This window comes from Mauremys reevesii, linkage group 4 (genome assembly GCF_016161935.1).
Source record: "Mauremys reevesii isolate NIE-2019 linkage group 4, ASM1616193v1, whole genome shotgun sequence".
NCBI lineage: Eukaryota > Metazoa > Chordata > Testudines > Geoemydidae > Mauremys > Mauremys reevesii.
This window is the reverse complement of record NC_052626.1, coordinates 22,329,102-22,617,459: the sequence shown is the minus strand read 5'-3', so window position 1 is coordinate 22,617,459 and position 288,358 is coordinate 22,329,102. Positions and strand designations below refer to the sequence as shown.

The following is a 288,358-nucleotide window of genomic DNA, read 5'->3' as shown; positions in this document are numbered from 1 at the left end:
TGAATCCCATGCTCCATCCCCTAGAGTACACAATACTCTACCCATCTATTTAAAGTCTTTTGCTCCATCACCAGTTGTCAAGAGAAGTTTAGTCATGCTCCTCTTGATCATGGAAAGGGTTTTTTTTTCTGTGCATTATGTTATTTGCTGTCTGTCTGTTTGGGGTCTTTTTAAGTGAACATTCAACCTGACTTAGTCAATGTTGATATAACTAGTTCCATACTTTACAGACCCCACTGCATGAAGCAAATCCCATCATACCACTTCAGATTAAATTTGATAATACATATTTGTTACCCAGAAGATGCCCAGAAGATCAAATAGACAAGAAATAGACAAGAAATAACTGTCCCAATAATGGCAGTGCTCAGATATTACTGCCATGGGGGACAGATATATACCCAGATAACCAGGACAGGTCTAGATTTTTGGAGGCTTAGAATTTCTCAGAAAGATGGTCATGAGATAAAGGCACCAGACTGAGACTGAGGACCTCTGAGCTCTATTCCCTGTTCTGCCGCAGGCCTCCATTCCGTCTGTAAAATGGGGATAAATAGCATTTCCTTTCTGCTTAGGTTGTAAGGCCCAGCCCCATTTCAATGGCAGTTGGGAACCTAAATACCTTTGAGGATCTGGGTCTAAGCTCTTTGGAGGCAAAGACTCATCTCTTAGTGTATGTTTGTACCTTGCCTAGCATAACAGGGCCCTGATCTCAATTGCAGCCCGTAGGCGTTTCTGTACTGGAAATAAGAAAGGACAGTAATGTTCAATGACAGGAAATTACCCTCCAGGGATCAGAGTGGATAGAATGAAGAGCCAACAGGTCACAAGTTCACCTCCAGTCTGGCACCTGCTTGTCACTGTGGACTGACTTGGTCAAGGTGAACTCAAGGCTTCTGCTTTCTGCAGCAGAGGGAAGAGCCTGCAGGGGTTATGTAAGATTACAACTGGAGAGGCGGCCACAGCTCTGCAAAGAGGCGAGAAGGATCTCTCCCTTCACCACCCGCAGCAGCGCGGGGACGTTTCAGCTTTCGGACAACAGCTACCCCTAGTGGCGAGGAATCGCTTCCCTTTTCTCTCTCTCCCCTCTCGTTGATTTCATGCTGTCAACAGGTTTAGTGACTAGAGGCAGCGGGTGGTCATTAACCTGGCAAGCGCCCCCGGCCCCTCCTCCAGGCCAGACCCCCGGCGGCTGCAGCCCAGCGAGGCCGTTTGCAGTCGCTCCCCAGCCTGGGCGCAGGGCGCACCGCGGGCTGCCAGGGGACCGGGCGTTTGTTTGCTCATCAAAGGCAGAGCAAGAGCGAAGCGCCCCTTAACCAAACGCACCTCCTGGGCACGGCCCCTTCCAGAGCCCAGCCCTCCAGCGCGGCCAAGGCGGAGGTACCCCTGTCCCATCCCCAGCCCCTCCAGGCCCTGGCCCGGCCGCTGCGCCGGGGACAGTTCGCCCCGAAGTTAGGGCAGAGGAGGGGGGCGCGTCGGGGGCCTGGGGAGCGGAACACTCGCAGCGATAGTCGCGCTCAATCGGAGGGAATAACTGGTCCTAGCCCCCGGGAGCGGGGTCACGTCACCCGGGGCGGAGGCGCCTTGGGGGCGCGCGGCTACGGCCGGCCCTCGCGCCGCCGCCCCACGTGCGCTGCCCCCTGGCGCACACCCCTGGAGCGCAGGCGGTGGGGGAGCACGGAGCTCGCCTGTTGCATTGTCCAGGCCGGGTTGTTTGTAAAGAGGGGGTGGGGTGTTTGCTATCTGCGCCGGAGCCCCCGGCCGTGCCCTGGCTCTCGGCTGCTGCCGGAGAGTGGCTGCTCCGTGGCACGTCCCTTGCAGCTCCTGCCGGGTCTCTCTCCTCCTCCTCCCTGTGTATTTTAGGTCATTGGAGTGGAGGGGTAGGTAATCCCCGGGTTTAAATTCCAAAGGGGCGGGTTCTGGCCGGAGGTGGAGTCACTTTTCATTTAAATCCCTGACTATAAAATGGGCTTAAAGAGACGCGGGATCTCAGCCGCGCTGCACAGAGCCCGGCAGGCAGGCGTGTGTCGAAGGGGGCGGGAGCCCAGCCGCCGTCAAGATGCTCCACTCCCTCGGCGTTCACACCTTGCAGCTGCTCACCCAGGTCGCTGCCTGCATCCTCCTGTTCCCCCGCTTCCTGCTCACCGCGCTGATGCTCTGGCTCCTGGATTTTCTCTGCATCAGGAAGAAGTTGCTGCTGGTGGGCAGCAGGGCGGAGGAGGAAGCCAGCCCTGGCCAGGAGCCGCCACCGGACGATCCCCCGGTCTGTGTATCCGACTCCAACCGCATGTTCACCCTGGAGTCCCTGAAAGCCGTGTGGCACGGGCAGAAGCTGGACTTCTTCAAGTCAGCCCACGTGGGCTCCTCCGCCCCCAACCCCGAAGTCATCCAGCTGGACGGGCAGAAGCGGCTCAGGATCCTGGACTACGCCCGAGGCAAGAGACCCCTGATCCTGAACTTTGGGAGCTGCACCTGACCCCCCTTCATGGCTCGCCTGAGGTCCTACCAGCGCCTGGCTGCGCACTTCGTGGACATCGCTGACTTCCTGCTGGTGTACATCGAAGAGGCTCACCCCTCCGACGGCTGGGTCAGCTCGGACGCAGCCTACCAGATCCCCAAGCACCAGTGCCTCCAGGACAGGCTGAGGGCGGCTCAGCTGATGCAGGAAGGGGCGCCTGGCTGCCCCCTGGCAGTGGACACCATGGACAATGCTTCCAGCGCCGCCTATGGCGCCTTCTTTGAAAGGCTCTACATCATCCAGGAGGAGGTGGTGATGTACCAGGGAGGCAGAGGACCAGAGGGCTACAAGATCTCCGAACTCCGGAGCTGGCTTGACCAGTACAAAACCCGGCTCCAAAGCCCCAGCACGGTGGTCATCCACGTGTAAAAGGAAACGGCCCCTGTGCTGGGGTGAGGCGGGGGGTGTCCTGCACAGGGGGGGTGGTGGTGGCAGGAGCTGTTCTCCGCTCCTCTCCCTCGGGACTGCAGGCTGCTGTGTGAGTTTCATGCAAGTGCCATTGTTGACCCTTCTCTGATCGAATCATGTTGATTTGCCAGCCCGGCTCGGTTCATGCTGCATGTCCTTGTGCATCTTGTAAATACCCCTTTTTTGTAACAAACAAAGCGTTCCCTATTTTTATGGAGGTTTTTCTAGGGGGTCTGGGTCCGCGTGTGTGTGTGTGCGCGCGTGCTTGTGTGTACGAGTGGTCTCTGCTGAGTGCCCGGAAAACACTAGTTGGAATTTCTAGTATCGCTTGGTGACGACCGATTTTGAAATGGTTTTCAAAATACCAGGGAATCGAGTCCGATGTTGTTAGATACTAGAAGTGCCACTAGCCGGGGCAAAACGGAATGTCCTATTTATGGGGTCTCTCTCCTTTTTTTTTGTAAAATGTTCGTTTTTTTATGAACTTTTTTATAGTAATAAAGATCTGGAATAAATACGCGCCTGCTCTTGGCTCCCTTTAACGGAACTGATCAGCTAATGAAACCTCTACCTTGTAACCTCTCCCCGCCCCTCCCCACTCTCCGAGCGGCTGGGGAGCAGGCGAGCGGGAGGAGATAGCTGGGGCAGAGGTGCAGGGGCTGGGGGCGCGCACCCGCTATCCCGGGCACTTCGTGGAGCCCTGCCGGCGCTCCGCAGAAAACCTGCCCCGCAGGGTGCCTTGCAGCCTTCCCCGCAGAGATGTAAAATGCTGCTGGGCAGAGGAAACCGCTGGGCTACGGCCATAAATGGCCATAGACACTTAAAAAACCCAGACCCGGAGCTAACCCTAAAGAGACTGAGCGTCTCGATCCCAAACATGTCCAGCTCCTGGTCCGAGCTCTGTAAAGTTACAAATCCACCGCTCCCGCTGCGGAGTCCCCAGTCTGACTCCAGAGATCGCTCTAGCCCTGAGCTTGGGGCTGCCGCGACGGGGTGAGTACAGGCAATTAAGCCCTTTCTTAGGGGCAGGCGGCAGCTGCTGACGCTGCAAACGTGTCCACCGCGTAGCCCAGATGTACCCCTGCCTCACAGCTGTGTGCACTGTAGTAACCTGCTGTGCTCCGGCACGTGTCACGTCTCGCAAAGGCTGGGAAGCCGCTTCCCGTTAGCCTACAACTTAAAACATCTCAGGAAGGCCCCGATTCAGAGGCGGTATTTAGGCACCTGCCTAATTTTAAACATGAATAATCCCCTTGAAGGCAAGGTGGCTACTCACCTGCTTAAACTAAGGCACCTGTTTAAGCACCTCGCTGAATCAAGCTCCAATCCCTACCTGAACAAAGGACAGCTGTGCATCCCCTTAGAGCAGACAGGCTCAAAATGCTCAGTAATCTGAAATGTATTCAAAGAATGGGTTAGCGGGGGATGGTAGCCCTATTTTCATCTGTGTATCATCAATTCCTCAGGCTTTTCTGTAACCCAAACCTTGGGAAAACAGCAATTTGACTTCAAGTTGCAGGTGTTCATTACTACATGCTACTTTGAAGTCCTACAGTAAAAACCAAGCAGGGAAAATAAATCATCACCAATTTATGATGAAACCACAAAGGCTAAAACATTAAATTCATCTAACATCTTAATATGTATATGAAGCCCAAGCAAGAATCCAGAAATAACACCTCTAAGTGATTATGCCCAATTATTGTTTTTTCTGCTTTGGACATGATCTTTTTGGAAACCATCAAGAAATGATAGAAGGTTTAGAATAACCTCATAAATCAGATTTAAAAGTGGGCATGTTTAATCTCCAAGAAAAGAAGATGAGAGGGGCTGATGATAGCTTTCAAATACCTTAAGGACTGTTATAAAGAGGATGGGGATCAGTTGTCCTCCAAGTCTACTGAAGGTAGAGCAAGAAGTAAGGGGCTTCATCTGTAGCAAGGGAGATTTAGGTGAGGTATTAGGAAAAGTTTATTAACTACAAAGATAGTTAAGCTCTGACATAGGCTTCCAAGGGAGGTGGGGGAGTCCCCCTCATTGGAGTTTTTAAGAACCACTTAGACAGGATGGTCTAGGTTTACTTCATGCTGACTCAGCGCAGGGGGCTGGACTAAATGACTTCTCAAAGTCCTTTTCATCCCTATGCTTCTATAAGGAATGATGCTTGGAAATGTATTAATCACACTTATCAAGACATTTTGGGATGAAGGCATCTTCTTGTATGTCTTTAATAGCTCCTCATATAAATATCTGGCTTAGGAAAGATGAAGGTGAGAAACTCAAGTTGTTGCAATCTTCCTGATTAAATTTAACAAGATTTCCCCCATATCAGATTAGACCTAATGAGAAATAGGAAGAACTTTTAAGGCAATTTAGATCTTATTATGCAAAGTAATGTTAACTTTGCAGAAGACAGTTTATAAACATAATATTACATTCCTTCTCTTTTCAGAAATAGGTTGCCATATCCACACAACCACTTCAGGTTTATGGCATGTATACCACTTAATTCCCTCATTAGTCTGCAACCAAAACTATATTGGCCAATATTTTCATACATGTGTATCTAAAGCTAGGCACTCAAATCAAACTGGTTTGATTTTAAAGCTGCTGGCTCCCCACAACTCTTAATGACTTCATTAGGTGCTGTGAGTGCTCAGTTTTTCTAAAAATTTGGCCATTTTGATATAGGTACCAAAATATCAAATCATGTACCTAACTTTAGGCATCCAAGTTTGAAAATTTTGGACACAGACTCTAATTTTTTCATTCTGTAGGCATGCATTTAATATGATACCTCTCTGCATATTTATGGGTCTGCTGAACTTACCATCTTGATTAAGGGAAACTAAATGGCCCCATCCATTTCAGACCTCCCTGAGCTGAATCCATTTGCTGCCACAAACATTAGTCACACACACAACACGGGTCATCTCTCATGCTGTAGGTTACAGGGGGTTATGGTTATGGGGTTACTGCTTCTCATAGATATACAAGAGCTCTCACACATCTTCCAAACCTCCAAGAATAGTTTGCTTTCCAAAGTCAGGTGGTGAAGACTAATCTTAGCATCTGCAATGAAACCCTGACCCATGGGGAAGTAACTCTTCTGAATTACCCAAAGCACTGCACTCTGCAACAGAGCCATCATCATTATTTTGACTCTCTGTCTTTTGATTTGAGCATGGAACCGGGTACAAGGTTTTATCTATCCATTGACATTGCAATCTAAAGTAAAAAAAAATAATTCTATTTGAATGGGTCACTAAGGATTTTTTTTATCTAGCTCTGGATACACTTAAAGCATTTAGGTTTAATGTTGGAGTCTTTCCCCTCATTCTGTAAACCCCCATCAAAACACAAACTCTTTTCCCCTCCCTCAGCATATCAACCACTTCACTTCTTACTCTTGCAAACATTAGGCTGCCTCTTCCACAAGGATATCATTTTCAAAGCGATAGGTTCAACTTCCTTCAAAACTGTTCCTGGGTTGGAAGGAACCAAAGCAGTTAGTGATATACTCCCCCGGCTTAAAAAGAACAGAAGAAAAGAGAGCCAGCCCCTGGAAATAAACTGAACTGCTGTGCCCTGTCATGAAGCATTTACATGAGAGGGTTCAAAGGAAATGAGCCCAGTGATGAGTATCAGTTGGTGTTCAGATACTCTCATGAAATACGCAGTCTCTAGTCTTTCTTAACCAGGGGAAATTGATAGCTTGAATACATTGCTGTGCTACTCTTCTTTCCAGGACCTAACAATAGCCACTGTTTCTCTCACCCATAGAAGTATCCTGAGATAATACATGCTATGCCCTATGACCCCTCCTAACTGGCACCTGGCCTTTGGACTGAGAAAAGAAGTCAAAACTGTGAAATCAGAGACTTTGGACATCAATTTGAATAAAGAAAACCTAAGACAGTTACAAGAGTTTAGTGCAAACCAGAGCTATTCCAAATTGTCTCCCTTTCTGGTTAGTTTGTAACAAAGAAAGAGAAAAATTCCGACCCAATCCTTATCTGTGCAGTCTTACTAACATTAACTTTATACAGTATTCACCCTATGCAGCCCCCCTCTTGTCTTCACTAGAAAATTGTATCATGTTTGAAAACAATGATAAAGAATCAAGTTATCTGCTACAATGCAGTTAGGGTAGAACAGCATCATAGCAGCTACTGGTGATTAAACCCTTGTCCCAGCGATTAAACATAATTGTGTCCCAGCGATTAAACACAATTACCTGAAACGATGCTGCTCACAATTTCAGTGTCAACCAGAAGTTGTGTTCATCATCAGATCAACTAATTATGATGAAATGCAGATCCCAGCTGTATTTAGGCACAATTAGCTGACATAACGCTGAACACAACTTGCCATGATCTAAACAGACCTGTTAGTCATGGTCAGCATTGTGTCACCTAACTGGGCTCTTCACAGTCTTGTTCAACTATGATGAAGAGCTCACCGCAGCTGCACAGTTTACCAAGGTAGAATTTAGCCAGTAGAATTCTTTCCAGATTTTAGTTTTTCCTTGCTTTGCAATAAAGTTCACCTTCTGCTTTCTCGCTCCTCGTATCTCTTAGTCCCATGTTTCTGGCACACTTTAATTAAAGCCTGGAGTTTTGTGCAGCTTGCTAGCTCAGACTCACTCTCATTTTCTGGCTCACAAAATGATTTCCACTCAGACAAAATGTGGAAGGAAGTGGTCCCTGTCCTTAACTGGCTTCTATAGTTAAAGGATCATCTAGTGTACCTTCAGCTATTACTAAACTTTGGTAAAAGGCTATCGGAGGTCAAGATATTTCATCTGTTTTGAAATAAATCAGCTTCCAGATCCACATTCTTGCTTCTAAAAGGAAAGCAGATCATTATTTATCACTCTCCCTTTAATGAGCAACAGAAGAGAAATTTGCGGTGAATGCCAGGAATCCTTGAAAGAGATCACACTTTCCCTCTTGTACAAATCAAAGTTATCTGATCCTGTTACATCCTCCACTCAAAATAAATCTTAAGCATATATCCCACTGAGGTTGCTCAGGGAGAGTTGTTTAGATCAGATTAGAACAATATGCTCCACTTCTGAAAAGCTCAGATGTGTCAGAAGTATTTCCAGTTGCTACAGTGTATTGAGAAACATGCTATTTTAAAATACATTTTATTGCCTTGTCTTTTTTACCCCCCTTCAACTGGATGACAAACAGAAGTCAAAAGGCAGCAAAGGGATATATCAAACAGAGCACAATCTAAGCCGTAATGACCTGTTCCTGTCAATAGTTACTTGAGTTATACTCTTAGCATAATCACGCTTTCAGTGTTCAAGCTTGGAGGGATAGAACAGGAAGGAACTTGTGGTGTGGTCTAAAGGAGATGTGATCGGTGCATTTTGAGACACATCCTACTACTAAATAGTGTGTTATTCTCTTTACAAACTGTATACAGCAGAAAGCTCACACACTTGTCTCCATTGAGAACTACTTATACTGGGCAAAGGAAGATATTGTATAACAAATAAGCCAGAGATTTTACTCATTTTTTTAAAAAACCTTTTTATTCTTTGTTTTTGCACTTTGTTTCAAATTATCCAGAAGAAGAGAGAGAATCAAACCTAGTCCAGCAACAAATAGCGTCCCAGGTACAAACCTGGAAATGAAACACTCAAACACTCCTGCAAACAATTCTTAATCTAACATTAATTTCTTCTATGCTTCCTTCCACCAACAAGGGATACCTACCATTATTAGTTAGTTAGTTGCTGAGTGCTGTCAGAGTGCTCAGGTCTGTACACGCATGCAGGAAAACAAAGGGCCTGATTAAATACTTTCTTGCACCAGTTTTACGCTGGAATAATCCCTCTGATATCAATGTAGTCACTCCAGATTTACATTGGATTTAACTATGATCAAAATCTGGGCCATTGTGTTTATCTTCTGTGACAGTTCAAAACCTTAATTTTTCTACAATGTATTGTAAAAAAAACACCATCTGTTTGCATGTATAGCTTAAAAAGCCACTCTCAGCTGGAAGTATTTTGCCATATCCTACACCCCTTTCAGCAGTTTATACAGTACCATCAGCAACCTACTACACCTTGTTTACATTCTTTGAACCCTATTGGCCACCTTCCTCCATATAAAGTTCCTTCCACTTGCAAAGGTGTCTCATTTTGTTTGGTATTTATAGCTTTCTTTGGTCAGCCAGGCCTGCCATTCCCCTGCATCTTCAGACTTTCTCAGGGAGAGATTTTTCAAAGACACACATGAGAGTTAGGTCTCCAACCCCCACTGCTTTTGTGCCTTTGAAAATCTCCCCCTCACTGTCCATCTAGCACTAGACAAAGTCCTGTCCGCACCTTTGGAAAATTGGCACTCCTCTTATGCACACTTCACTGAGTATTCCAGGAACCTCCTGTCTGTCATACCTTCCACCTGTCTCCCCAGACATAGGGGCATTGATTCCATGGGTGCTCCAGGACTCAAGCACTCACCAAAAAAAAATAGGGGGAACTCAGCAACCACAGGGCCACATTAATGTTTTGTGGGCCCTGGCGCCCAGGCCATGGCTCCATCCCTGCTCTGCCCCAAGGCCCTACCCCTGATCAACTTCTCCCCCCGCCCCCAGGCTCCACGTGTGTTATGCCCCAAGGCCATGTCCCCACTCGGCCTCTTTCCCACAAGGCCCCACTCCCACTTGGTCTCTTTCCCCCAAGGCCCCGCCTGCCACTCACATGGGGAGGAGGGGGCAGAGAGGAGCACCCAGCAAAAACAAAAGGCAGCGCCTGTGTCTTCAGAGGTCTTTGGATATGGCCTGCAGTGATTACTTCTGTAACAGCCTACTGCCAAAAATGATCTTAAAAATAGAAGTTTATTTTAAAAAATCAAAGGTGAGCATTATACTAAATATCCAGTGAGGGAAACAACCTTACTAGACAAGGTCAAATCTTCTAGTTACTATGGATTTAAGCAAGAATTCTTCACTTCTTAAAGCCATCTTCCCCCACTATCCACTCCATTCAAGGTTATACACCAAACACAACTTGACTGGAAATGGGATCTGACTCAGAATCTTTGAATATTTCACTTGGCTTCACATCTATTCCAAGATGTCTTGATTAACATAAAGTTCATTTATATGCTTACAGTTCTTTCCCCTGGGGCTTCTTGCTGTTCTTACCAGACTGGTTAGACAGTATGTAAGTCCCTTGTAGTCCCAATAGTAAGCCAAGTATATGTATTTAATACCTCCAGTTTATATCAGATGTTATATCTCCTGGATGGTAAATGATCTACCACAGTATTCACACCAGCTCTTTATACAATGAAGCAGCTCACTTCCAATGCTATATTTACTGTAGTAAAATAGTCAAACCTTTTCCAAAGTCCCAGTACTTTATATCTATGGTATTTTCTATGTCAATGTCCTTTGTTAGTTCAAAATAGAAATAGATAATAGAAATAACTCCTAAAAATAAACATTCTCACGTAGCCCAGAGAGCAAATTTAAAACCCCCACAAAACCACACGTTTCACCTGATTCTGATATATGTAGTAACAAATCAAAGCAGAGCAACATCTATTTTGACTTTTTAAAATAGTTTTTTAAGGCTGCTGAGCTACGGGTTGAGGAAATTCTGGGAACCATATAATTCAGAGCAAAAAAAATAAAGTTTCAAGTTATTTGATAGCAGCACTTAACATTTGTGATGAAGGACAATCAGGAAAGAATACTGTGCGAAGCTGTTGTCAGCCAGATTTGTAGCACATGGACGTAGAGAACATACTGTGCTACCAATTCCTCAGGCACATGCATACAATTTCAAATAGAGATCAAAATTAGCCCAAAAGTGTTTGGACAAGGCGGGGAAGGGGGTGCATTTTATAAAGGGAACCATTTATTTGAGAGAGTGATAACTGTATTAAATTTTAAGCAAACTACCAGGATTATTTATTTTTCTCCTGACTATCAATGAGAGTTAGGGTCCTTCTACTAGACTATATGTCAAGTGACTAGCAAATGGCTCTCGAGACATATGAAGGATCAGGTGGTACTAAATAGGAGTATTTTCGCTTTCAGTTGTGTATTTCTTTTCTAAAAGATATGCCCAGTAAAGTAATTATCATTGTAGCTCTGTTTTTATGACGTTCATGCAAGTTCATAGTTTTAAAAATTAATGTTTAATCAACATTTTGTGTGTAATATCACAAATACACAACTATAATATGAAGCTATATTGCTAAAGTTTTACCTGTTTGATGCCTTCTCAAGACCATTTGTGCCATAACACCTACAAGAAATCAGCCAGTGTTTAATGGCTAGGCTGAGAGGCAATTGGGCAGAGCATGCCATAAGATGGGGGAGGGAAATTCAATGAAAAAAATCACTGAAAATGTTCTTTTGTTTGGTTGAATTGCCAGAGTTTTCTGGCTAGCTTTGGTGGGCAGCTGAGGGGGATTTGGAGAAAGTCAATATTGATTTATTTATGGAATTGCAAACCTAAAATATATACATAGAAAATGTATGTAAATGCAGATAGATAGATAGATAGATAGATAAATTGGGTATATTTGATTATTTTTCTTCCCCCCTACATTCCATATGCCCATCTTCTTAGAGAGTAAACTCTTCAGGGCATGGACTACTTCCATGGGCTAGATCCTGCAAATGGATGTGCCTGGGCACAAGCCTGCACCCATGCAGAGCCCCACTGATTTCAAACACAAGCACAGGACTATTCCCCTGTGGGTCCATTTGTAAGATGTAGGTCTATGGTTATATAGCACCCAGCAAAACTGGGCCCTCATTATGACTGGATCTGCCGGATGCTACCGTAGCATAAGTTCTTAATAACAACGTACATGCACGTTTTGCATGAAGTAATAAATAAGATTCACGCAAAGTACAAGTTTTCCCATGAGTCTGATGACCTTCACATCTCACAGCCGGCTGGTGGTTTTGCAGATTTCCATTGCATCAGAGTACACTATGGGCCTGATCCAAAGCCCACTGAAGTTGACAGGAGCCTTTCCACTGATTTCAGTGGGCTTTGGTTCAAGCCTTATGGCATCTAAATGTTGAAAAGTTGGTGCATGCTCCGGCACCTGGGTACTTCTTTGAAAAAGTGTAGGAGGCACCAAGCAAATAGGCTCCAGGGAGGTTAATAAAAGCAGTTGCAAATATGGCATCTTTGACTTGAAACTGGAAGAGAGGGAGTTTGAGACAGGTCCACATCCTGTCAATAAGGCTAGGTATACACTGCACACCTCTTGAGTCAGCATGTAGGGTACGTGTAGCTACACCCAGCAGCAAAAAGCAGGCTACGCTCACACTGTGGGGTGTAGTTACAAGTCAGTGAAAAGCTCTGACACGGGGGAGGCAGAGGGGAAAGGCTCAGCAACAGGGAGCTGCTGGAATCTTTCCTCACTGCCTCCCTCTGCCAGAGCCTTTCCCCGCTGCTGGAGTCTTTCGCTGTGGTAGAGCTAGGCTCCAGCAGGTCCCTGTGGTGGGAAAAAGCTCCAGTAGAAGGGGGCTGCTGGAACCTTTTCCCACTGCCTCCCCCCTGCCAAAGTCTTTTCCCCCTTGCTGGAGCCTTTCCCTCCAGCGGGGAAAAACCCCAGGAGCAGGAAGGCAGCTGCAGGACACTCCACTGCTAAAAATAGCAGTGTAGACAAGGTGGCACAGCTTGGGGGAGCAAAGGGTACATACCCACAGGGTTCAGGCATGTCTTTATTCACATCTCTGTCTACACTGCTGTTTACACCATGCTAGGAGAGCATGCAGTGTATGTACTCTACAGACAGCCAAAAGGATCGTGCAGTGTAGACATACCTTTGGTGTACCTTCATGTAATATAAACTGTGAAAATATAAGAATGTAAAGAAAATACCAAGTGTCTAGATGAGAACATAAACCTGCTGATAGGCTACGCATTGCCATGGCTGTGCTTTTCTGTTTGCAGCGCTGCTTTTTTTCTAGCAGTACAGTGCGGTAACCAGGAAGATAGGACAACCCAATTCTCAATATTCCATTAGCCGTATAATTATGTTTATATTTCCCAAAGCCACAAACACTATTTTCTTCAGTTTCAAACTTCCTGGAAACTTCCTAGCTTGACTTAGGCTGTCATCTTCTTGGGTTTAGGCACTCTACATTTGAGATTAGGTGCATACAATATGCAGCACACTCATGATTTTTGAAGATAAATGTGAAGGCTCTGTAGTGAGCGTGTATCGTCTCTACTGTCCTGTCGACCTTAAGGAAATACCCCTGAGTGTACAGCCATGGAGATGCAAAGCAGGATTTACACCAGTGCAGTTTCAGCTGGTAACACTGAAATAAGCTACACTGTTTTGAGCCCTGCTTTGCACTAGGGCAGTGTTTCTGCATCAGTTTTGCTCTGAAATTCAACTACATTGGTGCAAATTTACTTAGTGTAAACAGGGGCTAAGTTTAGTGGACAAACTATGAAGAAACTGCTGAACACTGACTGATTGGACATTTTTAGTCAATATGCAATTATATTCTTTAAAATTCCAGCATGCCTGGTTTCTCTGACCTTCAGCACAAGATTTGTACAGAGGTTTAAGGGCCAAAGCTTTAGTCCTACCTAAATCACCTTTAGCATATAAAGGTACTCCTTAAATTCCAACATATAAGGGGTGTCACAGGTTGGCTGACCCTTAAGGGTTCAGCCTGCAACAGAGCACTCCCCCCTTCTGCCTTGTGCTAATCCCAATCAGCTGGAGATCAGGTTGTTCTATTTAGTTAGCAGACCTCTGAGCAGGGGCGGCTCCAGGCCCCAACATGCCAAGCACATGCTTGGGGCTGCAAGCTGCGGGGGGGTGCTCTGCCAGTCGCTAAGAGGGCAGCAGGCAGGCTGCCTTTGACGGCTTGCCTGCGGGAGGTCCGCCGAAGCTGTGGGACCAGCAGACCCTCCGCAGGCAAGCCGCCAAAGGCAGCCTGCCTGCCGTGCTTGGGGCGGCAAAATGCCTAGAGCCGCCCCTGCCTCTGAGGAAGAGCTGGGGATTTTCATATGGAGCTGGGTAAGCCCAACTGGAGAGGAGAGGAAGAGGAGGAAGAGGAGGAGGAGGTGGCGGTGGTGGCAGCATATGCCCTCTCTGTATGAAATTCTCTAAAAAAAGGCTGAGAAGCAGGAAGGGGGGAAAAGCAGACAGGCTACTCCCAGGGAGAGTTGGATGCCTGATTGGAGGCAGGATTCCTGATGAGCTGCAGCCTGCCTGAGCTTCTTATGGGGAGCAGAGTGTGCCAGCCCCTGGGGTTGTGGGAGGCATAGGACTCTGGGATGAGGTGTAGGGAAAGCCTATCACAACTGAGGTGTGCCTGTGAGGAAAAGGTGGTCTACTGGGCTGAAGGTCTGGCTGTGGTCATGTTTTTTGTTAGACATTGATAGAAAACTCAGAAGCTTTGGAAGGGGCTGGACTCTGTAAAGTGGTGTGACTGGAAGACCAAGACACTCCTGTGGCCAGAGTACACCAAAAGAAGGTGAGGGAAACGGTCCTGTAATGTCATATCTAGCCAGGAGAGGGTGTGTTGGGGCAGCAGTTTTGCTACAAGGGTTATAAGTAGAATCCAAGTTCCCTGCCCATCATATGGGTGATGTGTGGACAGGGCTATACAAGAAAAGGGGATGCTGTTTTATGGGAGACCACATAAGGGGAAGCGTGTGTATTCTTCCCTCACAGCTTGTTGGAAACTGGAAAAACATCTGTTGACAGTTGCCTTGTGTTCGCTGTCACTTTGATCCTGTTTTAGAGACGTCTTTATCTTAATAAAGCCAATTCTGAGGAAAGGGACTTAAAATAAACTGTCTTCAAACTCTTCTTCAGTTCATGTTCCCAGATGGTGTATCTGCCTACTGTCTTGGAAGCAATTTCTACTCATTGATTTTAATACCATTTGTTAACTTTAATACCAGGCATTAAATCAGGATACATCTGTTTGTAATACTTACTATTATATCCATCCTGTTGAATGTACCATCACTAGTAAATACAACTCAGTTTTTGGAAAAGAAGTCAACACTCAAGCCAGGCTTTTGAGAAAGTCAAGAGACAGCTAAGGATATCATTGGCGTCTGCACTTCACTCTTTAATAAGGCCAAACAAAAAACATTACTGGATGGGACTAGGATCAGCTGCTGCTTTGATACAGACAATCAACGATGACTGCTGATGGTTGTAAATTCATCATGAAGGATACCACTCTGAGGCCTGGTCTACACTACGCGTTTAAACCGGTTTTAGGAGCGTTAAACCGATTTAACGCCACACCCGTCCACACTAAGAGGCCCTTTATATCGATAAAAAGGGCTCTTTAAACTGGTTTCTGTACTCCTCCCTAACGAGAGGAGTAGCGCTAATATCGGTATTACCATATCGGATTAGGGTTAGTGTGGCCGCAAATCAACGGTATTGGCCTCCGGGCGGTATCCCACAGTGCACCACTGACCGCTCTGGACAGGAATCTGAACTCGGATGCAGTGGCCAGGTAGACAGGAAAAGCCCCGCGAACTTTTGAATATCATTTCCTGTTTGCCCAGTGTGGAGCTCCGATCAGCACGGGTGGCGATGCAGTCCCAAATCAAAATCCAAAAAGAGCTCCAGCATGGACCATACGGATGTGATCGCTGTATGGGCAGGCAAATCTGTTCTATCAGCTCCGTTACATAAAACGAAAGTCCAAAGCATTTTTTAAAAATCTCCAGACAGACGCCATAGCAGGGACTCAGCATGCTGCTGCGTGACAAGCGTAACGGAAAGCCAAAGAATCAAATCGACGCTCATGGAGGGAGGGGGGACTGAGGACTCAAGGTATCCCACAGTTCCTGCAGTCTCTGAAAAGCATTTGCATTCTTGGCTGAGCTCCCAATGCCTGTACGGTCAAACACATCGTCCGCAGTGGTTCAGGGCATAGCTCGTCAATGTACTCCCACCCCCCACCCCCGGAAGGAAAAGGGAAAAAAATCATCTCTTGACTCTTTTAAATGTCACCCTATGTGTACTGAATGCTGCTGGTAGACGCGATGCTGCGGCACTGAACTGTAGCATCCTCGCCCCCCCTCCTTGGTGGGTGATGGTACACTATGGCAGATATCTGTCGTCATCATCAGCCTTGTGGCAGATGGTGTAGTGCAATACGACTGGTATCCATCCTCGTCATCATCCCATAAGTACTCCTGACTGGCCTCCCAGTCATTCCCAGTAGACGGTACAGAACGGCTGGTAACCGTCTTCATCATAGCAACAGGGGGCTGAGCTCTATCAGCCCCCGCCCTTCATGTGTAAAGAAAAGATTCTGTACTGCCTGGACTATCATAGCAGCTGGAGGCTGCCTTCCCCTCATTTTATTTCACTAACAAGTCACTGTTTCTTATTCCTGCATTCTGTATTACTTCAGCACACAAAGAGGGGGACACTGCAACGGTAGCACAGGAAGGCTGTGGGAGGAGGGAAGCAACAGGTGGGGTTGTTGCAGGAGCACCCCCTGTGAATGGCATGCAGCTCATCATTCCTGCGGGATCTGACACAGAGCTGCTGTGCTCTCTGGTTCTCTGATACACTGGATCTCTAGTACACTTGCCCCATATTCAAGGCAGGACTGATTCTATTTTTAGATACCATAAAGGAGGGATTGACTCGGGGAGTCATTCCCATTTTTGTCTTTTGCGCCCCCGGCTGATCTCAGCCAGGGGCACCTATGACAGCAGCAGAAGGTATAGTGCAATACAACTGGTAACCTTCATCTCATTGCCAATTTACAATTTACAATAGCATGGTAGACGGTACAGAACGGCTGCTAACCATCTCTGCTGTCATGCAAAAGCAAATGAATGCTTCTGTGTAGCACTGCTGAATCGCCTCTGTCCGCAACATCTAGTACACATACGGTGACAGTGACAAAAGGCAAAACAGGCTCCATGGTTGCCACGCTATGGCATCTGCCAGGGAAATCCAGGGAAAAAGGGCGCGAAATGATTGTCTGCCATTGCTTTCCCGGAGGAAGGAATGACTGATGACATTTACCCAGAACCACCCGCGACAATTATTTTTGCCCCATCAGGCACTGGGATCTCAACCCAGAATTCCAAGGGGAGGGGGAGACTGCGGGAACTATGGGATAGCTACGGAATAGCTACCCACAGTGCAACGCTCCAGAAATCGACGCTAGCCTCGGACCATGGACGCACACCACCGAATTAATGCGCTTAGTGTGGCCGCATGCACTCGATTTTATACAATCTGTTTTACTAAACCGGTTTATGTACATTCGGAATAATCCCGTAGTGTAGACGTACCCTGAGTCACTTCGTTTTGGGGGTTTTATTTAAATCTCATATACGACAATAGAAAAGAGCAATATTAACTGGTATTTGGACTGAGCTGCATATCCATAACTGGGTATCTCAGTAAAATGTTTCTAAGTCATAACTTAAACTTACCTGCTATGCAGTTCAAAAAAATGCAGATTGTCTTGCTATATTTTAATGATTGCTGAAATGTGATATTTGCAATGGTTCAATTTAATGGGGTGTGGGTTTGGGGAAAAAAACCCAACAACAATCTGTCTGCAATCCTGTCTGTTGATAGGGGAATTTTATAGGGCCTTGAGTTGCAGATTTTGTCACCAAGTTTGAGTGTGCAAATGGCCACTAATGTTCAGTATGCTTTTAAAAAAAATCCTACCCTGACATCCAAAACAGGATTGGCAATATTAAAATGAATAACTTATGTTAATCACTTAATAAATGAGGCATTTCTTACCTACTGACTTGGGATGATGCTCAGGGTATCTGGTAGAATAATTTTAGTCTTTTTTCTGTTCATGTATCATTCTTGAACTGATTGATTTTTAATGTAGTCATAACCCTTCACTGACTAATCGGTGAACACATTTCAACCTAGCACTTGTAAACCCATTGTTTCGACTCTCTGCTTATTTGTGGTATGTGATTGGTAATCTCATAGCCTATTGTTTTTTCTCCTCCATTAGATACCTGAAACTTCTTTAAAAGGAAACTAACAAATAGCAAATAACACTTATTTGGTATGAATAATCATTCATCAAACACTTAAGATTTATGAATCTCCAATGGACATTTGAATACTAATGGACACCTAATAGTATGACCATAAAAAAATATTTGAACTTACTCATCTTCTTTTGTACTATTCATCTAGTTCCAGTTCTCAGTACAATGGAGGATAGGGACCAAAACTGCTGTAATACTTAATAAAGAGGATACAACATAAAACTTTGTTTCACTGTTTTTGCAGAACTCTAAACAGTCAGAGCCCTTATGTCTGTCTCTTGCTGCATCCAAGACACTGCATAACAATTTACTCTACAGTCAAACAGTTAAAAAGAAGATTCTATAAAGTACAGCTCAGGCTTACTCTTCAAAACCTCCACATTTATAAAATTACAGAATATGTGGCATCGGATACTGTACATAATTCAAACTGGTCTCTAGAATGTTGACACTTATTTTAAACAGCCTGTGATGGGATATACCAGACCCTGTGAGACCCCCTGCTGGAGGCCTCATGGCCTTGCCACACCCCCTCACCAAAAAAACGCAGTGGAGGGGGTCCTCCAAGCTGCCTAGACCCACTCAGGGCCCAGCAGCCTAATATAAGAAGAGCTGCAGGGCCAGAGGGAGTTCAGTTCCTTGCTGGAGCTGTAGGAGTGTGGCTGGCTGGCTGATGGAGCTATAGAACTGCAGACAGGGCAGTGCTGCCAGAAGCCCGGGAGAGCAAGAAGGAGCCTTGAGCTGGTTGCTGGGACTCCATGAGGACAAGGCCTTGAGAAAAGGGTGAAGATGGTACAGGGAAGTGGCACAGGGAATTAGAGAAGCCGTGTGCAATAGTTAAAGGGACACAGCAGATGGCTGCTAGCTACAGGGTCCCTCGGCTGGGACTCAGAATAGTGGGTGGGCCTGGGTTTCCCCCATTAGCTACTGGGGGGAAGTGGTCTGGACCCTGAGGCACCTCAGCGGGGGAACTGAACTATAGTGGCCCAGCTGGAGGGCTGTAGCCAAGAGGGCAAAGACATTGTCTCCAGGGAGGGAGCCCTGGGGCATTGCCCTAACCCAGAGCAGGGACACACACTTGGCCAAGGGGGTGCTCACGAGAGGTGAGTGTACCCCATTACACAGCCCTTGTTAGCAGTGGTGAATTTTTCAAAAATGTCATTAATATCTAGCTTTTACCCTTGGTGTCCTGTGAGAGAGCTCTAGTAGTCTTTAAAAAATGCCTTCTGTGACCAGAAATTCCTTCCAGAATCAAAGAAACCTTTATAAATTAAAGTTTTGTCAAAACCAACACATTCCACACACAAAACTTGATTAACTCGAATTTTTTTGAATAAAAACGCTTCCTCAAAAAGTTCCCCACAAGCTCTTGTAGAGTCATTCACTCAGTGGTGTGAAGTTGAATTCACTATTTGATTGGCCAACATGCTAATGCATCACCTCTGCTGAAAATATGGCTAAGCATTGGCTAGCATCCCAGCCTATATAATCAAATTCTAAAAAGCAATGAATCTGCCCCCACCAGTGGAATCACATGTTCTCAATATGAACAAATCTATTATTGTCTGACCACCTCTCCCAATCTTCAGCCTCTCTCTTCTTTCTTCCTCTCCAGATATGTTCTTTCTCCATCACTATGTTCTTGTGTTGCTGTTCTGCTGTCCTCCAGTCTACATTCTGGCATTACAGTGAAACTTCCAAGAATTCCCTTCTTTGAAGTCTTATTGTGAATGATTCTGTAGTCTTCAACAATATTTTTAAAGCCTCAATGTTTTCTTAATCGCTCTTGAGACCCACAAAATTAAGTAAGGATATGATCTTTCTAACGTTCAGCCTTGGTTGTTTTTTCTTTTGCCACCCACACTCTCTCATCTCTCTCCAGATGCTCTGCTCTGCTCTCTTAGTAGAGCAGGCGTATGGTTCTCAAGCATGCCAGCATCTGACTTCACATTAAAGTTATTTCATTCCTGTATAAAGCATAGAGGGATATTACACCTAAGACCATGTCGGGAGAGGGGTTAGAATAGCTTTAATGGGGTCTCTAACTTTTTATAGATAAAAGGTGTACTGTTCTATGAAACTAACTGGGGCATGCCAGTTCTCAATAACAATTGATCATGTTTGGTATCCCTCTTCCAGCAGACAAGGAGAGGAAAACCATTCTGAATTCTAATAAAGTATGGTAATTAATCTTTTATTTCTCATTTTATATTCAGTGCCCTCTCCTTTCTATTGTGCCCTGAGGATACTTCTGTTTGTATTACAGGGGACTTATCTGCAGTTTGTCTGAGATAAAGGTTTCCCACCTCAATGTTACAGTCTGCCCCACAGCTGCTCATACAACAGGCTAAATGGATAAATCTCAGGGTAGGCATATACATTTCATGTTTATGAACAATAGGGATTCAGTAAGAGAGGTCCCTAAAGATGACAGTTATCTGAACAGTCCATGAAATTTCTGGAGAAAGGACTTCTTGATTGAAGCACTCAGGGATGGTTGAGTGGCCAGTGAAAGTGGTTAGTAAAAGTTGCCATGAGATTAGGTAAGATAGGAGGATGAGGGACCCATGATTAAAGACTCCAAGTAGGTCATTAACCATTTGGAAAAAAAACCCACTCAGTCCTCCAAAAATGACTGAAAGATGAAAAGTTCAGTGAACTTCCCATGAGAGAGGGGGTTTGAGGCAGGAGAGATGAAGATTGTTACAATAATGGAGCTTGCCAAGCCAATTTGCGGCAGCCTCATCAGCAAAGTGCAGAGCCCTCAGACCACCATCCAATCTGGTCTGAGCTGTCAGCCAGCAGTGAGGTATGATGTCTGTCTTTAGCCATAACCGCATGTGGAATCTTCTCATTGGCCTCAGGTGTGATGGCTGGCTGCACATTGACCCTGTGCCCATTTAAAATCTGTTCAGAAAGGCCCATGAGTACATGCAGCAAATCAAAGCAGGGTACAGGCATGGTTGGGTATATTATAAGAGACTGGTTTCTGGTGTCAGCTGCAGACCATTCTTCATGCCACATTGATGTCAGAGAGATAAGTGGGCCCATAACAGGTGCCTCGACAATAAGCACGTTCTTGGGGGGTTAAACAGGTCTGTGCAGAGTGGTACGCTCGGGTTTGCCCTGATCTTCTCAACCATTCTGACTGTAGCAGCCTCATGACAGATGTGTGGGGGAGTGACGTTGCTTAACACAGGGAGCCACAGTACTGGTGTGGGCCAAATCATCCCAGTTATTATGCGCATGGTTGGGCGTAGCTTGACATGAGAAGAACCAAGCCAGACCAGAGCAGTCTTCTTCTGCAGAGTAACAGAAGACTAAACCGATGATCAGAGAGTTTGAGCATTTGATCCCCACGGAGATGTGGTCAATTTGCACAGAAGGCTGTTATGCGTCCTCATTGTTAGGCTATAGATATTCAGGCCTGTCTGCAAAGGCCTATACTTTAAGAATTTAGGTGTATTCTTATCACTTAGCTAGTTATAGAGGTATCAAAGATCACTGTCTGTGTAACGGCCTTCTCTTACTGTGACAGGCTAAGGCCTTCAGCTAAGATGTCGTTAGGCAGCCATAAGCTGGGAAGTGTATGGTCACATCCTCAAATTCCAAACTAGTCACATTGAAATAAGGTGCTATTGGGCTGTTAGGAATACAATCCTGTCCTGATATTCCTATCACCTCCAGAGAAAGGGAAGAGCCTAGAAGATGTAAAAGAAAACTTAGTTTAATAGCATCCTGTCTGGCAAGAACTTACTTATCAATAGACACAGCTGGAAAACCCTTATGTCTGTACAGATGTAGTTGTGAAATCCTCACTTCTGTATTGTTTTGTGTGTTTATTTGAATGGTCTCTGTCTGGTTCTGTAATTGTTTCTGTCTACTGTATAATTAATTTTGTTGGGTGTAAACCAATTAAGGTGGGGGGGTATAATTGGTTAAATAACCATGTTACAATATGTTAGGATTGGTTAGTTAAATTTCAGTAAAATGATTGGTTAAGGTATAGCTAAGCAAAATTCAAGTTTTACTATATAGTCTGCAGTCAATCAGGAAGCGTGGGGGGGAATGGGGGAATTGGGATCATGTTTTGCTAAAGGGGGAAATGGGAACAGGGGATGGGAACAGGAACAGGGACACAGGCAAGGCTCTGTGGTGTCAGAGTTGGGAAGGGGGACACTAAGGAAGAAAACTGGAATTATGCTTGCTGGAAGTTCACCCCAATAAACATCGAATTGTTTGAGCCTTTGGACTTCAGATATTGTTGCTCTCTGTTCATGCGAGAAGGACCAGGGAAGTAAGAGGGTGAAGGAATAAGCCCCCTAACACTCATCATAGCCACAGTTTTCCTCACGTGGTTAAGATATGTGAGAGATCTATCTAGTTACTCTGAGGTAGAATGTGTGGGATTCGTGTGTCAAGCAATGACCATTGAGAAAGATATTTCATTCTTGATCTGCTCTGCCGTTGTAAAGATGGAACACACTCAAAATGGTCTTGGTCAGACTTGGTTGTACCTGTCACAAACTATAATATTCAGACAATCAAGTCAGCCTTCAGGGCATCTTTAAGTTCTGGGAATGACCATGCTTGGATGCCTAAGCAAATACCATCCATATATGTGAACTTGCGGGACTGGGTGAGCGGAAGGTTGTTTCTGTACAGATTTAATAGAATCAGCACCAGCACAGTCCCTTGGATAGACCATTGGTTCATCTTTCACACATTAATTCTGCCTCCCATGTGCACTCGGAAATGTCTGTTGCAGAGGAGAAGTTAAGCAACACTGACTACCCAGGAGGGGTATGCTCTTGACAATTTGACTAAGAGCACTATGTGCCAGGCCACATCATATTCAGCTGTTAGGTCCAGAAATAAGGCTCCTCCCTTCTTCAGGTTTTTCTGAAAATCATTTTTGATGAATGTTGTCAAAGCAAGCAGTTGAATGCAGGTGTTCTGACCTCTTCAAAAGCCTGCTTGCTCGATGCTGAATATTGACTCTGTAGTAAGAAGAGGCCCTGAAACAAACTCTTGTGTCAGAGGCCCAGTCTGAGGCCTGAAGCCTGAACCAAAGTACTTCCAGGCATTGCTAAGCAAAAGCTGGGCTGTGAGCCAGAGGCAGGCCTCACTCACAGAAGTTGGCGAGAAGAGGGTTGTTAGAAGCAGGTGCATTCACAGATAAGTGCTAATAAGAGGAACTTGTGCCAAGATGGCACCTGGACAGCCCAATACAAGGACACGCCATAGACATAACAAGGAACAGGCAGGTGCATCTTAAAGACAGGGTCAAAAGGACAGCATGATGGATAGATCTGTTTGTCTGAAACAACATGATCAAAGGGGGAGACAGCACCCTAATGAACCAAGGGGCTGTACCTCAATACGTCAGTAGGGATGAATAATCTGTTCTGCAACTGTATAAAAGTAGGTCCCGGAGTGCGCATCTTTGTCTGGCCTAGGGGGCAGTGGGAAGTCCCACCACTGACTGAGCTGGTCCATTGCCGGGGGCACATATTCATAGTATGTTTTGTAGAGTTTACGGGAAACTATTACTGTGCTTCATTTGACAATAAACCTGGCTCGGGTTCCTTCATACCTTACCAGCGTCTGTGGTCTTTGGGGGTTCTCTCGGGGTCTGCTGTGTCAGCGATCTGCGCAAAGCCAGGGCAGCACACAGAGGGAACACGCACACAGCCAACTGTTATCATCAAACAAGAGCAGAGCAGCACACCGGTAGTTACTGACAACAGACTCCACTTGTGGGGAGACGCAATGAAGAATAAGACACTCCAGCACCTTGAATGGCACAGACAACAGTTATCAGTCGATAGCTTGCAACATTATATGGGTCCTTCTCCGTTTTCAAACCCCTTCCATTTTAAAAGCATTTGCAGTTTTTATCTTCAGTCACTGTAGATGTTCAAAGTGGGGAAATCCCCAGTTGTCTCAATGTCTTTCCGTTAACTTTAATGGCTCATTCTTGTCTTTTCCTGGGTTGTGTAATGGATCATTCCTTGAGTCTGGTTTTGTGTAAACACCTGGCTTGGGGTGCCTTTCCCTAGCTGATTGCTCACTGTCCTGCTGTGAGGTGGAGCTGAAGTTTGTGAGACCAGTTCTCTATATACATATATATCCAGGCTGTGGTTATGAATTTATCTCATAGTGATTATTAAGTTTCGAACACTTCTCTAACGACCTTAATTTACATATTTGTACAGCACAATAACGTTGTATACGATCAGTTGATTCAATTGCTTATTCTTGAGTCAAACCCTCTGTTCTCCCATTGGGGTATCTGGACCCTGATTGTCACAGGACATTGGAGACAAGATCAGATTTTCTCAGGAAGGGGTGGGAGCAACAGTTCTGAGTAAGAATGGAATGGTGGTAATGACGTCGGAAGCTAATGTTAATAAGCAAGATCATCCAAGAAACAAACTTAGCTGGGCTCAGTTTTTAAATGCACCTCAAACTTGTCCAATTGGTCATGCTTTGTTCACCTCAAAATGATCTTTGCCTATTGCCTATACCTAAATGCAGGCAGAACAACTTTTCCATTACTTTCAACAGGATTTCATAGAATCATAGACTTTAAGGTCCGAAGGGACCATTATTGATCATCTAGTCTGACCTCCTGCACAACGCAGGCCACAGAAGGTGCAGAGAAATTTCTAGCAAGTGACCCGTGCCCCACACTGCAGAGGAAGGCGAAAAACCCCCAGGGCCTCTGCCAATCTGCCCTGGAGGAAAATTCCTTCCCGACCCCAAGGATGGCGATCAGCTAAACCCTGAGCATGTGGACAAGACTCACCAGCCAGACACCCAGGAAAGAATTCTCTGTAGTAACTTAGATCCCACCCCATCTAACATCCCTTCTGCTGTCTGTTTTTAAGCAGTCAGTGTGAATTACTTTTTGAGCTACTCTTATATTGATCCTAAGCTTTTTGAACTGGTGATACCATCAGGCTAAGAAGCTCGAAAATGAAAAATGACCTAACCAGGGATGTTCTTGTGACTTCATGGAAAGTGGTCACTCTTCTAGGAAACAATAGGGCCAATATTTTCAAGTATGGGTGCCTAAAGTTAGGTTCCTTAATCCATATTTACTTTCTTAAATACCAGCCTTATTTAAGTGACAAGCACCCACAAATCCCAATGAACATAATGTGAGCTCAGGAACTCACTGCCCATCATGAGTTTTTTTAATTAAGGGTCTAGATATAGATTTAGGAGTATAATTTTAAGCGCCCATGTTTAAAAATTCTGGTTTAAGTTTGTGGCGGGGGAGGTTTCAGATCTTTGATAGCTGGCAACTGTGTTTATTGGCTCAAAGAATTTTCATTTCTTATTAGTTACTTTGACTGAAGAAGTATCCAGTAAATCCTTCTCTTGATTCTTCTGCACAGCAGCTATATGTCCCTTCTTGTAGAACTACAATAATATGCCATGCTGTTTTATACCAAGAAGGACATGTGATGCACCTTTCGATGAGAAGGATTAAAATTCACACACATCAGTTGGTAACCTCTCTGCATTCCGTACTTCTGCAACTTATTTCTGCATTCATACCAGCTAGAATCCAAGAAGATTCAATCCCATTATGACCTAACGAGAGCTTATATTCGATGCCTCCAGCAGGACAAGTGTTAATACTGCAGTGTAGACAATGACCCCTGGTCTGAGCAGAACACCTCAGGCACAGAGAAAGGAATTAAATTAATTGATAATGAATAACTAAAACTTCTGACTCTCTCTGTAACTGCTTTCCTGACAGGGCTTCCTCCAGCTTCTACATAATAATTAAAAGCAGGTTTTGGTGGCACCATTTCAGAGAGTTTAAAGCAAGCAGGAATTTCTGAAAGTGAACTATTGCACTTTTTTAACAGCAAGAAGTGAGAACAGAATAAGCACTTTTTATCTCCTGATTTAACACACACAAGAAAAGAAGAAAATGGAAACAGGGAGGGGAACAAGCAAATAAAAAAATACAAGCTATGAAAATTAAGACTGGGAAAGGGCTATTAATGCAGGGGTCCAATCAACCTGTTCCCTGATGTTCATCTCCGCTGGAAATTCATATTTCTTTGACGCAGTCATGCTGTTTTATTCACAAACAAAAGTGAAATGTGTTATTTTGTTGATTCTTTCTGCTCTCTATAAAATGTCATTCCCATGTCAATATGATTTCTATAAAGGTTAGCAAACTTCTTAGCAAAAAAATATTTCAAAACCCCGAAGTGACGTAGATGCCTAAGTCTCATTGAAAGTCAGTGGGACTTATGCTCCTAAATGACTCTTGAGAATGGGTCTTCGCTGCTTTTGAAAATTCTATCCGTAGACTTTTCCTTTTCAAAGTGCTTTATAAATATTGACTAACTCCCAGAACCCCGGTTGACGTCAGTTAACAGGATTATTCCTATCTGACACAGGAGAAACTGAGGCAGAGTCATTCATTGATTTGCCCATTGCACACAAATGGCTGGTATAAGAGAAGGATTCTATCTCAGGAATTCCTAGTGCCCACTTCTGTATTTTGATGACATCTGTCTAATAACAAAATGCTAGTGTTGTTCCTCTTCTTTGCTTTAAATGGATGAAATTCACCTGTATGAAAAGAGTTGTTTGTAAACCACTCCACAATGTTTAAGACCTATACAGGGGCTGTGTAAGAGGCTTGCTGGATGACCAGCCATATAGGGGTGTCTACATTCGATGGAAGAGCCTGTGCACGAGCCCTGCCTAGGCTGAGGTGGAAGGCTACACTAGGGGCTAGATCAGGACAAAGGGAGCAGGAATCAAATATTAGCATTAATGCAATACAGTATCTCCAGCTTCCTACACAACTGGCAGAGAACTGCTGTGACCACTATCCCAGCCTATAGACTGGAGTATCAGCAGCCCTGAACCCTGGTTTCAGGCGGTAGATTTCATCTCCCCCCATCGCTGCATACTCCACTTACATAGAGCTCAGCTGGACTTTTTGCAGGTGGAATAAATTTCACTATCCAGAACTAATTCTTTTTTTAATGCTTCTCCTTGCTGCCCAACTCTCTCTATTCTAAATAGGTTCTGACTCTGCATTATTTTTCTGTTGAGATCAAAATGCATTGGAACATTCTAGTGTTTGGGTAAGAATTAAAAGAAGAAGGAGCAGAATAGAAAAAAGCCTTTCCCCCACATAGCAGAAGGCAAAGAAATACTACAGGTAAAGGAGGGTGATTGATTAATAAGGAAGAAAAGAGACACACTTGTGATGACTCCAAAATGGCAGAACTACTAAACTGCTTTTTTAAAATGTCTTTAACTAGAAAACTAAGGAAAGGGGATCTAAGCAACTAGAGAGTTATGGACATTTTGCTAGTATAGCTGTTTATAAAAAGCAGATAAGAAAATACCTAGAAACATTGAATATATGTCAAACAAGAGGTTTGGATAGAAGATGCATCCCAAAGTCTTAAGGAACTTAAGCTCTTTAACTTAATGAAGAACTGGCAATGTTGGAACCCCGATGTGGCCCTCAGGCCAAAACGTTTGCCCACCACTAGTCTAGTCAGTAATGAAAACATTGAGTTGTTCAGTACCAGACCCATGACAGACACCCCCAGGACTCCTCTAGCTATGTCCTCCCAGTTTGACAATGAAATACTGATAACTACTTTGAGTATGCTTTTCAACCAGTTGTGCACCCACTTTATAATTTCCTCTAGATTACATTTCCCTAGTTTATCAGACTGTCACGTGAGACTTCTCAAAAACCTTACTAAAATCAAGATATATCACATATACAGCTTCCCCCTCATTCACTAGGCCAGTAATCCAGTCAAAGAAGAAAATTAGGTTGGTTTGGCATGATATGTTTTTGACAAATCCATGCTGGCTATTACTTATAATTTTATCCTCTAGGTGCTTACAAATTGACTGTTTAATCATTTGTTCTAGTATCTTTCCAGGTATTGAAGTTAGGTTGACTGGTGCATAATTCTCTGGGTCCTCCCCCCAGCTCCTTTTTTAAAGAGAAGTACTATGTTTGCCCTTCTTCAGTCCTCAGGGACTTCACCCATTCTCTGTGAGTTTGAAAAGATAATCGCTTATTGATCTGAGACTGCTTCAGCTAGTTCCTGAAGTACCCTAGGATGAATTTAGTCAGGCCCTGTCAACTTTAATATCTCTAACTTGCCTAAATAGCCTTGGGACAGAATGTATCCCTGTATTCACATCCTATACATTATTGTAATAATCTCTGTACAAAGTACGGTACATCTTGTGAGGGTTCATTTAAAAACTAGAGCTGTCAAGTGATTAAAAAAACTTAATCGTGATTAGTCGTGCAATTAAACAATAATAGAATACCATTTATTTAAAAATTTTGGATGTTTTCTACATTTTCAAATATATTTGTTTCAGGGTACGTCTACACTACGGGACTATTCCAAATTTGCATAAACCGGTTTTGTAAAACAGATTTTATAAAATCGAGTGCGCGCGGCCACACTAAACACATTAAATCGGTGGTGCCATGGTCAGCTATCCCATAGTTCCGGTTGAGATCCCAGTGCCTGATGGGGCAAAAATCATTTTCGTGGGTGGTTCTGGGTACAGCCTCACCGCACAGCAAGCATGGACCCTGCTCAGCTCCATACCGCAATCGTGGATGTTTCAGTATATGCTGAACCAGGCGATGACAGTGATGAGGACGTGGACACAGAATTATCTCAAACCGGGAGATCCTGATGGTAATGGGGCAGATTCTATCCATTGAATTTTGGGCCGGAAACAAGCACTGACTGGTGGGACCGCATTGTGTTGCAGGTGTGGGACGATTCCCAGTGGCCACTTTCATGGAACTTTGTGACTTGCTTGCCCCTGCCCTGAAACGCCATAATACCAAGATGAGAGCAGCCCTCACAGTAGAGCAATGCCAGACAGCTACCGGTCAGTCGGGAATCAATTTGGAGTTGGAAAATCTACTGTGGGGGCTGCTGTGATGCAAATAGCCAAAGCAATCACTAAGCTGCTCAGGCCATAGTGGATGGCTTTGCTGCAATGGGATTCCCTAACTGTGGGGGCGATAGATGGAACCCATATCCCTATCTTGGCACCACAGCACCAGGGCTTTTCAATGGTGCTGCAAGCACTGGTGATCACAAGGGACGTTTCACAAACATCCATGTGGGATGGCCAGCACTACTCTGTTTAAACGGCTGCAGCAAGGGACTTACTTCCCAGACCAGAAAATAACAGTTGGGGATGTTGAAATGCCTGTCGTTATCCTGGGGACCCAGCCTACCCCTTGATGCCATGGCTCATGAAGCCATACACAGGCAGGCTGGACAGTGGTCAGGATCTGTTCAATTACAGGCTGAGCAAGTGCAGAATGGTGGTGGAATGTGCATTTGCAGACCTCAGCCAAACCAATGTCCCCTATGTTATTGCTGCTTGCTGTATTCTCCACAATCTCTGTGAGAGACCTTTATGGCGGGGTGGGAGGCTGAGGCAAATCACCTGGCCGCTGATAGCCAGACACCAGGGAGATTAGAAGAGCACACCAGGATCAGAGAAGCTTTGAAAACGAGCTTCATCAATGGCCAGGGTACAGTGTGACTGCTGTGTTTGTTGATGAACACCCAACCCCTTGATTGACTCAGTCCCTGTAAGCAACTCCAGTACAGCTTACTTATGCAAATAAAGTCACTCTCATTTAAAAGCATGAATTCTTTATTGATTCATTATAAAAAGTAAGGGTGTGCTTTGGGAGGAGGAAAGGAGGGATGGAGAAGGCCATTAAAAAACATCCTTCTGGTTGGGCTGTCCACGGGGTGGCTGGGTGAGGAGGCTAAGGAACATGGTGAGGAGGGTGGTTATACAGGGCTGCAGCGGCACTCTGTGATCCTGCTGCCGTTCCTGAAGCTCCACAAGCATGTCAGTGTGATCACGCAGCAGCCCCAGAGTTGCATCCCGCCACTGCTGATCTTCCTGCCGCCACCGCTGATTTTCCTGCCGGTCTTCCTGCCGCCACCTCTCATCTCGGTTGTCCCTCCTGTCCTCACGTTCATCCCTCCTGTCCTCACGTTCACTGGCCTCTTTCCTGTAATTTGAAACCACGTCCTTCCACTCATTCAGATGAGCTCTTTCATTGCGTGTAACTTCCATAATATCCGAGAACATCTCATCTCGCGTCTTCTTTTCCTCCGCCTTATCTGTGCTAGCCTTTGGGATGGAGGAGGCAGCTGCATGAGGGAGATAAATATTTAGAAAGATACATTTTACAGAACAATGGTTATACTCTTTCACAGTGAAAAGCACTATTCACCTTACACAGCACATGTGATTTCCTACAAGGTCGCATTTTTCATCTTAATAGTGACTGCTTGCATCTATGGGGTTACAGATCTCAGACACAGGTCCAGGCATCAGGATTCAGCTTGCATGCGGCCATGGTAAGCCACTGTCTCAGTGATTAACCCTCCCCAACGCATGGCTAATACCACGCTAGCTCCTGCTAATCAACAACCTTCCTCCCCACCCACTGCTTGTCTGACCAAACAGAAAAGATCATCGGCATTTCACTCCTCCCCGTGCAGGAAAGTGTTTTTAAGCTGCTGCATTCCACGAACCCAGTAGAAAAATGGCCACCTTACTTAAATTCCTGATTTTTAACCAGGTTATCCTGAACGATATCACTTTGCTGAGGATAACAGAACAAGATAAAGAGCGGATGCTTCTTGAATGCCAGCAGTCACCGGGACCATACGCCGCTATGCTTTAATGATACCTGATTACTTGCTACATGCATGGCATGGTAAAGTGTCCTACCATGGTGGGCGGAACAAGGATGCCTTGCCCAGAAACCTTCTGCAAAGGCTTCTGGAGTACCTACAGGAGCGCTTCATCGAGATGTCCCTGGAGGATTTCCTCTCAATCCCGGACATGTTAACAAACTTTTCTAAGTAACTATACTGTCTGCGAATGCATCCCAAGTCCTCTGGGCAAATCAATCATTAAAAAGGCTTGCTTAAAAACACTGTTTGCTATTTGCAAAGGTACACTCACCAGAGCTCCCTTCCAGGCGTCATTCTCTGGAATAGTTGCTTGTGAGGGCTGGGAGCAGGGTAATTCCGTCAGGGTGATAAAAGCTCCTGGCTGCTGGGGTCACGGAGTGCTGTGTGCTCTCTGCGAGGTCTTCCTCTTCTTCTTCCTCTTCATCTTCCCCGTCTGCATAATCCTCAGACATGGCAGAGATTACAACCCCACCTCGGAATCCACGGTCAGGAGCCCCTAAAATTGCATGCAGCTCCTCATAGAAGCGGCATGTTTTCGACCCTGCCCGGACCTTCCGTTTGCTTCTTTGGTTTTCTGGTAGGCTTGTCTGAGCTCCTTAACTTTCACTCTGCACTGCACGGAGTCCCTGCTGTGGCCTTTAGTCATAGCCTTAGAAATTCTTTCAAATACTTTTTCATTTCGTCTTTTGGAACGCAGTTCTGTTAGCACTGAATCCTCTCCCCATATAGCGATCAGATCCATTACCCGAGCGGTCCATGCTGGGGCTCTTTCGATTCTCAGGAGACAGCATTGTTAACTGTGCTGATGAGCTGTGCGTGGTCACCTGTGATGATGAGCTCTCCACGCTGTCGAAGCAGGAAATGAATTTCAAAAGTTCGCGGGGCTTTTCCTGTCTACCTGGCCAGTGCATCCGAGTTGAGAATGCTGTCCAGAGCGGTCAGTGGTGCAGCCACACTAACCCTATTCCGATATGTTAATACCGGGCAGGAGTACAGAAACCGATTTAAAGAGCCATTAAAATCGATATAAGGTGCCTCCTAGTGTGCGCCTAGTGTAGACCAGGCTTTAGTTACAACAAAGAACACAAAGTGTACAGTGCTCACTCTATATTTATTTTTTATTACAAATATTTGTGCTGTAAAACCGAAATAAAAGAAATAGTATTTTTCAATTCACCTAATACAAGTACTGTAACACAATCTCTTTATCATGATAGTTGAACTTGCAAATTAAGAATTATGTACAAAAAATAACTGCATTAAAAAATAAAACAATGTAAAACTTTAGAGCCTACAAGTCCACTCAGTCTTGTTCAGCCAATCGCTAAGAGAAACAAGTTTGTTTATATTTGCAGGAGATAATGCTTCTTATTTACGATGTCACCTGAAAGTGAGAACAGATGTTCGCATGGCACTGTTGTAGCCGGCGTTGCAAGATATTTACCTGCCAGATGTGCTAAAGATTCATATATTGCTTCATCTTCAACCACCATTCCAGAGGATATGCATCCATGCTGATGACGGATTCTGCTCGATAACGATCCAAAGCAGTGCAGACCAATGCATGTTCACTTTCATCATCTGAGTCAGATGCCACCAGGAGAAGGTTGATTTTCTTTTTTGATGGTTTGGGTTCTGTGGTTTCTGCATCAAAGTGTTGCTCTTTTAAGACATCTGAAAGCATGTCCTGATCAGATTTTGGAAGGCACTTCAGATTCTTAAACTTTGGGTTGAGTGCTGTAGCTATATTTAGAAATCTCACATTGGTTCCTTCTTTGCGTTTTGTCAAATCTGCAGTGAAAGTGTTCTTAAAAATTAACAACATGTGCTGGGTCATCATCTGAGACTGCTATAACATGAAATACATGGCAGAATGCAGGTAAAACAGAGCAGGAGACATACTATTCTCCCCCAAGGAGTTCAGTCAAAATTTAATTAATGCATTATTTTTTTAACTAACTTCATCAGTATGGAATAGGGTGACCAGATGTCCCAATTTTATAGGCACAGTCCCGATTTTGGGGTCTTTTTCTTATATAGGCTCCTATTAACCCCCACCAGCTGTCCCGATTTTTCACACTTGTTGTCTGGTCACCCTAACATGGAAGCATCTCCTCTGGAATGCTGGTTGAAGCATGAAGGGGCATACGAATGTTTAGCATATCTGGCACATAAATACCTTGCAATGCTGGCTACAAAAGTGCCATGCAAACGCCTGTTCTCACTTTCAGGTGACATTGTAAATAAGAAGCCAGCAGTATTATTTCCCGTAAATGTAAACAAACTTGTTTCTCTTAGCAATTGACTGAACAAGAAGTAGGACTGAGTGGACTTGTAGGCTCTAAAGTTTTACACTGTTTTATTTTTGAGTGCTGTTATATAACAAAAAAATCTACATTTGTAAGATGCACTTTCACAATAAAGAGATTGCACTATGGTACTTGTATGGGGTGAATTGAAAAATACTATTTCTTTTGGTTATCATTTTTACAGTGCAAATATTTATAATAAAAAATAACAAAGTGAGCACTGTACACTTTATATTCTGTGTTACAATATAAATCAATATATTTGAAAATGTAGAAAAACATCCAAAAATATTTAATACATTTCAATTGGCATTCTATTGTTTAACTGTGATTAAAACTGCGATTAATCATGATTATTTTTTTAATCACAATAAATTTTTTGAGTTAATCATGTGAGTTAACCACAATTAATTGACAGTCCTATTAAAAAGTCATAATTTGCTGGTCATTATTGTCCTGGTAAAATATGTGGCAACAGTGAATGTAAAGTTGTAAGATTCTACTAATACATGTTCCAAACTGAGATGAACAGGCTTTTCTTAAACAAAGGAATGTTTGCTCTAATTAATTTGCATTTAAGCAATAAACAGAGTCATCAAGAAGGAAGGGGAAACAAAGGAAGCTCAAACAGGTGAGGAAAAAGCAGAAGGGAACATCCTTCCCCTCTGGCTTTGTATCTCCTGATACTGAGTTGGAAATGTTTTTCAAGAGGGGAACTGAAAATATAAACAGGAGGGACAAACACCTAAAGGCACCCTTCACCCTTCTTATCGCATTCACCCACCACACGTGAAGTGAAAAAAGAAGCATTAGCTGGATTCTGAGAGAAGGATTCTTGATCCAAGAAGTTTGTTCAATAAGATTGCTAAAAGCAGGTGGTAAGAAAACTGCTTTGAATTTAACATAATTTGTTAAGTTAGGCACCAGTTGCATTTTATCTTTTTCTTCTAACCATTTCTCACTTTTATGCCTTGTACTCACTTAAAATCTATCTCTTTGTAGTTAATAAACTTGGTTTTTTGTTTTATCTAATCCAGTGTGCTTGAATTGAAGTGTCTGGGAAACTCCATTTGGAGTGGCAAGTTGTGTGCATATTATTTCTATTGAAGAAATAACAGACCTAATATAACTTGTAGTGTCCAGGAGAAGGCTGGGCAGTACAGGACATACATTTCTGGGGGGAAATCTAAGACTGGGAGTGTGTTGGGGTCACCCTGCAGTATAACCCAGGCTGGTGAGAGTCAGAGTGTAACCCAAGTGTAGCTGGCAAGCTGCAGTTACAAACATTCGGGTGTGGCTTGCATGCTTGTGAGTGGACCAGAGGAGACCTCTTTCAGCAAGGCACGATAACGCGCCCAAGGTTTCACAGCAACGGTGGCACAGATGCTCATTAATCTAGATTGTTTCCAGGTATGTCACAATTCTTTAACTTGTTCTTTCCATATTCTAGTTTGTGTTCCTTCCCCCTTGTTGTTAATATTAATAGTGTTAAGGAACTGGTCACGTTTAACTTTTTTAGCAAAGATTGAAGCAAAATAGGCATTAAACACCTTGGTCTTCTTGATGTTGTCTGTTATTAGCTCTCCTTCACAGCTAAGCAGTGGGACTACACTTTCTTTCATCTTTCTCTGGTTTCTAACATATTTAAAGAAACTCTTCTTATTGCCTCTTATGTCTTTTTACAGGTGTAACTCACTTTGTGCCTGAGCCATTTTGATTTTGTCCTTACATTCTTGTGCCATTTTGCTGTACTCATCTTAGCAATTCACCCATGTTTTCACTTTTTGTAGGATTCCTTTTCATTTTCAGGTCATTAAAGAGCTCCTGATTCAACCATATTGGCCTCTTTCCATTCTTGCTATGTTTCTTTCACATAAGGATAGTTTGATGTTGTGCCTTTAATATTGTTTCCAATTTCTCTCCATTAGTCAAAATTGAGTCTAAAATGGCTGCCTCCTGATTACTTCCTCCACCTTCTTGTCCTTTATCAATCTTCAGCAATAATTGGTCCACGGTCTCCTTACTGACTTTAACCAGGCATGAAGGGCATGGGGATTATCTTACAAGTGGTGGGACGCAGCTTGCAAGCAAATCCTACATTTCAGTAAATAAAAGTGGCTGAAAACCCAGTAGTAAAAGTGGTTTCCCCCCTTTAATTCTTTGCTCACTGAAGCATCTACCTCTGTCCAGATCTGACCTGTGAAAGAAAATGAGTGGTTTCCACTGAGAATCACTCAATTCTATTATTGAGCCTGGCTAATCAGAGTGCCCATAGCTCAAAATGGTCTGGTTCTGCTATTCTGGATGTCACAGATCCTACTGCTGAGGAAAAGAAAACTATCTTCTTCTCATGTGTAGCATAAAAATACCAACATTCTGTGTGGTGTGACTGACTAAATTCTCAGTGAACCTTAGCGATCCAGCCAGCTCCCTTGCTGCTTCATCAGGTGCACACCATTCCGACCTGTTAAGGGGAATAGGGACATCTTGATGCCTTTCCCTGCAGAGTCATCAAGGATAGCAAAGGCTACAATAGTCCAAGAATGGCCCAGTAGCTGATTAGTTCTAAAGTCCTGAGTCATTCTGGAAAGTCATAAGTAAATTGTAGCTCATGTGGAGGTTTAAAAACTTCCTATTTTTAGTATTAAAAACAAAAATCTGTACTTTTATTGGAATCTTGAGGTGCAGCTGACTTTTCCTGGAAAATGTTGAAAAGAATTTTATTTCAAAACACCCAGATTTATGCTTTATATGTCTTTTGAATCTTTTCTCCTTAAGAGCTCATCAACTGTTGCTGATAAATTATCTCCCTACATGCCAGTGTAATATTCACAATGGGCCCAATCCTGTGACATGCTGAGCACCCAATTTCCACTGAGTTCAGCACCAATCATGATTTGACCCTTTCTGACATAATAATTTTAAAATGAACCAGTTATGATATCACAAACTGAGAAGCATCATTTCAGATGGGCAATAAACAGGAGCACACAGATCATTTAAAAATGATAGTTTCAAAGAAAATACCGATAACAGAAATGAAGAAAGGGAAATATGGATAATATGATCCAGGAGAATTGTTATTAAGTTGTATTTTTTCAGATTTTTTTTGGTGAGGCTTCAGAAGGTCTGTTTAGAAAACAGTGCCTCTGCATTTTTTTATACCCAAAGTCCCACTTGATATTTATTATATGGGTACTGAAAAAATCAGATGTCTTGCCTGAAATCTCAGGTTTCAATTAATAAGGATATTTTTTTCAGATACACAAAAAGAGTGACAGGATTATAGACCCAAATTTTTGGTATTTTAAGAATCTGACAGGCTCAGCACCATGTGCCATTCTAGCCTCCCAGTGTATCCTCCGTGGTTAAAATTCTTAAGCACTTTAAATTCTTTTGGTCAGTATTTTTTTTCTTTCGGGGAAGACAAATAGAAGCACATTCCAAGTAACCATTTATAGTGTACAGAAAATTACAAGATACTAAAATCACCTCTTTGAAGGTGTTTCCAGGGTTTAGACAGCTAAACAAATTTGTTCTTTTGAAAAAAAAACTGTTTAAATCTAGAATGTACTTATCTGTATTCCAACTTAAATGAAAAACAACAATAGAAACACAAAAAGAATGAGGAGTACTTGTGGCACCTTAGAGACTAACAAATTCATTTGAACATAAGCTTTCGTGGGCTAAAGCCCACTTCATCAGATGCCTGCAGTGGAAAATACTAGTCTCTAAGGTGCCACAAGTACTCCTTGTTCTTTTTCTTGATACAGACTAACACAGTTACCACTCTGAAAATGGAAACACAGTAAACCATATGGGTCAGATCCTACAGTGGGATTTTTGCCTGAGTAAGGATGGCAGGGTCAGGCCCTAAATTAGGACAATTTAGAAAGCCATTCCAATGGAATCAGCTATGAAACAATACATAGGATGTTTATTTCCAGTTGTGCTCAGTGAAACTTTAGAATCACACTACTCTTGGTGCCTCAAAAATAAATAAATAAATAATTCAAATTACAATAACCTAAAATTACAATGGACAACTTGTAAACAGCCAGGATGATAAGACCCCTCAAGTCAGACTTGGGTATCTGAATGAGATGGAGGACACGAGAGCAATCTGGAAAAGTGGGTCACTTTCCCAAATACCTTGGAGACTTTATTTCAACAAATTCTTCAGATAATCAATTTTAGGCTAAATCTGACTATAGCTATGTATAAATCAATTTGCAAATGGATGGATAAAATCTATAGTCTGGTGTCGAAATTCCATCGGATGAATGCTCTGATATTCATTTTGCTGTTCCATACTAGGAATCATCTGGTTCTAAAAACATATTTGTGTTGTACCACTTGTGCACCAATTGTGTGGATTGTTTGCATTTTTCTTGGGAAGGATATAAAAAGAATATGCTTTTAAATCAGTTCAACCTCTCGGTTGCTGCTTTTGTCCTCCTTTAATGCTGATTATGATTCAAATTTCTTTTTAAATATCAACAAGAATCCTGACTAATAACTCATCATCTTATCTGATTTATTTAGACTAAGAGATGGACCCTTACTTCATGCTACTGAGGGAAGGGGAACCAACCTGAGAATAAAAACATATAACATTAAAGGTCAGATTTTCAAAGCTAGACTTGTAATTGCACAAATATATTTGTATACCCACACAGTCAGGCACCTAATGGCCATGTGTGATTGCATAGTACATACACACTGTGGGATTGATGCCAAAATGCATGCAAATGCCTGGATGCAGTTGTATGCACCTACCTTTTTATTTATAACTGTAGTAAGATGAGGCACTGGAACATAAACTCTTGTGTCAGAGGCCTAGTCTGAGGCGTGAAGCTGAACCAAAGTACTTCCAGGCATTGCTAAGCAAAAGTTGGCGAGAAGAGGGTTGCTAGAAGCAGGTGCATCCACACATAAGTGCTAATAAGAGGATCTTGTGCCAAGATGACATCAGAACACTCCACAGACATAACAAGGAACAGGCAGGTGCATCTTAAAGACAGGGTCAAAAGGACAGCATGATGGATAGATCTGTTTGAAACAACATGATCAAAGGGAGAGACAGCACCCTAATGAGCCAAGGGGCTGTACCTCAATACGTCAGTAGAGATGAGTAATCTGTCCTGTAACTCTATAAAAGTAGGTCCCGGAGTGCGCATCTTTGTCCAGCCTAGGGGGCAGTGGGAAGTCCCACCACTGACTGAGCTGTGTCCATTGTCAGGGGGCACATATTCGTAATATGTCCTGTAGAGTCTATAGGAAACTATTACTGTGCTTCGTCTGACAATAAACCTGGCTCAGGTTCCTTCATACCTTACTAGAGTCTGTGGTCTTTGGGGGTTCTCTCGGGGTTTGCTGTGTCAGCACACAGAGGGAACACGCACGCAGCCGACTGCTATCATCGAACAAGAGCAGAGCACCACATCGATAGCTACTGACAACAATAACATTTCCAAAAATTAGATTGAATAGCCCCTAGCACCGTGAGACTGAGATCATGAGGGGGGCCTGTACATACATCCACAAATAAATAATAACATATTAACTATTAACTCTTCATGCAATTGTATAAATTCTTCACAGTAACTGTGTCAAAAACAAGCATCAAAAATACTTTAAAAATCGTAATGTCCATGAACCCTCAAGTCATTCTGTGGCACACACAGGGTGAAATGTGAGATTATTAACAATAAATGGGAGCCTTGTGTCAGCAGGGGGTTGAGGACTGCTTAAACCCCCAGAAGAATCCAAGGAGATCTTTTGAGAATTAAGGTTATAGAGATATCAAGTAGAAAAGGGGTATTTGTCTCTATCTGCCCCACCATAGCATTGAACTCAGTCTCCTCTGCTGATTTATGGGAGGCACTAAACCTCATACTATCAAATCAAGAGAGAAGCAATGAAATAGATGGACTAAAATCTGCATAAGCACTAAAAAGTGTCTTACAAATTTTAAAAAAACAAACATGGTGCTTGTTTTCAGCTTCTGGGGTTTTGGCAAGATCTCAGGTCCCTAGGCTCACTTTTGTGTACACACTTGAATGATGGGCTTGATTTAGAGACAATAATCCCCTGAGTTTTTACTATCCTAATCCATTGAAGTGGAAATGGATATGATGCCAAAATCAAAGAGTCATGTCCAGAGCCAATGGAAAACCACAGACACAAAAACATTATGGATTCCTCAGTTTTTCAGGCCTTTTGTAATTTTCGCTGCTACCCACTGCATCTAAGCTTCACAATGTAATCAGTTTTCCACCCCAGCCTTGCAGGGAACTACCTCCAGCCCAACAGCAAAAACGCTGGCCTAAATCTTTCCATGGTGTTATTTTATTACAGTCACTGGAATTACATCAAGGATAGATTTGGTCTGTTAATTCTACTCACCAAACACTTCAGTTCACTCTGATGCAGAATAAAAGAAAGACCACAGATGCTGGCTCTGTGATATGGTAAGCTTGGACTGCTGAGGAACCCTCCTCCAAACAAAAACAAATATAAACAATGCTGTGTGGAGAAGGACCTGACTTCAGAGTCAGGAGAAGAAAAGAACTTCTATAAATGAGCTCCCTATCTCCTATATTCTGTTATCCCAACTGATTCCTGATTTCCAGTAAAGTCGATGGGAATTGCAGCTGTTTAACACATCTTAATTCAGAGATCCCTCCATCCACCAGTGAAATGCAGCCACTTTTGGGGTGAAACTTGGAACTGTTTACTAGAAGTGTGATGGGGTGTACCAAGCCTGGGGCCTGGGGCCTGACCAATCACCGTGGGCCAGGGGTGAAAGTAGTTTAAAGGACTTACCAGTACACTGGAGTCCTGAGCAGGGCGTGGCCTCAATGGGAAGAGGCGGGGCCTTTAAATCACCCTGGAACTACCAGCTGAGAGCCCTGGGGTTCAGGGGCAAATTAAAGGGCCTGGGGCTCCGGCCACCACAGAGCTCCAGGGAGCCCTGAGGCTGCTACCCTGGAGCGGCAGGGCTCAGGCTAGGGCTGGGGTAGCGGCAGCAGGGCTCCAGTGGCGATTTAAAGAGCCAGAGGCTCCAGCTGCTGCGGAGAGCCCTGGGCCCTTTAAAGCGCTGCTGGAGCTCTGGCAGCTGGGCTCAGGTGGCACTTTTAAGGGCCCGGGACTCCCCGCAGAGCTCTGGCAGTGATTTAAAGGGTCCAGGGCTTCCCGCAGGGGCTGGAGCCCTGGGCCTTCTAAATCAGCGCCGGAGAAGCCGGTCCAGTCCGGCACAGCATACCAGCTCTTGCCAGTACGCCATACCAGAGCGTACCAGCTTACTTTCACCTCTGCTGTGGGCCCAGGAGACCACACCCCCTTGACCCTTCTGGGCATGCTCCAGGTGGAAGGGACAGATAAAAGGAGGCAGTCCAGCCCAGTCTGGGCTGGCTGAGGAGGAGGAAGGACATGTATTGCAGGCTTCAGTAGAAGCGCCTGCAGCTCTGCACATGGTGGGAACTGTGGACTGTATGACGCTGTGGATGACCAACCAGCTGTGGAGACTGACTGGGATGCCAAGACGAGTGATAGGAAATAAACCTGGGAATGTATTAGAAACTGATGTTTAACCCCTTACCTGGTAATTTCCTCACTTCACAGGGCCAAGTCCGACTCCAGCTTTTCTGCCACACCAAGCGGAAAAAGAAAAAGAGTGGTGGCACTCAATCACACCACTTCTTCTGTGGCAGTTCAGCGGCAGGTCCTCCATCTCTTCCTCTTCTGCGGCAATTCAGCAGCAGCTCAAAGAGGAAGAGAGGGAATGAGGGACCCGCCGCCGAATTCCCGCCGAAGACCCGGACATGCCGCCCCGATACCGGACGGAGAGCTGCTCCTTTGAATTGGTCGCCCCAAGCACCTGCTTCCTACGCTGGTGCCCACAGCCAGCCCTGCATAGGGCCCTGGGTCAGAACCTGGTGGAGTAGGAGGGTGATTTATGCGCTCTAGCTGTGGCTACTGAGGGCTGGCTCTGCCCTGCACAGGGGCTACAGACTGATTGTTCTGCCCTGCCCAGAGGGTCAGAACCCCCAACTGCTATTGCCTGCCCCAGCCAGGAGGTTCAGGAGCCATAGACAGTTTACTCTGCTCGGCCTCGCCCAGGGGCTGCAGACTGATTGTTTGCTTGGCCCCACCAGGGGCCCTGAGCTTTCCTTATTGCAATTGCGGGAGCCCACAGGGAGTCACCACAATTTTGCATGACAGGGTGTACCAACCCTGCACTGGGACAACCAGGGTGGCTGTGCTTGACATGCAGGGCCCCCTGTGACAGTAGAGCACAAAATGAAGCTGCAAGTAGGCAAAGTAGAATGTGGCCAAGACACTGGGGTTAATGCTCCTGCTCTTATGAAAAGTACAACATGGTCTAGTGACCACATATTTTATCTCTCATCTGAAGGACCATTTAAAAGACAAGGAAAAACATGTTGAAGAATAGGAGTCAGGACTACTGCTCATGATGACTACAAAGAACATGCATCCTCCCCACATTTTCTGCTAGATGGGTCTAGTCTTTAGACTACATGGCTGGTTTCTCCATCCTCTTTCCAGGACAAAAGTCTCAGGAAGAGAGAGAGAGAGACAGATCTTTGGCCTCTGACTACTCTTGACATTTTTTCTCAGCAGACTGATATTTAGCCAGCTGGTAAAGAACCCATCCCATTAGGCTGTCAGGGTTTCAATCTCCTGATATTATTCTCATGATCCATCACATGTGGTGACCAAGCGAGGATACTCCATACTTTCTAGATCTGAGGTGTACTTGTTTCAGTAGCACTAAGTGAAACTGAATGCAGGTTAAGTTGAACAAATGGAACTTTACTAAACCCTGTGGACTGCTCTGTCCATGTAGCTGAGCTGTGCCCGGCCTAAGTCTCCATGTTTCCAATTCCCCTAGTGTTCGCTCTGTGGAAGTCCCTCCAGGGACCATGGGCTCCCTGACTCCAGTTTCACTGACCATGATACAGTGCTCCCTCAATGATTTACAACCTATGTAGGAGGCCTATGGACAGGGCCAGCTCCAGGCACCAGCTCAGCAAGCAGGTGCTTGGGGCGGCCAAGGGGAAGGGGCGGCATGTTGGGCTCTTTGGCGGCAATTCGGCGGCGGGTCCCTCGGTCCCTCTCGGAGGGAAGGCCCTGCCGCCAAATTGCCGCCGAAGAAGAAAGCGGCGCGGTGGAGCTGCCGCCGATCACGACCGCAACTTTTTTTTTTTTCCGCTGTTTGGGGCGGCAAAAACCCTGGAGCCGGCAGCTGTGAGCCAACATTAGAGAAGTCTCTTTTCGCCTGCTAGGCCCCTTGGAAAACATGTAAAATTCTCATAGAAATGTGTCTATGGCAGAAATCTACAATTTTTCATAATTGTTTGGGTTATTTCTGGTTTAGATTGAATATGCGTGTGTGTGTTGTTCTGTATGTTTTAGTTCTTTTATCATTTTCATTGTGTCTTTTCCATCTGCATTTCAGAGTGTTATGAAATTGTGATTATCTTATGGGAGAGTTACACTTTTTATTTTTTTTTAAATGTTGTGGTTGTTCTAATTCTGGTATTTGGTAACTTTTGCCCTTCATTTATTCTTTTGTATTTCCTTAAGGCAGCAAGCCATTTTTGTGGTGCTTTATGAGTTGTCTTGCCAGCAAAATTCTTCTTGCACGTTATACTGCATTGAAAGGATTTTCACCACCCATTCAGTATTTGTAAAAAGCTAAGCTGACCAGCAATTGTATACACAGAGCTAAATGTTGTCCTCATTATACCTGCGAGACCTCTATTGGTCTTCACATTTGTTACTGAAGGCAGAATTTGGCCCATGCTGTGTAACATAGTTACAGGTACACTATTATAGTGGTTAAGTAACTATATAGTACTACTATATATACATAAACAGGTATAGTTATTATTCAGTACAGAACAATGAGTGCAACAATATATTGTTATGTAAGTATAACAAAATGTGATTATCAATCAGTGAAAAATGTTCCTAGTATGGGGCATGGTTAAGTAGAACCAGATGTTTTGTTTTGGGGTTTGGTTTTTTTCATGATTTTTAAAGGATTTTTCAGAATCTGAGATAAATATAAAATGTTTTCATAATTCTTTAAAATTTCAATCAAAGCCATTCTCCTGCAGTACTGGAAACTAAAACCCAACAGCACTGTGACAGTGTTAGAGAACCAAAAAGTGAAATGGCCTAGAAAGAGAAGGTGCCAGGTCGCAATGCCTGAGTAGGGAACTGGGCCCAGCCATGCGGAACAGGGCCCACCTCTGTTGTGTGAGTGTGGGGCAGGCTTGCTTTCCACTTACCGCCCCCTCACTGCCCAGGGCCTCGCCTCTACACTGGGCCTGCAACCCACCTAGAACCTTCTTGTGTCTCACTGGTGAGTCAGGACCCATTATTTGGGAAACACTGCTCAGAGATTTGTGTGACAATGAAGAGATGCTAATATCATTTAATTTAATACAAGACAAACTCAAGGCATCCAAACACACAATGCTTTTCCCCCCTTATTTACAAGTCATACACATTCTATTTAATTTATTTGGCAAACCAACTCTGGAATCTTTAGTTCCTTCTCAGGATTATGCTTCTAGGACAGCTCTGCCTAAAGACTTCATATCTAATGCATACTGACACCTGACTAAATCCTAGCTAAATACTCTGGACCATGAATGCAGTTGTGGTGTTGAACCCATGGGTTCCCGTAAAGGAGGATCAACTCAGCCTGCAAAAATGCCTGAAAAGCCTTCAGATCTTCAGAAAAAAATTAACACGAGTAAATGTCAGATTTGCATAAATCCTCAAATTGTGACGAAATTAAACATTTCATCAGTTGGGTGTGCTGGAGCTGTGGCAGCTTAAATGGGAATATTAAGTATATTTCTTGGCACTGCCTTACAGCACAAAGAATTTAAACAGGAATTCCACTACACTTAAATGACATTACCGTAGATGCGTGCCCTGATCCAGTAAATTGTTTTCTAAGGCTTAAGGATCACGCAGCTCTTACTAACAGGCAATATGATCTATCCATCTCAGTAATGGTATAGCTCTTAAAATGAAGAGGTTTTTTTCTCTCCTTAAAGGGTGGTGGACTTATTTTCTTGAGTGCATGAATTATTAGAAACATCTAATCCAGAGTATCCATCTCTTAGATGATTTCAGTAGTCTTCTTTAGAAGATAGACTCATCACTTAGTCACTCCACCCAGGAACTGTCTGCATACCAGAACCCATTTTTGTGTCATGAGAAAGCAAATGCCAAAGAGTCAGTGTTTTATTGATTGATGTTTGGGGGGCTTTCCCACTAGTTTTATCCCCATGCTCAAGAAACGTCTCTTCCTCTTCAAGGAACAAGGCTTCAGAGTAGAATGAGCAAGATTTGGGGCCCTTCTGCCACTAAGCAACAGAAGCCTTTGCAAGAGGAGGGCAGTCAGTGCTTACAGAGTACTTGTCTGATCCTCTTCCTCCAGGCAACAACATTCCCTCAGAAAGGAAAGGTAGTATTTAGGGGAAGTGGTTTGGAAGTAGCCATTTTAGAGAGCAAGTTCCTGGCCCCCTTTCTTTCAGGCTACAGTGGCCTTTGGGGGAAGGTGGGCAGAACTGAACAGGCACTATTTGGGGATACCAGTAGTAAGGGCACAGGCTCCTTGGCCCATTTCCCCAGACAAATCCAGTTTGGGGCAAGGAGAGCAGGTGCAGCCTTCAACAGATGGTGGGCAGAAAATCAGGGACACTCCCAATCACGGACAAAAGCAAGGCTAACGAACACTGATTGCCTTCAGGAGGTAGGGGTGAGGCATTGGAGCTGGCTCCTCTTTCCCCAGCGCTCTAGTGCCAGAGTTTCTTTGCTGGTGCCAGCTTTCTCTGGCTGTCGGTGCTGGCCTTTTCCCACCATCCACAGTGGAACTTACTGCTTATGCCCAACATGTTATCACTGTCTGAAAGGATAATAATTTACTCTTTGGTCACATGACCAAGTTTCAACCAATAAGATTTGTTAAAGTGTATTTCCACATACATGCTGACTGTCAACACAGATTAGGAATTTGCCACCTGTGTTAAAGGGATTATGGGATACTAGTCTCCAGTCTATGAAAGTTTTGTTTTTGTGCTTGGACACCTCTGTATAACAAAAGCAATAGATTATCTGATTTTTACTTTTGTTTGCCATTACTGTACCTGATCCTACTCCCATAAAATCTAAGTCAAAACTCCCCATGACTTCAGTAGTGCAGGATTGAATCCTAAATGTGCAGCTAGTATAAGAGTCTGTTGGAGGCCATTTGACCAATGACAGCATTTTTGCCAAATTATATCGTTATATCGTTAACATTAATGAGAGGGTTCAGCTAAAAGGATTTAAAATGAAAACATAATTTTTTATCAGTTCTTCCTACTTTCATCCCTACCCATCTCAGATCTCCTCGCACAAACACTGAATTACTTACACAGCTGCGGCTAGTACAGAGTGGGTTTGGAATAACCATGCCATTCCATGGCTCAGTCAGAAGCATGCTTTGGATGAAAAATGCAGAGAATGGCTCAAATTCCATACATAGATTTTTTTCCCCAAAAATAAAACAAAAAAACCATCTGCCACCTTAGTGCAAAAAAAAATGAATAATATGCCAAAGTGGGAAAGTAAACAGTTTTAGGGTTTAAGAAAGGGTTAGAAAATATGCAAACTACTGCTCCATGACATCTGACCTGACCAGAGCAGTGGAACGAATAACCCAGTGTCTGTATGAAACCAGGACTTGGATGAGGGCTCAGCTGGTTTTGGATTATTCCAAACAAGATTGAGAACATGTTGGTGGGACAGAGAAAAGCAGCCAGAAGAATTGGAGGAATTTATGTCTGTACTTCTGACTGAAAGAATGTGACTTCCATTTGTAACACCAGCATGCAATCTAGGTATGTAAAGCAGTGTACTACCTCTTTAAGGGACAAGTTGAAGCCTATACCTGGGACAGTCTGGGGTGTAATCAAGGAGGCCCTGCCCCACCCTATGGCTGGGCTATATAAACAGGAAGAGGAACAGACACTAGCTGAGCAAGAGAGGGGAGTAGAATCCATGCAGGCTGCAGTGGGGGTGGTGTCCTCTCTGGCTCTAGGCCTAACTAGAAACTTTTTGGGGAGCTGAACCAGAGACCTTACGAACTGTGTATTGTAATTGCTCCTGTCCTCAAACCCTATTAAAAAGGGATTTGCCATTTGTTAGTGTGAGCTGGTTTCTGCTTGCCTTGGTCTGTTAAAGTGATCCTATTGCTGCTCAATTGGGGGAAATTAAGATGGGTGCATACCCACAGCACCACATCTGGTTGAAGGGAGTCTGCAGGAACTGCCTGCACTGTTACACATGGTGCCCAAACAGGACTCAAAAACCCTCTCCTATCAAGGAGGGATGAGAATGAAGTGAGGTGCCTACACAGAAGTTCCGGTCCCAGGCTTGGCAAGGTGCACAGCAGCTGTAACGATGACGGCACAGGCTGGCCTGTCACAAATGCCAAAAGGGAAGGAGACCTGCAATTGGGTACATGGACTGTCACCAAGAGGAGCATGTAAGTTGGGTCTGCCCCGGGGAACCAGAGACTATATGGATTGCTGGCTGTCACAGGGCACTGAGTCTGTCTATGAAAGATATTAAACCCCAGAGTGCAGAAACCCAGTGTACGTCTATACTACCCACCGGATTGGCGGGTAGTGATCGATCTATCGGGGATTGATTTATCGTGTCTAGTGTAGACGCGATAAAATCGATCTCTGATTGCTCTGCCGTCAACTCCAGAACGCCACTGTGGCGAGAGGCAGAAGCGGAGTCAACGGGGGAGCAACAGCGGTCGACTCGCCGCCATTTTCACAGCCAGGTAAATCGACCTAAGCTGAAGTTGAGTATCTTAGGTCAACAAGCACACCCCCCCCCCCCAGTGTAGACCTAGCCCCAGACAGCTGCAGAAGCTAAACAAAGAACTGAGAGATCATCTTGTGCCAGGAAGAGTGATACCCCCTAGGTAACTTGTTTTAAGTGCAAGGAAAAGGGGCATGTTAGAAGATGCTGCCCTATAAGAACTTTAAACTGAGGGACTGTCATTACAGGGAATTGAGAATTGTAATTGTGGAAAAACCTGGCATATCCCAGAAGCAGATACTGGGGGGCAAGCATCAGGGACCGAGGTTGGCCAAGGGTTTCAGACTTTTTCCCCACTTGATTCTGTCCACAGCCTCAGAGCATGAAAGTGTGGGGAGCTTCAGTACCCTTGACACAGGAGCCTTAAATAACCCAATTGCTGCTCCAGAAGGCTACAGGGTTCCAGGCCTGGGGGAACCAGGGCAAAAACAGAGATCAAAGGTCTCTGGGGTTTCAGGAGATGGATGTGATAAAGTCTCTGGTGTTATTGAACAGTGAAGTAACTTGCAGGCCCAGATGCAGGCTGCTTTCTTACTGAAACTGGCTGAGAAAGAGGAACAAATTCAGCAACTGGAAGACAGGCAGAAAGATCTGATTGCAGAGAAGGAGAGAAGCTACTTGGTTGTGACTAAGTTGAAGGGATGAATCAACACACTGGAAAATGAGCATGACGCTCTTCAGAGGAAGATCCAGGTTAGCCTCAAAGAATCTTCAGCACCTGCATGAGCATATGAAGGCTGAGATGGTCCAAATGCAGGAGAAACTTAAAGCTGATTAATGTGGTAAGTGCCAGGCCCTGAACAACAGGGATGGTCCAATGACTAGGACTGCTAATTCCCAGGATCAAGGCGCACTGGTCCTAGAGAAGAAGCAATGCTAGGCTCAGCTGGGGGAAGAATAGAGCAGCAATGAGATAGTGAACAGCCAGCTCAAGAAAACAAATGTTCTGGTCAACTAAGTAACTATGGACTTGAAGGCCAAGTTTCAGTAGTTGGAAAGAACAATGTCATCCAAATACCAGTTTTCTCTTGCAGCCATGGGAACAAGGATAGCCCGACTGGAAAAGCCGACGGGTTTTGAGTCCAAGAAACATCAGGCTGCCTGCCACCAGGAAGCTGTGGTGGGAAAGGAGTTATACAAGGGAAAATCTACCCAGGAGTTGGAACTGGAAGTTGAACAAGCCCTGCAGCTCAAGAATGAGTGAGACTGGAATGAGTTGCAGGACATAAGTTGGGCAGTTAAAACACTAGAAAAGTGTGTACTGAAACTTAGCTGGTCCAGTTAGAGGAAAGTAACAAGAAACTCAAGCAGCACAACATTCAGCTCCTGGAACAATTTAAGACACTGGAAGGACTAACGATGATAAGGACAGAGATACATGATAAGAGCACTAGTACATGTGATGAGATGGTGAGCACAGCTATAACTTACTAGGGGGTCGGTGCTGATATTGGTGAGCAGAGTGATGGCTCAAATGTTCTAGAAGACTGCTCAAGGGGAGGACTAGATCACCTATCAAAGGACTGGATGTAAACAGGCACAAATACAGAGGTTGTGTCTACACTGGAAGTTGCAGTGATATCCACTACAGCTGTCCAACAAACCCATCTACTAATAAGCTGAGAAGAATTAGAGAACATTACTGCAGCTGAGAGGATCAGGGCTGAAGTCCTTGGACAGATGAATATCCTACAGACCCAAAAAGCAGAGGTCTTGCGGGAACTGGGAGAGACATGCTCTTAAAGGGAGCATGTATTGGCTCAAGCCATAAAACAGGACCAGAAGTTGGCATTTATTGTTGGAGAGAGACTTAGAAGAGCTTCACAAAGAAATCCCCTGGCAGTACCAGATCATTGAGCCTCAGGATGAGAAGATGGAAGTACTGAATACTGAGAGGCAGACCTGAAGAAAGGTTTAAACTCTGGGGAATATCAAGTGAAAGATGGGCTGAGTGAGGCAGCCCATCAGTTCATTGAAGGGAAAAGCTGCCATGTTAGTGATGTAGAAACACCCATCCAGGAGGAAGTCAAAGTAGACGAGAAAGAGACAAGGGCCCACTCCATAGCTGGAGGACTGGAGACAGCAGCACAGAGCCTTAACGTGAATGGGGGCTAAAATAAAAGTGACCTCACAAGAGGATGAGACTAAATGTGATCCTCCAGCTGATATCACACACAAAGTAACTTGGGTGCCAGAGGATCAGAAATGGGCTCTCGTATGTCCTTTATCGAAGACTGCAGGGGGAAAAATGTGGTCAATCATAAATGGAAACCTGAATGGGGAGTTAGGCTAGATGAAAGACTACCTTAACTCCAAAGGGTGTCCTGTGAGTGGGTCCTCACATCTTGAAGAGATTAGGAGGCAGCCTTATGCTGATTTGCCAGTGATGCAAGCCCAATGCCCTTGATTACTGCTGTTATGGCTAAAAGGCCCCCCTTATGAGGGGAGCAGTTTATTTTTACTTATGACTTGTCAAAGATTGTGAAGGAGTCTGTTCATCAGATGTTGGAGAATACAATTCCTAGTCTCGACATACTCAGTGATAAGAACAAAATTATGGCCAAGGGTCTTGCAGACTTCTTTGGAGCAGCTAAGCAGGAGGTGCCCCTCTGGCTGGAGGATATGGTCAAGGGGAGCTGGCTAGACCAGCATCCTAATGAAGTCCATGAGGAAGATTTGCATGTTTGAGTGCCCATATATGCATGGACAGACAGTAAAACTTGCCATAGGGCCATAAAAGTTCTAGGAAAGGAGTAGCCTGTTCCTTTGATTACCTCCTTTAAGGAACAGGTTGGAGCCTACATCTGGGGCAGTCTGGGGTGTAATCAAGGAAGATCTGCCCTGCTCTAGATCTGGGCTGTGTAAACAGAAAAAGGAAGCTGAACAAGAGAAAGGGGAGTAGAAGCCATACAGGCTGTAGAGGCTGATGGTTTTTTCTTCTCAGTCTTTAGGAGACTGGCCTAACTGGAGACTTTGTGACCTCTAAAGACTGTGAGTTGAACCAGGCACTGAGGTGAGGACCTTGTGAACTGTGTGTTATGTAATTGCTCCTAGCCTGAAACCCTATTAAAAGGGGATATAAAATCATAGACTTATAACTAGAAATGTTGCTGACTGGCAATGGGCAGTCAGGTGTCATGGTGAAGGAGAGAGTTTGGCTTATTGGTTATAGATGGGTCCACGGTGGGTGAGTCCAGGAAATGAGCCAAGGGTCAGCACCAGAGGGGCAGCAGCCAAATACCAGAGCCAGGGTGGAGGTAAACCAGAGTCATAAGCCAGAGGTGGGGCCAGAAAGACAGAAGTTGAATGCCAGAACCAGAGGGTCAACCAGAGTCAAAAGCCACAGGCAGAGCTGGGGAGTTGAAGCCAGAAGTCTGAAGCCAGAGGTGAGCAGTGGCTGGAGCACAGCTGGAATGAGCAGGGACTAGAAGGAGGCTGAAGCAGAGGGTAGAACAAGGGCAAGGGCATCTGCAGGTCTGGCATGCATTGAGCAGCCTCTGAACTGCTGTGGGGGCCAGGCTTGTAACAGGACTGATAAACCTGCAGCCAATCAGGGGCTGTGGCCACTCTGAGCATTCTAAGTCAGGGCATTGAGCTTTGGTTGCCTAGCAGCGCTGTTAGGCGCAGGCCAGCAGCCATTCCTAGTGGGTCTGGCCACTGAAAGGAAGGAACCTCAAAGTCATCAAGTCCAGCCCCCTGTGCTGAGACAGGACCAAGTAAACCTAGATCCTCCCTCACCGATGTTTGTCCAATCTGTTCTTAAAAACATCCAATGATGGGGATTCCACAACTTCCCTTGGAAGCCTATTCCAGTGCTTAACTACCCTGATAGTTAGAAGGTTTTTCTTAATATTTAACCTAAATTTTCCTTGCTGCAGATTAAACCCATTACTTCTTGTCCTACCTTCAGTGGACATGGAGAACAATTGATTCCCATCCTCTTTGTAAAAGACCTCAGCATATATGAAGACTGCTATCTGGTTTCTTCCCCCACTCCCATCCTTAGCCATTCTTTTCTCAGGACTACACATGCCCAGTTTTCTTTAAATCTTTCCTCAGAGGTCAGGTTTTCTAAGCCTTTTGTCATTTTTGTTGATCTCCTCTAGACCCTCTCCAGTTTGTCCACATCTTTCCTAAAGTGTGGCACCCAGAATTGAATACACTACTGCAGCAGAGACCTCAACAATGCTGAGCAGAGTGGCACACTTACCTCCCTGTCTTGTATACAACATTCCTGTTACTACACCCCCATTTCTGCAACTGCATTACATTGTTGACTCATTCAATTTCTGATCAATTATAACTTCCAGCTCCTTTTCAGCAGTACACCACCTAGCCAGTTATTCCCCATTATGTAATTGTGCATTTGATTTTTTTCATTCCTAAGTGTAGCACTTCACACTTATCTTTATTGAATTTCATCTTGTTTAATTCAGACCAGTTCTCCAATTTCTCAAGGTCATTTTAAATTCTAATCCTGCCTTCCAATGGGCTAGCAACCACCCCTCCCAGCTTGATGTCACCTGCAAATTTTATAGGCATACTCTCCATTATTCAAGGCAGTAATGAAAATATTGAATAGTACCCCTGACAGATCCCTGTGGGACCCTACTAGATATGCCCTCCTTCCTTGACAGCAAAAACTATTGATAACTATTCTTTGAGTACAAGTACCACCTGTGCACCCATCTTATTATAGTAATTCCGTCAAGACTACATTTCCCTAGTTTTCTTATGAGAGTGTCCTGTGGGACTGTGTCAAAAGTCTTACTAAAATCAAAACATATCAAGTTTATAGGGAAGCAGTAGTATCCAGTAGGCCAGTAACCTTGTCGAAGAAGGAAATTAGGTTTGTTTGACATGACTTGTTCTTGACAAATCTATACTGGCTATTTCTTATCACCCTATTATCCTTGTTTAATAATTTGTTCCAGTGTCTTTCCAGGTATTAAAGTTAGGCTGATTGGTCTATAATTCTCCGGGTCCTCTTTGTTCCCCCCTTTTAAAATAGGTACTATGTTTGCCCCTCTTCTGTCCTCTGGGACCTCGCCTCACCTGTCTTCCATGAGTTCTTGAAGATAACTGCTAATTGTTCTGAGATCGCTTCAGCTAGTTCCCGAAGGATCTGCCAACTTGAATACATCTAACTTATCTAAATATTCTTTAACCTGCTCTTCACTATTTTGACTTGTGTTCTTTCCCTCTTGTTGTTAATATTAATTGTATTGCGTGTCTGGTCACCATAAACCTTTTTAGTGAAGACTGAAGCAAAATAGGCATTAAACTCCTCAGCCTCCTTGATGTCATCAGTTATTAGCTCTCCTTCTCTGCTAAGTAGTAGACCTATATTTTCCTTTGTCTTTCTTCTAATGTATTTAAAGAACCTCTTCTTATTGCATTTTATGTCCCTTGCTAGGTGTAACTCATTTTGTGCCTTAGCCTTTCAGATTTTGTTCCTACATGCTTGTGCTAGTCTTTTGTACTCCTCCTTAGCAATCTGTCTGTGTTTCCACTTTTTGCAGGATTCCTTTTTCATTTTCAGGCCATTAAAGAGCTCCTGATGAATCATATTGGTCTGTTACTATTCTTCCTCTCGCCCCTTCGCATTGGGATAATTTGTAGTTGTGCCTTTAATATTGTCTGCTTGAGAGACTGCCAGCTCTCCTGAACTCCTTTTTTCCTTAAACTTTCTTCCCATAGGACCTTACCTACAAGTTCTGAGTTTGTTAAAGTCTGCTTTTTGAAGTTCATTGTCGTTATTTGGCTGCTCTCACTCCTTCCTTTCCTTAGAAACATGATTTCTATCATTTCAGGATCATCCAAATTGTTTTCCATGTGCAGATTCACTACCAATTCCTCCGTTAGTCATAATCAAGTCTATAATCACTGTCATCCTGATCACTTCCTCTACGTTCTTAAAAAAAAATTATCCCCAACAAATTCCAAGAACTTATTGGAAAAGTTGTGTTTTGCTGTATAACTTTTCCAACAGATTTCTGGTAGTTGAAGTCTCCCATTACTATCAGGTCTTCTGTTTTGGATATTACTGTTATTTCTTCTAGAAATGCCTCATTTACCTCCTTCTGATTTGGTGCTCTATAGGAGCCCTACTATGACATCACCCCTATTTTTTTACCCTTTTTATCTTCATCCAGAGACTTTTAGCTGCTCTGCCTCTTATCTCCTGGACCTCAGAACAGATGTACATATTCTTGATGTATAACACTTCTCCTTCCTTTTTATCCTACCTGATCATGCTATTTGTTAGGGTGTATTGGCTTCTCCTTGCCACAGACTGTTAAAGTGAACTTATTGCAGCCCACTCAGAGGAAATTAAGATGGGGCACACCCACAGCACCACATAGGGCTTCAAGAGGGTGCACAGGGATTGCCTACACCTTTACATTTGGACGGTAAGTTATTTGATCCTGAACTGTTTCTCAATGCTCAGATACCACCTGTGATGAATGTTTTCTTCAATCAGTGCTTGATGGGAAGAGTATGTCCTCTTCTCTTCAATGCAGATTCTGCCACAATTATCCACACCTTTGTCACCTCAAGATTAGACTGGTGTAATGCGCTCTACAGGGAGCTAGCCCTTGGGATCATTTAGAAGTTAGTGAATGGGTCACAGCATTGTGCACTAGGTGGAATTTCACTCTAGGAACACATTATAACAGTCCTCTAGGTCTGTGCTGTCTGCCAATAAGTCTCCCAGTGCTTTCAATGTGCTAATTTTAACCATAAAGTCCTAAATGGTCTGGGACCACGATACCTGAGACAGAACTTCTCTCCCCATGCTATATTGACTCAACTGAGATCAGCAGAAATGCTCAAGATATATTCCCCTTAATATAAATGAGAGAGCAGCTGGCAGGGCATCCCCTGAGGGGCCTTGACTTTCATATTTGCTCACATCTTTGGTCCACTAACACAGTGGTTTTCAAAATTTTTAGGCTACATATCCATTCCCAAATAATGTAGTCTACCGTGTACCCCATCTGAAATAGGGTCATAGTATACTTATGATTAGATTGACTAGTCTTACGAAATAAAATGCATTGTCCGCATACCCCAGTTTGAAAACCACTGCGCTAAAGCCTAGATTTATAAACCTTCCAGGCAAAGACCTGCAAAGATCATCTTCTTTTCCAAGTTTCCAGGAAGGGGCAGGCTGAGAGTTGGAGGGATCTGGCAGACATTTCTGTATTAACTATCCCTTAAATTGTCTTGGGTATTGTGTATTTTAATCAATGGGATGGACGCCTATACAGATCTTTATAAATCAAAAGAAATAATAACTAATTAAATTTGGTGGTGTTCTGCAACTATGTTATTTATATAATATTGATATAGTAATTGAGCTTATTAACCCTGAAATGAATGCAATGACCAAATTACCATTTTTAAAATGTTCAATAGCCTAAAATGTCTAGATTCAATTATAAAATGTTCAACATTGAATGTCTGTTACAATTTTGCTCGGTTCAGTGGAGCAAGAGACTTCATAAACTACTGGATGATTTTTAAAATCTCTTTACCTTTCTTTTCTTCATCTGCCCCCTTATTTCTCATCTTCTTAAATCACCATATGATGTTTCATTTGCTTTCTTGTGATTTTAGTGAATGGATAATAGACTGTTCATGGCAGTGACTGGTAATTGTAGTTGTCTTACAGGGTTCTAAATTAACTGTATCAACCCAAGAAAGGGACCTGGTGGGTCACTATAGTCAGCTCAATATTGACCTCTGCACAATGTGCAGCTGTGGTCAAAAAAGCTAATTAGATGTTAAGTTGCATAAGGAATGGGATGGTGACTAACACAAAGAATACCTTCATAAAAGTCAACAATGTGGCCTTTTCTGGTACACTGTGTGCAGTACTGGTCATGCTTTCTGAAACAAGATATTGAAAAAACAGACAGGGTTCAGAGAAGAACAAGAATGATCAAGGACATGGATAAACTCTCATATGAAGAAACACTGGGCCTGTTTACTTTAGAAAGGAGATGAGTAGGTGAGGACAAGATAAAAGTATATAAACACTTCATAGTATAGAAAAGGTAGATCAGGAGCTTCTGTTGTCCCTATATCATAACATAAGATCAAGGGGATAATGTGTGAAATTCAAAAGTGGGAAATTCAAAACTTATAAAAGGAAACATTTTCATACAACATATGATTAAACTGTGGAATTCACTGCCACAAGAAGTCATTGAGGCCAAGAATTTAACACGATTCTGATATTTATATGGATGTCATGAATATCGACAGCTATCAAAATTAAACAAATTTTGGAAGGGATATTAAGTCAGTGCTTCAGGGTTTGAGCCAATCTCTAACTGAGACATCAGCAAAAGACCTAATGTGGGGAGCGGATTATCCCACAGCTGCCTACTGTGGGGTTCTGACACCTTTCTCAGGAGCATCTGATACTGCCCACCGTCACAGCCTGATCCAGTATGACAATTTCTATTTTCTGATATTCACATGACTGTATGGTCCAAGTCTGAGATTCAAAAAATTCACTACATAGGTCAATCGACTGCTGCATTTTTTCATGAATATTTTATTTTTCCATAATTTTAATTGCATAAAAGTAGAATAATATTCCAGGCAGTGTATTTCTGAGGACTTATTTCTTGTCCTATACAGCTGATGTGACACAACTACTCCCCAGGAATAGTTACGCAGAAATGTACGGCTTGTCATGTCCTATTGCCCAAACTTATCCATGTTTTATTTTTTTTTAATTCCAAAAAGACTTAAGCACATTGAGTAAACAGATTTAACAAGCTGAACTCAATCGTGACTTCTCCAGTTACATTTTCTGCCAAAAAAGTCTGAGCTTCTATTTCAGTAGGATTCACATAAAACAAGGAAAGCTGAGTATGCTTTGATCCACAAAGGTAAAACATCTGAAGAGAGAATAATGCTGGGAAAATGCTCACATGGCAAATAAAAGCTAGAGCAGAGTAATCCCACCAATTTCCCACTTTAATGAGTGCAGATCTTGCCATCATTAATAATGAAACATTTATCAAAATTTGTATAAATATAATTAGGAAAAGTCTGTAGACTTGCCAGAAGGATTGGAACCTGTTAAAACTTTTATCACATGAACAAGATCAAAACTAAAGTGGCTATATTCTTTCTTTTGCATTAAGCACCTCTCAGACCCTAGGCATCTGACCATTGTCTTGAATTAAAGCACCTGGCCATAACCCAAAGACAGGTTCAAATGAGGTTCTTAGATTCTCACCACACACATACTTACCTGCCCCCTCTTTCTTCAATCTGTCCCCATTATAGGCAGGATTGAAGTCAATAGGATTTGAGGACATTTTGTAATTCACAAGAGATGTTCAGCACTTTGCAGGATTGGGCCCTTTATCCTTATTTGCGCTCACTTTTTTTTCCCCCGCCACATTAATGCTTCTCAATGAATATGGCAGCAGAAAGCACAGACTCCCCTAAAGAGCTCAGATGTCACTCCCCTCAATGCAATTGTACTCCACTTTCTCTGAAATAAGAGCTCAGACGTTGCTCTTGTGCAGATCTCCAATATAGTGATGGAGTTCCCGCAAGACCTCATCAACTTGGTTGCCCAGCAGCTCAGTTTGACTTCAATCTGCCCATTCTGATTCCTTTATTTGGCATATAGCAAAGCCATGCTGAGTTGATCAGACTCAAGCATAGGGGGTGAGTATAGGGCACACCACACATCCAAAATTACATAGCCTCTTCCTTTTATATACATTTACACATTACATTGTATTTGCTACACATTGCAGTACACATTTTGGGACTGGCACTGGCTTGGTTACTTTGTAGGAACCAATCCCTGTACAGCATGCTCTGTCCACATAGTCAATGGATAACTTACTCTTTACCTCCTCTTTATGTTCCTGACTTACCTGATCTGTTGTTTTGTCCATTGTAAATGGTTCCCTGAGTGTTCCCCCTTATCTTAGCTAATACAGATATTGTTTCCAGCCTGCTGATGCATTTACCTCCCTAATCCTGTCCCCCAAGAAATGAGGTCTCACCCATGTTCAATTACTTGTGTCAAACCAGCCCTATGTATAGCAGCAGCTTAATGCTTCCTTTTGTCTTTTACATACACCAAACCTAAGTGATCCCCCACTAATTCAAAAAGAAAATCTGAAATATCCATAATCTATATTCTGCTTTATCAGTTTTAGGAACCAAGATAGTACTGAAAACCAAGATATAACTCTGATTAAAATATTTGAAACATATTTCAAAACTATTGCACAAAATTCAGATGTGTTTTTTTCCTGGGAGACTAGTCTATAGTAGTCTGAAGATCAGTGGTTATTTTAAAGCTTGTTAAAGAGACTGAAGGGTGTTAGTCTCACTACATACAGAAAGAGTTTCTGGTAGATAAAGTAGGATTATGTATGGCCTAGTACAAATTTTCAAGTCTGGTGGCCTGATTTTTTTATTTTTTTTTTCTAAGGCACTCACCACTTGGAGCTTTCACTGGCTTCTCATTGACAAGATTTGGATCCTTGGAATTTTCTGATAATGTTTGAGTGTCTATAATTAGTAAAAGTGGCCTGATCCATAAAAGAACTGCAGGTGCTCAGCACCTCTAACAACCTGGTTACTTTTATTTAGCAGACTAAATATGGATGTACAATCCTAACCTTAGACACTCAGGTTTGAAGATATTGTCTTTAAGATTTTGTGTTTCTTTTATAGAAAATGTTAAATTTTGTATATTTTGTTTCTTCAAACTCCTGTTAAACTGTACTGATCAGTATATTGCTTCTGTAATTATACTGATGTAAGCATGCAAGATGATTAAACTGGAGTCTGGACTGTAAGAGTTACAATAGAGTAAGATTGCTCACTCCTGACTTTATTACCCAAAATGTTCATAATTTCAAGCAGTCAGGTAAAAGAGAGACTCTCATTTCTTTTGACATGGGGGACTCAATTATCCTGATTTTTTTATATTATATATAAGATGTAAAATTTGTAATAAAGATATATAAATTATGTAATTTTTAGGGCTGTCAATTAGTTAACTCATGCGATTAACTCAAATTAATCGCAATTAAAAAAATTAATTGCAGTTAATCGCAGTTTTAATCTCACTTTTAAACAATAGACTACCAATTGAAATTTAAAGATTGATTTCTATTACAACACAATACAAAGTGTACATTGCTCACTTGATATTTTTTATTACAAATACTTGCACTGTATAAATGATAAACAAAATAGTATTTTTCAATTCACCTCTTACAAGTACTGTAGTGCAATCACTTTATCGTGAAAGTGAAATTTACAAATGTCAGGGGTTTTTGTGACATAACTGCAATCAAAAACAAAACAATGTAAAACTTCAGAGCCTACAAGCCCACTCAGTCCTACTTCTTGTTCAGCCAATCGCTAAGACAAACAAGTCTGTTTACATTTATGGGAGATAATGCTGCCAGCTTCTTATTTACAATGTCACCAGTAAGGGAGAACAGGCGTTCACATGGGACTTTTGTAGCTGGCATTGCAAGATATTTACGTGCCAGATATGCTAAACATTTGTATGCCCCTTCATGCTTCGGCCACCATTCCAGAGGACATGCTTCCATGCTGGTGATGCTCGTTAAAAAAATAATGTGTTAATTAAAATTGTGACTGAACTCCTTGGGGGAGATAGGTATTTCTCCGGCTCTGTTTTACTCACATTCTGCCATATATTTCATGTTATAATACTCTCGGATGATGACTCAGCACATATTTGTTTCACTGCAGATTTGATAAAACGCAAAGAAGGTATCTGTAGCGGGGTGGTCACCCCGCTTCTGCCCAGAGGGCTAGAAATCAGCCCTGGGAGAGGGCTGAGGCGGTGAGAGGGCTGCTGCTAGGGAAAGCAGCAAGCCTCGGCTGATTGGGGAACCAGCCACAGATGCGGCCATGCCCCAGTCAGGGCAGGAGCACAGAGACTCTCTCTCTCTAGCCTTTGGAGAGGGAGCGACCTGGCTGCCTGGGAATCTGAGGAGGATACCTAGGGTGGAGCAGTGCTGGGGAGGGGCCAGAGAGCTGGGGAGCTCCAGCCTAGCAAAGCCGCAGGCTGAAGTAAGGGCCCACTAGAAGGTACTAGGACTTCAGAAGAGCAGCCCAGATATAGGCCAGAAACAGCTGGTCCAAACCCCCCTTGCCGATGATGAGTGGCAATTATACTACCGTCCGCCCCAGTGAGCGGGGGTTAGATGGTGACTGGCAGTAGCCAAAGACTGAGGTGAGGTGGGGATAGGGGCTTGGGGGTTTCCCGGAGAGGGGAGACCCAGAGAGACTGTGGGGTACTGCAGGGGCAGAACCCCTAGGAAAAGGGCACCGGGGTCTGGGAAGGACACGGGGCCAGCAGCAGGCGAGACATCAGCCTGAAGAGGGTGCTCCAGGCTGGAAAGAGCTAATTCCCAAGACGACCAGCAGGAGGCGCCGCGCCGGTGAGTCGTCGCCCCGTCACAGTACCAATGTGAGATTTCTAAAGATAGCTACAGCACTCGATCCAAGGTTTAAGAATCAGAAGTGCCTTCCAAAATTTGAGAGGAATAAGGTGTGGAGCATGCTTTCAGAAGTCTTAAAAGACCAACACTCAGATGCGGAAACTACAGAACTCGAACCATCAAAAAAGAAAATCAACCTATGGCACCTGACTCAGATGAAAATAAACATTCATCGGTCCGCACTGCTTTGGATTGTTATTGAGCAGAACCTGTCATCAGCATGGACGCATGTCCTCTGGAATGATGGTTGAAGCATCAAGGGACATGTGACTCTTTAGCACATCTGGCATGTAAATATCTTGCAACACCGGCTACAACAGTGCCATGCAAATATCTACTCTCACTTTCAGGTGACATTGTGAACAAGAAGCGGGCAGCATTATCTTCTGCAAATGTAAATTAAACTTGTTTGTCTGAGTGATTGGTTGGACAAGAAATAGGACTGAGTGGACTTTGTTTTATTGTTGAATGCGGTTATATTTTGTACATAATTCTACATTTGTAAGTTCAATTTTCATGATAAAGAGATTGCACTATAGTACTTGTATTAGGTGGATTGAAAAATACCGTTTCTTTTGTTTTTTACAGTGCAAATATAAATATAAAGTGAGCACTGTACACTTTGTATTCTGTGTTGTAATTGAAACAATATATTTTAAAATGTAGAAAACATCCACAAATATTTAAATGGTATTCTATTATTGTTTAACAGTGCGATTAATCCTGATTATTTTAATAGCTTAACAGCCCAAATAATTTTATATTTCATCTTTCTTTTGAAGTCATCAGTGTTAGTCACCTGCCTTGTGCTTTGTTTCTATGTCAACGAAATATGAATGATTGGGGTTTTTGTTGTTGGGAGGAAGTGTTATTGAATGGTTAAAGTAAGGAGACGACTCCTGGGGTATACCAGCTAAGGATTTGTCCCCGGGTCATGTTCCCAGCTCTGCTGTAGACTTTCTAGGTACATTTGGGCAAGCCACTTAATCTTTCAGTGCTTCCATTTACTCCTCTGTAAAAGGGATATGATAATATCAGTCTTATGGAAATAATGTGATGCTCAGTAAAATATTTTAAAGCAGGTTGAGATTCTCAGATTGAAGATGCTATATAACTCCAAAGTATTACATAAGAAGGACCGTACTAGGTGAGACCTATGGTCCATCTAGCCAGTATGTGGTCTTGCGCAGTGATGAGCTGCCAAAATCTTAACAACCGGTTCCCTATAAAAAGTTCTGATTTAAGAAGGGGGAGCGGGGGAAGGGGCCGGGACAGGGGGAGACATAGTTGTGGGGTCGGGGGCCCCTGCAGGGCCTGGGGCAAATTGCCTAGAGCTTGCAGCCCCCTCCCCCCTTACCGTGCCGGCAGCTCAAAGCAGCAGGATGACTCCGGAGCTCAGCTGAGCTGCCCACATGGTGCTGGCGGCTGGCCATGCTGCAGCTGGGGGGAAGCTGGGGAAGGGCTGTGGGAGCCTCAGCCTCCCCAGCTGGAAATCCTGGGAGCAACAGGATGGTCCGGCCCACGGACCGGAGTTCTTTGCCTACTCCCTGGCCCTTTAACAACCGGTTCTCCACGGAGGTCTAATTTTAGCAACCGGTTCTTGGGAACCTGTGGGAACCTGCTCCAGCTCACCACTGGTCTTGCGACAGTGGTCAATGCCAGGTGCATCCATAGGCGGCAGGTTTGTATAATTTTTGGTGGGGCCCAAAATGGTGGTGCCCCCCCCACTCCCGCCCTGTAAGCCGATATAAAATGAAGCTACAACGCGTCAGCGCCACAAGATTACAAGGGTCAATTAAAAGTGGAAAGTCAGAAGCAGCACTTGCCTACTTCAATATACAGTATTATATTTTGTTGTACCTGTTGTGATGAAGTGGGAATGTTCTTAATATTTTCTCTGAATACTGTGTGGGTGCCTCAGTTTCCCCTGCAAGATGCCAACTGAAGGTGTTGGGGACAAAGAGATCAGGTGGCCTCCTTGTCCGGAAGAGAGACAGAGGCCAGAGGAGGGAGTGTCAGTTTGGAGCTGGCTGGGGAAATGGGGAGAGACTCAGAACTTGGTTCTGGGCTCCCCACCCCGCAAGATGGACCTGACCGAGGGGTTCTCTTTTCTGTACCAACAAGCTCTGTTTAAACTGTGTTCCCATCATCTAATAAACCTTCTGTTTTACAGTCTGGCTGAGAGTCACATCTGACTGCCGAGTTGGGGTGCAGGGACCTCTGGCTGCCCCAGGACCCTGCCTGGGCGGACTCACTGCGGAAAGTGCATGGTGTGGAAGGGCATGCTGAATGCTCTGAGGTCAGACCCAGGAAGGTGTAAGCTTCTTGCCCTGGAGACAGTCTGCTCAGAGAGGAGGCTCCCCCAGAGTCCTGACTGGCTTTGAAGGAGTGGTTCCAGAGCATCCCAGCATCTCCTTCCACCCCATGCACTTCTCAGAAGTCCACACAGGCACTAACACTCCCTCCTCTGGCCTTTGTCAAGAAGGCTAACATCATTTTGGGCTGTATAAGTAGGGGCATTGCCAGCAGATCGAGGGACATGATCATTCTCCTCTATTCAACATTGGTGAGGCCTCATCTAGAGTACTACGTGCAGTTTTGGGCCCCACATTGCAAGAAGGATGTGGAAAAATTGGAAAATCCAGTGGAGGGCAACAAAAATGATTAGGGGGCTGGAGCACATGACTTCTGAGGAGAGGCTGAGGGAACTGGGATGGTTTAGTCTGCAGAAGAGAAGAATAAGGGAGGATTTGATAGCTGCTTTCAACTACCTGATAGGGGGTTACAAAGAGGATGGATCTAGACTGTTCTCAGTGGTAGCAGAGGACAGAACAAGGAGTAATGATCTCAAGTTGCAGTGAGGAGGTTTAGGTTGGATATTAAGAGAAACTTTTTCACTAGGAGGGTGGTGAAACACTGGAATGGGTTACCTAGGGAGGTGGTGGAATCTCCTTCCTTAGAGGTTTTTAAGGCCCGGCTTGACAAAGTCCTGGCTGGGATGATTTAGTTGGGAATTGGTCCTGCTTTGAGCAGGGGGTTGGACCTTATGACCTCCTGAGGCCCCTTCCAACCCTGATATTCTATGATACTCTAAACTGACCACCAAATTTAAGTTGCGTTTTTCCGGTCAGGTGAGGACTCTGGGGCAGGGCTAGGGATAAGGAACTTGGGGTGCAGACAGGCTGCCCCAGGGCTAGGGCCAAAGAGGACTCCCCTCCACCCTCCCTGGCAGCAGCAAGCTCCAGGGGAGGGACCCCTCCTCTCCCCCGCAGTTCACTGCACATGCTCCTAGGGTCCCTCTCAGGTCCAGAAGGCCCACTTGGCTCCCCTATGGTGGGTACCGAGGGGGGAGGTTGCCATCACGTATGCCCTCCCCTGCTGCCACCCCTCACCATAGCCTCACTGGGGATGGGGCTGCCCCTGCCTCAGGTGCAGCTCCCATGGGCCCTGCTAGCTACTAGACTGGGAGCCTCCCGGCCAATGGAATGGGCTGGGCTGGGGGGCGGAAGGCAAAAGGGGAGATTGTAGGGAGCTTTGGAGGAGGGGAGGCAGTGGGGGAGGGGAGTGGGCTGGCACAAAGGGGAGGGCTCTTTGGAGAGGAGTGACAGGGGCACAGGGGTCATTGGGAGTCTCTCGAGGGGGCAGAGGGTTGTGTGGGTCTCTGTGGGGCAGGGGGCTGTGATGGGCAGAGCCAGCTGCAACCTGGGTCTGCTCTGCGGGGGGTGTTGCTATAGTCCCCTCAGGAAGCCCCCCCCCCATCCTGTGTATTTTATACCAGCCCCGGGGTGCCCATTGCTGCTCCTTTCCCCACCCACGACTCCATCTGTCTGTCCCCACATCTCCCCCGGCTGTGTCCGTCTGTTTGTCCCCACCAACCCCCCCACCCCGGCTGCGTCTGTCTGTCTGCTCCCCGCTGTGTGTGTCTGTCCCACAACCCCCAAGTTGTGTGTGTTTGTCCCCACCAACCCCCCCCTCCCCGGCTGTGTGTGTGTGTGTCTGGCTGCCCCCACAGCTCACAGGCTGTGTCTGTCTGTCTGTCCGTCCCCCCTCCCCCTGCGTGTGTCTGTCCCACAACCCCCAAGCTGTGTGTGTTTGTCCCCACCAACCCCCCCCTCCCCGGCTGTGTGTGTGTGTGTCTGGCTGCCCCCACAGCTCACAGGCTGTGTCTGTCTGTCCGTCCCCCCACCCCGTGTGTGTCTGTCCCCCAACCCCCTGGCTGTGTGTGTTTGTCCCCACCAACCCCCCCCCCGGCTGTCTGTCTGTGTGTGTGTGTGCGTGCGCGCCCCCACAGCTCACCGTCTGTGTTTGTCTGCTGCTCACAATGGCTGCCCAGGGCTCAGCCGCTGCCTGTGGCTCGCTCCCCCTCCCTGCTGTGGAGGCGCGGCCAGGCAGCTCCGGCACCGCCCCCGGCAGCTCCCATTGGCTGGGGCTCCCAGCCAATGGGCTGGGAGTCCAGTCGCTCCTGAGGCCCCTCCCGGGAGCTGCTGCAGCCGCTGCGGTGAGTGAGAGCCCCGGGTGTTGCAAAGGGGGGACCCCCAGCACACGGCCTGGGGCCCAAACATTTGTGGGGCTGAGCCCAGCTCCTGGATTATTGGTGGGGCCTGGGCCCCACGGGCCCATATAACTCGCCGCCCCTGGGTGCGTCAGCGGGAATGAACAGAACAGGTAATCATCCAGTGATCCATCCCCTATCACCCATTCCCAGCTTCTGGCAAACAGAGGTTAGCGACACTTCAAATAAGAACAATTATTATTCTGACCTTCATTATTCAAGTGGGATCAGTAATTAAAAAAAGGCTGAGATGGTTTAATCACACAATATACACTCTTAAGAGCAGAAATATTTTTGCCACTTCTTGGGTTAATGTATGTCAGCATTTTGATATCTCTATTTTTGAAATGGTGGAGGAACAGATAAGCTGGAAGCAAGAACTCCAGGCACAAGATGCTAGGGAAAAGGAGAATTACATGCCCACCCAGGAAAATGAGAAGATATGGCTACATAACTGGAAAAAGCAGCCTGAAAAAAGCAGCCTGGAAAAATCCCAAACTTCTTTTTGGAAGGGAAACTTGCGCAGTAATTAAACTAAACTTATCCTGCTGATACAAAAAGCAAAAGTCTCTTTGTAGTGCATTGAGAATTGATGAGCAGATTCACTGAAAGAAAGAGGAGGGCAAGCATTGAGGATGTTCAACAACCATCTCCGAGGGATGCAGAGGAAGACTTGGATGTATCCCAGCAGTTACCTGTGGCTCCACAATAGGTGCTTGTGGAAGAAGAATTACCAGTATGTCTTCAGGATCTCCTCAAGATTTCAATACACTGCAGTTTTCAATGGACAAGCCTAACCTAGAGGATATGAACCGTGCACTCACTAGGGTGACTAGACGTCCCGATAAAATCGGATCTGTCACGTTATTTAGGTGTTTGTCCCACGTCCCGACGATGTTTGGTTGGGACGCAATTTGTCCCGATATTTCACTCCAGCCTGAGCTCAGAAGTCTACACATCAATGAAGCCCCATGAGCCTGAGTCAGCTGGCCTGGGCCAGCTGCAGGTTTTTCTTTGCTGTGTAAAATATCCTCAGATACTTTCAGTGAACAGTATGTACTGCATGTCTGAAGACAACAGGGACTGGCATGCTTGTCAGAAAAATTAAGATTTAAAAAGAGATATTATTCTAAAGATTATATAATGCAATTAGCTTTTGAATGCATTTTTAAGTTATATCCACAACATTTTGTAACAATGTCTTGCAGTTTAGGATGGCAGGTATATAGATATGGGAACCTGCTGAAATGTCTGTTTTGGACAGCACCTAGCACATGCATTGATACATTTTGTTTCAGGACATCTTGACAGCGTCCATCCATTATGAATATCTTTTTGTTTTTAGAAATTCTAAGAAACATTATTTTGGCTTCATAGCTGCTTGGTTACTTACCAAAATTTTAACATCATTCTAGGTACACAGTAATGCCATGCCAATTCAACCCACTGGTCTGTCTAGTTCCCTGTCCTGTTTCCAGCAGTGGTTAGAAACTGCTGCTTCGCAGGAAGGCAATCAAAATAACATAATGCACCTGCCAATTGTGCAATGTAGACAGGAGAGAGAATTCCTGCCTGATCCCTGGAATCTCAGTTTAAATCATTAACTTTCATTACAAATAGTTCTCAGGACCAGATTGTGAACCCCCTTCTGACACTGGCAAGCAATTATTCACCCAAGCTTCACAGATTCCAATGCCAGAAAGAACAAGTGTGATCCTCTAGTCTGACCTCCTGTATAACACAGGCAATAGAATCGCCGCAAAATAAGCCGGAGAGTATAGCTTTTAGAAAAACATTCAATCTTGATTTTAACATTGTCAGTGATGGAGCTTCCAGCAGCTCCCATTGTCCTGGAGCAGCAAACCGTGGCCACTGGGAGCCGCGATCGGCCGAACCTGCGGATGCGGCAGGTACACAAACCGGCCCAGCCCGCCAGGGGCTTTCCCTGCACAAGCAGCGGAACAAGTTTGGGAACCACTGCTCTCTATCATGTACATCTCACATTCTTTGTTTTACTGCCTATCAGTGAGAAAATAACTTGTTTGTCAACTATTCTGCTTATCTTAAATTTTAAATAATCGTAACCAAGAATCAGGCCAGATACTTGAGAAAAATTTAAATCTCTGAATGAGAGATGCTATATTAAAAATGATTTTCATAGGACTTGGTCGTATATGTGATCCAGACAAGTAACTAACTGTGTGGCATGTTTTTTTTTCTAATGACCATTTTCTTCCCCTGAAAATATTAATTGGTCTCTGCAAGCTTCTGTGGTGCTTCTTACTACATTTTGATCGGCAGTGTGATCAAAATGGCTTAATTTGCAAATACAACTGCAAAGGGATAGTTATGTAAAAATATAGCTTCATATGAAAATGATATTTAGTTATCAAATCCCCTCTCCCTAACTTTTCTTGGTAGAAGCATGTTTTCTTCCAGCTTTTTATTGCAAGGAATCACAAGACTCCCTTATTATGTTGAGGTTGATCTGATAAGGAAGAGTCTGACTTGGTAGTGGATTCCGCCCTCTATAGTCCTAAATTATAAGGGTTCTATTTTGTGACTAATTTCATTTTATCATCTTTTGCATGAGGCTTTTAGATATCCTTTTCTTTTTAAATTTGATTTTCATTACTTTTTATACAGTTAGACTAATGTATGATGTAATACTAAATGATTCCCCAGATAGTCAATCAAGTGAGCCTGCACACAAAGATGAATCCTGTAACATTTTATGTTTGAATACAATACATTAATAATACACATTACAAATATGAAATGTCTGACTTCAAAGGTTGTCGTGATAGTGCTAGTTTCTAATAAAAACTAATGTGATGGTAACTGAAATCCCTGAAGACAGCTTTTCAGGTTTGTTGTAGTGGCTCTGCCACATATGCCTGGTCTGCTTTCTCTAACTTGAGATGCCAGAGCCTTTTCTTGAGAACTAATTACTTCCAGGTGCAAAGGTTTGGGCTGAGAGAACGAGAAAGAATGCATGGTTGCCACTAGCCCAACTAACACTGAGTGAAAAAGCAGACTTTAACAATCAAGGGACTCCCCAATGTACTTTTTAGTTATTTGTTTCCCTTGATTATATATTTAATTTCTGTCTTTACATCTCATCTATTTAGCTGCTTGGAAATTTTTTAAACTTCCATGTGCAATATATTGAATAATATAAGCTGGCTGTGTTTGCTTGTTGCCTTAGGCAGGGCCAGACTGTGATATCCTTACTCACACTGAATAGTATCTTACCGCTGTGACATACCAAGCTACAATCCAGACTAATGAATAGCTGCATCACCCTGGCCTTATAACCTGAAGTCCCCTTTACAATTCCTTGCTGCTGTAGCCTCCAGCCTTGACTGCTCACAAACAGCCTCTAGCATGTAAGTCACTCCTAGCTCTGTGTATGTGTGTGTGTATCTGTGCGCGCTCCAGCCAGACACACATTGGCTCTTACCAGCCTTGGTTATCCTGTAGGGTGACCCCAACACACCCTGGACAGTATTCATTTACTGAGTCCATTATTTATCTAAGGCAAGAATATGCACACAGCTTGTTACCCCCAAATGGAGTTACCCAGACACTTCGACTTAACACAGTGTATTAGATAAAACAATAGTTTTAGATTAGATTAGTATTAGATAAAACAATAGTTTATTAACTACAAAGAGAGATTTTAAGTGAGTAAAGCAAAGTTTTCTCACCACATACTTTCAGCAGTCTTACTGAGCAAGCTTTTTAGGTTAGCTGCTTCCTTTGTCTTTTCAGGTGCAGTGAATGCAATGGGCAGGGAGATTGGGAGGGGTGCCTTGGGGTGTTTTCCCCTCCTTTTTATAGCTTCAGTATTCCTCCCTCCTTTCCAGCTGAGACTCAGGATAAAGAGTCCATGAGGAAGGATATTCACTGCTGGTTTTTTCCACCTGTTTGAACTTCCTTTGTTTTCCCTCCCTGCTTGATGACTCTGTTTACTGCTTAAATGTAAATTAAGGCAAGCATGCATTACTTCCTTTGTTTAGGACAAATTGACTTCTGCCAGGGCGGGGCTGTTGGGTTTGGAAAATGTGTTAATAACATCACACTGGGGAATCTTAACTTCACACACAAAGTTGCCATACATGTTTGACCAGGACAATACTGACCAGCAAATTATGAGTTTTCAAATGATACGCTACAAGGCCTACTCTGTACAAAGATTATTACAATAGCATATAGGTTGTGAATATAGGGGTGTATTCCATCACAACCCCACAGGTAAGAATTGAATTCAATAGGACTTACTGCAGAGTAAGAGACTATTCAGTGTGAGTAAGGGTATCACAATCTGGTTCTGAATATGGCAACAAGCCAATACAGATATATTGCATTGCTCAATATAGTGAAGATTCAGTCTTGTAACCATCGCACGCAGAGCCCAAGTCGCACAATCATACGTAATTACTGGAAGAGTTGATATCTCAGATTGTTATTAATGGAACATAGAGCATGTCCCTTACAATCACCAGTTAAATCATGCATGTCAGTAACCAAAGGTTGTTACCATATGATGGCTGTTAAGCAACCTAGGCAGAACATTTTTGGGGATTTTAGTCTACTGTATTTACTGCAGAGAGGAGACTCAATAAAAAATCTACCACCATAAGTGGTGATCTTTTATGTCCATCTCAACAGAGAGCTCAAGACTTAAATGAGCAGATAAAACGAACTGTCCTCCTGGTCTGACTTGAGGGAAGGACACTGGCAGAGAAGCTTTCATGGCTGTGGCTTATGTTTACACCTGTTCTGTAGGTGAAAACAGAATTTCATGTGGCAGAGCTGTCAATTAAGCACCATTTGCAATAAGAAGGTTTTTTGCATATGTCTACATTGAGCTCTACTGATGAAAAGCAATATATAAGAGCTAGATTGTTTCACTACTATATTATTAGCATTTGCATTATTATAGCATCTACAAGTCCTAGATAGGACCAAGACCTGATTGTATAAAACAAGAGACAAAAGATGGAGCAGACAGGGGAGTATATGGGAACAATGAGATAATACTGGTCAGCATGATAGGCAGTAGTTCTAATAGCTCTACTACATTTCACCAGAACATGGAGAAAGAAATTATATAGATACATTTCTGCTGGTGTCCTAACTCACAACCTATTACAATGTTACGACTCATAACCAAAAGAACTTTAAATTCAAATGTTTCAAATAACTTTTATACTCACAGTTTTATTTAAACCAACATTCTTACCTATGTAATATCTAGCTTTGCACATGTTAATAATTATCCAATCTTTACCCATTTTATAGATTGCTATATGCAGTATTTTTTCTATGGAATGTTCAAAATCTACCCTTTCAAGACAAAAATACCTACGAAGAAAACCAATTACCTTTCAACACATTTTAAAACCACCAACCACAGCTGTCACTTTCCATTACCTTCAATTAGGCATTGAATGAGGATACATATTTTCTTTTTTGGTAATATGGTATCATTAATTCACTTGTTATATACCAGATCAAAACCCCTAGTAGCAAAATTAAAACCCATCTTCTTTTCCCCCTCATTTTATCTCAGTTCTGGATTATGCAGAGCTTAATGCTGAGTAACCTGGCTGTGCACTAGGCAGATCAATCTTGAATATAGTTGGACAGATGTGAGTGGGCGTGAAAGGGACCTAGGCCCGCTCCAGGGATCCATGGTGCATTGATGCTCAAGGGGACAGGGAGCTAGGACAAGTGAACTCTCTGCTTCTTTCCACCTGAACAGACCCTCCTGAGTCCTCACTCATTCTCTAGGTTGCAGGGTTTACTGAAGCCATAAAGAGAGGTAGTAGTATGCTGAGGGAACAGGATGGGGGTTTCTTCATACATTTGGGCTTCAGCCTCTCACTAGCATATGTTTCCATTTCACTGCTGTTGGCCAAGTAGCTGGTTCAGCCTGTTAAGGGGGCATCTGCCTGCCCCACAGGACATCTAGTCATTCCACAATACCTTGACTAGCACTGTGCAGTGTATATTTGGGCAGTCACATAGACACTATTGGCCCTGCCCACACTCACTGAAACCACTGGGATGTAGCTTGGGCCAAGTGTTACAGAATGTAGAGCGTGAAGGGACCTCAAGAGGTCATCTAGTCCAGCCCTCTGTATTGAGGCAAGACCAAGTATACCCAGACCATCCCCAACAGGTGTTTGTCTGGACCTTTGGTGAACACTCTGCTGGTAAAATGTGTCAGCTGAACAGTTTTTTAAATTAAAGTCCTTTGCTTATCTACAGAATAGATTCAACAATGGAAGCAGCAGCACATCAATATGCCTCAACTCCAGGCTAGAGAGACAATTCCTAGAGGTGTGAGGGGATAATTCACGTTCCATTTTCCATTCAAATTTTGATGATCAGATTGCCAACAAAGCTACATTTAAAGAGTATCTACACTGCAGTCTGAGTTGTGATTGAAGCACAGGTAGACATACCTGCAATAGTGGTGTTGATGCAGAAGCACAGGTTTCAGCATAGGGTCCCCGGTGTGTTTGTACAGCCCAAGTAGATACCCATATTGCTAGCCCACACTGAAGGCCATGCTGCCATATCTACATTGGTGTTTTTAGCTATGCTGGCACAAGTATATTGACCTGGGCTGCAGTCACACCTCAGATTGCAGTGTATATATACTGTCTTCTATAATAGTGAAGTTAGAAAGTTTCTATTCACTAGGAACTAGACTGATATCACCAATTCAGTCCATATAGGCCATCAGATAACATTCAGTCACCTTCTACCTGAACTAGAATTAAACAGATAAACTAGAGCTAAAAGAATTGTATCTTGTTACCAGTCTCTGAAACATCCAGTAAATCGTATCTTCTACAGTGTCAATGTCTCAACTCTTCATATAACATTGTCAACGTTTTTAACACTGCATAGTATAACATCACATTGGATCCTTTTTGAGGACTTCTACAGGTCTTGGATTCTTTACTGAAACCTTCAAAATACCACCCCCGGGCCTCCCCAAAGGACAGTCATTTCTCAGCTAATTATTGCACCTTTAGCTTTGCTCATGTTATTTAATATTTGATATGACCACACTGGAAGTCATTGCAGATAACATTGCTGCAGCAAAATACTGCCTGATGGGATTTTGGAACAAAGATGACAAGTTAATGAGCTCTGTGGTGGTTTCCCATTTAAAAAGTATATTAGCAGCATAGATCAAATGTCCTCTTTGTGCTGTGTGTTGACCTTTACAGGAAAATTTTAATGTCAACAATTCATAATATAATTTAGTGATACAAAAATGAAAAACTCCTATTTATGCAGAAATTGGTTTTCTTTAATTCAATTCATATAAAAATGTAAGTACATAAGAATGGCCATATTGGGTCAGACCAATAGTCCATCTAGCTCAGTATCCTGGTTTTCGACAGCAGCCAATGCCAGATACTTAAGAGGCAATGAACAGAATGGCAATTATCAAGTGATCCATCTCCTGTTGTCCAGTCCTAGCTTCTGGCAGTCAAAGATTTAGGGATACCTACAGCATGGGGTTGTGTCCCTGACCATCTTGGCTAATAGCCATTGATGGACCTATCCGCCATGAACTTCCCATTCTTTTTTGAACCCCTTTATACTTTTGGCCTTCACAACATCCCCTGGCAATGAGCTCCACACGTTGACTGTATGTTTTGTGAAGTATTTCCTTATGTTTGTTTTAAACCTGCTGCCTATCAATTTTATGGGGTGACCCCTGGTTCCTGTGTTTTGTGAAAGAGTAAATAACACTGCCTAATTCATTTTCTCCACACCATTCATGATTTTATAGATCCCTATCATATCCCACTTTAATAGTCTCTTTTCTAAAATGAACGGTCCCAGTCTTTTTAATCCAATCTCATATCTAAGCTGTTCCATACTCCTAATCATTTTAGTTGCCATTACCTAAACTTTTTTCAGTTCTAATATATCTCTTTTGAGATGTGCGACCAGGATTGCACACAATATTCAAGGTGTGGGCGTGCCATAGATTTATATAGTAGCTTTATTATATTTACTGTCTTATTATCGATCTCTTTCTTAATGGTTCATCACATTCTGCTACCTTTTTTGACTGTCACTACACATTGATGTCTTCAGAGAACTATACTTGATGACACCAAGATCTTTCTTGGGTGGTAACAGCTAATTTAAACCCCATGTGATGGGTGTATAGACCCCACACTGATGAAGAAGGCGTCAGAGAGGACCTGTGTGCAGGGTTAGCCCTACCCCTCCAGCCCTGTCAATCATGTATGGAAGAGAGGAAGCCTTCAAAAAGGAGGAAACTCCAGGCAGCTGAGGGAAGAGATCACTCAGAACAGAACACTGCTGAGGTGACACCTGAAGCCACAGGGGAAACTCCCAGCCAGGATATCTCCACCCTGACACTGGGGGAGTGCAGCAAACTCGCAGGGTAAGCCTAACAGAGTGAGCCCAATTCAGCAGCCCAGCCAGAATGACTTCTTGAAAACCCCAATGCATGTGACCCCCGAAGGAAGAAGGTACACTTGGCCTTTTTCCCCTTTGAGGGGCTCCAGGAAGAAGTTACTCTCTGGTGCACTGGGACATTTAACTTTCGTTTTGATCTCCCATCAGAAGAGACTTAAGAAGGCCCACAAAGGACAAGGTCCCCCTTGCAAGAAATAGGAAACTTGGGCCTGTGTATAAGCCACACAGTGTAAATATCTGGGCTTGGCCAGGGTCTTCTGCCATCGGGGAGAAAAACCTAAGAGGACTCTCTTACACCCCTTCATTTTGCATATATAGCTGGGACTATGTTTTCCAATATGCATCACTTTGTATTTAACATTGAATTTCATCTGCCATTTTGTTGCCCAGTCACCCAGTTTAGCGGGATCCCTTTGTAACTCTTCACAGTCAGCTTTGGACTTATCCTGAGTAATTTTGTATCCTCTGCAAATTTTGACAACTTACTGTTCAACCCCCTTTCCAGATCATCTATGAGTATGTTGAATAGCACAGGGCTCAGTACAGGTCCTTGGGGGACCCTGCTATTCACCTCTCTTTCAGTTGTGAAAACTGAACATGTATTCCTACCCTTTGTTTCCTATCTTTTAACCAATTACTGAACATTGAAAGGCCCTTTCCTCTTATCCCATGACTGCTTAGTTTGCTTAAGAGACTTTGGTGTGGAACCATGATAAGGCTTTCTGAAAGTCCAAGTACACTATATCAATTGGATCACCCTTGTCCACATGCTTATTGACACCATCAAAAATATTAATAGAAAATTTTTTCTATCAAAGCACTTTTTGTCATTGTATCAGAAGAATTACTGGATCAAACAAGCACAAATGCATTCTAAAAGCAAAGAATATATAAGGAGAGATTAAAAGGATATTCCCCTAATGCTAAAACATGTTTCATCATCAATATAATATTATTAAAGTTTATGATATCAGTCATATTTTCTGATATATTAAGTGGTATTATACTAAAAATGTCCAGTCCCAGAACTTTATCTGTGTCTGACTAGCACACAGAGCATCTATGAAAAGGGGAGATGAACGTGTTTTTAAGCTACCTGTGCACCCCTTGACCCTGAGATGGTTGTACACAAGCTAGTCCCCAAGTGTCAAATCAGAGCAGAGTCAAACCATAGAATCATAGAATATCAGGGTTGAAAGAGACCTCAGGAGCTCATCTAGTCCAACCCCCTGCTCAAAGTCCAACCCAGTGAAGCTCCCTGCCTCCTCAATCTCCCTGATGCATGAGGAGCGCACAAGCCACGAAGGAGTGCACTACACTCCCACCTGATCTGCTGGACAATTCTACTGGCCAGTGTGATATGGAGAGGGCAGTGCCATGGCTTTAACTGCTTCTCTCTGTTTCCTGCTCCCATTCTACAGGGATGGGAAGGCCCATAACTCACCCACCCTCACTACGCACCTGTGAAAGGGGTAAGAAGACTCTAACCCAAAGTGAAACAGAACATTCAGAATAGCAGAGAGAGAACCTTAACTATATATATTTTTTTACATAGAGAGACATAAAATTTTACTCACTCACGCACCTGGCGAGTAAAATTTTATTTAATTTTCAGGCTCATCAATATTTATAGTAACGAGCAAGCAAGCAGACTGGTTGCCTAGGCTGGTGTGTTTAAATAATAATTTTGTAAGATTGGTTCAAAACTTAAAATTTATTTCCTTGAATCACTTATACGTATCCTTTGCTGTTCATCCTTGCACTACTCACTAACCTCTTGTTATGTCACTCTTTTTCTTTATAAAATTGTGTGTCTCTGTGGTTCCCTGTGTACTGGATTTTCTTCCAGTAACACACTCTTTCCCCATGGTGATTGGGTTTTTAGTCTCAGACCTCGAGCATTACATTAACCTCAGGCTGAGGACCTAGGTACAAACTAGTGATCCTACAACATATTGAAATGAAGTACATGGGAAAGAACTGCCATGGCAAAGTAGCACTATAAAAGCCTAATGACCCTGAAATGGACATGAAAGCAAATCTGCACCTTGACTGTTTTACAGTGAGATAAAAAATACAGGTAGAACTGATGATGCAAGTGATTTAAGTGTATATTCTCATCATGTTGTTTGTGTCATAAGGTGAACACAATTCCTATTATTGCTGTTACCTGTTGAGCCACTCCCTATATGCCATGTAAAAATATCCCCAGAATTCACCTACACAAATTAGTAATTTTTTTCTATTCAACGTTTTATACCAATTCACAATGGGGTAAGTTAACTGACTTGTTGCTGTTAACAAAAATGTACCACGAGAGGGCACTATTGCCATATTACTATATATCAGAGCAGCGCTACATTAAATATGAGAAACTATTATTAAGTTCAAGTTACTTCCCTACTAAAATAAAAGAAGTGAGCATTTATATTTCATATGCATAGCTGTCAGGCATGCCAACATTGGAGCTTTCTTCACATATAAAAATAGAAGAAAAAAATCATACTGCATAATTGCTTGTGATTAGTTTGCTATTTGGTAGCTACTTTATTATTCCCAAGAAGTGAAATGGACATCTCACACTGAGACTGATACATGGGGTTTGTGCTCCCATGAGACTCTTGGAGTGGTAATGAAATATGTAGTCAGATATGTCAATTTTACCTTTGTTTTGATGTAGAAATGTGACTCCTTGAGATGCCCTTCTCATGGCACCAAGGAGTCTCTAAGGGCTTGATCCTACAGCATGCTGAGCCCCATAATTCCATTTCAATCAATGCAGCGGCGGCTCCAGGCACCAGCACTCCAAGCATGTGCCTGGAGCGAAAAGCCGCAGGGCACCCTGCCGGTCCCTGCGAGGGCGGCAGTCAGGCAGCCTTCGGCGGCTTGCCTGCAGGAGGTCCACCGGTCCCATGGATTCAGCAGCAATTCGGCGGCGGATGTGCCAAAGCCGTGGGACCGGCGGACCTCCTGCAGGTGCACCGCCAAAAGCAGCCTGACTGCTGTGCTTGAGGCTGCAAAAAAGCTAGAGCCGCCCCTGGTCAATGGAAGTTTAGGTTGCTCTGCGCCTTGTTAGAAGCATTTGAGGCCTTGCAAGATGGAGCCCTATAAGAGGGCTTGTTATGACCAACAATGGAAGTTTTTAGCCCATCACACCACACATATTGATTGTACTTTCTTGAAATGTGTGTGAAAACAAAGGTCATGTCTACAGAAAAGGCCCTCCCACTCCTTAGATAGATCTTTAACTACTGCTCAACAGTTTCTGCAGATGTAGACCTCCTCTCCAAACCTCAGATCCCTTGAAATACTGTAGAAGCTAGAGCTATCTTGACTGATCCCCTGTTCTCCTGACACTTTCTAGGCAGCACAGTTCCAATGAAGCCTCCTGCCTCTACCACCGGAAACCATGCACAAATTAATCCATAAAACCAACACGCACAGAAAGTATCACTTATGGATTATAATTTTTCAACAGTTTTCACAGACCTTTTGAAATTAGCGCATCTTATTTCTTTAGACAGGAGTCAGAATTAAATTATTCCCCAGGCCCACCCTCCAAATGCTAATGTCTTTTCTGATGCCCACTGAATATATCCCACCAAATAAAAATAAGAATATTATTATAAATAAACCTGGAGTACATGACACTTCACTTCAGTCTGGTTCAATTTTCTATTCATCTAAATGTAATATTCTTTAGTTAATCCAGGAAACCAAAGTGCATACGTGTTTTTAAGAATAACTGTGCCATTAGTTTTCACAAACCATCTCTGCACTGGTAGTGACTGAGAATTTTCTCTTAATCATTTATCTAATTCTATTTGTTTACATTGGTGAATCTTGGACACATGCTCAGGGTCCCACTGATAGCTAGTATTGAGATGAGGAAAGTATTTTCCCCCAGGTTTGACTGGCAGTGAATGGGGGCGGGGGTTGCCTTGCTCTGCCACATGGAGCAAGGATCACCCCTGCTAGAATCATCTGGGCAGATCCCACCTAGTTAGTTCCCTGCCAAGGCACCTTAGTTGAGGGACTGCCTGTGGCACACTACAGTTTAGTTTCCAGAAGACTGAAATGCTTTAGTCTAAGGCTCTGGCTATACTAGAGAGCTTACAGCGGCGCAGCTGCACCAGTGCAATGCAGCTCTAAGCTCTCTAGTGTAGCCGCTTTAAGCCAACAGGACAGAGCCCTCCCCATCGACTTAATTAGGCTAGGTCTACACTACAATCTTAAATTGACCTGTGTTAGGTTGACTTACAGCCACAACATTAATTACTGCAGTAGCAATGTCCACACTACCCTCCTTCTGTTGGTAGTGCAAGTCCTCACCAGGAGCACTTCCACTAACTGAAGGGAGGTGATGTGGGGGACTGAGAGTCATGGCTCTCAGCTCCATACAGCTCCCAACCAGGAGCCCAGCTCCTCCCTGGGCTTGTTGCCTCCTCGCTCCCAGCTAGGAGCAGGGGAAACTGCCCGGGGCTTCTTGCCTTCAGTGGGGAGATCCGCGCCCGGAGTCCAGTCAGCTGCCGTGCTCCTGGCTTGGAGCAGGGAGATGGGTTTCTGGGGGGCAGCAGGGGTCCCAGTGGGGAGCAGAGAGCCTGGGCAGCAGCAGGGCTGGGGAGCTGGCTTTCTTGTCAATTTCATGGCTTTTATAAGTTGTTTCAAATTGTTTCTGTATTTTTAAAAATGCTTGTTTTTAAACCATTCTCCCCATTTCTTCTACATCATAATACTTACTTTGTATTCACATCAGAGACGCACATTGTGGGTTTAGCTCTTACATAAGCATCACCAGGAAAAATAGTAGTATTTTGAAAAAGAGAAGCTATACTTTATTGCCTCAGGGAAGACATGTACCATAGCCACAGACAATAGACATAATTTATATGTGTGAATTTACAGATTTATAAAAGCTTAAGCTGGAGCTTAGGCATATGATAGGTGCCTAGACTGAGGTGTCTGTACCTATCCTCACTGTCAGAAACCTGTGGGGCTTCAATGGTGGAAATTTAGACCCTAGGGACTTGAAGGGCCTGCAGGGTTAGGCAGCAGCTGAGCAAGAGTTTTGGGAATCTCAGTGGTGCCTAAATGTTGAACTTAGGCACCTAAAGTGACACTTAGGCACCTAAGTTCATATGTGGGGCTAGCCCAGAGTGACTACATCAGGGGTCGGCAACCTTTCAGAAGTGGTGTGCTGAGTCTTCATTTATTCACTCTAATTTAAGGTTTCACGTGCCAGTAATACATTTTAACGTATTTAGAAGGTCTCTTTCTATAAGTCTATAATATATAACTAAACTATTGTTATATGTAAAGTAAATAAGGTTTTTAAAATGTTTAAGAAGCTTCATTTCAAATTAAATTAAAATGCAGAGCCCCCCAGACTGGTGGCCAGGACCCAGGCAGTATGAGTGCCACTGAAAATCAGCTCACATGCCGCCTTCAGCAGGCGTGCCATAGGTTACCTACTCCTGGACTACATGATGGCTATTCAATGAATGTGGATCTATAGCTGACATCCCAAGTACTGTAATGTTCTGAACTAGACAGATTCTTCACTTTAACTTTAACTATGAGTTTACAGGATGTCTTTAATCAAATATGTATCTATAATGCCTATATTTGCATGTGCACCATTAATTCATTTGTTCTTGTTCTTAATTTAATTAAAAAATAAGAGAATAGGTCTGACCTTAGTTATTTGTATTTGTGAGGTGTGTTTATAAGAATTACATATGATCCTAACATATTGCAAACTAAATTCTGCACTGATTTATGCACCGTGCAATCTCATTAAATTCAGCATGGCCCTTTATGTTTGTTTTGCTGGGGCTTGGCCCATACATCGTTTTAGTAGTAAGAGAATGATATTTCTGGAGGAGTGACGTCTGAGCTGGATATATATTTTAACCATTAAAAGATTAATAAAACATCTATCTACCACACAGCTGCAACACAACTGCAAACAACATATCTTCTGTAATTTTTGGCTTACAAGTATGTACATTTTGTGAGGGGAACTGGTGGGGAACGGGGAGACTCTTTGTAGTCTTGTGGAAACAATGGCTATATCTTCATATATTGACACTTCTTTGGCAATAATATTAGTTCATCAATAACATATGACAGCAATAAGATTCTGGATCTCTATCCAGCTATTCGTGGGAGGTTGCTCTTGGTGATGAAGGCAGTTACTTCTGGAAGAAGGAGAGCTGAATTCTGTAGCTATTCTGCTCCTTAGCATGAAAAAAACAATTTGATTAGCTGGAGTATTATACAATGGTCTCCAGAATGGAATGATATAAATTCACACAGGATTATGATTTTGCTAATCTCACAAAGTCAGTTTTATTGAAAATAAAAGGCCATACTTTGTTGAGAGGGTTCTGTGTGGGGCAATCTGGGTGCTGGCAACTCAGTGGGAAATCCAGGTGCGGGGAGGATCTGGATGCACATGGGTTTTTTTGGGGGGGGGGCAGGAGGGGTTCTGGGTGCAATGATAATGGAACTGTGCAGTGGGGTCGAGGTGAAGGTGGTTGGAGCTCAGTGTGGGAGACTGTTAATGGGAGGGATAGAGCTTGGCAGGGGGGTCTGAGTGTGGGGGTTCAGTGGAATGGTCCAGATGCTGATGGAGTTGGGGTCACTGGAGTGGGGATCCAGGTGCAGCCGGTTGGGGCTTGGTAGGGTGGGGATATAGGTGTGGGTGACTTGTTTGGGTGGCCCAAGTGCAAAGGGTGTTGGACTTGGCAGGGGGGGTTCTGGATGCAGGGGGGGGGTGAGGCTTGGTGGGAGGATCTGGCTATGAGAGGGTCTGGATGCACAGGGGTTGGGTGGATGGGGGAGCAGTTCCCCATACAATGATCCCTCCAGCGATGGGTGCAGGAAGTGGAGGAGAGGAGAGTTTGCAGAGCTTCCTGCAGGCTGGGGAGAAATCTGGGAATGGGTCTGACCTGGCCCTGGATGCTATGCAGGGGAAAAGGAAGTCCCATCCTCCCAGCCCAGCCAGGACTAGCAGCTGAGCCCGGCGCAGGGTAGGAGCCACCAGTCGGGTCTTCCCCAGTCTTAACCCCTGCACCACAGTGATTTACCTCTCTGCCGGCTGTCCTGGGCACCCAAAACATACTGCTGGGGAGGGTCACATGACTGCTCTTGTGGCTTCCCTGTCAGAAAGTTATTTTTCTGCGGGGAAGCAAAGAAATCTGCAGGGGACATGAATTCTGCACGTGCACAGCGGCGTAGAATTCCCCCAGGAGTAACCCAGGCTAGTATTTTTGGCACTAGCTGCTCAAAAAATATTGTGTATTATAGTTTTGATTTACCTACAAATTGATTTCATTTTCCTAAGTGATCCTTGGTATACAACTGAATAGTTGTTATAATGCCAGAAGATATGTAACTTTCATTATTTAAATTAATTCATCCTCTGGACAGAAGATATGAACTGCCTCATAGAGTTCCACCACAACTTCAACAACCACCCTCCCACACACACACCCAACCATCAAACTCTTTCTAGAAAACACCTATACCTACATTAATTCTTGGACAGCACAATCAGCTTAAACAATGGAACCCTACAAACAAATATATGTAAGAAACCCATCAATCACCATACTTCCGCATATCCAGCAAACACCCGAAACATACTCCCAAAATATCTGTTATCTACAGCCAGGTATTCAGAAACCACAGAATTTGCTCCACAGAAAAAGTGTGGGATACACACCTAAACACACTTAAAACCTATTTTACTGAACAAGGATGGTCCACCAGAGAAGTAGATTGCATCATGGAAAGGGCCACCTAAATACCCCAGGAGAACCCAACTCAATACAGGAAAAAGAAACCCACTGACTATACTCCTGTCACTTACCACCCCACACACTGAAACCCATACAGGATATCACCAAATAATTACAATCCATACTTGATGGGGATCACATCCTGAAAGAAATCTTTCCTGAACCCTTCTTCTGGCCTTCAATGAACCGCCTGTGACGTTGCAGTCTATATGATTTTATAAAAATATGCTAATGAGTGAATATAATGTAACTGGAATATGCTTCATGAAAAAGGTCTCTTGTAAGGTATCATTACAAAGCTTATAATCTACTGAGTGTGTTCATCCTATTTCTATAAATGTATCACTCTTGTATCCAAAACTAGAAATATGAACTATAACTCTGAGAGGCTGTTGTAATTATGCAAAGTGTGGGCAATTAATGGTGGTTTGGAATCTTGATGGCTCCCATTAACCAGGACAATTGACTGTGGATGGCACTGTTTGCAGGCAAGCCTTCCTGTGAATCAGGCTGGGAGGAATGAAGGCTTGAGGTCTTACAGTGACATGTGATCATGTCACTTGAACTGGAATCCATCTTTAACCTGGTGCTTTTCCATTGAGAAGGAAGGGGGTGGGTACCCAGAGAGGGACAAAGGATTCCCGCCTTATGCAAAAGATATATAAACATAGGCGGCAGGTTCGTATAATTTTTGGTGGGGCCCAAAATGGTGGTCCCCCCACCCCCCTGCTCTCACCCTGTAAGCTGATATAAAATGAAGCTACAATGCGTCAGCACCACAAGATTACAAGGGTCAATTAAAAGTGGAAAGTCAGAAGCAGCACTTGCCTGCTTCAATATACGGTGTTAAATTTTGTTGCACCTGTTGTGACAAAGTGGGAATGGTCTTAATGTTTTCTCTGAATACTGTGTGGGTGCCTCAGTTTCCCCTGCAAAGTGCCAACTGACGGTGTTGGGGACAAAGAGATCAGGTGGCCTCCTTGTCCGGAAGAGAAACAAAGGCCAGATGAGGGAGTGTCAGTTTGGAGCTGGATGGGGAAATTGGGAGAGGCCCAGAACTTGGGTCTGGGCTCCCCGCCCCCCAAGATGGACCTGACTGAGGGGTCCTGTTTTCTGTACCTACAAGCTCTGTTTTAGACTGTATCCCTGTCATCTAATAAACCTTCTGTTTTACTGTCTGGCTGAGAGTCACATCTGACTGCGGAGTTGGGGTGCAGGGACCTCTGGTTGCCCCAGGACCTGCCTGGGCAGACTAGCTGCAGAAAGTGCATGGTGTGGAAGGGCATGCTGAATGCTCCGAGGTCAGACCCAGGAAGGTGTAAGCTTCTTGCCCTGGAGACAGTATGCTCAGAGAGGAGGCTCCCCCAGAGTCCTGACTGGCTTTGTATGGAGTTGTTCCAAAGCATCCCAGCATCCCCTTCCACATCATGCGCTTCCCGGAAGTCTGCACAGGCACTGACACTCCCTCCTCTGGCCTTTGTCTCTTTTCCAGGCATTAGGAGGCCACCTGATCTCTTTGTTCTCCAACACCTTCAGTTGGCACCTTGCAGGGGGGTGGCCCAGGCCATCAGTTGCCTGGAGGCAGGGTTGCAGCCATTCTCTGTGCAGACGGCATCACACTGGCCCTCTAGGGCTTTACAACAATCACACCCCCTTATCCCACCATCTAGAGCCTTAAGAAATGCATTGGGGAAACTGAGGCACACAGACAGTATTCAGAGAAAACACCTGTATATGACCAGTTACATACTTTGAAGGGTGTAAAATAATCAAATATTGTGCTAAATACAATGATACTCCAAACTGACCACCAAATTTAAGTTGCATGTTTTTCCCCTCAGGTGAGGGTTCTGGGGTGGGGCTGAGGATGAGGGGTTCACAGTGCAGGAGCGTGCTCGGTGCTGGGGGTGCAGGCTTTGGGGTGAGGCAGGGCTGAGGATGAGGAACTTGGGGTGCAAACAGGCTGCCCCAGGGCTAGGGCCAGAGAGGACTCCCCATCACCACCACTGGCAGCAGCAAGCTCCAGGGGAGGGACCCCTCCTCTGCCCTCCTACCCCCCACAGCACACTCACTCTGCACCACAGTCACTGCACATGCTCCTAGGGCCCCTCTCAGGTCCAGAAAGCTCACTCCCCTCCCCTATGATGGGTACTGGGGGGGGGGGGGTTGCCATCACAGGTGGCCTTCCATGCTGCCCCTCACCATAACTTCACTGTGGATGGGTGATGGGGCTGCCCCTTGCCCAGCATGGGGCAGAAGTGGGGTAGGCAGGGTGGTGGCTGGCTGGCTATGGGGTGGGGGAGCAGGGTGTTATAAAATTCATCCAAGCCCCAGCTGCTCAGGTCTAGGAAGCCTCCCTCTCCCATCCCTCCTGTGGCGGGTGGGTTGGTGGGTGCTGGGGGAGGGGGCATTGCCTTCACATGTGGCTTCCTGCCTCCCCTGTGCAGCCTGCTGTGCCTCACTGGGGGTAGGAGTGGGGGCTGGAGCTGGGGCTGGGGCTGGGGGGGAATCATAGGGTCAAACACTCAAACATAATAAAAAAAATCATAGGGTCAAACACTCACGGAAGCCCCAGCAGCTGCTAAGGTGAGTGATGTCCCTCTCCTGGCCGGAAGTCCCGTTCGCGTCTCCTCCAGGTAGGGGCAGGGGAGGGGAGAAGAGGCCCCCTCCACTCCCCTCCCCCTCTACAGCAGCAGTTAGTTAGCATTGTTCTTATGCTAATGCTGCAGCTGTAGCCTTAGGCTACGGCAGCAAAAGCAAGGGAGAGAGACACTCTCTTTACATTCAGGCAGGGAAGCTTCGGGGGGGGAAAAACCTAGCTCCAAATATTGGTGGAGCAGAGCCCCTGATTATGAATATTCCTGGGGCTTTAGCCCCAAGAGCCCATATAAGTTGGCGCCCATGTATATAAATGGATGGAACAGAACAAAGGGGGCAGCCATCATGAGGAATCCCCTAACTACCACCTGAGCTGGAACAAGAGCTGTACCGGGGAAAGGATTGTGCCCAGACTAGGAAGGCGTCCAGTCTGTGAAATAAACTTATTGAAACATCTCTCAGGATGAGATTTTATCTGCACTCAGTTGTATTACTGTATTAGGCTTAGATTTACGTGTTTTATTTTATTTTACTTGGTAATTCACTTTGTTCTGTCTGTCACTACTTGGAACCACTTAAATCCTATTTTCTGTATTTAATAAAATCACTTTCTACTTATTAATTAACTCAGAGTACGTATTTATACATGGGAGGGCAAACAGCTGTGCATATCTCTCTATCAGTGTTATAGAGGGCAAACAAACAGACAGGAACACTTCTTAAGTTGCTTTCAGTTAAGCCTACAGCTGTTAGGGGACATGGTTCAGACCCTGAGTCTGGGTTTGCAGCAGGCTAGTGGGTCTGGCTCAAACCAGGCAGGGCACTGAAGTCCCAAGCTGGGAGGGCAGGGAAAGCAGGGGCAGAAGTAGTCTTGGCACATCAGTTGGCAGCCCCAAGGGGGTTTCTGTGATCCAACCCGTCACTATCAGTGCAGACTGTTCAAAGGCCTTTGTCAGTTTGTAAACATATTACAATTTTATCACAAGCCCCATTCCTCTCTAATCAGAGCCACCACAAGCAGAGCCTTACCTCAGCATTGTGAATTCAGATGTGTTTCGTATAAGAGCCAGTGTCTGCCTGTATGGATCTGATATCTGATTGTAAGACTGGGGTCTTAGTTTGGAAGGATCATTTTTCTAAATGGCTGTGTTTTGAAGTTACTCACCCCCTCAAGTGTATCACAGGACTAGGTCCAGCAGTAGCCAAGGGAAGGATATGTAATGAATCACACTTAAACATAAGACATGCCAATAACATATCGTCCATTTGTAATAAGACTGTTTGATTACCTATAATTAAATATGTCTTATTTTTTTACATTTTACATGTTTTATATAAACTGTATGTAGCATAAAAGGAAATTAACAGATTACCTAATTGGGTGCCATGACCCATAGCTCTCAAACCTCAGTCTGCAGGATTTTTAAGAGCAGCCATACTCCAACCCTCCAGCTGGCTGATGCTTGCTTACCTGAGACCCATGAACTCCAGTCCTAATTTTAGGATCTGCCCCGTATTTTCTATTGGCAGCTGATTGGCCTGCTGGCCCTACTTAAGCCAGCAGCACGAACAGGAAGCTGTCTGAACAACTGAGCTCCACCCTGTTCTGGACTGTGTGCCTTGTGCTTCCTGCTCCTGCTCCCGCTCCCTCCCCTGGTTTGATTTTCTGGCCTCCTGGCCCGGCCTGACTTTGGTTCCTGACTTGATCTCCAGTTTCTCTCCTGCTTCTGACCTCCTGGTATCCTGACCTGGCTGACTTCTGACTCCTGTCTTGTGACTGCGAACTCGTGGCTCTGAGTACTAGGTGTGACTGCCCACAACCTGGCCGTGACAACTTGTTCAGACCACAGTTACCCTGAGGGGCTTAGCCTAGTGGTGAGAAGGATGGATGCAGCAGCACCGCTGCAGCCACTAGAAGCATTGGACTCACCCAGATGGGCTCTCCACCTTCAGGCAGATAATCAAGCACTGCAGGTCCAAGTTGTGCAGCTGACCTCAGACAACCAGCTCCTTCACTTTAACCCTGCCCTGCAGTGCATCCTGGTCACAGCCCTTTTCCACCATGTCCCTTGATATCTGCCTGAAGTTATCATAATTCCTATGGCTGGAGCGCAGCTGGGACTGGACAGCTTCCTCCCCCCAAACACTGATGAGGGCCAGCACCTCACCATTGCTCCATACTGGGGATCGCCTGGCACGTGGAGACACGGTCACCTGGAAAGATTTGCTGTGAGCACTCCACGCCTGGCTGAGCAAACAGGAAGGGGATTTTCAAAATTCCCAGAGAATTTAAAGGGTGAGTATGATGGTTGGTCACTTGAGGGCAGGGCAGTAGAGTTCAAAGTGATGACCAGAGTGGCTAGAACAGGCATTGTGGGACACTTCTGGAGGCAGATCAGAGCTCATTAACCGACCAGGGTGTCCACACTGGTGCTGTGGTGCTCCAGCAGGGGCGCATCAAACGTTATTCCACTCGCTGAGGTGGATTACCAGGAGTGCTCTAGCCGTGGAGTCCGGGCGCCCTACGTGCCTTGCCAGTGTGGACGCACCATGAGTTAGAGCGCACTGGGCTGCTTTAATGTGCTCTAACTCACAAGCGTAGCCATGCCTTAAGTTCCATTGGTCGCTTGAGGCCCAGTATGCATTTGAGCAATTTAAGCTTACCTTCACCACCGCTCCAGTATTGGCCCACCCTGACATGGTGAAAACTTTTGTTGTGGAAGCCAACGTCTCTAGTACTGAGATCAGGGCAGTCCTCTGCCAAAGTCATGGACCCAAGCAAATACTGCATCCCATCACCCACTACCCAAGGAAGCTCACACCTGCTGAGAAAACTATGAGATCCAGGACAAGGAGTTCTTGACAATTAAAACTGCCTTTGAAGATGGAGACACCACTTGCAAGGGGCCTGTCATCTGGTCCAAGTGTTTATGGACCACATAAACCTGGAGTACCTGCAGGGTCAAGATCCTGAACCAACGACAGCTCCAATGGGCTCTGTTCTTCTCTCAGTTCAATTTTACCCTGACATGCTGCCCTGGAATCAGGAACAGCAAGGCCAATGCCTTGTCCCAAAGATATGGCCTCGACTCACGAGGTGCCAGTTTTGAACCCAGCCCATGTTCTCAAATCCCATAACTTTCTTAATGCAACACTGCCAGGACTTGCTCACACTCATCCACTCTGCCTCTCTCTCTGCAATTCCATCCGATGTATTGGCCATTGTCAACCGAGAACCACACGACACCTGGGAGGGGATCATGTTTGTGAAGGACTGCATCTATACCCCTCCCCCCAATACCTGTGAAGAAGTGGCAGTTCTACAACTTGGCAAGACACCTTTGCAAGACATTTAAGGAAATATAAAACCCAACAATTAACATCCCATTTCTTTTGGTGGCCCGGAATGTACTCCATAATAAAGACCTTTATAGCTTCCTGCTAGGTGTGTGCCCACACCAAGATCCCTTGCCAGAAACCTTGTGGTCTCCTCCAACCTCTGAACACGTCTCTCAGCCCTAGGAAGCCATCTCTTTGGACTTTGTGGTGGAACTACCAGAATCCATTGGTTTCACCACCATCCTGACAGTGATAGATTGCTTTGCTTTTCTAAAATGGCTCACTTTATTCCCTGCACAGGTTTACCCTCTGTGGAGGAATCTGCCCAGCTCTGGATAAACATCTCCAACTGGGGACCACAGTTTACTGCCTACTTCTGACATGAGGCCCAGCATTTATTAGGAGTTCATATGAACCTGTCCTCTGCTTACCATCTACAGTCAAACAGCAGGAATCAATCAGATCCTTGAACAATACTTATGATGCAACCATCACCAGGATGACTGGTTTTCACTGTTATCATATGCAGAGTTATAATAATAATAGGAGATATACCTAGCTCCTAGAACTGGAAGGGACCTTGAAAGGTCATTGAGTCCAGCCCCCTGCCTTCACTAGCAGGACCAAGTACTGATTTTTGCCCCAGATCCCTAAGTGGCCCCCCTCAAGGATTGAGCTCACAACCCTGGGTTTAGGAGGCCAATGCTCAAACGACTAAGCTATCCCTCCCCCTTGCATGCAATAATGCAGACCATGTCTTCACAGGCCACAGCCCCTTCTTTATCAACTATGGGTACCATCCGCAGTTTCACCCACAACTATCCACTTCCTCCCTGAACCCATCTGCCTTGGACCTAGTAGAACACATCCATTGCATCCATGAGGAGGTGAAGGGAAACCTTGAAAAGGCAAAGGAGGATTACAAAAGGCATACAGACAAACATAGACAACAGGGCCTTGCATACTCCATAGGACAAAAGGTATGGCTTTAAATAGAATACCTCAGCACAGACAGACTCTCCCAGAAACTAGACTTGGCCCATAATGCCTTCGGTGACAAATCAACATGGTCACCTTCGAGCTTCAGCTCCCTCGATCCCTTAGAGTCCACCCTGTGTTCCACATTTCATGCAATCCGGTCAAGCCAAGCCACAGCATTCTTATCAGCTATGTTCAAGGCATGAAGATCTCCAGGAAGTTGAGTCATTTTGCAGTCCTCAAAAATGTGCGTCATGCTTTGTGGCTGCCCACATTGACAGAATGGAATGTCTCTAAAACGCTGCCAATCTCACTTCTGAACCCATACACTGAGAACACGTTTCCCTATAGTTCCCTATCCCCATCCTCACTGGTAAAGGTACAGGGTCAAGAGGAATACATTATACATGAAGCCGTCGACTCTAAGATCAAACAGGTGGTACCTGACCAATTGGGATGGTTATGGCCCACAGGAACACACTGTGGAGCCAGAAGAAAATGTTCTTGCTTCCCACTGGTTCAAGCCTTCCACAGGAGCCATCCTGAGGAACCTAGACCCATGTCTCCCAGAGGGCACCCATAGGGGGGAGAGAATAATGTCATGACCACATGTCTCAGACCTGGGTCTGTAGCTATGCTGCTGAGCCTTGCTTACCTGGGACCCATGAAGCCTAGCCCCAGTTTGAGGATCTGCCCCTGCAGTCCTATTGGCAGAGTCCTGGAGCTCCTGATTGGCCTGCTGGCCCTACTTAAGCCAGCAGCAGGAACAGAAAGCTGTCGGAACAACTGGGCTCCACCCTGTTCTGGACTATATGCCACATTACTCCTGATCCTCTGGCTTGATTTCCTGGTATCCTGATCTGGCAGGACTCCTGGCATCTGATTCATGGTTCTGACCTCCAATTTGTCTCCTGAGTCTGACTCCCAAGTCTGACCCCACTCATATCCTACCTGGTCTCACTCCAATGTGTCTCCTTCTGGTATCCTGACTCCTATCTTGTGAATGTAGACTCTGGCTCTGATTACTAGGTCTGGCTGCCCCTGATCTGGCTGTGACACAGGGTTAGAGTAATTTACTTCCCAACTGATATTACTTGTGTTTTTAAGTATATTGACTAGCTGGGGTTTGAGGACTTTATCTACAAGCCTAGCCTAGCTCCTCTCAGCATAGGATGCAAAGGTGGTTGATAAAGGCAACTAGTTTGTTCTTTCTTTCTCTAAAATAAAACTATAGGAGCCCATCCAGTAATCTGGGCAGCCATCCCATAAATTAAAAATCACAAAGTAAACAGGACTTGCCCATAAAAATGACACCATCAGCCCACCCCCACCTCAACAGCCTTGGCAAAGAAAGGGAGGAAAAATAACTTTCAACAGAACAGCTATGATGTAAGCAGCTTTCTTGAATTGATATTACATGTAAAAAGAATCTCACTTCTCTAGACAGACAAGAAAAAAATGCGGAGGGAAAAAATCTGATTAAAATTGGAAAGAAGCACTCTATAAATGTAGGCTAGCCATAAAAACAAAAGCAGAGACATACAACATGCTGGAGTCATAGGCTGTTCTGTGGAAATGATCATCATCCTTAGGAACAGCTGCAATTAATTAGTTCTGCCCACATCAATAAATGCTGTTTTAGGGACAGGAGAATATTGTGGACAGCAAGGAAGAGCACAACACATTTAAAGAAAAGGACAAATAGTGAAACCTTTTCAAAGGAAATTTGTATAATGAACTGCAAATATTAGGGATCATATTTTTGAGGAAGGCCTGCATGCAAAAACTCTGCATACATAGCCTTATTCCTTGACTTGTCAGTCATTCTCTTATCCTACATTCTCTCTCTTTACCTTACTCTATTTTCCTTTCTGAGGCTTAGCCAGAATTCCCAAGACACCTCGGGAATTATAAAACAAATACAAATACATCTAATGTATTAAAAAAAAATTAAGATGACTACCGAACATGCACAGTTTTCTTTTTCTCTTTGTCCTCCAGCTTTTGGACATAGGCAGACAAAATTATCTTTGGGGCAAAATCTGTGTAGGTATACCAGACGGTGACTCTACAATGCAATATAGATGGACCTGGCAGTAAAAACCAATGGTTAAGGTTGTGTGACATTTTCCATTATCAGATCCTGTTTTCACATGCTTATAGCTTTGCCAAAATGTAATCATTTAGTCTGAAATTGTCCATGCCAGGGAGTCTGCCTCAGAACTGATTTTTATTTATTTATTATAAGCCTCAGCCATTTCTGAGGCTGAGGGGAAAATATGTTGTTTTGCCAGTGTTAAGACAATTCATACAATTGTTTTGTTGAGAAGCTCTAGTTGTCTCCATGTTTTGGAACAGGGACTTGAAATCTGGCAGAGAGTGGGGTCTCCCTTTCACTGTCCCCAGGAAAATCCATGCAGATTTGGGCAAATTATAAGTGTCTGAACATTACTGTTTTCAGAGTAGGGTTGCCAACTGTCTAATCACACCCTTGCCCCGCCCCTCCCTCAAGGCCCTGCCCCACCCCTTCTCTGAAGCCCTGCCCACTCCAGCCCCCTTCCCTCCATTGCTCACTCTCCCCCACCCTCACTTACTTTCACCAGGCTGGAGCAGAGGGTTGGGGTGCAGGAGTGGGTGTAGGCTGGGGCCAAAGGGTTTGGAGTGTGGGAGAGGGCTCCGGGCTGAGTTTGGGGCAGAGGGTTGGGGTGCAGGAGGGAGTTTGGTTGTGAGAGGGGGCTCAGGGCTGGGGCAAGGGGGTTGGGTGCAGGGAGGGTGCGGGCTCCAGGAGGGAGTTTGGGTATGGGATGGGGCTTGAGGCAGGGGGTTGGGGTGTGGGAGGGAGTTGGGGTGCAGGCTCTGGCCTGGCAGCGCTTACCTGGGGTGGCTCCTGGAAGCTGCGGCATGTCCAGCAGTTGCTCCTAGGCTCAGAGGTGGCCAGGCGGCTGTGTGCGCTGCCCCTGCCTGCAGGCACAACCCCTGCAGCTCCCATTGCCGGTGGTTCCCCATTCCCAGCCAATGGGAGCTGCGGAGTTGGCACTTGTGGGGTGAGGTAGTGTGCAGACACACACACACACACACACCCCGGTGGGCCCTGCGCCTAGGAGCCATTCCGGACACGCCATCCATTTCTGGGAGCAGTGTGGAGACCGGACAGGGAGGGTACCTCCCTTAGCCCCGCTGCACCACCGGATTTTTAGCAGCCTAAAATCTCCCAGATTGGCTTCAGTAGCCTCTGGGAGATCGAGCCAAATTCCAGGAGATTCCCAGCCAAGCCGGGAGGGTTGGCAACCCTATTGTTCAGTAGAGGTTTGCTAGAGTTTGGCAGCAAAATTCTCCAAACATGTACTGAGCAACTCCACAGAGCTGACTGAGCAGCATGCTCCAGCCTTCGACTTTCCCTGCAACTGCTCCTCCTGCTTTCCAGGGGCTGCTGTGCCTTCAGATACTCAAACAGAGAGTAGAATGACTGCCTCTCTGGTGTACTCAGTGATTCCCTTGTAGGTAGCATAAAGGAGAAGGAAGAAGCAACTCAGATGCAGAGAAGAGCATTGAAGGGAGGGAGGGAGGGAGGGGAAAGCAGTAATAAGCTGCAGGAGGTTGAGAGGCAACAGGAGCAGAGGCAAAATGGAACAGGCTATGCAGGGACAGGAGCAGAAGGGTCTGTAACTAGGGTTACCAACTTTCTACTTGCTCAAAACTGAACACCCTTACCCGGCCCTGCCCCTCCTCAAAGGCCTGCCCATTCCCTGAGGCCCCGCCCTGGCTCACTCCATCTCCCCTCCCTCTGTTGCTCACTCTCCCCACCCTCACTTCCTTGCTCATTTTCACCTGGCTGGCTCAGGGGGTTGGGGTGCAGAAGGAGATGAGGGCTCCAGCAGGGGGTGTGGACTCTGGGGTGGGGGCCAGAAATGAGGAGTTCAGGGGGTGGGTGGGGGCTCTCGGCTGAGGCAGTGGGTCGGATGCGGGAGGGGGTGAGGGATCTGGGGTGGGACTGGGGATGAGGAGTTTGGGGTGCGTGAGGGGGCTCTGGCCTGGGACCAAGGTGTTTGGAGGGTGGGAGGGGAATCAGGGCTGGGGTGGAGGGGCTCCATCTCGGGGTATAGGCTCTGGGGTGGGGCTGGGGATGAGGAGCTTGGGGTGCAAGAGGGTGCTCTGGGTTGGGACCTAGGGGTTCAGAGGGCAGGAGGGCAATCAGGGTTGGGGTAGGGGGTTGGGGCGTGGGAGGGTGCAGGCTCCCGGCGGCGCTTACCTCAGGCAGCTCCCAGAAGCAGTGGCACGTCCCGCCTCTGGCTCCTACACTGAGGTGCAGCCAGGCGGCTCTGTGCACTGCCCCATCTGCAGGCGCTGCCCCCGCAGCTCCCATGGCCGCGGTTCCCGGCCAATGGGAGCTGTGGAGCTGGCACTCGGGGTCGGGGCAGCAGGCTGAGCCCCCTGGCAGCCCCTACGCCTAGGAGCCAAAATGGGGACATGCCGCTGCTTCCAGGAGTCACGCAGAGCCAGGGCAGGAAGGGAACCTGCCTTAGCCCTGCTGCGCTGCCGACCAGACTTTTAATGGCCCAGTTGGCAGTGCTGACCAGAGCCACCGTGACCCAGTGCCTTACATTTTGCAACCCAGTACTGGGTCACGACCCACAGTTTGAAAACCACTGGTCTAGATAATGATCCTTAAAGAGTTAAGATTGTACTGTAACCATAAGCCCATGGAAATAGGTGTTTATAGTATTCTTAAAAATAAACCTGAGAACAACTTTCCTTTTGAGATGAAATTTTTCATGATTTCAGTGCAAAGGTTAATATTTTGTGTGTGTATATGTGTTTGCTAAGTTTGGTAAAACTCTGGACATTTTTGAGTTGTTTCACCTACTTTATTTGCACTTAAATAACTGGAAATAATTTTCTTTGGACATAGCTTATAATAAGGACAAGACTTTTCCTTCTGTTGTATCTATGCCAATGGTTCCCAAACTGTGGGTTGGGACCCCAAAGTGGGTCACAACCCCATTTTAATGGGGTTGCCAAGACTGGTGTTAGACTTGCTGGGGCCCAGGGCTGAAGCCTAAGCCCCACTGCCTGGGGCTGAAATCGAAGCCCCGGGATTTCAGCCCTGGGTGGTGGGGCTCAGATTACAGACCACCTGCCCGGGGCTGAAGTCCTTGGGTTTTGACCCCCACTCCTGGGGTGGTGGGCAGGGGCGGCTCCAGGCCCCAGCACGCCAAGCGCGTGCTTGGGACGGCATGCCGCGGGGGGCACTCTGCCGGTCGCCGGGAGGGCAGCAGGCGGCTCCGGTGGACCTCCCACAGGCGTGCCTGTGGCGGGTCCGCTGGTACCTCGGCTCCGGTGGACTTCCCGCAGACGTGCCTGCAGAGGGTCCGCTGGTCCCGTGGCTTCGGGGATGCTCCACCAAAGCCACGGGACCAGCGGACCCTCCACAGGCACACCTGCGGGAGGTCCACCGGAGCCGCGGGACCGGCTTGGGGCGCCGTGCTTGGGGCGGTGAAATGGCTAGAGCCGCCCCTGGTGGTGGGGCTTGGGCTATGGTCCTCCCTTCTGGTGTCATGTAGTAATTTTTGTCAGAAGGGGGTTGCAGTGCAATGAAGTTTGAGCACCGCTGATCTATGCTATATCCTCATCATCATGGTTGTTGTGCTTTTTAACATGGTCTGACACTGGCAGCCCTCCCTCCAATATGCTGCCTTCCACTTTTGGCACCTTGCAGGTATCTTACTGGTGAGCAAACTAGATAAACCCTTTATTGTGAACAGAAACTATGTACAGAATGAGGTAACAAAACTTTCTACTACTCCGTGCAGATCCAGGTTGAAACTGCCCTGTCCTGAGCTTCTTTGTTTCTGCCCCAGCAGGAAGTACGTCATAGAAAACCAAAGTCTGCATCTGGAGTGTGCACAGGAAGTGTTGCATCTCTATTCTGCCTTAAAGATTTATTTTATAGCACAAAGAAAAAAGTGGAAGTGGCACTGATTTCTTTTTTTCTTTTAATACTGTTTACTACTTTAACTGCTTTTCTTTTGGTTTCACTTTTGTGTCCTGTGACTCAATACTCTGTATCTTCTGTTTGATTCCTCTTGGTCTGATGACTGTAATTTCTTGTTGATGTGTAGCAGTTGCCCCATTTACTGAAAATAGTCACTTCTTGCTTCATGCAGAATGTGGTCACTTCTGACACCCTGTTGTGCTTTCTAAACCACAATCAGGCAACCAAGAGTATCTTCCTTATGAATATGCTGCAATCTCTGTATTTCAGGAACCCAGAGTGAGGCCAGGCACAAAGTTTAAACCACAACTCTTTTTATTGTATACATAACAAGATGGCACCTACAGATTCTGAACATGCAGATTCTGAGTATGCCTCTATCATGTGAGAGACCCCTCACAATTGGAGGCCCTCTGGTTATTACACATGACTAGTTTTAAAGAGACTGTACAGTCTTATACCATGCTCATCACCATAGCATCTGAGCGACTTCCAGTTACATGTTACAGGAAATTTGGTTTAAAATTTATTTGAAAATCAGGTGCCATACTTACTTTTTAATAAAGTACTACAGTTAAAAGATCCAGATATGAACATGCATGTAACAGAAATAAATGTACATGAAATTATTTCAATTTGTATGCACTTAGGGAGAACATTTAAATATATCAGTTCATCAATGTTTATTTCAGTCTCAGACCCTATAATCAGAGAATCAGTTGCTGTGTAAATTAGTATGTGTCATGATGTGAAGGGTATTTATTTCAATGACAAATTTCATATTCAAATAAACATTAGTTTTTTGTTTTGTTTGGGTTTTTTTGGTAGAAAAAGGAAATGGATTTCATTAATCACACACACATCTAAGTTCAGATTTTGACTCTTTAAATGTGAGGGAAAACACTTCAGACAGAAAAAGTTCTATTTAGCAGAAATTATCTTTCTGCCTCACAGGTATTGCAGAAGACCACAGTGGTCACACAGCAAGCTGATCTGGTCAATAATAAATTCAATGGAAGAGTCAGGATTAAAACTCAGGAATTCATGGCTCCTTGCCCAATGCTCAATGCAGGAGCCCATGCTACCTGCTCAGAAGCCAGGTCAGCCTGCTGAACAGTGTCCCTCCCAATAAAAGAAGCAATCATGCATGACAGGGACTGATGGAGCTGTGCAGAGATGGGGAGGTCCCTGCCTCTGATAGTCTACCAACCTTGATGCTCACTCTATCCCCCTCCCACATTGCTGCCAAACTATTTCACCCATAAAGATCCAATGGGGAGATACAGATGGAGTCATGACTACAGCCTCCAGCTCTGACCCTAGCTCCTGGTTTCTGACACTCAGTTCCCAGCACCTGCTCCTACCACTAGGTCTGATGCTGGCTCTGACCACTAGGCTAGACCACCCATGTCCCAGTTGCCTGACACAGGCAAAAGTAATATGGGACTCCTGGCCTTGAGAAAGGGGCAGACATGTATAGCCAACATCACTGTGAGAAGTAAGCACATCCTCAGAATAAGTAGTAGCCTACATGGCTGTATAATTGGCTTGAAGACTAGCAGCTGCAGAGACAAATTTAGGCTGGAGATAGAGAGCACTTTAAGTGTTCCAAAAGTGGAATGAAAACATCTGTGGACTTTGTCCGCCTTAGCAATTTTTTATCAGGCCTTAAAAAAAAATCTTTAATGTGCCAAAGGAGAAAATCTCAACACAGCATCAGCAGGAGATACAATTAATTGGAACTCTTCATTCAGTCTGTGCTGTGGAAAAGCTGTGCACAAGTATTAATTTAAACATGATAAAAGAAGATGACAGAGAAGTCTCAACCCTGGAATCTAACCACCTGTATGATTCCCAGTCTGTATCATTTGACATAAAATTAAGCTTTCCTTTGACATGGGAGGTGGTAAAAGCAGTACATCAATACATATATCATGCTTAATACAGCAAAAACAGGAACCAAAGAAAATATTGCAGAAAATCTCATAGAAATATGTAATAGTAAGAATATTCAAGTTATAACAAAAAGCAAAATTAAAGAACCTGTTAAAAATAAAATATGTCTTATGCCCTCAGCTAGGAACATCAAGTGAATTTAAGAAAGGTAATTATTTTATTTAGAGTTATTTAACTTCTCCTAGCAATATCTCAGCCTATTATATTAGTTAAAAACACAAGCAGTCATCAAAAACATATCTAACAAACATGAAAAAAACAGACTTCCTACAAACCATGCCACCCTCAGAATGCACTCCCTTTCTTTCCCCTATTCATAGTTTGTGGTATGATTTACTCACACTAAATAACTCAACTAAACTGCATGAAGTAAGGTCTTGCATTTGCCAAAGTTTGCAATTGCTTCACTGGGGCACAAGGAGGTCAATTGACTTACCTGAAGTTATTCAGTATTGTTATTATTTCAAAAGTTCCCATCACCAGGGAATCTAGATGTCAATATACAACTTTAAAAAAGCATCACTGGAACATAGGAATTACCATACTGGATTGGACTCATGGTCCATGAAGTCCAGTATCCTATCTCTGAGCCAGGACAGCTCCAGATATTTCAGAGGACGATGTGAGAAACCTTGCAATAGATGGGGGATAATCTGTCCACCATTAAAGACTAATTTTAACACCTAATTGCTGAAAATTGGCATAAACTCTGAAGCAGTAAGGTTTTATATTCCATCCTTTTTTTTGTTTGTTTGTTTTAACTATTATAACTCTGGATATTCTTGTTGTCCCTATAAATGTCCAATCTATGGGTCATTACAAAATCTAATTTCCCTATACTAATTTCCCCCTACTGTTACTTACACCTTCTTTTCAACTGTTTGAAATGGGCCACTCTCATTACCACTACAAAAGTGATTTTTCCTCGCTTGGTATTCTACTGTTAATTGAATTGTCTCGTTAGACTGACCCCCCACTTGGTAAGGCAACTCCCATTTTATCATATACTATGTATATATACCTGCTACTGTATTTTCCACTCCATGCATCTGATTAAGTGGGTTCTAGCCCACGAAAGCTTATGCCCAAATAAATGTGTTAGTCTCTACGGTGCCACAAGGACTCCTCATTGTTTTTGCTGGTACAGACTAACATGGCTACCACTCTGAAACCAATCTATTTTTTTTTAATCTTGCTAAAATCTTGGCTTCACTGACATCCTGTGGTAATAAGTTCCATAGTCTAACTATGCACTGTGTAAAAAAATAAAGTATTTCCCTTTATCTGTTTTGAATTTGCCATTTTTAATTTCTTTGAATGTTTCCTTGCTCTCTGTCTTATAAAACAGGAGACCAAAAACTCCTGATCTACCTTCTCTATACCAGTGGTTCTCAACCTTTCCAGACTACTGTACCCCTTTCAGGGGTCTGAAGCCTGAGCCCTGTTACCCAGGGCTCAAGCCCAAGCCCAAGCCCTGCTGCCTGGGGCTGAAGCATGTAACTTAGCTTTGTGGGGCCCCAGCCAATTGCCCCGTTTGCCAACCCCTAACACCAGCCCTGCACTTATGACCCCCCAAACCCATCTCATGATTCCTCTGTTGTCACAACCCCCGCGTTGAGAAACACTGATCTAGAGGAGTTAACGTACCCCCTGGAAGATCCCTGCGTACCACACATACCCCTGGTTCAGAACCACTGCTTTATACCATTTGTTATTTTGTATACTTCTAACATGTCCCCTCTTATTCATCTCCTTTTTAAGGTAAACAATCCCAATCTTTTCAATCTCTTTTCATAGGGGAGTTTTCCCCTGCCCCTAATCTGAACATCTCTGAACTCCCTTTAATTTTACAATATCTTTTTTTGAAATGAAGGTGACTAGTACTACATACAGTATTCCAGATAAGAACAAACCACTCATTTACTGGTTTTAGGAATTATTTTTAGGAAAAGAGTTAACAATTATTTTCTTTTCTTCCTTGGATAAAGGGACAATTCCCATGAGGCAGGAGAGGATGGCTCAAATTCCATTAGAGACGGCCACGTGGGAGTCCGGAAATAAGTGTGTTAATGGGCACAGGCAACAGGTAGCTGTAATGTCTAATAATATCAGTCCAATAGCTGGTTCCTGTACAACAAGAGGGCATCTAGAGAGTACCTTGGATATACCAATATTGTCCTCCAACAGGGTACATGGTTATACAGCAGCATTCGGCCCAATTGTGAACTATGATCTTATTTCCAGTCCTATGTTGATAACCACCTATGGGGGCCTAGTTATTCAGGGACAGGCAGTAAGTTTAATAGCAAGTGTAAAATATTCCAATAGTTAAACATTCTATTAAACACTCTGGTTATGTGAATAACTTATTACATAGTGCTGCAGGGCTTCAAAACACTGTTCAATATTTTCTGTTGGGGAAAAAACATAGTTTTGCAATTTTAATTGAATTTTCATAGTTTAACAAGAAGGGAGGAAAGGAAAGCAAAGTTTGAGAAAGACCAGGTTTGAGACATTCCCCAAAGAAATTTGTAGCATGCCAGAAAGGTATTTTCAGTTATTTCAGTTTTTATTTCAAAATTTTAACTGATGTTTTTAAAGCTCCCAATTAAGTTTTGTATATAAAAAGTAAAATTAATCATACTTAAGCATTATTTGAATTGTTGACCAGCCCAAATTGTATTAAAAAATAAGGGGAAAAGATATGCAGTTACACAATATACCACCTTCTGTCACATCAATTGACTGCAGGTTTATGGCTGTACCGTTTTATTCATGATAGTTTGTCCCTATGTATGTATGATGTATTGATATCATATGATGATGAAATACTATCCCTCCAACAGTAACTAAGGATGTTGTTAAGCAGCAGTTACTAAAGATACACATTTTTTAATCAGCAAGGCTGGATAAATTGCATCTGAGAGTTTTAAAAGAGCTGGCCTATGAATTCTCTTGACTCTTAATGTTGATTTTCAATAAGTTTTTGAATACTGGGGAAGCTCCAGAAAAATGGAAGAAAGCTAGTGTTGTGCCAATATTAAAAAAGGTAAGCAGGATGACCCACGTAACTGTAGGCCTTTCAGTCTAACATCAATTGCGGGCAAGATAACAGAACAGCAGCTAAGAGATTTGATGAATAAAAAATTAAAGGAGGGTAATATAATTAATGACAATTAATGTGGACTTATGAAAAATAGATCTTGTCACACTAACTTGGTATCTTTTTTCTTAAGAGATTTCAGTTTGGTTGATGAAGTGAATAGTGTTAATGAAATATACTTAGACTCCAGTGAAGCATTTAACTTGGTACTGCACAACTTGATTAAAAAACTAGAAAGATATAAAATTAACATGGCACATACTAAATTGCATTAAAAGCTGGCTAATCGATAGGCCTCAGAATGTAACTGTAAACAGAATATCATTGGGTTGATGTGCTTCTAGTGGGATTCCTCAGAGATCAGTTTTTGGTTCTATACCATTTAACATTTTTATCAGTGACCATAAAGAAAACATAAAATTAGTTTGCAGGTGACATAAACATTGGGGGAGTAGTAAATAATGAAAAAGACAGGTCACTGAAACAGAGCAATCTGGATCACTTAGTAAGATGAGTGCATGCAAACAATATACATTTCAATATGGCTAAATGTCAGGTCATACAGCTAGGAACAAAGAATGTAGGCCATACTTACAGGATGAGAGACTCTATCCTGGGAAGCAGTGATTCTGAAAAAGACATGGGGTTCATGGTGGATAATCAGTTGAATATGAGCTGCTAGTGCAATGCTGTGGTCAAGAAGGCTTATGCAATCCTTGGATGAGTAAACAGCGGAATATTGAGTAGAAATAGGGAGGCTATAGTACTTCTGTATTTGGCACTGGTATGACTGCTACTGGAATATTATGTTCAGTTCTGGTATATACAATCATAGGCGCCAACTCCGTGGGTGCTCCAGGGCTGGAGCACCCATGGGGAAAAATTGGTGGGTGCACAGCACCCACTGGCAGCTCCCTGCTCCCTCTCCACTCCGCCTCCTCCCCTGAGTGCACTGCGTGCCCGCTTTCCCCCCCTAGCTCCCAGTGCTTGTGCCGCAAAACAGCTGTTTCATGCACCTGGGAGGGAGGGGGGAGGAAGGAGAACATGGCGTGCTCGAGGAAGAGGCGGGGCCGGGGCAGGGATTTGGGGAAGGGGTCCAATAAGGGCAGGGAGGGGGTGGAGTTGGGGCAGGGAATTTGGGGAAGGGGTTGGAATGGGGGTAGGGCAGGGCGGGGAAAGGGTGGAGTCAGGGCAGGGCCGGGGCGGAGGGGCGCGAGCACCCACCGGCGCCAGGGAAAGTTGGTGCCCACACATTGCAAGAAGGATGTTGATAAATTGGAGAGGGTTCAGAGAAGAGCCATGAGAATGACTAAAGGACTGGAAAACATGCCTTATAGTAAAAGACTTAAGGAGCTCAATCTATTTATCTTACCCAAGAGAAGGTTAAGGAGTGATTTGATCACAGGCTATAAGTACCTATATGTGAAGTAGAAATTGGATAAATAAGGGCTCTTCAGTGTAGTAGACAAAAGAATAACAAGAACCAATGGCTAGATGTTGAAGCTAGACAAATTCAGACTAGAAATAAGACAAATGATTAACAATGAAGGAAAATTAATCATTGGAACAACTTACAAGGGTATGGTGGATTCTCCATCAGTGAAAATTTTAAAATCCATACTGGATGTTTTTCTAAAAGATATGTTGTAGTTCAAGGGCAACTACTGAACTTTAAGGAGGAATTAATACAGGGCAGTTCTATGTTATGCAAGAGGTCAGGCTAGATGATCACAATGGTTCCTTCTGGCCTTAAAATCTATGAATCTATCTGGTCATTCATAACAATCCAGTTGCACTGATATATTATGTTTTGCAAATATGTGCAGTTCTGAAATTAGGCTGTTGATTTCCTCTAGGAGAATTTGATTTGTATATAGCTCTGAATAAATTACTGTTTAACCTTTACAGCACAGCAGACCATGTCAGCAGGACAGAGCCTTACTCAAGAGAATGGATATAAATAGGATTCAGTGGGAGTTGGTACCCAGATACTAGTTTAAAGGATACACCCAAAGAATTATTGAACTGTAATTTGTAAAGAGTTAGAAAAATCCATGCTATTTGAGAAGCTTTCCCAAAAGTGTGAAATCTTTTTGGCCAAGTAGGATGATAATTCTTTGCAGTGTATGGTGCTGGGTTTTATTGTGGGCTGTAGGCACTCAGGATTGATAAAGTGGTTTAGCACCCTTAATCACTTCTTAGGGGCAGGATTTGGCAGCTTCATCTGAGGCATAGGCTTGGAGAAATTCTTTGTTCAATGTGTCTGTTTCAGCCTTTATTTTCTAGCGTTGGTGCTTGAATTTTTGACTCTCTCTTCATCTGGCACAGGGTGATAGAAATCCAAGGAGATGTGTGTGGATGACGGGAGGGAATGGTCTGTTTGGGGGTCACTGTGTTGATAGTTGAGGCTAGCATACAATGATAATTATTCACTAGATCCTCTACTTTTTGTCCTGTGGGTGGAGTGCATCAGTTTAACATCACACCTGTATTTAAACCAGTGAAACTTCTGGGGGTAGACAAACTCTAAGAAAAGGGATTTAAAAAATAAAGGAATGCCCAATAAAGATGAGCAGAACTAGATGAATAAACTTGCTTCTTTCAGAGGCATACTGGACATTTTAGTCCAATATCAACCTATTCTTAAACAATTTTATTGGTTTATAACAGCTAGATATTTTGGTGCTTTAAATGTTTTGCAAGTTTAAACTATTCAATCCATATATTCTAAAACAAAATATTGGTTGTGGTGTTTAGGAAGCGTTCCGAAGGCATATTGGAGAGAAGGCACAACAGCTAACTGCAGCAACTCCCAATTCAGTAATCTGTTCTGGCTTCCAGACACGTCTAGTTTATACTGGGCATGCTCAGACATTAACACAGCTATACTAGTATAATCATATTCATATTAACATCTCCTTTTTTGCATAGTCACTCCCATCTGTTAACACAATACTTGTGATTTAATAGTACAATTGGAAATACTTTAGTTTTAATGTTATGGTGAATATATAAATCACTTGTTTGATCTCACAGTTTAGGAAGTCACTAGAACAAATAGAATTGTAGCTTTTATCAGTCACCTCAGCCAGGGGCGGCTCTAGACACCTGCGGGAGGTCCACCGGAGCCGCGGGACCAGCGGACCCTCCGCAGGCATGCCTGCGGGAGGTCCACCGGAGCCGCCTGCCGCCCTACCGGCGACCGGCAGAGCGCCCCCCGCGGCATGCTGCCCCATGCACGCGCTTGGCATGCTGGGCCTGGAGCTGCCCCTGACCTCAGCCCACTGATTATTGCATATATTATACCAGGTCTGGAAAAATCCAGTCACTTAACTGTTACTGGTGACTGAGATGCTTTCCATAACAAGAGGGATAGGAGGGAAGACGAGACTTTTCACAAAATAAAAGTTTCTAGCCTGGTGGTCACAAAGACAACCTTCCAAATTTTAGCAGATGCAGTGCCATCTTTTTGAAATTGCACTCTACAAAATGTGAAATAACTATTAGGAATCCCAGGAACTAGAACTGAGGTCTGAGCTTCTCACCAGTGTTGCCTGTGGTACTCACTGTTTGGGAGTGGGAAAAGGCCTTTTTACCTTCCATACTGGCCACTGGCTTCTAAGCATTTAGTACATTTTACCAACCTTTATAGCAGTGCTATAATTACAGATAAATAAGCACTTTCATTCCTAGTTTTCAGGCACCTAATGTTCTGACAACATTACTCTGTGGGGTAAATTTTCTTCTGCTTTTTCTCAGCTGAAATGTAATTTTGGGTCAAAAGGACATTTGACAAAATTTTAGTTGGATGTTTTTAACACCTATTTTTCCCATCTATCCACACAGTTGAAACTCTTGTTCAGGCTTTCTTCTTGCATCTTGATTACTGCAAAAGCTGGCCTTGACAAATATTTCCTTACTCTGCTCATATCCATTCAGTATTCTGCTGCAAAAATCCTTTTCTTAGCCCCACCCCACTCTTCTGTTCCCTACTTGTTAGATTCTCAAACACCTTGGTACTTTCTCCCATGCTGCTCCACATGAGTGGGAGGAGGCTTCCATAAATGTTTGCAAAGCTAACACACAATCCTCCTTCAAAACTGTCCTTCAAACTTCTTTTCTATAAGGCCTACCAAAAAAAATTTACGACTAGTGTGCTGAGACCACTGCGTATCAGGCTGACCAGTATGGTTGTTTTCTTGTACTCCCTGTGACTGTTGTCTCTTGTTTTATGCCTAAATTGTATGCTCCTTGGGGTAGGAATCATCATTTTGTTCTGTAGTTTTACAGCAAATCACACAATTAAGTCTGGTCCTTGAGCAGGACTCCAAGGCACTACAGTAATACAAATAATTTTAAGAGAAGCATGAAAGAGAAAAGATGATCATTTGTTCAGGGTTGTTTTGATGCTTTTTTATATTTGGTTTGGATGGATTAAAAAGTAGCTCCTGTTTTCAAATTATAATCTTTGCAGAGAGGTGGGCCTAGCGGAATAATGCATGTTTCACTAAACTTGAAAACTTCCCTGAAAGAAAAAGGATAATACATTTAAAATAGCAGGATGCCCATGCAGAGTGCACCTTCTCCTTATCAGTTAATTGTGTTCACTGGCTGGGGTACCTAAACCCAAGAGATGCTGGGCATCTTCAGCCTCTATTATGATCAATGGGGGAGTGGGTCTTAGACCGACTTCTGCACAAGTCAAGATACAAGCCGAAAAGCTGAGCCCATATCACCACCCAGGGAGGCGGCTCAGGCGGGGGGTAGGTAAGGCTGGCTCAGTCACAGTGGGCGGCTCTACCCCAGCCTGGCTGAGTCGGGGAAACGACTCTGCTCCGGTCCTGGGGGTGGGGGGGCGGTTCTGCCTGGGCCCGTCTGAACCGCTGAAGGGAGGGGAGCGGCTCTAGCGGCGGGGCGTGAGCCCCAGGCAGGAGGCCGCTCTCCAGGCGCTACCAACTCCCTCAAGCCGCCGCTGTGCGCCGGGATGGAGACAGCCCCGCCCCCTAGCTCACAGAGGGGAGGAGGGGGAACGTTGATCCCACGTGACGGGGGACAGCCAATGGCGAAGCGGCGTCCCGGCTCGGCCGGGCGGAGGCAAGGCTGCCGCCGCTGGGAGCCGGAGAAGGGGAAGAGCCTGAGTGGGGCGGGGGAGTCGCAGCGAGGACTCCGAGCGGGGACCCCTGGAGGCTGCGCCGCTCCGGCCCGGGCGCCCAACCGACCGGCCATGCCGAATAAAACCAAGAAGGAGAAGGTGAGTCCGCCCGGCCGGGGGCGCTGAAGGCCCGGGGAGCTCCTCGCGGGGCGGGCCAGGGGAGCAGGCCCCTGCGGGAGAGGGGCCCGGAGGCAGCGCCGCTGAGGGGTGGCGAGTTGTGGGGGGAGCTGGGCAGGTCCTGGTGGTGGAGGGAAGAGAGGGGCGGGGGCGGGCCGGTCCGGGCGGAGGCTGCCGGGGGTCTCCCGGGTGCTCCCCGTGGGAGGGGGCGGGGATGGGGAGCCGGTGAGGCGGCGTGGGAGGGGGCGCTCCCTGCGGGTGGGCGGTGGGCCTAGCCCCGCCGATGCTGCGTCTCCTCACCCAATTTCTGGGGCCCGATTCGCCCCCATCCGACCTCGGGGGGAGACCGGGATTCAGCAGCACCAGGGGTTCGGGGCGGAGGGGATTTCTTGGGGGCGTGAAGGGGTAATTGCTCGGGTACGGGAGTAGCAGCGGGTGGCTATTTTATCGGGTGTATGTAGGAGGAGTGAGTTGTTAGGAGATCTTTTAATTTGGGGCAAGGTGGGTATCTCTACTTTGCGTGGGAGGGAGTAATTTTAAAGGGGGGCAGGTCTCTGGGGGGAGGCTATTTTTAAGGTTGGCATCTACAGCACTTTCCTGGGTAGCTTTATTACGGTATTGCTTTGATTTATGAATACTGTGCTGCTTGAAGCTGTGTTCATAGAACCATCCAAAAACAGTTTGCAAGCATTGCTTGAGATTTGTAATCTCCTCCTCACCCAGTGTGGTAACATTGGTCCCATCTTACAAACAGAGCAACTGAGGCAGAGTAGTGATTACCTCAAAAAAGGAAGAAGTGCCAGAGATTCCATGAAGTCCACTGGGGATTTCACTACTAGGGTGACCAGACAGCAAATGCGAAAAATTGGGATGGGGGTGGGGGGTAATAGCCTATATAAGGAAAAAAAACCCAAAATCAGGACTGTCCCTATAAAATAGGGACATCTGGTCACCCTATTCACTACTGTTGTTGATTTTACATGGAAGGTGCCCAGATATGAAGATCAGGGCCATGTACAGCTAGAAAACCATTAGAGGGAGTTAGTGTTAAAGCCAGGAGTTGCATCTGAAGAAGTGAGGTTTTTTACCCACGAAAGCTTATGCCCAAATACATCTGTTAGTCTTTAAGGTGCCACGGGACTCCTTGTTGTTTTTGTGGCTACAGACTAACACGGCTACCTCCTGATATTCAAAGCCAGGAGTGGAACCTAGAGCTCCTGACTGCCATTCTGTGCCTGTTCCACTAGATACTTCCTCCATTCCTTTGATTTCAGGCAGTCTTTTAGCATTTCCACATCAGTTTAAAATCAAGTATCAGAGGGGTAGCCGTGTTAGTCTGGACCTGTAAAAGCAGCAAAGAGTCCTGTGGCACCTGGTAGACTAGTCTGTTAGTCTATAAGGTGCCACAGGATTCTTAGCTGCTTTTAGTTTAAAATCAGTTACTCATGGATTTGTCTGTGTCTTATGAACGTATTGATTTTTGTGCATTAAGATGCCCCACTGCTCCAAAAAAGTTGTAGACTATGTTAATGTTTGTATTTCTTTCGTTTCCTTTACCCTGTAGTGAGAGAAATAGGGGCTGGATGTAGTCTAAGTGCAGGATTCGAAGTGAGGAGAAACTCTTGGGTTACAGACCTAGCTTTAACACTGGGGTTTTAGCCGCTGTTGTAGCTACACAGATGCAAACACCTATATAGACATGGTAGAGCAGTATAAACCGTGACTTGCACTGGAACAGCTTACCCAGGCTTCAAAGCTACACTAGGGGCTAAAAAACAAGGGTAAACGAAGGCTGATTCTCTGTTGCCTGGTGCATACCATTTGCACTCTTTGCCTCTGTTTTATTAGATATAAATGGATATAAGAATTATTAATGTAAATTGCTTATTGGTATTTTGTGAGAAATAACTAATGTTTCTAAAGTATTTTGAAGGTGAAAAGTGTTAAGTATTTGTGGAATTTCTGATACTAAAATTGTAATAGTATAATAGTTAAATTTATGGGCCTTACTAATCTTCTGTAGTGCATATTTTTATGTAGTTCTCTGGACAATCAGTTACTTGACTGAAAGCATATTTGATTATGTTTGAAATTAAGCTTGAAGCTGGGAAAATGTATAAATCTCTTTAATTTTCAGGAACCTGCAAAATTGGGCAAAAGTGGAAAAAGTGGTAAAGATGGACAAGATAACCAAGAACATGAGGTAATTATTGCTACAGCATGCAGTCTTCTTTGTGAGAATATTTGGGAAGACTTTTCAAGATTATGTATAGTCTTTCCCACATTGATATAACTTAGAGATGGCAGAGGTTTGGTTTTTTGGAAACCATTAGGACTTCTTTGTAAAACATCTTTCCTGTCAAAGCTGAATATAACTTTTGGAAAGTGCCTTCAGGGAAATTACTCAAAATAAAACCAACTATGGCTGGTCCTTGATCACTTAGTTTCTACTCCCAACAGCTCTTTTTTCCCCCCCTCCACTGGCTACCTCTGTATGTCAACTACTGAAGGCATGCACCTTTTACTCCTGAGGGAATTCTGCATGCAAAGTTCAAGTCCCCCACAGATTTCCTTGCTTCCCTGCAGAAAAATGACTTTCTGATGTGGAAGGATAGGGAAGCACCCCTCCCCAACAGCATGGGCGTGTCGTTTTGGGTTCCTGGAGCAGCCAGCGGGGAGATAAATCATGGCAGGGAAGCAGTGTGGGCTAGGGATGCCCCAGGCAGTGGCTTCTACCCTGTGCTGGGCTCAGCTACTAGTCCTGACTGGGCTGGGGCAAGGGAGGACTGGACTTGCTCTTCCCTTTCAAGGAGGGGCTGGGTGAGACCTACCCCCTGAAATCTACCTGGCTACAGAAAGCTCTGCACACATTCACACCTTGCTTCCTCCTTCTGTCTGCTGAACCCCCACCCCCTGCATCCGGAACCCCCTTGAATGCACCCCACCCTGAGGAGACCCACCTCCTCTGCACTTGGACCACCCTGATGAGCCCCCTGCATCCAGACCTCTACCACACTGAGTCTCAGCCAGCTACACCCAGACCTCCATTCCCCCAGCATTTGGGCCCCCTCACACCCAGACCTCCCATGCCAAGCCCCATTCCCTTGCACACCCAGACCCTCCCTGCTGAACCCCAACCACCATAACCTGAACCCTCCTGCAGAGTCCTGTTGCCTCTGCACCTGGAACCCCCCCAATTGAGCCCTTGTGCATCCAGATCCACACTGCACCTGGACACACACCCCTGAGCTGCCCACACCCAGATTGCCCCACCCAGAACCCTTTCACCCCACATCTGGATCCCTCCCTACAGAGCCCATCCCCACTTGGATCCTGCTGGGCTGAGCCTGCCTGTCCATACCTGGTGCAGAAGGGCAAGGCTCCGTGTCAGGGCCAGGTGCAGCCTCACCACTGAATCCATGTCTGCGGGGGGAAGGGGTACAGTGGCAGTTGCAGGGTGATCTCCCAGCTCAGTGCAGCTGGTGGTCTATGCTCCCCACTGCCATGGTGGAGCCTCTACGTTTATTTATTGACAAATAAAATTTGCAGGATTTTAAAATATTGTGTGTAGAATTTAATTATTTATTTTATTTTACACAGAATTCCCTAAGGAGTAATTTTTCCTTCCTCTAACCCTTTTGTCAGGTAAAGGGCCTGTCTTTTTCTTTTAAGGTGCCCCAGTTTTTCAACTTCTATGTTGTCTTCTCTCTGTTGCCAATAGCTCTCTTCATTCATGAACTAAATGCTAGTCCATCTCTTTCAAGTGGCAGTGGCCTCTTCCAAGCTGTCAAGAGATCCTAGACTTGTGTAACAGTCTTGTTCGTGGGCTGCCACTTTTTTCTCTTATGACTTCTGCAATGGGAGGGATTGCTAGTACTTTGGGGGAATAGGATTAGAATTCAAAATGACCTTGACAAATTGAAAAATTGTTCTGAAATCAAGATGAAATTCATTAACGATAAGCGAAAAGTAGAAGAAAATCAAATACACAACTTCAGATGGGGAATAACTGAGTAGGTGGTGGTAACACCGAAAAGGATCTGGGAGTATAGTAGATCACAAATTGAATATCAGTTGTGCAATCTGATACAGTTGCTAAAAAGGCTAATATCATTCTGAGTATATTAACAGGAGTGTTGTATAATACAAGGGAGGTAATTGTCCTGATCTGCCCAACACTGGAGAAGTCTCACTTTGAGTTCTGTGTCCAGTTTTGGGTGCTACACTTCAAGAAAGACATGGACAAATGGAGAGAGTCCAGAGAAGAGCAACAAAAATGATAAAAGGTTTAGAAAACCTGACCTATGAGGAAAGGACTGAAACGGGACCTGATAAGTCTTTTAAACTGTAAAGTGCTGTTATAAAGAGGACAGTGATCAATTGCTCTCCAAGTGCACTGAAATTAAAACAAGAAACAATGGGCTTAATTTGCGACAAGGGAGGTTTAGGTTAGATACTAGGAAAAATTGCCTAACTGTAAAAAGAATTGGAATGGGCTTCCAGCGGAGGTTTTGGAATCCCCATCACTGGAGGTTTTTTAAAACGGGTTGGGCAAACACCTGTCAGGTATGGTCTAGGACGGTATACGTGGTGCTTCCTCAGCACAGAGGGGTGTACTAGATGATCTCTGGAGGACCCTTTCTGCCTTTAAAATTCTATAATTTTTAAAACCATACACTGAACTGTTCCACTTCTGACTAACAATTCTGCTGTTAATGCTTTTGTTCCTGTCTTGCTGCTTCACTTTTACCTTTGTCAGCCAGCTAGATGTGATGGCTTCAAGTGGGTCAATTAAATTGCTACTCATTCGCCTTCCCACATTTCCTGGAGACCTAGCATTACATATAATCTTTCCATTTGGAAATTTCAAACTCTGTTTGAGTAGGTTTTGAAATTCCCTAAAATGTGTCAGTGCTCGTCTGAAAAACTGCTTCACTGAAAAGCTCATTCACTTCTATAGTCTTGTTTGTAAATGTGTTAGTTCAAACATTTGTTTCTCTGCTATATAAAATAATATTTTTGCCCTCCTTCCATTCCCACCCAAGAATTATGAGATGCAGGAATACTATGTATTTTTATCTTGGGAAGTGATTATTTTTCTGGTGAGCTTCATTGAGTTTTCATTTTTTGTCATGAGCAGAAAGGTACTATGAGATACATATTATCAGGGTCAGTTTATTCATAGCTAACAACTGAGTAATCTAGTCATAATGTGCTCATTGATGAATTCATGTTGAGTTGTGATTAGAAGTTTGGCAAAGGGAAATAATACTTTAGCTAGTATAAGTGAAGCCTTCATCGATAGGCAGTCAAATCTATAGCAGATTATGCAAATCAATGAATACTCTGAATCTCTCTTGTAAATTGGTTTGACCCCTGTATCTTTAACTTAATACTATATATTGGATGGAAATGTACTTTTCTTTCATGATTTCTTACTGTATTTGCTAATTTATTTGATCTGGGTTACTTCTTTTACATTTTAAAAAAAAAAGTTACCTGGCAGGTGAATTTCTCAGGGGAAGAGCATGCTACAGCTCTTGTGTGTTACTCCTGGTGGCACCTATTGTGAAGTATTATGTGAAGGAGCAGCACAGGCACAATCCTAAATTACTGAAAATTCTTTGTGGTGAAAGAGGGAGAGAATAGGATGGGGAAGGGACAGTGACAAGGATGTGGCCTGAATATATGATGTGCTTAGCATCTTCAGTCTACAAGGTAAAACCACAAGAAAAATCTTGAAAACCTGAAAGCTTACTTGACTGTTTTAGCAGCTTTACTAACAGAATATTTGTACATCTTGTAATATAAGAGGATAGTGTGTTGCAGACTTACCATTTTAAGGCAAATAACTAACCAAGATGTATACTAATCTGCTATATGCATGCATAGAAAGTCAACATATTGAAGACTTGGTTGTTTCATGAGGTTATATTTATTTGTAGTAAGAGGTATACAATTTATGTGCTGAATTTCCCAAAAAAGTAACAAGAGTCCTGTGACACCTTAAAGACTTAACAGATGTATTGGAGCATAAGCTTTCGTGGGTGAATGCCCACTTCGTCAGATGCATGTAATGGAAATTTCCAGAGACAGGTATAAATATGCAGGCAAGAATCAGTCTGGAGATAACGAGGTTAGTTCAATCAGGAAGGGTGAGGCCCTCTTCTAGCAGTTGAGGAGAAAGAAACTGCTTTTGTAGTTGGCTTGACATTCACAGTCTTTGTTTAATTCTGATCTGATGGTGTCAAATTTGCAAATGAACTGAAGCTCAGCAGTTTCTCTTTGAACTCTGGTCCTGAAGTTTTTTTTGCTGTAAGATGGCTACCATTAGATCTGCTATTGTGTGGCCAGGGAGGTTGAAGTGTTCTCCTACAGGTTTTTGTATATTGCCATTCCTAATATCTGGCTTGTGTCCATTTATCCTTTTACGAAGGGACTGTCCAGTTTGGCCGATGTACATAGCAGAGGGGCATTGCTGGCACATGATGGCGTATATAACATTGGTGGACGTGCAGGTGAATGAACCAGTGATGATGTAGCTGATCTGGTTAGGTCCTGTGATGGTGTCGCTGGTGTAGATATGTGGGCAGAGTTGGCATCGAGGTTTGTTGCATGGATTGGTTCCTGAGTAAGAGTTGTTATGGTGTGGTGTGTGGTTGCTGGTGAGAATATGCTTAAGGTTGGTGGGTTGTCTGTGGGCAAGGGCTGGCCTGCCTCTCAAGGTCTGTGAAACCGAGGGATCATTGTCCAGGATGGGTTGTAGATCACTGATGATGCATTAGAGAGGTTTAAGCTGAGGACTGTAGGTGATGGCCAGTGGAGTTCTGTTGGTTTCTTTCTTGGGCTTGTCTTGTAGCAGGAGGCTTCTGGGTACACGTCTGGCTCTGTTGATTTGTTTCCTTATTTCCTCATGTGGATATCGTAGTTTTGAGAATGCTTGGTGAAGATCTTGTAGGTGTTGGTCTCTGTCTGATGGGTTGGAGCAAATGCGGTTGTACCTCAACGCTTGGCTATAGATGATGGATCGTGTGGTGTGTCCGGGGTGGAAGCTGGAAGCATGAAGGTAGGCATAGCAGTCGGTGGGTTTTCAGTATAGGGTGGTGTTAACATGACCATCACTTATTTGTACTGTGGTGTCTAGGAAGTAGACCTCCCGTGTAGATTGGTCCAGGCTGAGGTTGATGGTGGGGTGGAAGCTGTTGAAATCATGGTGGAATTCTTCCAGAGTCTCCTTCTCATGGGTCCAGATGATGATGTTGTCAGTGTAGCATAGGTAGAGAAGGGGTGTGAGTGGACGAGAGCTGAGGAAGCGTTGTTCCAGGTCAGCCATAAAAATGTTTGCATATTGTGGGGCCATGCGGGAGCCCGTGGCGGCGCCACTGGTCTGGAGGTATATATTGTCACCAAATTTGAAATAATTGTGCGTGAGGATAAAGTCTCAGAGCTCAGCAACAAGTTGTGCTGTGTCATCATCAGGGATACTGTTCCTAACAGCTTGTATTCCATCTGTGTGTGGGATGTTTGTGTAGAGAGCCTCCATATCCATGGTGGCTAGGATGGCGTTTTCTGGGAGATCACCAATGCATTGTAGTTTTCTCAGGAAAAGTAGACATTCTGGTGGAGATTTCATGTAGGTAATCCTAGAATTGAACATAAAAGGAGTGTTTCTGTGAAGTACAACCCTTATTTCAGTATCTACCTCTGGCTAATAGATGTTTGAGATAAACAGATATTTAAATCCTTCTCTAGACCATCAACAGATTTAGAAATGCACAGACATATGTTGTTTTTTCAAGTGAATTTAATGCATGTGAAAAATGCCAGATTGCTACTTGTGTTGTCCCTGCTCTTTGAATAGAGGACAGTCTCTAGTCCCTGCAGTGTCCCACAAATATTTTATTTTTAGGCATGTCTGTAGTGCTTATCTGAACACATGATGATTTGGACTTCTATAGCATTTTTTTCATCTGTGCATCTCAAAGTGATTTATGAAAATGAGTAAGCATTATCCCCATCTTACAGTTTGGAAAACTGAGGCATGGAGGGCAAGAGAAGCAACTTTCCTAAGGTTGTGCAGAAAGTGCTATCTGAAATGAAGATTACAACAACCCAGGTCTCTAGTGTGTTAACTTTATGCCTAATCCACAACAACCGTGCCTCTCAAATGTACTTCAACCCTGACTTAGGGCCATTTTAGAAATACCAGGAATAGTCTAGTCTCTGGTTTTGTTGGTCACATATGGATTGTGATCTTGGTTTCTATAAGGGCTGGTCTACACTTGAAATGCTGCAGCTCTTTGGCGTGGACACTGCCTACACCTATTGGAGGGGTAATCCATCTCCGAGAGGGGGGGAGGGATAGCTCAGTGGTTTGAGCATTGGCCTGCTAAACCCAGGGTTGTGAGTTCAATCCTTGAGGGGGCCACTGAGGGATCTGGGGCAAAAATTGGTCCTGCTAGTGAAGGCAGGGGGCTGGACTCAATGACCTTTCAAGGTCCCTTCCAGTTCTAGGAGATTGGTAATCTCCAATTATTACCTTATTACCTAGGCTGTAGCTATGTCAACAAATGAATTATTCTGTTAACCTAGTGCCATCTGTGCAGGGAGTTAGATTGGCTTAACTATGTCACTCAGGGGTGTGGATTTTTCACACCCCTGAGGGATGTAGCTGAGTTGACCTAACTTTTTAGTGTAGATCAAGCCTAAGCTTTGAAGGATTGGGGTGTTGAATCTGACCTCTTTTCTCCCATGTGTTTTTCAAGTGTCTGAGTTAAGTGTTAACCCCCCCCCCCCCCCAAAAAAAAAACCCAAAACAAAACAAAAAAAGGGAAATACTTCAAACAGCCTGAATAAAAATCACTTTCCTCGCTTTTAGGGTAGATCCAACAACTCATTTATACACAAGCTTTGAGTTAAGAATACATCATCATAGATTTGGGATGGGGATGAGTAACTCTGAATCTGTATGTAACAACTGCATTTCAAAAGTGAAGATTGGGCATCAGGACATCAAAATCTTTCAATTGATTCAGACTAACCCGTGTCATCAATAACAGTTGGGAGACTGGAGTATTTTATAGTTGAAATGTCACCGACATTTCAAACTTTTATTTAAAGAACTGGTATTGCAAAATACAAGGGAAAATGATTGCTTCCACCTGAATATTTTATGTTGCATACAAAAAACATATTAGAAGAAAATTTTTATGGTTGCAAAGTAAAGCACCCAGGAGTTAGGAAATACCTGAATTAAGCTGGTCTTGTTACCTTAATTTGGCTTTCTAGTGCATATGCATTATTATAATCTTTAATTATATGTTCACATGATATTTTCCCCCCAGGACCCTGCCTCATTCAGTATATAGTATGAATGGTGCTCACTAAATGTGTAACTATTCAGTCACAATTCAATTAATCACAGAGACTTGGTGGGATAATTCACATGACTGGAATATTGGTGTAAAAGGGTACAACTTGTTCAGGCAGGGAAAAAAGGGAGGAGTTACTGCCTTGTATAGCAAAGACACAAGTGGGAGACAGATGTGTTGACAGTCTCTGGGTAATTATAAAATGGGTAAGAAACAAGAGTGATATGGTAGGAGTCTACTGCAGCTCACCTAACCAGGAAGAAGTGTGTGACACTCTGTACCTCAAAGTAGCACCCTGGAACCCCAGTATTCACCACTGTGATAATGTTTTGTACAAAGTATGCCTTGTGAGTTATTTTAAGTCTTGATCTGTTGAATATTAGTATCCTGTTTGATTGTATATGCTATCATTATATGTGAAGTTATGAAGCATTGCTATATGCGTTACTGAAATATGTTGTGAGGTTGGGAGACACTCACAGCCAGCATTTCAGTTGCAGCAAAGGACCAGCCACACATGTGCTGTTGGCCCATTAAAGGGAATCCACTCTCCCAATGGCGATCTCAGAGACAGCATGTTTTCAATGGAGACTGCTTGCCCAGTGGGGACTGCCTGATCCCTCCACATCACAGCAAAGATCTTTCCAGCAAGCTGGAAGAAAATATAAAAGAGGTGAAGTGATATCATCACTTGGCCTCTTTCTCCTCATCTCAGTACCTGGAGTAACTTCTGGAAGACACAGACTTTGATCTGGGGATGGGTGGTCCCAGATGGGAAGGTTGTCCCAGCCTGTGTATTAAGGATGCTTGTACTGTTTGTCAGAGTCAGAAAAGCTATATGATTCAACTCTTGCTTAGACTAAAATTTTATGATTTAGAAAGCATGTTCGCTTTTTATTTTATTAAGGTAACTACCTCTGACCTTTATGCATATTGCTTATCACTTAAAACCTATTTTTCTGTAGTTAATAAATCTGTTTTATGTTTTACCTAAAACAGTGTTTTGGTTGAAGTGCTTGGGAAATCTCAGCTCAGTTTACAAAGGCTAGTGTGTGTCCATTCCACACTGAGGGAGTGGCAAACTACTTAATTAACTTGCACTGCCCAGATTTCTCCCTGCTTCCTCCTGGTGTAGGAACATGGGGGAGGGAGGGAAGACAAGCAATGAATCACAGCTACTGCTCACCCCCCTCCTCACAATATTTCTCCCCCCACCCCGGGAGGGGGGAATGTGAGGTGGAGGGAGCAATATCAAATGCTCCTTGCATTCAGGTCACTTTCCCACCTGGGCTGTGCTGTGAGGCAAGCATCAGGAGCTGCTGCTCTCCTGCCTCCCCTTATGCAGCCCAGGTGTGGAATGTGACCTGGATGCAGGGATCCCTGATGTTGCTCCTTGCCCTCCCCCCCCCAATCCCTCTAGAGGTGCAGAGAGGAGCAGTGTTATGGGGGGGGGGAGAGAGCAGCAGTGCTAGCTGTTCTGTGCATCTAGGTCAATTTCCGCATGTGGGCGCTGGGCTTGGGGCAAAGGGGGCACAGAGCAGGGGTTAGGGGCGTGGCAGGGAGGTGCAGGGATTAGGGTTGCAGGGCTTCAGGGTGAAGGGTGGTGAGTAGCCCATGGGGACCTGGGGCAATGGGGGGAATACCCACGGGGGCCAGAGTCCCCAAAATACAAGTTTACCCAGGATGCCATTTTCCCAAAGGCCAGTCCTGGGGAGTTCAGCAATCCTACAGTCCAGGTTGCACCCTGGGGACCCTGTCACAGTGAGTGAGGGTTTTTTTAAAAAAAAACTCATAGACTTTAAGGTCAGAAGGGACCATTATGATCATCTAGTCTGACCTCCTGCACAATGCAGGCCACAGAATCTCACCCACCCACTCCTGTAACAACCCCCTAACCTATGTCTGAGTTATTGAAGTCCCCAAATTGTGGTTTGAAGACCTCAAACTGCAAAACTAACACAATCATCCAAAGAACAGGACTTGGTGGTGATGGGGGACTTCAGCTACCCAAACTCCTGTTTGGAAAATAATAGAACAGGGTACAGGTTATCCAACAAGTTCTTGGAATGCACTGGAGACAAATTTTTATTACAGAAGATAGAGTGAATAGGGGAGAGGGTGTTCTAGATTTGATTCTGGTAAATAGGAATTGGTTGAGAATTTGAAGGTGGAAGGCAGCTTGGGTGAAAGTGATCATGAAACAGTAGTTCATGATTCTAAGGAGTGGTAGGAGGAAAACAGGAGAATAAAGACAATGGACTTCAAGGAGACAGACCAGCAAACTCAGAGAATTGATAGACTTGCTTCCACACCTAAGGGAAAAAAGAGTTCAGGGGAGTTGGTAGTTTTTTTTAAGAGACATAGGGTATGGCTACACTGGCGAGTTGCAGCGCTGGAAAGCCTCCACCAGCGCTGCAATTAGTAAGTGGCCACACCTGCAGGGCACTTCCAGCGCTGCAACTCCCTGGCTGCAGCGCTGGCCGTACACCTCACTCAGCATGGGGAATAAGGATTCCAGCGCTGGTCATCAAGTGTGGCCACACACCAGCGCTGTGATTGGCCTCCAGGGTATAAGGATGTATCCCAGAATGCTTTTATAAATTACTCTCTTTGTTTTGTTATGCAGCCTCTCTTTGTTTTGTTATGAACGAGCTAAACAAACAGAGCTCCTGTTTGCTGTGATCATCTGTACCTGTCTGTAAACAATCAAATGAGAGGCAGGCAGGGAGCGAATGAAACAGTGGGGAGTCGTGTTGGCTGCAGGCTGTTTGCAATTAAGAGTTAAGACTAAGGGGTCGGAAACATGTTCTGATTTTTCAAGGCAGGAAGCTAAACACACGGTGTTGGCTCCAAAAATCCCCTCTCTCTCTCCCCCCGCTCCCTGTCACACTAGACCCCACTCCACCCCCCTCTTTTGAAAAGCACGTTGCGGCCACTTTAACGCTGGGATAGCTGCCCATAATGCATCACTCCCAACAGCGCTGCAAATGCTGCAAATGTGGCCACACACCAGCGCTGGTAGCTGTGAGTGTGGCCACACACCAGCGCTGGCCCTGCACAGCTGGATGACCAGCGCTGCAAACTACCAGCACTGCAAACCGTAAGTGTAGCCATACCCATAGTTAAGGGCAGGAGCAAACTATGCAAAGGTGTAGGAAAGAGGAAGTATGGTAAGAGACCATAATGGCTTAACCTGAAGATTTTCCATGACCTGTAACTCAGTCATATTAAAAAGTGGAAAGTACGTCAAATTACGAAGGATGAAAATATGTATAAAATAAAAAATACAATTATGTAGGGGACAGAATTGTGCACCTTGACCTTTCTAATATGATTAAACTGGATAGGGACATAAAATGTTTTCTTGGTACCTTTTACAGATGTATTAGAAGCAAGAGGAAGACCAATGACAAGAGTAGGCCCATTATTCAATGAGAAGGAAAAGGCAATAAGAGACAACATCAATGGCTGAAGTGTTAAATGCCTTTGTTTGTTTGTTTTTTTCACCAAAATGGTTAGCAGAGATTGGATGATTAACAGTGAATGTCAGTGTAAATGGGGGTAGATCTGAGGCGAAAATAGGGAAAGAACAAGTTAACAGTTACTTTTAGACTATGTCTACACTGTGCTGCTGTAAGGTCTCCTGTGTACCTGCTCTTTGCCAGCAGGTGAGAGCTCTCTTGCTGGCAAAATAAAACCACCGCCAACGAGCAGTGGTAGCTTTGCCGGTGGGAGAACATCTGCTGACAAAGCGCTGTCCACACCAGCGCTTTTCATCAGTAAAACTTTTATCAGTCGAGAGTGTTTTCTCCCCCACCGTCCTGACCAACAAAAGTTTTACCAAAAAAAGTGCTGGGTAGACAAAGCCTTAGACAAACAAGTTAAATGTCTTCAAGTTGGCAAGGATACATCCTAGAATACTTCAGGAACTGGCTCAGCCATTAGTGTTTATCTTTGAGGACTTGTGCAGGACAGGAAGGAATGCAGGGACTGGAACTGGTTAAATATAGTACCTGTCTATAAAAAGGGGTATAAGGACAACCCAGGGAGTTATAGACTAGTCAGCTTAACTTTGGTACCCTGGAAGATAAAGGAGCAAATAATCAGACAATCAGTTTGTAAGCACCTAGAACACAGTAAGTTAAGTAACAATCAATGTAGATTTGTCAAGAACAAATCATGTCCAAGCAACCTAATATCCTTGGTTGACAGGGTAACAAGCCTTGTGCACGGGGGGAAGGGGAAGTAGTAGATGTGGTAAATCTCAATTTTAGTAAGGCTTGTGGTACTCTCTCACATGATCTTCTCATAAGCAAAGTAGAGCAATATAGAATAGATGAACCTGCCATAAAGTGGTTTTAAAATCAGTTGTGCACCCATACTCAGAGTAGTTATCAGAGGTTCACAGTCAATCTGGAAGGGCATATTGAGTGGGGTCCCACAGAACTCTGTCTGGGTCTAGTTCTATTCAATATCTTCATAAATGATTTGGATAATGGCATGAAGAGTATGCTAGTGGTTTGTGACGATACTAAACTGGGACGGATTGCAAGTGTTTTGGACGACAGGATTAGAATTCAAAATAATCTTGAAAAAAAAACACAGAAATGGTCTGAAATAAATAGGATGGAATTCAGTAAGGACAAATGCACTGTACTATACTTAGGCAGGAATAATCAATTGCACAAATACAAATTGAGAAATGACTGCCTAGGAAAGAGTACTGCAGAAAAGATCTGGGGGTTATAGTGGATCACAAACTAAATGAGTCAACAATGTAATACAGTTGCAAAAAAAAAAAAAAGCAAACATTATTCTGGGGCGTGTTAACAGGATTATTGCAAGACATGAGAAGTAATGCTTCCAGTCTACTCAACACTGATAAGGACTCAGTTGGAATATTGCATCCGGTTCTAGGCACCACACTTCAGGAAAGATGTGGACAAATTGGGGGAAGTCCAAAGGAGAGCAGCAAAAATAATTTAAGGTGTAGAAATCATGACGTACGAGAGAGATTTGGGGAAAAAAACCAAAAACCCACCCAAGACCAACAGCCTGGGTTTGTTTAGTCTGTTGAAGAGAAAACTGGGGTGGGGTGGGGACATAAGTGTTCAAATATGTTAAAGGTTGTTATAAAGAGGAGGGTGATAAATTTTCTCCTTAACCACTGAGGACAGGACAAGAAGTAATGGGCTTGCATTGCAGCAAGGGAGAGTTAGGTTAAACAGTAGGGAAAACTTCCTAACTGTAAGGGTAGTTAAGCACTGGAACAAATTACCGAGGGAGTTTGTGGCATCTCCATCATTAGAGGTTTTTAAGAACAAGTTGGACAAACACGTCAAGGATGGTCTAGATAATACTTAGTCCTGCCTCAGTGTTGGGGACTGGATTGGATGACTTATTGAGGTCCCATGCAGTCCTACATTTCTACAGTTTCTGTGATTTCTTATCATTTAATGTATGGCCCTATGCATAATTTAATGCAAACCATCTAAACCCTTCAGTGAACACAGAATTATATATTCCTTCATGGGCTTTTCTATGGTGCTGCATTATAGTATTTGAGTGCTTTACAAACATTAATGAATTTACTTTCACAATACCCCTGTGATGTACGGGAGTGGCATTATCCTTGTTTTACAGATAGGGAATTGAGGCACAGATTAAAGCCAGAATTATCAGAAATTTCCTCTAATTCTGGGTGCCCAATTTGAAAAGCCTAGAATCTGATTTTTCAAAGTGCTTTGCATTTTATAGCACTTCATATGTTCAGACTATAATTTCCATTGACATCAGGTGCAGCTGGTAAATCTGACCCCAGGTGTCTCAGGTTGGGTACTTAGAATATGAGGAGAACACAGTAGCTACCTATGACCAGTTTGGTTTGGTGTGTAATTTGACTAGCCTTGCCTAGCAATTCTACAGCAGATGCAAGGATAGAGTCCAGTTCTCTAGGATTGCATTCAGCTGCCTTGACCCCCTGCTTGGTTTATCACACACCTTCCAACTTCAACAAATGAGGCAGAGATCTTACACACAAGTCTCTTTCGCTACACAACCTTGATTCATCCCCAGAGTACCATCCAGTCTATGTGCTTAATGAGTCAGAAGTCCTGTGGAAAAAGTAACGTGATCATGTAACTGCTATATCATAATGTGAATACACCAGCCAATTTCTGGCATTTGTTAACTTTTGAACACTTGACTTTGTCACCTTAACCTTCTTTTAATGTCATTTATGTAATTTCCTAAGTGTGTGTGTGTGTTTTTTTTTTTTTAAATACTTGGAAATTGTTTTTTCAATTTTTGTCACGTGGAAGCGTATTGTTTGCTCACATGGGTTATCAGTAAGGTTGAGATCATTAAATCCACAACACAGTCCTCTGCCTCTTGAGCTAATAGTCACTGGTAGCAGTAGAAGGCTCATTTCATCTATGGACCTGCCACTTGAGGAGGATGGAGACACGTACTTTGCCAGCAGATTTCACAGAGCTAATTGCTATGCAGCAAAGAGATGTTGAGATTCGGGGCTAATGGGTTCAATTGTTCAGTTATAGGTTTTGTGGGGAGGATGCTGTTGTGGGTATAGTTTTTTTTGTTTGTTTGTTTTTTCCCCCCACTTCTTGTTCCTCTCCACTTTTCATTCAGTTTTAGGTTGCATCTTCTTTCTCCTCCATGCTGCCTGGTTGTCAGCAGGCGAGCATTGAGATACAATAGAGACAGTTTCCCTGCTCTCAGTTCTGTGCCACAGTGGTTGCTGGAGCAGCAGTTGAAGGGAAGAGCCTGTTCAGCCCCTGTAGCTTGATGTTGGATAATTTTATTATTTATTTGTATTGCCATAGTGGTTAGAGATCCAGTCTTGGGCCTAGGACCCCATTGGGCTAGGTGCTATACAGACATTGAACAAAAATTGTCTCTGCCCCAGAGAGTATATGGTCTAAATATAAGACAAGGACAACAGGTATGCAAATGAATACAAGGAACCAATGAGAGAACATTGGTCAGCATGATCATATTCTCTTTTTCCAGGAAGATTAAAAGGACTGGTAGGATGAAAGAGAGACCCCACAAGTGCAACCTGCTTGAGAGGGAAAATGATCTTTATCTAGGCTACTTAAAACTCTGGTGTACCCTTGTTTGCTTGGGTTTAATGCTAATTCACTTCAAATGCTTGAGAAACGTTAGGAGAGGTTTGTGTGTGGGCGGAGAAGTCTGAATATTTAACTCTGACACTTCAAACACAGGGTGAGAGTTTACATGATGCTCAATCCATATCTGACCTTTGATAGCAGAGCCAGAGGAAACCTGACTTCAATATTCCTAATATTTTTAATGTTAAAATGTGTGAGTGAGAGAGAAATAAAACCCTTATGGCTTCTTCATATATCTTAAACAAAAAAAGAACAAACCCATTTTTTTTTCCTTTGCAGGTCACCATTAACTGTTGCAGTAGCATAAAAGTATACTGTTTGGATAGTTATTCTACAGTTTAATGCATTCACTGTAATCATGTCAGAACAATTTAATTTGTTAATCATAATTATGAGAAATATATGTGTAGTTGCCTAATAGACTATCCCTTGGCAACTAGTTGACTGTGTGTTGTGTGAAGAAGTACTTCCTTATGTTTGTTCTAAGCCTTCTGCCTATTAATTTAGTTGGGTGACCCCTTGTTTTTGTTGTTTACACATTTCCCTATTCACTTTCTCCACGCCATTCATGAGTTTATAGATCTCTATCGTATCCCCTCTTAGTAGTCCCTTTTCCAAGATGACGGGGCAGTCTTTTTAATCTCTCCTCATGGAAGTTGTTCCATAACCCTGATAATTTTTTGTTGCCCTTCTCTGTACTTTTTCCAGTTCTAATGTATCTTTTTTGAGATGGGGTAATCAAAACTGCATGCAGTATTCAAGGTGAGGGTATACCATAGATTTATATAATGGCATTATGATGTTTTCTGTTTTTATCCCTTTCCTAATGACATTGTTAGGCTTTGCACATTGAGCAGATATTTTCAGAGAACTATCCATGATGATTCTAAGAGACCTTTCTTAAATGATTATAGCTAATTTAGATCCCATCATTTTGTATTTATAGTTGGGGTGATGTTTTATGTTTTGCAGTATGCGCTAGTTTGCATTTATCAACATTGAATTTCATCTGCCATTTTGTTACCTGGTCACCCAGTTTTGTGAGATGCCGTTGTAACTCTTCACAGTCAGCTTTGGACTTAATTATCTTGAGTAATTTTGTATTGTTTTCAAACTTTGTCACCTCACTGTTTACCCCCTTTTCCAGATCGCTTATGACTGTGTTAAACGGCACTGGACTCACTACAGATCCTTGGGGGCCCAGCCCCGCTAGTTACCTCTCTCCACTGTCACAAGTGGCCATTTATTCCTGCCCTTTGTTTCCTATCTTTTAACCAGTTACTGATCTATGAGAGGTCCTTCCTGTTAAGCAAAATAAGCAGTCATGGGATAAGAGCCTTTGGTGAGGGACCTTGTCAAAGATTTTCTGAAAGTCCAAGTACACTATACTATATCAATTGGATCATCCTTGTCTGCATGTTTGTTGACACCTTCAAAGAATTCTAATAGATTGGCATGGCATGATTTCCCTTTACAAAATTCATGCTGATTCTTCCTCCACATAAGATAATATGAATATGAACTATGATTTGGATAGTGTCCAAGTATCAAAACTTTATACCATACTCTAGTTGTCTTTTTGGGGGTAAAGGGGTAGGGGAAGGATTAGCTTCCTCTGTATCTCGGTGTTCTTAAGTTGATATATCAGAACTTGTTCAATTAAACTTAATTCTGTGTAGTTTTAGAAATCTGGAAAGTTCGAACAGTAAAATGTGCTTTTCAGCAGGAACAAACTCTAAAATGTAACAAGAAAATAAAACTTACAAATTACAGTAGCCATTTTTTAATTTCTGTTGGGCATCTTGCTGAAAATAATTTGACCCAGTGTCAGACGTTGTTAAACTGTTTGTAATACTAGTTTGAAAACTAATTCACAATCCACAAATTAAACCAGGCTTTTTTGTGATTAAACACTATTGAAGTGTGTTGGATACTGGCCCACAATCTGTGACATTGGGTCTTGTCTTGCCAGTATCTCACATCTGTCACTTTTCAGTATGCTTGCTACCACACAGAGTACACTCAAGTGCACCAGTTGTAGGTCATGAACTTTACAATTGTTGATAGTTTTACTTTTCAAACTTTCAGGTTCCTGGGCTGAGTAAATTGGTGGCATTTTTCTCTCAAGAATATTATTCCAATTACAAAATTGTGTCCTTATTATCTAAAGGAATCTAAAGGAGGACCAATAAAATAAGACTTCTCCAACATTCTATAAGAACCCAGAGGAAGTGTTTTACTCCTCCCGCCCAACAAAAGGGTGAGAGAATACTAATGTTTTTATGACTTCTTCCTTTTTGCTTTCTGGCTGCAAGCACTCAGTGGTCTGTTTAACTAGTGAAAGCTATTAATTACTAAATTACTAAAAAGGCGGTATATCTTGTAAATGCCCAAACTTTTTTCTTCATTTGTGAGTTTCTTAAAAGTGCTTTTTATTTTATTTTTTAATACTGCAGTGGAAACTGGAGTAGTTTCTTATGTGATAACACTATGGGAGGGTATTCTCTATTTTTAAAAAGCCTCCTTAGCAGTACAGACTGTACTGATAAACCACCAGTAACACTTTTTCAGTGGATTTTTTTCATGAGCATACATCTGACAATTTACGAGAATTTTATGAAAATCTGGAATTTTGAAATTTTTCATGTATATGTAGAAAATGTCTTTAATCCTGTTGTAACAACAACAAAAATTCCAAATCACTGAAAGACAAGTGTTGGTATCTCACTTTTACCTTAATTGCCTTAATAGTGATAAGTAATCCAAGAAATTCATGGGGCAGGAACCTCTGTTGGCAGAAATTCTAAGTGAGAGCAGTCCATAACAATTGCATGGAAAGCTGGCTGTGTATAGGTGCTTGCATAGAGATTTTGAAGTAAGCAATTTCCCAGTGTTTCATGTATCAAGTACCAACAAAGGCTGTTGGCAAGGTTGGCTCCACAGGATTAAAAAACAGCTTTACCAAAATGTGTACAGTTACTGTATTGGTGGGTGGATTTCTAAGAGGAGGTGGCACAAAAAACCTAAGTGGGACAGTTTTGAAAAATAAAACAAAAGACGATGAAGGAAAACTAAAACTTCCATTGCTGTGATTGTGTTTACTGATACTTCTGTTGGCCACTGGTGAAAGAAGTACTTTGTATGCAAAGTGCGTACATTACCTGCTTCCTCACATCTAACTCTCCATCTACAACTACTTATTTCCTTATTTAATTTTTTCTTATGTGAATATTTCACTTATTGTTTTAAGATAACTTGCCATTTTTTGCAGTTAAAACTTGAGGACGCTAAATATAATTTTGGATTTATTATAGCTTCAGGGTAGGAGTTTATTTCTTACAATACATGTTAAATGGCACGTGATTAGAAAGAACCATAGCATATCAGATGCACAGTGAAAAACAATTTTATTCATTTAATTATTAAATCAAAATAAAAGGGGAAATATATAAAAATCTAACTCTTTAACAGAAGAGTTTTGAAGGAGGCAGTTTTGTTAATTTGTTTCTCTTGTTCTTGTGGCTAATGAAATTGAAATGCATTTGGTGTGCTAGGACTGTTCCTGAGCGTTTTCTATAAAAATGTCTGTATCAGTACTAGGACAGAGAGGAAAATTAATTTCTTCTTTACTAAGTATTTTTCAATCTATCGAGACTCCTTTGTGTTTACTGGTATGTTTGGGGATTTATACCATATGCTAGTTGCCTTTTTGTGGGGAAAGGTGTAGGGGAAGGAGAGTTACACTTTTTTGTGAATTGATCAATATATGGATTGTCAGCTTGTATAAAACAAATGCTAACCTCTTGTTAAGTCTTCTCCTTTTTTGTCAAAATGTGTAATCCATGCTGCCGAATCTCTCCAAAAAGCATTTGTAGCTGCCTTAATTTCTTAATAAGTCTCTGAGGTATGAAAGATGATAGATTTTTATAAACATTTTTCTCTATTACACCTCTACCCCGATATAACGCTGTCCTTGGGAGGCAAAAAAATCTTACTGCGTTATAGGTGAAACCGCATTCTATCAAACTTTCTTTGATCCGCCGGAGCGTACAGCCCTGACACCCCCCCCCCCCGGAGCGCTGCTTTACCACGTTATATCCAAATTTGTGTTATCTTGGATCGCGTTATATCGGGGTAGAGATGTACTTGTAAAAATGCCCATGACAAAGGAGGCAATTAGTATAGGTGATAGGTAGTTGCCTCTTTGGTTAACCAGTGTCTGAAATTAAGTTTGTATTCCATTAAAGTTAATTTAGTAAAAGTCTCTGTACTATACTGTATTACTAGCTTGAGCTGGTAATTTTGTTTAAACTATTAACTATCTGAAAGTCTTTTGGCTCTCCATCTTTTGGCTTCTTTCCCTGCAGATCGACAACAGTGTGGATTCTGAACTCTGGAAAGGCTAAGTGGTTTTAAATGGGTCATGTTAGAGCTTGGACCCTCAAAGCTGTCAGGTCTGATTATCTAAACGGGGTACAGAATGATACTCTTTATTTTTGCAAAAAAAACAAAAAACTGTTATAAAACTAAAAGTGTAACTAAACTACATGAGGAGTCAGGGTGGATTGATTTAAATCATAAGTGTTAAATATGATTGAAAACGGCAAGCAAGAAATTTTGATTTAAATCAGTTATTTCAATCTTGTTTTGCATTAATACTTGTTAGTTATTTTCCTAAAGAGAAGTCCATTCTCCTTGATTGGTATATAACCATTAAAATGTGTTGATTTGCAGCTAAATGTTGCCCCTTTACGCTAAATTTGGTATTTTTAGTTAACTGAAGGGTACATTATAATTATACACACTTATTTAAGCTGTGTCATTGCTTAAAATACATTTATTCAGTTTCTTATTTTTATATTGTGTTAGAAAATGATGAATGAGGCATTTCTTAATTACATTTTGGCTCCTCATTTGTGTCAAGCTGCATTTGGATGGACATTGGAATTCAGTGCAGAAAAACAGCATTTTAAAATTTGTTTTAGTTAAATAAAACTATCTTTAATGTTCTGGATACAGCAGAAAAAATGTAAGCTTATCGAAACATATTTTATATTTAAAATTGATTTACTAAACAAAGGAAGTAGTTGATTGGACTGATTGTTTCTGATCACCTTGCCCTTCAAGATTTTAGCCCTAGTAGATCTCCTGCTCTCATACCTTGTTTTTATTCAGAGATTGGAAGAGGGAAAACAAGCTTTCCTGTTTTTTCAGCTCTCAACTGAATTCTCAGTTTTCAGTGAGACTCAGTAGCCCAAACGAAGAAAATATTTTTTGCACCTGCTAGCTCACCTGAAATCAAAAGCAATTAAGGCAAAAACATTTCTGTACAACAGAAGCTGAAAGTACAAATATTATGCATTGCCTAGGAAGAAATACTGTGGAAAGGGATCTGGGGTTCATAATGGATCACAAGCTAAATATGAGTCACCAGTGTAACGCTGTTGCAAAAAAAGCAAACATCATTCTGGGATGTATTAGAGGAGTGTTGTAAGCAAGACATGGAAGTAATTCTTCCTCCCTACTCCGCGCTGATTAGGCCTCAGCTGGAGTATTATGTCCAGTTCTGGGTGCTACATTTCAGGAAAGATGTGGACAAATTGGAGAAAGTCCAAAGAAGAGCAACAAAAATGATTAAAGGTCTAGAAAACATGACCTATGAGGGAAGATTGAAAAAAATTGAGTTTGCTTAGTCTGGAAAGACTGAGAGGGCACATGATGATAAATTTTCAAGTACATAAAAGGTTGTTATAAGGAGGAGGGAGAAAATTATCGTTCTTAACCTCTGAGGATAGGACAAGAAGCAATGGGCTTAAATTGCAGCAAGGGAGGCTTAGGTTGAACATAAGGAAAACTTCCTAACTGTCTCGAGGTCCCTTCCAGTCGTATGATTCTATAATTATACGGTCGTTCGTTGCGCCTGTTTTGCCCAAGACCAAGACATATAATAAAATTGTAGCTTTGCTGATGTCATGTTTCTCGTCTGTCATCTGTTTGGAGATTTCAGTTGCATAAATGAAATCAACAAGCTGTTGAGATGGCTGCAAGCTGCGTCACAATGCTGAACAATGTAACTTTGGTAATTTCCTCATTGACGTGCTGCAAGATCGCCTTGTTTGTGGAGTTCAGAATAAAGCGCTTCACTGCTGAGCCGAATTTGACATTTGCCATTGCTCAGGAATGGGCCCTGGCCACTGAAACAGCATCATTGCACACTTAAGAAATTTTTGTTGCGACAACCAACATGAACACTGTCACAATCAGATGATTGTCCTTAGCAAACTCAGCAGTACAAAAGGAACTCAAGCACAATGTCGTCAGAGAAGATTAATTGTTGGAACATCTGTTTAGACTGCAGAGGACAGCATAAGTGCTCTGCGTGCGTGTAGGTTCAAAAGTGCTGAGTGCTGATTCTACAAAAAGAAAGGTCGCATTGAGTGAGTGTGCCGATCAAGGTCAACAGTGTGAAGCAAAAGGACTGTGACAAGAATTCTTATCCTCAAGTGTCAACCAAACTCAACACTTCCTTCAACAATGATGTCAAGAAGCTTTACCATATTCTGAGCAGCAAAGAATCTCGAGGTTCTGAAATGTTTGCAACAGTGTTCATTAATGGTTGAGTACAAAATGGAAGTCCACTCAGGCTCTGGAGCATCAACTGTCAATGAAGACATCTTGTCTTTTTTCCCTCTCGTCGTACTCCCAAGTTAGCAAGTCTGTCGTGCAGCTTTGGAGACTACAATGGACAAAAAGTTAACCTCATCGGAAGCTGTAAAGTAAATGTTTGCTACAACTTTTCTATGCAAGATTGCCTCTCATTGCCCCAAAATGTCAGTGTGAAAGCTTCTTATGCAGGAACTGGTTCACACTATTGAGAATCAGCATCCATGCTATCAACGAAGAACAACTAAAAATAGATAGTTAACAAATTCCCTCAATTGTTTATGGAAGAATCGGGAGTTTACAAGGACCACAAATGTTGCTCCACTTGGATTCAGCAGTTGTGTTGACCAACATGAAGGTCCAGAATGTACCTTTTCCCCGTGTTTGAAGATTGATGCTGAGTTAGAGCTACAGGGAATCCTTGAGCTAGTTACACTAACAAAATGGGTTACGTGGCTGTACGTGTAGTCGAGCGGAATGGTGACATGCAAATCTGTGGAGATTATAAGTGCACTTTCAAATAGCACCTTTATCCAGTGCTTTATGTTAACCAACTGCTCAGTGTTCTGGCTGGAGGAAAAGTCTTTGGAAAACTCAAGCTTACCCAAGCATATCACCAGCTGATTGTTGACAAAGATGCTGAAGATGTGCAGACAACTATTACTCATTGAGGAGCATTTTGAGTCAAGTGACTTCAGTTTGGCATTTCTATTGCACCGAGAATTTTCCAACACTTCATGGAAACTCTGCTTTCCAGAATTCCAGATGCTGTACCATATGGAACAACAGAGGATGATCAACAGAGGATGAACTTGCTGAGCAATTTTGAGAAGTCTTGCACCGATTTGAGAAATCAGGCATTCGAATCAAGAAGGAAAAATGTGAAATTGGAGTTACAAGCGTCACCTTCTTGGATTATCCCATCAATGCATCTTGTATCTACCTGGCAGAAAACAAAGTATGGGCAATCCATGATGCCCCGAGCCAAATTCCAAACAGGAACTTCAAGCATTTTTGGGGTTGCTCAACTTCTACCAGTTTTCTTCCAAAAAAGGCAACAGTCGCTGAACATCATCGTTACATTCTTGACAAAGAAGTTCCATAGAAATGGACTTGTCCGCATGCAGAAGCCTTCAAGAACATCAAGAAGTTATTGATGTCCAACTCTGTTCTCGTCCACTGCGACTAACTGAGGCTGTTGATTATCTGTGCTGCATCACCTTATAACATCGGAGTTGTTCTCGGCCATCCCTTGCCAGATGGAACTGAGGCACCTATCGCCTACTATTTCAGAACCTTACGATCTGCCAAGAGAAAATATGCACAAACTCGTCAAGAAGTGCTTGCTATCATTACTGCAGTCAAGGAATTCCACAATTACATCTATAGTTGTGTGGTTGAGATTCGTACTGAACACAAGCCACTTCTGGGAATTGTCTCCAGTAACGAGTCAACATCTTCAGTCACGTCATTGTGAAAGCAATGGCGGAGGGTCGTATTAAGTGCTTCCGACTACATGCTTGTCTACAAGCCAGAAAAGTCAATTGCTAACACTCACGCACTGAGACAAATACTGCTATAGATGCTGGATTGTGCCATTCCACCTCCGGCTGAAGTTTTGGAATCCCTTCCCGACCCACTGCTTATGGCTGACTCAATTGGGAGTAGAGAGGATCAGTGGCCAGCTGGAAACTGCCCATAGAGTTCAAACCATTTTTAAACTGTCAACATGGGCTTTATGCCCATAAAGGTTGGCTCTTAAGGGGACATTGTGTTTTTATTCCAAAAGGGGTCCCTGAATCACCTTAGATATCTTACATGCAGCACATCAAGGAATTGTGCACATGAAAACATTAGCCAGAAGTTATGTCTGGTGGCTAGGTATCGATGCTGACCTAGAAATAATTGTAAATGAGACTTGGTCTACACTACAGAGTTAGGTTGACGTAAGGCAGCTTACATTGACCTAAATATGTAAGTACGTACACTACAACATTGCTCCCGCCGATGTAAGTTGTCCACTACACTGACCTAATAACTTTAACTCTGCGAGAGAAGAAGTGCTTACGTCAATGTAGTTACGGTGGTGCAGAGTCTGTGTTGACATTGCATTACTTACATCACCTGTTGGCTGTCAGTCCTGTGTGGAGCCCCCCTGATCTGGGGCTGACAGCTGGGGCCCATAGCCGTCAGCCCCACGTGGGACCCCAGGCTGAAGCAGGGCTCCAGCTGTTTGCTGCCAAATGCCCCGACAGAGTTAAGTTGGTGGAAGCACTTTTGAGGAGGATGCAAACCATGGATAGAAAGGGCGTTCTTTGGACACGAATCACTGTGGTAATTACTGTGGTGGCTGTATGTCCACCTAACTTAGGTCAACTTATTTTGTAGTGTAGACAAGGCCTGAGTGTAGCACATACCAACCTACTTGAAATAACCCACCAAAAGCCTCAGTTTTTCCCTGGAAAGTGACTAAGAAACCATGGTCAAGAATCTATATTGACTTTGTGGGGTCCTTTTAGGGAAAGAACTTTCTGATCATAGTTGACTCTTCCTTGAAATGGCTCAAAGTGATCTTAATCTCATCACAAACGTGTAGTACAACGATCACTGCTCTTTGTCAACTATTCCTAACTTCTGTTACCAGATACTATTGTGTCCGATAAGAGAAATGCTTTTACTTCTGATGAGGTCAAGGACTTTTCCAAAAGCAATCTCATTAAAGCTGTCACCATTGCACCAAGCAAATAGTCAGGCCAAATGGGTGCTCCAGAAGACCAAAGATGCCGTAACGAAGATCATCAAAGGTGACTAGCTGACAAGTATTGCCAAGTTTCCCATTGCTTCAAATCTCACTCCATTCCTGACTACAGGAGCTAGCCAACCTAATCATGGGATGATGTCTTAAAATATCCCTTGACCATCTTAATACCAACTTGTCTAAGGAATTGCAACACACCAGGATCAGGTTCTGGATTCCTCCTTGTGATTATCTACCCTGCTTTTGTTCACACCACAAGAAAGTGTATTCAGTAGAAGTTATGGTGCTAGACCGAGGTGGGTTCCTTCAACAATCATCCTCTGGTCCTGTCTCATATAAAGTCCAGACTGCTAATGGACAAGTTGGCTGTCATTACATCGACAACTGAGAAGACGCTCATCTCCAAGCAACATTGCTCCAGAGGAGTCTTCGGGTGTACCTCCTCTAGAGCCAACTATCAATTCTCTCCTTATTGGTACTGCCTCCAGTCTGACACTCCAAGTGCGTTGAAGTTGCTACTTGAAAGGGACAGTGCTCCTGTCTTGCTGGGGGTTCCCATCAGATCACAATCATGAAAGACACCTGCCTAGTGGAGTGTCATAGAGAGACTGCAGTGCAGGTAAGAGCACCACGATGGTTGGATGATCATGTTATCGAAGAGGAGAGGCGTGTGATGTATGCATGGGGGGGGCACTGTAGTTTTATGTAGGGGAAAGCACTCACCAGCAGCACTGTTATTACCCCGAGTTGTTTCCCAGAGAGGAAGGGATTCACTCAGGGTTCAGTTCAGCTTTCTCATTGGTAGCAGACAGTACGTCTGTAGTTTTCCTGTTCATAACAAACAAAAGAGTTCATTGTTGTTGCGGACTGTGAATGATTACATGAATTGCTCACCACACACCTAAACCACTAAAGTAATGAATTGATGGGCAGGCAATGCTTTGTAGTGTGCGAAGAGGTGAACAAAAAGTAGTTTTAAAATTTAGGACAACAGTATTCCAGTGAGAATGCAACTGAATCTGGTTTCTTGCATCTATAACTTCATGCTGAGATGAAACCATACTTTGTTGGCTACCATATGTACCTCATTTTAACTCCTGCTGTAGTCCGTATTAGTCTGACTACTTGTCAAAGTCAGGAATCAGTGTCTTTTCAGCAATTTTGCACTTGACAGTACAAGAAATAGCAAAAGGAGAATGGGCTTTGTATTGTTACAGAGTCATGGCAATTGTATTTGCAGACGTGTATACTTCAGTGTAAAAAAAAAAAAAAAATTGTAAATCTGAGAGCCTTTCCAGTACAGATAATTTAAAAAAGCATTGAAAAGTTTGCAGTAATGTCTCTAGCTAGATCAATTCTTGTTATACTCATAAAATTACCTTACTCTTAGAGAAATTATATTCTTATTAAGGATTCTCTTCTGGAATCAAACATATTATGATGATCAGTGTAGATGGCACTACCTGTTGGTGGAGTGCTGTCTATCTTTATCTTAATGCTAAATTGTCTTGTTTTATGTTGTCTTGGTTGAGTGGTGGGAAGATGGAGAGAGAAAATGGGAAACCGGGAGGAAGTTAAGTCCTGCTTGTGCGTGCTGAGGGGTACTCGCAGTGTTCAAATAAATCCTTTGATTTCTGTATACAGGTAGTGCAACTGGTGGCAGTGGCTTCAAGATGGCAAAAGCACCGACTCGGGCTGCAGGGCTAAAAATAGCAATGTTGACATTCAGGCTGGACTCTGAGACTCACCCCCCTGCAATTTTATAGCCCTGCAGCCTGATCCCTGTGAGCCCAAATCAACTGTCCCAGACTAGACACAGCAGTACTGCAGGTCTTTTATTGCAGTGTAGACATACCCTAAAAAGACAAGACAGGCAAAGGGTGGGGGAAAAAAGCAATATGACATACAGCCAATGGGGGTGGCGGAAAGCCGTGGCCAGCACATCCGTCGCCCGCGCCGCTTTCCGCCGCCCCCATTGGCCTGGGATGGCGAACCGCGGCCAGTGGGAGCCGCGATCGGCCGAACCTGCTGATGCGCAGTTAAACAAACTGGCTCGGCCTGCCAGGGTGCTTACCCTGTCGAGCCGTGTGCCAGAGGTTGCCGACCCCTGGTCAAGACTGACTGACTGGAAAGAATGAGCAGGGAAGTAGTTGGCTATGCAGTCAGAGGTAAGATAGAGTAAGTTGATTAGAATTTTATTCTGTTTTTAGCAAAATCAAACTTGCCTGTAACCTAACTCTGTTTTTAGAACGTTCTGTTTAACAAGCTCAACTACATTTAAATGTGTTTTTTTTTAAACAGGTGTCAAACAAAAAAACAAACAGCGCTCCTCCCCCAGCACAGTTATCTAAAATCAAAGTACCTGCTCCACAGACTGTACTGAAGAAGGAAAAACGGCAGAGTTCTTCAAGGTTTAATGTTAGCAATAACAGAGAACTCCAAAAACTGCCAGCTTTAAAAGGTATGTTTTTTTCCTTCTATGATCTTTGTTAAAGTTTTGGAGTTCTTAGGGGTAAGTTAATAATAGACACACACTTTAATTTCCAAAAGTTGGCTTTACTTTATATAAATATATGTTGTCTTCTATCACAATTGAAATGGAGATTTCCTGATGTGCGCCCTCCCCCTGCCCAAAAATCAAGGTTGGTATATGTGTAATTATCACTTGAGCACAGCTTGACCAGATGCTACATTAGGGTGAAATTCACTTATTTCCACGTAAAACCGTTGTAATTGGATTTTGTGTGGAAGACTAAATAGTGTTGAGAGGCTTAGATTTCACACACCAAAACCCACAGGTAGGCCATGCAGCTGCCATTCCTCCATCACCCCAACTCCTCCTTTTGCAGCAGCTTTTGGGCCACAGAATTCTCAGATTCAGCAGCCCTCCTCATCCTAAATACACTCAACCCCCTCCACACAACCCTATTCAGGACCAGCGCTAAACTAACCTCTGGAATTTAGTGGTTGTGGAGCCCCTTTTATGTGTCTAATCTACCTGCATCCTTCTGGAGGGCTAAAGTGGTCTAGGGGGCCTTGTGTTAGCCCTCTGAGTGTAAGTGAATTTCTCCCTTTTTGATTAGAATGAAGTCTTAAGTTTTGTGATGTTTTGAAACCACACTGACCAGCTTTGGTGAAGGGAGACAATTTCTAACTTTTCTTTGATATCTTATTACTACTTGTTTCTGCTAGTAGTCCATTTTGTACAAATTTCTATTATAGCGCAAAACCTAAACAGTGACATTAGCAATTTTAAGGCAGAACAACTTCCGAACATGTGGCATATATGATGTGAGATGAGCTGATCTGTTGATACAAAAGTGACCGAGGTTTCTTTAAGGTTTTGTGCTAGAGAGCAAATTCAGAGGCGGGGTATGTATTGCTTTTTGGTATCTGTTAAAGATGGAAGTGAAAGTGTTAGAGTGGTGTGTTTTAACAACAGTGTTGTAGGCAGTGTGAAAGTGTCTGAGAGACTTTTTCCTAAATTCTTCATTTCCCCACTTAAATTTATTAATGGTCTTTGAAAATGAGAAAATTCTGTTAGTTTTTAAGCCAGTGTTAACTCTTTTTTGCTCGTTATGTGACACTTTTGCAAGAATAGGGAGGGTTAGGCTCTACTGTTCTGTTTCCAAGCAGATGACATTAGTGATAAACAAAGGAAGAAAAATATTTTGCAGCAACTGATGTGTGCTGTGTTAGCAGAGCAGTCTCCAAATAGAGCATTTCTTGGTTTCTTTCAAGGGGTGCTAGCTGCTTCCTTAATAGATGCTTTCTATTTATTTTATAAAACTTGTAAATAAAAAATGCTTTAGTGCCACAGACTAAATAACATTAACATACACATCTCTGTGCGTGTTCAGCTATCCTGACCATTCCACCTTAGTTACACGATGACAATTTATTTTTTGCATTACTTTCCATTCTGTGTGAAGTGGTGAATTTAGTACTTAGGTCACAGCCCTAGAGACAACAACCTTTCTTTACCCAAAGAAGGGCAGTGTTAGTGCAGGCTTCTCCATACAACCCTGCTAGTGTAATGAATCCTGTTCTGGCATGACCACTTCTATGGACAAGAATTATTTGTGTATTGTGATAGTAACCCATTGTGAAAGGCATAACAAAAAGATGTTACCTGCTCAAAGTTTACAATCAAAGAATAAGACGAGAGAACACATAGGGAGTACAAGGTAGTTAAGGGTCCATGCCCATTCAGACCTTGGCTTCAGTGCTTAAACTGTAAACCGGGCTGTCAATGTTGATATGAGAAACAGTCCATTAAAAACTGGCAACAATGTTTTGACCTTGGTAAGTGTCATGGAGGTGGAAAATTCTATCCTATTACCAGTCCCTCAAACAAATTCTTGGATTAACCACTGAGGTGCATTGTTGAAAACCAGAATGGATTATTCTGTAAGGATTATATGAAGTCTCTAACACACTCTTGATCTGTTGAGAAATAAGATTCAATTGTAGAATGGTCTGTTGTTAATGTTATGACTTCTGGAAAAGTTTCTATTATGAAACACAGAATATGCAGAATTTTTTTTACTAATGAAATCCAGTCTTGATTTTCCAGTATAAGTATTCAAAGAGAAGGAATATTTTTTACTGTGGTAATGTCAGCATGGTAAATATTATATTCTTTAAAATATATACCCAATCCTTTTGATTTTGAAAATCTATCCATTTAAGCTCACTAGGTGAATTAAATATACGTAGCAATAAGTTTGCTATTAGAAGAAAACACTGAACCTCTTGGATGATGATAAATATAAAATACTGTTTCAGCACTGAAGTTCACTCTGTTCTGTGCATTTTTGTTTGAAAGTGTATTCAGTCCTATTTTTATAAAAACGTAACTTCAGTAAGATGTTATAACTTAAAAAAAAAAAACAAAAAAAACCTCTTCCCTTAACATTTTCACAGTATCTTTCATCCCACTGCACTTGACGATTTGTGTGATATATGTAATTTGCACGTAGAATCGTAGGCATGGAAGGGACCTTGAGAGGTCATCTAGTCCAGTTCCCTGCACTCATGGCAGGACTAAATATTATCCAGACCAAGGTTTCTCAAACTTGCTTGCACCGCGACCTCCTTTTGACAACAAATATTACTACATGACCCCGGGAAGGGAGACTGAAGCCTGAGTCCCACCACCTAGAGTGGGGGGAGGGGAGGGAAGCCCAATCTCTGCCTCCATAGGGAGTGTCAAAGCTTGAGGGCTTCAGTCCTGGGCAATGGGGCTCAGACTTTGGCTTCAGCCCCGAGCCGCAGTGAGTCTAATACCAGCCCTGGTGATCCCATTAAAATGGGGTCCCGACCCACAGTTTGAGAACCGCTGATCTAGACTACCCTGACAGGTATTTTTCTAACATGCTTTTAAAAATCTCCAGTGATCGAGATTCCACAACTTCTCTAGGCAGTTTATTCCAGTTCTTAACCACCCTGACAGGAAGTTTTTCCTAATGTCCAACCTAAACTTCCCTTGCTTCAGTTTAAGCCCATTGCTTCTTCTCCTATCCTCAGAGGTTAAGGAGAACAATTTTTCTCCCTTCTCCTTGTGACAACCCTTTATGTACTTGAAAATTTATCATGTCTCCTCTCAGTCTTCTCTACTCCAAACAAACCCAATTTTTTTCAATCTTCCCTCATAGGTCATGTTTTCTAGACCTTTAATAATTTTTGTTGCTCTTCGCTGGACTTTCTCCAATTTGTCCACTATTTTCTTGAAATGTGGCACTCAGAGCTGGATACTATACTCTAGTTGAGGCCTAATCAGCACGGAGTACAGTGGAAGAATTTCGTCTCGTGTCTTGCTTACACTCCTGCTAATACATCCCAGAATGATTGTTAGGGCTTTCCCTCGCCCTTCCTTGGTTCTTGTCACGGAGACAGAAAGATAGAAGGCTGGAGTCCAAAGTGCAGGCAATGCGATGTTTGAGGTTACCAAGCAAGCATAGTCCCACAGATCTGTACACCAGTAGAGCTTTCCCTGTCCCCTCTCCTCTTTCTTAGCAGGCTTAATTATACCTTTAGTGCACGCCTCTAGCGGCCCCCCCATACAATTTATGGTTATGGTCCATTTTGGAGAGTCGTGAGTCTGGAGGCTTCGGTAACTTTTTTTTTTTTAAACCCATTGGAGGGGTAGGGAGTGAGGTTGTGTTTCAGCCAGGATCATCGTTTCTTTGGCTTTTAGTGTTTCTTATACCTGCCCTCCACCCCCATGCTCCTCGCCCCTCCCAACTGGTTGCTTGACCTTGGCTTGGGAGAGGAGTCGGGCAGCCTTCAAGTGTACACTCATCTATATTAAACTCCCACCATACCCAGCAACCTTTAACTCTTTTCTCATTGTGCTATAAACCCCATGTGGGTAGAAGACAACAGATGTTTAATAATGCACGGGAACAGTACACTGTGGCTTAGGACAGGAAGAGAGGAATGTCGTCATATTGAATTGGAACTATGAGAGTAGTTGGGTAAACAAAATGTAGCAATTTCTGTTTGAGTAAACAGTTCTCTTATAAAATGTCAAGAAATCTTTAATGTCCAAGAGGTTTACACCTTTGTTTCAAATCTCAGCTTTACGGTGTCAGATCCCTTCTTAAAATACATTTCTTTCAAGAAGCCTGAAAACTCTGGTCCTTTTGTCAGAAAGTGTATATTTATTACAGGTTGGGCTGGTAACATTGCCTATTATTGAGGTTGCCCAGCTATTGCCATTAGGAGACCCTGTTTTCAGTGGCTTATAACTTTGCCAAACTTTAACCATTTGGGCTGAAAATTTCTATATTAGGTATCTGCCTCAGGCTGAAAAATTTCATCGAAAACGGTTTTATTACCAACAATGAGGCTAGGAAAACATATGCCCATGTTAAAAATTTCCATCCACTCTAATCAGCATTAGCGCTCCCATGTTTTGGAGTAGACACTTAAAAATTGACACCACCTTTTGTTTCAGGGATGTGAAAATCCACCCACATTTGGCCAAGTAATAAGCCTTTGAAAAATTGCAGTTTGCACATGTTCTGTAGACTTTTTATTAAGCAGCTAAAATCTCCAAAGAATCCATTCTCACTGAGCATGCTCAATCCTTACATGCCATAGTACTGATAAGACTGCATATGCATATTCCTTATAGAGTGACTGAGCATGCTCTGTTCTCTCACAGGTCCCAGTATTGGCCAGCCAATGCATGCATCATCTCTACAGAATGACTGAGCATGCTTCAGGTCAAAGCTATGGTGACTCAGAAGAATTTGGCCTGTAATAGCTGTTCTGAGATGGGGGCTAGATACTGGAATGAAGCAGGGAACCTGTCTTCTTCTGTGATCTCAGTGATTTCTCCCCTAGTCCCTGTTGGCACTCAGGCAGAGATGAGGAGGAAGCTGTCTGATTCAAATGCAGAGTGGACAAAAGACAGCTCAGACAAGGGGAGAGAGGTCTAGATTGGGACATGGAGTTTGGTGAGATTAGGATTTACTGAGAGAGGAAACTGGGAGATGGGGGAAGGCAGCCTGGGACTGGTTGGGCAAGGAGGCAGGCTGGGCGGGGATTTGGAGCTGGTTGACATGGGGGGCAACTCACTGAGATCAGACAAGGAGCTGGAGTGGGGAGAGATTGGGGTACACACACACTAGGCGCTTTTATTTTTTTTTTAATTAAATTTAAACAAACACCCACCACTAGGGAGGCACCTTATATCGATTTTTATGGTTCTTTAAACTGGTTTCTACTCCTCCCGAGAGGAACGAAGCGTAAGTAGTATAACATATTATAATATCGGGTTAGTGTGGACGGCTGATCGCGGTATTGGCCTCCGGGAGCTATCCCACAGTGCACCAGTGACGCTCTGGACGAAATCTGAACTCGGATGATGTGGTCAGGTAACAACAAAAAGCCCCGCGAACTTTGAATATTTCCTGTTTGCCCAGCGTCCCGATCCAGCGGGTGGCGCGTGGCCGAAATCAAAAAAAAAAAAAAAAATCTCCCGCATGGACCCATGCGATCGGATGTAAGGGGGGGCAGGCAATCCATTCTCATCCTCCGTTACAGAAGATGAAAATCAGAATCCTTTTTAAAATCTCCAGACGCCATAGCAGCAGGACAGCGCGCACTGCAGTGTGAAGCGTAAACGGAAAGCCAAAGAATCAAATGGACTGGAGGACTGGTCCATCCTGCCCTCTCCCAGCAGCTTGCATTCTTCTGCATTCCAAATGAAGCTAGGGTCAAAAACAACAGTGTCAGGGGTCAGCATAGCTTAGCTTGGCAATCTCACACCCCCACCCCACCCCCCCCAGCGAAAGGTAAAACAATCTCTGACTCTTTTACATGTCACCCTATCTTTACTGAATGCAGCGATATAGTGCAGCACTCAACACCACATCCTTGCTCCCCACCATGGGCGGCTGCTGGTAAATTATATGATGGATCATCATCATCATCATCCATCAGCTGATCGTGCAAAAAAGCTGAATCCATCCTCATGATCAGCCTCAGCTGATGGTACAAAAGGACTGGTAACATCAGCCTATTGGCCTAATTTTTCTGGTGGATGGATGGTGCAATATGGCTAACCATCATCATCATCATAGCACAGGGGCTGAGGCCATCCCCCCCCCCACCCTCATGTGTAAAGAAAGATCAGTTGCCCCTGGACTAGCAGTGGGATGCTGGGCTTCTCTCCACACTGCTTAATGTCCTGTCTGGACTATCATAGCAGCTGGAGGCTGCCTTCACTCATTTCTCACTAACAAGTCAGTGTGTCTTATTTTCTATTTAATTCATCACACAAGTGGGGACAGGGGGGGGTGCCAGCCAAGAAAGGCTGGGGGAAGAATGGAAATGGAAGGTGGGGGTGTTACAGGAGGCACCTGTGAAGCATACAGATAATTTCTGCAGCAGCTGACACCACAGAGCAGCTGTGCTCTGTTCTCTATGATATGGTGGTTCTCTAGCACACTTGCCTATATTAGGCAGCACTGATTCTATTTTAGAAAAAAAAAGGGATTGACTCAGGAGGTCATCATTTTTTTTTTTTTGCGCCCTGGCTGATGGGCCCCTGGCTGATGACAGCAGCTAATGGTACAAAACGATGGAAGGTGCAATATGGCTAGTACAATCTTTTTTTTTGCGCCCCTGGCTGATTGGCCAGGGGCACTAGCAGCAAATGGTACAAAAGGACTGGTAGCCCTGATCATCCTCAGTTCCAAGTTATGGAAGGGTTTGGATGGTGCAATATGGCTAGTAACCATCTCTGCTGTCATGCAAAAGCAAAAGCATGCTTCTGTGTAGCGCTGCTGAATTCTGTGAGCGGCATCTAGTACACATACGGTGAGAGTCACAAACGGCAAAACAAGCTCCATGATTGCCATGCTATGGCATCTGCCAGGGCAATCCAGGGAAAAAGGCGCAAAATGCTTGTCTGCCGTTGCTTTCCCAGACGAAGGAGTGACTGCGACATTTACCCAGAACCACCCGCGACAATGATTTTTGCCCCATCAGGCACTGGGATCTCAACCGGAAGTTCCAGGGGGGGGGGGCTGCGGGAACTATGGGATAGCTGAATATAGCCCCACACCCACACACCAGAAATCATCGGCGCCAGCCCCACCATGATGGACCACACACCATTATTAATGTGCTTATGGCGCGCTCTCCCATTTTTTTTAAAAATCTGTTTTACAAAACCGGTTTATGCAAATTCGGAATAATCCCGTAGTGTAGATGTACCCTGGAACTAGGAATTAGGTGTTGGGGGGAAGAGGTAAGGCCTGGTCTACACTACGCATTTAAACCGAATTTAGCAGAGTTAAACCGATTTAACCCTGCACCCGTCCACACAACGAAGCCCTTTATAGCGATATAAAGGGCTCTTTAAACTGGTTTCTGTACTCCTCCCCGACGAGGGGAGTAGCGCTGAAATCGGTATTGCCATGTCGGATTAGGGTTAGTTTGGCCGCAATTCAACAGTATTGGCCTCCGGGTGGTATCCCACAGTGCACCATTGTGACCACTCTGGAAAACAATCTGAACTTGGATGCACTGGCCAGGTAGACAGGAAAAGCCCTGTGAACTTTTGAATTTAATTTCCTGTTTGCCCAGCGTGGAGCTCTGATCACCACAGGTGGCGATGCAGTCCCAAATCCAAAAAGAGCACCAGCATGGACCGTATGGGAGATACTGGATCTGATCGCTGTATGGGGAGACAAATCTGTTGTATCAGAGCTCCGTTACAGAAGACGAAATGACAAAGCATTTGAAAAAATCTCCAGGCTATGATGGACAGAGTCCACAGCAGGGACTCAGCACAGTGCTGTGTGACAAGCGTAAGGGAAAGCCAAAGAATCAAATGGACCCTCATGGAGGGAGGGAGGGGGTACTGAGGACTCCAGCTATCCCACAGTCCCTGCAGTCTCCGAAAAGCATTTGCATTCTTGGCTGAGCTCCCAATGCCTGAAGGGTCAAAAACATTTTCCCGGGTGTTTCAGGGTGTATGTATTCAATTTACACCCTTTCCCCCCCCTCTGAAAGAAAAGGGAAAAAAATTGTTTCTCGCCTTTTTTCAATGTCACCCGATGTCTACTGCATGCTGCTGATAGATGGGGTGCTGCAGCGCTGAACACCAGCATCCCCTTCCCGGTGGCAGACGGTGCAAAATGACTGCTATCCATCGTCATCATCAGCCCATGAGTGCTCCTGGCTGGCCTCGGTGAGGTCAGCCGGGGGCGCTTGGGTAAAAATGGGAATGACTCCCAGTCATTCCCAGCAGACGGTACAGAAGGCTTGGTAACCGTCCTCATCATAGCAGCTGGAGGCTGAGCTCCATCAGCCCCGCCCCTTTCATGTCTAAAGAAGATTCTGTACTCCTTGGACTATCATAGCAGCAGGAAGTTGCGCTCCTCTCCCCCTCACCCTTTAATGTCCTGCCTGGACTATCATAGCAGCTGGAGGCTGCCTCCCCCTCATTTTATCTCACTAAAAACTCAGTGTTTCTTATTCCTGCATTCTTTATTACTTCATCACACAAATGGGGGGACATTGCCACAGTAGCCCAGGAGGGTTGTGGGAGGAGGGAAGCAATGGGTGGGGTTGTTGCAGGGGCACTCCCTAGAATGGCATGCAGCTCATCATTTCTGCGGGATCTCTGGGGCTCTGACCTGGAGCAGCTGTGCTCTCTGGTTCTCTAGTACACTTGCCCCATATTCTAGGCAGGACTGACTCTATTTTTAGACAAAACATAAAGAAGGGAATGACCCGGGGAGTCATTCCCATTTTTGTCCATGCGCCCCTGGCTGACCTCAGCGAGGCCAGCCAGGAGCACCCATGACAGCAGCAGACGGTACAAAAGGATTGATAACCGTCATCGCCAATTTCCAAATGCAAACGGTGCAAAATGACTGATAACTATCATCTCATCGCCAATTTACAATGGCAGACGGTGCAATAGGGATGGTAAATGTCTCTGCTACCTTGCAAAGGCAAATGAATGCTGCTGTGTAGCACTGCAGTACCGCGTCTGTCAGCAGCATCCAGTACACATACGGAGACAGTGACAAAAGGCAAAACAGGCTCCATGGTTGCCATGCTATGGCGTCTGCCAGGGCAATCCAGGTGAAAAAGGGCGCGAAATGATTGCCTGAAGTTGCTTTCACGGAGGAAGGATTGAGTGACGACATTTACCCAGAATCACCCGCGACACTGTTTTTGCCCCATCATGCATTGGGATCGCAACCCAGAATTCCAATGGGCGGGGGAGACTGAAGGAACTATGGGATAGCTACGGGATAGCTACCCACAGTGCAACGCTCCGGAAATTGACGCTAGCCTCGGTACATGGACGCACACCGCCGAATTAATGTGCTTAGTGTGGCCGCGTGCACTCGACTTTATACAATCTGTTTTAAAAAACCGGTTTTTGTAAAATTGGAATAATCCCATACTGTTGACATACCCTAAGAAAGTGGAGACAGAGATCTGACAAGGAGAAGCAGGGGAGGGGAGCCTGTGGACTGGCATTGGCTGGGCAAAGAGACTAGAAGAAAGAAAGTGAAGGGGTAAGGGTGAGACTAATTGAGTGAGGAGATCAGATGAAAAACCAGGAGGGGGCAAGGAGATTGAGTGTGGGGAGGGGAGAGACTTGGAGTTAGTGGGGAATTTGTGACTCCAACAGTGTGTCCAGAGTTGGGGACTGGGAAGAGAGAGCCTGGGGAGGCAAGCAGAATGGGACTGGGACAAGGAGTCTAGAGTGGGGAAGAAGCATGACTGGGACAGGATGGTGGGCACGCATAGATTTCAAGGCCAGAAGTAATTATTGTCTGACCATCTATATAACACAGGCCATAGAACTTCCCCAAAATAATTCCTAGCGCAGATCTTTTAGAAAATTTCGATTTTGATTTAAAAATTGCCGGTGGTGGAGATTCCATAAATTACATTTGACAAATTGCTCCAGTGGTTAATTACCCTCACTGTTAAAAATTTACACTGTATTTCCAGGCTGAATTTGTCTAGCATCAACTTCCAGCCATTGGATCTTGTTATACCTTTCCTTGCTAGATTGGAAAGCCTATTATCAAATTATCCTCATATAGATACTTGTAGACTGTAATCAAGTCAACCCCGAATCTCATCTCTATTAAACTAAATAGATTGAGCTCTTTCAGTCTGTCACTGTAGGGACATGTTTTCTAATCCTTTAATCATTCTGATGGCTCTTTTCTGAACCCTCTTCTTATCAACGTTCTTCTTGAATTGAATTGTGGACACCAGAACTGGACACCGTACACCAGCCATGGTCAAACCAGTGCCAAATCCAAGAGTAAAATAACCCTTCTGATTCTACTCAAGATTCCCCTGCTTATGCATCTGAGGCTCCCATTAGCTCTTTGGAAACAGTGTCGCACTGGGAATTGATAGTCAGCTGATTATTCACCACAAGTCTTGAATCTTTTTCAAAGTCACTGCTTCCCAGGATAGAGTCCCCTATTGTGTTAAGTATGGTCTACCTCAGTGGTTCTCAAACTTTTTTTTCGCGGACCACTTGAAAATTGGTGAGGGTCTTGGCGGACCACTTAATGATCTTTCTGAATGTTGTTTGTACCATTAGATAACTATTGTAAAGCATTTTGATTAAAAGTGCTATATTAAAAAAAAGTAGTAATAAACGTTTTTTTTACTACAAATAAAAGCACACAACTCATATTTTAATATCAGCAGTCCGATGGATGTGCCCTCTCTCCCTCACTGCAGCAGCCCCTGAGCTGGGGCAGAGAAGAAGGGGGTCTCTCCCTTTCTCCCCCACTGCAGCAGCCCCATGCTGGGGCTGGGAAGGAGGGCCGTCTCTCCCCGGCAGCCAGAGCCCTGGAGCTGGGGAAAGTCACCTCTTTCTCTGGCTGCTGGAGCCCTGCATGTCCCAAATCCCCCCCCCCACTTCCTCTTCTCGCTCCACTGCCCCCTCACACCTACCCCCTATTCCCTCCAAGGCCACCACCTCACCGTACATGTGCACCTTCTCTAAGGTCCAGGCGTGGCTCCACTAATTAGGTGGATGGCCCTTAATTCTCTTGTGTGTGACCACCCAGGCGTGCACCTTAGAGGGAACTATCCGCAGACCTGGAATGGAGCTTGCGGATCAGTAGTGGTCCACGGATCACAGTTTGAGAACCTCTGCCTTAGAGGGAACTGTCTGCGGACCACTGAGTGGAGCTCATAGACCACTGGTGGTCCACGGACCACAGTTTGAGAATCTCTGGTCTACCTTCTTTGTTCATAGATGTATACTTTTACATTTAGCCATATTAAAATGGATATTGTTTGCTTGTGCCCAGCTTACCAAGTGATCCAGATTGCTCTGTATTACTGTATTACCTGTCCTCTTCATTATTTACCATCCTGCAATTTTTATATCCTCTGCATATTATCAGTGATGATTTTGTGTTTTCTTCTAGTTAACTGATAAAAAAGCTAAATAGCATAGGTCCAAGAAAAGATCCCTTCGGGACCCCACTAGAAATATACCAGCTTTGATAATGATTCCCTGTTCAAAATTATATTTTGAGACCTATCAATTAGCCAGCTTTTAATCCATGTAATGTGTGCCATATTAATTTTATATCATTTAATTTTTAATCAAAATATCATGCAGTAGCAAGTCAAGCGCCTTTTGATTTTACCTTTTTTAAAAAATTTTTAACCTTACTTGAGTTTTCCTAGTGTGTTTGTGTTGTCAGATAAACATGACTATTTATGAACAACTTGTTTGAGTGAACTAAAATAACATCTAATATTTTCTCTGTCATATTGGACCTCTGCGGTGAAAGGATAAATTTGAGTTTGTGGCATGGGTCCTGCCTCAAGTGGGGCAACTGGAAGGAGAGCTCTGGCCCAGAGGTTGGGGATAGATGGGAAGAGGCCTGTGTAAGAACTGAAGAGTCACTGTTAGCCTCTGGGACGGGGAGCATTCCACCTCTTCTTTTCCTGGCGGGAGTCTGAGAGATGGTTGATCTGCCATTGGGTCCCCTTGTTGCCTTATGTGGTGTGCAGGCAGCCCCTAAACTTCCCTTTCCCTCCCTATTTTTGTGGGCCAGCCTCCTTCTATTCTCATTCACATCCTCTTCTCATTATACTGGGGCAGGCCTTTCTGGTAGAAATCACATGCCTATTTGTTATTTTGTTGTCTTGTTTTATAATATTGAGATTAAGAAATGCTGAACCTTTATTTTAACCAGGAAACCCTCCCTCTCCCCCCCCCCTTAGTTCTAGTTCAGTGGGTAGGAAAAATATTGGTTCAGGTTTGGTTTCAGTTGAAGTATAGATACCAGTTTGAACTGAATCTCTGGTTCCAGTTTGGTTCCGGTTTGACTCCCTGCCTGTCCATTTGTTGGATCAGGGAGAAGGCCCTGAGCTGTTTGAAAACCAGGCTGTTTATCCAAAAGCCCTTTCTTTGTCTGTTGGTCCGTGGAGAATCCAGTTTGAACTAGTATATGCATATCTTACTCTTGGGGGAATTCTGTGCCCCAAAACATTAAAATTCCGCACCAAAATATTAAAAAAAATCTGCACTCAATATTTTAAAATTCTGCATTTTTTTCTCAAAATAATGCGATATAATCCAGCTAGTTTCAATTATTTTTGTAATTTATTTAAACTACAATACAATGGATGGAGAATGGGAGTGAGGAGCTTTGGAGGAAATCACCAAACCTCTTCAGTCTAATAATAATGTAGCGAGTATTGACCCTTTACTTCTAATTATTAGTCAACAAATATGTGCAGCCATATGCTAAGTGTTTCATAGACTTTAAGGTAAGAAGGGACCATTATGATCATAGGCAACTGAAGAACAATTGAGGGCTGGGGACTCACTCAGGTTATACTGGCTACTGACCATCTCCAAAAAGGTCAATAGAAAAAACTTCATGGAGCACATTTTGATAGGAATTTTTTTCAGTCCAAAAACTTAGCCCAGTTCTAATCACTAAAGCACCGTAAGCATTTATAAGGCCAAACTGTCATTTATGATAAGGCTCCTTTAAATCACTCTGGCAATGTAAAGGGGCCTTAAAATTTTACACCTGTTTTATACTCCTGGGGGAATTCACTAAGAACAATGGGAACAATTCACTAAGCAGGCTTGAAAATTTCCAGAGGTCAACCTTTTAGCCACGGCAGCCAACAGAAAATGCAGGAAATTTTATTCCAGAGGGCAGCTTGGTCCTCAATCTCTAGGAGATGCTTTCCTTGTCACATGGACAAAGAGTCTTTTTTTATCCATATCCTGCAATTCCATTGCTCTTAAAGGTCCTTGTCAAGATCAGACAGGACCAAACAGAAGTCATTTTGATTGCAACAACTTGGCCAAGACAGGTTTGATTTCCTTACCTTATCAAACTCACCTCTTGTCCTTTGCCAGCAGCTCCTGATCAAACCTTGACGGTTATCTCAGAATGTGTGTCAGATACTTCCCCCCAACCTGAATATCCTGCAACTACAAGCTTGGTTCCTCAATGGTTCTTAGGTCTAGAGATTGTGTGTTCATCAGAAGTAAAAAACATACGGTTAAATAGCGGACAAGAATCTGCTAGACATATTTACCTTCAGAAATGGAGAGGATATAACCTTTGGTGTAACTGGTGTCATCTTTCTCCTATCCCGTTGTCCGTTTCCTCAACCTTGGATTACCTGTTGGAATTGAGAAATTCAGGCCTTTCTTAGAGTTCCATCAAGATTCATTTAGCGGCAGTAACAGCTTTCCATGTGCCAGTAAAGGTTTCTCAGTATTTGCTCATTCGACCACAATGAGATTCCTGAAAGGACTTCTGAATCTTTCCCCACTAATTTAGAGCCTCTACACTGCTTTGGATCTCAACCTGGTTCTTTACCATCTCATGAAATGACCCTTTGAACCATTAGCTACATGCTTGCTGCTACATCTGTCTATGAAGATGGCCTTCTTGTTGGCCATCACTTCTGCTCAAAGGATTGAAGAGATAGTGGCTCTCCCTTTACTTTGTTTTCCAAGGAGAAGGGATATTTAAGACCTCATCCAAAGTGCTTGCCTAAGGCAGTGGTCCCCAAACTGTGGGGCACGCCCCTCCTCCCCCCCAGGGGATGTGGATGAATGTTCAGGGTTGTACACAGTGGGGCCTGGGCCAGCCCCCATTGGGGGTGGGAAGGGAGCACCCTGCTCTGGCCCTAGGCTTGCTCCTCCCCCAGCCCCATTCAGCCCCCAGTCCTGCTCTGCCTCCATGCCTGGACCTGCCCCCATGGGAACAGGGAGGGAGTGCCATGATTCCTGCTCTGCTCTGCCCCCAGCCCCATTCAGACCCCCAGGCCCAGCTTTGCCTCTAGCCCCAGCACCCCATCATCCCCAGTTCTGCCCCAGCTTTGCCTTCAGCCCAACTCCACTGCTGAGGAAGCCTTCACTGTTCAGTAAATGGGAAGGGGCGAAACTGACAGATTCCGTTAATGGTAAGAGTGGGTGTACCTGGAAAAGTTTGCGCACCACTCACCAAAGCTATTCACCTTCGTTTTTTTTCTCTAAGCTGTATCAGGGTATGTCTACACTGCAGAGTTACAGCGCCAGCAGGTACAGCGCTACTCAGAGAGCGCCGAAGGGGAAACGCTGTTGTGTGTTCACACTGTCAGCTGCCTGCGCAATAGTATGTTCACACTTGCAGCAGTATTGGGAGCAGTGCACTCTGGGCAGCTATCTCACAGAGCATCTCTTCCTCTTCTGCCGCTAAGAGTTGTGGGAAGGTGGAGGAGGTTGAGGGGGTTTCCTGGGTCCTGTCCCAATGCCCTGTGATGCATTGCTTCACATCCCAGTAATCTCTGTGCTTCCGTATGCGTTTGGCGCCATCTTTCAGTGGTTTGTGTACTGCGTGCTCTGCCTCTTCGGTCTGCAGGAATGGATCCACACTGTTGACCAATATGTTGCCTGCTCTCACTAACACCTCACGAGTGTCAGTGGAGTTATTCCTTAAACTACAAAGGCAAGAGGAGTTCAACATTGATCTCACCATGCATAGTAGCTACGACATGAGATTGCTTGTGGCATTCATGGAGGTGCTGACCACAGTGGAATGCCAGTTTTGGGCTCAGGAAACAAGCACTGAATGGTGGGATCACATCATGCATGTCTGGGATGATGAGCAGTGGCTGTAGAACTTGTGGATGAGGAAAGCCACATTCATGGGACTGTGTGATGAGCTCGCCCCAGCCCTGCGGCACAAGGACATGACAATGAGAGCTGACCTGCTGTTGGAGAAGCGCGTGGTGATTGCACTGTGGAAGCTGGCTACTCCAGGCTGCTACTGATTGGTCGCTAACCAGTTTGGCGTGGGAAAGTTGACCGTTGGACTCATCTTAACGGAAGTGTGCGGAGCCATTAATCGCATCCTGCTCTGAAAGACTGTGACTCTGGGCAACGTGTGTGACATTGTTTATGGCTTTGCACAAATGAGTTTCCCTAACTGTGGAAGTGCAATAGATGGCAAGCATATTCCAATTCTGGCACCAGACCACCTAGCTACCAAGGATATTAATTGGAAGGGATATTTCTCTATGGTTTTCCAGGTGCTTGTGGATCACTGTGAGCATTTCATGGACATTAACACAGGCTGGTCTGGAAAGTTGTGTGATGCACACATCTTTTGGAACACTGGTCTGTTCAGGAAGCTGCAAGCAGGGACTTTCTTCCCAGATGAGATCACCGTAGGGGAAGTTGAAATGCTCACTGTGATCCTGGAAGACTCTGCCTACCCCTTAATGTTGTGGTATATGAAGCCATAAATGGGGCACCTTGACAGCAGCAAGGAGTGGTTCAACAACAGGCTGAGCAAATGCAGAATGACAGTTGAATGTGTTTTTGGCCGTTTAAAGGCCCGCTGGCACTGCCTGTATGGGAGGCTGGACATGGTTGGTGACAATATTCCTATGCTTATAGCCGTGTGCTGTCTGCTCCATAATATTTGTGAAGGGAAGGGTGAAAGCTTCACTGAGGGCTGGACTGCTGAGGCTCAGTGCCTGGAGGCTGAATTTGAACAGCCAGAGACCAGAGCTATTAGAGGGGCGCAGCTTGGGGCCATAAGGATCAGGGATGCCTTGAGGCAGCAATTTGAATCTGAAAGCCACTAAGCTTGAGAAGTTTATGGAGGGGATGGCATGATGGGATAGCCTAATTTTGGCAATTACTTGACCTTTGACTATTAGCGGTAAATATGCCCAGTGGCTTGTGATGGGATGTTAGATGGGATGGGATCTGAGTTACTACAGACAATTCTTTCCTGGATGTCTGGCTGTTGAGTCTTGCCCACATGCTCAGGGTTTAGCTGATCGCCATATTTGAGGTCGGGAAGGAATTTTCCTCCAGGGCAGATTGGCAGAGACCCTGGGGGTTTTTTTGCTTTCCTCTGCAGCGTGGGACAAGGGTCACTTGCTGGAGGATTCTCTGCACCTTGAGATCTTTAAACCTGATTTGAGGACTTCAATAGCTCAGACATAGGTTAGGGGTTTATTACAGGAGTGGGTGGGTGAGATTCTGTGGCCTGCGTTGTGCAGGAGATCAGACTAGACCAGGGGTCGGCAACCTATGTCCCTTCCTGCAGTTGCCCCCCTCCCCCCCCCCCCCGGCTGCTTCAGCACTCTGCAAGGGAGGGGCTGTGCACGCAGCAGCCCGGTAGTGTGTTTTGCCTCCACGTAGAGCCAGTATCTGACCGGTATGGGCCTGGTAAGGGGAGTCCCGGGGGGCAGTCAGGGAGCAAGGGGAGGGTTGGATGGGTCAGGAGTTTTGGGGGTCTTGTCAGGGGACGGAGAGTGGTTGGATGGGGCATGGGAGTCCCAGGGGTCTGTCTGGGGGTGCGGGTGTGGATAAGGGTTGGGGCAGTCAGAGGACAGGTAGGGGGTAGAGTTTTAGCGGGGTAGTTGGGGGGGGTCTCAGGAGGAGGCAGTCAGGGGACAAGGAGCAAGGAGGTTTAGGTGGGGGGTGGAGTTCTGGGGGACAGTTGGGGGCAGGGGTCCCAGGAGGGGGCAGTCAGGGGACAAGGAGCGGGGGAGGGGGTAGGGGTTCTGACGGGCAGTCAGGGTGGGAAGTGGGAGGGAGTGAATGGGAGCGGAGCTAGGGCAGGGCTCGGCTCTCCCCTCTTTTTTGATTGATGAAATATGGTAACCCTAGGTGACAGGGGAGCCGGGGGCACATGGGGGCTGGCGCCCGCATACATCCACTGCAGCCTACAGGAGCCTCTGGGGGGGCACCGGGACACGAGGGGCGGGGGGCGTGGCTGCTCCCCGATAGCGTCGCAGCTTTTGCAGGGCTGCTGCCCCCCTGCACCATGTCAGCTCCTCCATGGCTGGAGCTTGCTGCTGCCGCAAGCAGGACGCTCTGGCTCTCTGGTGCCTCCGGAAGGCAGCTCCTCCTGCCGAGCTGCTGCAGTGGCCCAAGCCTGGCAAAGCCAGTGAGTGGACTTGCGGTGGGGGCCACCAGGGTAGGGTGTGGAGGGCTTGCGTGGGGCACTCTGCACCCTCGAGGGGGGAACCTGGTCTGGGGAGCAGCCTTGGGCATGGCTGGCCCCTGGGGTCTATAAAGGCTCGTTGGGATTTGCCCCTCAATGAACCGATGTGCAAGGGGGGTCATGCACCAACCCTGCCCCAGAGGGTGCGTGCACCGCAGGTTAAGAACCACTGCACTAAACTGATGAGATCTGCATTTTAATTTAATTTAATTGTAAATGAAGCTTCTTAAACATTTTAAAAAACTTGTTTACTTTACATACAACAATCATTTATAGACTTATAGAAAGAGACATTCTAAAAACGTTAAAATGTATTACCGACACGAAAAACCTTAAATTAGAGTGAATAAATGAAGACACGGCACACCACGTCTGAAAGGTTGCCGATCCCTGGACTAGACAATCATAATGGTCCCTTCTGACCTTAAAGTCTATGACTCTGTGATTCTAATATTTGTTGCTATGCTTGGGAGTGCAGTGCTTGTAATGCTAGGAGATGACTATGATTGGTGGAGACAATGCACTATGAAGGTTTAAGAAAATTGCCTGTTGCTTTGCAGGACTCTGTTGCTTTCAATTAATAGAGTAAAGATTGCTTTCAAACCAAAACAATTCTTTTATTAAAAAACAACAACTGGAGGGGAGAGGCAAACAAAAAAACACATCAGAGGAAGAGAGGGCCCTAAAACGAGGTGGGGTTCTGGGGTGGTTAAAGATGTGTATGTCTAGGTATTATATCCAGCCTTCTCCTTTGGAGTACAGTGCCGTGGGTACTGGGAGTCCACAGGGTTGGACTGTGACGGAGAAGGAATGTAATGCAGCGAGTACAGACTGGAGCCAGGAGATTGATAAGAGTCTGTTGGTGGTGTCTGGGGGGCATATGGGAAAGAGTTTTGTGACAGCAGCTGCAGGGGAGGGTGGGCCTGGAGCTGCTCGGTTTGCAATGCTAGTAGCGCCTGGAGGATGTCCGCTTGGCACTCCATAATGTTTTAAGAGCTGCTCCATGGCTTCGTTCTGGCGTGCTGCGTTCTCCTTTTGGTCCCCTCTTCTCGCTGTCCCGCCACTCTTTCAATTCTTGTTTTTGGGCCACTGTGCATCATGACATTACGCAGAAAGTCGTCTTTAGTTCTTTGTGGCTGCTTTCTAATTCTGAGCAACCGTTCAGCCAGTGATGATAAAGAGGGAGGCTGCCTTCAGAGCTGGGTGGCAGAGAGCGGTGGCTGTCGGCCAGGTGCCCATCTCTGACGGTAGCGCCCCGCCAGCAGCAGAGTGTAGAAATAAAGGTGGCAATGCCATACTATGCCACCCTTACTTCTGCGCTGCTGCCTTCAGGGCTGAGTGGCGGCTGCTGACTGAAGGCCCAGCTCTGCAGGCAGAAGTAAGGGTGGCTATATCATGCTATGACATCCTTACTTCTGCGCTGCTGCTGGCGGCGACTCTGCCTTCAGAGCTGGGCTCCCGGCCAGCAGCCACTGCTCTCCAGATGCCCAGCTCTGAAGGCAGCGCTGCCGCCCGCAGCAGTGCAGAAGTAAGGGTAGCAGTACCGCAACCCACCTTACAAGAACCTTGCGACCACCCTACAACTCGTTTTTGAGTCAGGATCCCTACAGTTACAACACCATGATATTTCAGATTTAAATAGCTAAAATAATAAAATTTATGATTTTTAAAATCCTATGATGGTGAAATTGACCAAAATGGACCGTGAATTTGATCGGGCCCAAAATATAAGGTAGACAGAAATCATTCAGATCAACTCAAAAGTTTAAAAAAAAAAAAAAAAGTTAGATTCAGCAACTAAAACATTAATTTTGATGTGAATTATTTATAATTAACTCAGTTTCTATGCCTGCTTTTTTTTGTTTTTCCCCCTTACACTAAAACTAAGACTCTTGTCTCACTCAGATGAAATAGAAAGAAATATGAAACTGTCATAAGTTATGTGAACTTAGTCTCTTTATTTTGAAGTCACTAGGGGATCGAACTTACGCTTTTCCATATTTCCGCAGAAATAGTCTACTGCAATCCATACTTTTAAAATCAGTAATCTGTTACTCTTTTTTTTTCATTTGATTGAGAAGAGCATACTTTTCCCATAACAGATCAGAACAATGTATGTAAATAAATCTTGGCACCTATGGGACAGCATTGTTCTAGCATGTTCCTGGTTGCTGGACTAGATAAGAAAGGAGAATGAAGTGGCCAAGATAACAAGGGACATAAATTGAAATAAAACTGCTGTCAGAACTCTGGCATTTTATAAACGGTACACATATTGTTTTAAAAAATAGATGCCCCTATTTCACCTTTGTTCAAATCATAACATTAACATGAGTAAGAAAGTAAATGAAGGCTAAATTTAAGAAGTCAAAATAAATGAACTCCTTTAAAGGATTTTGTACTACAGTATGTCTGTTTTCCCTAGCATAGTTCAATCTTACTAAGGCATGTGTTTCTACAGTGCCCACTTGCAGTTCTATTACAGACTATGCAGATTTAGTTCAAATTCAACAGGGGATTTTTTGATTGCCTAGACAGGTGGAAGTGCTTAAAATCAGTATGTGCCATCTAGTGGGACAAACAAGTTTAGTCTGGAAGTGTACTATTTAAACATAGCCATGTTGTACTGAGAGTAGGGAACTGTTGGAAGTGTGCAGTATGGTCTGATTCCCTACACTACTTAGGGAGCAGATAAGAACTCTTAAATACGTTATTTTACCTGTGATAACTTTTTTTTTCTCTCTGAATGGGAGATAAAATTTTATACCCTGTCAAGTAGGGTTCTTTACCAAATCTAACTTTTCAGTGAATATTCTGTGTAAACTAAAGAGAATTACAAGGGTGTGTCCTAAATTGACAAAATAAAAAAGGGTTTTCTTTATTTGCCTTGTTATAGAGTGTTGCAGGATCTCTTGATCAATGTATGGTGGTCTTGCATAGGTGGTAACATATGTAGTCTGTTTCCATCATGATGATGTACTGGTTCAAAAAGACATTTTATGTCAGTATGTGTTTTCTTCTTTAAAGCAGAATGAAAAGTCTTAAGAGACTCATAATATGTTACTCTTTTAACAAAGAGGTTGTTTACACTGAGCCACAGAGCAGACTATGATGCTATGAATTGCAGAGCTCACCAAAATGTTGCAATCTAACTGCCCCAGGTGGATGCTGCTGCTGCGAACTAAAAGGTACATACTTCATGTGAACTAGATATCTTTTATTTCATGCCAGCCGCACTCACATGGGACAGTTAGATTGCAACACTTTGGTGTGCTCTGCAATTCACACCACCTTAGTTTGCTCTGCAGCACAGTGTTGACGTATGGTGGCCTTCGCCAGTACTAAACTTAGAAAAGCCAATTGTGATTCAGCTTTTATTTTCAAATACAGTTCACAGTTTATTCCTAGAAGTGTTACTTACCTCTCAAAATTGGACTTCTGGCTTTGAAAAAATGGATCCGGCTTTCACATAAAGGTCCATATCAAGGTAGGATGAAATAAGTTAACAAGTTGAAAGATGTGCCCATGGACTTTGCTGTGAAGCCTACTTTTGATTAGTCTTTTAGTGTCTGCAAATACAGACTAACTTTGGAGTGTTGAGCATATGACTGTGTCGTTTTCTTGATGTCAAATAACTGCATGTGAAATGACTGGAGTCTGTTTTATCTCATTTTTGCTGAAGATCTTGCTGTGCATGCTGATCAGTCCTGTCTTGAGTTTTGGTGAAGAGAACTGTCATTTGATTTGTTACTTTTTTATGCTAATAGCATACATTTTAAAAATCATATTAAAACTGAGCATGTGCGAGTCTGTAAGGATATTGGTTTTCTGAGTTGAAGACAACTTTGTTTTTCTTTTTAGTCTGAGATTCTAGGTATATGCCAAAATCCAAGTCCACTTTGGTGAAAGACTTTGGAAGTGAAGAGCTGTGGGATGGTGCCTCAACTTGTCTGCCTCATATCCAAGACTGGGATAGGGAAACACATAATGAGTTAAACCAGCATTCAGTGACTTGGATTTATAAATGACTGCATAGCAAATAAGTTAGTTCTGGTAGTTTTCATCTTTGGTAAAAATTAAGTCTGACAAAGATGCTGATACTGCCAAAAAGAATTTGGAAAACTGAGACCACCATTGTAGCAATTAAAGACAATAAAATGTTCCTTTAGAAAGTGGATGATCTGAAAATTAAGTGGAAAAACTTGAGGATTTCTGGAGTGCCCAGGAACTGAGGGAGCTTGTGCAGTTCTCTGAAATATAACGAGATGTATTACATTAACTACAATACTCAAAGTGAAATTATTTTTTAATCTTTTATTTCTTTTTTTAATAAATACCTGACAAGATGTTTCGCCCCTGTATGCTAAAGGGAACATTGCTCCTGTTTGAAACAATGGAGGAAATTGGTGGAATTTGGTTTTGGGGAGGTAAAACTGACCTTGATATCAATGTCTTGATAACTGTTCCCCTTTTTAAAAAACAAACAAAAAACAAACCAACAACAAAAACCTTTTCACCAAAGTATAAGTGAAATGAATGGGACTATGAGCAATCCTGTGAGTGGAGTTTGAGAGTCAAATGTCTTCTTTTTGTTTTTTCCAGGAGCTATCTTTTCTCTTCTAAGCAGTTGGATATATCAACTAACGCAAACACTAATAGAGAAATAAACAAAAAATACTTGTTTAATATTAAGAGAGGGTTGGTTTGGGTGACAGATCAACTGAAGAATGTAGATGCAGTACTTTGGCGCTCCAGTACTTGGCAATATCTTCTCCGTGTGAAGTTTGGTAATTTGGTTTCCAAATTATATTCAGTTTCAGGGTAATAAAATTGCTGCTTGTTGATTAAAGAACTTGTTAAAATACCAGTGTTACACAATGTTCCACTGCACATATTTAACCAAACAACGGTATAATAAAAGATTTGCTTCCCTAAGGCAGTGAAGGATGTTAAATGGGAAAAAAAATATTGCACCATGGAATAATTAAAATCTAATCCGTAAACTTTAGTAAATACAGTTGCTGTGGGGAATAACTGAAGCACTGTCCTTTGCATGTAACCTATATTGTATTAACTTGGTATATAATAACTGTTGTTCTTCTAGTCTCAGCAATGAAATAATAGAACAAAAATGGTGTATACAGGGTGGCACGTAAGGTGTCTCTTACTCTCTTATACCAAGCACATTAAGCAGCAACAAATGAATATCTCGTGTTGCGTGGAAGAATTAGTGTGTCTGAGAAATTCTTCATCACTGATAAGTTATTGCCTAACTCAATTGTTCTGAAAGTTGATTTAAAATATCACCCATAATGTATGTATTTTAACTCTCCTATTGACTACATTTCACTAATAAAACCTTGAATGAACTTATCTGGTAAGCTTGTAAAGCAACAAAATGGCAGATGAAATTCAATGATAATAAATGCAAAGTAATGGACATTGGAAAACATAATCCCAAGTATACATATAAAATGATGAGGTCTAAATTAGTTGTTACCACTCAAGAAAGATATCTTGGAATCATTGTGGATAGTTCTCTGACAGCATCCAGTCAGTGTGCAGCGAGTCAAAAAAGCTAACAAAGTTGGGAATCATTAAGAAAGGGATAGATAAGACAGAAAATATCATATTGCCTCTCTAAATTCATGGTATGCCCACATCTTGAATACTGCATGCAGATGTGGTTGCCCCATCTCAAAATATATATATTGAAAATGGAAAAGTTTCAGAGAAGGGCAACAAAAATGATTAGGTATATGGAACAGCTTCCATGCAAGGAGAGATTAATAAGATTGGGACTTTTCAGCTTGGAAAAGAGACGACTAAGATGGGATATGATTGAGGTCTATAAAATGACTGGTGTGGAGAAAGTAAATAAGGAAGCATTATTTACTCATAACAAAAGAACTAGGGGTACCAAATGAAATTAATAGGCAGCAAGTTTAAAACAAAAGGAAGTATTTCTTAACACAACGCACAGTCAACCTGTGCATCTCTTTGGCAGAGGATGTTGTGAAGACCAAGACTATAACAGGGGCCAAAAATGAACTTGATAAATTCATGGAGGATAGGTCCATCAATGGCTATTAGCCAGGATGGGCAGGGATGGTGTTCCTACCCTCTGTTTGCCAGAAGCTGGTAATGGGCGACAGGAGATGGATCTCTTGATGATTCCATTCATTCCCTCTGCGGCACCTGGCATTGGCCACTGTCGGAAGACAGGATACTGGCCTAGATGGGCCTTTAGTCTGACCCAGAATGGCCGTTCTTGCGTATTTATGTTCTTGTGATGTCTCTCGATGAAAGTTGGCAACTATGGAAGCTTCAAATAGAAAACTGATAAATCAGCTTATTTTAAATTGTCATTTCTTATTTTAGCACTTATTAAAAAAAGTTATAGGCAAAGTATTTAAAACAAAAACAAACCCCATGTAGTTTTACATTTTTCCAGCCAGCCACAAGAAATATTCAATTGTACTGAAGATTTTAGGTTTAAGCAAAACTGAGTTGGATTCCAAGTCCTTTTCAATTCAGCTGCCTTATCAAATGCTTACTTATTACCCAGTCAGAAGCTGAGTAAGAGAAAGTACTCTTAGCCTGTTACTGTCAAGATTTCCTGAACTCATTTCCATTGAAAATTGGGTAGAATCCATTAAAAGAGATTTTAAAAATATTCTTGCCTTATTTTCATTTAATCTGACTTTCTTTGCATGGATTTGAATCTCTTTAAAAACATTTTCCTATGATATTCTCTTATTTACCAGCATGGCAAATTTGCCAATCACTTCCTGTATCTGTATCTCCAGCATCATCAGTCAGAACTCTTTGGTAGCATGCTGGATTCCTTCTTTCATAAAACCCTCATTAAAAAATATTGACTATAGTGCCAGAGTATAGTTGCTAGATAGCTGGGCTGAATTAATGTATTGGCACTACTGGCCACAGGCCTCAACTCCTGTGGTCAAATGCTGATGTCACACTCTGAAAGTTACCTTTTTGTTTTTAAGTAATGTCTCTTGCTAGCCCTCATGACTTGAAAATGTAAGCAGTGTAACCAAAGCAGTGGTGCATATCTGATTTTCAGAGAGGCTAAAAGAACAGTTCTGAGGTGCGAGTTGCCCCAGGCCTGCCAAAAGCATGCGTGACAAATGTGTAGAGATCCCTAAGGGTGAAAGGGCTCCCAAGTAGGCCCTCTCTTTGGGCTGAAGTCAAGGAATGGTGGTCTGTGGAGGGAAGTTCCAATTTCACCAATGGTGCCCCCTACTAGTCCAGCAGACAACTCTTTGCAGTGGTAATGAATCTGCACTTTGGGGGCGGGGCACTGTGATAAAAATTTATGGAGGTCCCATTTGGGGGTTTGCCTAGTACCCTGGATGTTCTTAATCTAGCCCTGTAGGTAACCAGTGTTTGGATAGTTGAAGGTATTTACGCAGTTCACAGTGCACCCGAACAAGGAGGATTTGTATCCAGTTTAACTCGGTAGTTTGTAGTGTTAAATGTAACCAATAGGACATAAAGACTTGCATCTGTTCATGATAATTAGCACTCCTTTCTAATACAGGCCTTTCTGGACACCAGAGATCTCTCCTCATTTCTTTCTCCCCACACAAAGCCATTCAGTACATATTTGGCCTAAAACATTTTTTTCTTTAAATCTTGTTTTGAGTCATAACAGCCATGCAAATATGGATTTGTCTATACCTGGATTTCCTGTGTCAGTTTTGTCTGTTACCTTTTTTCAGTTCATCTGTCGTTCGATAACTTGTGCTTTTGAATGTGTTTTTCAGGATGACAGGTTAATTTTTGAGGAATTTGCTGTGTATTTTTGATCCCCAGAAGTCCACATGTTCTGTGGCATTTATAAATTCCATCAGTTGAGTTGAAGGATTTTAAGTAAATCCATGAAGTAGCTCTTTAAAAATTGTGCAGCTGTTCTAGCAAATAGGATTCCAGTATTGCCAATTATTTATAGCTATTGACTGGGATAAAATCACTGTACAAACTTATGAAGAAAAAATTGACGCAAGAGTGGTATCGATATCTTCCCTTGACAATTGTTTTTTCTATTTAAAAAAAAAAAGACAAATGTCTGTGAATGAGAAATATACTTCAAGAATGGGGACTCTGAATGTTTTGAGGCGTATCAAATAATATCATACTGGTCAATTTCTTTCTCCCAACATTACACAGACACCTCTCTTTTGCTCTTTTTTGGAATCTCTCAATCATAACATTTAATTTGTATTTTAGGTAAATATGCTTGATCCTAAGATAAGCCTTTTAATGATGTTTGCCAGCAATTAAGGGATTTTGCAGAAGTTCTCTTGCCTGATTCAGGACACACTTTACTCTTGTTATGCCTCTAGTTAACTGATCCACTTGTATGAATAAGTAAATTATCTGTCTGAAACATCCCCTTTTTCAGTGAAAGACTTACTGATTTTTTTTTTTAAAAGACCCCCCTTCCCCTGATTGAAATTAGAAGTGATGGTGGAAATCAAATTTCTGGTAGAAGAGTTTACAGAAAAGCCCCAGTGACTGGAGACTTCCCATATTGCACCATATTCATTCTTTAGAAAGAACTTAATTTCAGGAATCATAACTTAAAAATATATTCACCTGTTTTACAACAAAGCTGTTAATTTGCACAAACTTCAAGTGGATTTCAATTGTTGAGGACTTCTCCTTCTCCTCCTCCTCCTCCTCCTCAGTGCTTTTCCTCCTTTTTTTAGGCCAAGGTACTCATATTTCTTTCAAGTGTTACTTTATCAACCTAGGGAATTGTCTTCCCACACATTGAGTTTTATTTAATTAGTTATTGATTTTTGATGGTATATGTCTTCTACCCCTCCCACTATTTTCTATATTTCTTATTTCCGGCTTTTATTTTATAAATTGCTCTTTAGAATATCCTTTCTCTCCTCAGTCCCATATTTTTCCTCCTTTTAAACCAACCCTAATATTTTTCCCCTCACAAAATTAAGATCTTGAAGAGAATTACTACATTCTTGATTTTCTTTCCAAATTAAGTTGTTTAAACTAACTTTAGCTTTTTAGTAAAGATATTTTGTCCTTTGGTTGCAAATGACTTTTTTGTGTGGCTCAAACCATGAGTGAAGCTACACAGGCACTGTTTTTCCTGTTTTTCAGCGAGGCTGTTATAAAACACTAGAATTTGTTTGACAGAGAGAGTCAGTCAAAAATCTAGATTCCACATGTCATTCAAAGTACACCTCTACCCCGATATAACGCGGTCCTCGGGAGACAAAAAATCTCACTGTTATAGGTGAGACTGTTATATCAAACTTGCTTTGCACCCCCCTTTCCTTGTTCCCTGACTGCCCCCTCCAGAGACCTCCCTCCCTAATCACCCCCAGGACCTCACCCCCTACCCAACCCCCCTGTCCCCTGACTGCTCCGCCCCCTATCCACCCCCCACCCCCGCCCCCTGACAGGCACTCACCGGCAGCGGCGGGAAGTAGAGCAGCGCGGCTCCACTCCGCCAGCTCCCAGCCGCAGCACTCCGCTTCCCGCCATCGGTAAGTGCAGGGAGGTTGGGGAAAGGATGCCCCCCCCCGCACTCACCTGTGGCGGGAAGCAGAGCGATGTGGCCCCAGCCCGCTCTGCTTTCCTTGCCCTGGCCCCAGCCATGTCGCTGGGGGTGGCTGGGGAAAGGTCCTGCACTCACCTGCCCAGCGGGAAGTGGAGCACCATGGCTGGGAGCTGGTGGAGTGGAGCGGGCTGGGGCTGGGCTGCTCCGCTTCCTGCTGCCGGTGAGTGCAGGTAGGTTGGGGGAAAGGACGCCCCCCCGTACTCACCTGTGGCAGGAAGCGGAGCGCTGCGGCTGGGAGCTGGCGCAGTGGAGCGGGCTGGGGCCGGGCTGCTCCGTTTCCACCACTGCTGGTGAGTGCGGGGGGGATCCCTTCCTCCAAGCCCCCTCCCATGAGCGACACGGCTGGGATTGGGGCGAGGGAAGCAGAGCGGGCTGTTCCCGTCCCCCCCGCTAATCCCCTGGGCCACTCTGGGACTACGGGGTCTCCAAAAGTGCCCTCCCACAGCTCCTGCCCCCCAGACCCTGGGTGAGGGGGGAAGCCCCTGACCGCCCCCGAGACCCTTTTCCCCTTATCAAGCCCCTCGTCCTCAGCCTGGTCCGGCACCCTTAACATGCTGCTCAGAGCAGCATGTCAGAGCTTTACCGTGTTATATGTGAACCCGCGTTATATCGGGTCATGTTATATCGGGGTAGAGGTGTATGTTCTCTAAAGATCAAAGTGAGTGTAAATATGATTCATGATTATTTTAACCAACTCTCTAGTGATGGCTTTAATTGGGCCTAGCTGTTGGTCTTGTGGAGCCCTAATGCAAAGTGATGAGATACCATATGTAGCTTTCATGTCGATTGCTGTTTCACCTGCTTATGACACAACCTAACTGTAAACGCTCCTCTTTGGCTGTTGGATGTTCCAAAACCTTTGATGCCTCAAGTCAGGCAATACTAGCATGGCTATGATTGCAAAAACGAGAGTGCCCTATATTAAATGTGCAACCTTTTTGCAATTGCAGCTCTGGTCCTCACTTGACTGCTTTATTGTGCCCCTGGTGCTCTACTTAACTTCTATGCTGATGCACTAGCAGTGCTTTTGCCTATTAATCTTTGTAAAGAGTACTGAGGCTGGTATGCCTGAACAAAGAGATAAAATGTGAATTCTCTTACATTGATGTAGCATGCATAAGGTGGGGGTGGGCGGAAGCTAAAGAAAGTGAGTACATTGAGGAGAGGTGTCAGAACTAGGGCTGTCAAATGATTTTAAAAAATCGCCATTAATTGTGAGATTAAAAAAATAGTCATGATTAATCTTTTTAATCACACTGTTAAAACAATAATAGAATGCCAATTTAAATGTATTGTAAATATTTTGGATGTTTTTCTACATTTTCAGTGATAACACAGAATACAAAGTGTACAATGCTCACTTCATATTATTTTTTGATTACAAATACACCGCTACCTCGATATAACGCCACCCTGTATAACACAAATTTGGATATAACACGGTAAAGCAGTGCTCTGGGGGGCGGGGCTGCACACTCTGGTGGATCAAAGCAAGTTCAATATAACATGGTTTCACCTATAACACGGTAAGATTTTTTGGCTCCCAAGGACAGCGTTATGTTGAGGTAGAGGTGTATTTGCATGGTAAAAAAATAAATAAATAGTGTAACCTACAAGTCAAAGCATGTTCTTACTTTCAGGTGACATTTTAAATGGGCAGCGTTATCTTCCATAAATGTAAATAAACTTGTTGGCTTAGCGATTGGCTGAACAAGAAGTAGGACTGAGTGAACTTGAAGGATCAAAAGTTGTACCTTGTTTAAGTTTTCAGTGCAGTTATGTTAAAAAAAAAAATATAAAAAAAATCTACATTTGTAAGTTGCACTTTCATGGTAAAGAGATTGCATACAGTTTGTATGAGGTAAATTCAAAAATACTATTTCTTTCCTTTACAAATATTTGCACTATATATTATTTTTGATTCTTTTTAAAGTGAGCACCGTACACTTTGTATTCTGTGTTGTAACTGAAATCAATCTATTTGCAAATGTAGAAAAACATCCAAAATATTTATAATAAATTTAAATTGGTATTCTATTATTGTTTAACGGTGCGATTAAAACTGATTAATCATGATTAATTTTTTAATCGAGTTAATTTGTGTTGAGTTAATCGCTTGAGTTAATTGCGATTAATTGACAGCCCTAGTCGGAACCAATGAAACTATTGCTTTAAAGTTAAAATTGGCTTTAGTGATATGTCTTAGCATATTACAAAACAATTAAATTTCACTTTGGATAAATGAAAAGGCAGGACTTATTTACAGAATTCTGCTGTTAAAAAAACCTTGTGAAAATAATTAAACTAAGTTGTCACAAAATTTCTCCTCCTTTGTTCCACCAAGACCTGGTGGTCATGGTATTTTGTTTTGAGTGCGGACTGCATGTGTGGTGTTGTACAGGACCTAGAACAGCCCTTCCCCAAAGAGTTCACAGCTTAGAGTTCACTGACAGTGCTGTATAAAGAGAGTACATCAGTTGTCAGGTGATTGTAGTCCAGTCATTAGGCAAAGCTGTCATTTTAATTTCTATTTTTAGTTTTGTTACAGGCTCAGCCCTTTGGTATTGTGTTTGTTTTGTTGGGAGTAAAAACTCATTTTAACTAAAATATGCACAAATTGTTTTCATGTATTCTGAGAAACAAAACATTTTAAAGATATTTTCCTTCTAGGATTTCAGTTAATTTGGAAGAATAGGAAACTTGAGTTCCAGTCACCACCTGTTACATAAAAAATAGTCTTTTTTTCTCCTCTCTGACATACCCATTTTCTAGACGTATATTGATAGTTTAGGTTGGTGCTGCTAGACCGTAAATATTTGCATTATATTAGAGAGCATTTTTATGGGCAAATATACGCAGCATAATGCATTTAGTTTTCTGAATGCCATCCCTATGTGTGGGAGGAGTAAGAAGCAATAAGGAGAAATGATCTTTCAAATATTTGCTTTTAAGGGGTACTGTCAAGTTAAATCTTATGTTGTAAACAAATGTTTACCTACTGTATATCACTAACAACACATTTTAATGGGCTTAAATTACAGCAAGGGAGATCTAGGTTAGACGTTAGGAAAAACTTTCTAACTGTAAGTGTTCTTAAACACTGGAACATATTACCTAGGGAGGTTGTGTAATCTCTGTCATTGGAGGTTTTTAAGAACAGGTTAGACAAACACCTGTCAGGGATGGTCTAGGTATATTAAATTCTGACTCAGTGCAGAGCACTAGGTTAGACGACCTATTGAGGTCCCTTCCAGTTCTATGTTTCTCTGATTTTTAATAAAAGTGAAAAGCTTAAAAATTCATTGTACTTGTTACTATAATTTTTTTTCTTAGCTTGGACAATCAATCTTGAGTTTCACTTGTTTATACACAATATGGTTTTCAGGTTCTTAGTAGTGCAATGTTTGGATTTCAGTATTTTTAAACAAACATGGTTATTGGAATTTTGAAAAGTGAAATAATATTGAGTTCTTTTTATAAAATCTTGTTTTTACAACAGGATGTATTTTAGATTAAATTTTAAGATTCCTATCTTTCATCTTAATAAGGATATGAGGAGGAGGAATGAGGTATAAAAGAATTGTATCTTAACAGAAAACTTTACAAAGTTTTCCTTAAAGTGTCCATCTAACTGCTTACTAAAGTTATTAATTTTTTTGGTATGTGTTGATTTATTTGGTATAAATAATTAGGTACAGCATTGAAATTTAATGTTTCATGCTAAATTTAATTACAGTAATACAGTAAAGTGCCTGTACTTAAAAATGTGAGATATATGGCATTTGAAAATTAACATTGTAAAAAGATACTGCTCTTACTGTGCAATGAAATCAACCGCTGATTGAATCACACTATTAATATGGTATGAGTATTAATGATGTGCTGAGAAAAGGGCTCTCTGTTTAAAATTACTGATGAATGGAGGCACAAGAGAAAACATAAAAATGTACAAGCTTAATGCAGTGACAGCTACACAGAAACCTTTTTAGATTTGCAGCTTTTTAGTGTCATTTTAAGTTGCTGCTATTAGCCAATCAGATTTCTCCTGACTGCTTACATCACTAACTAGCCAGTTCCCTCCAGCTGCAGAGAGCTTCAGTTTCTTTTTTTTAAACTAAAATGGAGGCTGGTTTCTTGCCTTAAGGAGTACATTGCCTTTCCTGCTGAAGCCTAGATGTTGACATGTAATAAAGCTGGCAGCAGGATGGTGGTTGATGCAGCCAATTCCAATGGGCCGTTTCAGCCCGTGGCCCTTTTACATATTAGAGGTGAGTTATTGTGTGTTTCAGTGAATTGAAACGGTGTGTGGCTAGCTAATAAATGGCTATTGTGATTTTCAGATAAGGAAAGCAGGAAGTCCTTTGTAGCAGAATCTATTCTGTTTTGATGCAGACTCAATATAATTGGAATATGGAAATCAGTTTTGTATTAAATGCTATTTGGAGAATTTAAAAATTCAGAGAAGCATCGCTTGTATAGTTAAAAGCAGGTTTTACTGCTTTCTACTGTGACTCTCCCATCCCCCTTTCTAGCTTTGCTGATGTCAAAGGATGTGAAGTCACTACCCTAGAAAGGTATTGGGTTGGGGGCAGGGCAGAGCTAAGTTATCGGTACACAGTTTGTGTAGCATAATGTAAGTGTTCAGCGTGCTGCAATGCTTTTTCTGTGTGAACAAACTAGAATGCCTCTAAAATCACTACAGGTAGTAACTGAACTAGGAAGTCCACTGGAAAAATTATAATGAAAATATCTAATATTTATTCAAATAGCACTTCTTAGAAGTGCGTGTGGTTTTGTTGTTGTTGTTTTACTTTAACAAACAAGTTGTGTGAAAATTGGCTTTTGTAATTTGAATATTAAATATTTTTTAGTTGTTGATTATATAGTCTGGGATTCATAGAATAGGAATGTATTGTAAATTTACATTTTTTACCAAGTTTCTAAATCTGAAACAAAATTAGGTATGGTGTTTAGGTAGGGAAAAAATACATAGTATATCTTGCAATTACTAATGCCTGGCATTGCTATATTTCTGGTTTTTAAAAGCAGTAAAATACTTTAACAGGTTAAAAATGTTTATTTTTTTTAATGTCAGTTCTCTTGCGTTGACTTTGTTTTTATAACTCTTTTCTTGAGTCCAAAACATTTATTGGATGTGGTGAGGACAACTTGAACAACTACGTTCAACCTTTATCAAAGAAATAGAGCTGAAATTGTACTGCATCAACTAGTCTTTTCAGCTTTTTGTGGTATGAGCTAAATTGTTCAGATGCATACTGTACATAGATTTCCTGTATGGAAAACATTTTGCTATAAAGGCCAAAGAATTCCTGCTGGAAAGCCTGGATCCCTGATTTAAACAGTAGAATCAGATCTCTAATAGAGAGAAATTATAATTCCTTGTGATACCTTTTAAAAGGTATCACCCAGCTGCTTGAAGAGGGATTTGGATGTATTCCAGGAGACCATAATATTGGCTTGTGAGTTGGGGAGTGCTCTACAACAGTGGTTCTCAACCAGGGATACACACATCTTGGGGAAAACAGCAAAGAGTTCTGCGGCACCTTATAGACTAACGGACACATATCTTGGGGGGTACTCAGAGGTCTTCTGGAGGTACATCAACTGATCTAGATATTTGTTTAGTTTTACAACAGGTTACAGAAAAAGCACTACCGAAGTCAATACAAACTAAAATTTCATACAATGACTTGTTTATACTGCTCTATATACTATATACTGAAATGTAAATACAGTCTTTATATTCCAATTGATTTATTTTATAATTATATGGTAAAAATGAAGTAAGGAAGCTTTCAGTAATAGTGTTGCTGTGACACTTTTTTATATCTGATTTTGTAAGCAAGCAGTTCTTAAGTGAGGCGAAAATTGGGGGATACTCAAGACAAATCAGACTCCTGAAAGGGGCACAGTAGTCTGTAAGGTTGAGAACCACTGCCCTACAAGACGTTTTATCCATTGAGTGAGAGCAGGGACTCTGCCCATAATCAAAGGAATACAAGCCAAAGTGACTGAAAGCAGACCTTCTCTACCCCCAACCCCACCGACCCCCAAAAAAGTACTCTGTCAAGTTCCCCTTATTTCTCCAACATAAAGTGCTGAATTTTTTGGTTCACTGAAGCTTATAAAACTTAAGATGATTTTTTTAAAAAGGCTCCAGAGGTGAGATCCTAGCAGTGAAACAGGCCAGTAAGCCTAACTTCAGTACCAGGCAAATTGACTGAAATTATAACAGAACAGAATTATCAATAAACATGATATGTTGGCGAAGAGTCAGCATGGCTTTTTTAAAGGGAAATCATCCCTCAGCAATCTGTTAGAATTCTTTGGGGGTGTCAACAAGCATGTGTACAAGGACTAATCCTATTGATATAGTGTACTTTGACTTTCAGAAAGCCTTCAGTTTGGGACCTTGTCAAAGGCTCTTAAGCAAAGTAAGTAGTCACGAGATAAGAGGGAAGGTCCTCTCATGGATCAGTAGCTGGTTAAAAGATAGGAAACAAACAAGAATAAATGGTCAGTTTTCACAATGGATATTAGCCAAGATGGTCAGGGATGCTACCCCGTGCTCTAGGTGTCCCTAAATCTCTGACTGCTAGGAGCTGGGAACGGACATTAGGGGATGGATCACTTGATAATTGCATTGTTCTGTTCATGCCCTCTGAAGCATCTGGCACTGGCCATTGTTGGAAGCCAGGATACTGGGCTAGATGGACCATTGGTCTGACCCGGTATGGCCATTCTTATGTTCTTAATTCAAAATTGGAAGGCTTATTGAATTATATTACTTACTATGATATTAAATTCAGTGCCTCAAGGCCTGTAGGTATTTCCATAGTCTAAATGATAGATTATCATGATCATGTCACACTTTTCCTAAACATTAAATTTTCAATGCGTTGCAGAATGTTGTATTGACAAAAGGTACAGGGTGGTGCTTTTTTGGGGCGAGGGTGAAGTTACAGGAGGCTCTGGCAGGTGTGAATAGATAAGATTTTGGCACTCAGGAGGAGATCTTTGGCACTAGGAAGTGGGATACATCTCTTTCCCTTGTTCGGTAGAGACAGAAGGACTTACAGTTTTGGGGAGCAGGTGGAGTTCAACAACTTTGACAGATAATAGCTGCCTGACTGCCCTGATATCCAGGATTTTCTCCACCATTGATGGAGGAAAGCATCAGGAGCAGCATATTTATACTGAAATCAGCAACAAATGCGAAGTATCACTTTTGAAGCCTAATGAAAACATTTAAATGTGAATACTTTGAGACAAACTGGGGCGCTCACGCCTCTCTTACAGCTACTGTTCTAGAAGATATTCTGTTGCAGAGATGAGATGACACTGCACTGGATTAAGTTTGGCTTGTGATGGGGAAGCTTTCTTTGCATCTGTAAAGGATATTTTAAATATTTTTTTAAAGTGAAATTGTAGACGCTAGTACAGTATTCTGCAGCAAAGGGCGTGTTTTGTAGTGGATTCTGTGGCTTCAGTTTTTTAGGTTTTTTCCTCGCTAAACATAAGAGGGAGTCCCAGGCAGAGTCAAAGGAGAACCCTGTTTGAAATCCCGGTATACTCTATGTCAGGTTTGGAGGGGAAGAGATAGGGGCAAGGGCTGGGCTTTTTTGCTAGGATGCCCCTTGATTTTGCTTGAGTTATTTTTGGCATCTGCTAGAGCTGATTGAAACTTGGAATTTCCATTCTATAGGAAATTTCAATACTTCCAAAATTGCTTATTTTCCCAAATTGGAATGAAATTCTGAAATTTCCTTTTGAACAAAATTTTCCATAGACCAGCCTTAAGTGAAGTGCCTTGTTTTGACTTTATTATAATTCATTATATAAATTGCATAATATAAACTGTATACTATATTTTATAGTATAAATAATACAAAAGTCCAAACAAAAGTGCTTTGACTTTATAAAAAAATGTTTTGATGATTTTGTCAAAGTTAGGTAGAATCAATATGTTCCTATAAAATGTTTTGATTTAATCAAATCATTGTTTTCTGCCAGAAAACTTATTTTCAGAAAATGTTTGACACACGCTAGCAGGTTGCTTTTGACTACCCATTATCCGGTAAATATTTTAAGCTATGATAATAGGTATTTATCTTAAATAAAAACAGTATAGTGTGTGTTTGTGCACATTAATTTATATTTTCATAAAACTCGTATAGGGAGTATTTGCTAAACATGCTTGTGGAAATATTTAAAGATAAAAATGCACTTCCATATTTTACTTTTTTTTTTAATTTCCACCTTAGAGGAGAAAAGAGATCTACTAATACTAACTGCAGATATTTTCGATAAATAGCTTAAACAAGAGTTATGAAAACTAGGAAGATGAGTTCTCATTCTCTCCCCCTCCTCACTGCAAACAGAAGTCTCGCTTTAGTAAAGTCTTGTTTGTACTAGGAAAGCTTGTAAGCACTTTTCTGCACAGATGCAGAACATTATAGCTGTAGTATAGACAGAATGCAGGCATTTTTGGAGAAATATGGATTCCGTTTTTTTGTGTGGACAACAGCCTATCAGCTTCCACTGATACAAGAAGAATGCTTACAAATATTTCCACTGTAGATGTATCCTCCGGCCTTCTCTGCGCTAGAATTTTTGGAGAAATCTCCCACCGTTGCATTGCGACTAGTGTAGCTTCACAGATGGTAACACAAGAGACAGTGCTAGTATAAACTGGGGGCACAGTCATTTTTACCACCATGTTATCCAGATCTGCTCTGAAGTGCACTGGTGGAAAAACAGTAGGGGGGAAGATTCCCCCCCCACACACACACACAAAACCCAAACCAGTTAGTATAGACACTGCTTTACCGGCCTGAATTCTTAGTGGCTGCAATTCATACTACACATGATTGATTGTCTTGTCACAATTTATTTCAAGCCGAAGTTTTGTGAGATCCTGAAAGTTGTATGTGAAGTGTGTTCAATTTGACTGTTCTTGAAGGATTCCCCCCACCCTTCACTAGCCTGCTGGAATTTCCATTTTGAACCAGCTAAAGTACTCTGTGTTCTCAAAGTTTGACTTCCCCCCCCTAGAAGCAGCAGCAAGTTCTGAAAGATTTGGTGAAGGATTTTTTCTCTTAATTTAGGTTTTGTGACAGATGCTGTATTGACATATATTAGAAGTCCTCTTTCTGCAGAAGTGGCACAGTATAGCCAATAGCACTGCCAATTTTTCCTCTTCTGCATTGACCTGCCATTATGTCTCACCTCTGACTTGGAGGTCCCCTCTATTCGACACTGGTGAAGCCACACCTGGAGTATTGCATCCAGTTTTGGTCCCCCACTACAGAAGGGATGTGGACAAATGGGAGCGCGTCCAGCAGAGGGCAACGAAAATGATTAGGGGGCTGAGGCACGTGACTTACAAATAGAGGTTGAGGAAACTGGGGTTATTTAGTCTGCAGAAGAGAAGAGTGAGGGGGGATTTGATAGCAGCCTTCAGCTACCTGAAGTGGGGTTCCATAGAGGATGGAGCTAGGCTGTTCTCAGTGGTGGCAGATGACAGAACAAGAAGCTATGGTCTCAATTTGCAGTGAAGGAGGTCTAGGTTGGATATTAGGAAACACAATTTCACTAGGAGGGTGGTGAAGCACTGAAATTGGTTACCTAGAGAGGTGGTGGAATCTCCATCCTTAGAGGTTTTTAAGACCCGGCTTGACAAAGCCTTGGCTGGGATGATTTAGTTGGTGTTGGTCCTGCTTTGAGCAGGGGATTAGACTAGATGACCTCCTGTGGGCTCTTCCAACCCTAATCTGTGATTTGTAGGTGAGGATCATACTCTGTGCCTGCTTATTCCTTGGCATCTCTACAGGTTGCCAACAGGAATGCCAGATGTAATGGTGTCTTTGTGATGTAAGTATGTGTCCATGAGCATTTGGACTGTTCGCATTTTGGTAGCTCCCAGGGGACCCAATCAAGATCAGGGCCCCATTGTATGAGGTGTATGTACAAACAAACAGTTCAGTTGAGATACGGCACAAAATATTTGTCATATGGTGGTCTCTGAACTTGAGCTGTCTTTGAACTACTGACCTTGAGGTGGAAGGTTATCCAATCTCCATAATTACTGAAGGATCTTAAGGCAAACAAATGCTTTCTAGATATGATATACAATACATTTACTTGTATACTTTCATATTGCTGTTACTATAGAATGCTAAAATCACACTCTTGGGTCGCTTTGACAGTGAACAAACATAGGAAGTATCCTCTGCAATAAATGAATTAGATGATAGCCAATTAATCTTTCAATCTTAGTATATGTAACTAATTCCTTAAAAGAAAGCTTCACCATTTTTTCAAAAATTCCTGAATAAGCATACTTATTCTTAAAAACAAATTGACACTTCAAAAGAGGCACAGTTTTATTTAACAAAACTTGTTAAAGAACCTGGAGGCTACTATCTTAATTGACACAGAGTATGGATAAAGGAAACACTCTTCACACTTCATTGAATGAGAATAACTGAAAATCAAGAGCCAAATTTAAAAAGTAGTATGGTTCTAGTTCTGCACGCAGAAAAACAAATCTCTTAATTGCATGCAAGACCAAAGGGTGCCCCGACCTCACCATCCACTGATTAAAAAATGTCTGTTCATGTTTCTGAAGGTCATTTTCAATGTGTAGCGCTCTTATTATAAACTGACCTTTCTTTTTTCCTGCAGGTACCAAGGCAGGATATTTAAATTAAGGCAGGTATTCAGTGCCTGTGTGTGCATTTAATGTGGTGGTGTCTTCTGCATTAACTGTTAACCAATTTCTTTACTACTTATTTACATGAAACTACCAGCTAGTTAGCATGTAATGAAGCAGGTTAATGGGTGCAGTGCATTGGTCTGCGGTTAAAGCCACTGCAAATATGTGCCTAAGGAAGGCGTTAAATAATGCATATAAATTAGGAGCACAGAATATGGTTGGGTATTAATGTTGAAGATAGAGCAATTGAATTTTTAATATGGTGAATGGGGGACGACTACTTGGTTAAAAAATACCTAGGAAAAGGTATCCAGAAAAGCAGCCAATTTTTGGTTTAAAGAAAGTGTTACCCGAGAGAACAATATCCAGGAAACAGAAATTTGTACATTGCTTTTAGGTATTTTTGCTTTTCTCATGCATTGAAGTGTAAAGTGAATCTTTTTCCTACTTTTACTTCCTGCCACAATGTGAGCTTCCATGCAGTCAAATCAGAATTACTGTCTGCTGTTTTGAAATTGCAAGTTATTTCTAAAGCATTGCTATTTGAAGTTTTAGGTGTGTTTTTTTTTCTAGAAAATATTACTTACGTTTGATCTGAAATCAAGAGAGTTTTTCTTTTTGGCATTGAAGGGAAATGAGCACTGAACGTTATTGGTTTACTCATATTAGCTTACCATATCGCAAATAATTTTTTGTGTCATCAGAGTTGTACACTGTATTCCAGATGAGGTCTTTCCTTATACTATGGCATTAATGCCTCTCTCTCTCTACTGGAAATGCCTTGCCTGATGCTTCTTAGGATTGCCTTTGCCTTTGCCTTTTTCTCAGCTGGAATCACATTGGTGGCTTATAGTAATCCTCTGATCAACCAACACATCCAAGTTGCTCTCCTTCTCTATCTCTTCCAACTAGTGAGCCCCCGTTTATAAGAAATTCTAACTAGACCATAAGTATATGATCTTGTACATTGTACTATTACATTTCCATCCCATTTCTCTTAACGCCAGTCTTCAAGATTATCTCAATCTTTCTATATAATATTCCAGTACTCCTCTCTATTGAAAATGCCTACCAACTTTGTATCATCAGCAAACTTCTTTAGCATGTGCCTACTTTTTCTGCGAAGGTCATTAATAAAAATATTAAATAAGATTGGTCCCAAGATCAATTCTTGATGAACTCCACTAGCAACCTCTCTCCAATCTGATAGTTCATCTTTCAGCACAGCCTGTTGCCTTTTCCTCTTCAACCAGTTCCTTAAGCACCTTACAATTCTTGTACTGATCCTGATCTTCTCTTATTTAACTAACAGTTTCCCATGTGGGGCCATGTTAGATGCCTTACTTGAAGTTCAAGTGTATTAGATCTACTGAATTTCCTTTATCTAAACTTTAAATTATGTCCTCAAAGATGGATATCAGATTTGTCTGGCATAATCTACCTTTGGTAATTGCATGTTGCCCTGCATCCCCTTTTCTGTTTACCTCCATGAATTTAACTGTTCTTCTTTGAAAATTTGTTCAAAAGCCTTGTGTGTTAATGTGGTCAGATTGATGTGTCTGTAGTTGTCTGGATCACTTTTTCCTCCCTTTCTTAAATATAGGTAAGACATTAGCTATTCAATCAGATGGTACCACCCCAAATGTGTAGATTTATTGGAAATCTGTGCCTCCAGGCTAGCAATCTCATGTGCCAGTTCTTTCAGTATTCTGGGATGGAAATTATCCAGTCCCCCTAATTTGAGAACATAAGAGTTTAAAGTTTTTCTTCAACTTCAGGTGGGGTAATTTTCTTTTCTGTGCACTCACTTCCATCCACCACCCTGCCTTCCTTCACATGTTCGATATTAGCATACTTATTGAAAACAGAGGCAAAGTGTTCATTTAGCTTAGGGTCATACCTAGAGGATCTTTAATCTTCCCATCCATGCTGGAGCATGGTCCAACCTCTTCCCTCCTCATTCTCTTGTTGTTTATATAATTAAAAACCCTCTTATTATTTATTTTAATTTCCTTGAATGAAACCTGTAATCTGTTAGTGTGAATGTTTATTCTTTGACATTTATTCTGGTGTCAGAAAAATATTTTTTCACAATTGTTGGTGGTTAAATTTGTCTTGTTTATGATTAGACTATAGTGTCTGATGATGTTTTTCATTCCTGACCCTCTTCAAAGCTCTTAATTATTGATTTCATCTGTAGCATAGGTAGCTAGTTCTCTCCATAGACTACCAAGTGCAGTGCTCCTTGTCAAAACTCTGTATTTTAAACCATATAGTTGTCTTCATTATGACTTTTTTTTTATACAGAGCAGCAAATCTTCCCTCATGATGATGGGGGGGGGGGGAAAAGGTGATGTAGCAAGATAAAATCCAGAGATGTGCACATTTTAACTCTTCAGTCACTGTTTGTTTTTTTAGTTTTCTTAGGACAGCTGCTTAATTCCCATTTCAGTTTTTTATTTGCAAGATTTTTTAAATAAAAATTTATTCTCTGTCCTGAATACTAATTACCACACAGTACTAAAAGCCTTGAACATAAATAAAGTTTAATACTACATTGAGGGTATTAAAGGTACAAAATTTAAGAGCTAATGTTTCAGAAACTTCTATATGATCATTCAGTATTTACGTATGCCCCTCTCTCCCTAAAGTTAGAAAAGTGTTAGTTCAGGCATACATGATGAATTATGAAGACACTTAGATAACTCACACTTTAGATGTGTGAATAGTGATTAAAACACATCTGTATCCATTTTGATCAGTGCAGTGTTATGAAAGTGCAAACTACAGGAAACATTTTTTAGTACAATTTGCAAATTTCATTTGAAACAAAATTGTTAATTTAAATCAGAATTTCCGACACTGTTCATGAAGTCCACAGTACGGTTGAAAAGCAACAGTTTTGTGCTAGGCTCCAATTCTTTTGGCACTGGAGATAGAAACCATTTTCCTTACTGATGAAACTACCTGAGTTTTATGCATTAAACATTTTGTTTAAATATTCAATAGTGAATGTAGATTTCCGACACCTAAATTGGTATAAAAGCCAAATAAAAAACTGGTTTATAATTTAATTTTAGGCTCCTGTACAGCTGCTGTTGCAGATGTCTACTTCACTGAAGCATTTTTCATTGAGTAGTTTTATGGTAGAAGGTTTTTAATTTGCACTTTTCTATCAGGCCATCTACTGTATATTCTTAAAAGACGTCCAAAACATCATAGAATATCAGGGTTGGAAGGGACCTCAGGAAGTCATCTAGTCCAACCCCCTGCTCAAAGCAGGACCAATTCCCAACTAAATCATCCCAGCCAGGGCTTTGTCAAGCCTGACCTTAAAAACCTCTAAGGAAGGAGATTCCACCACCTCCCTAGGTAACCCATTCCAGTGCTTAACCACCCTCCTAGTGAAATTTTTTTCCCTAATATCCAACCTAAACCTCCCCCACTGCAACTTGAGACCATTACTCCTTGTTCTGTCATCTGCTACCACTGAGAACAGTCTAGATCCATCGTCTTTGGAACCCCCTTTTAGGTGGTTGAAAGCAGCTATCAGATCTCCCCCCCCCCCCCCACTCTTCTCTTCTGCAGACTAAACAATCCCAGTTCCCTCAGCCTCTCCTCATAAGTCATGTGCTCCAGCCGCCTAATCATTTTTGTTGCTCTGCACTGGACGCGCTCCAATTTTTCCACATCCTTCTTGTAGTGTGGGGCCCAAAACTGGACACAGTACTCCATGCCTGTGTTGCTTTTGGTTTTTAAGTCAGATCTTTCTAAGGCTGATGATGCTTTAAAAGTGTCCTCTGCTCCTTTAGGCCATACTGATCAGGAGATCTAAGCTTGACATCCTTTAAACATAATAAGGAAATGTTGTCTTATCTACTGTTTCAGATATAGTAAATACTTTTCACAGAAAGAAAGATTTTAGAAATTTAGTCTAACCAGCATTAACCCTAGATTCTTTCCCCCAAACCATTACAGGAGCAGTTTACTGCACTGATTCATACTTTTCCCTTAAAATAATCTTCTATACAAGACATCGTAGACTCTGGAATCTTGTGCACAAGAGAAATCTAACGTTTTGGAGCACCATTTTTTTCAATTAATTATTTACAGGGTTTCCAACTTCGTGCTTTCTCATCTAATGAAAATTTAGAACTGTTTGATGTTGTTTTCATCCCTAATAAACATAGGACTTGCAATTCCAGATTCTTTTGTATGGTAATTTAAGGGATAAATACTATGCACCTCTACCCCGATACAACGCAACCCGATATAACACAGGTTCGCATGCAACGCGGTAAAGCAGTTTTCTGGTGGATCAGCATGTCAGCTCTCAGCTGCGGTGCCCCGCTTCCCGCTGCCGGTGAGTGCGGGGAGCTTGGGGAAAGGACGCCTCCCGTACTCACCTGCGGCGGGAAGTAGAGCGCTGCGGCTGGGAGCTGGCGGAGTGGAGCGAGCTGGGGCCAGGCTGCTCTGTTTCCGCCACTGCCGGTGAGTGTGGGACCTTTCCCCAACACACACACACACGCGACATGGCCAGGGCAAGGAAAGCGGAGCAGACTGGGGCCACGGCACTTCGCTTCCCACCACAGGTGAGTACGGGGGGCGTCCTTTCCCCAACCTCCGCAGACTCACTGGCAGCAGCTGAAATGGAGCAGCCCGCTCCACTCTGCCAGCTCCCAGCCACGGCGCTCCGCTTCCCGCTGCAGGTGAGTACGGCGGGGCATCCTTTCCCCAACGTCCCTGCACTCATCGGCGGCGGGAAGCAGAGCACTGCGGGTGAGAGCTGGCGGAGTGGAGCGGGCTGGGGCTGCTTCACTTCCTGCCGCTGCCAGTGAGTGCCTGTCAGTGGGCGGGAGAGTGTGTGGATAGGGGTCAGGGCAGTCAGGGGACAGGGAGCAGGGGGTTTGGGTTAGGGGGTGGGGTCCTGGCGGTGATTAGGGATGGGGGACTCTGGAGGGGGCGGTCAGGGGACAAGGAGCAGGGGGGCCAAAGCAAGTTGGATATAACACGGTCTCACCTATAGCACGGTAAGATTTTTTTGGCTCTGGAGAACCGCATTATATCGGGGCAGAGGTGTGCTACTTTGCTCTTACAGCCAATAGAAAATTCCATATAGGCAATGTTTCTTGTTGCCTTTCTATTAGATTTCTTATAACTTACAATTTTGTAAACCAAGGTGTCTTCAAATTATGATTTGGAGAGGTATATGGGGATGGGGGAAAATGTTTGTAAGCATGTCGTATCTTCCAAATACAACAGTAGGCTACCACCAGAGATTCCTAGCTAATATAAAGCCAAATAAGCTATAAACTTTTTGTAAAGTTGAACAGTTGGGTGTTATGATTTCAATCAGTTACATGATGGACCTGTCCACCTCTTTTCCAGTGTGAATGAATAGCACTATCTTAGTTCAAAGCATCACTAGCAATACATGAACCTGCTTTTGGCAGCTAAGCAACAAACACTTTTGTTTGGGACTCTGTTCCTTCTATTAGAATTCCTACCTGAGACAAAAGGCCACATGTTCCTTCTCATTTCAAGTATAAGTTTTTCCTGGCTTTTTAAGGTAAATGGAATATAATAAAGTGTTGGGGAGCGTAGTGGGGTGGCTGCCCCACTCCTGGAGAAAAGGAGTAAAAGCAGCCAAGCTAGGCTGATTGGAGAAGCAGCCACAGCTGTGGCTAGCTCAATTAGGGCCCAGCTGGCCCTCATAAGAGGGTTGGGGGCCAGGAGCTGAAGGAGTCTCTCTCTAGTGGTGGAGAGAGAAGGACCTAGCTGCCAAGGAGCAGGGTATCAGAGGTAGAGCAGTGCTGGGGAAAGGCAAGAGTAACTGGGGAGCTCCAGCCTGGCAACTCCCCAGGCTGCAGACCTTGTTCAAGGCCTAACAAGAGGTACTGGGCTGCAGGCAAAGGCAGCAGGTCCAAACCCCCCTCCGCCAGTGATGAGTGGTTTACAGAGTGCAGTCTGCCCCAGTGAGCAGGGGCTAGATGATGACTGGCAGTAGTCACTGAGGCAAGGTGGGGATAGAGGGTTGGGGGCTCCCCTGGGAGGTGAAACCCAGAGTGTGGGGGCACTGCCAGGGGGCAGCATCTCATGGTAAAGGGGCACCGGGGTCTGGGAGGGACACGGGAGCCAGCAGCAGGTGAGACACTGGCCAGGAGGAGGCGCTCCGTATGTTGGAGAGCTAATTCCCAGGACGGCCAGGAGGAGGCGCCGCACCGGTGAGTCAAGCCTTGCTACAGGGAGATTGGCAAAAAAATAAATAAATCATTCTTTGATCACTACAGAGCAGTGGTCCCCAACCTTTTTGGCTGGCGGGCGCCAGCCGAAGGACCACTGCCGCGGTGGAGCACCCGCCGAAATGCCTTCGAATTTCGGTGGCATTTTGGCGGCGACGCCTCTCGATGACATCACTTGTCGCCGACAAAGTGGCGTCATCGAGAGGCATCGCCCCCAAAATTGGGAGCAACGCCTCTCGATGACGTCACTTGTCGGCGACAAGCGGCATCATCGAGAGGCGTCCCCGCCAAAATGCCGCTGAAATTCGGCGGCATTTCGGTGAGTGTTCTCCCAGGGGCCAGGACGTGGGCACATTAAGATGTCCCCGCGGGCGCCATGGCATCTTAAGATGACGTCCGCGGGCACCGCATTGGGGACCACTGCTACAGAGCATTGTTACATGAATTAAATGGAAAAATCTTAGCATTTATTGTAGTCTTGACAGAATGCACATCTATGTGTCTAAGTATGAATAGGTCTAAAATATATAGAAAATGGATATTCTGCAAATGTCGTGTTCTGAAAATATGCATAATTGGCTTTTTACTGTATTTGAGCCAAATTTTTCCTCAATGCAACAACGTGAGACTTTTTCTCAGAAGGGAATTGCTAGTAATAGTTGCTAACATCTGACACTAGCAGCAGTGGCTACTGAGCAGAGAACTGACCTACCCCTGATTAAAACAGCATTTCTCTTGTTCCTCCCCAAAAGACTGATACAACAGTCTGGTAGCTGAGCTGCTTGATTCTCTCTTCTCCTTTTTCATATCCCATAGAGTCCCCAAACTCAACAGCCATGTGGATCAGAGGAAGGTGTTGCTTAAACTGACAATGGGAAGGATGGTGCAGCGTATTGGGAAGTGGATTTCTTATGGAGCATTTAGGAGACAGCTTGGCAGCTAATCATTTAGAGGAAGAGAATGAGACTGGCTGACACCAGAAAGTAATTAAAGCCCCAAAAGCCCACTGGCATTTCTTAACAATTTTAGTATAAATTAGATAAGACCCTTGAAATGAGTGCTAGAATTTTGCAGGAACTAATAAGTTAGGTTGAGATCTTAAGAGACAAAGTAGTCAGGACCTCTGTTTACATCTCAACCAAGAGTTAACTTTACTGTCTCTAAGTCCTTCCTTAGAACACGCTACTTCCTACAGATTTAGAAATCTGGTGTAGTGTGTTTCTGTCTTCTGCTGCCCCCCCAAATGCATACCCCCCCATGCCACCCCCAGAGAAAACTAAAGTTACTTATCAAACAGAAGGGAGAAGATTTAGGAAAGCTGGTTCATTGTCAGCAAAGAGGGATGATGGAAATGTTCGGTTATAAAATAAATCTCACATCAAAACAACAAATCTGTATTTTTCTATAGTTGTGATTTCACTTGAGCTGACTTCTATGAATTTGTTTTTTGTTCATAAAATAAACACTAAACCTAAAATAACACAATTGCATTCGGATGTGATGTAATTCAGAACTGCATTTTGAAGCAATTTCTGAATGGTTTCTAAATCATAGTGTCCTCTCTTTTCAAGTCAAGACTAGTTGCAACAAGATTTATTTGAAGAGTATTGAGTCATCTGCTAATGATGACCTAATGATGCTACTCAATGATTACATTATTATAGTTAAATTAAATGATGTACTGTATTATTTTACAGTATCCAGAAGAGCTGTATAGCTGAGGTTCTCAGATGGGGGGGGGCCACCTGGCGGGGCACAGAATGAATTCTGGTGGGGCGTGAGAAGCATTAGGGGGGAAAAAAACTTACTGTGCACATTTTACCCCAGCAATGAATAACAAGCATATCTGATTCCTTCAGACATATCAGGTCCTCAGATGACACTGTGTATTTGACTCTGGATGGCATTGTGCATTTTGACAGATTTCCCTTAAGCTTGCATAGCATTATACACAGTCGTTGCCATCTGTACGTTAATCCGTTTGCTATGACACAGCGTGCACATTGAATTGTAAGCATTGACCACAATCGCAGTTTTACAGCTACTTCAAGTAGTGTACCTATGGATGCTTCACTGTAGGTGTTTATGCATCCCCATGCTTCTGATTGGAGATTTTCAGTAGCAGTGTCCATTTTTGGCCTGCACACGTGTGTTCTGCCTCTAAGCTAATTAGTGCTGTGCAAGCATACCACCCTCAGTTCTTTCTCAACCACCCCTGGCTAGAGATGGAGCATTTAGCAGTCTGTTTGCGAATACTTTAGATCCTCTTTTTAAAGTTATTTTAATAGTTTGTGTTTGTTTTCCACATTTTGTTAGATGAGGTTTTTGTTCTTGTTCGCCCTACTTTTTTAATTAAAAAGAATTGTAATAGATAGCTTTTACCCCTTCTTTCTTTTTTTTCCCCAGTGGAGATTGCCCCCACCCCAGTAAGGGGCATGCCTGGCATCCCTGTGTTTAAAAGGTGCCTCTCGTGCAAGGAGGCCATGCTGGTAATGATTTCAAGAGTTTTCAACATGTGCATCCTAGAGTACAGTTGTTTACCTTTTCAGAGGCATCACACTAAACACCTATTCAGTTTATCCATTGTTACTTCAAATCTTTCAACACTACAGCTATTCCCATATAATACACCTCTACCTCGATATAACGCTTTCCTTGAGAGCCAAAAAATCTTACCGCGTTATAGGTGAAACTGTGTTGTATTGAACTTGCTTTGATCCACCGGAGTGCGCAGCCCCGCCCCCCGGAGCACTGTTTTACCACGTTATAGCCAAATTTGTGTTATATCGGGTGGCATTATATTGAGGTAGCGGTGTAGCTAGATTTACGTTTTGTTAATCTGTATCTCACTTTGTTCAGACATCACTTTGTTAATCCATATCTCACTTTGTTTGGACCAGTGTCCCAAACTATCCATCAAATTGTTTGTCCTACTGTATTACTAGTATAAGCCCTAAAAGCTCCCCTGATATTTAAACAAATGCACATTACATTTTTGGAAGTATAATGGAAGTTTATTTTCTTCTTTCTTTGTGATTTTGGCAGTATAGGAACTCAAGGACATCATATATTTAGAAGATGGCTTCCACTAGAAGTAGTCTCAAAGACTGCAAATTCCATAGGGTATCCGTAGTGAGAAGCATTTCTTTTCTTTTGAGCTTTCAGGCTACTAGACTGACAAAATGGGTACCTGTCCTTTTAATTATATAGAGATACAATAGTGTCTGTATTTTCACCATTTCTCTTAAATTATCCCAACACTTTAATCTGTCTGAATCTAGCAGTTAATATATTTTTGGTTGACTGAACACTGAGAAGTAGGCTCACTTTAAAAATAATAATTTAATCTCTTGAGTGAAAAAAGATCACTTAGCTGGCAACTTTTACCTATGCAGTGATGTTTCTTTAATCATATAGAAACTCATTTAATATGTTTGTCCATGATAACGCTTCAAAATTTAATTTCATCAGTGGAATCAGATATTTTCAGTTTTTCCCTCTACATTTTTATATCGTTTCCCCTGCTTTTCTAGCCCTGCCCTGTTTTTTCCTACAAGTGGTCTACATACAAATGTACATTGGTGAAATAATTAAATCGGTTTTATTTTACACCTTTTTATGTTGGTGCAAGTCTTTATAATGGAAGTGGTACTATCAGTTATCAATACTATTATCTTAATTATTGAGTAGATACTAATTGACTAGCTAGAATTTGTTTCCTAGAAATAGAATTTAGTTTAATGAAGAATAGTACAATATCTGAATTTCTGGAAAAGCAAATACAGGAGGAACAGATGTTCTTTTACTTTGTAAGTGATCCTATTCATAGCATTGTATGATTATTAGATTAGGTTTTTCTCTTTAATGTTTTATTTTCCATTTTACTATAAACTTTTCTATACTTTGCTTTTTAGGCGCTTGCTGATTAAATTAAAATTCTGAAATGAGTTGTGCCTGTCTTTGTAACCCTGAGTTTGGCCAGATAAAACACTGTATTGTGCGCTCTGCAGTGCCCTCTGCCTTTAGTTTGCTCATGTACATCAATGCCTGACTTGGACATAGTTACCTGGGAAACAGTTATTTTTAAAATCCTTGTAGATTACTGCATATTTTCAGATTTTAAAATTATATTTAATATTGCTAACCAAGTGTTCAAATTTCATATCCGGCTGCAAAAAAGCACGATTGGCTAAAAAAAATGAAATTTTTAAAAATAAATTTTGGATCTTCTCCAGGATGTGGGATGGTAAGAAGAGTACTACCATCATTGCAAGACTTACAGTATTCCCAGTTATCATGATTTTATTGCATTTAACTGATACTGCAAGTATAGAAAACTGCTATTGTGGCAGGAGATTATGTGGTGCTGTTACACAGTCTTACCGTTTTTTTGTTTTGTTTTTCTTACTGTGTGATCACTGTTCTTTCTTCGAAGAAATGCTTGTATTGTTTTGTGCGTTAATTGGTTGGTTTTTTTTGGTGAGGGAGCTGTGGCAAACAGCAAGGGAATTTGCACTCTGCCTTAATTTCTCTAACTAGAGTCAATGCTTGAGGCAGAGTTGCTACCTGGGACTTTTGGGTGAGATTCCTGAAGGAAGGAATTGTTTGTGACTAAGGTCTTGGCTACACTTTCAAGTTAGAGTGCATTAAAGCAGCCCCGGGCGCCCTAACTCCTGAGGTGTCCACACTGGCAAGGCACGTAGAGCGCCTGGACTCTGCAGCTGAAGTGCTCCTTGTAATCCGCTTCCACAAGAAGCATAAAGCTTTCTGCGCCCCGGCTAAAATGCCCAGGCGTCATTGTGGATGAGGTGTTTTATTGCTGCGCTGTGATTGGCCTCCGAAAACGTCCCATAATCCCCTGAAATCACGTGGCCATTCTTCTCATTGTTTTGAACTCGGCTGCAGGCATGTAGATATGATGACCTCCTGAGGTCCCAGGGGGTTGGACTAGATGACCTCCTGAGGTCCCTTCCAACCCTGATATTCTATGATTCTATGATATCCCCTTTCAAAGCTCCGTTTCTGACAGCCAGCATGCTTATCTGCTCCAGGACAAAGCAAACCATTAGTGTGGAATGCTGCTGTTGTGAGTGTTTGTGAGGGGAGGGGAGGGAAGGGAGGGTGTCTGCTGCTATCTGAACTTACGAGACAGCATGCTGACACACTCTCAGCCCCCCAGAATACACAGTCTCTCCCCCCACATACACACAACATACTCCCTGTCACTCAACTCCCCACCCCATTTGAAAAGTATGTTGCAGCCACTTGCACACTGGGATAGCTACCACAATGCACTGCTCTTTGTGGTGTTGCAAGAGCTGCTAATGTGGCCACGCCAGTGCGCTTGCAGCTGACAGCGTAAACACATGGCAGCGTTTTCCCTGCTGCTGTCTGCGAAGGCTGATTTAACTCCCAGCGCTCTACATCTGCAAGTGTAGCCATGCCCTAATTCTGTTCAAGGACTGATCTATGTAGTGCCAAATAACCAAGTGACACTAATAATGTACCCTGTCTCCAAATCACTGATTTATCCTGTGATGGGAAGCTGATCAGTAAAGCATTGCTATTGTTCAACAGAATGACCAGTAGGTTCTGAGTGGCAGCCTAAAGCACAGTTACATGGGGTTGTTCATAGAATTAGTTCCTAATAATGTGGGGATTGGTTTACAAATAAATTGCACAGGATTCAGTCTCTGCTTGCCAGCAGGGATCCCTAAAATGCTAATATTTTTGCTCTCCACATATTTGTTAAATCTGCCAAAGGAGCAGATACTTTTTATGAGCCATTTTAAAGGTCTTATTTTCTGTGACCTCATTTTTGTACATATTCTTGCCTCTTTTGTCCAGTGCGGTGTGATGGTCCACATATATTCATTTGATTTGCCCACTTAAAATGAGAGGGTTTTTTTTACATTGGTGTCAAAGCAAGGTGTTCTCATTGTTGTGCATATATTTTCTCGTGTTTTAGGGAGCAGTGGGGAACCAATGCCATCTGATAGTCTGGGAGATAATCACTTTCCTGTTGGTGAAATGGGAGAGGATCAGCAAGGTGGAAGCAAAAGCATCTCAGCTTGTGTGTGTGTGGTTGTGGGGGGGGGGGGGGGAGGGGAAGGAAGGAATCCTGTCTTCAAATATTACTAATCTAATTACTGTTGGGTTCTGCTCCTAAAATGACATGATTAGTTCAAGTGATTGAGTACTATGAAAAGCACCATGCTCAGATTTGCATCAGATATCCTTGTCAGGATCTTACCCTAAAAAGCTTTAACTTCTAGCTGTACTTCAATAATAATTGGTATTAGTTTGTTGTGGTATCCGTATGCCATCCGTTTTCTCTTCACCACCCTCTCTTCATCAGTAACAAACACACACCACCATCACGGAAGACTGGGGTGAACTAAAGCAGTGGTTCTCAAACTTGGGCTGCCGCTTGTTCAGGGAAAGCCCCTGGTGGGCCGGACTGGTTTGTTTACCAGCCGTGTCCGCAGGTTTGGCCAATCACGGCTCCCACTGGCCGCGGTTCGCTGCTCCAGGCCAATGGGGGCTGCAGGAAGCGGCACGGACTTTGGGACGTGCTGGCCGCCCTTCCCGCAGACCCCATTGGCCTGGGATGGCGAACCACGGCTAGTGGGAGCCACGATCGGCCAAACCTGTGGACGCAGCAGGTAAACAAACTGGCCCGGCTTGCCAGGGGCTTTCACTGAACAAGCGGCGGCCCAAGTTTGAAAACCACTGCACTAAAGTGTTGTTCCTTTTTACATTTCTAATACACCGCATGATTAAAGTACAGGTTTAAAAAACTTTGTTTAATTGAAGGAATAAATTAAATATTAACAATATTGCCCCAAGAACAATCAAATTTTTAAAATAGTTTGTATATTAGCTTATTCACTTAAAACTTGAACTTTAATACTCTTAAGACTTACTTTATGGCTATTATATTTTGCTGTAGTTTTTCATTTTAATAAAACTATACTATGAAATGTAAGTGCAAAAGCAGGAAAGACTTAATTTTTTAGGATTTAACTACTTTCCAAGCTCCTTTTGTGCTATATAATTAAGTTCTTCTTCAAGTGCTTACTCATATCCATTCCATATTAGGTGTGTGTGCTTGCCACATGACTGGTGCCCTTAGCACTATCCGTAGGGGACCGGCTCTGGCGCCCTCTGGAATGGCGCCTGCATGGTGCGGTATAAGGGGCGCTGCTGGCTCCCCCTCCACCCCGTCAATTCCTTCTTGCCGCGAGTGACGGTGCTGGAACATCTGCTTCTTCGGCTAGCGTTGTTTCGTTCTCTGTTCTTGTGAACTTTGAAAACCTGTAAAATAGTTGTATATAGTTACCCTTAGTAGTAGTTCTCAATTCTTCGTTAGTCCCAAACGGGACTCAGCTGGAGGACGGGGCATGCCCAGGTCCCCAGGCTTTAAGCCCTGCAATTGCTGTAAATGGCTTATGCCCATCAGCAATCGACATACCAGCTGCCTAAGGTGCTTAGGTGTTGGGAACATAAGCAACAAGTGTCCGATCTGCAAGTCCTTCAAATAAAGGATGAAGAAGGAGCGCGATAGCCATCTGAAAGCGCTCCTAATGGAGTCGGCGCTCATTCTGGCACCAGAGCAGCAATCCAACTCTGCACCTAGCACTGTGGCCTCCATGCTCAGTGCTCCACTGGTGCCATCCACAAGCTGGCATGGGTCTCCCTCCACAGCTCCGGTCATGAAGCTGAAGAAGGTGAGGGGACAATCTCCTACCTTCAGGAAGTCGGGGTCCCACTCAAGTCGAGCAGTGCAGCCCATCCCATACTTCACCTGCGACTCCAGATAGCGGTGCAGGCCATGGACAGCTTCAGGTGCTGTCGACGCCCGAAGCCCTTCAAGCAGCTCAGGAGATCCTGATGCTCCCGGTGCCACCCACACCAGCTCCAGCAGTACCCTGGTCTTGGGGGAAAACCCACTTTGGGACCTATCCATGTGTTTCCGCCTCAGTGGCACTGTTCCCCATCGAGAGAGATGTCTCGCCATTGCTCGCCTGTGCGAAGCCATCATGCCTCGGGACTAGCGAGGCCAGCTCAGTGGAGCCCCCTTCGGTCACCGCACTGATTGAGGCATTTGAGACATTCCTCTCTGGCGGATTGGCACAGACCTTATGAGGCATGTGCTGTCTGGCAAGATCTCCGGAACTGGCCTTGACTGTCTCCAAGAGCCCAATACCGATTACAGGACTGATCGGCTGGGCCGTCATCGCCTGTCTCCTAGGAGGAGATCGCCCTTCTCAGGAGGTTCCTCCCAACAGCTGGCCTGTGATGGCTCCCAGTTCCATTCAGTGACCTGATACTGATCAAGCAGAGTGAGTCGTGGATCACCAGGTGTCCAACACAGATCTGCTGAATGCTGTCAGTCTCTGGGACTCCAACCAAGACACCTGTCTTGCTCAGACAGGTTGGCTTCGAGATGCAGTGACCAGCACCGGTTGGACAAGAGCCACTGCTCCGCCCATTCTTGGTCGCTTGGTACCAACCACTCCACTTATAGCTCTGGCACAGAGCGATGTTCCGTGATACTAAGACATGCCCCGGTACCCACAGAGACACTGGCATCGATGGCACCGAAACTGGTTCCATGGCCCCAAGCACAGTGGCTGGTGCCATGGTACCAGTGGAACCCTTGGGGGTTCACCCAACTGTCCTAGGCTGCCTGATCGGTGTCAGGAGCCTCGGAGAGGCCAGCAGCCTTGGTATCCCATCCCAATCCGGTGCTCGAGTCTTCGTGGGGGTAAGACTTCACAGATCTAGGAAGACCCAGGGGAGGAAGCTGCAGGGCCTCTGTGACAAAGTGGGGTTTTATTCATCTTATGTTGCATGTGAGTCTTACTGTCCTATACTAATACTGTGTGTACCTTAATTTCCCTGTGTACTGCACCAATACTTAGATTTGGGGATGTGATTTTGCTGAGGCCCTCAGGGCAGGTGAGACTGCCCAGCTATTTGCACCTATGTAACCTGAGACCCAGGAGGGGGGATGCAAGCAGGTGACACCTTTTGCCTGGGAAGCGAGACAAAGAGAAGGAGGAGGAGCATCAAGTGGTGGTGTAGGAGGTCGGGTGGCTGGAGGCAGGCAGTCTGTGTGGGGGGGGGGACTGGAAGAGGGGGAATCCAGGGCATCTTGCCCAGGATTCCCAAGATGGACTTGGCTGAAAGTCACTGTTGTCTGTAATAGCAATCTCTGTTCTACGCTGTGTTCTGGTCGACAAATAAACCTTCTGTTTTACGCTGGCTGAGAGTCATGTCTGACTGCGGAGTTGGGGTGCAGGGCCCTCTGGATTCCTCAGGAGTCCCACCTGTGCAGACTCGCTGTGGGAAGCACACAGTGTGAAAAGGGATGCTGAATGCTCCGAGTTCGGACCCAAGAAGGTCAAAACTGTACAAGCTTCTTGCCCCGGAGACAGTATTCTCAGAGAGAGGCAGCATGCTCCCCCAGAGTCCCGACTGGCTTCGTATGTAGTAATTCCAGAGCATGGCCCAGTGACTCCGTGACAACCACCGATGGACGTGGAGGTTCCTGCAGCACCGGCATTGTCCTAATCATCGCCAGACGAGGCTGTCACGGGGCCCTCTCAGTCAGTTCCTCAGTATGATGCCAAAGTGCACCAGGAACTTTTGAAGAGGGTCACCTCCAACCTGGTGCTTCAGGCAGAGGAATTGGAAGAGCCCTCAGACTCTCTCTTCGATGTCCTCTGCTCCTCGGCTCCTGCCAGGGTGGCTCTACCCCTTCATGAAGAGGTTTCCAAGATCACTAATGCCCTGTGGCAGACCCCCTCTTCCCTGGCCCCTATCTCAAAAAGGGCTGAATGCAAGTACTTTGTGCCAACCAAGGGGCATGAGTACTCATACTCCCACCCAGCCCCTAATTCCCTTGTGGTTAAGGCGGTTAACCACAAGGAGAGGCAAGGACAGCCCAGGGCCACCCCCAAAAATAAAGACTTGAGGAGGCTGGGTCGCTTTGGATGCAAGATTTATTTGTCTTCCAGCCTCTAGCTGAGAGTGGCCAACCACCAAGCCCTCCTTGGCCAGTATGACTTCAATACGTGGCAAGCCTATTTCACTGCTTTTTCCAGATCTAGATCTGGGTCTTCTAATAGCCTTTTTCTTACACTGGTATCTTTTATTCCTACTGCAATTTGATTTCTTACCATTGATTCAGATTGTGGAAATTATGTCTGACTTCTTATCTTTAGGTCTGTTAAAAATGATTCAGAAGTTTCTGCCTCCATTGGATTTGAGTGAAACTGAAATCTTTCAAATGTTTCACTTATTTTTGGTAAACAGAATTCCTCAAAAAAATGTTTAAGACCAACTCTTAGTTGGTTCATTCTCTAACATTAAGCTCAAATGAATTATATAATGAAATTGCTTCAGTATCTGCAATATTAAAAAAGATGATAATCTTTTGTTCATCTTCCTTATGAGTAGATCCCGATGCCCTAAAAAATGAATCAAATTGTTATTTAAACATTTTTCCAATTTTCTGCAGCATTTCTTGACATTTTCAGAAATGTGGGAACACTTAATTGATTCATCTGATTTCATTCAAACTTGTTTTTCACTTTTGAGCAACTTTTACCTGTTTTATTTTTTCTTTTTTTAACTTCTCCCAGGTCGTCTTGTAATTTCCTTCACTCCTGATACCATTTGGTGTTTTATATTCTGGTAATCCACTAGTCTTAATAATTCATTGCTAGTAACTTAACTGTCTTTATTAAGTACATAGTTAACACATAAACAGAGCATCTTAACTCTGGTCACTCAGTCAGTCTAACTTAAAACCAACAGCCTCCTCCAGCTGTCAGCCCCAATACTCTGAAGAGTCTATTCATTCTCTTAAACCATGGTATCACCACAGTCCCTGCTTAGTCACTTCAGCTTCTTAGCCTTTTAACAGCTTTTTTCTAACAGTTAACTACCAATGAACACACTGGCCAGAAAGGGAAAATGGAACAAGTGACTTTTGTCTCCAGGGGTGTAGAGAAATAACCTGGCTTCATCACTGTGTGGACTAGGCCTGTCTAAACTATCCAAACCACCTCAAAGAGGTGGTCAAGGTTGATCCTTTGTTTAGCTCAGTCCATGACTTCCAGAATTATTAGCAATATTCATTCGAATATCGATACTTCATTTTTCCCATTAAGATACAGTGTACTATAAATCACTTTATATAGCTTTATGGCAATTACTTGCATTGTCAAAAACTATATTTAGACTTCTGAATTTTGCAGGGTCTAATTAAGTAGTATGTCAGGGATCGGCAACCTTTGTAATGCGGCCCGTCAGGGAAATCCGCTTGTGGGCTGGGACGGTTTGTTTACCTGCAGAGTCCACAGGTTCAGCTGATTGCAGCTCCCACTGGCCATTCCAGGCCAATGGGGGCTGCAGGCATAGGCGGTGAGTTCCATATCCATGTGGTGCTTGGGCACCAGCAATATTCAGAGCCAGGGGCCCACCTCCATCAAAATTTGGGGCCGGGGCGCCCCCCCAGTCCCACCTGCGCCCCCCCCCCCGAGTGTCCCATGGCCCCGACTTGCTGCCCCCACCCTTCGCTCGCCTTTCCGGGCCCGGAGCAGAGTGTCTCTGTCTTTGTCTCCTCCATGCTGCTTCCCTGTAGCAACTGCTGCTGCAGGGTCCTAGTGCCCCCAACTCCACTGCCAGCGCAGACTGACTCTGAGCCTGCCCTTCCCCCTCAAACCCTTCCCTTTTCCGGCAGGACCCTCCAGCAGCAGCCCCTCCCCCCAGTCATTGCTCCTGCCCCATGTTGGGCAAGGAGGCAGCCCCATTCCTCACCATCAGTGAGGCTACAGTCAGGGGCAACAGCAGGGGAGGAGGCGCATGCAGCACCCTACCGCACCCACCATGGGGGAGATGACGGAAATTCCTGGACCTGAGAGGGGCCCTAGGAGCACATGCAGTGAGAATGTGCTGCTGGGGGGGGGGCAGGAAAGGAGGGCTCCTCCCCCAGAACTTGCTGCTGCCGGCAGGGAAAGGGCTTGGGAGAGTCCTCCTCTCTGGCCCCCGTCCCAGATCAGCCTGCCTGCACCCCAGACTCATCCCCAGCCCTGCCCCACTGCAGGGCCCACATCCCCAGTCAGAGCTTCCCCCCACCACACCCTCAACCCTCTACCCTAGCCCTGAGCCCTTCCCACAACCCAACTCCCCCCATTGCCAGTACCTGACAGAGCCCTCACCCCTTACACCCCTGCTCTCGCCCTCAGCCCCTCCCACACTCCAAATGCCTCATCTGCTGCCACACCCCACAGCCCTCACCCCTGCACCCGTCCCATCCCCAAACTCCCTCCCAGAGCCCGCACCCCAATCATAGAATCATAGATTATTAGGGTTGGAAGGGACCTCAGGAGATCATCTAGACCAACCCCCTGCTCAAAGCAGGACCAATCCCCAAATGGCCCCCTCAAGGATTGAACTCACAACCCTAGGTTTAGCAGGCCAACGCTCAAACCACTGAGCTATCCCTCCCCCATCCTGACCCAGCCTAGGGCCTGCACCCCAGACCACCTCCCTCACCCAAACTCCCTCCCAGAGCCTTGGGCAGGTGTGGGGGCGGAGTTTGGGCAGGGGAGGGTTCTGGGTACCACCAGAATTTCTACAAACCTGTCACCCCTGGCCGCAGGAAGCGGTGGCCAGCACATCCCCCACACTGCTTCCCGCAGCCCCGGTGAACCGTGGCCAGTGGGAGCTGCGATCGGACGAACCTGTGGACGCTGCAGGTAAACAAACCATCCAGGCCCGCCAGCGGATTTCCCTGGCTGGCCACGTGCCAAAGGTTGCTGATCCCTGTAGTATGGTATGGTTTTATGCAGTAGCCTTGCAATGGGTTTCTATACTGTGAACACCCATAAGTATTAGGGACTGAATCAGAGACTCTGTAAGCCCTGGCATTCAGTGGTGAAAAATCAGAATTAACTGGGAAAGTGCAACTTCAAGAAATACTGTTTGTGCAAACAAAACCTTTAAATACAGGCAATAAAATACTGCTAGTTTGGAATTGTGAGGGGGCCGTTGTGGCTCCTACCTCTCCTCCTGTTTACAAACTGCTCCTGTTTGTGTTGGTCAAACATCTTGTGTAGTTTTATTTACAATGTGGGTTCCCAACATCATCTTACTATATACAGCTCTGCTCTTAACACAGTGGGTCTCAAACTTTTTTTTTTTTTTACTGGCGACCCCTTCCACATCGCAAGCCTCTGAGTGTGACCCCCCCTAATAAATTAAACACACTTTTTAATATATTTAACACCATTATAAATGCTGGAGGCAAGCGGGGTTTGAGGTGGTGGTTGACAGCTCGCGACCCCCCTATGTAATGACCTCGCAACCCCTCAGGGGTCCCTACCCCCAGTTTGAGAACCCCTATCTTAACAGTCCCAGGGAACCCCCTGCTCCTGCAACAAGCAGGGAAGGGCAATCTTTCTCCTCCCTCTGCTGCTTCCCCCTAATTCTTTTCTGTGCCTATTTGTAGCCTTTGTCTAATAGGTTAATTAGCCTTCCAGCTCTCCTCCACCCACAAATTAGACACAGCTCTGTTTAACCAGCTCCATTCTGCATCATTTGATTCAATCTGCAGAGACCAGAGTGCTGGCTCAGTCATTCTTGCCCAGCACTCTATCACAGGAATATACAAACAATTATTGAATTAAAGACTAATTCTAAGGAAATTGTAACTTCTCTGTGTGCTTGTTTACATGTGTTCCACTTCTGATGTACGTATGCCAGAAATCGAAACACGTTAGCCAGTAGTGTCCGTTGATCATACCAGCTCCTTGGGTAAAGCAATGATTGTCAATTAAATTAAATTGCACCAAAGGTTGGTATTTTGTGTTTAAACGTGTTTAACTACAAATGAAAAAAGTGCTGTGAACGTTAGGCTGGAATCCTGCGTGTAGTCATAAGAAAGGCACTGGTCTGTTCATGAGCAGCTGTCATTTAGCAAAAAAACTCTATAACTAGAAAGAAAGTGCTATCAGTGGTCTCCTAGCAACACTGATGAAAGCTGTAATTGAGTTTTGCTTCTTATTGTATGCTGTTTACTTTGTGCTCCTGTTTAAGGCTGTTGTTGCTTACAGTTATTTTGGAACAAGTATTTGGAGTTACTCAGTATACAAAGTTTAAAGATATGATTGCTTGCCATTTAATACAAAATATGTATTTGAAATATATTTTAGACTTTGTTTCCAAATAGCAGTATTGTTTGCTATTCCGAGATGGATTTGTCAGTCACTTACAAGGAGAATATCCTAGTGTGTTAAATATCAAACCAGATTATGCAAATACTGTCAAATACTCAGGTTATTAAGCTTGTATTTGTTGTACATACTTGAATAATTGGTAGCAAAATCTGAAACAAACTATGATCATATTAGCACAGGGACTCTTACTGCTTGTGATTAAAAAGTCCTAGCATTTTATAGTACTTCTGTGGAAGTCTAAAGCATATTATCTTACTGTAACCATGTACAACCTCTGTATCCACCTATTGTTTCTTGTCTTGCACTTAGATTGCAAATTGTTCAGGGAGGTGGCTGTTTGCTATGTGTTCTACAGTGTCTAGCACTATGATGCCCAGATCCATGCCTTGGTCCCTTAGTTGAAATATCAATATAAATAATTGAATTTAAAGCAGTGGTCCCCAAACTGTGGGATGTGCCCCTTTAGGTGGTTGGGAAGGAACATTTGGGGGGCAGGGCCTGGGCCAGCCTCCAGGGTGGGGGGGGGAGCACCACCCAGTCCTGCTCTGTCCCCAGCTCTGCTCTGGCCCCGGCCTCAGCAGAGGCCCCGGCTTTGTGGTTGGCCATGGCTCAGGCTTCCGGCCCCAGCCCTGCTCCTGGCTGCTTGCCCAGGCCTTGGCCACCAACCATGGCCCACTGGTCCCACTTCCAATGCGGATCCCAGCCCCGGCCATGGCTCAGCTTCTGGCGATGGCCCAGGCCAGCCCCCATGGGGGCGTGGGGAGAGACCGCCACCCAACTCTGCTCTGGCCACGGCTCCAGCTCCTGGCTGCAAGCCCCAGCTGTGGCTCCGCTCCCTGCTGAGGTCCTGGGTCTTGGGGTGGGGGCGCGGACAGATTACATTATGGGTAAGGGGGGGGGCAGAACATAAAAAGTTTGGAGACCACTGATCTAAAGAAATACAAAGGATAATTTTATGTTCATACAATACAGCCTAACAGGTATCAATTTGACCAAACTAATGGGTAACGGAGAATGCATAGTAATGTGTGTAAATCCTCAAAATATGTCTGTATAGTTGGGACTCTCAGCCTCAGCAAATATAGAAAAAAGTATAATAGAGTTTAAACGAGTAAGGCATCATCTTTCCTTGGTGACTGCTTCACATAAGATTGTTCTATTTGCCATCAGTATCATTAGTATGTCATTCCTAATGTGTGTGGAGAAGTATGGACCAATTTACATCATGACTTTAAATCACTTGATCTTTTTTTTTTTAGAAAAATTACTGATTTAAATCAAGTTGAAGCTTTATAAAACTACGTGGCAAATTTGTGCTATTGCAACTTTAGATTAAAATTCTAGAATGGACTAAATTATAAACACCATCTTTTAAAATGCTGCTACTTGTGGGGTGGGTTTTTTTTGAATTTTACAATACTGTTATTGATGGGGCTGGAAATGTGTATTGAAAATTAAAGCCATGATCCTGCAAGTGCATAAGCAGGTGTGTAACTTTACTCACTTGAATTGTACCAACGACTTCAGTGAGATTATTCATACTTAAAACTAAGCGTGTGCAGACGTGTTTGTGGCATCAGGGGGCTAAAATTGTATTTTTGTTTCAAAATTGGGGGTATAAAATCTTTGTCTCTTTGGGGGGGAAAAAGAGCTTTAGTGTTAACCATGAAAAGTTTAGACTTTCAGTACACTAATGAAGCGAATGTGTGTTGTTTTTTGTGCTCGCAGGCCAATATTTTCAAAAATCGGAGCCTAAATTTAGGCTCCTAAACCCATATTTAGGCATCTTAGGATGGGATTTTCAAAAGCACCAAATGTATTTAGGAGCACTAATCCAATTGGCTTCAAACTGCAAACCCTGATGGAGGAGTATAAACTGATCACAGCATTTGAGTTTTCTTGACTGATGGAAGTTCAGTATATTGGAAGGTGCTGTCGGGGAGGGGGGGGGGAGCGCAGACTATGTAGTTATCAATGTAATGTATTAAATGTGAACACTAATGCTTAATATTGTCACTTTCAGTGTCAGCATTATTGATTTCATTGCTGCACATTTTAAAGTATGTAACAAGGCACGTGCTGTAAATCACAGGAGTTGGGAATTGAGAGATTATTATTTGCATTACCTAGTCAAGTACCAGGATTTTGTCAAACTATAATGATTGGTAATGTGTCTACACATACAAAGCAGAGCTTCTGAATATTCAAACTGTGTAATTGGGTTTTTTTTTCTGGCCACTCAATGAAAATCCTGAGCTATACAGCTTCAGGCCCCATTTCTCTAATGCCTTATGTCCTTCATAAGGTGAATTTTTCTTTAGAAAATTCATGCAGCACTAATAGAGTTTTTGTTTAAATATGATTAAGATAGATATAGATATAGATATACACGGTATTTAAGGATGTAGTACTTGCCACACAAAAGGGACACCTGAGATAGGAGTGGTAAGTGTAAAATCTATTCCTTTCAAACTAAAAGAACACCACCTTCTGAGTTTAAAACTTCAAAAATGTAAAATATTTCATAGAATCATAGAAGCGTAGGACTGGAAGGGACCTCAAGAGATCTTCTAGTCCAGTCCCCTGCACTCAAGGCAGGACTAAGCATCATCTCTAGACCATCCCTGACAGGTGTTTGTCTAACCTGCTCTTAAAAATCTCCAATGAGGGAGATTCCACAACCTCCCTAGGCAGTTTATTCCAGTGCTTAACTACTCTGACAATTAGGAAGTTTTTCTGAATTCCAACCTAAACTGTGAAAGTTTAGTCAAGTATACAAACTGAAGATGCATCAAGCATGTTAAATCTGTGGAGTAGATGACTCTTAGGGTATGTCTACACTACCAGATTAGTTCGATTTAACTTAATTCGAATTTGTGGAATCGACCTTACAAAGTCGACTTTGTGAGTCCACACTAACGGGGCAAGCGTCGATATTGGAAGCAGTGCACTGTGGGAAGCTATCCCACAGTTCCCCTAGTCTCCGCTGCCCATTTGAATTCTGGGATTTCCCCACAATGCATGCTGGGGGGAAAAATGTGTCGAGGGTGGTCTTGGGTAACTGTCATCATTCAACGTGCTTTCAGACGTCTCAAGGGGAGATGGAGGAGCTTACTGACTCGCTCGGATCTCAGCGAAACCAATATCCCCATTGTTATTGCAGCTTGCTGTGTGTTCCACAATCTCTGTGAGAGCAAGGGGGAGACCTTTAGGGCGGGATGGGAGGTTGAGGCAAATCGCCTTGCTGCTGATTATGCTCAGCCAGACAGCCGTGCAATTAGAAGAGCCCAGCGGGAAGCGCTGTGCATCCGGGAGGCTTTGAAAGCTAGGTTCCTCAGGGAGCAGGGTAACCTGTGACTGTTCAGTTTCTTTACAGAGAAGCTGAACCTGCCCCTGCTTCAGTTACTGTTGACTTTCTTCTGCGGTTACATACCCCGTTCACCACGTTTCCCCCTTCCAACACACGTTTAAAAATAAAGTTAATGGAACATTGTTAATTAACAACGTTTTCTTTATTAATGAATTCGCGTTAAAGGGTTGAAACAGGGACGCAGACTGTGGTGGGTAGGGTGTGCAGTTAACACCGCTTCTACACTCGAGGAATGATAGGCTCCTGCTCCTAGAGCGGTCTGCAGTGCCGGACTGGTTGTTTCAACGGAGCCTGCCATCCCTCCTTTTCGGGACTCTGTGTGCGGGGGCTATGTGACCTTGTGGCGGGGGAGGATGGTTACAGATTCCCCTGCTGCGTGGCTCTGTGGTCCGGGACAAGGACCACTGCATAAGTTCTGTAACTGCCCTCCCATGCCACAAAGTCACATACCCCCCACCCACACAGAACATGGAAAACACCTCCCAGACCGACCAGGGTGCCTACTGACTGCACTGTGTGTGTGACCTGCTGTTGATCCTGCCCCCGTGTCTGTACCCTGGTAAAGGTGACTGTCCTATGCAGTTAACAACCCCCTTCCCCTCCCCCTTTCACAGACAGTCTTCTGTAGAAAAACTTGACGGAAATAGTAATTAACAGCAAACTACTTTTAATAATCAACTACACAGTTAGGGGATGAAACTGGGATTGGGGCTTCGGTGAGCCAGGAAGGGAAGGACTTCTCAACATTTAGGTATCAGAGGGGTAGCCGTGTTAGTCTGGTTCTGTAGAAGCAGCAAAGAATCCTGTGGCACCTTATGGACTAACAGACGTTTTGCAGCATGAGCTTTCGTGGGTGAATACCCACTTCTTCGGATGCAAGCAGTGGAAATTTCCAGGGCATCCGAAGAAGTGGGTATTCACCCACGAAAGCTCATGCTGCAAAACGTCTGTTAGTCTATAAGGTGCCACAGGATTCTTTGCTGCTTCAACATTTAGGGAATGAGAGCCTTCTTGTATTTGTGCACTCTGCAGGGGTGCAGTGACAGTTTTCACGGCCCCTGTTGCCCCTCCTTCTTGTTACTTTGGGTGAGGGGGGTTTGCGACTTTGTGGCGGGGGAGGGCGGTTGCAGATACAGTGCAGGGGGGCTCTGTCCTGCCTGCCTGCGGTCCTGCAGAACATCCACAAGGCGCCGGAACGTGTCAAATTTTCCCTGGGCATTTCCTGTGTGGCTGGTCAGAACATCCAAGCTCGGACTGCTGTCCAGAGCGTCAACAGAGTGGTGCACTGTGGGATAGCTCCCGGAGCTACTAAGGTCGATTTCCGTCCACACACAGCCTAATTCGACGTAGCCATGTCGAATTTAGCGCTACTCCCCTCGTTGGGGAGGAGTACAGAATTCGAACTAAAGAGCCCTCTAGGTCGAACTAATTAGCTTCCTGGTGTGGACGGGTGCATGGTTAAGTCAAATTAACGCTGCTAAATTCGACATAAACTCCTAGTGTAGACCAGGCCTCAGTCTTACCATAATTTTTACACTAAGATGAGCTCTGGAATTTTGTGTGTGGTAAAAATATTTAATCAAGTATGGATTTTTTTTTCTGCTCAATCAACAATTATGACAAATGCAAGCAAAACCCTAGTGGCATTGCCATTCATGCTTCCTGTGTCATAGGGTGTTACTGGAGCACAAGACTCCAGTGATATTAAGAATTTCCATAATCTCTGTGTTTTGCAGGTAGTTTAAGATTTAGAATGCTTGCTGGTATTCAACACTATTACAGAGTCTTTTTAAAAAAAAAAAAAAGAGAAAGTGGGAGGAATACAAAGTCCTTTATAATAATGTAGTTTGTAGACATGTTCATAACCAAATATTTTCATTTTTCAGATGTTCCTCCTGCTGAGCAAGAAAAGCTTTTTATTCAGAAGTTGCGGCAATGTTGTGTTCTTTTTGACTTCGTTTCTGATCCACTGAGCGACCTAAAGTGGAAGGAAGTAAAGCGAGCTGCTTTAAGTGAAATGGTAGAGTACATCACACACAATCGCAATGTGATCACAGAGCCCATTTACCCTGAAGTAGTACATATGGTAAGTGATTTAACAACCGGAAATATTTTGAAAGCTTTTTGTAGTTCAGAGTTAATTCTTTGCCTGTATTAATTTCTTTTAGTAAAGCTTAGCTGATCTTTTTTGAAGCTTTCAATATTTTAGTGTTCGTGAAAAACATATCTCTGAAATCAGTTGTCTTTTTTTTAAAACTGACAGCTTTCTAAATCATATTGCCAGTGTTGTTGGAAATACTTGGTTTCGCCTCTAGTTATTCATTAACTTGGAAACGGTCATGCAGAAATTGAAGCATGTTGGAGTTTCACAAAAAAAAATTGCTTTGGAACAGTTTAATTTCTTCAGTCTTGTGTTCGCAACCTACATATTGCGCGCACACAAACTATTTAAAAGAAAATAAAGATTGCGAAATCAAACACTTGAAATTAAGAAATGCCAGAATTAAGGCTTCTTGCAACTTCAGTTCAGTTCCCTGCATTATGAAGCAATCTTTAATTACATAATCACCTACTAAGCTCATGAGAAACTTAATTCTGTACTAATAGCAGAAAGCCCATGCTGTTGCATAGGTGAAATTCATAAAGTTTTATGTAAAAAAGCCAAAAAAGGCTGAGAACATAAAAAATTAACAGTAAGACACCAGATCCCATTGATGACTGAACCTGGTGACATTCTGAACAAAAAGAGCTCTCAGCCATGCTTGTAGCTGCTTCTGTTGCTTCACATTGACTCAACAGATATTCTAGGCTTCACAGTGACTATAGATTCAGAGTAGTGTTAGAATAGCGTGAAATGGATGAGGCATGGTGCAATGAGAATAACACAAGTACTGAATCCAATATACACAAGTACTCATTCAATGATCACCATCTATACTGTGCACTGACCAAGGCAGGCATCTTCTGGAAAAAAATGTGTGTGGTCGTGTAATTAAAGACCCCCTGAATCCCTGTCCCAGTCTCCTTGTTGCAGTAACCCCACCACCACCCCCCCGTCGGTCCGGTTAGTTTTTCCTCCATGCCATATGGGTGCCAGCGGAGAAGCAGCATTGAGAGCACAAAAGAAAAGAGACAGTCTTCCTGCTTTCAGTTCTGGTGCCTGGCATCCCAGCCCATAGTAGCCAGAAGCAGCAATTGCAGGGAAAGGTTTCTCACTCATGAAGTACTCTCAGTATGGATGGAATTTTTTTGAAGAATTTCTGGGAAACTTGTTAGAAGTTGGCAGCTGAACAGAGAGTTTTTTCAAAGTCTTATAATTTGGCTAAATCTTGATGGATTTTCATAGGGACAGCAAAAGGCATATCCATGACAAAAAGATGACTGAACCCTGTTAAATTTCAAGGCCATACTCCAAAGCATGTGGGCTTCTGCAGGGTTCAGTCTTACTACTATGCATATTAAATGTCTGTATAGGCTGTTGGGGTTTTTTAGTGAAGACATATAGGTTACTGTGCTTTGGTATGTTGATAGCACTCAGTTTTATTTCCATCTCCACTAATCCCAGCAGGAGTGATTGAGCATCTGACTCAGTTTCTGGTGAAGGCTGAGGCATAGATGAAAGCAAGCTGGCTGAGATTCAGATCAGAATAAACTAAAGTAGTGATGGTGAGCTGGATTAGGCAATCAAATCTATGTTGGAGATTTGTATCTCACCCATGATTGAGGGAGTGTGGCTGCCATTTGTGACTAGAGTTCATAACTTATGAGTCTGATTGGACCAATAGCTGTATAAAGATGACCAAGTAGCAGCTGGCTGGGTTCATTTTTTTTCCATCTACATGTGACCAGAGGGGCATGTACCACCTTTTCTTTCAGATTACTGCTGTAATTCATGCTTTTGTCACTGTGATTAGACTTTTTTATAATGAACGCTATGTGGGACTACATATTAAGTCTCTTTTGGAGCTGAAGCTGATGCAGAATGAAGAGTGTCTTATTGGGAACACAACACCTGTGCTCTGTGATCTGGTTTGTTTGATGGTGTGGAAGTAGCTTCCAGGTGAATTAAAAATGTTGGGTTTAACCTGTAAAATCCTAAATCACCTGGGATCTGCTGGTTTGAGACATCACCTTGCTCCTTATACAATACTACCGCAACTGCAATCAGCAAGAGCACGTGAGCAGGTGCTCCCTAGCTATAGAAGAGAGGGAGTTGTCAGGGCATTCTGAGGCTTCTTGTCTGAAATAACACAATTATGTTAACTTTCAAGTCACGCTACAAGGTCCATCTGTTTTTTCAGGCATTTGGTAAAGATTCAGGTATGCTCTTATTTTGTGAAGATGGATGAGATACTGTGTTGCTATTTATGATTTGACAAAGGCAGGGTATTCTTAAGGAATTAAAATAAGGTCTATATTTGCTTTAAGTAATGTCAGAGCATCTAGAATTTTTGAATTCCTGTCTTTTATACCTTTAAATCAGTTAATCCTTTTTAAAGAGTACCCAGAGGGACTTATTTTCAGGAGAATCACAATGGCAGCTGTAATAGGATAAATTTTAAAAGTAAAAGTAATCAATCTTCCAACAGTGGCTGGTACCAGATACTTCAGAGGGAAATTTGAGTGATCCATCCCCTGTCATCCAGTACCAGGTCCTAGCAACCAGAGGTTTGGGGACACCCAGTGCATGGGGTCCATTCCTGACCATCTTGGCTAATAGTCATTGATGGACCTATCCTCCATGAACTTATCTAATTCTTCGTTAACCCAGTTATACTTTTGGCCTTTGCAACTTCCCCTAGCAATGAGTTCCACAGGTTGACTGTGTGTTGTGTGAAATACTTCCTTATGTTTGTTTTAAACCTGCTGCCTGTTAATTTCATTGGGTAAACCCTAGTTCTTGTATTATGTGAAGAGGTAAATAACACTTCCTTGTTCAGTTTCTCCACTCCATTCATGATTTATAGAACAGTCCCAGTCTTATTAATCTCTCCTCATAGGGAAGCTGTTCCATACCCTTAATCACATTTATTGCCCTTCTCTGTACATTTTACAATTTTAACATGTCTTTTTTGAGATGGGGGTTAGCAAAACTGCATGCAATATCCAAGTGCGCGCATACCATGGATTTATATATTGGCATTATGATATTTTCTGTCATAAATGTCATGGTTTTACAGGGTGCCACAGGAGCTGTCAGTCTGTTATATGCTTTCCAAGTGATAGCATTGTTGATTTCCCCATATGGTTTGTTGTTGCTAACATTTAGATGGAAGAATATTTTATTTATTTATTTATTTATTTAAATGACTTGCAAAATCCATATGCCACAGCTCACAATACCCCAGGGTGATGACTTGCCCATGACAGATAAGTAATTTACCCTGTTCTCATGTTAGTATCTCTAAAATGTGCCTAAAATAATTCACCTGTTTGTGCTATCCAGTGCAAAATACTAAGTCATGCTTGTTTGAAAGATGCATCACTTAAGGATGGTCAGTCATGTCTGTATATTTATATGCAGCATTTTAGGAATTAAATACTTTAATTAAGACACCACATTTGACATCTTCAATACAGTCCACCCACTCACTCTGTTTATGCCTGTCCCTCATTGTGTCAAACCTATATTTAGAGGGAACAATTTTCAAAAACTGTTATGCAGTGGAAACCATGCTGACTGTTCATTTTCGAGCACCCAAGAGTTCACTAGGGTCTTCTGAGATATAGACATGCATTTGCTGACCCAAAAAGTTTACAATCTAAATGTAGGCTTGACACAATGAGGTACAGGCATAAACAGAGTGGGTGGGTGGGATAGGTACTAGGAATTACCATACCAAGATTAGAATAGTGGTTTGTCTGGACAGTATCCTGTTCCTGTCAGTGACCAGTAGCCACATGCTTGACAGGAAGAATCTGAACAGAAGATTATGAAGCAACAATTTTAGACAGAATTTGGTCTTGATCTGCCAGTTGGTGGTTGGCTTGTGCGCTTAATTCACTTGGATCAGTTTTACGTTTTTCCTTTTCAGTATTCTTTATATATCCCCTTTTTCTGGAAGATAGAAGCACTCAATTTACCTTCTCCTTACATTTGTCCACTTACAGAAGTATTTTCTGCTTCTAATCATTTTCCTCTGCTTCTGGCTTACAGTAGGATCACTTGACTACTCAGTAAGGCATGTAAACATTTTGGTGGTTCAATTAAATTATAGATTTTTATATAAAAGATGAGCTCCCTTTTCATAGATGATGTGGAAGAAGTAATTTTTTTTAATGGATTTGAATATTAACTTATTTGCACCTACTGTTAGAGGAACAGTTCAAAAGAGAACTAGATAAGTTCATGGAGCATAGGTCCATCCTGGCTAACAGCCGTTGATGGACAGGGATGGTGTTGCTAGTCTGTTTGCCAGAGGCTGGGAATGGGTGACAGGGAATAGATCACTTGATGATTACCTGTTCTATTCGTTCCCTCAGGGGCACCTGGCATTCGCCACTGTCAGAAGACAGGCTACTGAGCTGGATGGACCTTTGCTCTGACCCAGTATGGCCATTCTTATGTTCTTAGGATGTGCAAGAACCAGTTCAGAGATGCTTTATATTGTCTTTGCATATTTGCCTGGAGGAAAGTAAATGAGGATAGAAAGAGGGAACAGTTGTTTGGGAGTTGTTTTTTTTGGAGGGTTTTTAGTTTGGGATATTTTTGTGTTGCATATATCCCCTTCCGCCTTCCTTTGTCTGACAGTTAGGTTTCTGCCTTGAAGCTCTTTCATCTATCATCTTGTATGCCTAAATCACCAGGCATACCTATAGCACAATATAAGTAAATTATAGTTCATGATCAAAGGCACCTATTCTGATTTTTCAAGATTTCAAACACAATATTTAAAAAAAAACCAGTGAAACATTTCAAGGTTATAAAGGGTTAATTCTAGAGCTGTCAAGGGATGAAAACAATTAATCGCGATTAATCGCAGGACTAATTTCACTGTTAAACAATAATAGAATACATTTTGTTTAAATATTTTTGGATGTTTTTTACATTTTCAAATGTATTGATTTCAATTACAACACAGAATACAAAGCATACAGTGATTACTTTATATTTATTTTTATTAAAAATATTTGTGTTGTAAAAAAACAAGAAATAATATTTTTCATTTCACCTCATACAAGTACAGTAATGCAATCTCTTTATCGTGAAAGTCGAATTTACAAATATGGAATTACATACAAAAAATAATTGCATTAAAAAAGAAAACAGTGTAAAACTTTAGATCCTATGAGTCCACTCAGTCCTCCTCCTTGTTCAGCCAGTCACTCAGACAAACAAGTTTGTTTACATTTGGAGGAGATAATGCTGATCCTTGACTAGGTAATGCAAATAATCTCTCAATTCCCAACTCTTGTGATTTACAGCACGTGTCTTGTTACATACTTTAAAATGTGCAGCAATTAAATCAATAATGCTGACACTGAAAGTGTCAATATTAAGCATTAGTGTTCACATTTAATACATTACATTGAAAACTATATAGTCTGCACTTTTTTTTTTCGCCCCAACTGACAGCACCTTCCAGTATACTGAACTTCCATCAGTCAAGAAAACTCAAATGCTTTGATCAGTTTATACTCCTCCATCAGGGTTTGCAGTTTGAAGCCAATTGGATTAGTGCTCCTAAATACATTTGGTGCTTTTGAAAATCCCATCCTAAGATGTCTAAATATGATTTTTGAAAATATTGGCCTGTGAGCACAAAAAACAATACACATTAACTTCATTAGTGTACTGAAAGTCTAAACTTTTCATGGTTAACACTAAAGCTCTTTTTTCCCCCAAAGAGACAAAGATTTTATACCCCCAATTTTGAAACAAAAATACAATTTTAGCCCCCTGATGCCACAAACACTTCTGCACATGCTTAGTTTTAAGTATGAATAATCTCACTGAAGTCATTGGTACAATTCAAGTGAGTAAAGTTACACACCTGCTTATGCACTTGCAGGATCATGGCTTTAATTTTCAATACACATTTCCAGCCCCATCAATAACAGTATTGTAAAATTCAAAAAAACCCACCCCACAAGTAGCAGCATTTTAAAAGATGGTGTTTATAATTTAGTCCATTCTAGAATTTTAATCTAAAATTGCAATAGCACAAATTTGCCAAGTAGTTTTATAAAGCTTCAACTTGATTTAAATCAGTAATTTTTCTAAAAAAAAAAGATCAAGTGATTTAAAGTCATGATGTAAATTGGTCCATACTTCTCCACACACATTAGGAATGACATACTAATGATACTGATGGCAAACAGAACAATCTTATGTGAAGCAGTCACCAAGGAAAGATGATGCCTTACTCGTTTAAACTCTATTATACTTTTTTCTATATTTGCTGAGGCTGAGAGTCCCAACTATACAGACATATTTTGAGGATTTACACACATTACTATGTATTCTCCGTTACCCATTAGTTTGGTCAAATTGATACCTGTTAGGCTGTACTGTATGAACATAAAATTATCCTTTGTATTTCTTTAGATCAGTGATCTCCAAACTTTTTATGTTCTGCCCCCCCCCTTACCCATAATGTAATCTATCCGCGCCCCTACCCCAAGACCCAGGACCTCAGCAGGGAGCGGGGCCACAGCCGGGGCTTGCAGCCAGGACAGGAGAGCCTTTTATACAAGAGAGCCTTTTGGAAGGGATTTTTTTCCTGTGGGAAATCAGTTTCTTTTAATTATTTCCCCCTTCCCCCCCCCCCCCCTTTGGCAGTTTTCTTCTTCTCCCTCCATCTTGGCCTTAATCTGGAAAGGAGAAGATCTTTATGGAAGCATTTAGAGGAAAGCTGATGACTCTTCTAGTCTAGTCCTAGATCTCAAATCTTAATGAGCAGTTGGCGGCTGTTGAACCCCAACAGCAGTATTATAAGTTAACACTTCTGCACTTAGAAAAGGAATCTTGTATTTGGAATGGAGTGCAGGTTTCTCCTATGCCAGGGTTCATAGATTGATAGGTTCCAAGGCCAGAAGGGGGACCATTGTGATACTTTGATCTGACCTTCTGTATAACACTGCCAATAGAACGTCCCCAAAAATAATTACTAGCCCATATCTTTTAGAAAAACAGCCCATCTTGATTTAAAAATTGACAGTTATGGAGACTCCACCACAACCCTTAGTAAGTTGTTCAAATGGTTAAATACTCACTGTAAAAAATGTATGCCTGATTTCCAGTTTGAATTTGTCTAGCTTCCACTTCTAGCTGTTGGATTATCCAGCTGTTATACCTTTCTTTGCTAGATTGAAAAGCCTGTTGTTAAATATTTGTTCCCCAGGTGTAGGTACTTACAGATTATAATCAAGTCACTCCTTAACCTTATCTTTGTTAAGGTAGATAGATTGAGCTCCTTGAGTCTGTCACATTAAGGCAGGTTTTGTAATTATTTTATCATTCTTGTGGCTCTTCTCTGAACTGTCTCCAGTTTATCAACATCCTTCTTGAATTGTGGGCACCAGAACTGGACACAGTATTCCAGAAGTGGTCACACTAGTGCCAAATATGGAGGTAAAATAAACCTCTCTATTTCTACTTGAGGTTTCCCTGTTTACGCATCCAAGGATTTCATTAGCCCTCTTGGTCACAGCATCACACTGGGAGTTCATGTTCAACTGATTATCCACCATGACCCCTAAATCTTTTTCAGAGTCACTGCTTCACAGGATAGAGTCCCCCATCCTGTAAGTATGGCCTACGTTCTTTATTTCTAGATGTATTCATTTACATTTAGCCTTATTAAAATGCATATTTGCTTGCACCCAGCTTATCAGCGATCCAGATCACGCTGTATCAGTGACCTGTCCCCTTCATTGTATAACACTCCTTCAGTTTTTGTCATCTGCAAACTTTATCAGTGATGATTTTGTTTTCTTCCAGGTCATTAATAAAAATGTTATAGTCTAGGGTCAAGAACTGATCCCTGTGGGACCCCACTAAAGAGAAACCATTTTGATGATGATTTACAATTACATTTTGAGAGCTATCAGACAGTTTTTAATCCATTTAATGTGTGCTATGTTCATTTTATCTCTTTCTAGTTACTTAATCAATATGTCGTGTGGTACCTAGTCAATGCCTTATAGAAGTGCCAAGTATGTTACATCAACATTATTATCTTTATCAATCAAACTTGTAATCTCATAGAAAAACAAACCCATATCAAGTTAGTTTGACAGGCTCTATTTTCCATAAATCCACATTGTTGTTAATTATATTACCCTCCTTTAATTCTTTATTAATAAAGTCTCTTATTAGCCACTTCATTATCTTGCTCTGGATCAGTATGAGACTGACAGGCCTGTAATTTCCAGGTCATCCTATTTACTCTTTTTTAATATTGGTACAACATTAGTTTTCTTCTAGTCTTTTGGAAGACCAGACAGGTTCCAGGAATCGCTGAAAATCAACATTAATTGTCCAGTGATCTCCTCAGCCAGCTCTTTTAAAACTGTTGGATGCTTATTATCTGGACCTGCTGATTTAAAAATGTCTAGCTTTAGTAACTTCCGTTTAACCTCTCCTGAGATACTAGTTAGAATGGAAGGAGTGTTATCATAATATGCTATAACTACATCATCTTTTCTCCCCAGATACAGAACAGAAATATTTATTCAATAGTTTAAGTGACTTCTGCTTTTTCTCCATTATTGGTAATTAAGATAGACTTAATTAGTATAATTTTTCTTACCTTTCTACAGAGTTCACTTGCAACCGGCCTCAATATTTTTGCATAATATGGTTTGTGAGGGCATAATTTAGATGGTGTGCTGGACTATGGAAGTAGTTGCTATGGGGACAGTCTTGGCTCCAGAACTATTTCCAGTTAGTGAGCTCTCCTTCTACCTGAAACAGAGAGGGAGGGAGGATTCGCCATCTACTATTAGCCCATATTGCAGGGTAGGATGGGATGGGTTGAGTTTCACTCCTGGGGAGGCCACAGTGGCCACTGACCAAAGGTAGTCCATTGGGAGACCACATTGGTTAATATTGTCGCTTTTTTCAAGTGCTGGAATTGGCTGTCCAACAAGGGGCCCCTGCTTTATAAAGGAACAATAACCAGCGGAGGCAGGTCTCTTTTGATCCACTCTCCATTCCTCCCCCCACCCCCCCTTACAATTGTACAATGACTTTGAGTTAAGATTCTTATTAATCTGGCGGAGGAGGTTAAATTTTAGGCTAGAATATGCAAGACCAATTCAGAATCTCCATGTCTTTCTAATCTTTTGAAAATAAGGGAGGTGGCTTGGGACCACACACTAATTTTGGAGTGAATGTTCAGGGCAAGAATATTTTTTTAGAATATTTGCCAGTGATTGATAGTAAACAGGAAGGTGACTGAATGTAACTAATTGTGATAAATGGATATTTGAATTTATAGATATGTAAACAAATTTTTAAATCGTAATATGTTAGTTTTCTGTAATAACCTTTGGGGACATTTTCTTGGAACAGGGCATATATGAGTGAACATTTATTTAATCTCCATTGTTCTGGCTTCCAATTCTATAGTTCTTTGTAAACACTTTCTCTGTAAAATGTTCTCTAACATCATTAGCTCCCAAATATATCTGTAGTAACAGGGTTATCTCTGAATGTTTAGACTTGAAACATGACTTGAAAATGTTCTGTGCGCTATAATCTACAGAGAAGAACGTTTTAATTGAGTAGCTAATCATTTTTGTTAAGCATTAGTTGAGTTAAATACCAGTTTTTAAATGATAAACTTCTGTGGTATTAGTTAAAATACTTGTTTTATAAAGAATCTTCATCTCAGTAAGCATCTTTAAATAATTCCATTGTTTCAGAGTTCTTAAAGATACATGTGATTTTAGTTTGCAGTTAACATGTTTCGAACATTACCACCATCTTCTAATCCAACCGGGGCAGAATTTGATCCAGAGGAAGATGAACCAACTCTAGAAGCTGCCTGGCCTCACCTACAGGTAATTAGCAATCTCCTCATTTCATTTGACTAAATAGTAACTAAATTATTGCAAAATAGTATTACACAATGTGTCTTCCTACTGTATGTTAAACACACTAGTGTAAATGATCTTTTGCAGTCAAAAATAGATTTGTTACTATTAAGAGCTGGACAGTCTTTGAAATTACATTGTGTAATTTGAAATTATTAGTTTTAATCTTCCAAAAGATATTAACGCGTAAACAACTGAAAAGAAAATTACATTGAAAATCAATCTGTGTTTTTAGAGGTCAAAAGTTTGTTGCTTGTTTCAGTAGAAACATATGATTTTAATTAAATAGTAAAGATTAAAGTGAGCTTTAGTTGATTATTTTTACTATTCATGTTTTGTTTTTATTTATCTATGGCAAGGTTCTAGCTTTAGATGTTTGAAAAATGTGAGCGCAAAGTAAAAGTAAAAGATTTTTCAAAATATGCATTACTGAACACCATGGATGTTAGATCAGTATCTATTGGTATGAAGTAAAATTAATTCAGGAATGTAGTATTTGGGAATCCTCTGCAGTTTAAAGAACGTAGCACTGTTAGAAAATACAGCACCTGGTGACATACATTCCCTGCACCAAATTGTAGTATTACTTTTGCTGTAAAATGATATAAAAACCATGTATAATACTATCTTGAACTAGGAAGTTTCTTTTTTAAGTGTCAGAATTGAGTTGTAATTGTACTGCTTACAAAAATATAATATATGTCAAAAAACTAATGTTATTTCTCTGTGGATTTTTTTTCAGCTTGTTTATGAATTTTTCTTAAGATTTTTAGAATCTCCAGATTTCCAACCTAATGTAGCTAAGAAATATATTGATCAGAAGTTTGTATTGCAGGTGAGGTAAAAATGAATATATCTTCAAGCTTTAAATCCAAATTGATTTAAAATGCATTAGATTTGAGTAAAATGTATCTTTCTTTTTCACAGCTTTTAGAACTCTTTGACAGTGAAGATCCTCGGGAAAGAGATTTTCTTAAAACTACTCTTCACAGAATATATGGGAAATTCTTAGGCCTAAGAGCTTACATCAGGAAACAAATTAATAATATATTTTATAGGTATGTCACAGCTCTTTTACATATGATTAGATACTGTGATTTAGACTTTTTGGTCCCTTATTAGCAAAATCTTAGTTATTTCATTCTGTGTAAACATGTTTGTGCCTAATAATATTGGCATCTGTTTAATTTAGCAATTCTCAGTGGGATCCAAATCAGGGGAAGTATAGCATGTGATAAATGTTATAGCTGCAGTTTGGGTACATTTGAGATTCTACATTTACATCAGTTTTGTGTCAGCTTGACTTTTTATATAGTGCTTTATCAGGGATGAGTTGTTTGAATGATAGTGCCATGTTACCGAGTGCAGTGCATATTATTGATTGTTTGTTATAATTATTTATTTGTAATATCATAGAACGTAGATACATTTGTTTCAGTTTTATACATATCTCCTGGAGAGAGAGATGCAACAGAAGTGAAGAAAATACATGTGCAGGAACTCATTTCAAAGGGCAAGTTCCATTTCTGAGGGAAGCAAGTCCAATTTGAGGTGCATAAGGAAAAGAGATGTCCAATTGGGGGTAGTCCTGATAATCGGCGTCAAAGCACTGCAGTGGTACTGTTGCCGAAAGTGTATTTGCTCTTGCAAGAAATAATAACAGTAATGTCTTTGCTTCTACCACTTTGGTTGTGAATCAGGGTTATTAATTTTCTTTTGAATATAGAATCATATATCCAGTATTCATAACTGGATAGTTTTAAGTTCTCAGACTTCCCGATTGGCACAAACTCAGCTCCAATTGGAAGGTTGGTGAACTGAGGCTGAGCTATTTTGAAATGTTCTGCCCTAGTGTGTGTTGCAGGTACACAATTAATTTTTAACGGATATTATGCCTATTTGCATTATTGCACCGTTACCTGAGTTTCCTTCCTATCTTCACTTTATAAACATTATTGATTTGGTTATCTAAATTCACAAGCTTAAGGAAATGGTTGAGGAGTAACCTAAAATATACTACTAAAAATTGAATCCATTATAGTGAGCCATTTGTATGCTAGATTTCAATTAAATAAACATTAGACCTTGTCATCTAAGTATTTATATCAGTATTGTTTTCAATAATGTTTCTGTAAAAGCAACAAAGAATCCTGTGGCACCTTATAGACTAACAGACGTTTTGCAGCATGAGCTTTCGTGGGTGAAGACCCACTTCTTCGGATGCAAGTGCTCTTGCATCCGAAGAAGTGGGTCTTCACCCACGAAAGCTCATGCTGCAAAACGTCTGTTAGTCTATAAGGTGCCACAGGATTCTTTGTTGCTTTTACAGATCCAGACTAACACGGCTACCCCTCTGATACTTGACAATAATGTTTCTGTTTCTCTGGAATCCAGAGAGTATTTTTAGGAAACAGAACACGTTGCTTATTTGGATTTTTGCCTCCAGCATATTTGGCTTAGAATAAAAATAATGACTCCCTGAACACTTACAAAAACTCTATCAAAATGTTTATATTGTCTGTGGCAGTAACCACTAGAGTAAATGGATAGTGATCCCCTCATAGTTATTGTTACATTGGCCAAACTTTACACGCATGCACACATACGTACCCCAGTTCAATAAACACAGATGTAAATTCAGAAGGTCAGAGTATGTCTACATTGCAATTAAAAACCTGCAGCTGGCCTGTGCCAGCTGCCTCGGGCTAAGGGGGCTGTTCATTTGTGGTGTAGATATTTGGGTTTGGGCTGCAACCCAAGCTGTGGGACCCTCCCACCTTTCAGAGTCCTAGAGCCTGGGTTCCAGCCCAAGCCCAAACATCTACATCTCAGTTAAACAACCCCTTAGTCCAAGCCCTGCGAGCCTGAGTGAGCTGGACAGGCTAGCCATATTTTTTTAATTACAGTGTAGACATACTCAGTGGGGTTGCAGTTCTGAGTGCAGCAATAGCAACCCACCACAAAAACATAGAGCCAGTTTTTGCCTCCCTTGCTCTTGTTGAGTAGAAACTTACTACCATGAAACCCTGTTGAAATCGATACTTGCAGAGCACTGCTCATGGATAAGGGTAGCAAAATCTGGCTTGTTAGTAAGTTGCTCCATATAGCATTGCTACTGCAGTAATCTACCATGTAGAATATTCTCAAAAAGCAAAGTTGGAGAAGGCTTTAGAAATTTGGAAGGAATTTTAAGGAGGGAAGGGGAAAGCCATATTTACATACCCTGAAATTTTTCACAGGAAACACAGTTCATGACTGTTTCCAAACTTAGTCGACCTATATCAGCACCTCAGTGTGACATGATATTAAAGTGTTTAAGTGGATTTCCAAGCATGTAGGGGCAAACAGCTGGCATATATGGGCTTCATGTTAGACAGGATATGATTGATATATACTTAAATATGGACTAATCACTACTCCATTTGCAAGTAAGCAGTTTGCTGCACAATAGGGTCTCAGTACAGGTTCCACAGACTTCAGCTTTTGAAGCCATCTGATTTGATGCATCTTTTTTTTCTGTAGATCCAGTATGCAGATACAATATTCTGTAGATCCAGTTACTTGTATCTAGCACATTTTCTTGTGTCTCTGCCCCTTGTACACTTTTCCTCCTAAATGCGAACATGTGATCCTTTGAAGAGAATGGTGCCAACTGCACAACAGCTTTTTGCCAGTTCAGGTATAGAGGTATCTTATCGCTAGAAAAATGTTCCTTTAGAAAAAGGAACTGAGGAACTGCCTAAAAATAGCGAGTAAGCCTCATCTTCTCTGTCTTCATGCAGTGGTTCTTGGACACGGAATCCCACTCTTTCTTAGACGAAGTGCTGTTAAGTTTTGTTTCAGGGGAAAGGATTTCAAGAAAAGACAGAAAGGGAATGCAAATTTGCTTACAGTTTATTTAACCAATAGTGGGTTTTGATTAAGTTAATGCTGGAATGCACAATTTCATGAAACAATATATCTGAAATGTATACTAATGGAGGTTTATTCTGCCATTTTTGTTCTGCATTGGCAGTGTTTTAATGTAATGGAAGCCAAGATTTCAAATCTAGTCATTTCTAATACGTCTTTTGAATGGGTTACAAATATTCTGCCCATTCACCTTTTTTTAGTTTGTAGAAACAATAGATGGAATTTTTTTCACTTTTCTGCTTCTGTTCTGAAATGTACATAAGGAATGCTGTAGTGAAATCTAGATTATAGTATAGATAGCACCCTTTTCAGCAAAGTATAAACAAGAAGCCGCCTTTATCTACCAACTGAATTCTCAAGGACATAGAAACTAAAGTCTTTTTCCAGCTCAATAAAAACAAATCTGTATAGAAATTTTGCATAGTACTTCTGGGCATAAAATTCTAAGGAGAAAAATAAGTTTACAAACAAGTTCCTTCAACTTCTTAATCCCTGAACTTAACTGAAAGATAATTATATGTACATTTTTTAATGTAATGTACACCCCTCTAAAACATTTACTTTGCTCATATTTGGCATGATTCTGCAGGTCCTCAGTGTAACTCTCAGGCCAGGTTTAAGCAGAGTTTCTTTTCTTGCTTCCTTGAATCATAAGCTAAAACTATGTGTCTGTCTGATACTGGGATATGGATTTTAAAGTTTTTCCTTGTGTATTTATTACTTTTTAAAATATTTTCTTTGTTTTGGTGTTTAACAATTAAATGAAATTAATGTTATCAAATAAAAAGGATTTTCCTACCAACTTCATTTTCGGCAGAAAATGTTCTTATCTGAACTGAGTTACTTTTTCTGGGGAAAATAATACTCAAAGCAAACTGGTTTGAATCCATTCTCGAAAAATATTTAAAAATGGGAAACTGTTTTCTATTCTAAATTTTATTGATGAAATTCTGTGACAAGTGTTGAATTGGACAAACGTGGAGCTTTATAGTTTTGGAAAACTTCCCAAAAAATGGACAGATTGTGCCTTTCTGCCAAAAGAGAAAACATAATGTGAAGGCTTGACTTGTCCTATTTATTATTACTGATCATCTGGCAAATAAATGTATAGTGCAAAAGATATCTTTTTGGTCGGTATCTGGGAATTATTGGACCATCTCACATCCATTTGCCTTAGAAATGGGAGAATAAATTACAGCATCATGCTACACGCTCAGTATTGTCTTAATTTTAAAATATAATTTGACTGCATTCAGTTTTTGATCATTACTCCTGCATAAAATGTGACAACTGGAAAAGCACAAGGATGTTTGCTCGTTTTTTCTCTTCAGTGTAGGTGGTTAGAGAACAGTAACTTACTGTGCCAGTTCTGTACAGATGGATATGCCATTGATAGCATTACCGTGCAGGGCATGCAGTTCAGCTACAGAACAGATGTTGCAAGGAAGCAAAAACAACACGAGTATCGTGTAGTCCTAGGACCTTTGAGTAGTGTAAATTTTAAAAATGAAAGCTTTCAAAGTGGCTAATTATAGCTATCAATAGTATCAGAGGGGTAGCCGTGTTCGTCTGGATCTGTAAAAGCAGCAAAGAGTCCTGTGGCACCTTATAGACTAACAGACGTTTTGGAGCATGAGCTTTCGTGGGTGAATACCCACTTCAACCACGAAAGCTCATGCTCCAAAACGTCTGTTAGTCTATAAGGTGCCACAGGACTCTTTGCTGCTATCAATAGATCATTTTGTAAGCACAGCAAAAAAGCAACTCTAAAGATTTAATTATCCAAAACAATCAAATATATTCCTGACTTGTACATACTATATTTTTAAAAATGGGTTTTTCAGCCTGCTGAATATAGATGTTGGTACACTGTCTGAAGTACTAATTTTCCACTTCACATTTTTCTGACGCTACATGAAACATCAGATAGATACAAAGTCATGTCTTGGAGACAGGTCTATATATTTCTGTATAGTCAATACTGAGTGACTAAAACTGTATTTCATTTGTTTAGGTTTATTTATGAAACAGAACATCATAATGGCATAGCAGAATTACTGGAAATATTGGGAAGGTAAGTTACTGGTTGTATACCATAAAACTCGTCAAAAATTGAATAGGGGCTGGAGGGATACATTTTGAAGAAATGTATAACTTTGTATAGTTTGACAGAGTTATAACTAAGGAGGGAATATGATAACCATTACTAATATTTAAAGGGTGTAAACTCCAGTGAGAGTGTAGTTGTTTAGGTCTAAAGTGTATGTGGACAAGTTTTGCTATCATAGATTAAATTACAGAATATCAAAATGAAGTCCTAAACACAAGATCTGCTTGTTCACCAAGGAAAATCTCAGTGCTAGAATGATTTACTGGAGAAGATACTGTAGAGAACTACCTTGCGCCTCCAAGGCAATAGATTGCATCACCGAATAGGCCCAATCAATGTCTAATAGCTGTGATTCTCTGTGTAAGATTGCTTCTTATTTCACGTTCCACAGTATATTGCCAAGATGACAGGTTTAAAGTAAATAAATGAAGAAACTGCAAAGTTTAATAATTAAAAAAACCAAAAACAAAACAGCAGCTCTGGTTTTCTAATAATTAATATAAGACATTTAGGTTGACTATGTGTGGACTAAAAAGTTAGTATCATGTAAAACGATTATTAGTTAATATTTTTGTAGGTATTTATACAGCATTTATTACCACAGTTTACGTATTACACTCATCACTGAGTAGTGGGAAGACTTTAGTTCCCATACCAATGCTCCCCGCTCCCCCTCAGTCAATGGGGAATGGCAGGGAATATAACAGAATTCAGAAGGGGTGAGGGAGATTTAAAGAGCATATAATGGCAAGATGGGGGCTGGCCCCTCCTCCTCTTTATGTCCTCCACCTTTCCATTAGGTGGGGCAGGGGAGATGATGCTAGTGGAATAGTTCTTGCATGTCCCCTGTTCCTCTGCCCATTAAATTCTCCCAAGCTTTTCAAAAACTTCCTGCTTCTGTTAACTTCCCTGGCCTGCCTCCCTTTAGTTGTAGCATAGAAGTTATGGTTTTATGATGCTGTAAGTTAGAGTCCCAGCAGGGGACGGTCCCTGGGTTCTATGCCTTGTTCTGCCTGTAATAGACCTATGCCCATTAGCAACCCCCATAGCAGCTGCCAAAAGTGCTTGGGAGAGTTGCATGTGAAGGACAAGTGTCGCATTTGTAAGAATTTTCGTCCTAGAACTCAAAAGGAGCGCAACATTCATCTAAGGGCCCTCCTGGAGGCTGCGATTCGCCCTGTGTCGGAGCCTTCCCACTCCGATTCTACACCCAGCACCTTGGCATCGGTGTGGAGAGCACCGCCAGCGCCGAGTTCTGCCCAGCACCACTCTTCTTTGCTGGTGCCAAAGAGCACCTGAAGGAATGAGACTCCCTGGCATCGTGCAAGAAGGGTCAAGAGCAGTGTTCCCTCTAATTTTTTATGTCCATGTACAGAATGAATTCTGTTGTGTGCCAATATGGAGGTAATACGTGGTGGGGGTGGGGCCTAGGAGTTTGGAGCAGGGGCTCAGGGCTGGGGCAGAGTGTTGGGGTGCAGGGGGAGTGAGGGATCTGGCTGGGGGTGCAAGCTCTGGGATGGGGCCAGGAAGAGGGGGCTCAGGGCTGGGGCAGAGTGTTAGGGTGAGGGCTCTGGCTGGGGGTGTGGGCCCCGGGGTGGGACTGGGTAAGAGGGATGTAGGAGGGGGCTGAGGGCTGGGGCAGGAGGTTGGAATGCAGTGGGGTGAGGGCTCCATCTGGTGGTGATTTTAGCCCCTCACAGTGACAGCAGCAGTGGCCCTTGTGGGCACCTGAGTCTGCCTCAACTCCCATGTTGCCAAACTAGGAGCTGGGCGAGTGGCCTGCACAGTGGCCATATTGGAACATGTGGGGCATGCCAGGCATGCCGATGCCCTTCTTGCACCTGTCCTCCCTTGCTGCCTCGGAAAAGTAACCCCTGGCACCGATGGCCCTGGGCTCAGTGCGTGGAGTGGAATCCAATACTGGGGTTGAGGAGCAGGTATCCACTCTAAAGGAACCTTCCCCTACAGGGGACAATGTCCCAGGCCCTCCCCCGGTAGTCCAGTCCTTGTCCTCATTGCCAGATGATGTGGTAGCAGGGCCCTCACATGCCAGTCCACCGGATGACTTTAAGGAACACCAAGCCCTGCTCAGGAGGGTGGCCTTGAACTTAGGCTTGGAAGTGGAAGAAATGGCAGAGCAGTCTGACACTTTATTCAACATGCTAATGGCATCAGCTCCCACGTGGGTTGCACTGACTGTGCACAACGGGGTTCTAAAGATAGCCAAGGCCCTCTGGAAAACCCTGTCTTCTATCCGACCCACCTCCAAGCAGTCTGAAAATAAATACTTCGTCTCTGCTAAAAGGTTTGAATACTTATATACCCACCCGCTCCCAGGGTCACTGGTCATCTCGGTGGCCAATGAAAGGGACAGGGAAGGGCAAGCCAGTTCCACACCCAAAAATAGACACCAAGAGGCTGGACCTTTTTGAAAGGAACATTTATTTGATGGCCACACTTCAGTTTAGGATGTCAAACCACCAGGCTTTATTGGGGAAATACAGTTTTAATCTGTGAGACTCCCTCAAAAAGTTTGACTCCCTGCCCCAGGACTTGGGCCACAAGTTTACCACCATTTTGGAGGAGGGTACCTCCAGATGACATGGAATGCGGCCAGTTCAGCGGCCAGGGATGTTGCCTTGGATGTGGTAATGTGGTGCAGTTCCTGGCTTCAATCTGTGGGTCTGTCCCAGGAGATGCAATCCTCCCTCCTGGACCTTCCGTCGACGGAAGGGGGCTCTTCTTGGAGGAGACAGATGCAAGGCTGCATGGACTCCACGACGTTAAAGCCACCCTCCACTCACTAAGCCTGCAACGCCACAGATGGTGAAAAAACAGTTCAGACCATCCCCGCCTCCTTGGCAGGGCTCCTCTAGAAGGGACGAAGACTCAAGGTTCAGCCATCATTGCCCCTCCACCTCCCATTTGCCTGTCCGGCCTGACTCAGCAAAATACCAAGGGGGCCAGAAGCGCTTGTTTTGAGGGGTGTGCTTGAGGACAGCGCCCGAGTCAGTTCTCAGAATCCACCCTACTCCTTACTCAACCACCTTCCGGTTGGCTTGGTCATGAGTTACTTCGAACCGTTGGATGCTCGGTATATCATCTCTGGACTACACCCTGCAATTCTCGGCTGCCCCTCCCTCCCACTCCCTTCCCCGCCCCCTTCAAGGAATTTTCTCATGAGCAACTCCTTGTTCAGGAAGTAGAAAACCTCCTACAGCTGGGAGCGGTGGAGGAGGTCCCTCAGGACATGAGGGGGAAAGGGTTCTACTCCCACTATTTCTTAATCCTGAAAGTGAAAGGGGTTTTAAGACCCATTCCGGACCTATGACACCTCAAAAAAAAAAAAAATCTCAGAAAGTTGAAGTTTTGCATGGTCTTCCTAGCCTTCATCATCCCTTCCCCAGACCCCAGAGACTGTTATGCCGCCCTCGACTTGATGGACGCATAGTTTCATATCTCCATTTTCCAAGGACACAGATTGTTCCTCTATTCTGTGGTGGGCCAGCGTCATTTCCAATTCATGATTCCTCCCTTCAGAACTCAGCAGTCCCGCCAGTTTTCACAAAATGCATGGCACCAGTGGCTGCTTACCTGAGGTGTCAAAGGATCCTGGTTTATTCGTACCTTGACAACTGGTTCATCAAGGGCAGATCTCAGGATCATGTTCAAAGGAGCCTCGATCTGGTACGTTCCACCTGCCACAATCTGAGCCAGTTAATAAAAAGAAATCGACCTTAGTACCGGTGCAACAGATAGTTCATAGGGCAGTCCTCAACTCCACAAAAGCCAGAGCCTTCCTTCTGGAGGCCTGTTTCTGAGCCATGTCAGACCAGATCTTGCAAGTGAGAGCCCACCTGCTCACACATGCCTGAGATTATTAGGCCACAAGGCAGCCTGTACTTACGTAATCAGTCACGTGCGGCTCTATCTCAGACCCCTGGAAGCGTGGTTGTCTTCGGTCTACATCCCCAATAGCACAATCTAGACCGCATGGTCAGGGTGCTGGATCACATATGGTCATCCCTGAAATGGTGGGTGGACCTTGGATCAGTGTTGCAGGGAGTTCCCTTTGCAACCCCGTCACTGACACTGGTCTCCAGTGCCTTGAACCTGAGGTGGGGGGCACACCTGGGTGATCTCAGCACACAAGAATGTTGGTCGCAAGACGATCGCGCCCTCGACATAAATGTCAGAGAGCTCAAAGCAGTTCGCTTGGACTGTCAGGCTTTCCTGCCTCACGTGAAGGGCAAGGTGCTGCAGCTCCTGAAGGAAAATACCACCGCAATGTTTTACATCAGCGAGCAAAGCAAAACCCCAGCATGATCCCTCAGAGGTGGGGAACTCCCTGTTCTGCCAGGACATGAACAAATCCACCCAGGAAGTACCACATATTTTGGGGGATCAACAGAGGCTTCCTGTCAGATTCCTTTTTGCTTCCGTGGTTAGGGGCCCTAACGTACTCCTTCCCACCGGTGCCATTAATCCACAGAGTCCTTGAGAAGATGAAACAGGACCAGGGGAAGGTAATCCTGATAGTCTGGCTTAGCCTCGCCAACACTGGTTCAGCACACTGCTGGACCTCTCAGTGGTGGCTCTGCTGCAGCTGCCCCTCTGGCCGGATCTGCTGTCTCAGAACCACAACAGTCTTCTGCACACAAACCTGGCTGCGCTGCACCTGACAGCTTGGCTGCTGCATGGTTGAATGCAGAGGAGCAGGAGTGCTTGGTCTCCCCAGGTAGGTAAGCCAGCCATGAGACCTCAGAGGGCAGGCCAAATGCCGTTGGTCCACAGAGCAGAGAAACGGTTCATGTTCTGGGCCTTGAACCAGGGTATTTGGCCTGAGCTGGCCTCGCTGCTGTAGATCCTAGAATACCTTCTGCACCTCAAACTCCAGGGCCTGTCTCTTTCACCAGTTAAGGTTCACTTGGCCACTATTTCAGCCTTCTACCCTCCATTCCAGAGCAGGTCAGTCTTCGCTCGTGACATGACAGTCCGGTTTTTGAAAGGTCTGGAGTAACTATCCCCATGTTCATGACCTTGTCCCTCCTTGGGACCTGAATCTCATGCTGTCACGGCTCACACCCCCCTTTAAGCCTTTGGCTTCCTGATCCCTTCTACTCTCATGGAGGGTCTCACTCCTGGTAGCAATAACGTGTGCACATAGAGTCTCTGAGTTTAGGGTGCTTAGCTTGGAGCCACCCTATATGGTGTTTTACAAGGACATAGTACACCTGTGACCGCAGCCGGTTTTCCTGTCCAAGGTAGCTTCTCAGTTTTATACAGGCCAGAATGTATATTTACTTCTCGTCTTTCCAAAACTTCATAAGTCGGATGGGAAGTGTAGATTATGCTCTCTGAACCTCAGGAGACTGCTAGCCTTTTACATCAAAAAGACCAAGCCATTCCGTAAGTCGATGCAGTTGTTTTTCATGGTAGCAGACAGGATAAAAGGTCTTCCAGTGTCCTCCCAGAGAATTTCATCATGGATTACCGCCTGCATCCGTTTTTGCTTTGATCTGGCAAAAGTGCCTCCATCGGCGATTGTAACTGCCCACTCAGCTAGGGCGTAGTCTCATTTGCGGCTTTCCTGGCTCAAGTGCCAATTCAAGATATCTGCAGGGCTGCTACCTGGTCATCCATTCACACGTTCATGTCTTGTTTCACATTTACCTAGCAGGCCCAAGATGATGCTGGCTTTGGTAGAGCAGTGTTACAAGCCGCATGACCATGAATTCTGAGCCCACCTCCAAAGATACTGCTCATGAGTCACCTAGAATGGAACTGACATGAGCAAGCACTCGGAGAAGAAAAAACAGTTACCTACCTTTCGTAACTCTTGTTCTTCGAGATGTTACTCATGTCCATTGCATTACCGGCCCCTCTGTCAGAGTTGCTGGCAAGAAGGAACTGAGGGGGCTAGGGTCAGCAGCACCTAATATACCGATGCACGAGCGTGGCACTCCACACCTAGAATGGACATGAGCAACACATCTTGAGGAACAAGTTACGAAAGGTAGGTAACCCTTTTGTTCTTGTTCTTGTTGTGTAACTGCTGTAAAAGGCAGGTCAGAGCCAAGACAAAATTAATTTGCAGCCCTTTGTGGAGATACCACTTGGATCTTTGTTATAAAGAGCTGTTTCCTATACCAACAATCAGTCCACAATGCCCATTCCAGAAGATTGTCTACATAAAGGAGTAAACCAAGGGTATGTCTACATTACGAAATTAGGTCAATTTAATGTCAATTTTTTTAGAAATCGATTTGATACAGTCGATTGTGTGTCCCCACTTAAGACCATTAAGTCGGCAGAGTGCATCCACAGTACCGAGGCTAGTGTCGACTTTGAGCATTGCACTGTGGATAGCTAGCCCATAGTTCCCACAGTCTCCACCACCCATTGGAATTCTGGGTTGAGCTCGCAATGTCTGATGGGGCAAAAACATTGTCACGGCTGGTTCTGAGTACATGTCGTCAGCCTCCCCCCACTCCCCCCCCCCCGTGAAAGCAACAGCAAAAAATTGTTTCTTGCCTTTTTTCCTGGGTTACCCGTGCAGAGGACATACCATGGCAAGCATGGAATCCGCTCAGCTCACTGTCACCGTACATCTCCTGGGTTCTGCTGGCAGACGTGATACTGCAGTGCTACACAGCAGCAGCTCCTTGCCTTTGCAAGTTAGCAAAGACGGTTAGCAGCCATATTGTACTGTCTGCTGCTGTCTCCTTGTCGGTCGGGGGCTCCTGGGCAGACATGGGTGCTCCCGGCCAGCCTCGGTGAGGTCAGTCGGGGGCACCTGGGCAGACATGGGTGCTCCCGGCCGGCCTCGGTGAGGTTGGTCGGGGGCACCTGGGCATAAATGGGAGTGACTCCAGGTCATTCCTTTCTTTAAGTTCTGTCTAATTGGGAGTCAGTCCTGCCTGGAATATCAGGCAAGCCTACCAAAGAACCAGAGAGGCAAACGGCCGCTCCGGGTCAGAGCCCCAGACATCCCGCTTCTATGATGAGCTGCATGCCATTCTAGGGGGTGCCCCTACAACTACCCCACTGCTGTGCTTCCCTCCTCCCCCACCCCTCCCAGGGTGCCTTGGCAGTTATCTCCCCATTTGTGTGATGAATTAATAAAGAATGCATGAATTTGAAACAATTACTTCATTGCCTCTGTAAGCGGAGGGCGGTTGGCTTACAGGGAAGTAGAGTGAACCAAGGGGGCAGGTTTTCATCAAGGAGAAACAAACAGAACTTTCACACCGTAGCCTGGATAGTCATGAAACTGGTTTTCAAAGCTTCTCTGATGTGCAGCGCCCCCTGCTGCGCTCTTCTAACCGCCCTGGTGTCTGGCTGCGCTTAATCATTTCGTCTTTTAGAACAGAGTTCTGATAGCACGGATTTGTCTCCCCATACAGCAATCAGATCCAGTACCTCCCGTTCGGTCCATGCTGGAGCTCTTTTGCGATTCTGGGACTCCATGGTCACCTGTGCTGATCAGCTCACCACAGTGGCCAAACAGGAAATTAAATTCAAAAGTTCGCAGGGCTTTTCCTGTCTACCTGGACAGTGCATCTGAGTTGAGAGTGCTGTCCAAAGTGGTCACAATGGAGCACTCTGGGATAGTTCCCAGAGGCCAATACCATCGAATTGCATCCACACTACCCCAAATTCGACCCAGCGCTAATCCCCTCGTCGGGGAGGAGTACAGAAATGTGTGGATAGGTGCAGGGTTAAATCCATCTAACGTTGCTAAATTCGACCTAAACTTGTAGTGTAGACCAGGGCCACATTATGTTTTTGTCTTTTGTCTTTGTATCCTAGTCACATTGTGAATTTTATTTTCCATGAGATAATTCTTTAAAATATTAAGTGTAAAAAAAAATAAAAAAAAGCCAAGACACCCTGTTTATTTAGCTTTTCAGTCATACTATCAGCAATATGTGGTGTCAATATTAACTTTATTCTTATAGCCTGGCATAGCAAAGCACAATTGCCAGCTAAGAGATTTTTCTTTGTGTTTGTTTGGGATCTAATGCATTGACTTACTGGAGGAACAGAAAGTTCTTGTCCTAGGCTGGCTGACAACTGGGAAACTGAAGTCACTCCTGTCCTTCTGTTCCATATCCCTGTATCTTCCTTAAAGGCACACTGTTAACTTAAAAAACAAAAACAATTGCACTTTCAGGAAAAACTTATCTACCAGACATCTAAGATTAGTAGTTCTCACACAGTTGTTCAGAGGCTTGCAGAGCTGGCAGTGACATGGCACTAACTGTCAATTTCTGGCTGCTAAATTGTATTAACTGGTGCTAAAAAAAACAACAAAAAACACTTTTACTTGTAAGCAATTACTTCTGTTGCTATAGGAACATTACATAATCCTGAATGGAAGGGCAGACAGTATTCCTATTAAGATGTAATTCACACTGCAGAAACTCCTGCTTTGGAACAAAGGCTTGAAATTTTGCACGGGTGTTTGCCCTTGTGTCAGGGGACGTGCCTTTTGCTGTCTGTGAAAATGTACTCAAATTTGGCCAAGTTAAAAGCTTGTGAAAAATCTTGGGCACAAGAACTGAAAGTAGGGAAAACATCTTTCCTGTGCTCTCAGTATTCCCCCCACAACTGGTGCCCAGGCAGCAAAGTGGTGAAAGAGGAAACTGCCTGACTTTAATGCAGAGGGGTGAGGATAAGGCAGGGAGTGGGGCACTTAGGAGTGGGAGTATGTAGATGTAGTGGGGTGAATGGGGCAGGAGTTGGGGGTGGGAGGAATAGTCAGGATCAGTGGTGGGGACAGACTGGCTTGGGACATAGGGACAGAAGGGTCTGTAACACTTAAGAACACTTCCCTCCAGAACCCAAGAATCCTGAGTCTCTCCATTCTGCTGCTGCCAGCAAATAGTTGTGAAACCCACTCTCAAAGTTTGTTCTTGCCCTCTAGTGGCAGGTCCACAGCCAATAACAGTCTACAACTGTTACCAATCAGTCCGTTAGCTCAAGTGGTAGAGGTCTGTGCTGTGAATCTAAAAGTTTAAACCTTGCTGATGACCGTAGTTGGGGGTCAGCATAGTTCCAGAAAAAAGCTCAGGTTGAGAAGTCAAGCACTCAAAAATTGAGAAATTTCAGAATTTAAGGTTGCTTATGCCTTATGATATTCTGTAATTACATGAGCACTTGCTATTTTTTTTTCCTACAGGACCCCTGCCTCTTTCAGTGCCCAAGAAGGATGGTGTTATAGGAACGAATCAGTATTGTATAGTTAATAAGGCTAGTGTCTGTGGGATCCCTGCTTGTTTGTTGCAGAAATTGGAATGTGTGTAGTGAATGAGGCAGGCGATTACAGGATGAGAAAGGAAGTTGAATGGCCACCCTGGAGAATTGGATTCTATCCCTGCCTCTGCCATGTAGCTCCTATGTGATGCTGGGCAAGTCACATAAAGAAAAAATTTCATAGTTAGCTACTAATTGTGCTCTCCTCCTTTTCTGGGTGCCTAATGTGAGGCACCAGAGGTCAGAGATGCAGAAGTGCTGAGTGCTTACAACTGCAACAAAAGTAAACTGGGGTTGTGCTACAAACATATAAAGCGCTATGAAATTCTAATTACTCTGAAGAATCAGTCCCTATGTGTTTTAAGCTTTGCACTCAAAATTAATGGACACTTTTATGACAATTTTGCCTTAATCGTTCTGCCTCAATTCCCCAGCTACAAAATAGTGACAACACCTAATCTCCCAGGAGCATTAAGAAAATAAATTCATGTTTTGAAACACTCAAATATTATGAGAGCACCATGGAAATGTCTGTGAGGCAATCAATAATTTTGTATTCAGTGTGGGGTTGGGATGGCATGTGTTAAATAAGGCCTGATACCATACATTGAATGAGGAGGATAAAAAGAAATAATGAATAACTACTCATTAAGTGAATGAGGCACAGGTTGTGAAAAAATATGTGATAATGTAATTATAGACTGCATTATAGTATGCACGTACAAGGTACGGGGAATTAAGGTTGCAAATGCCTTAATTTCTGGCCTTTTTTAACTTTTGAGTGCTTGATTTTGCAAGCTGAATGCTCTTAACGTATTTTAGGATGTAATAGTTCAGTAATTTTTCAGCTCCCCGCTTGTTTGTGAGAGCCTTCCGTGGTAGTTAATGTGAGATGAAAACATCTTAAAAATAAGAATGTGTGAGTGTAAAACCACAAAAATTGGCAGTGGGACTCCAGTTGTAGAATGTGAAACTATTTTTAATTCCATTTTTTTAAAGTTGACTGGTTTTCAAAAGGCCATTCCATATAAAATGATCAAAGGGTACAATGCACCCAGTAACGATTAATACCTGTCTTTACTCACTTGGTGTTGGGAACTCATAGAATCATAGAATCTCAGGGTTGGAAGGGACCTCAGGAGGTCATCTAGTCCAACCCCCTGCTCAAAGCAGGACCAAACCCAACTAAGACCAAAAAAAACTCCATGTGCTGTGATGCTGTCTTGTTGCCTGCTCCAGTTCTAAAAAAAACTATACATTTCCCAGTAGAGTAATTCTGTCTCCGATCTGTTTACTCTCTTGGATCGGACTCCCAGGTGTTGGGTCTTTGGCTGATTCCCTCATCAGGAATGAAGCAGCTGGGTTTCAGCAGTTGGGAGGGGTATTTATTCAGAACTTTGTTTTACAAAGAGGTGGAAAGGTTGGAAGCTGAACCGAGAGGTGGGAACTGGGTCTTTTATGGAACTTGGAGGGAGGATTTCGGCACCTGGAAAAGACGCAAGTTAGAACTCTTGATATAGGGGATGTGAGGATGTGGATTTTACCGTTGGCTGAATTTGTATTCTGCTCTCTAGATAATTAGACTTAAATTTTCTTAACATTGTTCTATTTTTATTTAATATAATGACCCCCCTCTTCAACATGGGAAAAAATGCTACATTAATGTTCTATGGGAGAGCTCAAAAAACAACCCAACTTGGAACAATTAAAATAAAGAACAAAAAAATGATTTTTCTTATCCTTAAAAGTTTGGCAATAGTGAAAATTTTGAACAAGTACTGATTTTAAACTGATTTTAAAAACTTCTGATTTTTTTTACAGTATAATTAATGGATTTGCCTTACCATTAAAAGAAGAGCACAAAATTTTCTTACTGAAGGTGTTATTACCTTTGCACAAAGTGAAATCGCTCAGTGTCTACCACCCACAGGTAAATTAATTTGTTTATGAAGTGTTATAGATTCTGTTCCACAGGATGGACCAGGGTATAAAATGCTGAACTGGGAGTCGGGAGAGCTGGGGGTTATTTCCAGCTCTGCTATTGGCCTGCTGTGTGACCTTATCCAAGTTGCTTCCCTTCTCTCTGACTCGGTTTCTTCATCTGTAAAATGGAGTAAAGATACTCCTTTTAAAAGCGTTCTGAGATCTGAGGATGAAAAGCACTGTATTATATCATAGAAAATCTTATCCTTTTAATGAGAATGTCCCTTTAGTAGATCTTTTTTTAAAAGAGCCATAATATGTGGTATGTTTTACTTGGATAATTTAATAGTTCAGTTTGTTGCAACTTTTTGGTGCCCTGGATGTTTTGCTAAATCACTATTTCTTCAACATGGATTCATTAAGTGGATGTTACTGAAGAGGTGGAGTAAAAAACTGAATACCTAAAAAAAGACCAAAAAAAATTGAAGTGTTGAAACAATCTGGGAAATAACATTAGGACCGCTCCACTGTTGTTGCTTTCAAACTCCCTGAACCTTTCTTAGGCTAACAGTAGAGAGCCCCAAAGGATTCTAGATTTGGAACAGCACTGCGATATGCTGAAAATCTGTCTAGAAAAAGCTCCTTTTAGATACCTAGGAAATTGTTCAGAAAAATCAGCCCGTTCCCGATCACTTTTTAATGAATAAATACCCCATATAGAAAGCACTGTCTTTTTATGTAAATTTGATAAATAGTTGTATTAAATTTAAACCAGTTTTTACGTGAAAATTCTTTTCTAGTAATTGCGTTGACCCATTTTTAACTTAGTGTTAATTTCACTTTATTAGAATAAATCAAAGATCAAGAAATAGAATTTGAATCTTAATCTAGGACTTCATCTGAAGTTTCTGTGAGGAGATGAATTTCAGAATTGGGACCAAAATAAGTCTGGGATGAAGAAATCAAATGGCCAGTTAAGAACAGCTGTGGTTTTTGTGAGGATTTTTTCCTCAGCAACTCACAAAATAGTCTAAAAATTATCCTGCAACTGGCCCTACACCACAGTCCTTTGTAACCTCAAAGGATTGGGAGGTTTGTGAAAATTACTGTTTCCTCACTGGTGCTGTGTCGCTAGGATTGCTGAGGGCACACATGTCCAACAGTTCTGTGCACTGCAGTGTGCTGATTCTTTTCCAGAATGCAAACATGCTGAAAGCCACCCAACTTTTGTTCTACACCCTTACTTACTCACTATGGAAGCAAGCGTATTGGAATACAATTTTTTCAAAATCTTTTGGTTAATTTCAAGATCTTTATCAGGGCGTGTCAGCTGTAAAACATGCAAACATGGTGATAGGGGATCAGATCGGTGGTTCATCTTGTCTAGTGTCCCGTTTGTGACAATGACCAGTACTAGCTGCATCATTAAACTGCAAGAAACCACATAGTGGGCAATTATCGTTATCTCAGAGGAAGTCTCCTCCTACTTCCCATTAGGGGTTGGATTATGATTGAGGCATGAGTGTTTCTATCAATTCCAAAACCAGGGATTAATCAGAGGTCAAAGCTTTTCCATGGCAATGGAAATAATGTCTTGATTACCCTTCAAGACAGTTCACATAACGGATACAGAAAGAGGAATAGGGAGAGTTGTGGTGCTCCTTCTAGTCCTCCACAGCCCAGAAGGCACTTTAGACTTGCTAGATAGCCAGGAACCCCACATTGTACCTGCAGAAAATACCAGGCCTTTTGAAACAGGAATTCCTTCATTCAGACTGTATACACCTACAGTTAAGAACTTGGGCATCAGAAGAGAAGTGTAGTTCAACATGGATTCTCCATTAACCTCTGATACAGTTTGGTATCCTGACAGAACTCAACCAGGATATTTCATTCACTGATCGGGTCAAATTTGCACTTCAGGTGTGAGGGAAAACAAAACTCTGAGGCAGGAATTGCCTCTTTGTGCAATGGCTAGCACAATGGAGCACTGACCTTGAGATGCTATTGTGATACAAATATTATAATAATCCCAAAGTTCTAGGGACCTCGGCTAGAAGGTTTGATTAGACTCCTACAACTAAGCACCATAGAAACATGACATGAGCCATAGCAGTATTTTCTGAGCAGACACATTGGATCCTCCATTTGAGTGTAGGTGCCAATTTTAATCACAATGATTAAATTAGATAAGCGTATGGCTGGTTTTTCTAGTTGCCATTACCTCTAAAAGGCAAGTTTTAGAATTACTTCCTACAGTCATACAAGAATCGCACTGTTTTTGTCATGAGGAAAAAGTTCTTATAGTCCAAAAACCTCTCTGTTTCAAGGAAGTTCCTCTTTACACAAGTGGTGGAATACTGTTCTCTCTTCATTGTGTTCTAACTCTTGGATGGTTGGGGCATAAATGGGCATTCCTAGAGCACTAAAGATATAACTCATGCATATGAAGTACATACACCAATTGTACCCTGTTCATCTAATTCTGTCCAACATTCCAAGGCATTTGGGCCTCAAGGTTGTAGCAGTCAAGACATGAAAACACTGCACCATTTGGCATGCTAGGCATCAGGGAAACTATTCACAGAAGTCCCTAAAAGCACTGGAGAAAAAAGTGTGTGTCTAAACTGTGGAAGATCTGCAAGTTACCATTCCTCTGTAAAGGCATCCTCTGGTAGGAAGATGCCACTGTGTTGATTCTCACATAACTCCTTAGATTATAAAGCTCTGTTTTATATGGGGGCAGCTTTCATTCCTGCCTGCTATTCTACCATAAGAATTAAACTCTTTATATCTTTTTCCCTCCCTACTTCTGGGATTAACTTCTGGCTACATCCCATTAGTAATGAATGATGAGAGAAGCTGTGCAATAGAATGAGAAATTTCTTACCTGATAATTTTTTCTATTAGCAGCTTCTCTCCTAATTCAGCCCACCATGGTAGTCTGGTAAATGACTAGAATATACATGGAATTTTTTTTCTAATACATTAGTACATTCTATCAAGTTGTCTTAATACTAATAATTGGTTGCTGTAGTGTTTCTATAGCTGTGATAAGAACTTTCTGATGACCTGAGCTGAAGGTTGAAACATAATGCTGGAGCCTCCAGCAACAATATTGAACTGCCTCCGAATTCCACAGGTGGAGGGGCATTAGCCCCTGAGTCACAAATTCAGAGAGACGCTGGTATCAGAGAGAAAATTATCAGGTAATAAATTTCTCATTCATGCATCTGTTGGAACTCTAAGCAAGACTTCTGGCATCAATGCATCCAGCCTTTAACTTGCTGCAGCTTCTGTCATAAGTCCCCTGTGCAAGGATCATGTGGGGAGAGGTGTCCAGGCATGCCACTCACTCTCTTGTGATTTTGAACATTAGATTTATCTAGTTGGAATGAAGCAAAAAGGAGAGTAGCTGTTTGTCAGGGATCTGACAAAAACCAAGAAATAAGGAATTTACAGTAAATCCATGCTTTGACATTTGTCTCAAATCCTTCATGTATTTCATTGATCTTTTGACGGAACTTAGTTATTATTGAAGTGAAGGACTAAATAGGACTGGTTTACAGGTGCTATGCAGTGTTCCCCACACAGCTCCAAATGAACTTCAGTCCTGATTTGTAACACCTTGTTCTGGCATTACTTCAATGCTGGACCATGATCAAAAAGTGCCGTTGTGACACATTGTGTATATTACAAAAACATTATACAAATGAAGACTAGGATAAAACCACCAAAACTCATCCCTTAACCTTTAAGTATAATATTTGAAGGTAATGCAATCTAGAATTGGCTTTTTAATTGTTTTTAACTAATTTAATTCTTTACTTTCAGATAATGTGTGAATTGTTTTCTTCCCACCTCTATATAAAATGTTTAAAATTAGCCGTGGTTGGCTTATCTTCCTCATGTTCTCTGATGAATTAGAGACAGTATGTTTCTTTTCTCCAGCTACATCCCAGTTCCCAGAGAATTCAGAGCATTCCAGATCTACATTATATGAGAAATTCTGTAAACTGACATTTTTTTTATAATAAGAGACACCTGACTCTTATCTATTGAGTCCAGTTCAAACAAATTGCAAGCACCTTGGAACAGTTCTACTGGTTTAATTTTATACTTAAGTCACAACCTCCCTTCCTCTCTTCATCCTTTTTTTTTTTTTTTTTAATTATTATTATTTTTACTTCCAGGGAGCACAGAATCTATGCCTCAGCCCTTTACTTTATTTGTCCTTTTCAGCTCCCTCTTCTCTTCCCTTTCAAAAAAAAAAAAAAGAAGACCGGATAGAATCTTAAGCAACCAGCTTCAGGGCCGAGCCAAAACTTCTATGGGGGAAACACTCACTTCCAGGCCTCCTTCCCATTCCACCTCTGGTGAGGCACCAAGGTTTCCCAGTTGTTGAACAATGTCTTAGGTAGGGTGCACATGAGATCAGCCTTTTCCTTTGCCATCCCCACTCTGCTCCTTTCCTGTATGACCAGGATCTCAGTTGGAGACATGGTTCTATCCCATTGTTTTTCTTTCAGTCTTTTGGGTTTCAAACTCCCTTCATCTTCCTGTGCTCTGCTCTCAGCCAGGAAGACTTTGAACTGCCAACTGTTGTTGTTCGGTAACAAGAAAATATCCAGTCTCTGCCTCTCTCATCTGCCTGTGTCAGACAGGAAGGCTTTTTAGTGCTCATTGGCTACTGGGGACAAAAATCTCACCACAAAAACAAAACAGAGACTCTTTTCCGTCACCACCTGGAGCATATGCCTCTTTTTAAGTTTTAGCTAGAGAGCATTATCGGGGCTGTTCTTCACATCATGCTGCCTCAGCTGATCACTCCACCTGTCCATTCACATTCCTTGTTTCCCAACCCTTTGTTTTCTAGGCATCCCTGTGAGTGACTTGATTAAAGATTGATCATTTTCTTTCTAGCGAAGTGGAAATCTTTTAGTTGATCAGAAGACCTTCTCCTAATTCCGTCAGCTGTATGCTTGTTTTCTGGAGTACAGAAAGCAATCTTATTTGGGATTTAGGCTCAGGTATGCCTTTAGTCCCTTTGTCTGCAGAGCAGAAGGGTTTTTTCTGAGTTCTCCAAACTGTCGAATCTCATATCTGTGAGGTTCCAGGCTTGAAATCAATTGCTCAAGAAACTTCATGTACCAGTGCAACAGGACACTCTAAAAGTTTGATTCTGCTTTCAGAAGCACTGGGCTTTTGCAGTGGATGGAAATGACAGGCTTCCATCAGAGTAGTTAATTTACAGGATAAAGACAATGGGTGGATTGTGCGAGCCAGCAAAAGCTGACCCTGGAAGAGCCTGAAGCTGAAGGTGTTCCAGTCCATTCCTCAGCATCAGAGTCATCCATCAGTGGATTAGTTTGCAACCAGAAACTCAGCCAAAAAAAAAAAAAATCCAGGTTTTCTTTCAGTGATCCCACCCTATTAGTTTGGATGTTTTTTCAGTATATTTGGGGGAGAGACTTGGGCAGCGACATTCCATCCATTCCTCTGACTTGCAAAATCCAGTAGCACATATAGAAGAGTCTTTTTTATGACACGCTTCTGAGACCTTATGAATCTGGCTCTCTATGTTGGAAGCTGTCTATAAGGTTGACACTCCTTCATCCAAAGGTAACTTAGTGTTATTGCTTTCAGAGTGAACATCACAGGTTCTTGACAAAAGGAACTAGTTCAAAATCTAAGGAGTAAAAAGAGTTCTACAGCAGGACATACATCAGGCTCCAGAAACTATTTAAAAGTTGATGTTCTGCTAAGAGCTTTGAAGGATGTTTGAGTCCATGCCTGCTCTTTCCAAGGAATGAGCCAGGGTCTCACCCTTGTATCTAATTGGTTTAAATCTCAGAAAGCGTCACTGCCCAGCCTTACACTCTACTGGGGAAAAGCAGCTTTAAACATTGTTTCTCCAGGTGGTGATAAATCCCTGTGGGTTTTGACTGCTGCAAGCTCTTGTTTCCTCCTCCTTGGTGAAAGCACCCTTTTAGTTGGAAAAGTTACTAGGAGGGTTGGTAAATTAATCTCTTTGATCCTCCTTATGTAATGTTTTAGCGGTTGTGTGTTTGTTCCTCACCTAACTCAGAGATGCATATTAATAAGCTTTTCCTCCGAACCAAGATCTTTGTGAAAGCACAAACTTCATGCTTTGGACACTTGCAGAATTTTTATTTGCAGTACACTAAAAGTTTCAGAGTTTAACAAGCAGTTATTTCTACATGTCAAGGGCCCTAACAAAGGAAAGAGGGCCTCTAACACTTCAGTACTAGACGTTGGCTTTAGAATGATATTTGCCTAATTTACAAGATGACAAGATAACCCCTGCACGGAAATAACAGGGCATTTGAGCAGAGGCCTACAGTGTATCTTGAGTAGAAAGGGCTGAGGCATCTGTCCAAGAAATCTGTAGAGCTGCTTCCTGGTCAGTACTTATCACATTTGGGTGTTCACTATAAAGTCAATCTCTTCTCAGAGGAAGAGGCCATATAGGGACAGAGCATTTTTAGGCAGCAACTTGAGGTAAGCCTTCTTTCTAAGTTGGCACTAGTTGCCACATCTGTGCACTCTGGTTCATTATAGGATGGGTGTAAAGGAGACCTTCAACAAGAGAGAATTACTTATTGGCATCTATCAGTTTTCACTTCCCACATCTTGATACTACCCTCCTCCCCTCATATTTTTAGGGTTGTATGGTTTTTGTAGAAAGAATCATGATTGGTTGTGTAAGAGAGGTGTTGGCTCCTTTGTATATTCTGGAAAGATGCAGTATTTTTATCTCCATGTTTTCTGATAAGTGGAAACATACCACATTCAGTTACTGAGAAGAGGAAATTACAGTAAAGATAATTACTGCTAAGTTCTTTTTGTGAGGCAAAAAATATATAAAGTTTGAGATTATAAAGATGTCTTGGCTTTTTTCAAGAAACAATATTAAGGAACTTATTTTTTTGAACAATCATGAGACTGAGTACGTTCATAAGCCAATAGAAAAGAATGTGAAAATAATAGTGGGATGTTAGTCAAGTAAAATATTGTCAAAACATTGTTAAAGATCTACTGTAACTTAGAAAATCTTGTATTTGATACTTTGAAAGTATGATTATACCATTGCTGTTTAAATCGTGTCTGAAAAATACAGGAATAAAAATTATTCAAATATTTTTACTACATGTAATAGTTGAAGGTGTTTTTCCCTGAATTTGGAAATATTCTCAATTTTTAATGTTAACAAAATTTGTATGTGGCATATGCTTAAATTGAAATACTTTGGTTTAACTATTAATATACACTTTCTCTTTTTTTTATTTAGTTGGCATACTGTGTAGTTCAATTTTTAGAAAAGGACAGCACGCTTACTGAACCAGTAAGTTTATTTTACTGTTTTATCATATTAACTCATTTTGAAGCATTAATAACATTTTGATTTGCACTGTTTATAATGTTTGTTACACCTAAAAATCATTCCAAAATAATAGATTGATTTTATTATTAAGAGCAAAGTTCTTTAAATTTCTAATTAATAAAATGTATTTTTAAAATTGTTTGAACGATCCCTTGAATAAGCTGCTCACTAAGTCGATATAGTTGGTACCCCCCCCCCCCCCCAATAATGGTACAATGAGCAATTTTTACTTCACTGAGCCAATGTCCATTAGTAAAATTAGCACAGCTAGAACAACTGATCAAAATAAATATCTGACAAGAATGCATATTCATTTTAGAAAGCTTAGCATTTTGATCACCTCACATGATTGTTATATGTGCTAAATCAACGCTGTAGTCTAGTTGCTCACTCCCCCAAAGGAAATAAAATATTTCCTCCAGTTATTATCATGGTGAGGGTGAGCAAGTAGATTTTGCACCTGCTAGTAAATTTTCATAACAATTTATAAGGCTGCACTGAGGACATTATTGCAGATTATGACAATTCAGTTTCTGAGTTAAAAATGTATGCAGTTCTCTATTATGTATAATGCTGAACTATCATTTTACTTGTCCTGACATTCAATATCTTTTCATTAGCTTTAGCTTTTAATTTATATACATATTTCTCCTTCCACGTATCTCTCTCTGCTTTTTTCTTCACATTTTTCAGAAGGGGAGGGAAGTATTATTTCACTTCCCTAATAAGGTAAAGGAAAATTATCTATCTGATAGAATGGCTAATGTTAAAGATTCTCACACCTTTTAAAATTATATCTATACCTGTACATTATCTGTACATATTTATATTTTAAAAGATGATTCTGTTAAAAAAAAAAAAACCTGCTAATTTTTTAAGTGTTCTTCTTCGAGTGCTTGCTCATGTCGATTCCATTGTAGGTGTGCGCGCACTCACGTGCGTCGTCGTCGGAGACTTTTGCCTTAGCAGTTCCCGTAGGGCCAGCTGTGGCACTCTCTGAAGTACCACACTCATGCCATGGTATATCAGGTGCTGCCAGCATGTGCCCTCTCAGTTCCTTCTTACCACCTGTGATGGTCAGTCAGAGCACCTCCATCCCTTGCTTCTTGATCAGAGGTTTCTCTTCTATCTTAGCCTTGTGCTTCTAGCTGTAAATATTTTAATCATTTGTTAGTTGGTTACGTACCTGTTAAGTGTTCAGTTAGATAGTGTCCCAGCGGGGACTTTGCCCCAGGAGGAGCCTCTGTCTCAGGTTTCAAGCCCTGCTCTTTGTGTAACAGGCCTATGCCTGTTAGTGACCTGGACAACAGTTGCCTACAGAGCCTCGGGAAATCCCACATAAAGGAGTGCTGTTGCATCTGCCAGATCTTTTGTCCTCAGACACAAAGAGCACAACATATTCCTCATGCCCCTCCTGATGCAGTGCTGCCCAATGCCCAGCTTTGGAGCAGGCACAGGCCAAACCGGCACCAGCGCATCAACTATGGTACATAGTTCACCCACAGCACTGAGCTTCTCCTGGCACCGATCCCCGGTGATGAAGAAGACGACGGCACTGAGCAAGCACGACCAAGGGGCACTGGGCAAAGGACCTGGATCAGGCCTTACACCCACTCTGGACCCGCAAAAGGGCTCAGCCCTGGCGAGTTCATCCCCCCCGAAAGAACCTGCCACCGACTTCAGGGAACGGTAAAGGGCCCAAACCAACGGCGCAGTCAACGCCCTCTGAGCCCAGAGCGCCTGGAGAGCTAAGAGTGCCTCCGCCGCAGGTAGCACTGCAGGCGGCAGTGGAACTGGGTAAGGCTCTCCGTGAGTGCAAGCCCACCGGCAAGGCCTCACACAAGATAAGTGAGCGCCACCGGTCTCCAGAGCCAAGACAGAGCCCTAGGTCACCATGTTCTTGGTCTCTGCATCAGCCCAGGTCTCTGGCGCGACGCTCCCGATCTCTGACTTCACGCTGGATCTCACCCAGGTGTCAGTGATCTCCCTGGCACTGGTCTTCATCGCGATGTCGGTCACCATCGCCAAGACCACCTGGTTGCTCCTCGACGCAGCACCACTTGCCCTACTCCTGGCACCGGTCAGACTGTTCACTGGCAGCAACACTAAGCCACCAGACTCAAGCCTCCACAGCCTTGCCTTGGTCACCGGAGGGTGACGACTTCTACAGCTCAGAAAGTGCAGTTCAGCCCCTTGCCCAGACAGCATCGTGATTGGGCTCCAGAGGGTGCGTCCACGGCAGCAGTTCTGACCCGGCAGCAGTTCTGACCCGGCAGCTGACCCAATGGCCTTACTGGAATGCCTGAGGCATTCCGTCATGCTGTTGCCCCACTCCTGCCAACCCTTGGTCACCATGTCAGACATGCCAAAGTTGGACTCCACGGCACTGGGTTCAGTGCAGGACGCTCCAGCAGCTGCCGCAGGTGAGGAGCTGGTACCCACCCCAAGGTTGCCATCTCCAATGTGTGAGGACATTGCCGGACCTCTCCTGGTGGTCCAATCATTCTCCTCTTCTCTGGATAAGGCGGTGGCAGGCCCCTCGAGCTAGATGAGCTAGATGATAGGGAGCCTCAGGCACTGCTCTGCAGGGTCGCTTCCAACCTGGGCCTCAAGGTGGAGGAGATAGAGGAGCAGACGGACAAGTTGTTTAATATGCTCTCGGCATCCCCCCAGCCTGTGTCGCGCTCTCAGTACACTAGGGGCCCTGAACATTGCCAAAACCATCTGGTAAACCCCGTCCTCCATCCCGCCCACCACTAAGAGGGCAGAAAAGAAGTATTTCATCCCTGCAAAAGGGTTTGATCACTTGTACGCCCACCTGCCACCGGGATCATTGGTCACGTTGGCCCACCAGTTCCATCCCTAAAAATAAAGAGGCCAAGAGGTTGGATTTGTTTGGTCTCAAAATTTATTCTACGCCCAGTTTCTGGTGGCAAACCACCAGAACCTTTTGGGGTCACTATAACTTTAACTTGTGGGACTCTCTCCTCAAGCTCAAGGACTCCATGTCCAAGGAGATGGTCCAGGAGTTCGCGATCCTGATGGAGGGAGGAGGGGACTGCAGCAGCTCAGAGCTCCCTACAGATGGCTTGGGACATGGATGATTCAGCTGCCCGGGTGGTCGCTTTGCCGGTGGTCATGCAGTGCAGTTCCTGGCTCCAGGAGATGCAGGCCTCTACTCAGGACCTCCCAGCTGACGGTGACAGCCTGTTCTCCAACCAAACGGATGCGTGTCTGCACGGCCTGTAGGACGTGCGCGTGACCCTCTGCTTTCTGGGGATGCACACTCCTCAGGCATTGAGACAGCCGTTACGGCCTTTTCCACCACCTCGACAGTGGCATCCTCAACAGGGGCCTGCAAGGAAACTAGACATCGGGTTTAGCCACCACCACTCTGTCGTCCTGGTCTCTTACACAGCCTGGCCCAGCGAAGCACCGGGGGGGCCAAAAGCTCTCATTTTGGGGTGTACTCAGGAATGACTCATCAGTCAACTGTCCAGATCCTTCCCATCTTTTCCTCAACCACCTTTTTCCCTGTCACTCAGCCTGGTGTGGGTTATGTCAGGCTGCTGGGTCCTGGACATAGAGGCTTGGGGCTACACCCTGCAATTTCTGGCCGCCCCTCTCTCCCACTTCCCCGTCCCTCTTAAGGGACCCTTCTCATGAGCAACTCCTAGTTCAGGAAGTTGAGAAGCTCCTAAGCTAGAGGGCTGTGGAAGAGGTTCCTTGGGACATGGAAGGAAGAGTATTCTACTTCCGCTACTTCCTAAACCTGAAAGTGAAAGGGGGCCTCAGACCCATTCTAGGCCTGCGGGGCCTCTACAAGTCTCTCAAGAAGTTGAAGTTTTGCATGGTCTCCCTGACCACCTTCATTCCTTCCCTGGATCCGGGGGACTGGTATGTTGCTCTTGAATTAAAGGACACTTACTTTCATGTCTCCATATTCACAGGACACAGGTGTTTCTTGCATTTCATAGTGTCTGGGTGCCACTTCCAGTTCATGGCACCACCCTTTGGCCTGTCCTGGGCCCCAGGGTGTTCACGAAATGCGTGGTGCCCGAGGCACCCTACCTGAGGCATTGAGGGGTCCAGATCTTCCTGTATCTTGACGACTGCCTCAAGGACCAGTCTCCAGACCAGGTGCAAAGGAGCCTCGATTTGGTTTGCCTCACCTGCAGCGACCTGGGCCTCTTAATAAATACAGAAAAATGCACATTAACATCGGTCCAACGCATAGAGTTTATCGGAGCGGTTCTCGACTCTACGCAGGCCAGGGCCTTCCTGATGGAAGCACGTTTTCAGGCCATGATTGACTTGATCTCCCTCATAAAGAGCCAACCGCTCACCACAGCCCACATGTTCCTGTGACTTATAGGCCACATGGCCACATGAACATACATGGTCAACCACGCCCTGCTTCATCTAAAGCCTCTGCAACCGCGGCTGGCCTCAGCCTACATTCCCAGCAGGCACCCCCTGGACTGAGTGGTCATGGTGCCAAGCCATATTCTCTCATCTCTGGACTGGTGGCGGGATCCCAAGTCGGTACTGCAAGGAGTCCCCTTTGCGACCCTATCTGTCGCTCACCATGGTCTCAGATGCATCAGATCTAGGTTGTGGAGCCCATCTGGGTGAGCTCAAACACCCAGGGCCGCTGGCTACAGCATGACCTAGACCTTCATATCAATGTCAAGGATCTCAGAGCGGTTCACCTGGCCTGCCAGGCTTTCTTGCCCCAGCTGGAAGGCAATCAGGTGTAGGTCCTGACAGATAATACTGTCGCAATGTATTACATCAACAGGCAGGGCGGCACCAGGTCTTCAGCCCTTTGTCAGGAAGCGCTCAGCCTCTGGGACTTTTGTGTGCTGCACACCATTCATTCAGTAGGTGCCCACCTGCCCGGAACCAAGAACATCCTGGCAGATCACCATCTTGCCACGAATGGTCGCTCCATCCGGAGATGATCAGCCTAGTTTTCCACAGGTGGGGAACCCCCCAAGTGGACCTGTTCATGTCCAGGCAGAACAGAAAGTGCCATGTGTTTTGTTCTCTGCAGGGTAGGGACAAGGGCTCCCTGTCAGACATCTTCCTGATCCCATGGTTGGGAGCACTGCTATACGCCTTCCTGCTGATACCGTTAATCCACACAATCTTGCTAAAGGTAAAGCAAGACAAAGCGATAGTCATCCTCATAGCCCTATCATGGCCTCGTCAACACTGATTTGGCATGCTGCTGAGCCTTTCTGCAGTCACCCCACCTCTTCGGCCAGATCTGCTGTCCCAGAACCACAGCAATCTACTGCTTCCAAACATGGAGGAGCTGCACTTGATGGCCTGGGTACTGCATGGCTAAGTGGGGAAGAACAGCGGTGTTCTGCTGGTGTCCAGCAGGTCCTGCTGGGCAGCAGGAAACTCTCCACCAGGGCTACCTACGTGGCAAAGTGGAAACAGTTCTTGTGTTGGGCCTTGGATTGCTGCATTCATCCAGAAGAGGCCCCACTGCAAGACATCCTGGTTTATTTGCTGCACCTTATGCTCCAGGATCTGTTGCTCTCTTTGGTCAAGGTACACCTGGCAGCCATTTTGACCTTCTGCCCTCTGTTTGAAGGCACGGTTCCTGAAATGTCTGGAGTGCCTTTACCCACGTGTCCGGGACCTGGTCCCTCCTTGGGACCTGAATCTTGTGTTGTTGAGGCTCATGGGGTCCCTCTTTGAGCCCTTGGCTTCCTGCTCCCTCCTGCTTCTCTCCTGGAAGGTATCTTTTTTTGGTCACCATAACTTCGGCACATAGGGTGTCCGAGATCAGGGCACTCACATCGGAATCTCCTTATACCTTCTAGAAGGTACCTTCTATAAGGACAAGGTCCAGCTGCATCCACACCCAGCTTTTCTGTCCAAGGTTGTGTCCCAGTAGTGCGTAATATACCATATGTCAAAAGCCTCATACGATGGATGAGGAATACAGGCTGCATACCCTGGACGTCAGATGGGTGCTGGCCTTCTACATAGAAAGAACAAAGCTGTTCCATAAAGTCTACGCAATTGTTTGTTGCTGTTGCTGACAGAATGAAGGGTTGCCTAGCATCCACCCAGAGAATCTCATCCTGGATCATGGCCTGCATCCGCTACTGCTATGAGCTGGCGAAAGTGCCCCTGCCGGCGATCATGACAGCTCACTTGACTAGGGCGCAGGTGTTATCAGCTGCCTTCCTTGCTCAGGTGCCGATCTTGGAAATTTGCTGTGCCACGACCTGGTCGTCCATCCACATCTTTGCTTTGCGCTATGTGCTGACCCAGCACGCTCAAGATGATGCTGGTTTCAGCAGAGAAGTACTCCAATCTGCAATCTTGTGAACTCCAAGCCCACCTTCGTGGATTCTGCTTGAGTCACCTACAATGGGATCAACATGTCTGCACTCGGAGAAGAAAAAACATTTACCCACCTTTTGTAATGGCTGTTCTTTGAGATGTGTTGCTCATGTTTATTCCATTACCTGCCCTCCTACCTCTCTGTTGGAGTTGTTGGCAAGTAGGAATGGAGAGGGCGCAGTGCCAGCAGTGCGTAATATACCACGGTATGAGTGTGTCACTCCAGGGGGCACCATAGTCGGCCCTACAGTTACCAGTAAGGCAAAAGTCTCCGACCGCACATGTGGGCGCGCGCACACCTACAATGGAATGGACATGAGTAACACATCTCAAAGAACACTTACAAAAGGTGGGTAACTGTTTGTTTTTTACTCATTGTACAGTACAAAAACACTTGTTTTTTCTGTTATGTATGTTAATTTTGAAAGAAGATATTACTCCATCCACACTAATTTTATGTAATACCAACAATCTATGGTGCATACACTATCTCTCTAGTGAATATTTAACCACACTAAACAAAATCTTCAGGCAATTTGGCTCAGCTGCTAGGCTCGGCTCAAAAGAGGTCTACCTTCTTGTTAACTTTTGCTTGAAATAAACAATTTGTTGGCAATTTTTTATTCTTAAAATTTAGTATGAATATTTTCTGATACTTTGGTAAGTATAAGCTTAAAGATGTTTGTCAAAAATGATTTGTTAGAATTTGTCAAATTATTTTCCCCTTAGTATCGTAGTTTTTTGGCCACGCAATCTCAGCACACACAAATGGTTTTCTTAATATTTACAAATAGGAGGTTTTAATTTATGGGGCATTTCCCAGGAGAGAAGTATTGGGCATCTTCATCCTTATGCAGAATACTTCCACATAATATTTGCTACTATTATCTAATTGCAGCAGGAACTGGAGAGGGAAACTAAATATAGAAGGGAGAGGAAAGGGGACTGTGATGCAGAAAGGGAAGGGGAGAGAGATAGAGAATATATGCACAGGGTAAAAAGAACCTTGTGAAGAAACAAAGTTAAAATATGTACTGATAAAACTAAATGTAGTGCAAAATGGCAAAATACACTATAGTGAAGAAGCAATAAACTTAGATAAGAATAGGGGGTAGCAGAGGAGAGAAATCTGATGAGAAAAAGATAAGTGGAGAAGATAAACAGCAAATTTAATATTTCTATTGTTAGAAAAAGGTCAAAATATGCAGAATGAAATAAAGGGCAGAGGGGAAAGAAAGCAAGTTTTTAAATGAGGCACAGGTGTGTTTATCATTGATATCTGTAGATGTGAATATCAGAGATTGATAAATTACAGGAAACTGTGTTGCTGCATGATCCCTGTCAATGTTTCAGTCCCTCAGTGCAGATTCATTGATCAACAGCTGGAAATAATGCATTGGCACAGAAGCACCAAAGCAGTGACACCATCCCACTCCCAGATTGAGGGTGGCAAAGGAGTAGTTGTTTCTAGGGTGCTATCCTGTGGCAGGGCCCACTCGCTCCTGCCTCCGCTGAAGTCCACAAACAGCTTTCAGACCTTTTTGCTGATAAAAACACAATATTATTTTCCACCACCCTTATGCACTATATAGCCTCACCCCTACAGTCTTGGGGAGCCCTCTGCACCTGAGGCAAGCAGGGGAGAGCGATTTCTCTCCCTTTCTCGTTCTCCTTCCCTCTTTTCCCACTTCTTTCCTGTGCCTTTTGTATCATTGGTCTGATGGCCTAGTTAGTCTCTTAATTCTCCTCAGCCCACCAGTTAGGCACAGCTCTTCTTAATAAGGTCTGCTCTAGAATTAATTAATTAGAGTTGCAGTGACCAGAGTGCTGGCTCAGCTGCTATCCTATTCTCTGTCACACAGGCAAAAAAATTGTGTTACTCCTCTCCTTCCACCTTACACATTTTGCCATGCTTTTTTTTAATATTAAATTACAAAATACAAATGTAGAAACTTATAAAAAATAAAAAAAAAGTGGAAATTCCCAAAGAGATTATCTAACATTTGACATTGAGGAATGCTATTCCAGTCATGTATAATTGCACATTAGTTGAAAACAAACATCTAATAACTTGAAAATAATTTGATACCAAACTTAATACATTATTCATTGACACACTGCCACAGACTGAAAAAATCTGAACTGTGCCTCTTTATTGATGATTGGAGACAGAAACATCAGAAAAAAATCTTCATCCATAATAAAAGCATTCATCTCATTATTTAGTGATCAAAATCACTAGAATGCATTATTCTTCATCAAAAAGGCTTGAGCAAACTGCCCTGTGTCATTCCTAACTGAAGCAACACATGCAGAAAGCCATCGTTCCTGTTCTTTGAGACTCTCTTAAGTTTTAGAAGGTGCCTGTAACTGTTACAAGAGCTGATATAATTGATCTGACAACAATTCTATAAGTATTAAAAATTCAGTCTTTGTGTATAATCTTCTCCAAAAAACCCAGTATTTTCCAAATTTATGGTTTTATCTTACATGTTTTATGGCCTGCCTAAACCTTTGATGAGTATGATGAAAGGAAGATATGAGATGACGGTGATGATAATATAGTTGTATCAGTTTTGGCATTGAAAAGTCACATATATATTCACAGCAGTCATCTGTGAACTTCTCATGTCTTTTATCCAAAAATAACAGCTTACAATTTAGAGGCCTCATCTTGGAATCGCATAAGTAAGGGTTTTCAGGATCAGGTCCTAGGTATGAAAGCAACAAAAAAGCAAAGATTGGAGCCAGCATTATGTTAGTATTGCACAGACAGAAATTTCCAGCTCATGGGTGTGTTAATGATTGTTTGGCCTCAGAATTACTTACTTTACCCTTTGATGATGACTTTCACACTATTCTTTTAAATGTCTGTAACTGTTCATGTTTGGAGTAGCACTTTTTTTAACCCTCACTGCTGAGTAACAAGTGTTAGTCTGGGAATAGTAATTTCCATGATGCAGTAACATGCCTGATCACTGATTGTTTGGGACAAGAATCCTTCGGTTCTTCTTCAAGTGATGGTCTCTATATGTAGTCCACTCAATGTGTACATATGGTTTATGTGCCTGAGACCATAAGATTTTTCACTAGCAGTGTCTGTCGGTCCATGCCTGCACCTTTATCGTCCTTGTGCTCTGAACCAAGGTTATTAGGGGATGTATGGAACGACTGCTAGTCCAGTATCTTTCTACCACCCATAGTCTGAACTCTGAAACCTAACCCTTCAGTGTCCACAGCTTTATCTAGCATTCTTTGTCTAGTGTAAATAGTTTTACCTGTTCTTAGATAAGTTTGATAGTTTAGAGTTAGTTTTAGGGTCCAGGGGCCTGAGGTGCTCCCTCACCACTGTATGGGATGCCCAAGATCTCAGAATTCAAGATCTGCATGGTCTGCTCCCGGGTCGTCCTGGTAAGCAATGACCATGACACTTGCTTGCTTTGCCCCAGGAAAGCTCATACCCCCTCCAAGTGTAATATCTGTCTGTCCTCCTACCAAGACTATCAATCCACAAGAGTGCAGTTTTAGGAGATTCCTGATTGATTGTTCAATGAGTCCATAGTCTGAACCCAGCCTGTCAGGAACCCCTCGTCCTCTCCCTCCCTCTCATGTGGGCAAAATGACTTGCCAACTGCTATGCCACCTTGTGGCTAGGTGCAGTGTTGAAGGGTTTTTTTTCTTTAGTCCTGCTGACCCTGGTCTGGTGGTGGTCCCCTTCTTCCTTGAGCAATGGTCCCTGTTGTTTTCCACTGTGGGTTACACGTGTGCATCATACGCCCGAAGTCAGAGAATTTGAAAGTACTATCTGTTGGTCCGCACATGTGCCCTTGCTTGCCTTGTGTCTTTGACTACAGCGATAAAGGACGGGGTGAACCAACCACCTCTTCAGGTCTCCTTCTCACAGCTTCATGGTCCAGGTCGAAACCTTTAGTATCCTTAGCTTTTATGTCGTTCTGAAAAACAATATTGATTAAATAGTTCATAGTTGTAATAGTTTTTAATAACTTCTATAGATTTAGTAGTTTTAGTAGTTGTTAGTATCTTTTATGGTTAGATTAGGCTACATGGGACTCCAGCACAAGCTCTTTGACATCCTCCACACCTCTAGACCTGTAAGAATAGCCCTCCCTGTAAATGAGGCCATATTGGAGCTGGCTAGAACAATGTGGCACACCCTTGCTACCTGCATCTACCCCAAAAAGGACAGAGAGATGATGATATGTCCTGGCTAAGGGTTCAGAATTCTTATTCTCTCACACAGCTCCCAATTCAGTGGTGGTTCAGGCAACAACACCCAAATCTACTCCTGCAGGCAAGGAGGATAAACATGTAAATCTACTCGGGAGGAAGGTTTTCTTGTCCTCCAATTTTCAGTTCACGATAGCCAACTATCAAGCACTATTGGCTAAATATGATTTCCTGAACCATGCTAAGTTTGAGGAATTTGCCAACAGCCTCCCACAGCAGGATCATTTTCATTTCCAAGCTCTAATAGAGGAAGGAAAGTTAATAGCCAGAATCACCCTCCAATCTGCAGTCAAGGCAGCCTCAGAGCCATGGCTACCACCATTCTTATGCAAAGGGAGTCCTGGCACTGTGCCTCAGCGTTCTCCAGGGAGCCCAGAATACCATTTGAAGACCTCCCCTTCAATGAATCTCACCTCTTCAGTCAGTACACAGATGAGTCCCTATACACTCTGAAGGGCTTTAGGGCTACCCGTCGATCACTGAGTGTATACACACCTTCCCTTAAAAGGAAGTTACATCACCAATTAACCCCATCAAGGTATAGAGCTCAACACTTCTATCATCAGAGACCCTACAAACCACCTCATAAAAGGTAGAAGATTCAAAAGTCCGGCTTCCATGAGGCCAGTATGGAAGGAACAACATCCCAATCCCACCCTGCAACCCAGGAATATTTTTGATCCAGGCTTGAGAACCGTGACTCACTGAGCCCAACACCACCTGACTCCAGTGCTCCGGGGATCACTTAGCACTCTTTTTCAACACCTGGAGCGTGATAATGATGGACACATGGGTGCTGGCTATATGATGGAGTTTGCAATGCTACCTCATCCAAATCTTCCCTTCACAACCCCCTTCGGGGACCACTCTCATGACAGTATTCTCGCTCAGGAGGTGAACTCCTTATAGCAGCAAGGAGCAATAGAGTGTGTTTCTCCACAGTATTAGGTTACAGTTTTATTTGACCTGCTTCCTCATATCCAAGAAGAAGGCTGGGTGGAAACCAATCCTTGACCTCCACCACCTCAACCACTTCATTCACATACTCAAATTTCACAGTCATGTAGGCAGCAATAATTCAATTTTTAGAAAGAATGGCATGTGGTCATGGCTCCTGCCCACAGACAATTTCTCAGATTTATGGTGGGCTCTGATCATTTCCAGTACTATCCTTCAGAATAGCTACCACCCCCATAGTCTTTACCAAGGTATTTTCAGTGGTAGCAGCTCACATCAGATGTCATGGCCCCCTCACTTTCCCATACCTCGACGACTGGCTCCTCACCACCAAATCTCACCAAAAAGCCTATACGTCGACATCTATGATGCTCCACCTCTTTTCCTGACTGGGGAGTCAGTGTAAACATTAAAAAATCTAGTATTACTCCCATGAAATCTTTGGACTTCATTGGGGCAACCTTGAACTCTATTACCACAGGGGCAAACTTGCTCACAATTTCCAGACCATGAATGATATTATAGCTCACATTGCAAGCAACCTTTGGGTAATAGTCAAAACATGTCTGTCCCTACTTGGCCACATGGCTTTGTGCACGTCACTCCATTTGCAAGACTCCACCTTCAAGTATGACTACATTCAGTTCACTCCTCAAGCTGTCATTCCATGAATCTCACACGGACAGTTCCTGCCAAGATACTGTCCTCCCTTCTGTGGTGGACAAATCCTCATCTCACATGCGTGGGGGCTCTCTTTCTCCCCTCTTCACTGGCCAAGACAGTCATTATGGATGTTTCCCTGCTAGGTTGGGGAGCCTATATGGGCAACCACACAGCACAAGGAGCCTGGACATCTTGAGAGTACAGAATGCACATCAGTGTCCTGGAATACTGGACAGTAAGGAAGGTTGCAAATCCTTTCTTCCATTCGCTCGCTTTCACCACATCCTGATAATGTCAGATGACACTACAATGGTCTTTTACACCAGCAAGCAAGGGAGCGAGATCTGCCTCCCTGTGTGCAGAAGCAGTCAATCTCTGGAACTGGTGCATCAGCAATCAGATCACCCTATCTGCAGCCTACCTTCCAGGTACGCAGAATGCACTCTCAGATTCCCTCAGCAAACATTTTACAATTGACCACAAGTGGGAACTTCATGACATGGTGCTGCATGACATTTTCACATGATGGAGAACACCAACAAGAGATCTGTTCACTTCCCAGGCCAACAAGTGCATCACGTGTTGCTCCAGAGGAGACGTAGGCTGTCACTTCCAGGGTGATGCTCTCCTTTCCTGGTCAGACCAGCTCAACTATGCCTTCCCTCCGCTGCCGCTTCTGCCATGAGTGCTACACGAGTTCTGGCAGAACAGGGTGACAGTCATCCTGATCACCCCTTTCTGGCCCTGACTGTTCTAGTTCCCCGAGCTCCTGACCCAGTGCAATGGCAGGATCAAACACCCCAATCCACAACCACTCAACCTCGGCTCGGTATTTGGATGGGCATCATACCTAGAACATGCATGCTCTTCAGCCATGTGAGACATCTTCTGCAATAGCAGAAAGGCTTTGACTAGGAAATGGTACCTAGCTAAATGGAAATGCTTCTCATCCTGGACGCAACGAAGAGGCATTCTACCAGAAGCTATGGATATTCCACTCATTCTAGACTATCCTATCTTTTGAAGACATCAGGTCTCTCCCTCAGCTCCTTGCCAGTCTGCTTAGTGGCGATCAGTGCATTCCATCCACCTACTGAAGGCTACTCTGTTTTCACACACTCGCTAGCCAATTGACTCTGGAAAGGCCTGATAACTTTCCCACGCCTCAAAAGATTGTGCCCCAAGGGGACATGAATCTTGTTCTTTTGGTACTGACCTGGTTCCCCTTTAGCTACTTGCCCCATGTTTCTCCTCTCCATGAAGGTCGCCTTCCTTGTAACCATCACATTGGCTAGGAGGGTTAGTGAACTCAGAGCAGTGATGGCAGACCCTCCATACACTGTGTTCCACAAAGATAGTTTCTTTACACCTATGCCCCAAATTTATCCCTAAAGTGGTTAACCAATCTATTCACTTACCTTTATTCTTCCCCATATTGCACGCATCTGCAGAAAAATGTAGACTCCACTCTCTTGATGTTTGATGAGCCTTGGCCTTTTACCTGCAGAGATCAAAACCAGTCAGGAAGTCCCAGAGACTGTTTGTCACTCTAGCAGAGACAATCGGTGGGCATGCCATCTCCACTGAGAGAATTTCCAAATGGATATCTGGTTGCATTCTACTCTGTCAGCTCTTGAACCGCCCTCCCCCTACAGAGATACGAGCTCATTCCACTAGAGCTCAAGCAACAAATGTAGTTTCTCTTCAGGACATACCCCTCCTGGAGCCATGTGGAGCTCCATCTACATGTTTGCAAGTCCTGGTACAGGACTCAGCTGCTGATGCCTCCTTTGGATTGATGGTTCTCTGTTCAACCCTGCTGTCCTCATTCTCGAGCCTTCCTCCTAGCTTGCTTCTTGCTTGCTTATATATACACACCTGCCCTGCCCCTGGAAATTTCCACTGCTTGCATCCGAAGAAGTGGGTATTCACCCACGAAAGCTCATGCTGCAAAACATCTGTTAGTCTATAAGGTGCCACAGGATTCTTTGCTGCTTCCTCCTACTTATGTACTGCTTGTCAGTCACCCACAGTGGGCTACAATAGGGACCATTACTCAAAGAAGAAGAAGAGGTTACTTACTTGTAACTGGAGGTTCTTCAAGATGTGTGCTCCCTATCTGTATTCCACTACCCACCCTCTGCTTTGAATCTTGTCTGATTTGAACTGGAGAAGGAACTGAAGAGGTGGTCGGTCGGTATGCCTTGCCCTTTATTTCCTTGGTCGGAGGCATAAGGCAAGCCAGGGCGCATGCATGGACTAGACACTACTTTTAAATTCTCAAACTCTAGGCACATGGTGCATGTGCATAACCCACTGTGGTATATAGATAGGAACCACCCATCTCAAAGAATCTCCATTTACATGTAAGTAACTCCCTCTTTTGCCATGTGACTTAGTTCTCAGGCTGGGTCACCTTCAATCTCACCTGTTTCAGGGTAAGCCAGAGTTTTTTTAACAAGCAGTCCCAGGACCTCACACCAAGTCGGCAACCCTGGTCCACACCTGATGGTCCTTCTGTCCCCTTGTGTTTGGGGTCTTCCCTCTAGTCTTTCTGGTAAGGCTGTAGGGGAACTTAGTCCCTCCCTCTCCCCTGGGTTCCACTCCACTTTGAGATGTCCCTCTTATGGAGATCTGCAGTGTGGGGCTCAGTGTATACCCTGGTACAAGCTTCTACAGCAGGTGCATCCTCCGTAGCAGAGCGGTTCCAATCTGTAATAGAGCAGGGTCCTCACACCCTTCTTGTGAGTCACCTCAAGTGAAATACATATAAGGACCATCACTCAAAGAAGAACGTGTTTATACAGTAACTGGAGTTCTTCAAGGTGTGCGGTCCCTGCCCTCCCTCCCCTCTGTCTTGGATTGTTATCCTAAGCTTATTTGCAATAGTGAAGGAATTAGAGAGGCAATCTAGACCACCCCTTAAATCCTCAGTTTGGAGCATGAGGAGGACAAGGGTGTAGCCGTGGACAAATAGACACTGCTAGCGAAAAAAAACTTCTGGTCTCAGGCTCATGGCACACATGTGCATCTTGAGTGGAATATACATAGGGATCAAACATCTCAAAGAACTCCAGGTACTATACAACATAAGTAACCAGATTTCTTATACTTCATTAATACAGTAACAAAAGTACTTGTTTACAATGACAATTCCTGTAAGAAATCCATGTTAGTGCAAAAATGGAAGTCAAATATTTAAAATTGTGTATTAATTTTTTCTTGCAAACCTTCTTTTTACAGGTGGTGATGGCACTGCTCAAATACTGGCCAAAGACTCACAGTCCAAAGGAAGTCATGTTTTTAAATGAACTAGAGGAAATTTTAGATGTAATTGAACCATCTGAATTCGTAAAGGTTATGGAGCCTCTTTTCAGACAGCTAGCCAAATGTGTGTCCAGTCCACACTTCCAGGTCTGTACTTCAAGGAACTCATAAAACCAGATCTTCAGTTTAGGATTTTTACATTGTTAGCGAATTGATCATTTTAGATATATATGTACTAAAATTTTAGTATGTTAAAAATGCTGAAAAAATAGCACATAGTTGGATGTCTATCTTTAGTGAGCCCATGATAGGGGGCTCAGAGGGCCAGGCAACTTAGTGGTTGTTGCACCCAGCTTCCTGCCCCTTGCTTCTCTGTCAGGGCAGTAGAGGTACCTGTTCATGACCATAAGCTGAGGATCTTCAGCTTTCCACCCACATCATGATCTAGGCTCTTGGGGGTGTTGTGGCAGGGGAGTTCAGCCTCTCACCGAGACAGCACCATCGCGACTGAGCTTCTGAGGCTGTGTCCACCTCTGTGATGCTGTCCTGGCATCAGGGTCAGTGGCCAGCACAATGGCCTTACTGGAATGCCTGGGGCATGCTGGTTATGCCGATGCTGTCTTCGCACCAGTTGTCTGATGCGGTAACCGACAAGCATCAGGTTGCACCAATGGCACCAGAAGGGCAGGTGCCCACCCTAAGACCTCCTTTCACCCCAGGGGATGATGCCCCGGACCCTCCCTCAGTGGTCCTATCATCCTCATCCTCTACACATAAGGCTACAGTGGGGCCCTCTCGCACTAGCCCACTGGACAATTTTAAGGAGCACCAAGTCCTGCTCCAAAGGGTGGCCACTAACTTAGGCCTAGAGGTGGAAGAGATTGTGGCGCAATCAGACACTTTGTTTATTGTGCTCGCACGTGCACGAAGGGATTCTAAAGATTGCCAAAGCCCTCTGGCACACCCCATCCTCAATTACACCCACCTCCAAGAGGGTTGAAAAGAGCTATTTCGTCCCAGCCAAGGGGTTCGAATACTTGTACGCTCACCTGCCCCCAAGGTCGTTGGTAGTTTCTGCGGCCAACAAGAAAGATAAGCAAGGACAATCTGGTTCCACCACCCAAAATAAGGAGGCCAAGAGACTGGATCTTTTTGGAAGGAAAATTTATTCCACAGCCAGTCTCCAGTTCAGAGTCGCAAACCACCAGGCTCTTTTGGGGAGATATAACTTTCAACTTATGGGACTCCCTCCATGAGTTCAAGGACTCCATGCCCCACAATGCGGCCCAAAAATTCGGGGCCCTTGTTGAGGAGGGTACTATTGCAGCTCGGTGTTCCCTCCAAATGGCATGGGATGTGGCCAATTCAGCAGCCAGAGTGGTCACTTCAGCGATGGCCATGAGGCGCTGTTCCTGACTTCAGTACGCAGGCCTGTCCCAGGAGATGCGGTCTTTTATCCATGATTTCCCAGATGGATATGAGCTCCACAGGTTGAAGGACACTCAGGCTCACTGGGGTTGCATACGCTTCAGTTGGTGACTAAACAGTTCCAGATGCCCCCGCCACTAAGGCCTTGACAGTTTTGACAAGAGTCTGCAAGGAGAAGGAATAAGGACAGGAGTTTTAGTTGTCGCCACCCTTCCTCCTCCTGTTCACCTGCACAACCTGGACCGGTGAAACATCATGGAGGCCAGAAGCATGCGTTTTGAGGGTGCACTCGAGAGCGATGCCCCAGTCAACTTCCCAGATCCGCCTCATTCTTTCCTCAACTGTCTTCGTCCCTACCGTTCGGCCTGGTCACAGGTTACCTCAGATCGCTGGGTGCTAGAAATTGTATCGGTGGGATACACCCTCCAATTCTTGGCCACCACCACCCCCAACTCCATTCCCTCTTTAGGGATGCTTCTCATGTGAAACTCCTCATTAAAGAGGTAGACAACCTCCTGCAGCTGGGGGCAGTGGAGGAGATCCCTCGAAATGAAGGGGAAAAGATTCTACTCCTGTTATTTCCTAATCCTGAAGGCAAAAGGGGGCCTAAGACCCATTCCTGACTTGCAGCAACTCAAAAATGTCTCAAGAAGTTGAAGTTCCACATGGCTTCTCTGGCCTCCATCATCCTCTCCCTGGATCCGGGAGTCTGGTACACTGCTCTCGACTTGAAAGTCGCTTACTTTCATATTTCCATCTTCCAAGGACACAGAAAATCCCTCTGTTTTATGGTGGGCCAGCGTCACTTCCAATTCCCGGTGTTACACTTTGGCCTCTCTTTGGCCCCGCGAGTATTTACAAAATGCATGGCCCCAGTAGCTTCAGGCCTTGCTTTTTTTTTTATAGAGGTTAGCGATAGACAGTCACCAACCCCTAAGTCCTCCAAGTGTCCCTCTGGAGTGCTCAGCCCATGATCCACCAAACAGTCACAAAGCTTTTAGATCTTCTGTACTCACAGGAATAGTATGTCCCAGCTTGTAAGATTCAACTCAGGATTACCGTACTTAACGTACAGCACTTAGCTATATCTGTAGTGAAAACAAGAATGAGTTTATCATCAAAGAACAGAGATTCAAGTGATAAAGAGTGAGAATATTGGAGACAAATGGTTAAAGGTAAAATAAAATTATAACACTCTTTCTGAAGACTAAATTTATCGAGTGCTTGCTCATGTCGCAGGTGCTGTTGAGTCCAGTGCGGGACCACCCCCTGGCACCTGGAAGTCATTGTGGCGCTAGCGGGACAGCGGTGCCTTCCACCCCGGAGGCCTTTGCTGCGGCCAGAAAGGGACCTAGTGACACTCCCAGTTCTGCCAATCCCAATGGGTCAACCACTGGCTCCCAATGAGTGTGTGAAGCAGAATGGAGCATATGGGGCCCCGAGCTCATACCCGGCTCCAGGGTCTTCGGTACCAACCAGAGCCAAATCGGCCGTCATGTCATTGATGAGGACTTACCTGATCTGGCACTGATCCCTGGACCCTCGTCATCAACTGGCAGAAGTGACGGGGTACCACCCCTCCCCCACCCCATTGGCCTCCTCAGAAGGACTCAGTCCTTAGCCCCAGCAGCCAGCCCGCGTCTTGGCTCCACTGCCTCTACAGGAGTTGTTCAAGAAACGGTGCAGGAGTTACAAGCATAGACAACTGCCCACTCTACCTCAACCTCCTACCAGGATCACACAGATACCCAAGAGGCGCAAAACAAAACTTTTGAAGGCACACCCGAGAGCATTATATCAGTTCCTGCATCGGATTCTGCCCCCCTTTTGTTTTCAGACCAACTCTACCACTTCAGCCTGGCATGATCCCTCATCACCTGAGGCCACTGGATGCTGAGTACGGTAGAGGAAGATTACACCCTTCAGTTTTCTTCCACCACCCCCATCCTTCTCACAAGCAACTTCTAGCACAAGAGGTCCAAGCCCTCCTGCGAGTAGGGGCTGTGGAAAAGGTGCATCAGAATTTGAAAGGGAAGGGGTTTTACTCCTAATATTTCCTAATCCTGAAAGCCAAAGGGGGTCTTCAACCCATCCTGGACCTGCATCATCACAACAGTTATCTCAAGAAACTGAAGTTCCGCATGGTCTCCCTGGCCTCCATTATTCCCTCATTGGATCCAGGGAACTGGTATGCTGCCCTCAACTTGAAAGATGCCTATTTCCATCTTCCAAGGCCACAGAAGGTTCCTCAGATTTATCGTAAACCAAACCGATTACCAATTCACTGTCTTCCCCTGTGGTCTGTCAGCAGCCTCTCAGGTTTTCACAGAATGGTGGTGGTAGTGGCCTTCTTCAGAAGGCAAGGTGTCAGAGTTTAACTGTACCCTAACAACTGGCTGATCAAGGGCTGTTCAGAGGCTCAACTGAAGCATCAGCCTGGTCCAAGCCACCTTCAGTGCACTGGGCCTGCTGTTAAACCAGCAAAAGTCAATTCTCAGTCCCATCCAGAGAATGGAGTTTATCAAAGCAGTACTAGACTTGACCCAGGCCAGAGCCTTCCTTCCAGAAACTCGATTCCAGGCAATATCGGCTCTGATATCCAAGGTTAAGGCCCATCCCATAACGACAGCCCTGTTTTCCCTCAAACTTTTGGACACATGGCTGTGTGCACTTACATGGTATGGCACACAAGGCTGCACCTCAGATCCCTGCATACTTGGTTGGCCCGGTGCTTGCAGTTCCCGCCCTAGTCCTCATCTCCCTTGACCGATGAAGGATCCCCGATCAGTGGCTGCAGGCCTTTCCTTGTTACAAACCCCTCCCCCAGCCTTCAGTATCTTTCATTTCAGATGCATATGATCTAGGTTGGGGAGCTCACCTCAGGACTCAAGGCCTGTGGTTCCTGGAAGAGCTCTCCTTATGCATAAATGTCAGAGAGCTCAAAGTGATCCACTTTGCTTGCCAAGTGTTTCTTTCCCAGATCATGGACAAAGTTGTGCAAGTGCTTATGGACAACATGGCAGCCATGGTTTACATCAACAGAGAGGCACACACTTCTTTACCCTTTACCAGGAGGCTGTTGGTCTGTGGGACTTCTGTATGAAACACTCAATTCACCTCAAGGCTTACCATCTTCCAGGAGCCTGGAATACCCTCGCAGATCACCTCAGTAGGTCTTTTTCCTCTCATCATGAATGGTTCCTTCATCCAGAGATGACGAGATCCATCTTCCAGAGGTGGAGGGTCTCCCCAGGTAGGCCTGTTTGCAACCAGGCAGAACAAAAAATGTCAGCAGTTTTTTCTCATTACTGATCACAGCCCAGGTTCTCAGATGCCTTCCTGCTTTTATGGACAGAGGTCCTATTCTATGCATTTTCTCCAGTTCTAGTACACAGGGTCCTTTTGAAAGTCAAGCGAGAAAAGGCAAGGGTTATCCTGTGTGGCTGTGACAGCATTGGTTCAGCATGCTGCTGGACCTGTCAGTAGCACTGCTGCTGTTGCTCCCACCCCACCTGGATCTGATCTCGCAAGGCCACGGCAGTTTACTCCACCTGAACCTCAGGGCACTTCACCTGACAACGTGGATGCTCCATGGTTGAACCTGGAGGAATAGGCCTGTTCAGAGCAAGTTCGCCAGATCTTGCTAGCTACTGTCCACTTGAGCTACTTACCTAGCCAAATGGAAGTATTCCTTGGTGTAGTCTTCTCAACGAGGTCTCTCACCAACTCAGTCATCCCTCCAGCTGTGCTGGAATACCTGCTCCATCTTAAACAGGGTCTGGCCCTCACATCTATCAAGGTACATCTAATGGCAATCTGTCTTCTACCCTTCTATGGACGGTAGGTCAGTCTTCTCACATGAGATGTCCCATTCACTTCCTTAAATGGGTAGAGAGACTTTATCCTCAAATTTGTGAACCGATTCTACTGTGGGTCTTATCCAGACTCACTGGCCCTCCCTTCAAGCTACTAGCATCATGCCCTCTGTCTCTGGAAGGTTTCCCTCTTGGTAGCAATTACCTCAGCCAGGAGGGTCTCAGAAATTAGGGCCCTTACCTCAGAAACACTGTATGCAATGCTATTTAAGAACAAGGTTCAACTGCACCCCCGCCCAGCTCCTTCCAAAGGTGATCTTGCAGCTTCATATAGTAACCAGGCTATTTTCCTGCCAGTTTTCTTCCTGAAACCACACAAGAATGCAGGGAGCAGTGTTAGAAGTGCCCTGGCCTTCTACATTGAGAGGAGCAAGCCATTCAGTAAATTCACACAGCTCTTCTTGGCAATAGCGGACAGGATGAATGGCCTACCAGTTTCAGCCCAGAGAATCTCATCCTGGATCACCTCCTGTATTCATACATGCTACGAGCTGGTAGGCGTACCACTTCCTGCCATCTTGACCATCCATTCGACCAGAGCTCAAGCTTCATCAGTGGCATTTCTGGCCCAGGTCCCAATCTGAGACATCTGCAGGGCTGCGACATGGTCGTCACTGCATACCTTCTCTACCCACTACGCCATCCCACAGCAGGCTAGAGACAATGCCAAGTTCAGAAGAGCAGTGCTGCCATCCGCATGTCCATGTACTCTGAGCCCACCTCTTTGGTTACCACTTGAGTCACCTAACATGGAATGGACAAGAACAGTAACTAACCTTTCTGTAACTGTTGTTTTTCGAGATGTGTTACTCATGTCTATTCCACGACCCAGCCTCCTGCCACTCTGTCAAAGTTATCTGGCAAGAAGGAATTGAGAGGATACGGGGCAGGCCTTGTCCCTTTTAATGGCGCATGAACGTGCTGCACCAGAGGGCGCTAGAGCCAGCCCTATGGATACCACTGAGAGAGAAATCTCTGGCAACTGTGCACATGACATGCGCACAACTAATGTGGAATCGACATGAGCAATACATCTCGAAGAACAACAGTTACAGAAAGATTAGCAACCGTTTTTTCTTCTGACTAGAGAAATGTATCTCAACCAAAGTTTTTCCCAGCATTTTCAGCCATGCCTGGCTGAGAACCCTTTTTCATTAAGCAAATCCCACTGTCAGTTTCCTTCCTTGGTGAAGGATTCCAGAGTGCCTCTCTGCTCCCCCAATACATAAGAACATATCTTTGATGTTTACCTGAAATAGGGTTACCCCTGCTGTTTATTTCCTCCTGTCAATTTCCTTCTCAAATCTCTGCCAGCTCTTACTTAACATTTGACTTAGAATGCTAATACATTTCTACTATATGACATACAATACACAGTGATCCACCATGGAGACAAGTGTCTCCCACTCTCTGCCTGTAGAAGTTTGTTTCCAGATACTGTTCTTGAGTGACCTGTCTTAACTCTGAGAACATAATTTTTAGAATATATACATAACTCTTCATGTGTGTTCTGTGTACACATTTCACAATGATTGATTACTAGTATGACACACACTTTCATTAGAGACATTACATATTTTTAGTGAACCCATGGAATCCTTGTATCCCTGTGTGCCTCTGTGCCTTCTGCGAGTTGGCATCGAGATCCTTGGATCACAGCAGTTATTAAGTTTCTTAGCTGTGCTGCAGGGCTACTGTAGAAGTACCAAATTGGCACCGACTTTCTTGACTGAGAACCTTTTTTTAAATGCAAGAAGAGTGTTACTGCCTACATGACCCCAACAGATCACAGGGGATTCTATTTAAATTGTGAATGTGCTGCATCCTAGATAAAATGGAGGGCACAGGACACATGTTTCTTAAGAATGATTTGTAGCCATATGTCTCTCAAATACACAGTTCTGACCCAGATTAAAAAATAAACCATGACTTTGAATTTCTTTATGGTAATTTCAAAATATTTTGGTACTTAATATTTGGTATCCTCAATTCTCTCCAAGCCATTTTATTTCCTAATTTCAGTTCTGTTCAGCAAACTTTATGGTATGAAAATGCTAACTGGAAGATGGATAAAGTAGTGTGCTTACCTTCATGTCTTTCAGGTGGCAGAACGAGCACTATACTACTGGAATAATGAGTACATTATGAGTTTAATCAGTGACAATGCAGCAAAGATTTTGCCCATCATGTTTCCATCGTTGTACCGAAATTCAAAGACACATTGGAACAAGTAAGAAACTCTTGTACAAATAATATATTTAATGTATTTAAAGGCCTTTCTAAGTGTTGTTAATGTTACTTATCTAACAGTAATGAACTTTAGTTTCAAACAATTAGGGTTAAAATGCCTTGTGTTTGTGAATTACCTGTTGTAGCTACAGTATAATCATGGTATCAGAATAGCAGCCGTGTTAGTCTGTATCCGCAAAAAGAACAGGAGTACTTGTGGCACCTTAGAGACTAACAAATTTATTTGAGCATAAACTTTTGTGGGCTACAGCGCACTTCATCAGATGCATCATGCATATTCACAATATTTCTACCAAGACCTTAAGAATGGGAAAGGAGATGAGTGAGGGCAAATGCCATATCACCTATCAGAGGGCCCAGGAAATGCATTTGAGAGGGTGGACTCTTTCCTGTAAAAATATGTTTTAGTGCAGCTTGTCTCCTACACCATATTTTATTTTGGATTATTTATATTGAGTAAATTAAATGTGTATTGCATAGTAGTTTAGTGGTTACTAAAGACAAATTTTGATGGTTGACGTCTAAACTTTGTTGACCTACATTTTTCCATTGATAATCATTTGTATATCCATATGAAAATCATTTTATTTTCTTTTTTCTTCCTTTTCTCAGCATTTGTCTCCTGTTTTCTTTCTCTGTCTACATATCACCTTTGTTTTTCCCTTTTCATCCACACAATTGTGTAATACTCAAGCATGAAAGTACTCCTAGTCAGCTCCATCCTGCAGCTGCTCCAGCTGCGAAACAGTTTTGTGTTGAGCTAGTGTGCAAGAGCTGGTGGTGTGGTTGTTCCATAGCTCATTGCTGTAGAGTGAGGACTACTGATTGGTTGGCCTACAGTAATGCCTGATGACTCTCCCACTAACTTCAGTGAAAGGTATACTGAGGGAAGTGTGTGCAATAACTGGATACAGGTGATCCATTGATATACTGATTTTAAAAATATTATCTGGATTACTTTTAAAAGAAAAACTGTAATCCTAAAAAAAAATTCATGTGGTGAATAGTAAATATGGGTTACTTTCAGTTGTTTTTCTCACTTTTTACGGCCATCCATTCGTTCTGTCCTGAGCATGAGTGAAGTCCTGAAATCCAGTACACCCCCACACTCACTGTGTAACCAACATGAATGATGCAAATTAACAATGTAACTAATTTATTTTCTGATCTGGTGATCAGTAATTTATAATAGATTACTTCTGCAGAGTAAACTTTTACTTCCTTGGCAGTGTGCACTATATAATGCAGATGAAGATTTGTTGTTGTTGTTTTTCATGCTGTTTCTAATCTGTTTGCTTATATACTCCTGGGGGAATTCTGCACACAATATTTTAAAATTCTGCATATTTTATTTGTCAAAATAACACAATATAATCATTCCAGTTTCAATTATTTTTGGTAAGTTATTTCAAAATACCTGTCAACAAGTATGTCAACAATACAGACAACAGCAAAATATATTTCCCCAGGATTAGAGAGTTAAAGAAACACCTATGACAACCCAGTTCCAGTTGGGGGGGCTATGTGGGGCCCCCAGAGCCCAGACACCTGCACTCTTATCTCCCCAGAGCCCAGATGCGGGGCACACCCTGGCCCAGATACCAGCACCCCCCTCCCACCAGAGCTCAGCCACCAGCACCCCTAGAGCCTTTACTCCCCCGTTTCTTTACTGTCCTGCCAGGGGTGCAGCCCTCCCCTTCCTCACCCTTTGCCGGGAGAGTGAGGATCAAGTAGAGCATGAAGCCTCTAGTCAGCCAGGCTGGGCAGGCCGCTCACTGCAAGCTGGACTCTGTGGGGTGGGGGAGAAAGGGAATTTTGCGAAATTCTGCATTGCGCAGAATTCCCCTAGAAGTAGTTTAATACTAGTTTTAAAGAGCCCTATTATTATTGTGAGTCAGTATTTTATATATTTCTACCATATGTGTATAGCTGTGGTTATGCTTTCAGAATAAGTTTTACATTATGCAGACTCCTCTATATCAGTATAGAAATATTTACAGAATTTCAGTCAGTTGACAGTATAAATGTATCACCTGCTGAGGTCTATATTACGGTTTTAATTTTTTCTAATAATTCTATTTTGATTAAAGTTGTATCAACTTTTAAATTTCGAAAGCAACCGTATATTGATGCACAATATTATATAAAGGAGAATTAGAACTTCCGAAGAACATTTTTCATTAACAAGTGGCAAATACTGCTGTAGAGTAAGTAAACTGTATAAGAAGATGCTTAAAACATTTAATGATTTAGAATTTGTATTAGCCATACTGTAGCTAAAAAGAAACTTCCATTAGTTTTGTCATTATGTATTCTAAAATAATGTAATTTTCTAGTTTTGTAAGTTATAGGCTACTGTTGAACACAGCAAAGTTTAAAATACTGTGAGTTTCAGCATGAAATTTTACTTACAGGACAATACATGGCTTGATATACAATGCTCTGAAACTCTTCATGGAGATGAACCAAAAACTGTTTGACGACTGCACACAGCAATTTAAAGCAGAAAAACTGAAGTAAGTTTCATATTAACATTTCAGCTTATTCTACAATAACCTGTTCAGAGAATTTTCATTGTTTACTTTGAAAAGTTACTCTCGCTTTAAAAAAAAAAAAGTTGTGCCCGTTTTATTCAGCACAAAAATCTGAAAATTCACATGGTGAGATTCTTTTGCTTTTCAACATGCATGAACTGTGAAATGTATTTAAAAATGAAGTGTTTAAAATAATAGTTCAAACCTAATATTGCTGCTGACAGCCATCTTTCTGCAAAATCATTGTTGTGACACCACCAGTCTCAAAGTCCAACAGAAGAGAATAACTAATTTACATCTTGCTTTTATTTTAGATGCATTATTTGCCATCTATCCCCCACATCCCCACCCTAATACTTTTCAGAATTCTCTAGCATTGTTTTGTAGAGTGCATGCATGTGCATATATGTACAGGGCATGCATGTATGTGCATGCATGTGCATATATGTATTTTGTCATAAATGCAATTATGGATGTGATATGTTTGTATTATTGCTATGTTGTAGCATATTCCTCACATCTGTAAAGTGAACTATTTAATTTTGCTTAATTTCATCTTTAACCTAGGTACAAATTTAAAAGGAAAAAGCAAGAGATTCCTTTATTTGATAGACTGAGCAGTACTGGGAACTTATTTAATAAATTGTTGATAAATAGGAAAGAAGTATAGTATGGTCAGGTGAACAGAGCAGGGGGTTAGAAGCTTGAACTTTTCTGGTTTTTATTCCCAAATGTGCAACGGACTTGTATAGTCTTTGAGTCACATAATTTCTTTGTGCTTCCACTTCCCCATAGGTATAATAAGTCTAAGAATGTTCACAGGGATGGTTTGAGGCATAAATATTTGCTTGTAAAGTGTTTCAGATCCTGATTAAAGGAACTGTAGAAATGAAAACTGTTGGTGGTTCTGTTTCAGCAAAAGAATATTTGGGGGTTTGAGCAGAACTTGGTTAAAATCATGTTTTTAGTTTAAAAGTGAAATGATTGTGATTTCTTCCTGTAGCAGTCCTTAAGGGCTTAGCAACACATAGTTTTGTTCTGCTTTAACTATATTTATTTGAAATCAGTGCAATCCCTCCCCTCCACCCCGAACTAGTGTAGCCTCAGTTATACTAGGGTATAGGTGCTTGTGCTGGTATATAGGTTATTCCTGTAAATTTAAGTGAAAGTGAGCTAGAATATGTCGTATGAGACAAATTTTAAAAGTATTCTCTCAAAAGGATGAAAAAAATGTGTACGTCATAGAAAGAAGCAAAAAAGATAAATAGGACTGAGTTTTTGGTATACTATTTTTCTAGTAAAAACAATTCTACTTATTTTTTATATTAGAAAATAAAGTCTTTATTCTTTTTTTTTCTTGAGTGCAGCAGAGTCCAGACAAGAAACTGAATCCTGAGCAACTGAAGGAGTGATTTTTGCTCATGAATTAAAATTCATTTGAGGAGGGAGGTGTTGATTTAACACAACCACGTGAGGGGACACACTCTTAAATATTTAGAACTCCTACTCTACCATCTGAACGCTGAGAAAGCTCCCACTGCGTGTTGATACCCTGGCCCCACTAAAGTCAATTGAAGTGTTGCCATTGACTTCAGTAGAGCCAGGATTTCACACCAGTTCTCTGGCCAAGGAGTTAGTCAGCTAAAAAGAGGAATAAGGGTTAATCCTGATTTTTCTGAGGTGGAAGAGAAGCTGGGGGGGAAAAATCCCTGTCTTTTCAATAGTAATTTTGGCCTTTTTTACTCCACAAGCAAGCCATAAGGGCACAAGCTCATTCCCCTCCCCACACACTTTGCAAATCACCTTTGAATGTACATCTCTCAAACAAGTTTAGACAATAACTAGACCCTTTCCCTTGATTTGTTTTCCTCAAGTATTTCACCATTAATGAAGCATTATTCAATTTCAAAATAGTTTTTTTATCAATGTGGTCATTATTTTATTTAAATTTAAATAAACTGCAATCAGAACAGTGGAAATAAACAATGTCCTTTACTGTTACTTTTGGATTCTACCTTTATAATTATTTGAGTATACACCAGTCTAAATGCCGAAGATTTTTTTTGCTGTAATCATGTATTTTTTAGCAACATATAGCTGTCAAAGTCAAATGGATTGTGCACAAGGTGAGAATGCCAGTCAGTTTATTGTAATAAAGTGTCCTTATTTTCTTGAGACAGTTGTCACTCTTTTGTTTTAATGTTGCCCTGGAATCACAACTAGCAGTGTGGTATGGTTTAGATATGTATATGGGCAAACTGTCCATCAAAAATTGGTAGAAGATGCATCTAAACAGGTGAAATAACCAATTATTCACTATTCTGTTTAAGAATAGTATGAGAGTTGTAACTTATAAATTCACTGAGTTTATCTGTTACCTCTGTTTTTAAATTTTTTTTGCAGAGAGAAGCTAAAATCGAAGGAAAGGGAAGAAGCATGGGTTAAAATAGAAAATCTAGCCAAATCAAATCCCCAGGTATTTAGAAAAGATTAACATATTCATGTTAAAAATTCTAGGGTTTTGTTAAATATCAGAGGGGTAACAGATATATGACTGATCCTGGAAATAAAACCATTTCACTAATATTGTATATGAAAAATCTGCAATAAAAATGCTTTTAAAATTTGTAACCTTTCTCTTGTGCAAGTACTTATTTTGCAAACAAGGGTTTCAGACAAGACTGATTTGAAGTACCTTTTCCTTTCTTCCTTTATAAGACATCTATAGAATTGTGGTCTGAAAAGTGATTGTTCAGAATTGCATAAACAGAGATTATAATATTGGTTTCTCTTGAAAAAAACTCCATGTAAACAAAAGCCTAAATTAGAAGAGGGATATTGGGAATTGGAGTGATTTCTACTAAAAGTAGAACTTCTGTCTAGCTGGGATTTGTGACCTGTCAGATTGTTTTACTCTGCCATGCCCAGTGAATTAAAGCAATGGTGCATGTCCCTGTCTGTTGTATCCACATGGTGCCTGGACTGTGTAATGGACTTTTCGTGGGTGAACATGCAGATCAAAACCAGCTCCTAGCTAAAAGGAAAACCACCTTGTTGTTAAGCAGATGTAGTTTCTATAGCCAGCTACAAGGGCAGGTTTTTCTGAAAGAACAAAAACATGTTAGAGTGAACAAGCTATTCTGATTTATTCTTGTCCTATTGCTTTGTGGTGTTCCTATGCTGCTATTTGTTCCTTTAAGTGTCAAATTTCTGGATTTCAATCATGTCAAGGTTTGCTGTTGGCAAAAAGGGGAAACCTTTACCTATAACGTTCTTATCAACCCAAAAGGTTCCTGGCTGAGTACAACTGTTGGGGGATCCAATGGCTGCACTGGTATGATCTTGGTATCAGTTTAATGAATAGTAAAGAATGCAGCTATCTTTTTCTAACTGAAAGACATTTTAGAAATATTTTCTCTCATTGATTTTTCTGGGGGATTACGGGGGAATCCTTTCTAAAGTGGTCATAAAAAATATTTAGTAATTAAAATTCGACAGTTTATCAGTAGGTCAGCTGAGTGAGAGCTTAAGTGCACTGTAACTTTATAAAGAACCATGTATGTGAAAGTAGAGAAATTTAAAACTTTGTGCAACAAAACATATTCTATTTCGATAAACAGATTTTGAGTGTAGTTTTTGATTAGTGCCATAGACAAATTTGATTAATCTTTGCCAGTAATTTTAACCTTACTAAAAAGGCACCGTTACAAAAGTGCTGAATGAAGAGTACATGCTTTTTCAAAATATGTTCATACTTATTCTCACAAACGATAAACAATTGTGCCTTGCTAAAAACCACTGACTTAGTCAGACTCGTATAGTAAAATAATGTAATTGTACAAATGTGAACCTTTTTTCTATTGTTCAAAAAATTATTCTGTGTAACTATGTACATTTTCTAAAACTGATTAGCATAACCTATGTATACAGTACTTTACATAGTCTGCTTGAATGACAAAATTAATATAACCAGCAAGTTAAATTTAAAAACACAAATTAATTTTGACACTTAAGCCCTCAGCCACATGAAGAATCTATATACAGCATATCTGTGCATGCTCTTAGTGCTTTTTTTAATAGGTGACTAAAATTTCTTTCAGAATTTATATCTAGTTATCTGTCTTCTAGTATTTGTTTTTATATTCCTATTTTTTTTAATTTATACGTATTGTTGAAAGGTATTCCTAATTTTGCACCTTTATGTAAAAATAAAAAAGTGTAAGGTATTTTAATTATAGTGACTTAAAAAATTAACTTTTTGTACTTAATTTTCTTCATTTTTCTGCTTTGTATTATGTGTGAAATCAGATATGTCTATTAAGTTACTATTACATTCGGTTACTAAAATAATTGTGGAAAAATCTTAATGGGTTTTAAAATGGTCTATGTATATGTGACACACAGCAATTTTTTCTTTGTTGGTCTTAACAGTACTAATAGATCATTTGATTTAAGATAAAAATTGTAATTGTCAGGATCTCTGCAAACTAGTGCTCTATGTTAGTTTAGGTTCTGTAAAGTTTAATTTGGCAGGTCTTTTTTTTATTCAGCAAAGGTACTGTATGTTCCTATTTTATATTTCTAAAAGAGAAATACTTACACTTTTCATTGTATTGTGAAAGCATACCATAGGAAAACGTGGTCTTTTTAAATATTGGGTTTTGTCTTTACAAATACAAACTTGCTCCTACAACCAAAACCAGTACATATTTCTGTTATATCAATAAGAAAATGTTTGATAGTGTCTCTAATACAATTTATATTAAATATTTAGCAGAATAGAGATTGAGCATTGGCAATTTAGAATTTTATTCTTCCACCTTTAAAACTCAGATTCATACATGTTCCTGGTATAATTTTGCTCCTTTTACTTTAATTGTATATTTAAATATTGTATTTCTGCCAGAACCAAAGTAATTGGAGACTCAGTTTTTATTTTTCCATCATACTTCAGTTCTGGGAGCATAATTAATTTAATTCTTGATGCATTAAAATAAATTATACGGAAGCTAGTCTAAAATTAAAAGTCTTGTCAATTAAATGCTCTGATTTACTATCCAGTTATCATTGCTAACAATGATTATATTTTAACAATTTGCATTTTATTAGTACCCAACATATAGTGACACCAGTTTGCTGAACAGTCCTGTTGCAATGGAAACAGATGGGCCTTTAATTGAAGATTTACAGATGCTGAAAAAGACAGTGAAAGAGGAGGCGTGTCAGGTAAAACCATATGAAAAAATTAAACTTGTTCTCTACAATCTTAATTTACAAATCTGTAAATAGTAACCAGTCAAACTAAAGAGAACAGTTATCTTTTCTAAAAACAGCAGTACCCATTAACCCTAGAAATCATCTACAGTAGTATTTTCATAACATTTTAACCATGGTATCCTACACTAATCAATGTTGTCAACGATGCTATTTTAAAACAAAAAATACAATAGTAGCCAGAAATAAAAATTCTAACTGTAATGCCTGCTTTCTACTGTATGTTTTGTGATTTCTTTTACAAAAACATTTGGGTAATGGTAGCTGCTTTTATGCTTCTCTACTGCCCCCTTTTAAGTACAGGATGTGGGGGGTTGCAGGCAAAGTTGCCAGGCAAGTGGAGATGGTCAGTATGTTCCAGAAGACACTTCTCCATCTGACAAAGCTTCTATGGCTTACCGAAGGGGAGGCCTGATCTGATTAATCTTACCACGCCTGCCAACTTGGACTATTGTTATAGACCATTAACATGTCTGAGAAGAGTTGGAGTGTGGCATAGAGGCAGTTGAGTTGATGGGCTGCCAAGTGCTTTTCTGAGAACCAGGATAGCAGTCAGATCAATAGGACTAGTGAGCCATGGAGAGAAGATAAAGAAGGCTGGGGAGTGAATCTGGGTGACAGAGACAGGGAGGTGTTGTAAAGCAGAAGAAAGGTATTCATTAGTTAGTGTCAGAACAGCTTTCTTAAAAAGAGACAACAGAATTTTTTGTTTTAGTAAAATATAAAAGTTTATCACTGGGAGATACTAACCCGACAAGGAAACTATAGAAGTGAAAATGTGAAAAGTATCAGAGGGGTAGCCGTGTTAGTCTGGATCTGTAAAAGCAGCAAAGAGTCTTGTGGCACCTTATAGACTAACAGACGTTTTGGAGCATGAGCTTTCGTGGGTGAATACCCACTTTGTCGGATGCGACAAAGTGGGTATTCACCCACGAAAGCTCATGCTCCAAAACGTCTGTTAGTCTATAAGGTGCCACAAGACTCTTTGCTGCTTTTGTGAAAAGTAATCACTGATATGGAATGATTCGTTGAATTATTTAATTTTCATTCCTTATGTGTAAAGGCAAGTAAGGCAAAAAAAGGATTCAAACTGTTAACGTGAAGCATTTTCTTTTCTTGCTCCGAACTCTGGTGATATAGAATACATTTTTTATTGTATAGAATACTTTTCCTGTTGTTATGCATACTTCCACCTTTTCATGTTCTCTGTATGTATAAATATCTCCTGTCTGTGTGTTCCATTCTATGCATCCGAAGAAGTGAGCTGTAGCTCACGAAAGCTCATGCTACAATAAATTTGTTAGTCTTTAAGGTGCCACAAGTACTCAAATACATTTTTGGTTATTTATTCAAAACCTAGGATGACTTTCATTTGGGTGTTTTGTTTTTTTGTTTTTTCCTGTTATGCAGAGAGAGAAAACCAGACCTCCCCGCTTTCAGAACTAAATGCAAACTCACTTTTTTTCTCCATTTATACACATACACTCTTTCTAATACACCCCGTCGTTCTAACACACACAAAATCCTGTAAACTAATGGAGCTATTTCTCCTGCAAGATAGGAAGGAAGGCAAATTTGTATCTCTGTTTAAATATTTGGGACAAACTCCTACTATGGTGATGTATGTACTTGGTAACAATTTATATGGTACATATTTGTGCAATAGAATAACTGTTACTACCCGTAATGATTTTAAAATAGTTGCCTTCTCATTGGAGTTTAGAACAGACTGGGATGGTCTTGGGGTTACACCTCTGGACTGGGACTCAGAAGATCTCATGATGGAAGGCAACCTAGTTGGGAATTATTTTCTGACTGACATAGAGGAGGAGTATCATTCTTCACATTTGGAAGTTCAAGACAGGCTGTGATAGTAGAGTATTTGATCTATTGTAATATAGAGAGATGTGTATGAGGCAACTGAGAGATCTGTTCAGTGACTTTCTTATGGGATGTGAAGGTGACAAAAGTCTTAAGACATGTAGACAGGCTTCTAGGGAGTGCTGGGGAGCAGTCTGTGGTTAGGGTACATATTAGTACCAGTAACCTAGGAAGGTCTTGGAAGCTAAATTTAGATTGCTAAGAAGAAAGCTTTAGGTCCAGAGCTTCTGTGATAGCTTTCTCTGAAATGATTCCATTTCCATGCGTGAAGCCAGGGGAACTTCAGTGTCTCAATATATGGATTACTCCTGGGGGGATTCTGTTGGACTGCGTGCCCGCAGAAAACAGGTGCTCTTCTTCCCTCCCTCTTCTCCGCCCCTCCCCCGGCTCAGATATCCTGCTTGGAAGCAAAGGGAAGCCCTGGGGTGGGTGGGTTTGAGACCATGTACAGTTTTGGGAGGGAGGTGAGGCATGGGGTAGGCATGTGGGGTTACGTGCCACTGCCCCCTCCCCCCCCCCATTTCTGCAAATGCAGATCTACCCAGCTCGGAGGCTGCCTCAGGTGCCACTGACTCTGCAACTGAATGCAGCCTCCTGAGTCCTAGTGCCAGTTGTGCTCCCCTTTTGTGTGCTGGGAGCCTTCCTATTTTCTGTGGAACAGTGAGTGCCCACGGTGGAAGAGGCAGTGGGGAAGGAAGGGAGTGGAATAGGGCAGGGGGTGCGGAATGTGGGAATGAGGGGAGAGGGATGGAGAAGAAAAGGGGGTGGGGAATTGCGATGGAAAGCAAGAGCCCAGCCTTATGGCATCCCCTCGGCAGCAGCTGGTGGGGCTCCCCTGTTAAGCAGGCGCATTGAACCCTCATCCTGAAAAGCCCTACCCCCCACACCTGGACCCCTCCAAGTCCGCCACCCCACTGAGCCCCAACCAGCTGCACTGAGCCCCACCCCCTCAGCACCCAGACCCTCCCACTGAACTCCCACACCCATACCCCTCTGCTGAGCCCAACCACCATCACCTGGATCCCCTGCAGAATCCCATTGCCCCTGCACCTGGAACCCCCCCAACGAGCCCCTCTGCATTCAGATCTTCCACTGAGCTACCCACACCCAGATTGCCCCACACAGAAATCTCTCACCCCACACCTGGATCCTGCTGGGCTGAGCCTGCCCAGCCACACCTGGTGCGCCTGGCACAGAGGAGCAGGGCCCTGGAGTGTTTCTGGGGCAGGCCCAGCCCTTGCACTGTGTCAAGTGCACCCTCACTGCCGAGTCCCTGTACTGGGGGAGGTGGCTTCAGGGTGATCTCCCACCTCAGTGCAGCCAATGGTCTGTGCTCCCCACTGCCATGCTGGAGCCACATTTATTTACTGACAAATAAAATTTGCAGAATTTTAAAATATTGTGCGCAGAATTTTTGTTTTGGGGTGCGGCGGTCCCTCAGGAGTAATGGATAAAACAAGGATTTAAAGAGGAGAATTTCAGGCACTGGGGCAGGTTGAGTGCCTATTACGAAAAAGGCCAGGAGAGTGGAGGGAGATGGTCTCCAACTTAACTAAAGTAAAACCAGGCCTCTGGCACACAAAATGAATAAAGTTTGGGAGAATTGTTTAAACTAGGAGCTGAGGGAAAGCTGACAGGTGACACGGAGCACTGCAGTCTAACAGAGATCTGTTAGGAATATCAGTAATACAAATGTATCTCTGTATGTAGCAAAGGTTAGGGCAGAGAGAACAACCAACCTAGAGCAGGGACAGGTTGAGATCACAGAGGTAAATTCTGTTAAATCAACAAGGGGTCAGTCAGACTAAGGATTTTAATAAAAAAATAAGCATATGATCAATAATTACTATAAATGCCTATATACAACTGCAAGAAGCTTTAAAGCAAAATACAATAAATAGAATGCCTGGAAGTAGAAAAAGGGCCTTAACATAAAATGCTTCCCTGAAACATGGTGGAATGACAGAAAATTAATAGGAAACTGTCATACCTGATTTTAAACTATAGAAGAAATATAAATCAGGTTAAAGAGGTGGGGGAAGTAGCACTAGAGCCAAAAGAGTCCACAGAATCTGGGGCCAGATTTGGTTTTGAGGGAACTGCATTGTAGTATTTATATAGATACAAATCCCAAATCTTAAGAATACAAATATTTTAGTAGGGTTATATTGCCAACCTCCAGATCAGAAAAAGGAATATAGTATGTAGAATGTGATGAGATCAGCAGCAACAAAGTCTAATAAAGGGTAATAATTGGGGGAGTTCAAGTACTCATCTATAAACTGGTGGGTCCCTTTGGGCTAGTAACTGTACAGATACATGGTATGAGATGGTCCTTGGCTTGAAGAGATTACAGTCTAAATAAACTTTAAACAAACAGCAAGTTCTAGAGCTCAGAAGAGGAGAAGCGATACTCAACTTAGTCCTAAGTAATTCATAGGAGTTGGTTCAAAAGTAAGCATATGCATAAAACATTAAGTAGTAGTGTTCAAAATATATCATTGTTTTAGTATTCGTATTACTGTAGTGCCTAGTAGCCCTAATCTTAGACCAAGAGGCCACTGTGTTAGATGCTGTACAAAAACAATCAAAGGACAGTCCCTACCCCCAAAGAGCAGTATAATTAAGTGTAGAGTCCTTGGGAAACAAAAAATAGTGGGAGAGAAACTGTAACCCCAAAGACTTAAAACCCATACTGCCAACGTAGCATGGGGACATTTAACTTTAGAAAGCGGGGGGGGGGGGGGATAAAAGTAGTGAAAAGGTCCCTAACCTCAAAAAAGAAATTAATCGTTAGATTTGGTATGAAGGCTACTTAAAGATACAGTAACAGTCTCAGGGTGCATCCATATTCCTAAAGAGAGAGGAGCAGGATGGCAAGAAGTAAACCAGCATGGCTAAGGTTCATGAGGTTATTTGAGCTAACTAGGTGTCCTTCAAAAAGCAGAACTCAGCCCCTACTGAAGCCAATAGAAAGGAGTGTGAACTATGGCAGGAAATGTGTGAGAAGGAAATTAGGACAGTATTATATCAAAAGCAGAAAGCCTGCAAGAGAATCACTGGGTCTGCTGGCTGACCAGCAGGTAAAGGAAGCAATTAAGGATAAAGATGTTTCAGAGAAACTAAACAATTTCTTTGCATCAGTCTTCACCACAGTGGATGTTTTTCATTAATAAAGATGAGATACAATCAACGACTGAGATTTCAAAAGAAGAGGTACTGAAACAAATTTATAAATTATAAAGCAAGTCACTGGGACAAGATGGTATAGGTCCAGGAGTTCAGAAGAAACTTTTAAGAATGAAGTACTGCTTACAGTATTATATAGTCTCATTAAAACCACATACCATACCAGAGGATTAGGGGGCAGCAAATATGCTTGTTTAAAAAAGGTGATGAGTGACCCAGAGAATTTATAGTCCAGTAAGCCTTTCTTCTATATCTGATAAATTGGTTGAAATAATTAAAAACCAAATTACAAAACATCTTAAATTATCATGATTAGATCTATTATTATTTTATTTACTATTTGTATTATTGTAGTGCCTAGGAAGCCTAGTCATGGACCAGGACCCCATTGTTCTAAGTGCTGTACAAACACAGAAGAAAACCACAATCCCTGACCCAAAGAGTTTTACAATCTTAAGTATAAAACAAGAGACAGCCGATAGAAGTGGACATGGGAGTACAAGGAAACAAGGAGTCCCCATTGCTCAGTATGACAAGCAGCGGTATCAGCACACCAGCAACTTAACTGTTGTCAAGCTTTTCCTGGGCATCATGGCAAAGGAGAGCTGTTGAAGGAAAACAAAATGGCTTTGCAGATGTTCACAGGGAGCTCTTCACAAGCATGAGGGGCAGCATGGGAGAAAGCATGAAGGTGCTTATTTAAAGATTTAATAAGTGAGCAATGAAGGCTGGCATCATGGACCAACTGGAAGTAGACGTTGACCTGTCAATAATGAATGCAAGATGGTAGTTAGGATGGGGATAAGCCATGAAAAGACTTGAAAGTGAAAACAAATAGCTTATGTTTGATGTGATAGAGATGGGGGAGATAGTGTAGAGATGCAAAGAAAGAAAAGTTATATTTGCAGCAGTATTCTGAATGGATATAAGTAGGGCAAGGTTGCATTTGTCAAGACCAGAGAAAAGAACGTTGCCATAATCGAGAGATGAGGAGAGCTTGGAAGACCGTTTTAGCTGTGTGGATGGATAGGAAAGGCCATGTCTTAGAGATGTTCTGCAGAAAGAATCTGCCAGATTTAGACGTAGCTTGGATATGAAAACCTAAAGAGAGGTCCAAGTCAAAGGTGATGCCTAGGTTATGGGCTTGAGTGACAGACAGAATGATAGTGATGTCCGCAGTGGTCAAGAAAAGAGGAAGGAGTGTGGGTTTGTGGGTCGAAGAAGTAAAGGAGAAGAGTAAGGGAGGGAATAAGTGAATGCAAAGAAAATCAGGAGATATGGGTTCATTTAGTCAAATGGAAGAGTTAGAGAGGGAAGAGCAGATGAGAAAATCTGTGTCAGGGAAAGGGGGAAGAGAAAGCAAGATAAGGGAGGGGGAAAGGTCACATTGTATTTTGTCAATTTTCACTTAGAATAAATTGGTGAGATCCAGCCTATGAGGAGAGAGAGGTGGAGGTAGGAGAAATGGGAATGTTTGAGGAGTGAGTCAAAGGTGGTAAAAAGGTGGCTGAGATTACAGGCATGGGTTTCAGTTAATTTGGAGAAGTAGTTTTTTAGCTAGGAAGGTGGTAGAACTAAATGAGAAGAAAAATTTATAGTGGAGAAAGTCAGCCTAGTCACAAGATTTCCACCAGAAAGACTCCACAGCATGATAGCAGAAGAGGAGGAAGTGGATGTTGGGCTGGAGAGTTGGGTTCTGCAAATGAAATCATGGTTGTCTAATCTATTAGAATTCTTTGAACAGGCCAGTACAGTAGTCGATGAACAAGACCCAGTTAATGTAATTTATTTTGGCTTTGACAAAGTACCTAGCAAGAAAGTATTGAAAAAACTAAGTAGTTTGGGAGGCAAACTACTGTCATGGATCAGAAACTCTGAGACAAAAAAAATAGAGTAGGAATAAATGGTCAATTTTCATCATGACAAAAGTTAACAGCAAACTGCCTGAGGCTCTGGGCTACGTCTGGTGGTGGTCATTAGATTTGTTAATTTGGGGGAAAGGGGTGAGCAGTGACTGTGAGGTGGCAAAATTTGCAGGTGGCAGTCGTTTGACTTAAATAAGACTGGGGCCTGGTCTACACTACGCGTTTAAACCGATTTAAGCAGCGTTAAACCGATTTAACACTGCACCCGTCCACACAATGAGGCCCTTTATATCGATATAAAGGGCTCTTTAAACTGGTTTCTGTACTCCTCTCCGACGAGAGGAGTAGCGCTGAAATCGGTATTACCATATCCGATTAGGGTTAGTGTGGCCGCAAATCGACGGTATTGGCCTCCGGGCAGTATCCCACAGTGCACCATTGTGACTGCTCTGGAAAGCAATCTGAACTCAGATGCACTGGCCAGGTAGACAGGAAAAGCCCCGCAAACTTTTGAATTTCATTTCCTGTTTGCCCAGCGTGGAGCTCTGATCAGCACGGGTGGTGATGCAGTCCCAAATCCAAAAAGAGCTCCAGCATGGACCGTACGGGAGATACTGGATCTGATCGCTGTATGGGGAGGCAAATCTGTTCTATCACAGCTCCGTTACAGAAGACAAAATGCCAAAGCATTTGAAAAAATCTCCAGAGGCCACAGCAGGGACTCAGCACAGTGCTGCGTGACAAGCGTAACGGAAAGCCAAAGAATCAAATGGACGCTCATGGAGGGAGGGAGGGGGTACTGAGGACTCCAGCTATCTCACAGTCCCCACAGTCTCCGAAAAGCATTTGCATTCTTGGCTGAGCTCCCAATGCCTGTAGGGTCTAACACATTGTCCGGGGTGGTTCAGGGTATAGCTCGTCAATTCACCCCCCTCCCCCCCGTGAAAGAAAAGGGAAGAAAATAGTTTCTTGACTTTTTTCAATGTCACCCTGTGTCTACTGAATGCTTCTGGTAGACGCGATGCTGCGGCAGTGAACAACAGCATCCTCTCCCCTCCCCTCCCCGGTGGCAGATGGTACAATATGACTGCTATCCATCGTTATCATCAGCCCGTGAGTGCTCCTGGCTGGCCTCAAGTGAGGTCGGCCGGGGGTGCCTGGGTAAAAACAGGAATGATTTCCGGTCATTCCCAGTAAATAGTACAGAACGGCTGGTAACCGTCTTCATCATAGCAACTGGGGGCTGAGCTCCATCAGCCCCCCCCCCCCCCTTCATGTCTAAAGAAAAGATTCTGTACTGCCTGGACTATCATAGCAGCTGGAGGCTGCCGCTCCCTCATTTTATCTCACTAACAACTCAGTGTTTCTTATTCCTGCATTCTTTATTACTTCATCACACAAATGGGGGGACACTGCCACGGTAGCCCAGGAGGGTTGGCGGAGGAGGGAAGCAACGGGTGGGGTTGTTGCCGGGGCACCCCCTAGAATGGCACGCAGCTCATCATTTCTGCGGGATCTCTGGGGCTCTGACACGGAGCAGCTATGTTCTCTGGTTCTCTACTACACTTGCCCCATATTCTAGGCTGGACTGACTCTATTTTTAGACAAAACATAGGAAGGGAATGACCCAGGGGTCATTCCCATTTTTGCCTACGCGCCCCCGGCCGACCTCAGCGAGGCCAGCTAGGAGCACCCATGATAGCAGCAGACGGTACAGAACGACTGATAACCGTCATCTCATCGCCAATTTACAATGGCATGGCAGACGGTACAGAACAACTGATAACCGTCTCTGCTATCTTGCAAAGGCAAATGAATGGTGCTCTGTAGCAGTGCAGTACCGTGTCTGTCAGCAGCATCTAGTATACATATGGTGACAGTGACAAAAGGCAAAATGGGCTCCATGATTGCCATGCTATGGCGTCTGTCACGGCAATCCAGGGAAAAAGGGCACAAAATGATTGTATGCCGTTGCTTTCCCGGAGAAAGGATTGAGTGACATTTACCCAGAATCACCCACGACACTGTTTTTGCATTGGGATCGCAACCCAGAATTCCAATGGGCAGAGGAGACTGCAGGAACTATGGGATAGCTACGGGATAGCTACCCACAGTGCAACGCTCCGGAAATCGACACTAGCCTCGGTACATGGATGCACACCGCCGAATTAATGTGCTTAGTGTGGCCGTGTGCACTCGATTTTATACAATCTGTTTTACAAAACCGGTTTATGTAAAATCGGAATAATCCCGTAGTGTAGACATACCCTGGGAGAAACTTCAGCACAGACTTAACTTAGGTGAATGAGCCACACAGTGGCAGATGTAATTCAACGTTGACAAATGTAAAATGCAGATAGGATTTTATCTATTCTCACACCTTACTAGATTCTGGTTAGCTGTAATAACTCAACAAAAATACAGCATTTTTGAATGAGGACCTCTGTTCAATATTCCACAGTGGTCAAAAAAGCAAACAAAATATTAGGGTGCATAAGGAATGGGATAGAGAATATCTTATAATGCTGTTCTATAAATAAATATAAATAAGCTATTCCCTTACCTGAAATACTGTATTCAGTTCTGCCACCCATTCTTTAAAAGGACGTGTCTAGCAAAGGTTCAGAAATGTGCGATGAAAATGATTAGAGGCATGGAAAAACTTTCATGAAGAAAGATTGGGACTGTTTACCTTAGGGAGAAGACATAACAAATGGTATGGAGAAGATAGATCAGCAACTGCATCATATAGAAGCAAAGACAATAATTTGTGGGAATAATAGTTTACTAATAAAGCTGAAAATGTTTTAGATGGACTTGTTATAAAGCAATATTTGATCTTCTCTTTTTACTTAACAAAATAGTCTCGGCTGAAGAAAATATGTGGATAGTTGGGGTAGGAAGGAAATATGGCAAACATTTTCAACACAAATTTTAATCCTCTTCCTAAAGTAAATGTACACAGGAGCACGAGCAAAGATTCTTGAATATTAGTTTGTATTTGGCAAATAACTTTTGTGGCCAACTGTTTTGCATTTTGATTTCAGGCACAGAGAGATCAGAAAAAGGATCGTCCTCTTATGCGACGCAAGTCAGAACTGCCTCAGGATATCTACACCATGAAAGCCTTGGAATCCCATTGCAGAGCTGATGAGCTAATATCACATGATGGGCATTAGACTATTACAGTGAAATATTATTTTGGAGGAAAACTTTTTTCTGGACTCAGTTCTACAGTAGAGAACTTACTTTTTTGTGCCATACCAATCAGTTACACAAAAGTCAAAGCTTTCTTCAACCCAGTTCTGTAGGCAATAACTTAATACAGTATGCAGCTCAAGATTAGTAGTTCAAACAATGGTAAATTACTTGATTCCATATGCAGAACCATGGGTTGACTAGTATTAGGTGGCCACATTTTTCTGATGGTGTTGTCAAAGTACCAGTTGGTAACATGCATAGTTTTATAGTAGTACTTGAGAATAACATTCTGTAAGTTATTTCCACCAAAATTGAAGTCATTTGAATGACTGATAGTTGGTACTATGATAACACTGTTTTCAAAAGCAAAATTCTTTCAGATTTAAGTATTACATGTTTTTCTAAGACTTCTCAACTTTGAAATTGTTTCCACATTACTATTGTCTTGTAATATACCAGCAGTTTTGAAAATAGACAGTTCTTTACTTTCCTACTATAAAAAACAGCTTACAAAATGGTAACTTCATGACAATCCTCAATCATGGTTGCTTTCTAAGAGTTCTGTAAATTGTTTCTTTACTTAGGATAAAGACATATATATACCATGTCCTAGTACTTTACATGTATTTAAAGCCATATTTTCCAGTCTTTAGTATGTAATACAGCACCAGTATTCCAAAAGTCAACTGGTAGAAGAATTTGTTTCCTAAAATGAAAATTTATCTACCTTGACTGGGAATAAATTGAATATAAAAATATTTATATTTTGATTTTCATTCCTTGTTTTCAGTTTAGTAAAACACTGTTTCTCCCTTATCTGAGCTTTTAATACTCAGCATTTTTTCTTGGGCTCTAAGAGTTCAATATTCTGTGGCAGATACCATGATGTCATTTAAGTTGCATTAGTCTTCTCAGACAAACATTGTTGCCTTTCAGTGAAACACAACACCAATAGCTTGTATTATAAAGTAAAAACAGGTAAAAGATGTGAGTTTAAGAGCTGATAAATCAACAGTGACCGTAGTTTTAAGTGAATATATTTTTGTGTGTTGTAAAAGCACATATATTACAAATACACCTCACAGGTAAAATGAAAATGCATCTGAGTTGCTGATGATCTTCAAATGCTGCTATATATTCCACAAGATTACTTGCATGTAATGAGCTTTTTGTTGTAGATGGAAAAGCACGGGAGGAAAATCTCTTTAAACATATAGTGCTTTGTCTTCAATATTTGATTTCTCTCAGGGTGGCCAGTATTTTGACTTACTTATCCTGCTTAAGAGCTGTTTGAGATGTGTTCTGCTATTCTAAATGGGTGACTAGTTTCTTTTGTCTCTGGCAGTAACATAATATAACTTTAATGTTTAATGTCTTGATGCATAAAAAGATAAAAATGTGGCTTCTTTAAAAATAGTTTGTTTTATTTTTAAAAAAAAAGAGGTCTCCTGCATCCATAAAAATATTGTGCAAAGCAGACATTCATAGTAACATTGTGCAGATGTAGTGCCTGCTGTCTGCTGGTTGCATTGAAAATACAATTTCCAATATTATTACATTGTCTATTGGAAAAAAGGTCATTTTAGTGGGTGGGAATTATTGCTGAAAAAAAAAAAACTAAATTGAAAGACCACCTAAAGCTTCAAGTGGAAAAGTCCACTGTGTGTGAAAAACACTTCCTGTTAAACTTGAAAGAGAATATGCTTTACCATTATGATAAACTATATAAAAACAGTTTAAAGATGCCTTCTCCTTTTGAGGGAAAAAGGGTGCTTTTTTAATTGTATAAAGCAATGTCTATGTATTTTGATATACCATTGTTTGAACTTCCATCTTTAGCTGGTAAATTATCAAATAATTTGATTTTGGGTGTTCAATATGTTTGTGCAAGAGGTTTCTGGAAAGAAGTACTCTTATTTTACCCTAGGAAAAAAACTTGTATGTCAATGTTTGATTGTGTAATGCTCAACGTATAAGAACATCTTTTACTGTCTAGATTTTATTTCTGTTCTTTACTGAAGATAAACATTCACCAAAAAAAAAGGGCGGGGGGGGACCATTTCTTTTTTTTAATTAAAGTTTGTCAGAAATTCACATTTGAGGTTTGGGGCCATAGAACATTTGCCTAGACAGTATTCCAAAAATTATCAGCACTGATTGTTTGGCTTGTTTGTTACCATCATTTATATATTTTGTATAGTCATGTACTAAACTTCTCTAAAACTACTACATCCAAAATAAAAAATAAAAATAAAGTAGAATTTTGGTGGCTGTTCTTCTTCATAAAGTTCTGTGTTTGACACCTTTCCATGTTCTCAAAAATTGCATCTGTACATGAGGAATGTCAAAAGTAATATTACAAGTGTCTTTTTAGTGTGGCTTTAGTATGGCTTTATTTTAATATTGTACATACATTGTACTTTGTTTTATGGTAATAGGTAATAAAAATGTAGACTTCATATTTTGTACAGAATGGTCCTATGTACAGAATAAAAAGTTCCTAGAAACAGCAAAAATAGGTAAGTGGCACAATTATTTTTCATTAGACAATATCTGTAACTTTGTTTTAGTAAAATGTTAATTTCAAATGTACCTACATATTTTTTAACATTTTGTAATTCAGATTTTGTTCTGACCTTGTTTATGAAGAACAACCTTCATACACCTGCCATTTATTATGCTCTTTTATCTAATTTTAAAATTCTAAAAATGGTGTATTATATGGACTAAATAAAGAACATGTGAATTTTACTTGCTGATCATGAAACTAAATTTAGCACAGAACCTTCTGGTGAGTGTGCAGATTACCACTGGTTTAAAAATCATCCACAACTTTGAGACAATAGCACATAAGTTAAAGAATAAAATTGCAGTTCAGTGTTGGTGCCTTTGTGAAAGTTACAAGTAAATTTATGGTGAGTCTTAGAAATAAATCAGCATCAGGTTCTGGTTATTCTCTACCATAAATAACCTTAACTTTTAGTGCAAGGTATCAAGTACTGCATTAAACACAAAAAATATTTCAAAATCCCTCAAACCATCCTACAAATACCAAAGAAAAAGACCTCTTATACCACATTATCTTCCCTATAAAAACTTGAAATAAGTATTTGTTGGAAGGATTTCTAGCAAAGCAGCAGCAGCAAAATTAAGGATTCCCAGTAAGACAGAAAAGGAAAGGACAGCATCAGATGATGCAAATAGATGCAGCAAATACATATTTTTAATCTAGATTTTTCTTCCAGTTTACAAATAATAGTTCTTGGATCATCAGAGGATCTTCAGTACTTTATAAACTCACAATTCCCTGTGTGGTACAGTAACTCCTCACTTAACGTCCTAGTTATGTTCTTGAAAAATGCAATGTTAAGTGAATCCAATTTCCCCATAAGAATTAATGTTAGATTCCACAGAATTTTTTTTGCCAGACAAAAGACACACATAAATATACAGTATAAGTTTTTTTTAAATAATTGTAAACAATTTAATACTGTACTCACCCAAGATTGTGAAGCTTGGTTGAGGCAGGGGCATAGTGGGGTCGGGGCGCAGGGGCTTGTCCCATTTCACCCCCCTGCTTTCTGGCAGGAGCACTAGGCAGGTGGAACGGGGCAAGGCCCCGCGCCCCAACCCTGCTCCAGCTGGAATGCCCGGCAGAGAGGGGTAAGCCCCCGTTCCCCAATCTGTTCCCCAACAGGAGCACCAGGCAGGGGAAACCAAACAGCATTATAAGGAAACATTGCAGGACTTTAAAGGAGTATGTTCTCTAATAGGTCAGCAACCTAATAATGAAACTACATTAACTGGGATGACATTAAGTGAGGAGTTACTGTAAGTAAGTGTATACGATAAACCCATGAAAAAACTAGTTCAAAGAATGCTTTTACAGTAACAGATTTACACACTCTTCAGGCATCCTCCAATCATTTTTACAGTCATAGTAAACAAAAACTGGAAATAACCAGAACTTGCAGTTGGAAATCTGCCTAATTTCCAAAAGCATTAACATACACAGTGTCTACCTAGACCAAGGTGCAAATAAGACCAAACATTGCCAATATAAACAATTGATTAGTTCAGCCAAATATCTGGGGAGGGAGGTATGCATTTGTTCTTTACACAAATCTCCATTTTTAGTAAGAATAGGATGAATATCTGATTTGGATTTGAGTTGTATACATTTAGTATATTTGTGAATTATTGAAGATCACGGATAATGCCTTTAATTTTCAAATACATAGCTAATTAAGAAATGTCATTCTGTTCTATCATATCACAGCATCTGGACTCTTGTTACTTTTCACTGCTGAGTCAGGTAGGGGTTGTCTCAAGGGTAAAAAAGATAGCTAAACGTTTTATGTATATACAATATATTTGCATACACTAAGTATTTTTGTGCATAGGTGATTATTTCTAAAGTTAATGTGTTGTGGTTTGTTTTTTCATTGTCTGATATATTTGAAAACATGCAAGTATTATTTTGTATTGGAGGTAGGGACTTCATGTCGCAGGGTGAGGGTTTAGTTTGAGCTGGGCTCAAATACTTGATCGCCCATATCTTGCTGTTAAAAAAAAATTCTGGTTTCTTCACTTATAATGAATGCAAGAATTCATTTAATATATACCTGCAAAACATTTGCCATTAGTGAATAATAAAATTAGGGCTGTCAAGCGATTAAAAAAATTAATCATGTATATTTGTGCTGTTAATAATAAAATACCATTTATTTAAATATTTTTGTATGTTTTCTACATTTTCAATTATATTTCAATTACAACAGACTACAAAGGGTACAGTGCTCATTTTACATTTTTTATTACAAATATTTGCATCGTATAAACAAAAGAAATAGTATTTTTCAGTTCACCTAATACAAATACTTTAATGCAATTTCTTTATCATGAAAGTTGAACTTACAAATGTAGAATTATGTACAAAAAAACTGCATTCAAAAATAAAACAATGTAAAACTTTACATCCTACAAGTCCACTCAGTCCTACTTCTTGTTCAGCCAATTACTCAGACAAACAAGTTTGTTTACATTTGCAGGAGATAATGTTGTCCGCTTCTTGTTTACAATGTCACCTGATAGTGAGAACAGGCATTCACACAGCACTACTGTAGCAGCATTGCAAGATATTTACATGCCAGGTGTGCTAAAGATTCATATGTCCCTTCATTCTTCAACCACCATTCCAGGGACAATGTGTCCATGCTGATGACAGGTTCTGCTTATTAACGATCCAAAGTAGTCTGGACTGACGCATGTTCATTTTAATCGTCTGAGTCAAATGCCACATCAGATGGTTGATTTTCTTTTTTGGTGTTTCAGGTTCTGTTGTTTCCGCATTGGAATGTTACTCTTTTAAGACTTCTGAAAGCATGCTCCATGCTCTGTCCTGATCAGATTTTGGAAGGCACTTCAGATTCTTAAACCTTGGGTCAAGTGCTGTAGCTGTCTCACATTGGTACCTTCTTTGCGTTTTGTCAAATCTGCAGTGAAAGGTTCTTAAAATAAACAACATGTGCTGAGTCATTATCCGAGACTGCTATAAAATGAAATATATGGCAGAATACAGGTAAAACACAAAACGGGAAACATACAATTCTCCCCCAAGGAGTTCAGTCACAAATTTAATTAATGCATTATTTTTTTTAACAAGCTCATCAGCATGGAAGCATGTCTTCTGGAATGGTGGCTGAAGCATTGATGTTTAGCATATCTGGCACGTAAATACCTTGCAATGGTGGCTACAGAAGTGCCATGCGAATGCCTGTTCTCACTTTCAGGTGACTTTGTAAATAAGCGGGCAGCATTATCTCCCATAAATGTAAACAACCTTGTTTATCTTAGTGATTGCCTGAACAAGAAGTAGGATTGAGTGGACTTGTAGGCTCTAAAATTTTACATTGTTTGGTTTTTGAGTACACTTGCGTAACAAAAAAAAATCTACATTTGTAAGTTGCACTTTCACAATAAAGAGATACTACAGTACTTGTATGAGGTGAATTTAAAATACATTTCTTTTGTTTATCATTTTTACAGTGCAAATATTTGTAATAAAAAAATATAAAGTAGGCACTGTACACTTTGCATTGTGTTGTAACTGAAATCAATATATTTGAAGATGTAGAAAAACATCTAAAAATATTTTAATAAACAATAGAATACCAATTGAAATTTAACAGTGCACTTAAAACTGCAATTAATCACAATTTTTATCGCGATTAATTTTTTTAATTGAGTTAACTGTGATTGACAGCCCTAAATATAATATGCTGAGTTCCATTTTTCATTCTAATTCTCCTTACCCTCTCATTTTGTTTCATTTTAGTTATTAAAATATTTTCTCAAAATAATCTTAGCTTGAAGGTGCCTTTTTAAACTTCAGCCCCATTTTCCAGGTAGTATTTTTTTTTCTTGTTTGCCTTGTTACATGCAAATCACCATCACTGCCTAAGTTAATGCATGCCATAAAGTATGTACTTAGTGGAACAAGCCAAACTTAATATTGCAAAGGACATCTCAACTTTTGGAATATTGACTGCCTGATTTATTTTTTCATCCTTAATGTTGTACCGCAGCTGGTCTTTGCATATTATAAAATAATTTAAAATCTGTTTAACTCTGGAGGGCTAGATGTTAGAAACTAATGGAGGTCAACTCTAATGCCACAGCTATCAGCTACGTTGTAGTTTAGTGCAGTGGTTTTCAAAGTGCAGGTTCCATAATGTAAGGCACTGGGACGCGGCGGCTCTGGTCAGCACTGCCGACTGGGCCATTAAAAGTCCTGTTGGAGGTGCTGCCCGACTAAAGCAGGCTAGTTCCTACCTATTCTCATATCGCGCTGTGCCCCGGAAGCGGCCAGCAGCAGGTCTGGCTCCTAGGTGCAGGAGGCATGAGGCTCTGTGTGCTGCCCCTGCCCCGAGCACCAGCTCTGCACTCCCACTGGCTGGGAACCAGCCACTAGGAACTGGTGGGGGGGTGCCTGGGGGCAAGAGCTGCACCGAGCCGCTTGCACGCCTCTGACTATGAGCCAGGCCTGTTGCTGGCCATTTCCAGGGCACAGTGCGGTCCACGGTGCCAGGACAGGCAGGAAGCCTGCCTTAGCACCCCTGCTGTGCCACTAACCAGGAGCTGCCTGAGGTAAGCCCACACTCCAGCCCTGAGCCACCCCCACCCCAGAGCCCCTTCCTGCACCCCAAACCCCTCATCCCTGGACCCACCCCAGAGCCTGCACCCCCTCCTGCACCCCTAATCCCCTCACATACCTCAATCCCCAGCTCTGTTGGGTCACAGGCATCAACAATTTTCTTCAACTGGGTCACCAGAAATTTTTTTTGAAAACCACTGGTTTAGTGCAACTAATATACTGCACAGTGCAGTACCATCTGCTGCTCCCAGGCAGTCTTGATAAGGCTCAAACTGCTACAGTCTCTGTGGTCTCCTGCCACTGCAACACACAGGCTATGTCTACACTACACACCATTTTCAGCAGTATGTAGCTACACATCAGTGAAGGGCTCTGGTGGGGGGAGGCAGCAGGGAAAAGCTTTAGCAGCTCCCCACCACTGGAGCCTTTCACTGTGGCAGGGAAAGGTTATGGCAATGGGAAAAGACTCACTGGGGAGCTTCTGGAGCCTTTCCCTGCAGCAGGGAGGCAGTGGGACACTACGTTGCTAAAAATAATATGGACAGGAAAGCACAGCTTGGGCGAGTAGAGAGCCTTGTAGTGTATGCACTCAGGTACGTACCCACACCCTTCAGGCAAGTTTACTCACCCAAGCAGTACCTGTCTATGCTGCTACTTAAACCTGTGCCAGGAGGCTGCCCGCGTACATATTCCACACACTGCTAAAAGAAGCGTGCATTGTAGACACAGCCATAGACTGCATGCAGCAGAGGGAGGAAGCACAGAAATGGGAATAAGGCTTCTGTGGGGTTATTGCACATTAATCCACAGAGGCAGAATCTAGGGTTCCCTACATCTGTGCCTTGTCTCTACTCTTTTCCTTCTACCTCTGCATTTGGTTCTGAGCCTGGAGGTGGATGCACTTTCTGGACTTGGAAGATTTGAGAAGGGCTTGTCAGTTGGCAGGGGCAGAGTGGGTGAGAATTCAAAGATGAGGGAATAGATCTGACCTGATGAGAAGTTAGGTAGGAAGAAGAGGGGTACTTAGCTTGTGAGCATAAGGGGATGTGGTGAGTTTTAAACTGGTTGAGTTGGCAGGGATGCGTGCAGGACAGAGTCCAACCAATTGGTGGAGTGGGAGTGAGGTGAGAGAACACAAGGGGAAAGGTAAGGTTAGAGCTAGATGGGAGTTGAAGAAGTTGAGGGTAGGACACAGCAGTGAAGGTGTGACTCAAATACTGTGTTCTCCCTCCTTGTCCTGTACTGCAAAGTGTCCCAGTTTCTCATTTTTAAAGGAGAGAGGATGAGAAGTGTACCACTTCTTCCTTCCCATCTACCTCCTATGCCACCTCCTAAACACTTTCTTTGCACACTCATCCCTGATTGGAGTCCCGGTTTTTCACTTTGAAAACAGACCTTCTTTGAGTCATGTCCCTATGGGTGCTCTACTTAAGGAGCATGTACATGCCTTCAGTTGGAGATCTTCGTTAACAGCAACCATTTGGCCTGCGCAAGCATCCCATACATCCTCATACTGCACACCAAGGCTATATAGGTCTGTGCAGGCCTTTCCTTCTCAGCTTGAGACGGAACTTTACCACATCTGCTTCAAGGTGCCTTGCTTAAAACACTTTCTTCCTAGTTGCTAGTTTAGTTGTTTAGGTTTTTTTAGTTTAGTACTTAAGAGGATTGGGCTTTTTTCCCTCTTCTTTTGGGGATGCTCACCTTCCTCAGCAGGGCATGCCCATTTCCCCAGGGTTTAAATGCCCCACTTGCCAGGATGCTCTCTGTTAGCAAAGGCCACTCCTAGCAAGGTTGCTGTCTAAGAGAGACACTTCTGTGGAATGTGAGAAACTTCTGTCTAGCCCTTAAGTTCAGGACAAGGAAGAACTTGGAGATCGAGTTTAGGCTACTTATAATTAAGGCTGCGAGTTTGTCGCAGAGGTCATGAAAGTCACAGGATTCTGTGACTTTCTGGGACTTCTGCAGCAGACAGTGTGGCTGGCCCAGGGACCACCTGAGGAGCTCTGGCAGCCCCTAGGCCAGCCACACTGGCCATTGCTGGGGCAGTCTCAGGGCTAGGATGCAGGAGGGGGTGGGCGGCGCTTACCTTGGGAGACTCCCCAGAAGCGGCGACATGTCCATCCCTCTCAGCTCCTAGCTCCACAGGTTGTCTCCTCCCCCCGAGCACCCACATTGCCTCTGGACCACCCCCACCCCCACAAGATTTAGTCAGAAGTATATAGTAAAATTCATGGACAGGTCATGGGATGTGAATTTTTGTTTACTGTCCATGACTTTTACTAAAAATACCAATGATTAAAACGTAGCCTTATGATGGAGTGTTCCCTTCACCCTGCTTCAGAGCCAGGTCAGAACCACCCCCTGTACAGCAGTCCCTGGAAAGATCCAGGTCTCTTTGACCTTGGCTCAAGGCTCCCCCAGAAAGGGGAAGACTCCAGAGCCTCCTTGAAATGTCCAAAGAAGAGGAGCTCTGACTCCCCTCATAAGGAAGGGAAAGACCTCAGTCTCTCAGTACATCACCCATCTCAGAAACTTCAACATCTTGACCTTGTACCACAGAGGCAAAAGGCTCCTACTGGTGGGGCTGGAAAACCCCAAAGCTCTTCTAAGACAAAACACAGCTCCAGGCAAGCTTCAGTACAGTCCAGTCATGATAGAGAAAAGACAGACATTCTTCCAGACCTATACCATTGGACACAGCTCTGTCCCCAGTACTTCCCCTACAAGTTCCTCAGTACTGCACAAGGCTAAGCGTCTGCATCTGTTGGGGCCCACCTGGGAGTGCTCAAAATCTTAGTTACCATCTGATTCTACAGACAAGCAGACTTATGTTGGTACCCCCACTCCATTTGGTACCCCAAGAATTTAGGTTCTTGAAAGATTTATCTGTAGCAGATGAACTGGCGTCTCCACTGCTTACAAGGGTTGAGTACCTCTCATACTAAGACCCACATGGTCACTGGGCTTCCATCCGTGGTACAGCGCAATTCACCACCATTTTCAGGTAGGGCTTCTCCACAGGATGAGAAGGAGAATAGGGACCTCCCTTCCGTCTTTTCAATCTCCGTGCAGGGCTCTCCTACCAATACATGCAGGAATGCATTTTTTTATATCCACAGAGAGAAAAAGAGAGTAATTTTGGGGAAGACATCACAGGTGGTAGGAACTTTGATGATACTTCCTCTCCTGTATGGTCCCCCACAATAGCCATACTGGGATATCTGGACTAATCAAGAATTTTATTAAGAATATTACCAAGTGATGATATTTCTAATGAAGAAAGATATGTAGAATCAACCTCCACTATCTTTTTATTTTAAGTTTTATGGTCAGATTCACCACTTAAAAGCAGGCCAAGTATATTGTCCTGTTAAACTGGGTTTACAGCTGCTTTATCCCACAACAACACAAAACAATCTATGTCTTCTGTCCTCCATATTCCCTTTTACATTTCCCACCCCAAAATTCCACCTCATTCCTGCTCAGGCACAACCCAGTTCCCTGCATTTCCTTGCATTCACAAATACTATCCTCCACCCTCCTGTTGAATAGACCTGGTGCAACAGGTAGGTTCTGGAAATAAATACTTAGGATTAATGGTCATAATCAATGTGCAGAGGAGGGGAGAAGCAGCTTTCTACCTGCCACCCCTTTTTCACCTTCTTTCCCCTGCAGTGCCCCAGTTATTTTGTCTGCCAGCTGCTACTGCATTTAACTCTACCCAGCATAACAGTGGGGTTCACAGTCTAGTCATTGCTTTCTTATGGTATGAAATGCTGTTTATTTCAGTTAATCTAATTCTGAATATTCTGCCTTCTAAAACTATCCTTCTGAAGATTTCACAAAGGTTTCTAAAGGCTTACTTACTCTCAAGTTAATTGAGCTCCAACCAGTTCTCTTGCTGTTTGCCACCAACTGACATTCAAACTTGTAATATAAATCACTTAGAACAGTCATCACCCTTATTAATACTGGCTTTCCATTTCAATTAGCTGTGGCTCTAAACACTTTTATCAAAGGGCTTTCAATCTGCATACTATATAAAGGCTAACCTCATGGGTGAGTAAAAATACAAACCCCACAAACTACATGAACATTCTTCAGTGAATATCTTCCAAGACTACCAGGAATTCAGTTTAGTTTGCATTTGGGCAAACATGAAACAAAGCAGTGTAGGATTTGCTTGAATTGAAAGAAACCACAGCTGTTAGGAAAATCCTCAGGAAACTAAAGGATAACCAGTTTTTGAAAGATGGATCCAAGGAGACGCAGACATGAACATTTTTATAGTAGGTCACTTTTGTTGTTTCATCAACTACAGGTCTGGTACTCAAAGGCTTTCTACTGACAGTTAAGGTGATGTGTGAAGAAGTTGTCATGTGAAATGCCACAACACTGATACTCCAACACTGAGTTTCATTATTCATGTTCAGAGTTCAAAATGAATCACCTCACATATACCTTTGCTAGAATCCAGTTTAGTAAACACTAGTTACGATCCATTATATTAAGGCTTGAAATAATGTAGCTTCTAAGAATTTTGATTAACACTATTAATCTCCAAGTATTTTTCTTATCAACTTAGTTTGTTGTATGAAGCAGCAGACACTTAATTAGCTGCAGTTATTTTTTTAGAAATGTAATGAGAGAAGTTCAGAAAAATGAACATTTCATAACTTAGCTGATGTATATCGTATACTTCTCCAAGAAAACTAAATTTTTAAGCGCATAATAGATATTTCTAAAAGTGGTAACTACTTGTTCATTTAATATACAATATTATTCCTCTTTGTATTGCAGGTGAAATTGGACAAAGGATAATTTTCAAAAAGACTGAAGTCCCATTTTCAAAAGTGATTTAGGCACTTAAATCATTTAGCTGTTTTTTAAAATGTTATCCTTAGGCTACCAAATCACTGAGGCACATTTGAAAAATTTAGCCCCAACTACTAGTCTAATGGATCTGTTTCATATCGGTATTCAAAGAATGACAAGTGAATGCTTCCTGCCTGAATAAGGGGAACCACATTTTGTGCCCTCCCCCCTACATCTCACCTGATAAAGTTACTGCCACTACACAAATCCCAGGAAAGAACCAATCTCCTTAATGACAGTGGATGTGAGATTAGCATGCTGAGGAAGGTAGAAGTTAAATAATTTCTGAGTAAATTCAATAAAGACAAACTCTTCTTTTGGGTGGAGAAAAATTTAGTTACTAGTATTTGCTTATTTAAGTCTAATAATTCAAAGCCTAACTAAGCCTATCTGTGCCACTCCAAACACACCTGTTGTGAATGGTGTTCAAATTCTCATCTTTATAGAGTACATGTTCTATAAAACAATAGAGCCCTGCAGTGAGACTCAGATCCTGCAAGTCCCGCTGCCCTAATAGCAGGAGCGAGATTTTAAAAAGTCCTGTGCAGGCCTCTATAACAGCACTAGCTATCTTGCCTACCGGACAGCTGGTTTCAACAACTTACTGCAATTCTTATGTGAGAAACGCCTTCGCTTCCCAAGGACTCATCTTGAGTTAAGAATTCCCCCCTTTTTTTCCAGTGAAGACAAGGCAATTTGAGGGGGTATATTTATAGGAACATCAAGTGTACTTTTATACAAATTGGGTTTTAGTGGTAGAAGCTCTACCCCTAAAACACCCACACACAGCTCACTGCTTAGGAAAAGGTTTCTCATTTAACTTGGATGCCTATCTCTAGCCTCAGACTATTCCAAGTGTTTAAAAAGTACAATTATAGAAAACTTACGACTTTTTGCCTTCACACCATTTCCAATCATTCAAATTCTGTCAGCAAATGACTTCCATTTGGGATTTATACTGAACAGTGTTTACATATCTGCCAATATCTGAATTTCTTATTTCCCATCTTTTGCTCCTGCTTTTTCTTCCTTCCTCCCTGCTTTGTGGTCTCTTTTTTCCCCTCCTCTCCTGCCCTCAATGTTATAGAATTGAATAATTATATGTCTCTTTGAATGCTTTGAAAACCTTCAATAAGAAGCAGATACAACAAAAAGTGCTTCTACAGAAGAATTGGACAATAAATGCTTGGAGGAGATGGCTCAAGAGCTATAATTGAACAATGGATGTCAAATTAGAACTAGTAAAATCAACATGTTACACAGACCCTTCTTTTCAGCTAAACACATTGAAGGTTAATACAATAATCTGATCCGTGCAGGTGGACTGTTGTGCTTATGTAGAGACCCACTGTCTTTATGGGCAGAAGGAGCAGCAACCCGAGGATCCAGTCAAGTGGGAAGCAGGAGCAGCCCAGGCACCCAATGAATACACCCAGCTAGAGCAGAGGCAGGGATAAGACCAGGGAGCAGAGCTGGGGGAGGGGAAGGGGGGAGCCCAGCCAGCCAGCCAGCCCACCAGTAAGGAAGAAAAGCCATTCTGTTAAAATGTGATGGCAAAACGACCTGTGAGCCTGGGGCTGGAGAGGGAAAAACCAGTGCAAGGAGGTGGATGTGGAGCATGAGCTATATGGGAAGATGTGAAGTGAGTCGCATTATTTTAAGCATGTAAATAACACTCAGCAATGTTAATATGTAAATAGGGGCTAGGGACATAAATAACAGCATTAGAGCTGATAAAAAAATTGTAATTTCAACAAACATTTTCATCAGAATTGTGAATTTTGGCATTTTCATCTTATTATGAAAATTACAGCCTGGTTTTCAATCAGCAAAACATGAACTGTACAAAAACACCAAACCCCACCACCATGTATTCCTGGGCCTGCAGCTAGATGGTCTGTATCTGAATGTCGCCTTTTCCGGATAAGATGTGAGACGCTCAAGTTTTTTTCTTTTAAATCAGAGCCAGAATTTTTCCAAAATGGTTGAGTAAGCTATTCTTTGGCACCTGTCCTGCTTAAAACATAGCAGTATGACAAGACTGCAGCATAAAAATGGCAGAGATGTTAAAACCAATTTAAAATGTCAAAGTCCCAATTCTCCCACGACTAACTCATTTCAGTCAACTAGAGTTACTTGATCCTGTGCTTATTTTGAAAAGGCTCAACACATGGTACACAACAAAGACTAGACACATTTTAAATCTATCCTGAGAGCTTCCATAAAACCCAACATTGCAACTGTAACTCAGTCTTGATGACTTGACTTGGACTACCTGCATGAGTAAGGTTTGCAGGGGAGAGAGCACACACAATGCATACCATTTCATTCCGCCACTAGAGGCAGGAAGGGATTTGCTTGATTTTTTCAGGCAGGGCTATTTCTTTATGAAGGGGAATTCACATCTAAATTTTTCAAAGCAACAAATGGCTTTGAGACTAATTGAGATGGGAGAACAAAATTAGATCTGTACTGGTTTGACAACTCTTATTTTAAGACCATAGAAAGATACAGGGCTGTATTTTCCAACAACATTGTTACACCAATAGTGCTTAGGACTACTTTCATCATGTTGAAGGAAAAGTACAAGAACTGTCATACTTTGCAACACAACATATTCTTTACTGATGCAAAAAAAAAATCCATATCCAAAAAATGATTGGTGCAGAGAAAGGTAAATTTGGCAAAAACTGCAGAAAATTATTCTGATTTTTGCCAGAAGAGCAATTTCTATTTTTAAAACAAAACATTGTGAAGGTCTCACACACATAATGTGAATTTCTGTTTAATTCCGAGGACATCAGACAGAAAGTCAGCAAAATTTCTTACCTAGTTCTATTGATGCTTTCACTCAAAATATTTATATTATCATTTCTGTAATACTATAAGCATGCATAGAGATTTACAGACACAAAAAAGCACATGTCCTGCACCCAAGGTATTTAAGGGTTTCCAGAGTAGAGTATGTCTTAAACACAGAGATGGCACAAGACAGAACAAGTAAAGGTCAGAGTAAGAGAGGATCTGCAAACAAACATTTACATAGCACACCTTTAATTATTACAAAGGAAAAAAAGTTTTAAAAGCTAATTTACTTAGCACTATTTCTCCTCTGTACTCTCATTTCCCTCAACTGGAATAATGAAAATAATGTAAGGCGTTTTCACTGTCATTCATAGTCACTTTCACTTTTGGGTTCTTGTAGTGCCAATGTTTGGGTTTCAGACACTGTATAATGATGTCATGTTTATAAAAACAGCTGCAGTAAAATGCTATTCTGTATTTCACAATCACAAAGCACAACTTGTAGTTTCTTAATGCATGTTTATTAAACAAAGAGAAGGAGATCAAGATCTCAATCTAGCCAGTTTCCAGCATACTCTGTCGCTCTGATTTAGTTCTCTCCTCTCTGCAGTGTTTTTTTGCAGATTAACTTAATGTAAGTGCAAGATAGAATGTTAGTTGCAACAATGTTTTATAATAAAAAAATACAATAATTAAACTTTTCTGTTGCTAGTAGGTAGCTGATGTTCCAGTTAATACAGCATTTCACACATTTTTCAAAGCTGAACATCCTTTCAGAAAAATGAGATGGTCCCTACAGCTCCACAATGCGGTGTTAAAGATTTACACATCTTCCATGTCCTTGCCCAGCTATTCTGTCACACCTTCTTCACCATCCCCACTCGACTTTGGGAGATGCTTATGTAGATCTTTGTAACTTGAAACACCCCCTCTTTGTGTTTTGATAAGCAATGAACTTAACAATTGTTACCAATATTGACATCTGGGTTAACAGCACCCATTATTATGAATGGGGCAGGTCCAACCTCAAAACTATTCTTCTGCAAACTCAGGCAGACATTGCTGTATCAGCTACACTCCCCTCACATTTTAAAGGTTTTCCTCACAACCATGGCAGCTAGAGACTTTTTCAGAAAATGAGATTCTGGAGAATAAGACTGTCTATACTAAAGACCTTATAGTGGCATAGCTGTAGTTGCGCTCCAGTAAGATCTCTCATAGCTGTTCTATGCCGACAGGAGAGGGTTCGTCCATCAACATAATTAAACCACTCCCAATGAGCAGTGGTAGCTATGTCAGTGGGAGAAGCTTTCTGGCCAACACAGCATGTTCAGGAGGGTGTTTTTTCACACCCCTGAGCAACATAAGTTTTCCTGACATAAGTGGCAGCGTAGACATGACCTAATTCTTAGGTCTGTTTGCAACCCTTCCCCTCTGCCAGTCCTTCACACCACCTGGTGGGGGATATACCACACACTTTGAAAAACTGTCAGTCCATGTGCATGTTTTTTTGTTTGTTTGTTTTTTTAAATAAAGATTAAAATAAACCAGGGATATTTTTTTCTGTACTATATCCTCTAGTTCAAACATGAATTATTTTTTGGAAAGTTCTATGGTCTGTGTTATACAGTAGATCAGACTAGATAAACAAAGTGGTCCTTTCTGGCCTTAGAACCTATGAATTGTTGAATAAACGAGAATTAACCCTTAAGATGCTGGGCTCAAAGTGTTGTTTATTTAAATAGCACAGTTAAAAACACAATTAGGACTAATCTAATGAGTGTAAAGTACATGTGGGAGTGCTAAACTGCAGTGTGGGATCAGGGTGTGGATCTTGCCATATGATTGATTTGTATGTGCAGGCTCCCCTGCTGATGCAGATTACTGGAGTGGGGCCCAAGTCAGCCCACATCATGTCATTTAATTTGGTCATTAGCCTAGCTCTTTTCTAATCTACTGAGTATTCAGTAGATGTCAGATTTTTATTTCATTTTTACTGTCCCCTAATTTGGCTTTTTTACATATGAAATTTTTAACAGAATTTTTTTCTCTTTGGAACAATTAGCTAAGAGGCCATTCTGCTCTGTTATACCAGTT

General features: G+C 43.0%; 2 protein-coding genes and 1 long non-coding RNA gene across 4 annotated transcripts; 2 read left to right on the top strand and 1 right to left on the bottom strand.

Annotated features, from left to right (window-relative positions):
- The first annotated feature begins 1,952 nt into the window (after positions 1-1,952).
- On the top strand, positions 1,953-4,241 carry DIO3 (iodothyronine deiodinase 3). The gene has a single exon (XM_039538649.1). It carries the CDS (start codon positions 2,060-2,062, stop codon positions 2,885-2,887), a length of 828 nt encoding a protein of 275 aa, XP_039394583.1. The 5' UTR covers positions 1,953-2,059; the 3' UTR covers positions 2,888-4,241.
- A 99,143-nt stretch (positions 4,242-103,384) lies between these two features.
- On the top strand, positions 103,385-274,173 carry PPP2R5C (protein phosphatase 2 regulatory subunit B'gamma). Of its 2 annotated transcripts, XM_039534849.1 has the most exons (16): positions 103,385-103,580; positions 105,736-105,801; positions 131,843-132,002; positions 195,658-195,857; positions 205,670-205,780; positions 206,556-206,648; positions 206,741-206,871; positions 211,740-211,799; positions 222,915-223,023; positions 230,329-230,382; positions 245,902-246,072; positions 253,331-253,458; positions 255,893-255,994; positions 258,416-258,488; positions 261,122-261,238; positions 271,269-274,173. In XM_039534849.1, exons 1-16 carry the CDS (start codon positions 103,389-103,391, stop codon positions 271,398-271,400), a joined length of 1,899 nt encoding a protein of 632 aa, XP_039390783.1. In that variant the 5' UTR covers positions 103,385-103,388; the 3' UTR covers positions 271,401-274,173. The 2 variants fall into 2 exon arrangements, with proteins under 2 accessions (XP_039390783.1, XP_039390784.1); XM_039534850.1 differs by lacking the exons at positions 103,385-103,580; positions 105,736-105,801; positions 131,843-132,002 and adding an exon at positions 163,290-163,437.
- LOC120403593 lies at positions 247,073-251,145 on the bottom strand. Its single transcript, XR_005597610.1, has 3 exons — positions 251,025-251,145; positions 250,483-250,612; positions 247,073-248,441 (listed from the first exon to the last, which is right to left on the bottom strand). It is a non-coding gene; the product is annotated as an uncharacterized LOC120403593 (long non-coding RNA).
- Positions 274,174-288,358: the final 14,185 nt, after the last annotated feature.

Excerpts from the sequence above, each read along its gene's own strand:
- PPP2R5C (XM_039534849.1), top strand. The coding sequence starts at position 103,389 with ATGGCGAAGCGGCGTCCCGGCTCGGCCGGGCGGAGGCAAGGCTGCCGC. Across the intron at positions 253,459-255,892 it reads TCAAAGACACATTGGAACAA|GACAATACATGGCTTGATAT; the intron begins GTAAGAAACTCT and ends TTTTACTTACAG. Across the intron at positions 255,995-258,415 it reads TTTAAAGCAGAAAAACTGAA|AGAGAAGCTAAAATCGAAGG; the intron begins GTAAGTTTCATA and ends TTTTTTTTGCAG.